This window comes from Dendrobates tinctorius, unplaced genomic scaffold (assembly GCF_039654945.1).
Source record: "Dendrobates tinctorius isolate UK_male_01 unplaced genomic scaffold, ASM3965494v1 ptg000065l, whole genome shotgun sequence".
NCBI classification, from domain to species: domain Eukaryota; kingdom Metazoa; phylum Chordata; class Amphibia; order Anura; family Dendrobatidae; genus Dendrobates; species Dendrobates tinctorius.
Window position 1 is genome coordinate 31109301 of NW_027361733.1, and position 288358 is coordinate 31397658.

The 288358-nt window shown below is 43.6% G+C and overlaps 2 protein-coding genes across 21 annotated transcripts; both read left to right on the forward strand.

Moving 5' to 3' along the window:
• The first annotated feature begins 9456 nt into the window (after window positions 1–9456).
• EEF1A2 (eukaryotic translation elongation factor 1 alpha 2) lies at window positions 9457–44654 on the forward strand. The gene is made up of 8 exons (XM_073580878.1): window positions 9457–9644; window positions 12445–12625; window positions 17357–17536; window positions 18731–19027; window positions 20805–20955; window positions 36192–36448; window positions 39684–39918; window positions 44301–44654. Exons 2-8 carry the CDS (start codon window positions 12482–12484, stop codon window positions 44426–44428), a joined length of 1392 nt encoding a protein of 463 aa, XP_073436979.1. The 5' UTR covers window positions 9457–9644; window positions 12445–12481; the 3' UTR covers window positions 44429–44654.
• Window positions 44655–80386: 35732 nt separating this feature from the next.
• Window positions 80387–204337, forward strand: KCNQ2 (potassium voltage-gated channel subfamily Q member 2). 20 transcript variants are annotated; one of them, XM_073580882.1, is made up of 18 exons: window positions 80387–80678; window positions 115798–115888; window positions 116159–116285; window positions 119529–119704; window positions 121418–121546; window positions 130883–130993; window positions 131321–131416; window positions 135150–135244; window positions 136029–136052; window positions 137868–137936; window positions 166393–166422; window positions 172102–172143; window positions 188519–188745; window positions 194540–194648; window positions 194733–194864; window positions 198188–198295; window positions 200460–200583; window positions 201031–204337. In XM_073580882.1, the coding sequence occupies exons 1-18, from the start codon at window positions 80395–80397 to the stop codon at window positions 201760–201762; spliced, it is 2706 nt and encodes a 901-aa protein (XP_073436983.1). In that variant the 5' UTR covers window positions 80387–80394; the 3' UTR covers window positions 201763–204337. The 20 variants fall into 20 exon arrangements, 17 of the variants coding, with proteins under 17 accessions (XP_073436983.1, XP_073436996.1, XP_073436995.1 ...); XM_073580879.1 differs by lacking the exon at window positions 80387–80678 and adding an exon at window positions 88267–88807; XM_073580881.1 differs by lacking the exon at window positions 80387–80678 and adding an exon at window positions 88267–88807 and having other exon boundaries at window positions 188522–188745.
• Window positions 204338–288358: the final 84021 nt, after the last annotated feature.

Consider the following 288358-nt stretch of genomic DNA (forward strand, 5'->3'; position numbering starts at 1 on the left):
GAGGCAAGTTGTAATAAATCATTAGTAGTTGAGAGCACAACAGCTCCTCATAGTCAGGAATATAACTACTATGATACTGCTCCCTATGTACAAGAATATAACTACTACAATTCTGCCCACTATTTACAAGAATATAACTACTATAATACTGCCCCTATGTGCAAGAATATAACTACTATAATAGTGCCCCTATGTACAAGAATATAACTACTATAATACTTCCCCCTATGTACAAGAATATAACTAGTATAATACTTCCCCCTATATATAAGAATATAACTACTATAAGGTGTGCACACATTGCGGATTCTGCTGCGGAATTTTCCGCGCGGATTTGTCTGAATCCGCAGGTAAATCCGCACGTCAAAAGACCTGCGGTTTATCTGCAGATTTCATGAGGATTAGCCTGCGGTTTGACACCTGTCATGGAGCAGGTGCCAAACCGCTGTGGAATCTGCACAAAGAAGTGACATGCTGCGGATTTGAAACCTCAGCAAATCCGTGCGGAAAATTCCGCACCATGGGCACTGCGGTTTTCATTTTACATAGATTAAATGGGTACTGTACAACGCAGCAGAAACTGCTGTGGATCCACAGGGCCAATCCGCTGCTAATCCGCAGTAGAATCCGCAACGTGTGCACACACCCTAATACTGCCCCTATGTACAAAAACATAACTGCCCCTGTTTGTTCAAGACTATAACTACTATAATAATGCCCCTATGTACAAAAGTATAACTACTATAATACTGCCCCTATATACAAGAATATGACTGCTATATTACTGGTCTCTATGTACAAGAGTATAACTATTATAATACTGCCCCTATGTATAAGAATATAACTACTATAATACTGCCCACTATATGCAAGAATATAACTACTATAATACTGCCCCTATATACAAGAATATGACTACTATATTACTGGTCTCTATGTACAAGAGTATAACTATTATAATACTGCCCCTATGTATAAGAATATAACTACTATAATACTGCCCACTATATGCAAGAATATAACTACTATAATACTGCCCCTATATACAAGAATTTGACTACTATAATACTGATCTCTATGCACAAGAGTATAAGGCCGGGGTCACACTGGCGAGGAATACGGACGAGTGAGAGGCGTTAAAAGCACGCATTACACATGGACAAATTATTCTCTATGGGTTTGCTCCCAACAGCCGTATTTTTCTTGGGCGTATTCTACGGTCCGTGCCAATCGCAGCATGCTGCGATTGTCAGCGTACTACGCCCGTAATGCGCCAATGCAAGTCTATGGGTGCGCAAAAAATACGCATTACACACGGACCACACGTGTGACTTGCGAGAAATACGCACCCGGTGTCTTTTACAAAAGCCGGCAATTCAGTGCGCTATACAGTAAACTCACACTGACAGGTTTAATAAAGAAAGAAAGAATAGATATATACACATAGAATACATATATGTATATATACATACATGTCATTGTGACAAACATATATATATATATTTATATTTCACAGAGTTCTTCATAGCAGAATAGCCGCTAATTTCGTCATAGCCCCCCGACGAAGCCTATGCGAAACGCGCGTAGGGGCTACACGTGTGGCGCACACGGCAACCATGGGTAAGATTATTTAATTATCATGACCTGTGTTGTGGTTGTTTTTTCTATACACATGTGTGCTACTAAGCTGGACAAGGCACTTTTCTCTATATGGCCACACACTAGGCGTTTTATTTATCTTGATCTAAATTGGAGCACTGTCACTTTACTGCATCCTTGCAGATTAATAAAAGTACTCTATTTTTACTATTGCTTCTGTGGATCCTTTTTACTCTATTTTTCTTTTGTGTATATGGTATTCTGAGAGTAATTCCATGGCTAGTGTATGCGAAGTTGTGGTCTTTTTAGGTCAGGGCCACTTTCTAATAATATGTATATTTCCGTACTTTTTTGTTTGCTAAAGCTCTCCACAGTGCAGCACCTCCCTACATCTCCTCCCTCATTTCTGTCTATCGGCCTAACCAACCGCTGCGCTCTGCAAACGACTTTCGACTAACCTCTGCACTAATCCGCACCTCCCACTTCTGACTCCAAGACTTCTCCCGCGCTGTGCCAATCCTCTGGAATGCTCTACCCCAAGAAATTAGGACTATCCACAATTTACATAGTTTCAGGCGCTCCCTCAAAACACATTTGTTCAGAGCGGCCTATCACGTTCACTAATCAAAGTCATTCTATGTGTAAGTGTGCATGTGTAGCCCGTCACTATACATGGGGTCATTATATAGAGGAGATCAGTATTCTGGAGATCAGTATACAGTGGGATCAGTATACAGGTGATCAGTATACAGGGGGATCAGTATACAGGGGATCAGTATACAGGGGGTCAGTACAGGGGATCAGTATACAGGAAATCAGTATACGGGGGATGAGTATACAGGGGTCACTATAAAGGGGGTCAGTATACAGGGGATCGGTATACAGAAGACCAATATATAGGAAATCAGTATACAGGGGGATCAGCATTCAGGAGATCGGTATACAGGGGGGTCAGCATACATGGGATCAGTATACAGGAGATTAGTATAGGAGAGATCAGTACACAGAGGTCAGTATACAGGAGATTAGTATAGGGGAGATCAGTATACGGGGGTCAGTATACAGGAGATCAGCATAGAGGGGGATGAGTATACAGGGGTCACTATACAGGGGGTCAGTATACAGGGGATGAGTATACAGGGGAATCAGTATACAGGGGGTCACTATACAGAGGATCAGTATACAAAAGATCAGTATACAGGGGGTCACTATACAGGGGATCGGTATACAGGAGACCAATATATAGGAAATCAGTATACAGGGGGATCAGTATAATAATAATAATAATAATCTTTATTCATATAGCGCCAACATATAAATATGTTGGTGCTATATAAAGATTATTATTATTATTATTATTATTATTACTATTATACTGATCCACCTGTATACTGATTTCCTATATATTGGTCTCCTGTATACCGATCCCCTGTATAGTGACCCCCTGTATACTGATCTTTTGTATACTGATCCCCTGTATAGTGACCCACCTGTATACTGATTCCCCTGTATACTCATACCCTGTATACTGATCCCCCTCTATGCTGATCTCCTGTATACTGATCGCCTGTACACTGACCCCCCTGTGTACTGATCTCTCCTATACTAATCTCCTGTATACTGATCCCATGTATGCTGATGTGGCGCCCCTGAGGCTCAGTCGCCACAGAGGTACTGCACCTCCTCCTGAGGTGCGGTGCCCCACCATCCAGGTAAGGTGGAGACTCCCAACCACACTCCAACACCTGCACCCCACACCACAAAGTAGTGTAGCAAAGCATCTACGGCGGCTCCCTGTTTGGAGTAAGTATAGCAAAGCACCCATTGGTGGCTCCCTGCTTGGAACAAGAAACGTGCTGGGAGGTGGGTGGAGTTAGTTTATTTTACAAAGAGCAGGAAGAGTTTAGGTGTCAGTCATTCAGTCATTCATTCAGGCATTCAGTCAGTCAGTCAGTCACTGAGAGTGAGTGAGGATGCAGAAGGACAGAGAGTCAGACAGAGAAGATCCCTGGAAGAGGAATGGATGAAGGAAGTGCTGCAGCAGGCCACAGTGACCTGGGTCTACTGGCACAAGAAAGGGACATAGAAAGGAAACCTGATTTTTCCATAGAAAGAAAGGATTAGTACGGAACGTGAGGAGTAAAAGAGAACAGAGGACGTGGGTTAGAGGAGAACCCTTCCTAGAAGCGCAAGGCCGGGGCCCGGTCCCCGAGGTTGTATGGATACTAATGATCCTGTAGCAGACACCGGAGGAGTAGAAGTTAACAATACTTTATTCCCACATCAGACTTGGAGGCACAACAGCATCAGAGAAGTGAGCCGGGAATAGGAAGCAAGGAGTCCCGAAGCAGGCTACAGCTGTCTGCCGTACAAGGAAAGTTCATAAGAACATTGGAAAGGAGAAACTCCAGTGTAACTCAGTACTAGGAGTACTTCATTTAAAGGCGCTATAAGAGGAGACGTTCAGAAAGGCACATGTTGGCGGAGTGTTGGAAGGAAGTATTCCATCTGGCCTGGAGGTTGACTGAGTCCTTGACCTGGAGGATACGGCACGGAGGCAGGCACCTGTTTGCACAACAGACTGTGAGTAAAGCTTTGGAACTACATGCTCTGGTGTCCTCCACTTATTCCTGCGCCAACACACCCAGCACTGCTACATCTTGGTGCCCGACATTGCCTCACCTACGCCTTCCCTTTGCCTCTACATCTACACTGCCCTGGGACTACAGCTTCACCTGTGGGAAGCTTTAACATCTTTGCTGCGCCATACCACCAGTCCCAGAAGATCTGCATGCAGCGTCGGCTTAACATCTCCCTTGCCGAACACCACAGGTGGCGTCACGTACTATTCATCTAATCACCTACATTCCACCATTCAATCTCCCTTTTACTTGGGCGCCCAGGGCCACGGACCGGGTCACCGCTGCTGTGACACCTTCCCCTCTGAGTGACCGGCCCGGTACCGAGTACCCCACAGCCCTGGGAGGGCGACCCACTGACCCCCCTGTATACCGATCTCCTGAATGCTGATCCCCCTGTATACTGATTTCCTATATATTGGTCTTCTGTATACCGATCCCCTGTATAGTGACCCCCTGTATACTGATCTTTTGTATACTGATCCCCTGAATAGTGACCCCCCTGTATACTCATCCCTGTATTCTGATCCCCCGTATACTGATTTCCTGTATACTGATCCCCTGTATACTGATCCCCCTGTATACTGACCACCTGCATACTGATCCTACTGTATACTGATGGCTCAGTATACGGTGGCTCAGTGGTTAGTGCTGCAGCCTTGCAGCGCTGGAGTCCTGGGTTTGAATCCCACCAAGGACAACATCTGCAAGGAGTTTGTATGTTCTCCCCGTGTCTGCATGGGTTTCCTCCGGGCACTCTGGTTTCCTCCCACACTCCAAAGACATACTGATAGGGAATTTAGATTGTGAGCCCCATTGGGGACAGTGATGATAATGTGTGCAAACTGTAAAGCGCTGCGGAATATGTTAGCGCTATATATAAAAAAAAAAATAAAGATTATTATTATTATCTCCAGTATAATGATCTCCTCTATATAGTGACCCTCCTGTATACTGATCTCCTCTATATAATGATCCCCTGTATAGTGACCCCCCTGTATACTGATTTCCTGTGTAGTGATCTCCTCTATATACTGATCATCTGTGTACTGATCCCCTGTATCTCCCAGATCCTGGAGCCATCCTCCTGACCTCAGTCCGCTCTTCGCCAGTCCTTACATTGGCTGTCAGCCTAACCGACCGCTGCGCTCTGCAAACGACTTTCGACTAACTTTTGTTGTGCCAATCCTCTGGAATGCTCTACCCCAAGAAATTAGGACTATCCACAATTTGCATAGTTTTGGGCGCTCCCTCAAAACACATTTCTTCAGAGCGGCCTATCACATTCACTAATCAAAGTCATTCTCTGTGTAAGTGTGCGTGCGTAACCCATTCACTATCTCCATCCATCCTTCACTCCCTCAAGATGGCTGGACCATCATTGTAAATACACCATTGTAAATACACACCTGTACTTTGTATCTCCCCCACCACATTGTAGATTGTAAGCTCTCACGACCAGGGTTGTCTAAAGGTACTGTCACACTTAGCGATGCACCAGCGATCCCGACCAGCGATATGACGCGGTCAGGATCGCTGGTGCATCGCTAAGTGGTCGCTAGTGAGCTGCCACTCAGGCAGATCTCACCAGCGACATCGCAGGGGTCGGGGGTCGCTACTTACCTGTCAGACGCGGCGATCCTGCGTCCTCCCGCCCGGCTCCACGCGTCGCTCGTCGGCACCACAGGAAGCCCAGCAGGAAGCGCCCGACGAGAAATGGTCCAGGACGTTCTCGCGCGATCAGCGATAACCAGCGGGGGAGCGGTCGGAGGCAAGTATCAGACATAGCGATATCGCTAGCAATATCACTATAACGTCACAAAAACCAGTGACGTTACAGCGATATTGCTAGCGACATCACTTAGTGTGACGGGGCCTTTATTTTGCTTTAATTACTGTATTGTTAACGTTATTACATATGAATTGTGTTTTGAAACTGTTAAACTGTAAAGCGTTGCGGAATATGTTGGCGCTATATAAATAAAGATTATTGTATAGTGACCCCCTGTATACTGATCCCCTGTAGCCCATTCACTATCTCCATCCATCCCTCACTCCCTCAAGATGGCTGGACCATCATTGTAAATACATCATTGTAAATACACACCTGTACATTGTATCTCCCCCACCTCATTGTAGATTGTACGCTCTCACGAGCAGGGTCGTCTTATTTTGCTTTAATTACTGTATTGCTAACATTATTACGTATGAATTGTGTTTTGAAACTGTTAAACTGAAAACATATATCCTGCTGGGGGAAGAAGAGAGAGCAGTGGAGATAGCGGCGCAATATGTGAGCGAATGTCATAGTCTGCGAGAAAGACAGCCATGATATGCCATGGACTTCTATGGCCCCCACCCTGGATCTGCCCCATCCCCCCATCCACCTTCCCTATGCCATGGACTTCTCTAGCCCCCATCCTGGATCGGCCCCCATCCCCCCATCCACCTTCCCTATGCCATGGACTTCTCTAGCCCCCATCCTGGATCTGCCCCCACCCACCTTTCCTACAGCCCCTTCCCAACATCCCTACAGTCCCTATCCCTATTCCCTTTTGTACACTTGCTTTGGCAAAACTAATGTGTATTTAGTCCTGCCAATAAAGCTTCTTTGAATCTTGAAAACTGTAAAGCGCTGAGGAATTAGTTGGCGCTATATAAATAAAGATTATTATTATACTGATCCCCCTGTATACTGATTTAAGGGCAGCACGGTGGCTCAGTGGTTCGAATCCCACCAAGGACAACATCTGCAAGGAGTTTGTATGTTCTCCCCGTGTTTGCGTGGGTTTCCTCCGAGTACTCCGGTTTCCTCCCACATTCCAAAGACATACTGATAGGGAATTTAGAATGTGAGCCCCATCGGGGACAGTGATGATAATGTGTGCAAACTGTAAAGCGCTGCGGAATATGTTAGCGCTATATAAAAATAAAGATTATTATTACTATAAGGCTATGTGCACACGTAGCGGAACTCTCGCGGAAATTACCGCAAGAATTCCAGATTTCATTCCGTGGGAAAAAATCGCATTTAAAATTCCCACGATTGTCCCGCGGAAAAACTAGCGTTTTTTCTATTGTAGAAGGAACAACTTTATTCTCATTTGCACAAGGAAAGACTAGAAGCAATGGGATGAAACTGAATGGGAGGAGACACAGATTAGATATTAGAAAAAACTTTTTGACAGTTAGAGTGATCAATGAGTGGAACAGGCTGCCACGAGAAGTGGTGAGTTCTCCTTCAATGGAAGTCTTCAAACAGAGGCTGGACAGGCATCTGACTGGGATGATTTAGCGAATCCTGCTTTGAGCAGGGGGTTGGACCAGATGGCCTAGGAGGTCCCTTCCAACTCTACGATTCTATGATTCCTATATATTGGTCTCCTGTATACCGATCCCCTGTATAGTGACCCCCTGTATACTGATCTTTTGTATACTGATCCCCTGTATCGTGACCCCCTGTATACTCATCCCCTGTATACTGACCCCCTGTATAGTGACCCTTGTATACTCATCCCCTGTATACTGATCCCTCTCTATGCTAATCTCCTGTATACTGATCTCCTGTATACTGACCACCCCGTATACTTATCTCCCCTATACTAATCTCCTGCATACTGATCACCTGTATACTGACCCCTGTGTACTGAACTCTCCTATACTAATCTCCTGTATACTGATCTCATGTATGCTGACCCCCCTGTATACCGATCTCCTGAATGCTGATCCCCCTGTATACTGATTTCCTATATATTGGTCTCCTGTATACCGATCCCCTGTATAGTGACATCCTGCATACTGATCTTTTGTATACTGATCCCACGTATAGTGACCCCCTGTATACTGATCCCCCTGTATACTCATCCCCTGTATACTGATCCCCCTCTATGCTGATCTCCTGTATACTGACCCCCTGTGTACTGATCTCCCCTATACTAATCTCCTGTATACTGACCCCTGTGTACTGATCTCTCCTATACTAATCTCCTGTATACTGATCCCCTGTATGCTGATCCCCCTGTATACTGATCACCTGTATACTGATCCCACTGTATACTGATCTCCAGTATACTGATCTCCTCTATATAATGACCCTCTGTATAGTGACCCCGTTTACTGATCCCCTGTATACTGATCCCCTGTATAGTGACCCCCTGTATACTCATCCCCTGTATAATGATCCCTTGTATAGAGACCCCCCCTGTAAAGTGACCCCTGTATACTGATCCCCTGTATAGTGACCCTCCTGTATACTTATCCCCTGTATACTGATCCCCTTGTATACTGATCTCCAGTATACTGATCTCCTCTATATAATGACCCCCTGTATAGTGACCCCCTGTTTACTGATCCCCTGTATACTGATCCCCTGTATACTGATCCCCTGTATAGTGACCCCCTGTATACTCATCCCCTGTATAATGATCCCTTGTATAGAGACCCCCCTGTAAAGTGACCCCTGTATACTGATCCCCTGTATAGTGACCCTCCTGTATACTTATCCCCTGTATACTGATCCCCTTGTATACTGATCTCCAGTATACTGATCTCCTCTATATAATGACCCCCTGTATAGTGACCCCCTGTTTACTGATCCCCTGTATACTGATCCCCTGTATACTGATCCCCTGTATAGTGACCCCCTGTATACTCATCCCCTGTATAATGATCCCTTGTATAGAGACCCCCCTGTAAAGTGACCCCTGTATACTGATCCCCTGTATAGTGACCCTCCTGTATACTTATCCCCTGTATACTGATCCCCTTGTATACTGATCTCCAGTATACTGATCTCCTCTATATAATGACCCCCTGTACACTGACCCCCTGTATACTGATCATCTGTATACTGATCCCCTGTATCTCCCAGATCCTGGTACCATCCACCCGACCTCAGTCTGTTCCCTGCCATCCCTCTTCACTATACATTATGTCTGCACCAGTGGGATGCCCCAGACAGGCAGCAGCTGGCATTGCAGCCAGTGTCAGGGCTGTTTATATCACAGAGGCAGCAATGTGATATGATTGTAGCTGCCCTAGAAACAGCAGAGCAGCCAACCAAGAGGCTGGTCAGTCACACTGGGCCCCCACAGCCTCACTCTGTCCCCTTCATTCACTAACATCATATTAAGGAGGACCCCCACCCACCCTGTGATGTCCCCCATTATGTCATCCTCCTCCCGCGCTCCCCTCCTCCCTCACTTGCTGTGCCCCCTCCTCTCCTGAGCTCTCCCCCTCCCTCTCCAAACTCTCACTCCTCCTCCCCATCATCCCCGGTACCGCATTGCTGTGGTGCAGGGGTAACTGCATTGCGCTGGGGCCGTCAATAGGTGGACCCCCTCCCGGAGAAATAAAACTGGCTGATCTGGAGCCGGCAGCCCCTGCTGTCTGAGAGCTCAGCCACAGGTAAGAGCTCCCCACCTACAGCCCCCCAATCACTCTCTCCTGTGTGCTGCCCCTTACCCTGTGCTTGTACCCCTCATTATCCGCCCCATATAAGTTGGGAGCCCCCTTTATCCCCTCTCATCTGGGAGCCCCCCATTCATTAAGGCTTCAATAAGTTTAAGTCTGCCCCCTGCAACACTTATCAGCCCCATCACAAGTTCCTGTAGCCCCCTTTTATTGCCCACCCCTTATCACATCTTCCCCTATTCTCAGTTCCACACCCACCTCCCCCTTTTAATTTTTTTTTTACTTTGGAGCCCCCCTTTAATTTGTGGGTGTATGGGAGTGATGGGGGAAGATTTCTATGGGGGCAGGAGATGTTTTGTACCTGGATGGAGGATCTAGGATTTTGGAGAAACGGGCATTTTATCTGTGGCGTAATGTAAAATCCATCAGAGGCTGGAAGAGAAGAGGGAGGGGGCGCCAGCGAATGCAGGGCACGGAGGGCTACAGCATCTGCACACACAGATGGAGCAGACCTGAGTGCCGCACAGAGATGCCCTATGCAAAACTGCATGGAGCATAACAGATAACAAACTCAGCTCCACTAGATCCATATTATTACATCTGTACAGCTGTGTCAGGTTAATGCACATCAGATGCAGCAGAGCTGAGCTTGTCGTGTAGCACAAACATGGTCTGATCGATATCTGTGGATTTACATAGGACTGCAGGCCATTCTACTGCATTGTCTCTTAGCCCAGGCAGATATTATAATGCAAAAAAAAAAATAGGAGCCAAATCTAGCTCTGCTACATTTGTGAAGCCAGCAAACAATGATTAAGGTCAGTGTTATTAAGTTGCTGAGTGGATGAGCGATAAATTGTATCCAAGCAGAAATGGCACATATACGTGTCGGCTCATTGCAAATTAGAAGGTGTAGTAGAGCTGAGTTTGTTATCAAAACTTCTAGAACTCTATTGTTCTTCATGACCAACCCGTCTCTGCTATGCCCAGGCGCAGGAGGGCAGGTTAATTACAGGTTCTGTCTCCCTTTGGATATAAAAGTCCTTCACTACCGTCCCCTGGTGAGCCTCTCTGATGTAACCTATACCCTCTCCTCCTCCGCCTCCTTCTACCTGGCACCCATCTGCTTTCAGGCTGTCCTTGGTATTGTGTTTCTGATCTGGGTGAGGGCACTGACAGTTATGGACTGAATGATCTAGAAGACAGGAATCAGTTGATGCCCCATTAGATGCCAGGGCACAGCGGAGAGGCAATGGCGAAATATCTAACCAGTTCCACTAAGGACAAAAACCCCCAATAATTCTCTGTTCTCCGTTTATCCACTTCTCTTACATTTTTTATTTAATTATTACTTATCTAAGTCTGGGAAAGCCGAGTGACGGGCACCAATTATGGAAACTGCTTATTGTCACCCAGCCTTCCCAGAAACATTCCCAGATAAATCAAAGAGAACCTGTCACCAGGCCAAAAGTGACGGGCAGTTCATAGTTTTATCATTTTTAAGGTTGAAGGTAGACTTAAAGGGGTATTAACATCTCCAAGATCCTACCCCAGTATGTAGTTAGTGTAATAATAATAAAATACCTCCAATTAGAAATGTAGCATAGTTCTTCTAATAAGCTATGTCACTTACACCATGTGCAGGGCATTGTAGTAGCTTAGGTATCCATTGTTATGACCACTAACAACTAACTGTCACTATAAGAGTGGCCACAACCATGGATATCTAAGCTGCTGCAGTGCACTGCACATGGGGTAAGCGACATAGCTTATCAGAAGAACTATACTACATATCTAATTTGAGGTATTGGCTAATATTATTATTAGTACACCTATTACATATTGGTATAGGATCTTGGAGATGGGAAAACCCCTTTAAGTCCATCGAGTTCAACCTCTAGCCTAACATGTTGATCCAGAGGAAGGCAAAAACCCCATGGACCAGATGCTAAAGCTCCTTATTAGGGGAAAATTCCTGCCTGACTCCACATACGGCAATCAGACTAGTTCCCTGAATCAACGCCCTATCACAGAATCTAGTGCTCATAACCTGTAATATTATATGTTTCAAAAAAGTCACACAGGCCCTCCACGAATTTTAGTTGTGAGTAGTGGCAAAGAGTTCCATAGTCTCACTGCTCTTACTGTAAAGAATCTGCATGTCTGATGATCATTAAACCTTCTTTCCTCCAGACGTAGAGGATGCCCCCTTGTCCCTGTCGCAGGGCTAGGTATAAAAAGACCCTTAGAAAGATCTCTGCACTGTCCCCTGATGTATTTATGCCTATGTTATTGTTCTTGTTTTATTCCTACCGCTCCTCTGAGTATTCAGTTTGTTTATTTTTTTTAATAAACCTGCCATACAAGTTCGAGAAATGAGGGCCATTTTCTTTACTGCTAAATATTATGGTCTCTTCCAAGGGGGCGTGGCTCACAGGATTCTCGGGGGCGTGTATTTAGGCTCTCATAATTAACCTGTGAGCCACGCCCCCTTCATAAAGACCCTAAAAATGAGTAGTAAGTAAAAGGTTCCATATCTCTGGAACCATATTGCAAATTTTAAAAATAATAATCAGAAGCAGCGGGAATAAAATAAGAGCAAATTCTGGCCATTTTTGACCTAGTGACAGGTCTTCAGGAAATATTTTTATTTTTAGGGCTGTGTAGATTTTTGATAGAGGGGGAATTCCAGGTACATGGCTCAGTTATGCGGCAAGTTGTGCCCCATGCCTCAGTCACTCCACAGCTAGTACGAATGGGAGGTTTGATAACATACCTTGTATGTTTCCTTCAGACACCCTCATCCGCTACAGAGCATAACCCCCAAGAGGATGGGGAAGGAGAAGACTCACATCAATATCGTTGTCATCGGCCATGTGGATTCCGGCAAATCCACCACCACTGGCCACCTGATTTATAAATGTGGCGGGATTGACAAGAGGACTATTGAGAAGTTCGAGAAGGAGGCAGCTGAGGTGAGTGAGAATGATAAACTGGGTTTAGAGATGGTCTTTGATTCTCTATGATGCTGGCCCTTGGCTACTTTGACATTGACCAGGGTCCCAAAAAGGGTTCTAAGAGCGAAGTAGGTGGAAGTCACTGGAGGATAGCGAGTATGTGTCCAGGTGTTCAATAGAGGATATTATGTTGTGTAGTTCACAGTGATGACATTATATCTGGACTGGGCCCTCATGGTGAAGAACCCAAATTATAGAAAACATGCCACCGTTGTCTCTGGTATCCTACACAAGACAGAATTCTCCCCATTTATGTGGCATCCCATTAAACTATTGAAAGGGTTATCAACTATAGGATAAATGTATCATCACTGGGGGTCTAACGAGAATGGGGGTCCCAAAGTGTCCTGTGTGAATAGAGCGGTAGTGAGTATGTGCGACCACTGCCCCCCGTTAACTGTAGCAGTCGCACATGCTCACTACCAGTCCATTCACAGACGGGACTTTGAGCCCTCAATTCACAAGATCTATGGGGGTGTTAACAGCCAAACCCTCAGTGATCAATCATATATCCAGGGGCGGACGAAGTCAGATGAGGGCTCCTACGCAAGAATAATATATGGACTCTTTGCAGTCCAATAGCTTATCATTAGGCACAATTCCACCTGATTTGGAGGTGATAGTGGGCCTCTTACATCTTGGGCTCTTGTTGCACCAATGAAATGTCTGAATTTATCATCCATGTTGTAGATAGGTGATAAATGTTGTTTATGAGAAAACTTCTTTAAGGGCAGATAATGATGAAGGATGTCATACAGTAATTGAATTATCTATGAAGGCCATCGGGTCCGTTAAGGCCATCAGGGAAAGGTTGGTGGGTATCTGGTAAGGGGCACTCAGCTGATACTGATACTAACATGAAATAGAGACATTTATCTAAAAGTCCCTTTAAGGGGACCATTCAAGATGTGCCTGGATAAGCATTGAAGAGACTGCCAAGCTCAGGGGTCAGATCCCACATCCATTTCACTGCACCATTAGATTAATTTGTGGATCAGGCATCAGCATCTAGTAGACAGAAGTAGCAGAAGAGGATGAGTCAGTGATTTCTATTCTCTCCCCATATCACTATGCCAGCAGAGAAAGATGCAAGATTGCAGTAGGGGGCATTATAATCTGACTCAGAGCCAACCAGAGGAGGCTAAATGTTCTCATTCTCCGTTTTGTATGGATCTAACTCAGCCATCGACCCTTCGGGAGTCTCCATTGACCCAGATGGTGACATCTCATTGGGAGCATTGTACGGTAGAGATGGAGCCCCAAGATGATGATCAGGAGCAGCTGAGGAGTGGAGGCCGCAGAGAACGCCACCTCTGCCAGAGTTTAATTATAGCTGATCTGAGCTGGCAGGCTCCATTTTCTGTGTTCATGCAGAGGGCATGCTGTCCTATCAGCAACACACAGCTGGGAAATGGAGACGTTCTATTAGAGCAAGCATGGGGCCACGGCTGACCTTAACTCGCTGCCACCCAAAGACAATGAACTAGAAAGAGTCTCATCAAATCCGGCGTCAGCTTAATTAAGCATCTTATTCCAGGACATTTTGCCAGAGAGTTTACAGGAAAACTAAACCTAATGCCACGGCCGTAATGCTCTCACTGTAACCATCATGCCCTCACTATAACGACCATCATTTTCAAGTTTATCATCTCCCCACTATCCATCATGTCCTCACTGTCCATCATGTCCTCACTATAACCCACATGTCCTCACTGTTCATCATGTCCTCACTGTCCATCATGATCTCACTGTCCATCATGTCCTCACTATAACCTCCATGTCCTCACTGTCGATCATGCCCTCACTATAATCTCCATGTCCTCATTATATCCTCCCTGTCCTCACTATAACCTCCATGTCCTCACTGTCCATCGTACCCTTAATATAACCTCCACGTCCTCGGTGTCCATCATGTCCTCACTGTCCATGATGCCCTCACTATAACCTCCACGTCCTGGTTGTCCATCATGTCCTCACTGTCCATCATGCCCTGATGGTGACATCATGGTCTGACTAACCAATAAAGCCCTACTGTATCTATCATGTCTTCAACTGGTCTCCACTGTGACTGTCACCATCATGTCCTTGCTGTAACCATTATACCCTAATTGTATCCAGCGAGGTCCAAACTGTAATACTCATACCATCACTGTTACCATCATGCTCTGATTGTCGCGATTGTACCCTGACTGTAATATCAGGCCTTGACTGTAGCCATCATCAGGCCCACACTGTAACTGTGATGCTCTGACTGTAACATTGTGTTGTGAATAATCTCACTATAACCATCATGCCCGGATTCTAACAATCATGACCTCAGCATCCGTCATACTATGATTGTAACATCTCTCCGCCATGTCTGACTGGAACTACCTTTCTTTCATAGTAACCATCATAACTCCACTGTGGCCATGATGCCCTCACTGTATCTATTATTCCCTGTCTGTAATCACCATGCCCTCTCTGTAACCATCATATCATCTCTGTAACCATAATGCCCCCGCAGTACATGATGCTCTAACTATAACCATCATACTTTCTATGCAATGTTATGTTTTCACTTTTACCATAATTCCCTCACTGTAGCCATCATACCCAGTGGTGTAACTTGAAGCTCATGGGCCTCCTGCAAAATCTTCAGCAGGGCCCTAACTATAAAGAGTCTGTAATAGTATTGTTCTTTTGGTATGAGCCAGAGGGACCATTTGGAGCCATGATGCCCTCACTATCTATTATACCCTGTCTTTACTCACTATGCCCTCATGTATTTATCATACCCTCACTGTAGCCATCATGCCCTCACTGTAGACATGATGCCCTCACTGAAGACATGATGCCCTCAATGTAGCCATGATGCCCTTGTAAGGCGGCCAGGGTGGTAGTTGTGGCAATAAGCTGTAGTGTTCCCACACCCTGGCGCCCCACAAAGGAAATATAATGTCCCTTCCGTTGTATGTGCAGCACACTCACATTTACTGTCAGAGTCCCCTCTTCAGCTCCATGGTCCTTACAGACGTCTCCAAAGACAGTGTCCATTCTTAACAGGTTAACTTTACTTAACAGTAGGGTTTTCATCACAAGTGTGGTAAAGTGTATACAAAGTGACATTTATTCAGTTTTCTCTGCCTTCCCAGCAATCTCTGTTCCTTCTGGCAATCCCTGCCTCACTTTCTGGTAATCCCTGCCTCGTTGGACAATCTCTGTCCTGTTTTAGCAATCTCTGCCCTTCCCGGATAATCTCTGTCCTTGCTCAGCAATCTTTGCTCTTAACGGACAATCCCTATTATATTCCAGCAATCACTGCTTGTTCCCGGACAATCCCTGTCCTATTTCAGCAATCACTGCTTGTTCCTGGACAATTCCTGTCCCATTCCTGCAATCACTGCTTCTTCCTGGTCAATCCCTGTCCCATCCGTGCTCATAGGCCCTCCAGCTTCCTACCATTCACCTGGTCTGGCTTCAAATTAAAGGGTAACAGGCTCGTCATCTCAGCTTCACCTAGTCCCTGCCGTAAGCTTTGGATCCTCCTCGGAACGGTCCTGTTTAAGCAGGTGAACGCCTGCATGACACTCAGCTTGGGGCCCCTTCTTGCCCAATCAACCTTATACCCATGGCTGTCAGACTGTCACCACAGACTGGGCAAGGCTGCCCGGGTTCTGCTCACTAACCAGGAAGTGTCTTCACTATATCCCCTGTAACTCTTCCCAGTCTGGAAAACCCCTATTCTAACTATATTATTCCCTACCTCTAATGTGCCCCATTATTCTTATCCCACTATTAACTTACCCTATCCCTAATCTTATAGACAGTACATATCAAGGACATACACAAAACAGCAACAGTACAGGAACACATTAACATTAGTAAACAACAAGATACTGCACGTAATTCCTGTGAACAGTGTCCAAAGAGGGGGAGGCATGTGACGGCCTTGGTCACCCCCTTACGCCCTCACTGTAGCCATGATAATTCTCTTACAGTAGCCATCACGCCCTCACTGTAGCCATGATGCCGTCACTGTAGCCACAGTGCTCTCGCTGTAGCCATGATGCCATTATTGTAGCTTTCATGCTCTTACTGTAGCCACAATGTCCTCATTGTATTTGTCAAGTCCTCACTGTAACCATCAAACCTGGATTTTATCCATCCTTCCATCTTTACAACCCTTTAGGGCTATATATAATGATAAATTCTATCATATCCCCATTTAATTTCAGTCTTTTGTTCTCTGTTAGCAGCCATTTAAGACAGAGCTGTCTGTAGTGTAGTCTAGTGGGATATCTGACAGCGACTCTCTACCACCTTGACTACTGTATGTCACCTATATCCAGTGCTGAGAGCCTTAACCTACTAGTAGGTGGCTCATGTTAGAAGCTTGTAGCTACTGCTTCTATATAATGTAAGACTGATTGTTGTTTCAAAAACTTGCCTAGATGTTTTCCTAATTCGCTTACTGAAAGCATTGTCAACTACCCCCCCCCCCCCAAAAAAAAAGGAAAAACATCAGTAGATGTTAGCCTTAGAGTCCTTTCTTCTGTAAAGTATTCTATTTAACAAAATGTAGAGTGACTGTCAGTGTGACCCCAGAACTTGTCTCACTGCATCACCACTTATGGATGTTCACAGCATCCCCGTATACAGCTCAATAATAATCACTGTAATGTGTCCTCACATCTTTGTTTTTCCTAGATGGGTAAAGGCTCCTTCAAGTACGCTTGGGTTCTAGACAAACTGAAAGCAGAAAGGGAGCGAGGTATCACCATTGACATCTCTTTGTGGAAGTTTGAGACCACCAAGTATTACATCACTATTATTGATGCCCCTGGACATCGCGACTTCATCAAGAATATGATCACTGGAACTTCTCAGGTGAGTAAAGTGGGCCGAAAAGTGGCAGATGCGGTTTAACAATGATAAATGTAAGGTTATACACATGGGAAGAAGGAATCAATATCACCATTACACACTGAACTGGAAACCACTGGGTAAATCTGACACGGAAAAGGACTTGGGGATCCTAGTTAATGATAAACTTACCTGGAGCAGCCAGTGCCAGACAGCGGCTGCCAAGGCAAACAGGATCATGGGGTGCATTAAAAGAGGTCTGGATACACATGATGAGAGCATTATACTGCCTCTGTACAAATCTCTGGTTAGACGGCACATGGAGTACTGTGTACAGTTTTGGGCATCGGTGCTCAGGAAGGATATAATGGAACTAGAGCGAGTACAAAAGGAGGGCAACAAAATTAATAAAGGGGATGGGAGAACTACAATGCCCAGAGAGATTAGCAAAATTAGGATTATTTAGTCGAGAAAAAAGATGACTGAGGGGCGATCTAATAACCATGTATAAGTATATAAGGGGACAATACAAATCTCTCTCCGAGGATCTGTTTATACCAAGGAAGGTGACGGTCACAATGGGGCATTCTCTGCGTCTGGAGGAGAGAAGGTTTTTTACACCAACATAGAAGAGGATTCTTTACTGTTAGAGCAGTGAGAATCTTGAATTCCTTGCCTGAAGAGGTGGTGATGGCGAACTCAGTCAAGGGGTTCAAGAGAGGCCTGGATGTCTTCCTGGAGCGTAACAATGTTGTATTTTACAGTTATTAGGTTCTTTAGAAGGATGTAGATCTGGGGAATTATACTGATGGAATATAGGCTGAACTGGATGGGCAAAATGTCTTTTTCCGACCTTACTATCCTTGTTACTATGTTTTTAGTAGAGACCTCGATTGTCCAAAATCAGGCTCAGACATAGACAACATAGGGCTTCCATTCAAGGACAATATAGAAGAGAGATTAGCAAAATTATGTTCTATGTTCTCTACTCTTGCAGCCTGTTTTCCCATAGCTTTGTGTTCATTAAAGAATATATCCCTCATGGTCTTCAGAAAGAAGTTAGTATATGCAAATTGAGACTATGTCTTCTTCTATGACCAGTGGGTCAGGCCTAGGGCTAGTTCGTTTCACTGGCCATCTGTAGAAAATCCACTTTACAATACTGTACACAATTGCCTTGTTCACCTTCAATAATGGCAGTAAATGTTCTTTTATCAGGCAGACTGTGCGGTCTTGATAGTGGCAGCCGGTGTTGGTGAATTTGAAGCTGGAATCTCAAAGAATGGCCAAACGAGAGAGCACGCTTTGCTAGCTTACACACTTGGAGTAAAACAACTCATCGTAGGCATCAACAAAATGGACTCCACTGAGCCGCAGTACAGTGAGAAACGTTACGATGAGATTGTAAAAGAGGTCAGCGCTTACATCAAGAAGATTGGGTACAATCCGGCCACTGTACCTTTCGTACCCATCTCCGGCTGGCATGGGGACAATATGCTGGAGCCATCTCCTAATGTAAGTGAGGAAATGTTATGTCCCTGGTCTATTTCTACTTTGGGCTAGTGCTTAAACCCGGAATATACAAAGCAGAATAAAATGGTTGAGTTACACCAAATATGACCAATGGACTAATCTGGTTGGAGGCATGTGGCAAAATGTTAACAGTTGATTCAACTACAATGTCATTATTTGTGGTCAGGTGATTATTTTAGCTACTTTGGGTTTCTAATAGAAGCCACATTGCTCCTCAATAGCTCCCATCCTCCATGGTTAGCTCCCTTTTCAAATATATTTCCTGACTCATCATCATGATGGATCTGGCAGGTCCAGAACATTCCCTCGGTCATCAGATCAGATAAACCCAGTTATAAAAAGACAGGGGCTTAGTGCCAGTAGAGATGACGCAGAACTTGTGTAACCTAAACAAGGTCTTCAGCTCAGACGCCAATGTGGAGGGCTTTAATATATTCTTAATATGTTACTAAAACTGGAAGCTTCTTGAGATGGATAACTGTCGGGTGGATGCAACTGAGATGTAAAGCAAGGGCAAATAGGAAACCCACGATATAAGTTAGGGTGACTTAAAATTTTAGCCCATGTGTTGGGCGGCACCACCATAACGTTGTGTGGCTGTAATTGCTTTAAGGACACCTGTCTTACTTCACCCCCATAACACCAATATGTCCAAAACAAATCAGAAGTCAGAAAATAATAATGTCATCTATAGGAACTAGACATATTGTTCTTGTGAGGTCAAAGTACTTTAGACAATAGTCCTTGCCAATCTTACCCAACACATTCAACTAAAAATCCATCCATAGCATTTTGTTTCCCATCTTATAGGAGATTTGGTTTCAAGTGTTTTTATTTTGAGGCAGAATTATTAAAGGAAAGGCTTAAAGGGGTGGACCAGCTGGAAACAAAAAGATATGAATCAAGAAAGTCGATTTAAAGGTATCGGTGCTGGTCCTCACAACTCCACTTCCGGTTTGGGTTAGATAAAGGAGAGTGTTTTCTGTGTTAGAAAGTAAGCTGTGCTGTGTGCGAAGTGGGCTGACAGACTGTATGTTCCTGCAAAAACTATCCTTTGTCAGACTCAAACAAGAAGTGGGGCTGCCAGAACCCAAGACCAGCATTGATCATGTTTAGATTGGAGAACCTTTCTGAACATAAATAATTAGTTTTTTTTATTGTAAAGACATCTAATTTATTTATTTTTTGCTGCAAAACCTCTTTAATCATACACTCCAGGCATAAGATCAGCCATTATACAGTTTTTACAAACAGTGGTCTGGGTTTTTTGGATATGCAAATTGTGCTCGGCATCCATCTGAAAAAGACCTTTAGATGCAATTATGAGTAAATCTGTGCACGTCAGAAGCTCTTAGCCAATAACCATTACTCAGAACATTCCCAAAATGTTGATTGGCTGAAAGCATGCAATTGATGGACAGCAGCTCATAATGCTCCTCTCAAAGGTTGCTTTCAGCTGGATGCCTGATAGCACCACTATGTTGGGTATTTAAAACCCTTGGAGGCAATATTCAAGTGAAGGAAGGAGGGTCAGGTGGTTGATCATATAGCATGGAGTGATAAAGCACTTGTAGCCGTGATCCCCTGGAAAGTCTTCGATCGTTGACATCACAGACTCCCAGTGAATACCTAAGCTCAATGAATGAATGCTCACTTTCACGGCTTAAAACAACCAAAACACTATGATCTCTATTTAATTCTTGTCCCCAACCTTCCCTGTTTTACCCTACCCTCTGATGTCTGGTCTTCTGTCCAATAGATGCCTTGGTTTAAGGGATGGAAGGTGGAGAGAAAAGAAGGAAATGCAAGTGGTGTTTCACTTCTTGAAGCTTTGGACACAATTCTTCCACCAACTCGTCCAACAGATAAACCTCTGCGCCTCCCACTTCAAGATGTGTATAAAATTGGAGGTAAGGTGTTCATATGATTGACACAGTAGACATAAAAAGTCTACATACCCCTTTTAAGATGCCAAGTTTTTCTCATGTAAGAAAATCCTATAAAGAAGGATCATTTCAGACTCTTTTCCTCCCTGGCAGGCATTTTAATGAGGGTGTCTAGACCTTTTGTATACACAGTGTGTATGCAAATATACAACTTATTTTTTGAATTATACGATGCAGTTTTTTTGGGGAAATTTTTTTGGGGGAAAATGGGGATGCATCTTATAATTCGAATATACCTTACCGACTGCAGTAGAGCGGGGTGCCAGGGTCGCTTCTGGCGGAGGCAAGAGTGGGGCGATGCTGTGGGTCTCAGGCTGGGAGGAGGTGGTGTTTGGAGAAGCGACGCTGCGGGTGTTCGGTGGTGTGGGGGCTCTGCCGACATTTTGTGAAAGCCCAGAGCCCCCACACTTCAATGGTTTCCGAGATTTCGGGAGACGAAATCTCAGCACCGAGATCTCCATCTGCGCATGCGCCTCCCCTGGCAGCAATTTTCCCGGAGTCCACTGCAATGTAAACCATGGAAGTACGAGACCTCAGGGTTTTCACAAAATGTTGGCAGAGTCCTCACACCACCGAACACCCACAGCATCGCACCGCTGAACACCCCTTCCTCCTAGGCTGGGGTTTGCAGCATCGCCCCACTTTTGCCTTCACCAGCAGCAGCCCTCGGACCTCACTTCACCATAGCCGCCACCCCCCGGTAAGCAATAAGATGCACGGATCATAAGAAGCACCACCATTTTATTAAATTTATTTATTTTTTCTCCCCCAAATTTGGGTTGTGTGTCTTATAATACGGTGCATCATATAATCTGCAAAATATGGTATATACTGTATATTGTTAAAATGCTGCCTTACTGAAAGCATGGCTACTAGGAGAAAATTAATGTCCTTGATGTAGCTGCTCACTTTCAGTCATAGGAGCGGTGCAGAGATCAGCTGTAGTCATCCCTCACTATACTGTGAGCTGCAGCTGTAGTCGCTCTTTGGCAGTTTAGTTGACAGCCGGGGGGTATATCTAAAGGGAAATAGCAGTTTGTAACATTATTATTTATTATTATAGCGCCATTTATTCCATGGCGCTTTACATGTGAGGAGTGGTATACATAATAAAATCAAGTACAGTAATCTTAAACAATACAAGTCACGACTGGTACAGGATGAGAGAGGACCCTGCCTGCGAGAGCTCACAATCTACAAGGGATGGGTGAGGATACAGTAGGCGAGGGTAGAGCTGGTCGTGCAGCAGTTTGGTCGATCGGTGGTTACTGCCGGTTGTAGGCTTGTCGGAAGAGGTAGGTCTTCAAGTTCCTTTTGAAGGTTTCCATGGTAGATGAGAGTCTGATATGTTGTGGTAGAGAGTTCCAGAGAAGGGGGAATACGTGGGAGAAATCTTGTATGCGATTGTGAGAAGAGGAGATAAGAGGGGAGTATAGAAGGAGATCTTGTGAGGATCGGAGGTTGCATGCAAGTAAGTACTGGGAGACAAGGTCACAGATGTATGGAGGAATAGTGGAGGGACAGGTGGATTAGTCGAGCAGCAGAGTTTAGAATAGATTGGAGGGGTGTGAGAGCGTTAGAGGGGAGGCCACAGAGCAGGAGGTTGCATTAGTCAAGACGGAAGATGAAGAGGGCATGGACTAGGGGTTTTGCAGATTCTTGGTTGAGGAACGTACGGATTTGGGAAATATTTTTGAGTTGAAGTCGGCAAGAAGTGAAAAGGGCTTGGATATGTGGTTTGAAGGAGAGATCAGTGACAATGATTACCCCAAGGCAGCGAGCTTGTGGAACTGGGGAGAGTTAGCAACCATTTACTTTAAAGGATAGGTCTGTTGGGGGAGTCGAATGAGATGGGGGAAAGATGATGAATTCTGTTTTGTCCATATTATGTTTTAGAAATCTAGAAGAAGGATGAAATAGCAGACAGATATTGTGGGATTCTGGTTAGTAGGGTGGTGATATCTGGTCCAGAGGTGTAGATCTGTGTGTCATCAGCATAGAGGTGATACTGAAAGCCGTGAGATTCTATGAGTTGTCCGAGGTGTAAATGGAGAAGAGTAGAGGCCCTAGGACTGAACCTTGCGGGACTGACAGATAAGGGGCGAGGTGAGGAGGTGGTGAGTGAGTGGGAGACGCTGAATGTCCGGTCTGTTAGGTATGACGAGATTCAAGATATGGGCAAGTCAGTGATGCCAAGAGATGAGAGGGTCTGTAATAACAGGGAATGGTCCACTGTGTCAAAGGCAGAGGACAGGTCTAGGAGGAGGAGGACAGAGTAGTGCCGCTTGGCTTTAGCAGTTAGTATGTCACTGGTGACCTAAGTTAGGGCAGATTCAGTGGAGTGATGCGGCTGGAAGCCAGATTGTTGTGTGGTTGAAGAGGAAGCAAGAAGAGAGGTGGGAGGACAGTTCAAGATGGACAAGTTGTTCCAGTAGTTTTGAGGCATAGGGGAGAAGTGATATGGGGCGATAGCTAGATACAGAGGTTGGGTCAAGAGAGGGTTTTTTGAGGATAGGTATGATTGAGGCATGGTTAAAGTTTGTGGGGAATACACCAGTTGTTAGTGAGAGGTTGAAAAGATGGGTTAGGATTAGGATGAAGACTGTGGTGAGGTTTGGGATGAAGTGGGATGGGATCGGGTCAAGTGCACAGGTGGTGAGATGTGATCTTGAGAGTAGAGTGGATCAGCTCAAAATTAAAAAAAAAGTGTTTAAACAAAAGAGACATAAATTAAAATTTCATGTATCGGCCCTTTTGCCTTCTAAACAGCATCAATTCTTCTAGGTACACTTACACATACTTTTTGAACTAACTCAGAAAAGTGACGAACTAACCACAGATCTTCTGTGGATGTCACTTGTACAAATCCTTCTGTCTCCTCATGTAATCCCAGACAGACTGTATGATAATGAGTTGAGGGCTCTGTGGGGCCGTATCATCACTTCCAGGACTGCTTGTTCTTCTTTACAATGAAGATAGTTCTTAATGACATTGACTGTATGTTGTCGGTCATTGTCCTTCTGTATAATAAATTAGGAGCCAATCAGACACCTCCCTGATGGTATTACATGATGAATAAGTATCTGCCTGTATTTCTCAGCATTGAGGACACCATTTCCTGAAGAGCAGCCCCAAACTTGCAAGGAGCCTCCTCCATGCTTCACTGTAGACATTCATTATTGTAAAGCTCTGCAGACCTTTAGCTAAAAAAAAGCTTTCTGTTTAAGCCAAATATTTCACATTTTGACTCATCAGTCCAGATCACCTGCTGCCATTTTTCTGCACCTCAGTTCCTATGTTTTTGCGTACTATTGACCTATTGTTTTGACTACAATTCTTCAATGAAGAAAACTTCTGGCTGGACTGCTCTGAACAGAAGAAATTTGTAGATGAGTCCAAGTTGTTGCTGCCAGTTCTGAGCTGATGGCACAGCTGGACATTTTCCAACTTAAAAGGCAAGTAAGCATGTTGTCTTTCATCTGCTGCACTAAGTTTTCTCATCCGACCACTGCGAATATGGTCCTCAATGTTGAACATTTTTTGGTACTTCTTCAAAAGCGCAAGAATGACACATCTTCAAATCCAAGTCAGCTACAAAATATTTTCTGGGCATAGACCTTGCTGATGCAGTATACCTTGTCTTGTTGTTGTGCACATTGTTGCCAGGGGATATAATATGTGACGTGAAACTGTCTTTCACAACATCACCTTTGTTTGTTATTCCTCAATTTTAAACCCCCTACACAGCTGTTTCTGTATCAGTTAATGACTGTGTTTCAACCTACATATGACGGTCATTATCACCTGTTCGGTGTCTCATACACCTGACTATAATCCTACAGAATCCCTGACTTTGTACAAGTGTACCTAGAGTAATTGATGCTGTTTTGAAGATAAAAAGCAGTCACCCCAAATATTGATGTGATTTACATTTCTCTTTTGTTCATTAACTTTTTGTCAAGTAATGTAAGCAAACTATTAACAATTCTATTTTTTAAGGTACCTTTACTTTGCAGCATTTTCTCATCACCTGCCTAAAACTTTTGCACAAAACTTTAGGTATTTATGCCCACATATGACTGATAATAATAATTTGAAACTTCAAGCGGTTTTCCCACGAACAATAGATCTTGGAATAATAATATGGTAATTTCCATAATTGGATGTGTTAAAAAATGTCCCTGTGCTGAGATAATCTTATAAATGTGCCCCTGCTGTGTACTGTGTAATGGCTGTCTTAGACACGGAATATGGTCTGATCATACCATAGCCCCTCGCCACTAAAAAAAGCATAAATTAACTGTGTATTATTACATTTTTGGGAAGTTGAGTTCAAATTCCCTAGCCACACCCAGGCCTTAAACAAGAAATCACTTAAATAGGACCTGTCTGAAAAAGTGAAGTAGACCAAAAGATTCTCAAAAGCTAGACATCATGCTGTGATACAAAGAAATTATGGAACAAATGAGAAACAAAGTAATTGAGATCTATCAGTCTGGAAAAGGTTATAAAGCTATTTCTAAAGCTTTGGGACTCCAGAGAACCACAGTGAGAGCAATTATCCACAAATTACGAAAACATGGAACAGTGGTGAATCTTTCCAGGAGTGGCCGGCTGACCAAAATTACCCCAAGAATGCAGCGACGACTCATCCAAGAGGTCACAAAACACCCCACAACAACATCCAAAGAACTGCAGGCCCCACGTGCCTCAGTTATGCTCGTCTCAGTTTTGCCAGAAAACATCTTGATGATCCCAAATACTTTTGAGAGAATACTGTGTGAATTGCTGAGACAAAAAAATACATCTGGCCAACTGTTTGTGACCTCAAACTGAAGCACACTTGGGTTATGCAGCAGGGCAATGTTTTGCAACACACCAACAAGTCCACCTCTGCATGGCTTAAGAAAAACAAAATTAAGATTTTGGAGTGGGCTAGTCAAAGTCCTGACCTTTATCCGATTGAGATGCTGTGGCATGTCCTTAAATGGTGGTTCATGAAACTCTCCAATGTGGCTGAATTTTACAACAATTCTGGAAAGATGAGTGGGCCAAAATTCCTCCAGAGCGTTGTAACAGACTCATTGCTAGCGATTGATTGCAGTTGCTGCTGCTAAGGGTGGCCCAACCTGTTATTAGGTTTAGGGGTTAATAAATTTTTGACACAGGGCCCTGTAGGTATGGATTTCTTTTTCCCTTAATAATAAAGGCCTTCATTTATAAACTGCATTTTGTGTTTACTTGTGTTATCTTTGTCTAATATTTAAGTGTGACAATCATGCAAAGGAATAGGAAATCAGGAAGAGCGCATATATATAAATGTCTTTCATTCTGGTATATATGTCCCTTTTCCTGGGCCCCATCCTCGTATATATTTCCCTTATCCTGGGCCCCATCCTCATGTATATAGCCCCCATCCTGGTATATGTCCCTTATCCTGGTCCCTATCTTGATATATATGCATCCCCCATCCTGGTATTTGTCCCTTATCCTGGGCCCCATGCTGATGTATATATCCCCCATCCCAGTGTATGTATCCCTTATCCTGGGCCCCATCCAGGTATATACAGTTAGGCCCATATATATTTGGACAGAGACAACATTTTTCTAATTTTTTGTTCTAGACATTACCACAATGAATTTTAAACAAAACAATTCAGATACAATTGAAGTTCAGACTTTCAGCTTTAATTTGAGGGTATCCACATTAAAATTGGATGAAGGGTTTAGGAGTTTCAGCTCCTTAACATGTGCCACCCTGTTTTTAAAGGGACCAAAAGAAATTGGACAATTAACTCCAAGGCTATTTCATGGACAGGTGTGGGCAATCCCTTCATTATGTCATTCTCAATTAAGCAGATAAAAGGCCTGGAGTTGATTTGAGGTGTAGTGCTTGCATTTGGAAGGTTTTGCTGTGAAGGAAACATGCGGTCAAAGGAGCTCTCCATGCAGGTGAAACAAGTCATCCTTAAGCTGCAAAAACAGAAAAAACCATCTGAGAAATTGCTACAACATTAGGAGTGGCAAAATCTACAGTTTGGTACATCCTGAGAAAGAAAGCAAGCACTGGTGAACTCATCAATGCAAAAAAAACCTGGGCGCCCAAGGAATACAACTGTGGTGGATGATCGCAGAATAGTCTCCATGGTGAAGAAAATCCCCTTCACAACAGCCAACCAAGTGAACAACACTCTCCAGGAGGTAGGCGTATCAATATCCAAATCTACCATAAAGAGAAGACTGCATGAAAGTAAATACAGAGCGTGTGCTCAGATCCAGCCAAATGCAGCCAAACTGATTGGTCGTCGTTTCATACTACAGATGGACAATGACCCAAAACATAAAGCCAAAGCAACCCAGGAGTTTATTAAAGGAAAGAAGGGGAATATTCATGAATGGCCAAGTCAGTCACCTGATCTCAACCCAATTGAGCATGCATTTCACTTGTTAAAGACTAAACTTCAGTCAGAAAGGTCCACAAACAAGCAGCAACTGAAAACCACCGCAGTGAAGGCCTGGCAGAGCATCAAAAAGGAGGAAACACAGCGTCTGGTGATGTCCATGAGTTCAAGACTTCAGGCAGTCATTGCCAACAAAGGGTTTTCCACCAAGTACTAGAAACAGTAGCGTAGCTACCGGGGGGCAGAGGGGGCGGTCGCCCCGGGCCCCGCACTCTGAGGGGGCCCACCCGGATTTACACTTAACTGTATCTGCGGCAGAGAGGGAGAATCAATCATCTCCCTGCTCTGCCCCTATATTTTCTTCCTTGCCACAGGACCTGTGATGAGGTCACAGGAGAAGAGGAGTCATGGTCACATGATCAGGGGCCTCACTGACTGTATGCACTATGCAGGACTCTGCTGTGCTGGTTGTCATGGCACGCTGGGGATTGGAGCAGTAGCGTAGCTCTAATCTCTTCTTGGTGCACAGGACCTGTGATGAGGTCACAGGAGGGGAGGAGTCGAGGTCACATGATCAGGGGCCTCTGTATGCAGGACTTTGCTGTGCTGGTTGTCATGGTGCTGGATGAAGGGAAGTTTCTGTGTGGGGTCAGAAGGGGTTTACAGGGTGCATGTAGCAGAGCTGTGTGTGTACGGAGCGGAGCTGCGTGTGTACGAGGTGTATGGAGTGGAGCCTTGTGTGTGTACGAGGTGTAGGGAGTGGAGCCATGTGTGTACGAGGTGTAGGGAGTGGAGCCATGTGTGTACGAGGTGTAGGGAGCGGAGCCGTGTGTGTACGAGGTGTACAGAGAGGAGCCATGTGTGTACGAGGTGTATGGAGCAGAGCCGCGTGTGTACAAGGTGTACGGAGAGGAGCCATGTGTGTTCGAGGTGTGCGGAGCCGCATGTGTACGAGGTGTAGGGAGCGGAGCCGTGTGTGTACGAGGTGTACGGAGCCGTGTGTGTACGAGATGTACGGAGCAGATCCGCGTGTGTACGAGGTGTATGGAGCAGAGCTGCCTGTGTACGAGGTGTACGGAGCGGAGCCGCATGTGTACGAGGTGTACTGAGCGGAGTCGTGTATGTACGAGGCATAGAAAGCGGAACTGTGTGTGTATGAGGTGTGCGGAGCTATGCGTGTACAAGGTGTATGGTGGGGAGCATTCATACCTCCCAACCGTCTCGATTTTGAGAGAAAGTCTGCCCCGTTCGGGAGCTTACTTTTCCCGCAGACACAGGAGTACACGGCAGAGCCCCGAGGAGCACTTTAAAATTTGCACGTGACATTCCACCGAAAGTGACGTGTTGGAAGCTGACCGGAAATGAGGTAATTTCGGGAGGAGATTGTGACGGAACCATGGAGGCATCTCAGGGAATGCTTCACATCCATCACGTCTCCGACAGCGCGGACAGCGGGATCGACTTGGACTCGGGGATGTCGGCCATGTGAGTGGATCATGATATGTCCTGCACTGGGAGGCTCAGGTGGGCACTACAATGGGAGCTGCTATAGTATCTTTATAGAATCTTTCTTTCTCTCTCTCTGTTTTTTCTTTCTCTCTCTGTTTCTTTCTCTCTGTTTCTTTCTCTCTCTGTTCTTTCTTTTCCCTCTTCCTTTCTTTCTCTCTGTTCTTTCTTTCGCTCTGTTCTTTCTTTCTCTCTAATCTTTCTTATTCTCTCTCTGTTCTTTCTTTCTCTCTCTGTTCTTTCTTTCTCTGTTCTTTTTTCCCCTCTTTCTCTCTAATCTTTCTTTCTCTCTAATCTTTCTTTCTCTCTCTATTCTTTCTTTCTCTCTCTAATCTTTCTTTCTCTCTCTGTTCTTTCTTTCTCTCTCTGTTCTTTCTTTCTCTCTTTCTTTCTGTTCTTTCTTTCTCTTTCTGTTCTCTTTCCTCTTTCTCTCTCTTTGTTCTTTCTCTCTCTGTTCTTTCTTTCTCTATAATGTAGCCCCCTTTATATGGTATAATACAGCCCCCCAAAAAATATAATGTAGCCCCTTCAGAATATAATGCAGCTCCTCTCATAGAATATCATGCTGCCCTCCCTTATATGGGGTATTATGCTTCCCCCTTATACGAGGTATCATGCTGCCCCCCTCATGCAGGGTATCATACTACCGCACTCATACGAGGTATCATGCTGCCCCCCATCATACGGGGTATCATGCTGCCCCCTCCTCATACGGGGTATATCATGCTGCCCCCTCATACGGGTATTATGCTGCCCCCCCATACAGGGTATCATAATCATGCAACCAGGACTCACTATATAAATTTAAAAAAAAAAACTATGCTCACCTCTCTTCCTCGCTTCCACGCTGATTTCGGCGGCGGCTCTGCTCTGATGTCAGAAGCTGCGCTGCAGTCAGACCGGCACACAGCGGGGACGCGATGAAGTGACGTCATGGCGCACCCGCTGTGCGTCAGAGGAAGAGAGTAATGATGGGAGAGGGAGCGTCATGTGACGCTCTCCCATTATTGCGACGTGCAGTGGGGGGCTGCGCTGATGCCGCAATAATGGAATATACACTCACTGGCCACTTTATTAGGTACACCATGCTAGTAAGGGGTTGGACCCCCTTTTGCCTTCAGAACTGCCTCAATTCTTCGTGGCAGAGATTCAACAAGGTGCTGGAAGCATTCCTCAGAGATTTTGGACCATATTGACATGATGGCATCACACAGTTGGCGCAGATTTGTCGGCTGCACATCCCTGATGCGAATCTCCCGTTCCACCACATCCCAAAGATGCTCTATTGGATTGAGATCTGGTGACTGAGGAGGCCATTTGAGTACAGTAAACTCATTGTCATGTTCAAGAAACCAATCTGAGATGATTCGAGCTTTATGACATGGCACATTATCCTGCTGAAAGTAGCCATCAGATGTTGGGTACATTGTGGTCATAAAGGGATGGACATGGTCAGCAACAATACTCAGGTAGGCTGTGGCGTTGCAACGATGCTCAATTGGTACCAAGGGGCCCAAAGAGTGCCCAGAAAAAATTCCCCACACCATGACACCACCACCACCAGCCTGAACCGTTGATACAAGGCAGGATGGATCCATGCTTTCATGTTGTTTACGCCAAATTCTGACCCTACCATCCGAATGTCGCAGCAGAAATCGAGACTCATCAGACCAGGCAACGTTTTTCCAATCTTCTACTGTCCAATTTCGATGAGCTTATGCAAATTGTAGCCTCAGTTTCCTGTTCTTAGCTGAGAGGAGTGGTACCCAGTGTGGTCTTCTGCTGCTGTAGCCCATCTGCCTCAAAGTTCGACGCACTGTGCGTTCAGAGATGCTCTTCTGCCTACCTTGGTTGTAACGGGTGGCAATTTGAGTCACTGTTGCCTTTCTATCAGCTCGAACCAGTCTGCCCATTCTCCTCTGACCTCTGGCATCAACATGGCATTTCCGGCCACAGAACTGCCGCTCACTGGATTTTTTTTCTTTTTCGGACCATTCTCTGTAAACCCTAGAGATGGTTGTGCTTGAAAATCCCAGTAGATCAGCAGTTTCTGAAATTCTCAGACCAGCCCTTCTGGCACCAACAATCATGCCACGTTCAAAGGCACTCAAATCACCTTTCTTCCCCATACTGATGCTCGGTTTGAACTGCAGGAGATTGTCTTGACCATGTCTACATGCCTAAATGCACTGAGTTGCCGCCATGTGATTGGCTGATTAGAAATTAAGTCTTAACACACAGTTGGACAGGTGTACCTAATAAAGTGGCTAGTGAGTGTATATACAGTACAGACCAAAAGTTTGGACACACCTCATTCAAAGAGTTTTCTTTATTTTCATGACTATGAAAATTGTAGATTCACTCTGAAGGCATCAAAACTATGAACTAACACATGTGGAATTATATAATATAATTAACAAAAAAAGTGTGAAACAACTGAAAATATGTCTTATATTCTAGGTTCTTCAAAGTAGCCACCTTTTGCTTTGATTACTGCTTTGCACACTCTTGGCATTCTCTTGATGAGCTTCAAGAGGTAGTCACCGGAAATGGTTTTCACTTCACAGTTGTGCCCTGTCAGGTTTAAAAAGTGGGATTTCTTGCCTTATAAATGGGGTTGGGACCATCAGTTGTGTTGTGCAGAAGTCTGGTGGATACACAGCTGATAGTCCTACTGAATAGACTGTTAGAATTTGTATTATGGCAAGAAAAAAGCAGCTAAGTAAAGAAAAGCGAGTGGCCATCATTACTTTAAGAAATTAAAATCAGTCAGTCCGAAAAATTGGGGAAACTTTGAAAGTGTCCCCAAGTGCAGTGGCAAAAACCATGAGGCGCTACAAAGAAACTGGCACACATGAGGAACGCACCAGGAAAGGAAGACCAAGAGTCACCTCTGCTGTGGAGGATAAGTTCATCCGAGTCACCAGCCTCAGAAATTGCAGGTTAACAGCAGCTCAGACTAGAGACCAGGTCAATGCCACACAGAGTTCTAGCAGCAGACACATCTCTACAACAACTGTTAAGGGGAGACTTTGTGCAGCAGGCCTTCATGGTAAAATGGCTGCTAGGAAACCACTGCTAAGGACAGGCAACAAGCAGAAAAGAACACAAGGAATGGACATTAGAGCAGTGGAAATCTGTGCTTTGGTCTGATGAGTCCAAATTTGAGATCTTTGGCTCCAACCACCGTGTCTTTGTGCAACACAGAAAAGGTGAACGGATGGACTCTACATGCCTTGTTCCCATTGTGAAGCATGGAGGAGGAGGTGTGATGGTGTGGGGGAGCTTTACTGGTGACACTGTTGGGGATTTATTCAAAATTGAAGGCATACTGAACCAGCATGGCTACCACAGCATTTTGCAGCGGCATGCTATTATATCCGGTTTGCGTTTAGTTGGACCATCATTTATTTTTCAACAGGACAACGACCCCAAACACACCTCCAGGCTGTGTAAGGGCTATTTGACCAAGAAGGAGAGTGATGGGGTGCAAAGCCAGATGACCTGGCCTCCACAGTCACCAGACCTGAACCCTATCGAGATGTTTTGGGGTGAGCTGGACCGCAGAGAGAAGGCAAAATGGACAACAAGTGCTAAGCATCTCTGGGAACTCCTTCAAGACTGTTGGAAGACCATTTCTGGTGACTACCTCTTGAAGCTCATCAAGAGAATGCCAAGAGTGTGCAGTGCAGTAATCAAAGCAAAAGGTGGCTGCTTTGAAGAATCTAGAATATAAGACATATTTTCAGTTGTTTCACACTTTTTTTGTTAATTATATAATTCCACATGTGTTTATTCATAGTTTTGATGCCTTCAGAGTGAATCTACAATTTTCATAGTCATGAAAATAAAGAAAACTCTTTGGATGAGAAGGTGTGTCCAAACTTTTGGTCTGTACTGTAGATATAGATATATATATATATTATTTTTGGCAACAGCGCGGTCATCTGCTGAGGTTCTCTGGTTAGGGGCCCACTCAGGAGTTTCACCCCCCCGAACCAAAACCCTAGCTACGCCTCTGACTAGAAATGAACATTTTATTTACAATTATTTCATCTGTCCAATTACTTTTGGTCCCTTTAAAAACAGGGTGGTACATGTTAAGGAGCTGAAACTCCTAAACCCTTCACCCAATTGTAATGTGGATACCCTCAAATGAAAGCTGAAAGTCTGAACTTCAACTGCATCTGAATTGTTTTGTTTAAAATTCATTGTGGTAATGTCTAGAACCAAAATTAGAAAAATGTCTCTGTCCAAACATATATGGACCTAACTGTATGTCCCTTATCCTGGTGTATGTATTCCCCACCCTGTTATATGTCCCTTATCCTGGGCCCCATGCAGATATATATATCCCCATCTTGATATATATATATCACCCATCCTGGTATATATGTCCCTTATCCTGTGCCCCATGCTGGTATATATGTCCCTTATCCTAGGCCCCATCCTGGTGTATATATCCCCCATCCTGGTATATGTCCCCTATCCTGGGCCCCATTTCTGATTTACATGTATCAATGTATATCCCCCATCGTGGTATTTATGTCTGTTATTCTGGGCCCCATCCTGACATATATATCACCCATCCTGATATATATGTCCCTTATCCTGGGCCCCATGCGGATATATATATCCCCATCTTGATATATATATATCACCCATCCTGGTATATATGTCCCTTATCCTGTGCCCCATGCTGGTATATATGTCCCTTATCCTAGGCCCCATCCTGGTTGATATATCCCCCATCCTGGTATATGTCCCCTATCCTGGGCCCCATTTCTGATTTACATGTATCAATGTATATCCCCCATCGTGGTATTTATGTCTGTTATTCTGAGCCCCATCCTGACATATATATCACCCATCCTGATATATATGTCCCTTATCCTGGGCCCCATCTTGATATACATGCTCCATCCTATGTCCCTTATTCTGGTATATGTCCCTTATACTTAGCCCCACCTTGGTAATAGGTCCTTTATCCTGGGCCACATGCTGGTATATGTCCCCTGTTCAGCCGCTGTTCCTTTATGCATAGAAAAAATAATAATTATACTTACCTTCCCTCCGCTCCCCCGCCGTGCGGCGTTCTCTTCTCTTCTGTAGCTGGCAGCTGACTTCAGCATGCAAGCGACTGTAGCTCATGACGTCACTGCCATGCGCTCCCAGTCACATGTATGCTGACGTCAGCTATTGCCTCTGATTGGCCGGCAGTGTGTATTGCAGCTAACGGACCTGACAGGTCTGTGTGCCGCAATACACTTCTACTGGATGTACAGCCGAGGACACACATCAAGTTGAAGTTTCTGCTGGTGTCGGCAGATCACTCAACCGCATGGGTCCCCACCCTCAACCCGCTTGGACCTCTGTGACCGCAGTCTTTGCGCCCCTGTCTTTAAGATATCCTCCAGTAGTATATATAGTGATGTGAAAAAGTGTTTGCCCCTTCCTGATTATTTCCTGTTCTTTTGCATGTTTGTCACACTTAAATGTTTCAGATCACTAAGCAAATTTAAATATTAGACAAAGATAACACAAGTAAACCCAAAATGCTGTTTTTAAATGAAGGTCTTTATTATTAAGAGAAAAAGAATTCCAAACCTACAGGGTCCTGTGGGAAAAATTGATTGCCCCTATACCTAATAGCTGGTTGCCCTACCCTTAGCAGCAACAACTGCAATCAAGTGTTTGCTATAACTGACAATGAGTCTTTTACAGCTCTCTAAAGGAATTTTGGACCACTCATCTTTGCAAAATTGTTGTAATTCAGCCACATTGGAGGCTATATGAGCATGAACCGCCTTTTAATGTCATGTAACAGCATCTCGATCGGATTAAGGTCAGAACTTTGACTAGGCCACTCCAAAGTCTGAATTTTGTTTTTCTTAAGCCATTCAGAGGTGGACTTGCTGGTGTGTTTGGATCATTGTCCTGCTGCATAAGCTAAGTACGCTTCAGCTTGATTTCACGAACAGATGGCCGGATATTCTCCTTCAGGATTTTTTGGTAGACACCAGAATTCATGGTTCTATTTACCACAGCAAGTCTTCCAGATCCTGAAGCAGCAAAACAGCCCCAAACCATCTCACTACCACCACCATATTTTACTGTTGGTATGATGTTCCTTTTCTGAAATGCTGTGTTACTTCTACGCCATATGTAATGGATCATTCATCTTCCAAAAAGTTCAACTTTTGTCCCATGAGTCCACAGAGTATTCTCCCAAAAGCCTTTGGGATCATCAAGATAAGATGTTTTCTAGCAAAACTGAGACAAGCCTTTATGTTATTATTGCTCAGCAGTGGTTTTTATCTTTGAACTCTGACATGCAGGCCATTTTTGCCCAGTCTCTTTTTTATGGTTGAGTCATAAACACTGAACCTTAACTGAGACAAGTTAGGCCTGCAGTTCTTTGGATGTTGTTGTGTGTTCTTTTGTGACCTCTTGAATGATTCTTTGCTGCGCTCTTGTGGTAATTTTGGTCGGCCGACCACTCCAGGGAAGGTTCACCACTTTTCCATGTTTTTACCATTAGTGGATGATGGCTCTCACTGTGAATTGCTGGAGTCCCAAAGCTTTAGAAATGGCCTTATAACCTTTTCCAGACTGATAGATCTCAGTTACTTTGTTTCTCATTTGCTCCAAAATTTCTTAGGACTACATCATGATGTCTAGCTTTTGAGTATCATTTGGTCTACTTCACTTTGTCAGGCAGGGCCTATTTAAGTGATTTCTTGATTGAGAACAGGTTTGGCAGTAATCAGGCCTTGCTTTGTGGCTAGGGATTTGGAACTCAGTTCCCAAAGATGTGATGAACCACAGATAATTTATGCTTTAGGGGCGTGGGGAGGGTATCATTTTTTCACACAGGGCCCTGTAGGTTTGTATTTATTTTTCACTTAATAATAAAGGCCTTCAATAATAAGCTGCATTTTGTGTTTGCTTGGTTTTCTTTGTCTAATATTTAAATTTGTTTGATGATCTGAAACATTTAAGTGTGACAAAGAATAGAAAATCAGGAAGAGGCAAACACTTTTTCACACAACTGTATATATTTGCTGTTATTTTTTTTTTACTGTCTGTTTCCTTAGAGAAACCATCAGCAAGTAGGCTAATTACTGCTGATGTTATTGTTAAATTTTTGTGTTTTTCTGTCAGAGAGCCGCCTTAGTCATTAGCTTGTGAACCTTTCAAGAATAATCTAATGTCAGTATGCAGTTTTAGGCTTCACTGTGCCTCCATTGTGACAGGTGAACTTTAAATCGTCCATTTCCTTATCGCCTGCAGGAATCGGCACAGTCCCAGTAGGCCGTGTAGAAACTGGGATCTTAAAACCCGGCATGGTAGTGACCTTTGCTCCTGTAAATATCACCACAGAGGTGAAGTCTGTGGAGATGCACCATGAAGCCCTGAGCGAGGCTCTTCCTGGAGATAATGTCGGCTTTAACGTCAAGAACGTGTCCGTCAAAGACATTCGCCGCGGGAATGTGTGTGGTGACAGCAAAGCGGACCCACCCCAGGAAGCTGCACAATTCACCTCTCAGGTCAGTGGGCACAACACGCAGTTATATTTGTCTGTGGGAAACTTGGGTCACATCCACAATGAGACCATTAGTGTCCACAGATGTATTTCCTTCGCTTTCCTGGACTTCAAAATGGGAATTTTAATGTATAATCATATCTAAAAAAATCTACGGTATATATTCAACAGTGCCACCCAATGGCCACCTTGGAATATTACAATTGTACAAAATTGTTAAAGATCCACTAAATACATTTCATATTTGGTAGATATGTTCAGTGTTGGACTGGATTGGTAAAGGCTCACCTGTAACGTTGATTCTTGGGGCCCACTGTACAGCTACATGCAAAAATAACCTGACCCTAGTAAACAAATTTACATTGGCTTTTACGTAATATTAATTTGGCTAGTTTGCTTAATAAATGATAAGATGGCACATTTTTTTCTGCACTACCCATCAACAGGCATTGTACTCTGTCATTGTAGCAGGCATCGCCCGATGGGACTTGTTGTCCCATCGGACGATGCCTGCACACACACACAGACCGCCGGCAGCCGGCACAGAACCCCTGGCAGCCGGCACAGAACCCCCGGCAGCCGGCACAGACCCCCCGGCAGCCGGCACAGACCCCCCGGCAGGCCTGTACAGACCCCCGGCAGCCGGCACAGACCGCCGGCAGCCGGCACAGACCCCCGTTAGGCCTGTACAGACCCCCGAGAAGCCCGCACAGAACCCGCCCACACACAGACACGCACAGTATCCGCCCATGCACCGCCCACACTCTTCCCCCCTTCCGAACTGGATATACAAGAAAAGAAAGTTTTTTTTTAAATCCGATATTTCTGTCCCATTGACTTGAATCGGACTTCCGGTATCGGAATCGGCGATACCCGATACTTTTTGTGTATCGGGCCGATCCAATCCGCTCCGATATTTCTGGATATCGGATGGTATCGCTCAACACTAAGGACGAGTTGTTCTTTTGAATGACAACATTCACTTCAGCATGTGATAGTATTCTCCAGGACAGTATGATTACGCAGCTACCAAACATGTATAGTTTTTTTTTATTTAAGTGGTGAAAAAAAAATCATACATTTTTAAAAAATAAAATAAAATTTTGCTTGTGTTGCCATTTTCCAAGAGACATAACGTTTTCAGTTTTCGGGATATGGAGCTGTATGAAGATTATGTTTCTGTTCCCTAAACGGCTGTTTTCATTGATATCACTTTGTAGTTGATACAATGTTTTGATCGCCTGTTTTACCATTTTTTTTTATTTTTATGGCGGCCGAAAAATTACAGTTTTGGCATTTTTATTGTTATTTCTCATAACGTCCTTTACCTGTTGGATTAATTTAATTTATTTTATATTTTCAAAGATGGGACTTTTATGAGCACAAGAATAACAAATATATGCATATTTTATTTTTTTAAGTTGCTTTATTTTTAATGGAGCAAAAGGGGGGCTATTTGAACTTTTATTTTTTTCTTATTTTTAAAAATTTGTTATATTTTTATTTTTTATTGTATTAATAGTCCTCTTAGGCCTCTTTCACACTTCCGTTTTTTACAATCAGTCACAATCCGCCAGGTTGTGAAAAAAAACGGATCCTCAAAATTTTTTTGAGGATCCGTTTTTTTCCCATTGACTTGCATTAATGGCGGATTGTGACGGATTGCTGTCCGTTGCATCCGTTTTTTGTGAGGATCCGCCAAAAGTTGCTGTCCGTCACCATCCTCAAAAATTTCAGAACGGAGCTTGTAACGTTTTTTTCTCTGGCGGATCCTGCAAACACTGATTTAACCCGAATTTCTTTCTGGGTGCCGGACAAAAAAAAATTCTCTCTCTCTCTCTCTCTCTCTCTCTCTCTCTCTCTCTCTCTCTCTCTCCCCCCCCCCCCCCTTCCCGGCCAGCGATTCCTTTCAATTTCTTCATTTTCAGGATCCGTCTGAAAACGGATCCTGTGCCATCCGTTCACATCAGTTGAGAACGGATCCGCTTGTCCGCCTTTTTGGCGGATTATAACTGATGCAAAAAACTGAAGTGTGAAAGAGGCCTAAGGGGACTTGAAGCTGCAATGGTCATATGGCTTGTGCTATATATAGCCGTGCTTAGCTAAAATCACTGTCTACTATGAGTGCCAGCTACAGGCTGGCTTTCACAGGACTACCGTTATGATATGCATAGGGGTCTTCAACGAACCTGAGGCTGTCAAGACAACCCATTGGCGCCCTGTGATCACGTCACGCCCTGCTGGCGCATGTTAAATGCCGATGTCAGAGATTTACAGCGGCATTTAACAGGTTAACGGCCAAGGGCGGAGCTCTGCTCCTCCCGCCCCCATTAGACACAGGTGATGGCTAAATAATTCAGCCATTATCTGCCGTGGCAGGCTTGGTGTCCAAGCCCACATCAAACATGACATATGACGTAAATATGTTGTGAAGGTATTAAGGTTGTGAAAAACTCTTTGTAATGGCATGACAACATTGCAGTATTTCGGACCTGAGCTTTTTTTTTGAGATGAGAAACTCCAAACTGGAATAAGGCAGTAAAAAAAATAATACATCCTTGGATTGCCGTAAAGCACCTGTTGCTACAGGGGACTTTCAGGATTAGCTGTCATGTGTATGAGGATTCACACCCGGTTGTTAGATGACTTTTATCCCGTATTTTCACAACTTTTCCCCTCTGCAGGCTCTAGCACTTAACTTTCAGTTGTCTCTGAGCTAGTGGATGGAGACTAGGTACTATGATGTATCCTGTTTACAGCACATACAGACATGAGAAATTCCTCTCCTGTCTCTATTTAGCATGTATTCAGGAGCAGCAGCAGCATGGAATATATGCAGCAGTATTGAGCAGTGTAGCCATGAATCCAGCATTGGGATAAGACAAATCACTTACTAGAAAACTGTTGCACTATTTGTCTCTGCATCTCTCTCACACTGCTCTCCTCCCTCAACTATTAATAGTCTTTAACAGACAGCTGAAATCTCAAACCTTGATGGCAATATTTCTTGCATTGCGCAGTATTGATTTTAGCAATTTTTCACAGTGAATGATGAGACAGGGAGTGGGAGGCAAGAAGTGACTCTTAAGCGGTGGAGCTTGTACTATTTATTCAAGCAATGATTGTTGAAATGACAGTGACCATTTAAAAAGGTCCCGTGTACATGGTAACATTTATGAAGATATCTTGATATTTTGTATCTTAGTAAATTTATGATTGTGGCTCTATTTACTTGGTAGGTGATCATACTAAACCATCCAGGTCAAATCAGTGCTGGCTACTCTCCAGTCATTGACTGTCACACTGCACATATTGCCTGCAAGTTTGCCGAGCTCAAAGAGAAGATTGATCGTCGCTCTGGCAAGAAACTTGAAGACAACCCCAAATCCCTGAAATCTGGAGATGCTGCCATTGTAGAGATGATTCCTGGAAAGCCCATGTGTGTTGAGAGCTTCTCCCAGTACCCACCTCTTGGTGAGAACATGATTTAATATGTGTTTTTTTCCATATACTTTCATTACAGAATTTAAAGACAAGAATGTAACTCATATAATACTTCCTCCTAAGGACTACTATAATAACGCAAAGTACAAGAATATAACTACTATAATACTGCTCTGTATGTACAAGAATATAACTACTATAATACTGCTCCTATGTACATGAATATAACTACTATAATACTGCCCCTATGTACAAGAATATAACTACTATAATACTGCCCCTATGTACAAGAATATAACTACTATAATATTGCCCCTATGTACAAGTATATACTATAATACTGTGCCTTATGATTAATATGTTTGATGTAATATTGACACCAATATACAATAATATGACTATTATAATACTGCTCATTTTGTACAAGAATATCCCTAATATAACACCACCCCTTATGTACAAAAATATAACTACAATAATTCTATAAACTGGTATATTACACCTACGTACAAAATATAATTACTATAATACTACCCCAGTGGTGCAAGAATTAAACGGCTATAATTCTGACCCTATGTATAAAAATATAACTCCTATAATACTGAATCCTGTGTGCAAGAATATAATTACTAAAATACTGCCCTCTACTGTATGTATAAGAATATATCTACTATAATTCTGCCCCTATATATAAAAATATAACTACTATAATAATTCCCCCTATGTATAAAAATATACGGTATCTACTGTAGTTCAGAAATATATCTATTATAATACCTTATGTACAAGAATGTAACTACAATACTGTCCCTATGTACAAGAATATAACTACTATAATACTGCCCCTATGTACAAGAATATAACTACTATAATACTGCCTCTATGTACAAGAATATAACTACTATAATACTGCCCCCTTTGTACATGAATATAACTACTATAATACTGCCCCCAATTACAAGAATATAACTACAATAATACTGCCCCCTATGTACAAGAATATAACTATTATAATACTGCCACCTATGTACTAGACTATATCTACTATAATACTGCCCCTTATGTACATGAATATAACTACTATAATACTGCCCCCAATTACAAGAATATAACTACAATAATACTGCCCCCTATGTACAAGAATATAACTATTATAATACTGCCACCTATTTACTAGACTATATATACTATAATACTGCCCCTTATGTACAAGAATATAACTACTATAATACTGCCCCTATGTGCAAGAATATAACTACTATAATACTGCCCCATGTACAAGAATATAACTACTATAATACTGCCCCTATGTACAAGAATATAACTAATATAATACTGCCACTATGTACAAGAATATAACTACTAAATTACTGCCCCCTATGTACAAGAATATAACTACTGTAATACTCCCCCAATGTACAAGAATATAACTACTATAATACTGCCCCCTATGTACAAGAATATAACTACTATAACACTGCCCCCTATGTACAAGAGCATAACTACTATAATACTGCCTCTATGTACAAGAATATAACTATTATAATACTGCCCCCTTTGTACAAGAATATAACTACTATAATACTGCCCCCAATTATAAGAATATACCTAATTGAATACTGTTCCCTATGTACAAGAATATAACTACTATAATACTGCTCCAATGTACAAAAATGTAACTACTATAATACTGCCCCTATGTACAAGAATATAGCTACTATATTACTGCCCCCTATGTACTAGAATATATCTACTATATTACTGCCCCCTATGTACAAGAATATAACTACTATAATACTGCCCCTATGTACTAGAATATATCTACTATAATACTGCCTACTATGTACAAGAATATAGCTATTATAAAACTGCCACCTATGTACAAGAATATAACTACTATAATACTGCCCCTATGTACAAGAATATAACTAATATAATACTGCCACTGTGTACAAGAATATAACTACTAAATTACTGCCCCCTATGTACAAGAATATAACTACTATAATACTGCCCCTATGTACAAGAATATAACTACTATGACACTGCCCCATATGTACAAGAATATAACTACTATAATACTGCTCCTACACTACTGTTCACCCAGACATTTTTGTGTTTTCCATGAAAACTCATATTTTTATTAATCAAATGAGTTGCCAAATGAATTTAAAATCTAGTCCAGACATTGACAAGGTTAGAAAAAAAGATTTTTATTTGAAATAATAATTTTCTCCTTCAAACTTTGCTTTTGTCAAAGAATGCTCCCTCTGCAGCAATTACAGCCTTGCAGACCTTTGACATTCTAGCAGTTAATTTGCTGAGGTAATCTGGAGAAATTTCACCCCATGCTTCCAGAAGCCCCTCCCACAAGTTTGTTTGGCTTGATGGGCACTTTTTGCGTACCATACGGTCAAGCTGCTCCCACAACAGCTCAATGGGGTTGAGATCTGGTGACTGCGCTGGCCACTCCATTACAGATAGAATACCAGCTGCCTGCTTCTTCCCTAAATAGTTCTTGTTTAATTTGGAGGTGTGCTTTGGGTCAAGTCCTGTAGTAGGATGAAATTGGCTCCAATCAAGCGCTGTCCACAGGGTATGGCATGGCGTTGCAAAATGGAGTGATAGCCTTCCTTATTCAAAATCCCTTTTACAAATCTCCCACTTTACCAGCACCAAAGCAACCCCAGACCATCACATTACCTCCACCATGCTTGACAGATGGCGTCAGGCTCTCTTCCAGCATCTTTTCAGTTGTTCTGCGTCTCACAAATGTTCTTCTGTGTGATCCAAACACCTCAAACTTGTATTCGTCTGTCCATAACACTTTTTTCCAATCTTACTCTGTCCAATGTCTGTTTTCTTGTGCCCATATTAATCTTTTCCTTTTATTTTTAATCTTTTCCTTTTATTAGAAAGGTCTCAGATATGGCTTTTTCTTTGCCACAATGCCCTGAAGGCCAGCATCCCGGAGTCGCCTCTTCACTGTAGACGTTGACACTGGCGTTTTGCGTGTACTATTTAATGAAGCTGCCAGTTGAGGACCTGTGAGGTGTTGATTTGTCAAACGACAGACTCTAATGTACTTGTCTTGTTGCTCAGTTGTGCAGTGGGGCCTCCCACTTCTCTTTCTACTCTGGTTAGAGCCTGTTTGTGCGCTCCTCTGAAGGGAGTAGTACACACCGTTGTAGGAAGTCTTCAGTTTCTTGGCAATTTCTCGCATGGAATAGCCTTCATTTCTAAGAACAAGAATAGACTGTCGAGTTTCACACGAAAGTTCTTTTTTTCTGGCCATTTTGAGAGTTTAATGGAACCAACAAATGCAATGCACCAGATTCTCAACTAGCTCAAAGGAAGGTCAGGTTTATAGTTTCTCTAATCAGCCAAACTGTTTTCAGCTGTGCGAACATACTTGCACAAGGGTTTCCAAGGGTATTCCAACCATCCGTTAGCCTTCTTACACAGTTAGCAAACACAAAGTACCATAAGAACACTGGAGTGATGGTTGTTGGAAATGGGCCTCTATACACCTATGAACATACTGCATGAAAAACCAGACGTTTGCAGCTAGAATAGTCATTTACCACATTAACAATGTATAGAGTATATTTCTGAATCATGTTAGCTTCATTGGAAAACACTGTGCTTTTTTTTCAAAAATAAGGAAATTTCTAAGTGACCCTAAACTTTTGAACGGTAGTATAACTACTATAATACTGCCCCTATGTACAAGAATATAACTACTATAATACTGCCCCCATGTACAAGAATATAACTACTATAATACTGCCCCTATGTACAAGAATATAACTACTATAATACTGCCCCCCATGTACAAGAATATAACTACTATAATACTGCCCCTATGTACAAGAATATAACTACTATAATACTGCCCCCCATGTACAAGAATATAACTACTATAATACTGCCCCTATGTACAAGAATATAACTACTATAATACTGTCCCCTGTGTTCAAGAATATAACTACTATAATACTGCCCCTATGTACAAGAATATAACTACTATAATACTGCCCCCATGTACAAGAATATAACTACTATAATACTGCCCCTATGTACAAGAATATAACTACTATAATACTGTCCCCTGTGTACAAGAATATAACTACCATAATACTGCCCCTATGTACAAGAATATAACTACTATAATACTGTCCCCTATGTACAAGAATATAACTACTATAATACTGTCCCCTATGTACAAGAATATAACTACTATAATACTGCCCCTATGTACAAGAATATAACTACTATAATACTGCCCCTATGTACAAGAACCTAATTACTATAATACTGCTTCCTTTGTGGTAAGAATATAACTACTATAATACTATCTCCTATGGAACCGTCCAGATGCTCATTTGTTCCTCCTTCATTTCTGATTTCAGGGCGTTTTGCTGTACGGGACATGAGGCAGACTGTGGCTGTGGGGGTAATTAAGAATGTGGAGAAGAAGAGCGGAGGTGCTGGTAAAGTAACCAAGTCTGCACAGAAAGCCCAGAAAGCTAACAAATGAATTGTAGGCTCCCCGCGCCCGGCGTACAAGCCCTGTTCCTCTGAGAGGCTCCACACCCTTCCCTCCGAGGTGCACGTCAGCCCTTCTGCTTGTAAAAGCCTACACGTTAACGACTGGATGCTCACCATTAAGGTCCAGTGGAAGTTCTTTAAGAGGAAAAGCATGCCCCCACCACTGTGACCCCTAGTGCTCATTTTACCAATTAAACCGGTTCAACATTATGAAATCTGTGTGGTCTTCATTACTCTATTAAATGAGGCAGGATCATTTATAATAAATATGTGACCCCCTGGATTGCTTTTAACCCCTTTCCTACATTAGACGTACTATTCCGTCCATGTGACCTGGGACCTAAGTCCCAAGGACGGATAGTACATCTAGCGCGATCAGTGGCGCTCACGGGGGGGAGCGCCGCTGATCGCGGCCGGGTGTCAGCTGATTATCACAGCTGATACCCTGCACTATGTGTCAGGGGCGGTCACGGACCGCCCCAGACACATTAACCCCCGACACACTGCAATCAAACATGATCGCAGTGTACCAGCGGCATAGGAGAGAAGCGCGATATGCTGCGCTGCTCTGGGGGGCCTCCTTCCCTGCAGGTCTCCGGATCCAATATGGCGGCGGGGACCTTCAGGGGCTCGCAGGGAGCCGGCTTCTTCACTGCCTGCAGAGCGCAGGCATGAGGAAGCCTGTGTAGCGCCTGTGTCAGATCGCTGATCTGTCACAGCGATCTGTGATGTGACTGGTCAGCGATCTGTCACATGACAGTGATGTCCCCCCTGGGACAATGTAATAAAGTTAAAAAAAAAAGTGTAAAAATAATTTATAAAAGATCGCTAAATAAATTAAAAAAAAAATATTCCCTAATAAATTCATTTTTTTGAAAATAAAAAAAAACAATAAAAGTACACATATTTGAAATTGCCGCATCCATAACGACCCGCCCTATAAAACTGTCTCACTAGTTAACCCCTTTATTGAACCCCTTAAACAATAAGAATAAAAAACGAAGCAAAAAATAATGCTTTATCATCATTCCGAAGGAAAAAGCAATTAGTTCCAGCTGCGTGTAAAAAATTTCTTCTTTATTTCAACATTAAAATTATGTCATCTTCATAGTAAATGCCATACACACGGACACGGCAACGCGTTTCGATCTGTAAGATCTTTGTCAGAGCTCTGACAAAGATCTTACAGATCGAAACGCGTTGCCGTGTCCGTGTGTATGGCATTTACTATGAAGATGACATAATTTTAATGTTGAAATAAAGAAGAAATTTTTTACACGCAGCTGGAACTAATTGCTTTTTCCTATTGATTACACGTCAGTCCAGACGGAGCTCCGAGGTCTGCGGTGAACACTTGGTGAGCTGGCTTTTGTTTGTTTTCATTTTATCATCATTCCGCCAAACAAAAAGTGCAATAACGCGCGATCAAAAAGACGGATATAAATAACCATGGTACCGCTGAAAACATCATCTTGTCCCGCAAAAAACGAGCCACCATACAGCGTCATCCGCAAAAAAATAAAAAAGTTAAAGCTCGCAGAATAAAGGGATGCAAAAATAATTACTTTTTATATAAAATTGTTTTCATTGCATAAAAGTGAAAAAACATAAAAAAAGACATAAATGAGGTATCGCTGTAACCGTACTGACCCCAAGAATAAATCCGCTTTATCAATTTTACCGCACGCGGAACAGTGTAAACGCACCCCCCAAAAGAAATTCATGAAACGCTGGTTTTTGTTCATTCTGCGTCCCAAAAATCAGAATAAAAAGCGATCAAAAAATTTCACATGCCCAAAAATGGTACCAATAAAAACGTCAACTCGTTCTGCAAAAATTAAGACCTCACATGACTCGGTGGGTCAAAATGTGGAAAAATTATAGCTCTCAAACTGTGGTGATGCAAAAACTATTTTTACAATAAAAAGCGTCTTTTAGCGTGTGACAGCTGCCAAACATAAAAACCCGCTATAAATAGTAAATCAAACCCCCCTTTATCACCCTCTTAGTTATGGAAAAATAATAAAATAAAAAAAATGTATTTATTTCCATTTTCCCATTAGGGTTAGGGGTGTTATGATGAGTCACCGAAGGAGGAAAAAACAAAATATCAGCTAAGTCCAGAAAAACCAGAGAGGTTGGCAGCTATCGGATTGCAGACCCCTGAACCTATCCACAACAACTAGCAGTAGCCATGGGTGGTTCCTACTGTGCCCTAGACCACTCGATCACAGCCGGAGAGCTACATAGCCTAAAGACAGAAAGGGGGAAAAACTAAACTGCCCCAGAGCAGACCCCAAAGCAATAGGCAGCCCCCAACATATAATGACGGTGAAGCAAGATGAAAACACTAACACAGATAGAAAGATAGGTTGAGCAAATGATGGAGCCCAAGCTAACTACATAGGACAGGATAGGAAAGCTGCTGTCTGCCATCCGCAAAAACCCTATCAAAATGAGCCAACCGACTGATAGGAAAAACAGGCCCTGAAGTCGCTAGGCTTCAAAAGACTATATCAGCACTCAGGTATATTCTGAAGACAGAGCAAAAGATCAACAGATCAGAGACAAAAATGGAATTCAGCTCACCCCCGGCCGGGGATGGCGGAACTCCCAAAAAACAAGGCAAAACAAAAACAAAACTGAAGAGTACAAAGCAGAGCAGAAAAACTTAGCTTTGAGACGCAGGAATCAGACTGGTCTCCAAGAATCCAGCAGGAAAATCACCAGCCAGGAAGAAGGACGTCGGCAGCCTTATATCCAGTCCTCAATTCCAGCCACCCAGTTATCATCTAGCTGCCCAGGTGTTTGGTAATCAGTCTCACTACCTTCCTTCACCAGAGGAGGGAGTTCATCAGACCTCAATGGTGAAGGGAAAAATGAACTCACAACATAGGGGTGTGTTGGGGTTAGGGTTGGAGTTAGAATTGGGGGGTTTCCACTGTTTTGGCACATCAGGGGCTTTCCAAACGCTACATGGCGTCCGATCTCTATTCCAGCCAAAAAAAGTCAAATGGCGCTGCTTCCATTCCAAGCTCTGCCATGCGCCCAAATAGTGGTTTACCCCCACATATGGGGTATCAGCGTACTCAGGACAAATTGCAGAATAACTTTTGGGGTCCTGTTACCCTTGGGAAAATAAAAATTGGGGGTGAAAAGATCATTTTTTTGGAAAAAATATGATTTTTTAATTGTACGGCTGAACGTTATAAACTTCTGTGAAGCCCTTGGGGGTTCAAAGTGCTCACCACATATCTACAGTAGATAAGTTCCTTGGGGGGTCTAGTTTCCAAAATGGGGGGTTTCCACTGTTTAGGCATATCAGGAGCTCTCCAAACTTGACATGGCATCAGATCTGAATTCCAGCCAATTTTGCAGTGAAAAAGTCAAACGACGCTCCTTCCCTTCCGAGCTCTGCCATGCGCTCAAACAGTGTTTTACCCCCACATATCAGGTATCGGCATACTCAGAACAAATTGCACAATAACTTTTCCAGTCCAATTTCTTCTGTTACCCTTGGTAAAATAAAAAAATTGAACCTGAAGTAATTTTTTTTGTGAAAAAAAAGTTAAATGTTCATTTTTTTTTTAAACATTCAAAAAAATTCCTGTGAAGCACCTGAAGGGTTAATAAACTTCTTGAATCTGGTTTTGAGCACCTTGAGGGGTGCAGTTTTTAGAATGGTGTCAGTTTTGGGTATTTTCTATCGTATAGACCCCTCAAAGTGACTTCAAATGTGATGTGGTCCCTAAAAATAAAATGGTGTTGTAAAAATGAGAAATCGCTGGTCAACTTTTAACCCTTATAACTTCCTAAAAAAATAAATTTTGGTTCCCAAATTGTGCTGATGTAAAGTAAACGTGGGAAATGTTACTTATTACGTTTTTTGTGTGCCATATCTCTGTGATTTAAGAGCATAAAAATTAAAAGTTGGAAAATTGCACAATTTTCAAAATTTTCGCCAAATTTCCATTTTTTTTCACAAATAAACTCAAGTTATATGAATGAAATTTTACCATTAACATGAAGTACAATATGTCACGAGAAAACAGTGTCATAATCACCGGGATCCATGTAAGCGTTTCAGAGTTATTACTTCATAAAGGGATAGTGGTCAGAATTGTAAAAATTGGCCCGGTCATGAACGTGCAAACCACCCTTGGGAGTAAAGGGGTTAATATGGCACTATTATGCGGTCACATTCAGACTGCGACGGTAGCAAAAGAAAGGGGTCACCCGACTAGCACCATCACTTAGTAGCTTTGAACTGAAATATTCATGTAGGGAAATTACTAGCAAATTGCTACTGATATCTAATGGTCTCCAATAAAATCCACAGACACTCACTATTTACAATAGACCCTATATAATGCTATGTAATGCGTCATCCACAGATTTTTAGAGGGTTTGAACAATCCTAAAATGGCAACATGGTGGCTCAGTGGTTAGTACTGCAACCTTGCAGTGCTAACCACTTGGGTTAAAATCCCTTCATGGACAACATCTGCAAGGAGTGTGTATATTCTCCTTGTGTTTGCGTGGGTTTCCGCCGGGGTCTCGGGTTTCCTTCAGGGACTCCCGTTTCCTCCCATACTGGAAAGACATACTGATAGGGGATGTAGATTATGAGCCCCAATGGGGACAGTGATGATGATTGTCTATAAAAAGCAATGTGGCATATGATGGTGCTATATAAATGAAATAAATAAAAACCCCTGTAGGGGATGCAACTGAAAATATGAGGAGCACATACACACCTTGGGGGGCCCATTCCACTCAGGTTTCAGTTCATGACTGTGCACATAAAGAGCGGACTCAGGAGCTGAGTCTGCTCCATCCAGCCCTGTTGTTGGCTGTGTTATACATGGTGTAACTGAAATAATCACATCAGTTTTACCTCTTAGATGCCACCGACAATTGTTACAGCAGCATTTAAAGAGAGTCCGTCAACAGAATTTTGCTACCAAGTCTAAGAGCAGCATAATGTAGGGGCAGAGTCCTCGATGTATCATTTACTGGGATGCTTTCTGTAGTTTTGATAAAATCACTATTTTTGTTAGCAGGAGTTGAACAGTAGAGGAATAGTAAACCAGCTGCCATGTAGTCTTCCATGATCATGAGCTCTGTGTAACCCCGCCCCCACCACTGATTGGCAGCTTTCTGCTTATGCACAGTGTACACAGAAAGTTACCAATCAGTGGTGTGGGCGGGGTTATACAGAGCTCAGCATTCTGAGAACTGCTAGTTCTGCAGCAGATAGAACAGTTTGATTAAAAATAAAAAATGTGAAAATAAAAAAGTCAAAAAAATATGTATAAGGTAACAAAATCTAGAAAGTAAAAAAAAAATATATATTTGGCATTACATATCAGAATTAGTGAAAGATCATAATATTCATCCCATACAGTAAATGCCAAAACAAAAACCAGTGAAGTTGCAGTTGGGTATAATGACACAGGACTATGGGATGGAGGATATGCATGATAGGTATATGGGCACGGGACTATGGCATGGCGGATATGTATGATGAGTCTATGGGCACGGGACTGTGGGATGGCGGATATGTATGGTGGGAATATGGGCACGGGACTATGGGATGGAGGATATGTATGATGGGTATATGGGCATGGGACTATGGGATGGAGGATATGTATGATGGGTATATGGGCACTGGATTATATGGAGGATATGTATGACGGGTATATGGGCACTGGACTATGGGATGGAGGATATGCATGATGGGTATATGGGCACAGGACTATGGGATGGCAGATATGTATGGTGGGAATATGGGCACAGGACTATGGGATGGAGGATATGTATGATGGGTATATGGGCACAGATTATGGGATGGAGGATATGTATGACGGGTATATGGGCACAGGACTATGGGATGGCAGATATGTATGGTGGGAATATGGGCACAGGACTATGGGATGGCAGATATGTATGGTGGGAATATGGGCACAGGACTATGGGATGGCAGATATGTATGGTGGGAATATGGGCACAGGACTATGGGATGGAGGATATGTATGATGGGTATATGGGCACAGGACTATGGGATGGAGGATATGTATGATGGGTATATGGGCACGGGACTATGGGATTGAAAATAATCATAATTTGTTATAACTAACCACAGTTAGTTATTATGCTCAGGCAACGCCGGGCTCTTCAGCTAGTGTTAAATCAAAGCAACTCATAGAACAAGTAATAAGCCCTCATACATCTCTATCTGTCCAAAAAAATCACAGCTCTTGGAAGGCAAGGAGGAAGAATTGAATATGAAGAGCGTCCCACTAGGCCTCTTTTGCATAAGAGCCCCCACATAAGCCTTGCAGTGGCCCTGACTTCGAACATACAGGACAAACATATGGAAAGAGAGTTCTTACAGAAATGTCACAGAAAACAGATTGCGCATTTTTACCCTGGCGTAACTTGATGGACATTTGTCTTTTCTGAATTGTACTAACTGTGAAACTATATGACTATGTGATAATTTCTCCAGGGCTCATTGATGCCCTATGTGGGATAATGTGAAAAAAACAAGAATGTAAAAGATATAGTGCACTCACAGATTGCCCAAATAAGCAAACCTAAATATCTTGATTATACCTGCAAGACTATAATACTGCCTTTAAATACAAGTTAAAACTGGTTTGAATCGCTGACTGGTAACCAACTTACGATTTTAATTAAATGCTTTGTCCCAATTAATTTGCACAGCACTGTAGAATACTGCCACTATGTACAAGAATATAACTACTATAATACTGCCACTATGTACAAGAATATAACTACTATAATACTGCCCCTATGTACAAGAATATAACTACTATAATACTGCTCCTATGTACAAGAATATAACTACTATAATACTGCTCCCTATGTACAAGAATATAACTACTATAATACCGCCCCTATGTACAAGAATATAACTAGTATAATACTGCCCCCTATGTACAAGAATATAACTACTATAATACTGCTCCCTATGTATAAGAATATAACTACTATAATACTGCCACTATGTACAAGAATATAACTACTATAATACTGCCCCCAATTACAAGAATATAACTGCTATAATACTGCTTCTATGTACAAGAATATAACTACTATAATACTGCCACTATGTACAAGAATATAACTACTATAATACTGCCCCTATGTACAAGAATATAACTACTATAATACTGCTCCTATGTACAAGAATATAACTACTATAATACTGCCCCCTATGTACAAGAATATAACTACTATAATACTGCCACTATGTACAAGAATATAACTAGTATAATACTGCCCCCTATGTACAAGAATATAACTACTATAATACTGCTCCCTATGTATAAGAATATAACTACTATAATACTGCCACTATGTACAAGAATATAACTACTATAATACTGCCCCCAATTACAAGAATATAACTGCTATAATACTGCTTCTATGTACAAGAATATAACTACTATAATACTGCCACTATGTACAAGAATATAACTACTATAATACTGCCCCCTATGTACAAGAATATAACTACTATAATACTGCTCCCTATGTATAAGAATATAACTACTATAATACTGCTCCTATGTACAAGAATATAACTACTATAATACTACTTCTATGTACAATAATATAACTACAATAATACTGTCCCCTATGTTCAAGAATATAACTACAATAATACTGTCCCCTATGTTCAAGAATATAAATACTATAATACTGCCCCATATACAAGAATATAACTACTATAATACTGCTCTTATGTAAAAGAATGTAACTACTGTAATACTCCCTGTGACCAAAAGTATAACTACTATACTACTGCTCCTATGTACAATAATATAACTACTACATTATAATACTCCCCCTGTGTACAAGAATATAACTACGTATAGGCCATGCAATGCTCCTCTGAGAAAATAAATATGCAAATTACCCCTTCATAGAGGAAGAAGACTAGAACTCTAGTGCCACCTATTGGAAGTAGCAATCCTAAAAGTCAATAGGAAAAATGAGCAAGAACATGAAAAGACTCACCGTGCCTTGTCTCTGTATCAGTAGTAAGTACCTATATCCATTCTGCCGAAAAGCAGATTCTTTGCAGTGCTGACTATGCACCAGCGACGCTTTACTTGGTAAGGTAAGTCTAGATTACCAAATCCCTCTGTCCCTTAGCTGTGATTAACAGATTTGAAGCAGCATGTCACTTGATGTTCTACTCCAAAGAGTAGCTGGGGGATTGTATTTAGCCCTCACAATCTCTAAACAAAGGTGACAGCCACCCTTATGGCAGCCAGCCGTACGGCAGGGATGTGTTATATGGGTGTACTGGTGTATGACATGTGAACATCGAGGATGGTCAATGAGAGGGTGTGCTCTGTGGCAATCTTCACCATTAGTCAGAGGTGTATCCAGGGGGGCAGCCGGGGCATGTGCCCCGGGCGCAGCCGACAGAGGGGCTCCATCAGGCCGCCTGATGCGGCGGTCCAAGGAGGAGGCTCCCTGTCGGCGGCATTTTGCCGACCCCACACTGGAATCCCCCCTTTCTCTGAGCCGGCTGTCAAACTGACAGCCAGCTCAGAGAAAGTGCTGCGCGTCAGCCGGTGACTTGGTGTACTAGCGTCTTCAGGTGTCAGACGCTAGTACACGTGACTCACTTGTTGATGTAAGCCCTGACCGCCGCCGGCACTTCCGCATCAGTGAAGCGCCAGCAGCGTGATCAGGTCACATGATCACGCTGCTGACGTCACATGTCGGCTCTTCAGAGGCAAAGACAGAGGCAGTGAGGCAGCATTGCGGTTGGTGGTAAGTCCTCCAGCTCCAGACGGGGTAATGGAGCTGAAGACACAGAAGATTAATTATGGAAATGTAAGGACATGCTTGGGGCTAGGAAGGGATGGTTGGGTTCGGGGACACTATATGGAGTAGTGACTCAGTGCAAGGGGATGTGTGAGATTGGGGGATGGCTGCAGACACATGAATAGGGAGGGAGCATGGGGAGTAAATTGAGGACAGTGTGTGAGGAGCAAGGCCAGGGGGCTGGATGGGTGCAGACAGATGCATGTGGTGGAGAAATATGAGGAACATATGGGGGGGGGCAGAAATCTGAGGACATTATAGGGGGGATTTGGAGTGGTGATAGGGGAACATAATATGTGGGGGGGATTTGGAGTGGGGATGGGGGTACTTAATGTGTGTGGGGGGATTTGGAGTGGGGATGGGGGTACTTAATGTGTGTGGGGCGGATTTGGAGTGGGGATGGGGGTACTTAATGTGTGTGGGGTGATTTGGAATGGGGATGGGGGTACTTAATGTGTGTGGGGAGATTTGGAGTGGGGATGGCGGCTACTTAATGTGTGTTGGTGGAATTGGAGTGGGGATGGGGGATTTAATGTGTGGGGAGATTTGAGGACACAATGAAGAGTATGTATGTTTGAGGGCATGTATGAGGAAACAGTATGGGAGATGGGTGCAGAAAGTATGGGGAGTGAACGGGTGTGGGGAGTGAACGGGTGAATGTATGTGGACACAGTATGAGTAGCGGTGGGAAAAATGTAAGTGGACGCAGTATGGGGAGTGAGGGTGATGGGATGTGTGCAGACACAGTATGGGGAGTCGGGGTTATGTGTGAGCAGACAGTATAGAGTGCGGGGGTAAATATATGAGGCGGCACGGTGGCTCAGTGGTTAGCGCTGCAGCCTTGCAGCGCTGAGGTCCTGGGTTCGAATGTTGCAGATGTTCCAAGGACAACATCTGCAAGGAGTTTGTATGTTCTCCCCGTGTTTGCGTGGGTTTCCTCCGGGTACTCCGGTTTCCTCCCACATTCTAAAGACATACTGATAGGGAATTTAGATTGTGAGCCCCATCGGGGACAGTGATGAAAATATGTGCAAACTGTAAAGCGCTGCGGAATATGTTAGCGCTATATAAAAATAAAGATTATTATAAAGATTATTATATGAGGAGACAGTATGGTGAACAGGTGGGATGTTAGAGGAGACAGTATGAGGAGGGAGGTGACAGTATATTGCAGATATTTTTATTCAGGAGCATTATAATGACATTTCTATCTTTAAGGGCATCATGTGGAGATTTGCTGCAGAAGACCGGAGAAGATGGAAGTCTGCAGAGACAAGATGTGGATGAGAAAACTCATCATGGCGTCTGGACAAGAAGAAGAAAAGAAGTAGAGACGACGTCATCTATAAGGTACCTGGATGTAAATATTTGTGATACTGACTTATTCTCATGTTTTTATTTGTTAGGAGCATTAAAGGGGTTGTCCAGGTTTGTGTTGAGTCTGCAGTCATTCTATGTGACTGCAGACTTCTGAATTCTCACAGTGCTCACTGAACGCTGTCAGGATTCGCTCGTTCCGGTAATTTACATACATGTGGTCACATGCTGACTAGACATGTGTGGCCTCACTCAATGAAAATGAACAGAGCGAGGCCAGGCATGTCTAGTCGGAATGTGGCCAGAAGTATATAAATCACATACTTGTGCTGATATATCACCGTGTACTCTTGCCATCGGTACATGAGAATCCCAAATGTGTGCAGTGCATTCGTTGTGAGAATTCAGAAGCTGCAATGTCAGGATTCAGCTCTGCAGGTTCCAGTAGTCATCACATGAACACTTCACTCATATGCGATTTTCATACTTATGGTCCTGTGACAACGAGCTTCTCTTCCTGCTTCTCTCAGTATTTCACTGAACATTGAGAGCATTAGGAAGAGCAGCTCGTTGGTACATGACTAAGTGTGCAAATCGCATGTGTGCGGGGAGGGGGGGGCGCCGAACCAAATTCTTGCCCCGGGTGCCAGAAAGCCTAGATATACTCTGCCATCAGTTGTCAATCTTCGCAAGGAGTTTCTTGGAAACTGGAGCACACACTGAGTAATATTCAAGACTAACATGAGTATAGTAAGTAATCCAGATCCACATTGTAGAACACTCCAGATAAAACAGTCAAACAAGCTAAACCTTGACTGAGTTGGTCATCTCAAGATATCATTAAATAGTATGGAAAGGTGTCACAACACAGGGGCCTAGCGATCATGGTAGCAAAGGGTGTAACACCCCTGCATCCAGCACTGCAGCCTTGGTTACTGCACAGGCTTCACACCAGTGGTGAGTGGCTGCCTTTTTACTTCGCCAAAAATGTAAGAAATCTAAAGACTTTTAAATGCAGGATCAGGAGTTGGGGGTGCCACAGAAAAACTAGCTGAGCTGCGGTGAGGGGAGGAGGTAGGGTGGTATACATTGAGTAAAGAGAGTGCTGTTGCGGTGGAATCAGGAGCTAGTATTTTAAGTAAGTGATGAGGCAGGAAAGAGTGGGAGGATCAAAGGTTACTTCACAACGAATATAAAAAAAAAATAGTTAATAGAAAAAATAGTAAAAAAATTTAGAACAGAGTATAACTACTATAATCCAGCCCCTACAGTGGGTACGGAAAATATTCAGTCCCTTTTAAATTTTTCACTCTTTGTTTCATTGCAGCCATTTGGTAAATTCAAAAAAGTTCATTTTTTTCTCATTAATATACACTCTGCACTCCATCTTGACTGAAAAAAACAAATGTAGACCCTTTGCTCAGTATTGAGTAGAAGCACTCTTTTGAGTAAGTATAGCCATGAGTCTTCTTGGGAATGATGCAACAAGTTTTTCACACCTGGATTTGGGGATCCTCTGCCATTCTTCTTTGCAGATGCTCTCCAGTTCCGTCAGGTTGGATGGTGAACGTTGGTGGACAGCCATTTTCAGGTCATCTCTCCAGAGATGCTCAATTGGGTTTAGCTCAAGGCTTTGGCTGTGCATGGCAAGAATGGTCACAGAGTTGTTCTGAAGCCACTTCTTTGTTATTTTAGCAGTGTGCTTAGGGTCATTGTCTTGTTGGAAGGTGAACCTTCGGCCAAGTCTGAGGTCCAGAGCACTCTGAAAGAGGTTTTCATCCAGGATATCTCTGTACTTGGTCGCATTGATGTTTCCTTCATTTGCCCTGCAGCTGAAAAACACCCCATAGCATGATGCTGCCACCACCATGTTTCACTTTTGGGATTGTATTGGACAGATGATGAGCACTGCCTGGTTTTCTCCACACATACTGCTTAGAATTATCACCAAAAAGTTCTATCTTCGTCTCCCCATGAATCCATTCTCCCCATGTAATGTCCCATCCTGCCCCATGTGATCTCCCCATCCTGTCCCATCTGTCCATCCTGCCCCATCTGTCACATGATTCTGCCCCATCTGTCCCATGATACTGCCCCATCTGTCCCAAGATCCTGCCCCATCTGTCTCCATCGTATTCATCCTGCCCCATGATCCTGTACCATGTGTGTCCATCCTGCCCCATGATCATGCGCCATCTGTCTCCATCCTGCCCCATGATCCTGTCCCATGTCTCCATCCTGCCCCATTATCACTCACCATCTGTCTCTATCCAGCCCCATAATCCTGTACTATCTGTCTCTATCATGCCCCATGATCCTGCACCATGTCTCCATCCTGCCCCATCTATCTCCATCCTGTCCCATCTGTCTCCATACCTCCCTATCTGTCTCCATCCTGCCCATGATCCTGCACCACGTGTCTGCATCCTGCACCATATCGCCATCCTGCCCCATGATACTGCATGTGTATGCATCCTGCCCCTTGTTCCTGTCCCATCTGTCTCCATACTTCCCTGTCTTCATCCTGCCTCATGATCCTGCACCATGTGTCTCCATCCTGCCCCATTATCCGATTCATGCACCATGTGTCTTCATCCTGACCCATCTGTCTCCATCCTGCCTCATGATTCTGCCCCATCTGTCTCCATCCTGCCCCATCTGTCTCCATCCTGTCCCATCTGTCTCCATCCTGTCCCATGTGTCTCCATCCTGCCCCATGTGTCTCCACCCTGCCCAACTGTCTCCACCATGCCCCATCTGTCTCCACCCTGTCCCATCTGTCTCCATCCTGCCCCATTGGTCTCCATCCTGTCAAGAATGGTCATAGAGTTGTGTCAAGAGTGGGAGAGAAGAGGGTTGCATTGACAATCCAACACAATGAGCAGCACTCATGAAAGAATAAATTTATGTTAAAACCAAGCACACCATTATTTTTCTTGTGAAATTCTCAAGTCACATGACCCTCTTCCCTTTGAAAAAAATAAAGTTGGATCCAAAATGGCCGACTTCAAAATGGCCACCGTGGTCACTACCCATCTTGAAAAGTTTTCTACCTCCCATATACTAATGTGCCACAAACAGGAAGTTGATATCACCAACCATTCCCATTTTAATTAGGTGTATCCATATAAATGGCCCTACCTGTACTATATTACTGCTCCTATGTACAAGAATATAACTACTACTAGCTGAAGAGCCCGGCGCTGTCCGGGCATAGTAACTAACTACGGTTAGTTATAACAAATTATAATGATTATATCTATATATATAAAAGCTGAGTGTATAGCCCCGCCCACTCCGCATAGCCACATTCACTATAATATCCCACATCATTCCGTCATCCAGAGCTACAGGACTACTATCCCTAATATCCCACATCATCCCGTCAGCCAGAGCCACCGGACTACTACCCCTAATATCCCACATCATCCCGTCAGCCTGGGGTCAGAACCAGAGAGCTGAGTGGAATTGCCCTAACTTCCATACCAATGATCCCTTTAATAGAAGCCTGGGGTGAGAATCAGCGCTGAGGGATTTACCCTAACTTCCATACCGGAGATCCCTTTAAGAGAGCCTGGGGTCAGTATCAGAGCATTTGAAGGCAATTGCCCTGACTTCCATACTGGAGATCCCTTTAAGAAAGCTTGGGGTCAGAACCAGAACGCTGAGTGAAATTGCCCTAACTTCCATACCGGAGATCCCTTTAAGAGGGGCCTGGGGTCAGAACCAGAGCACTGAGTGAATTTGCCCTGACTTCCATACCAATGATCACTTTAATAGAAGCCTGGGGTGAGAATCAGAGCGCTGAGGGATTTACCCTAACTTCCATACCGGAGATCCCTTTAAGAGGGGCCTGGGGTCAGAACCAGAGCACTGAGTGAATTTGCCCTGACTTCCATACCAATGATCACTTTAATAGAAGCCTGGGGTGAGAATCAGAGCGCTGAGGGATTTACCCTAACTTCCATACCGGAGATCCCTTTAAGAGAGGCCTGGGGTCAGTACAAAAGCGCAGAGTGGATTTGCCCTAACTTCCATACCGGGGATCCATTTAAGAGAGGCCTGGGATCAGAACCAGAGCGCTCAGTGGATTTGCCCTGTCCTGCATACCAATGATACCTTTAATAGAATCCTGGGGTCAGATTCAGAGCGCTGAGGGATTTGCCCTAACTTCCATACCGCAGATCCCTTTAAAAGAGCCTGGGGTCAGTATCAGAGCATTTGAAGGCAATTGCCCTGACTTCCATACTGGGGATCCCTTTAAGAGAGCCTGGGGTCAGAACCAGAACGCTGAGCGAAATTGCCCTAACTTCCATACCAATGATCCCTTTAATAGAAGCCTGGGGTCAGAATCAGAGCGATGAGGGATTTTCCCTAACTTCCATACCAAAGATCCCTTTAAGAGGGAAGATGTGCCTATAGGATGGAGGATGTGTGATGGGTATATGGGCACGGAAGGTGTGATTCATTTCTGTCATGTGCTCTCTGCTCCTTTTTGGGGGGGGCAGACAATGGCTGGGAGCTTATATTTCTGGGAATGCTAGATTTCTCCCACCATGTCAGTTTCTGCTGAGGTGTTTTCTGGAGAGGGAAAACTGTTGCTCATAGCAACCAATCACAGATCAGCTTCTTTTAACCAGCTCTGGTGAAATGAAAGATGCTTAGTGATTGGTTGCAAGGAAAACGATGGCGCCAAATAGTATATACCGTACAGTTGCTAAGGTGGGGCCCTGTCATGGGATACTCACCACACACGGGGATATGAACACACACACTAAATGCGCCACACACTACCACGTGCTTCAACACATATACCACCCTCAGCACACATTTCACCACACATACACTAACCTCGCCACATAAAAGTCGAAACACAAAAGTCGCCACTCAAAACTCGCCACGCTGTCCCAGAGCTGTTTATAAGATGAAAAATGAGCTGTGATTGGTTGCTATCAGCAACAGTTTTCTTTGTAGACAGTTGTGATAACTGAGGCCTATTATTCTTATCATTTCTATGGTGTTATCATCCTTCTGTAAAGCTGGAAATAACACAATTTTTTACCGTGCCAACACAGACCACCCTCTGACACAGACTGCAGGGGGAGCCCAGTATCACACAGGATAGGATTAGACACATGGCTCAGCAGTCAGTATCACACAGGATAGGATTAGACACATGGCTCAGCAGTCAGTATCACACAGGATGGGATTAGATACACAGCTCAGCAGTCAGTATCACACAGGAGAGGATTAGATACGCAGCTCAGCACATAGTATCACAGAATAGTATTAGATACGTGGCTCAGTAGACAGTATCGCACAGAATAGGATTAGATACACGACTCAGCAGTCAGTATCACACAGGATAGGATTGGATGCACGGTTTTTATGTGCAATATAATCATTATAATTTGTTATAACTAACAACAGTTGACTACTATGCCCAGGCAACGCCGGGCTCTTCAGCTAGTAATATAATGTAGTGTAACAAATATAACAAATAGATGATATCTCAGTTACCCTAGAGTGTTTTTTTGGGGGTGGATACATAGGGGACTATTCATCAAACAGTTTTTGCAAGAATTCGGGCAAAAAAAAAAAATTATTTAAAGTGCCACAAAATTTTGCGCAACTTACAGATGCATAAAAAATGTGCAACTTTTGGCGTTATTATGCCATTCCCAGCCAAATTTTGTACATATTCAATTTTTTATAGATAAATTCATCATTTTGTAAATTATGACAGGAATCTACAGGGGTGCGTATGTAAGAGGTACTGGAAGTGAGGTCGTTGGATGCAGTGAAGAGCAGGAGGCAGAGAAGGGGTTAACAGAGTTTACTTTAAACAGGGTATTGAGTGCAAGGGATACTCCGCACAGGGAGATGAAGTCAACAACGAAATGGCACAGGAACACTGAGCGCAACAACAGAATTTGCACAAAAACACAATATTTGGGGGAAGGGGTGTACGAAAAAGGTAACCTATCACTTGAAGTTCTTGTTGGGAAGAGGCTGGAATATCCAGGGCTGCCACTAGGAATTTCGGGGCCCCATACTGGTAAAATTTTCGGGGCCCCCTTAAGACTCCGCCCAGGCTCCACCCCTTAACTGTCCACAGCCCCACCGCTCTCTCTTGGAAAATCTCCACTTCTCACCAATCACACATTAACAGTTCCCATCTCCAGATCACACATATAGCTGGCAGCCTTCGTTTTGGCCAAAATATTTTTTAAGCCGCCACCATAACACGGTAGACTCTTTTGGCCGAGTTCTATTCTACTGTAACCTATTAAATATTTGTTAAAATATGTGATACAATTTAGGTATATTTTTATTTTTCAATTTTTAAAATGACCAATAATATCACATACAAGGAACAAATACCGCCACACCATGTCCAGACCACATATTACCACCACATAGTGACCTATAATACCACATACAAGGAACAAATACCGCCACACCATGACCAGACCACATATTACTACCATAGTGACCGAATATCACATACAAGGAACAAATACCGCCACACCATGTCCAGACCACATATTACCACCACATAGTGACCTGTAATACCACATACAAGGAACAAATACCGCCACACCATGACCAGACCACATATTACTACTATAGTGACCGAATAATATCACATACAAGGAACAAATACTGCAACACCATGTCCAGACCACATATTACCACCACATAGTGACCGAATACTACAATACTGATCAGTAATTAAAAAAAAACACATTACTATCACCATAAGTGCCGTTATACACAGGAGATCTGTGCTTAGTATGCAGTGTCTGTGTACAGGTAATACAGCGATCAAAGACATTATACACAAGGCCTCTATACAGTGTATAGTGTCAGTTTATAGGTAACACACTAACTCACCAGTGATGTCTCTAGGTGAAGTCCTTCATCTTTGCGTTTCATCTTTCATCCAGCACAGATCGCCATCACTTCTTCCAGCCAGGGCTCGTCTCTGCAGGAAATAACACAGTTATCTAGAGCTCTGCTTGCAGAACACATTACTTATTTTTGCCAACTTCTACATTACATCACATGAAGAAAAAAAGGCGACATAGTGTCGCTCTACACAGTAACAGGACCGCCCCCATTTAAAACAGTATACTCAAAAAATAAAATAAATGCATCACTGCAGTAATAATATCCCTTAATTAGACCCTGTGGTAATAATAGCCCCCATCCTGATCCCCGTGTGTCTCATTCCTGGCTTCAGCCATATGTTCTCCCATCCCACCCTCATGAGAATCCATTCTGCACCATATGATCTCCCCATCCTGCCCCATCTGTCTCCATCGTATCCATCCTGCCCGATCTGTCTCCAACCCTTCCCCATCTGTCTCTATTCCTGCCCCCAGTGTCTCCAGTCATGCCCCCAGTGTCTCCAGTCATGCCCCCATGTCTTTGATCATGCCCCGTGTCTCCAATCATGCCTCGTATCTCCATTCTGCCCCGTGTCTCCAATCATGCCCCGTATCTCATTCTGCCCCTTCCTGTGTCTCACTGTCACATTCTGCTCCCATGTCCATTCTGCCCACTCCTGTGTCACTGTCACATTCTGGCCCCACCGTGTCCAGCATTCTGCCCCCACAGTGTCCAGCATTCTGCCCCCACAGTGTCCAGCAGTCTTCCCCCACAGTGTCCAGCAGTCTGCCCCCACAATGTCCAGCATTCTGCCCCCACAGTATCCAGCATTCTGCCCCCACAGTATCCAGCATTCTGCCCCCACAGTGTCCAGCATTCTGCCCCCACAATGTCCAGCATTCTGCCCCCACAGTGTTCAGCATTCTGCCCCCACAGTATCCAGCATTCTGCCCCCACAGTGTCCAGCAATCTGCCCCCACAGTGTCCAGCATTCTGCCCCCTCAGTGTCCGGCATTCTGCCCCACCATGTCCAACATTCTGCCCCCACTATGTCCAGCATTCTGCCCCCACTATGTCCAGCATTCTGCCCCCACTATGTCCAGCATTCTGCCCCACTATGTCCAGCATTCTGCCCCACTGTGTCCAGCATTCTGCCCCACTATGTCCAGCAATCTGTCCCACAGTGTCCAGCATTCTGCCCCACTATGTCCAGCATTCTGCCCCACAGTGTCCAGCATTCTGCCCCAGTGTCCAGCATTCTGCCCCACAGTGTCCAGCAATCTGCCCCACAGTATCCAGCATTCTGCCCCACTATGTCCAGCATTCTGCCCCACTTTGTCCAGCATTCTGCCCCACTATGTCCAGCATTCTGCCCCATAGTGACAAGCATTCTGCCCCACAGTGTCCTGCAATCTGCCCCCACAGTGTTCAGCATTCTGCCCCCACAGTGTTCAGCATTCTGCCCCCATTGTGTCCAGCAGTCTGCCATCTGCTCCGGGCCCCCCGGATCGCTGCTCTCAATAAATAAAAAAAAAAAATAACACAAGCTCTTCTTACCTGGCCGCGGTGCAGCGGCATCCCTGACTCCCTCCATGCAGAAGCGCGCACTCGCCGGCAACTGACAATGACGTCAAATGCCAGCAAGGTGCGCGCTGTGGCGGATGTCAGCTGCCAGCCTCCGATTGGCTGGCGGCTGTTAATGTTGACATGGGGGAGCTGGCCCGCATGTCAATAGCGATCAACTGCCGCAGCGCCGAGGGCCCGGTTTAGTGCCGGTAGGGCCCGGTGAGCAGAGGAGACCGGTGCGGGCCCCCTCTGCCCACCGGGCCCCATACGCCAGTCAGGGCAGTAATGCCCTGATGGCGGCCCTGGGAATATCTACAGCTGGCGTCGTAGTCCATGGACAATGTCTCTGGCTCTGTTGCGGAGGAACGAAAGGCGCTCTCTTCCGATCATGCCAATGTATCTGGGCTTGCTTGGCTTGAGTACGTTGGTATATGGGAACATCCTCTGGGATGTCGCAGAACACGAACAGCATGTTGGTTCGCAGTCCACGGCAGCGCGCGACCCTCTAGCGGGTTAGCTATGACCAGAGCGAGTAAAAGTGTATTTCATGGCGAGTGACAAGCACTGGACTGGTACGGGAACATTTGAGGGCAGCTCGGCCAGGACACGCTCTGATGGTAAGTCAATCTGCAGGGATCTAGAGTATGCGGCGTTCGTAGTCAGAGCAGTGGGGAGGGAGTCAACCTTCACCCTGTTCTCGTGACGCCTTCCTGCCAAATCTCCCCTGTTCCCCCACACAGTTCCTTTTATCTCCCCCACACCCTCTACTGTCCAGTACAAAGGTCCTCTCCACTCGGATAAATCGTCCCCCGGCAACAGTGGTGACAGTCCCGATAGTTCCGGCCCTAAAGTGCATAGCGAACCGCTGACTCTGTTCTGGCTTATCTTCTTACACATATTTTGCAGTTGTGCACGGCAGATGAAAGATGCGACTCTTACTGAGTTTAGCTCATCTTCCTACCGTGCATTCATCATCAAAACTGGAGTACAAAACACCAGTCTTGGTGAATTGGGGACTGCGTCTACTTTTCAGAATATGCTTATGTCGATTTCAGATGAAGAAAATCAGATTGTTAGATGGGAATTCTTAGATATATGGGCCAAACACACATCCCCCAGCTTTATCTACATGAAGGCTCTGCGTATGGTAATGGACGCTCAGAACAGAGCCATTCATCCTCCTCTGTCGCATTGCTCATTAACAGAAGTAGATTTCTATCTAAGTGACAACACAATCCGATACTTGGAAGACGGCAGCCTGAGCCAAGTGCAGCGCCGGTCTCGCTGTGGGAGTGACGGTGCTGGGTTTTGATTACTGCAGTGACTGAGGAAATGTGATAGGTTTGTGTAAGAAAGTAGGACAGTGCATTAGGAGCAGGGAGCTGGGCGCTTTCTTGCAGGTAACATAAGTGGAGGAAATTCATTAATAATGCACCTACACACATCGGATGAACTCAACGAGCATAGGGAAAGGGCCGAAGCTATCACTGCACTCTGGAAATGGTGGAGACCATCAATGAAAATCGTCAGCATTCGGACTCTTCCACACGTCAGTTTTTGTTGTGTTTTGTCCGGTTTTTTTTTAAAAGGCCAAGTTTACACGTTCAGTATTTGGTCAGTATTTTACCTCAGTATTTGTAAGCCAAAACCAGGAGTGTAACAATCAGAGGAAAAGTATAATAGAAATACATCACCACTTCTGTATTTTTCACCCTCTCCTGGTTTTGGCTTGCATATACTGAGGTAAAATACTAACCAAATACTGACGCTGTGAATGCGGCCTAACAGACAAAACAGGTGTCATGGTTAGGACATGGTTAATGTCCTGTTCTCACAGGGTTAACTTTTGCCGGCCTCTCTTTGGATCTGGGAGGGGTATTTATACTCACTCCAAACTAGCATTCTCTGTCAGTTATACTGTTGTCCTGGTGTGTCTGACCCCTGGAGTGCATGTACTCTGCGTTGTTTGTTTGCTTCCCGTATATGACCCGACTTGTTCCTTCACTCTGTACTCCGTCTCTCGTTTTGGTACTATTGTCATTTCTGGTTCTGACCTCCTGGCTTGGCCATCATTACTCCGTTACCGTCTATTGCCCGTTCTGGTTTTCTGATCTATTGCTACGTCCTGACTATCCATTCTGTCTAACCCTTTGGTACTGTATTGCAATCTCGTGCTTTGACCTCGGCTTGATCTGGTTTATGTCTCTGTCTATGCCCCTTGGTAACATTGTCCTGTAGTTACCTTTCTAGGAGTTTCCCTGCAGCTCCTAGCTCTGAGGAGCTTAGGCCACGCCCCCAGCAGTCACGTGCTTCAGGTCCTGGAGCATGCATTGTCACCACTGCTGCCCACTCCGCAGGTATCTTTGTGTAGAGTCTTTGTACTCAGGACACGCGCACTGGCTCAGTGAGAAAGTGCAGTGCGGTGTTCCTGACAACAGGAACATGTTAATTTCAAGGCCACATTCACATGTTGAGCATTTGAGTTTTTTTACCTCAGCATTTGTAAGCCGAAACCAGGAGTGGGTGATAAATACAGAATTGGTGATGGGTTTCTATTATACTTTACCTCTGACTGTTCCACTCCTGGTTTTGACTGTGGCCTAATTGATACAGTTGTGGCCAAAAGTATTGACACCCCTGCAATTCTGTCAGATAATACTCAGTTTCTTCCTGAAAATGATTGCAGACACAAATTCTTTGGTATTATTATCTTCATTTAATTTGCCTTAAATGAAAAAACACAAAAAGAATTGTCCTAAAGCCAAATTGGATATAATTCCACACCAAACATAAAAAAAGAGGGTGGACAAAAGTATTGGCACTGTTCAAAAAATCATGTGATGCGTCTCTAATTTGTGTAATTAACAGTACCTGTAACTTACCTGTGGCACCTAACAGGTGTTGGCAATAACTAAATCACACTTGCAGCCAGATGACATGGATTAAAGTTGACTCAACCTCTGTCCTGTGTCCTTGTGTGTACCACATTGAGCATGGAGAAAAGAAAGAAGACCAAAGAACTGTCTGAGGACTTGAGAAACCAAATTGTGAGGAAGCATGAGCAATCTCAAGGCTACAAGTCCATCTCCAAAGACCTGAATGTTCCTGTGTCTACCGTGCGCAGTGTCATCAAGAAGTTTAAAGCCCATGGCACTGTGGCTAACCTCCCTAGATGTGGACGGAAAAGAAAAATTGACAAGAGATTTCAACGCAAGATTGTGCGGATGTTGGATAAAGAACCTCGACTAACATCCAAACAAGTTCAAGCTGCCCTGCAGTCCGAGGGTACAACATTGTCAACCCGTACTATCCGTCGGCGTCTGAATGAAAAGGGACTGTATGGTAGGAGACCCAGGAAGACCCCACTTCTTACCCCGAGACATAAAAAAGCCAGGCTGGAGTTTGCCAAAACTTACCTGAAAAAGCCTAAAACGTTTTGGAAGAATGTTCTCTGGTCAGATGAGACAAAAGTAGAGCTTTTTGGGCAAAGGCATCAACATAGAGTTTACAGGAGAAAAAAAGAGGCATTCAAAGGAAAAAACACGGTCCCTACAGTCAAACATGGCGGAGGTTCCCTGATGTTTTGGGGTTGCTTTGCTGCCTCTGGCACTGGACTGCTTGACCGTGTGCATGGCATTATGAAGTCTGAAGACTACCAACAAATTTTGCAGCATAATGTAGGGCCCAGTGTGAGAAAGCTGGGTCTGCCTCAGAGGTCATGGGTCTTCCAGCAGGACAATGACCCAAAACACACTTCAAAAAGCACTAGAAAATGGTTTGAGAGAAAGCACTGGAGACTTCTAAGGTGGCCAGCAATGAGTCCAGACCTGAATCCCATAGAACACCTGTGGAGAGATCTAAAAATGGCAGTTTGGAGAAAGCACCCTTCAAATATCAGGGACCTGGAGCAGTTTGCCAAAGAAGAATGGTCTAAAATTCCAGCAGAGCATTGTAAGAAACTCATTGATGGTTACCGGAAGTGGTTGGTCGCAGTTATTTTGGCTAAAGGTTGTGCAACCAAGTATTAGGCTGAGGGTGCCAATACTTTTGTCTGGCCCATTTTTGGAGTTTTGTGTGAAATGATCAATGTTTTGCTTTTTGCTTCATTCTCTTTTGTGTTTTTTCATTTAAGTCAAATTAAATGAAGATAATAATACCAAAGAATTTGTGTTTGCAATCATTTTCAGGAAGAAACTGAGTATTATCTGACAGAATTGCAGGGGTGTCAATACTTTTGGCCACAACTGTATATCCACATGCCCATTTTTGCAACTTTGATCCACAAATAGGACATGTCTCCAATTTTAGAAAATAATAGTTGGATCCGGTTTACAGATCAAAGTCACCCATTCAATTAAAAGGTTTCATCGATAAAATAACCCAAATACTGCTTGGATGCCTTCCATGTGTCATCTGAGTGCTGTCTGTTTTTCCCTAAGAAAAACGAATGGACCAAAAGTGTTTTCTCATGTAAGAGAAAACATTTCACATGTGAATAAGCCCTTGCGAAGGCAGAGGAAGTTAGTATTGTTTGCACCAAATGTGTAGTCACTTGTACTCATTTTTTTTCTGAGCGGGCATAATGGCCGGAAAGGTCAGGCGTGACATGGGCCGCACTAACTGAACCTATTCATTAGACTGACATCTTCTAGCAGAAGGTTGGATGGACTTCAAGAAATTGCACGACCGTAATATGTGGTGAATCCTTGTAAAGGCCATTTACGGGCAATTTCTAACATACTCAATGGGATCTTTTTGGATAAACTGGCATCTGGTTTGCCAATGCTGTCATTGTTTTATTATGAGAGGAAGCCATGCCAAAAAGGGTTCACGCAGATACCTGTGGATCTCGATCTGATCACAGACCACAATGCACGGACTAGTCGTGGGTCTCTTGACCTGAGCATGACAGCCTCATAGAAATATGCGAAGCTGCCACGCTCCTGTCGGTAGATCCGTGACCAATCTGTGTATTGTGGTACGTGATCACATCGAGATCCACGGACGTCTGATTCAGCCCTAATGTGAGCAGAGCTAAGGAAATCCTCAGGCGTGACAGGACATGACATTCAGGAGATCTACTCAGGTGTAAGCCTTTTCTGTCTAGAGTAGGATGGGATCTCCTCTTCTTTCTAACAAGATTATATCCTTAATTTGATCAACAAAGACTTGGATTTCTTGATCCAAAAATACAAGGAGGACATTCCAGGAGAATAATGTGATTATGAATGAGCGGACCCGTGGATGTTCGGGGTCAACCGAACTTTAGTCCATAGTTCTGTTTGGATATCAGAACGCTACCCGAACTTGAACCCAAACCTCGTAGAAGTCAATGGAGACCTGAGCTTTGGTGCTGTAAAAGGGCTATAAAATGGTCGTAGTAAGGGCTAAGGGGCTGTCTAGGCAACCACAGTACCTTCACAGAATATCCCTCTCTCTCCGCTACAAGGGACTTCTGGAAAAAGTCCGTGTTCAGAATTCGGCACCAAACACTAGGTGGTTGTGTCTAATATGGCAACTAGGTATTACACCAAGTTGTACTGAGCAGCAATAACAGGCACAACCATTACCAAATTTATGGTGCTGTTTAGCATAAGTGAGCAAAGGCCCACCATCCTCATCGCAGCCCTTACGGTTATCTAATTCACAGGGGTGCTCCTCGGATCCAATATTCATGGCTTATCCTATAGATAACTTTGGTGCATCTTATCCCAATGAATGCTGATAGATCCTGTTGACTTCTTTTGGATCAATTAGATTTTTGTTTACGAGATCTTTTTTTTTGCCCTTTTTTTAATTTTGGTATTTTTGCCAGTAGCCTCATTCTTTGAAAAAAAAAATGTACGGTAATAAAAAGAAAACAAAAACAAATACAATAGGTTATGCAAAGAGAAAAAAAAATAAAACATACTCAAAAGTAAAAAATAAATCCACTTAAAAAGAAATGAAAAATATTTTATTAGTGTGGACAGAAAAAAAATATTTCTGACCTGTTGTTACACACGCAGACATGAATTATGGTTCTTGAACAGAAAAGAAGTCATTCAGGTATGAACATGTTAAGAGCATAAGGCAAAGTATTTTCTTTATACCAGCTTGTTAAATGAAATCTCCAGGGAATGAAGACTAATGGGAGTATCTACCAGAATGAAGACCCAGATGTGTTGGGGAAAAAATACATAAATTAAAAAAACTAAAAAAAAAAAGAAATCTAATATATACAGTACAGACCAAAAGTTTGGACACACCTTCTCATTCAAAGAGTTTTCTTTATTTTCATGACTATGAAAATTGTAGATTCACTCTGAAGGCATCAAAACTATGAATTAACACATGTGGAATTATATAATTAACAAAAAAGTGTGAACCAACTGAAAATATGTCTTCTATTCTAGATTCTTCAAAGTAACCACCTTTTGCTTTGATTACTGCTTTGCACACTCTTGGCATTCTCTTGATGAGCTTCAAGAGGTTGTCACCGGAAATGGTTTTCACTTCACAGGTGTGCCCTATCAGGTTTAATAATTGGGATTTCTTACCTTATAAATGGGGTTGGAACCATCAGTTGTGTTGTGCAGAAGTCTGGTGGATACACAGCTGATAGTCCTACTGAATAGACTGTTAGCTGCTTTTTTCTTGCCATAATACAAATTCTAAGTGAAGAAAAACAAGTGGCCATCATTACTTTAAGAAATGAAAATCAGTCAGTCCAAAAAATTGGGGAAACTTTGAAAGTGTCCCCAAGTGCAGTGGCAAAAACCATGAGGCGCTACAAAGAAACTGGCTCACATGAGGACCGCCCCAGGAAAGGAAGACCAAGAGTCACCTCTGCTGCGGAGGATAAGTTCATCCGAGTCACCAGCCTCAGAAATTGCAGGTTAACAGCAGCTCAGATTAGAGACCAGGTCAATGCCACACAGTTCTAGCAGCAGACATCTCTACAACAACTGTTAAGAGGAGACTTTGTGCAGCAGGCCTTCATGGTAAAATAGCTGCTAGGAAACCACTGCTAAGGACAGGCAACAAGCAGAAGAGACTTGTTTGGGCTAAAGAACATAAGGAATGGACATTAGACCAGTGGAAATCTGTGCTTTGGTCTGATGAGTCCAAAAGTGTTAATTCATAGTTTTGATGCCTTCAAAGCGAATCTACAATTTTCATAGTCATGAAAATAAGGAAAACTCTTTGAATGAGAAGGTGTGTCCAAACTTTTGGTCTGTACTGTATATATATATTTTATGCAAATTACTTTAGTGAAATATTTACATATACAATGAAAAAGATGATTATGTTATACCACAGAAGTAAAAATAAAATGTTGGCAATGTTAGAACATGACCACTAGAGGCACTAGCTCCTGTGCAGTGTTTTGGAGATTTTATAAAAGATATATAAGGTATATAAAAACAATATAATAGTGATGCATTATGTTTAGAAATGTTAATAATCCTCAAAGAAAAAATATATATACATAAAATGTGTCTGAAAGCTATAAAAAAGTTTCATAATTATTTCTGTCTCTTACCCTGAAGGCATTGCACTACATAGGACTTAAATAGCCACGACGAGACTATAAATGGCAGAAGCGCCGAAAGCCTGTCCCGTCATATATACGATTACATGAGAAATGGCGTCAGTAGTTATTCCCAGTAGAGGGAACCCTGAAAATGAACTGTCAGAGTCAGAAATGATGGGGGTAGTTGCTTTCATGAGCATGAAAATACGTAATTGTTCTTTGCACAAGCAATCAGCCTGAGAAATGACTGTCATTGAGCAGGCGGTGATTATTGTAACCTGCCGCTGAATGGACAGTGACTGATATAGATTACTGGTTTTTGGCAGGTGGCTCCTGGAATGTAGGTTTCCTGTAATAATTCGATAAGTCGTCTCATACATTGTAACTGAAATTTAAAAAGTATCCCTTTATGAAAGCATATCTAGTCTTAGGGTACAGAACAATGGCAATGATACTTGGGGTACAAGACAGTGACAATGACACTTGGGCTACAGGACACTGACACTTGGGGTACAGGACAATGACGCAGCGACACTTGGGGTACCCGTCAAAGACGATTGGGCTACATGTCATTGACACTTGGGGCACAGGACAATAACATGCTGACATTTGGGGTACCAGACAATGACAATTGGGGTACAGGACAATGCCACAATGACACTTGGGGTACAGGACAAAGACACAATGACAATTGGGGTAGCAAACAATGACACTTGAGGTACAGGACAATGAAAATGTGACACTTGGGGTACCAGGCAATGACACAGTGACACTTGGAGTACAGGACAATGACACAGTGACAATTGGGGTACAGGACAATGACATGGTGACACTTGGGGTACTGGACAGTGACACTTGAGGTACTGGAGAATGACACTTGAGGTACAAGATAGTGACACTTGGGGTACCGAACAATGACACTTGGGGTCCAGGAGAATGACACAGTGACACATGGGGGACAGGATAATGACATAGTTACACTTTGGACACTTGGGGTAGTGGAGAATGACACTTGGGGTACTGGACAGTGACACTTGGGGTTCAGGACAATGACACAGTGACACTTGGGGTACATGAAAAATGACAAAGTGACACTTGGGGAACTGGACAGTGACAATTGGAGTACAGGACAATGACACAGTGACAATTGGGTACAGGACAATAACACAGTGACACTTGGGGTACCGAACAATGACACTTGGGGTCCAGGAGAATGACACAGTGACATATGGGCTACCGGGCAATGACATAGTGACACTTGGTGTATCGGGCAATGGCAATGACACTTGGAGTACAGGACAATGACACAGTGACACATGGGGCACCGGACAATGACACAGTGACACTTGGGGTATTGGACAGTGACACTTGGGGTACTGGAGAATGACACTTGGGGTACAAGACAATGACAAGGTTACTCTTGGGGTACTGGACAGTGACATTTGGGGTACAGGACAAGGACACAGTGACACTTGGATACAGGACAATGACACTTGGGGTCCAGGAGAATGACACAGTGTCATATGGGCTACGGGACAATGACACAGTGACACATGGGGTACCACACAATGATACGATGACACTTGGGGTACTGGACAGTGACACTTGGGGTGCTGGAGAATGACACTTGGGGTACAAGACAATGACAAGGTGACATTTGTCGTACTGGACAGTGACACTTGGGGTACAGGACAATGACACTGTGACACTTGGGGTACAGGACACTGAAAAGTTGACACCTGGGGTACCGAACAATGACACTTGGGGTCCAGGAGAATGACACAGTGATATATGGGCTACCGGACATTGACACAGTGACACTTGGGCTACCGGGCATTGGCAATGACACTTGGAGTACAGGACAAAGAAACAGTGACACATAGGGTACCGGACAATGACACAGTGACACTTAGGGTACTGGACAGTGATACTCAGGGTACTGAAGAATAACTCTTGGGGTACAAGACAATGACAAAGTGACACTTGGGGTACTGGACAGTGACACTTGGGGTACTAGAGAATGACACTTGGGGTACAAGACAATGACAAAGTGACACTTGGGGTACTGGACAGTGACACTAGGGGTACAGGACAATGACACACTGACGCTTGGGGTACTGGACAGTGACTCTTTGGGGTACCGGACAATGACACAGTGACACTTGGGGTACCGGACCATAAAACTTTGGGTCTAGGAGAATGAAACAGTGACACATGGGCTACCAGACAATGACACAGTGAAATTTAGGGTACCAGACAATAACACACTGATGCCTGGGGTACCGGACAATAAGGTGCTGATAATTGGGATACAGGACAATGACATGATGACACTTGAGGTACTGGACAGTGACACAGTGACAATTGGGGTACCGTACAATAACACAGTGAAACTTGGGGTACTGGACAATGACACACTGACGTTTGGGGTACCGGTCAATAACATGCTGACACTTGGGGTACAAGAAAATGACAAAGTGATACTTGGGGTACTGGACAGTGACACTTGGGGTACAGAACAATGACACATTGACGCTTGGGGTACTGGGCAGTGACACTTGGGGTACCGGACAATGACACAGTGACACTTGGGGTACCGGACAATGAAACTTGGGGTTCACGAGAATGACACAGTGACACATGGGCTACCAGACAATGACACAGTGAAAATTGTGGTACCGTACAATGACACAGTGATATTTAGGGTACCGGACAATGACACACTGACGCTGAGAGTACAGCACAATGACAAGGTGACACTTGGGGTACTGGACAGTGACACTTGGGGTATAGGACAATGACACAGTGACACTTGGGGCACTGGACAGTGACACTTGGGGTATAGGACAATTACACAGTGACACTTGGGGTACAGGACAATGACACAGTGACACTTGGGGTACCGAACAATGACACAGTGACACTTGGGGTACAGGAGAATGACACAGTGATATATGGGCTACAGGAGAATGACACAGTGACACAGGGGGTACCGGACAATGACATGGTGACACTTGGGGTAGTGGACAGTGACAAGGTGACACTTGGGGTACAGGACGTCATACTGACACTTGGAGTATAGGACAATGGCACAGTGACACTTGGGGTACAGGACAATGTCATACTGACACATACCTCCCCACATTTGAAGAAGAAAACCTTTAGCATCTGTAGTGCGTCGTGTCAAATTTTGGCCACGCCCCTGGCCATACTCCCCAGTCCACACCCATTTGCCTGTTCTTTCTCCCCTGGCAGGAGATGTCAGAGTGGCGCTGGTAGTGAGGTGGCGAAACTGCAGGGCATAAACCCAAATCCGGGACTCCGGTCCTGCATGTAGGTCAGAGCTACCTGTTGGCTGTACGGGAGGCCACAAATCTCTAACCTTCCGGGGTCCCCAGCGCGGCTTTTGAATATCCAGGACTGGAGCGATCTTATCTGTGCATCCTGCTCATCTCTAGTTGCAAACTGTGGATTTATCTTTTGTTCCCTCATTTGCAGCTGTAGCCGTCATCGTTCTCATGTTTATGTAGCTTCAATCACCATATGACATTAGGCTTTGATGTGTCTGTAAAGCCGTGTTCACACGTTGCAGAAACTCTGAGTTTTTTGTTTTCTGCAGGATATGCACCAAACTATTCAAAAACAATCTTTGGGGCAGATGTGAAGCCTGGTTTTTAATGTTTTGATTCTGCACTTAAAAAAGTAGCTGCAGTTTTTTACATGTGTTTTTGAGGCTTTTCATGCAAGAGTGAAAAAACAGCCCCAACACCGCATAGTTCAGTCGTATCTTTAGATGTACCGAGGGGACAGTTCTCATGAAATTACATCTACTTTGCTTGGACAGTTAAACAGCAGAATTTCGCTGCAAAAAAGCAGCAGAAAATATGCAACATTTACGCTACATGTGAACAAGGTCTAAATTGTTAAGTAAATGTGATTCCATTGAAATCTTTACCCTTCGTGTGTCTAAAGATGCTGCTGAACTCTGCAGTTTGGGTGCATTTTTTCTCTATAGGCATCTTCTGAAAAAAAAAAAAAAATGCCACTGCATTTTAATACGCAGAATCAAAGCTTTTAGCCATATGCACACATACAGTATTTTGTGAATTTTTTACCCCAGTATTTGCAAGCCAAAACCAGGAGTGGAGCTTTCAGAGGAAAAGCATAATAGAATCATTTGCACCACTTCTGCATTTTTCACCCACTCCTGGTGTTCTGCCTTCTTCCACATATGACGCTGTGTAGATTCCAGCATACGGCTTAGGCTATGTGCACACGGTGCGGATTCTGCTGCGGATCCGCAGCGTTTCTGCAGCTGCGGGTCTGCAGCAGATTTAGCTGCGTTGTACAGTACCATTGTTTTCAATGGTAAACTGGAGAACGCTGTGCACATGCTGCTGGTTTTTCTGCGCGGTTTTGCTGCGGTTTACAATCCGCAGCATGTCAATTCTTTAGTGCAGAAACGCTGCAGTTTCACACCTCATCCATTATGAGGTGTAAAACCGCAGGGTAAAAACGCAGATAAACCGCAGGACTAAGTCCTGCAGATTTATCTGCGGTTTTCACTACAAAATCCGCAGAGCCAAAAAACTCCGTGTGCACATAGCCTTAACCTTTCATCCACTCCCAGAAACAAGACTGTATGGGTGCTTAAGTCTATTATTTATTGGGATGATGTGGCCAACGATGGGAGATGATAACAGATGGATAATTCAGCAGATTGTTGTACAAAATGTGGATGATTCAGGTAAAAACTACAAAAGACAGACAATACAGCATGTCAGTACTTAGTATACAATACACCACTACTGGCGGGTATAGCAATGCAAGGTATTATCATAACGGTAGTAATGACACAGGATGCTGTCATCATGCATCACACAAGAGCTGAGCAATATAACATACACAGCAGCAAAGGAGAAATAAATATCTAACACAACTAGTGGCTTCCAGCTTTACACTCACTGAACAGAAGGTGCATGACTAGAGAATGCTTATAACAAACATGCAGTGAAATAACATCACAGGAGCTGAGCATGCATTGCAAACAACATAGGGGGCTGCATTATGGCTTCTAACACAGATGCATAACTCATAATTGCATTATCCTTACCGGAATCTGCTTGTTATAGCAATGGTTTTGCTCAGCTAAACACATGTGGGCTAGGCTACTCAGGAGATGTTACATGTTGTTGGCCATTGGCCAAGGCTAGAAGAAGGGGCGGTTCTGAACAATTAACCATTCGGGGAACAGAAAATTCCAAACACAGGAATAAAAGGAGAAGGGCAACTTATGACACCTACTGGCGATAGCTGGAACAGCACTTAAAAATATCTAGCTGCACAAAATGGGCAGAACACCTGGTTTTGGCTTACAAATACTGGGGTAATAAATTCACCAAATACTAAATGTTTGCATGTGGCCTTTCTGTACTATTAAAAAAAGCGTTAAAAACTCTGCTTCATATGTGCACCAAAATCGCATCAGATAAGCAGGAAAAAGCTTAAAAGAAGCACAGCAAACATGCAATAGTCAGAGAAGAAGATTGTTATTGCATTGTGTGATGCGGACAACTGCAGAAGAAAGCAGCAAAAAGAATGCAGCATTTGCGTTACATGTGAACACGGCCTCAGCATTACAGTTATATTACATTTTTGGGGTGTTTAAAAGAGAAATATCAATCACGCCATTTTTTTGTCATTTACCAATTTCCATAATCTTATCGCTGTGTTGTGTGAATCATTACGATTACATGGACACCAAATATGTCCATGCTATTTGCTGATTTGTGGTGTTTATTATTAAAAAAAAGTATTAAAATTATAATTTTTTTTCATTATCAAGGGTTTTTCATTATTATTTTTAGTCATTTTAGTGGATGAAAAGATCTCTTATTCTTCTGCTAGAATAAAAATACACTGCTCAAAAAAATAAAGGGAACACTTAAACAACAGAATATAACTCCAAGTAAATCAAACTGTCCACTTAGGAAGCAACGCTGACTGACAATCAATCTCACATGCTGTTGTGCAAATGGAATAGACAACAGATGGAAATTATTGGCAATTATCAAGGAACAGTCAATAAAGGAGTGGTTCTGCAGGTGGGGACCACAGACCACATCTCAGCACCAATGCTTTCTGGCTGATGTTTTGGTCACTTTTGAATGTTGGTTGTGCTTTCACACTCGTGGTAGCATGAGACGGACTCTACAACCCACACAAGTGGCTCAGGTAGTGCAGCTCATCCAGGATGGCACATCAATGCGAGCTGTGGCAAGAAGGTTTGCTGTGTATGTCAGAGTAGTGTCCAGAAGCTGGAGGCGCTACCAGGAGAAAGGCAAGTACACCAGGAGACGTGGAGGGGGCCGTAGGAGGGCAACAAACCAGCAGCAGGACCGCTACCTCTGCCTTTGTGCAAGGAGGAACAGGAGGAGCACTGCCAGAGCCCTGCAAAATGACCTCCAGCAGGCCACAAATGTGCATGTGTCTGCACAAATGGTTCGAAACCGACTCCATGGGGATGGTCTGAGGGCCCGACGTCCACACATGGGAGTTGTGCTCAAAGTCCAACACCGTGCAGGACGATTGTCATTTGCCACAGAACACCATGCTTGGCAAATTCGCCACTGGCGTCCTGTGCTCTTCACAGATGAAAGCAGGTTCACACTGAACACATGTGACAGACGGGACAGAGTCTGGAGACGCTGTGGAGAGCGATCTGCTGCCTGCAACATCCTTCAGCATGACCGTTTTTGCAGTGGGTCAGTAATGGTGTGGGGTGTCATTTCTTTGGAGTGCTGCACAGCCCTCCATGTGCTCGCCAGAGGTAGCCTGACTGCCACTAGGTACCGAGATGAGATCCTCAGACCCCTTGTGAGACCATATGCTGGTGCGGTTGGCCCTGGGTTCCTCCTTATGAAGGACAGTGCTGGCCAGACCTTATGTGGCTGGAGTGTGTCAGCAGTTCCTGCAAGATGAAGGCATTCAAGCTATGGACTTGCCCTCCTGTTCCCCAGACCTGAATCCGATTGAGCACATCTGGGACATCATGTCTCGCTCCATACACCAACGTCACATTGCACCACAGACTGTCCAGGAGTTGGCAGATGCTTTAGTCCAGGTCTGGGAGGAGATCCCTCAGGAGAACATCTGCCACCTCATCAGGAGCATGCCCAGGCATTGTACAGTAGGGAGGTCATACAGGCACGTGGAGGCCACACACAATACTGAGCCTCATTTTGACTTGTTTTAAGGACATTACATTTTACTTTAATTTTGTGTGGGACTCTAAATCCAGGCCTCCATTGGTTAATAAATGTGATTTCCATTGATGATTTTTGTGTGATTTTGTTGTCAGCATATTCAACTTTGTACAAAACAAAGTATTCAATGAGAATATTTCAGTCATTCAGTTCTAGGATGTGTTATTTGCGTGTTCCCTTTATTTTTTTGAGCAGTGTAGATACAGTGCCTTGCGAAAGTATTCGGCTCCCTGGAACTTTTCAACCTTTTCCCACATATCATGCTTCAAACATAAAGATACCAAATGTAAATTGTTGGTGAAGAATCAACATCAAGTGGGACACAATTGTGAAGTTGAATGAAATTTACTGGTTATTTTAAATTTTTGTGGAAATTCAAAAACTGAAAAGTGGGGCGTGCAATATGATTTGGCTCCTTTAACTTAATACTTTAACTCCAGGGAGATGAATACTTTCGAAAGGCACTGTGCACAATGTATATCTATGTCTCTGTATTATATGCCTATGGAGTCAGATCCTGCAATACAGATTAAGTACACAAAATTCTCTCAAACAAAGCTTGTGGTTCAGTAGTTTAGGCTTCTGCCTGTAAGGTTGAGTTTGCGTGTTCAAGATCTAGGTATTTGCTGCTTATTATTTTTCTACTTTTATAGGAACAAAAAAATCTTTTTACAACTCAGTATACTGGAACCATAGAAACACATTGTGTGTGTGTATATATATATATATATATATATATATATATATATATATATATATATATATATATTATATGTAATGTATCTCTAAGGACATGTATAATCTGCTTCTAGGTTCATTGTGTGCAATAGGGGTCAAGATTACCAAATTATTTTATCTACATAATTATAAGCTGTGGCTCATTTGTGGAGATGCAGCTTATGAACATGGAGCTGCAGGTTCGATTCCTATTAACATCTATTCACAGGAGAAAAAGTAGTGAACATATAATTTAAGCAGAGAGAAACAGCTTTGCCCCCTGAGGAGAAGCTAAACATGTCAGAGAGAGGTGAGTATCAGAAGCTGGATGCAGGACAGTCTCACTGAATTTGGGAATTTTGGGAGCTATGCTGACACTTGGACGATCACTGAGATTTGCAGTAGTAGAACCAACGCCTATTTTACACAAATTGTAGCTGTGTGTGCATTAATTAAAACTGGGAAGCCGAGCTCCGACCGCTGCTGTTATGCATTTAAAGAGGTTGTTGTACCAAGAATCAAGAATATTTGAATCAATAGATCTTGGAATAAAAATAAGCTCCACAATTGGATGTGTTAAAAAAATGTTCCTGTGCTGATATAATCTTATAAATGGTGCGGTTTTAGGTGCTTGCAAGCACTAGCTCCAAAAGGTGTCATTGCTGATATTGGGGCATGGGATACTATGGCAGGCACCCCTGAAGGCACCCTGAGGCTGTCATGTTGGTGCACAGGCTGGACCTGGACTTCACAGGAGGCTTTAATTTACACTATATATTGTAATAGTGTGGTATAGCATTATATAGTGTAAACGGCCACTATCAGAAGACAGAGCAGCACCACAATTGAGCAGTTCCGGTCAGCAGTCGCCAACACCTGAAGAATCAAGTTTCTAAGAAATTTTTTACCATACAATGAATACCATAAAAATAAAACCTCACTTTTAGTAGATTGTATAGTAAATCAAAACTATAAGTTATCCCACCAAAAAACAGTCTTCATATGGAAATGTAGACAAATAAAATAAAAATGTTTGACTTGGAAGAAAGGCAGGAAGAAATGCAAATATAAAAAAAACTGGCTGTGGAGGCAAGGGGTAACAAATCAGGAGCAAATGTTCCCCATATGCAAACTATATATTATTTCAATATATAGCACTATCACGTCCATACAGTTATTGAACAAAGCAAAGAATTGCTATTATAGAATTATTATGGCATTACAATATAGGATCCATAAAATCTACACAACATGACATCTACCATTACCTCTATCAAATTACCATATACTGTACATGTGGACAAAAGCCAGATTCTACACAGGCGTTCTGCAAGTCATGGAAGAATTTACAGGACTGCTAAATCCGATGATTTAAAGGTGACGTGATTCACTTTTTTCGTTTTTTTTTCCCTCTGGCCCAGATCTTTATGATGTCTTTTCCCAGTGACATCTTCTGTATGCAGATTTTTGGCTTCTCAGTTTTCCAGCATCCCTTCCACTTTTTCCCAACTTACACAAAATCCCCATCCTACTGCTACCCCCAGTTCTCTTTTGTTGCTACCAAATCTGAAACTGTTACTGTACCTGTTTTTTTTTTTGTCCAATTATGCGCAGGCATCCCTTTCTAGATGTCCTCACACTTCTTGTCACACTTGGGCATCAGCTTCCACACTTGGGAGTCTGAGTTCAAATTCCCTAGCAACATCCAGGCCTGATTACTGCCACACCTGTTCTCAATCAAGAAATCACTTAAATAGGACCTGCCTGACAAAGTGCAGTAGACTAAAACATCCTCAAAAGCTAGATATCATGTCGCCATCCAAAGAAATTCTGGAACAACTGAGAAACAAAGTAAATGAGATTTATCAGTCTGGAAAAGGTTATAAAGCCAATTCTGAACTTGGGACTTCAGCGAACGTCAGTGAGAGCCACTGTCCAAAAATAGCGAAAACATGGAACAGTGATGAACTTTCCCAGAAGAGGCAGGCCAACCAAAATTACCCCGAAAGCGCAGCGATGACTCATCTAAGAGGTCACAAAAGACCCCACAACCACATCCAAAGAACTGCAGACTTCACTTTGCCTCAGTTAAGGTCAGTGTTCATGACTCTACCATAAGAAAGAGACTGATCAAAAATGGCCTCCATGGCAAAGTTTCAAAACGAAAACCACTCACGGAGTATGCCTTCATATTTGTCATTGTTAACAAATGACCTATGGCATATGGAGGTTGGCACTAGAATTTGCCGCGTTGACATTTGTCAGATGATAGCCCTATTGTAGAGTTGGGGTGGGGTGCCTCTGCTCTTATATCCTTTTGTTACTGTGGCTAAGAAGTCTGATAAGCACAAGCCTGTGGAAGCCTCTATACCAAGATAATTCAGGAGGTCCTTATAGAATTTTTGGAAATGACGATGTAGCCTATATGACTCTGAGTACCATGCTGTATGCAAAAAGGGTCCATAGGATGCTACCACCTGGTGCTCAAAATCCTACCCACTGACTCTTGCCCTGTTCTGTGTTATTCAGGTAATCAGTTTTTACTAACCGCAGCCGAGCTAAGATACCCTACAAGAGAGGGTGTCTGGCAGTTTTTGGACAAACATCAATTTTTTCTGTGTCCTCTTTTAGTTTTATGAAGGTATAATAGTGTCATAGTGTTACCCAAAGCAATGCAGCTGTACAGTGCTGAAAAAAGCCGCAATTTACTGCTTACATAATGCTGCCATTCTATGCTCAGGTAGTACCATAGCTACAAGATTACTATTGCAGCTCCCTGATGCAACTTGATCACAGTGTGGTCCGAGTGTCATCTGTTTTTCTGGTATCTGGAGAAATTAAGAAACAAAATTCTCCACCTTCTCCATTCTGACAGTCCGTGAAAATCGGACCACACTCAGATGTCATCCGTGTGCGGTCTGATTTTTTTCACGGACCCATAGACTTGTAAAACGGACATGTGTCTGACATTTTCCGCAGACCACGCGGTCCGAGAATAAAAATGGACATATGAATGGCCACATAGACTATGAGGCTGAGTGCAGACGGAGTTTTGAGCCCTGCGGATTTTTCCGTGCAGAATGGAAGAAAACCGCAGGTCAAATGACCTGCATTTTTCCTGCGGATTTCTTCCATTTTTCACGCGGTTTTCATGCGGTTTTTGTGCGGTTTTCCATTGCGGTCTTCCCCCTGCGGATTTGGTAACAGGGGAGATAGAAAACTGCACAAAAGTAACATGCTGCGGATTTTGTACCGCAGGAAAACCGCGCGGAAAAATCCGCAGCGTCTGCACAGCGTTTTTTTTTTTTCATTCATTTTAAAGGTACTGTACATCACAATGCGGATATGCAACGTTTCTGCGCGGTAAAATCCGCTGCGGAAACGCTGCAAATCTGCATCGTGTGCACATGGCCTCACAGGTAGCACTCGTAAGTGAAAATCACACGTCAGAATGAGCCCTTACTCCCTTTAAAAGCAGAAGGGGGTCCTGTTGTTATTCAGCTGGAGAATCAAAGTCAGCAACACTGCCCTGCCGATACAGCAGAATATGTCACCCTGCAAATAATGTGGAGGAGTGTTACTATCACATGGACAAAACCATACGGATTCTCTGTATTAAAGGACTGTAAGCATGTAGGTGACAGAGATCACAGCCATGTAAGATGATGGTCAGCTAGCCACAATGGGGGGTGATGGACAGCTAGCAGTAATAGGGGGTGATGGACAGCTAGCCACAATGGGGGGTGATGGACAGCTAGCAGTAATGGGGGGTGATGGAGAGCTAGCAGCAATTGGGGGGTGATGGACAGCTAGCAGCAATGGGGGCTGATGGACAGCTAGCAGTAATGGGGGGTGATGGACAGCTAGCATCAATGGGGGTGATGGACAGCTAGCATCAATGGGGGGTGAGGGACAGCTAGCATCAATGGGGGGTGATGGACAGCTAGCATCAATGGGGGGTGATGGACAGCTAGCAGCAATGGGGGGTGATGGACAGCTAGCATCAATGGGGGGTGATGGACAGCTAGCATTAATGGGGGTGATGGACAGTTAGCAACAATGGGGGGTGATGGACAGCTAGCAGTAATGGGAGGTGATGGACAGCTAGCAGTAATGGGGGGTGATGGACAGCTAGCATTAATGGGAGGTGATGGACAGCTAGCAGTAATGGGGGGTGATGGACAGCTAGCAGGAATGGGGGGTGATGGACAGCTAGCAGGAATGGGGGGTGATGGACAGCTAGGATCAATAGGAGGTGATGGACAGCTAGCATCAATGGGGGGTGAGGGACAGCTAGCATCAATGGGGGTGATGGACAGCTAGCATCAATGGGGGGTGATGGACAGCTAGCAGCAATGGGGGGTGATGGACAGCTAGCAACAATGGGGGGTGATGGACAGCTAGCATCAATGGGGGGTGATGGACAGCTAGCAACAATGGGGGGTGATGGACAGCTAGCATTAATGGGGGTGATGGACAGTTAGCAACAATGGGGGGTGATGGACAGCTAGCAGTAATGGGAGGTGATGGACAGTTAGCAGTAATGGGGGGTGATGGACAGCTAGCATTAATGGGGGTGATGGACAGCTAGCAACAATGGGAGGTGATGGACAGCTAGCATTAATGGGGGGTGAGGGACAGCTAGCATCAATGGGGGGTGATGGACAGCTAGCATCAATGGGGGGTGAGGGACAGCTAGCATCAATGGGGGTGATGGACAGCTAGCATCAATGGGGGGTGATGGACAGCTAGCAGCAATGGGGGGTGATGGACAGCTAGCAACAATGGGGGGTGATGGACAGCTAGCATTAATGGGGGTGATGGACAGTTAGCAACAATGGGGGGTGATGGACAGCTAGCAGTAATGGGAGGTGATGGACAGCTAGCAGTAATGGGGGGTGATGGACAGCTAGCAGGAATGGGGGGTGATGGACAGCTAGGATCAATAGGAGGTGATGGACAGCTAGCATCAATGGGGGTGAGGGACAGCTAGCATCAATGGGGGGTGATGGACAGCTAGCATCAATGGGGGGTGATGGACAGCTAGCAGCAATGGGGGGTGATGGACAGCTAGCAACAATGGGGGGTGATGGACAGCTAGCATTAATGGGGGTGATGGACAGTTAGCAACAATGGGGGGTGATGGACAGCTAGCAGTAATGGGGGGTGATGGACAGCTAGCATTAATGGGAGGTGATGGACAGCTAGCAGGAATGGGGGGTGATGGACAGCTAGCAGGAATGGGGGGTGATGGACAGCTAGGATCAATAGGAGGTGATGGACAGCTAGCATCAATGGGGGGTGAGGGACAGCTAGCATCAATGGGGGGTGAGGGACAGCTAGCATCAATGGGGGGTGATGGACAGCTAGCATCAATGGGGGGTGATGGACAGCTAGCAGTAATGGGGGGTGATGGACAGCTAGCATTAATGGGAGGTGATGGACAGCTAGCAACAATGGGAGGTGATGGACAGCTAGCATTAATGGGGGGTGAGGGACAGCTAGCATCAATGGGGGGTGATGGACAGCTAGCATCAATGGGGGGTGAGGGACAGCTAGCATCAATGGGGGGTGATGGACAGCTAGCATCAATGGGGGGTGATGGACAGCTAGCAGCAATGGGGGGTGATGGACAGCTAGCAACAATGGGGGGTGATGGACAGCTAGCATTAATGGGGGTGATGGACAGTTAGCAACAATGGGGGGTGATGGACAGCTAGCAGTAATGGGAGGTGATGGACAGCTAGCAGTAATGGGGGGTGATGGACAGCTAGCAGGAATGGGGGGTGATGGACAGCTAGGATCAATAGGAGGTGATGGACAGCTAGCATCAATGGGGGGTGAGGGACAGCTAGCATCAATGGGGGGTGATGGACAGCTAGCATCAATGGGGGGTGATGGACAGCTAGCAGCAATGGGGGGTGATGGACAGCTAGCAACAATGGGGGGTGATGGACAGCTAGCATTAATGGGGGTGATGGACAGTTAGCAACAATGGGGGGTGATGGACAGCTAGCAGTAATGGGGGGTGATGGACAGCTAGCATTAATGGGAGGTGATGGACAGCTAGCAGTAATGGGGGGTGATGGACAGCTAGCAGGAATGGTGGGTGATGGACAGCTAGGATCAATAGGAGGTGATGGACAGCTAGCATCAATGGGGGGTGAGGGACAGCTAGCATCAATGGGGGGTGATGGACAGCTAGCATCAATGGGGGGTGATGGACAGCTAGCAGCAATGGGGGTTGATTGACAGCTAGCAACAATGGGGGGTGATGGACAGCTAGCATTAATGGGGGTGATGGACAGTTAGCAACAATGGGGGGTGATGGACAGCTAGCAGTAATGGGAGGTGATGGACAGCTAGCAGTAATGGGGGGTGATGGACAGCTAGCATTAATGGGGGGTGATGGACAGCTAGCAGTAATGGGGGGTGATGGACAGCTAGCAGGAATGGGGGGTGATGGACAGCTAGCAGGAATGGGGGGTGATGGACAGCTAGGATCAATAGGAGGTGATGGACAGCTAGCATCAATGGGGGGTGAGGGACAGCTAGCATCAATGGGGGGTGAGGGACAGCTAGCATCAATGGGGGGTGATGGACAGCTAGCATCAATGGGGGGTGATGGACAGCTAGCAGCAATGGGGGGTGATGGACAGCTAGCAACAATGGGGGGTGATGGACAGCTAGCATCAATGGGGGGTGATGGACAGCTAGCAACAATGGGGGGTGATGGACAGCTAGCATTAATGGGGGTGATGGACAGTTAGCAACAATGGGGGGTGATGGACAGCTAGCAGTAATGGGAGGTGATGGACAGCTAGCAGTAATGGGGGGTGATGGACAGCTAGCATTAATGGGGGTGATGGACAGCTAGCATTAATGGGAGGTGATGGACAGCTAGCAACAATGGGAGGTGATGGACAGCTAGCATTAATGGGGGGGTGAGGGACAGCTAGCATCAATGGGGGGTGATGGACAGCTAGCATCAATGGGGGGTGAGGGACAGCTAGCATCAATGGGGGGTGATGGACAGCTAGCAGCAATGGGGGGTGATGGACAGCTAGCAACAATGGGGGGTGATGGACAGCTAGCATTAATGGGGGTGATGGACAGTTAGCAACAATGGGGGGTGATGGACAGCTAGCAGTAATGGGAGGTGATGGACAGCTAGCAGTAATGGGGGGTGATGGACAGCTAGCAGGAATGGGGGGTGATGGACAGCTAGGATCAATAGGAGGTGATGGACAGCTAGCATCAATGGGGGGTGAGGGACAGCTAGCATCAATGGGGGGTGATGGACAGCTAGCATCAATGGGGGGTGATGGACAGCTAGCAGCAATGGGGGGTGATGGACAGCTAGCAACAATGGGGGGTGATGGACAGCTAGCATTAATGGGGGTGATGGACAGTTAGCAACAATGGGGGGTGTTGGACAGCTAGCAGTAATGGGGGGTGATGGACAGCTAGCATTAATGGGAGGTGATGGACAGCTAGCAGTAATGGGGGGTGATGGACAGCTAGCAGGAATGGTGGGTGATGGACAGCTAGGATCAATAGGAGGTGATGGACAGCTAGCATCAATGGGGGGTGAGGGACAGCTAGCATCAATGGGGGGTGATGGACAGCTAGCAGCAATGGTGGTTGATGGACAGCTAGCAACAATGGGGGGTGATGGACAGCTAGCATTAATGGGGGTGATGGACAGTTAGCAACAATGGGGGGTGATGGACAGCTAGCAGTAATGGGGGGTGATGGACAGCTAGCATTAATGGGAGGTGATGGACAGCTAGCAGTAATGGGGGGTGATGGACAGCTAGCAGGAATGGTGGGTGATGGACAGCTAGGATCAATAGGAGGTGATGGACAGCTAGCATCAATGGGGGGTGAGGGACAGCTAGCATCAATGGGGGGTGATGGACAGCTAGCATCAATGGGGGGTGATGGACAGCTAGCAGCAATGGGGGGTGAGGGACAGCTAGCAACAATGGGGGGTGATGGAGAGCTAGCATTAATGGGGGGTGATGGACAGCTAGCAGGAATGGTGGGTGATGGACAGCTAGGATCAATAGGAGGTGATGGACAGCTAGCAGCAATGGGGGGTGAGGGACAGCTAGCAGCAATGGGGGGTGAGGGACAGCTAGCAACAATGGGGGGTGATGGAGAGCTAGCAGTAATGGGAGGTGATGGACAGCTAGCAGTAATGGGGGGTGATGGACAGCTAGCAGGAATGGGGGGTGATGGACAGCTAGCAGGAATGGGGGGTGAGGGACAGCTAGCATCAATGGGGGGTGATGGACAGCTAGCATCAATGGGGGGTGATGGACAGCTAGCAGCAATGGGGGGTGATGGACAGCTAGCAACAATGGGGGGTGATGGACAGCTAGCATTAATGGGGGTGATGGACAGTTAGCAACAATGGGGGGTGATGGACAGCTAGCAGTAATGGGGGGTGATGGACAGCTAGCATTAATGGGAGGTGATGGACAGCTAGCAGTAATGGGGGGTGATGGACAGCTAGCAGGAATGGTGGGTGATGGACAGCTAGGATCAATAGGAGGTGATGGACAGCTAGCATCAATGGGGGGTGATGGACAGCTAGCATCAATGGGGGGTGATGGACAGCTAGCATCAATGGGGGGTGATGGACAGCTAGCAGCAATGGGGGTTGATGGACAGCTAGCAACAATGGGGGGTGATGGACAGCTAGCATTAATGGGGGTGATGGACAGTTAGCAACAATGGGGGGTGATGGACAGCTAGCAGTAATGGGGGGTGATGGACAGCTAGCATTAATGGGAGGTGATGGACAGCTAGCAGTAATGGGGGGTGATGGACAGCTAGCAGGAATGGTGGGTGATGGACAGCTAGGATCAATAGGTGATGGACAGCTAGCATCAATGGGGGGTGAGGGACAGCTAGCATCAATGGGGGGTGGTGGACAGCTAGCATCAATGGGGGGTGATGGACAGCTAGCAGCAATGGGGGGTGAGGGACAGCTAGCAACAATGGGGGGTGATGGAGAGCTAGCAGTAATGGGAGGTGATGGACAGCTAGCAGTAATGGGGGGTGATGGACAGCTAGCAGTAATGGGGGGTGATGCACCGCTAGAAGCAATGGGGGGTGATGGACAGCTAGCAGGAATGGGGGGTGATGGACAGCTAGCAGGAATGGGGGGTGATGGACAGCTAGGATCAATAGGAAGTGATGGACAGCTAGCATCAATGGTGGGTGATGGACAGCTAGCCGCAATGGGGGGTGACGGACAGCTTCCATCTACAGAACATGAATTATAGGGGGTGATTGACAGCTGGCAGTCCCAGGAGATGATTGACAGCCTGTAGATATAATTGACACTGCGGATGGCTGAGAGTTTCAGATGATTGACAGCTTGCCGGTATACTGGATGATTGACAGTTTGCTGACATGAGATGTTGGCCAGCTAGCAGATTTATGGGATGATTTGCAGCTTGCAGATATAGGATATGATTGACAGCTACAGGGGATGATTGATAGTATGCAGGTATAGGAGATGATTGGCAGCTTGCAGTTAGGGAGGTTCTGCAGCAGTTGCAGCTCTGGTTGTGACCCTAGCAGTGTGCTTCAGGCACTGGGTGGGGTTCCATGACTGAGAGGCTCCTCCCTGTAGTAATAAATAACGCAGCCCTGGCTGTGGTGTGCAGTCTGCACTGGAGCCGGCACAAGGGGTTAATCAGGGAGGTGAGGGGCCGCCCGTGTAGGAGGAGCCGGATTGCGGAGATTCCGTGTTCATCACTGAGCGATCGGCAGCTGCATAGATCCTAACCCCCATCTCCCCCATATACCAGGGATATGAGCCCCTCAACTGGAGAGACCCCCTCGGTCTGCCCCCCATTCAGCATGGAGCCCCGGTGAGACCCCCCAGGTCCTATTCATTGACCATGGTGCAGAAATCCCGCAATGGGGGGGTCTACCCCGGCCCTACCGGCGAGAAGAAGCTAAAGGTGGGCTTCGTGGGTCTGGACCCGGGGGCCCCGGAGAGCAGCAGGGACGGAGCTCTGCTGATAGATGGCTCCGACTACAACACGAAGAGGAGCAGCATCCTCAGCAGCAAGAGCCGCTCAGCAGTGCCCGGGACCGGGAAGCCCCCGAAACGCAACGCCTTCTACCGCAAGCTGCAGAATTTCCTGTACAATGTGCTGGAGAGACCCCGGGGCTGGACCTTCATATACCATGCCTATGTGTGAGTACCCATCCGGGGGCCACTACATTACTGGGGTACACACAGCCGGGAGGCCGGAGCCCAATACATTACTGGGGTACACATAGCCAGGGGCACGGGAGCCACTACATTACTGGGGTACACACAGCCAGGAGGCCGGAGCCCAATACATTACTGGGGTACACATAGCCAGGGGCACGGGGGCCACTACATTACTGGGGTACACATAGCCAGGGGCACGGGAGCCACTACATTACTGGGGTACACACAGCCGGGAGGCCGGAGCCCAATACATTACTGGGGTACACATAGCCAGGGGCACGGGGGCCACTACATTACTGGGGTACACATAGCCAGGGGCACGGGAGCCACTACATTACTGGGGTACACACAGCCGGGAGGCCGGAGCCCAATACATTACTGGGGTACACATAGCCAGGGGCACGGGAGCCACTACATTACTGGGGTACACACAGCCAGGAGGCCGGAGCCCAATACATTACTGGGGTACACATAGCCAGGGGCACGGGGGCCACTACATTACTGGGGTACACATGTCCAGGGGCACGGGAGCCACTACATTACTGGGGTACACACAGCCGGGAGGCCGGAGCCCAATACATTACTGGGGTACACATAGCCAGGGGCACGGGGGCCACTACATTACTGGGGTACACACAGCCGGGGGCACGGGGGCCACTACATTACTGGGGTACACACAGCCGGGAGGCCGGAGCCCAATACATTACTGGGGTACACACAGCCAGGGGCACGGGAGCCACTACATTACTGGGGTACACACAGCCGGGAGGCCGGAGCCCAATACATTACTGGGGTACACATAGCCAGGGGCACGGGAGCCACTACATTACTGGGGTACACACAGCCGGGAGGCCGGAGCCCAATACATTACTGGGGTACACATAGCCAGGGGCACGGGAGCCACTACATTACTGGGGTACACACAGCCGGGAGGCCGGAGCCCAATACATTACTGGGGTACACATAGCCAGGGGCACGGTGGCCACTACATTACTGGGGTACACACAGCCGGGAGGCCGGAGCCCAATACATTACTGGGGTACACATAGCCAGGGGCACGGGGGCCACTACATTACTGGGGTACACACAGCCGGGGGCACGGGGGCCACTACATTACTGGGGTACACACAGCCGGGAGGCCGGAGCCCAATACATTACTGGGGTACACACAGCCAGGGGCACGGGAGCCACTACATTACTGGGGTACACACAGCCGGGAGGCCGGAGCCCAATACATTACTGGGGTACACATAGCCAGGGGCACGGGAGCCACTACATTACTGGGGTACACACAGCCGGGAGGCCGGAGCCCAATACATTACTGGGGTACACATAGCCAGGGGCACGGGAGCCACTACATTACTGGGGTACACACAGCCGGGAGGCCGGAGCCCAATACATTACTGGGGTACACATAGCCAGGGGCACGGGGGCCACTACATTACTGGGGTACACACAGCCGGGAGGCCGGAGCCCAATACATTACTGGGGTACACATAGCCAGGGGCACGGGGGCCACTACATTACTGGGGTACACACAGCCGGGGGCACGGGGGCCACTACATTACTGGGGTACACACAGCCGGGGGCACGGGGGCCACTACATTACTGGGGTACACACAGCCAGGGGCACTGGGTCCACTACATTACTGGGGTACACACAGCCAGGGGCACGGGGTCCACTACATTACTGGGGTACACACAGCCGGGAGGCCGGAGCCCAATACATTACTGGGGTACACACAGCCAGGGGCACGGGGGCCACTACATTACTGGGGTACACACAGCTGGGGGCACTGGGTCCACTACATTACTGGGGTACACACAGCCAGGGGCACTGGGTCCACTACATTACTGGGGTACACACAGCCGGGGGCACTGGGCCCACTACATTACTGGGGTACACATAGCCAGGGGCACTGGGTCCACTACATTACTGGGGTACACACAGCCAGGGGCACTGGGCCCACTACATTACTGGGGTACACACAGCCAGGGGCACTGGGTCCACTACATTACTGGGGTACACACAGCCAGGGGCACTGGGTCCACTACATTACTGGGGTACACACAGCCAGGGGCACGGGGTCCACTATATTACTGGGGTACACACAACCGGGAGGCCGGAGCCCAATACATTACTGGGGTACACACAGCCGGGAGGCCGGAGCCCAATACATTACTGGGGTACACACAGCCGGGAGGCCGGTAGCCCAATACATTACTGGGGTACAGCCAGCCAGGGGCACTGGGTCCACTACATTACTGGGGTACACACAGCCAGGGGCACGGGGTCCACTATATTACTGGGGTACACACAGCCAGGGGCACGGGAGCCACTACATTACTGGGGTACACACAGCCGGGAGGCCGGAGCCCAATACATTACTGGGGTACACATAGCCAGGGGCACGGGGGCCACTACATTACTGGGGTACACACAGCCGGGAGGCCGGAGCCCAATACATTACTGGGGTACACATAGCCAGGGGCACGGGGGCCACTACATTACTGGGGTACACACAGCCGGGGGCACGGGGGCCACTACATTACTGGGGTACACACAGCCGGGAGGCCGGAGCCCAATACATTACTGGGGTACACACAACCGGGAGGCCGGAGCCCAATACATTACTGGGGTACACACAGCCGGGAGGCCGGAGCCCAATACATTACTGGGGTACACACAGCCGGGAGGCCGGTAGCCCAATACATTACTGGGGTACAGCCAGCCAGGGGCACTGGGTCCACTACATTACTGGGGTACACACAGCCAGGGGCACTGGGTCCACTATATTACTGGGGTACACACAGCCAGGAGGCCGGAGCCCAATACATTATCGGGGTACACACATCCAGAGGCACCGGGGCCACTACATTACTGGGGTACACACAGCCAGGAGGCCGGAGCCCAATACATTACTGGGGTACACACAGTCAGGGGCACGGGGTCCACTACATTACTGGGGTACACACAGCCAAGGGCACGGGGTCCACTACATTACTGGGGTACACACAGCCAGGGGCACGGGGTCCACTACATTACTGGGGTACACACAGCCAGGGGCACTGAGTCCACTACATTACTGGGCAACACACAGCCAGGGGCACTGGGTCCACTACATTACTGGGGTACACACAGCCAGGGGCACTGGGTCCACCACATTACTGGGGTACACACAGCCAGAGGCACTGGGTCCACTACATTACTGGGGTACACACAGCCGGGGACACTGAATCCACTACATATCATTACTGGGGTACACACAGCCAGGGGCACTGGGTCCACTACATTACTGGGGTACACACAGCCATAGGCACTGGGTCCACTACATTACTGGGGTACACACAGCTGGGGGCACTGGGTCCACTACATTACTGGAGTACACACAGCTGGGGGCACTGGGTCCACTACATTACTGGGGCACACACAGCCGGGGGCACTGGGTCCACTACGTTAATTGGGTACACAAAGCCAGGGGGCACTGGGTCCACTACATTACTGGGGTACACACAGCCAGGGGCACGGGGTCCACTACATTACTGGGGTACACACAGCCAGGGGTACGGGGTCCACTACATTACTGGGGTACACACAGCCAGGGGCACTGAGCCCACTACATTACTGGGGAACACACAGCCAGGGGCACTGGGTCCACTACATTACTGGGGTACACACAGCCAGGGGCACTGGGTCCACCACATTACTGGGGTACACACAGCCAGGGGCACTGGGTCCACTACATTACTGGGGTACACACAGCCGGGGACACTGAATCCACTACATATCATTACTGGGGTACACACAGCCAGGGGCACTGGGTCCACTACATTACTGGGGTACACACAGCCATAGGCACTGGGTCCACTACATTACTGGGGTACACACAGCTGGGGGCACTGGGTCCACTACATTACTGGGGTACACACAGCTGGGGGCACTGGGTCCACTACATTACTGGGGCACACACAGCCGGGGGCACTGGGTCCACTAATTAAAGGGGTACAGACAGCCGGGGGCACTGGGTCCACTACATTACTAGGGTACACACGGCCAGGGGCACTGGGTCCACTACATTACTGGGGTACACACGGCCAGGGGCACTGGGTCCAGTACATTACTGGGGTACACACAGCCGGGGGCACTGGGTCCAGTACATTACTGGGGTACACACAGCCAGGGGTGCAGGAGTCCAATACATTAATGAGGGACACACAGCCAGGGGGCAGGAGTCCAATACATTAATGGGGAACACACAGCCAAGGGTACAGGGGTCCTATGCATCATTGGGGTACACATAGCCAGGGGCACAACCTGAGGTCCAGTACATCAGCAGGGAAAGCACAGTAAGGGACACAGGGGTTCAGTACAAAAGTGGGTAACACACAGTAAGGGGCACAGGGGTCCAATACATCAGTGGGGTATACACAAGGGTCCAAAACATCAGTAATGTACACTGTAAAGGGCACAGGAGCTTGATACATCTTTGAAAAACACCCAGCCAGGGGCACAGGGGTCCAGTACATCATTGGAGAACAACAAGTAGGGGACACAGGGGTCCAGAACGTCAGTTGGGTGCACATAGCAAGTGGCACAGAGGACAATACATCAATGGGGAACACACACAGCAAGGGGCACAGAGGTCTAGTACATCTTTGTGGAACACACAGTAAGGGGTACAGGGGTCTATTACTTCAATGAGGTACACATAGGATGTGGCACAGGGGTCCAGTACATCATTGGGTAGCACACAGAAAAGATAACAGGAGTCCAGTACAACAGTGGGGAACGCACAGCAAGGGTATATTTAATGGAGATTAATTGGTGTAAACTTACTAATTCAGAGAGTATGTCAAATAGGAAAGCCAGTTCAATAGTGGGGTACAGTAACAATCACAGACCTATGTGACTTTGGCTTTAAAGTTGAAACCCTCAATTATAAGATGATTATGAAAGGGAAGAAAATATATGGCTAGCAAAATTGGGGTACAACTCTATTGGCACATAAGTGGTAGATGCAGCAGTGATCTAAGTCTGGATGCTAGATGTATGAGCGGTCTTCTAAGAGTGATGTCTGATTTTTAGAGTGTATTGGACCACAGGGCTTTTCACAATATCCTAGGAAATCTGGCTACCAAATTTTGGGGTCTGTATTGAAGTCATGGGGCCTGTCATGTTTCAAGAAAGTCTTGAGATATAGGGTGTCCTATTCTCTGGTATAAAAAACCTGTAGAAACATTTGGCACCAGATGTTCATACTTAACACCAGAACAGATCTAAACCTGTGGAAACTGGGGTTCAGTCCATGACAAGATCAGGTTGTGTGAGGTCCTGTAGATTCCTGCCCAGCCCATATCTCCATAAACCTTATAGTCTATAGTTATTGGAGCCTGTCCAGGTTCACAGGTTCTATAAAAGCCTAATGTACCAGGGAACAATGTTGGCTCATGGTGTCCTCCATGAAGCCTTTTATATTACTAGATACCAAATTGGGGTACTGAACTCATAACGTGTATAAAAAGGGGGGCATTATCTTCTATTTCCTTGCTACTTTATATTTCCAACCTAAACATACTCATATTCCCTTGTTTATTATGTATGTTGGAACCTTGAGGATCAGACCAGTGACCACTGATGGTCAGGTGTCCTCGTAGTAGAAGAAGTAGTACATGAATGTAACCTATAATGGGAGTTAATAACTGAAGGGAGGTTGGGATTCCTTTGCATTGTTCATAGCTTTGAACCTTAGGTGATCACTCAGATTTCGTATGTTGTCCTTGAGGTTCTCTGATCTTTGTCTTCCATTAGATATCTACCTCCGGATATGTGTCTGCCCATAAGTCTGTCTTAGCTAATGTTCAAGTCAGGTTTTTTTTATTGGCAGATTTAACCAACTCTGTGATGGTATGTAGGTTGCTCTTCTTCCGTTATTTAGTATTGAGCCCCCATTGAGTTTTTCCATTATCCTACATAGCTAGAAATATTAAGTTTCTGATTTTTGAGGTAAACTATAGATTTTTTTTTACCTTCCAATGTAAGTTTCATTCCTTATCTATCATCTATTTGCATCTTGGCTACCACACCCAACAATGTCTTCCTCAAGTTGGATAGCACAATGCTTTGTCCATTCTTACAGTCCGAAATCCTTGCCTGTTTTCTTCAGAAATCCTCTGCCTGCAACATCTTAAGACGTCCACTCCTCATGTAACGTTTCTTCTATCACAATGGACCATACAATAGTTGCTTCATGCTTTGACTTAATCCTAAGGTTTTCATTAGACTCCTGAGCAGTAGAGAGAGAGTAGGAGGCAATATCGTCTGTGAATTTGGTCCATCCCACAATTTGTAGACACAAAAGGGGGGAACGTTCCATTGAAAACATCCACAACGTCACAGCTGGATCTCATGTGTGTCGAGAAAGCTGAAGACATCTAGTGTAGAGAATACATTCAGCATCTGTCCTCCCAGGGAATCATGTGGAGCCTTAGCCGTCTCCCTGTCCATCAAACAGTACATGATGGAACATTCCTTGGCTTGGAATGACCACAACATTCATCTCCCTAGGGGATCTCTTTAGCTGAAGATCAGCTTTACCTGGTGGGGTTTTCATAGAACAGAACGCTACATTAGACCCTAATTCACAAGCACTAATCAATGGAGTTCATGGCAGAGCCTCAGGTGGTGTGAAACAGCTCAGGAAGGTGCGATTTCCTGCCTCTCTCCTAGACATAAGCTTGGAATTATTCAGTGAAGAACAAAGAGAACTGTTGACCTAGACATTATTTTTAATATTTCTTTTTACTTAATTCTGGTAAAATATTGTGAAAATGGAAAGTGTAGAATAAGGCAATTTAACAAAAAATCAGGAACCATGACGATTACCGTATCTATAGGTCCATAGTGGCGAAACATTTTTTGGCCCTTGGATAGACATGGGTATCTCCAGAGGCTTCAATCGGTAAAAGTTCCCATACACTAACCTATCGATATCTATCATTAGGTTCGGCGGACGGTATTATGTGTATGGTGGCTCCTGATAGATGATGGCAAGGGGAGATAAGGCTATGGCTTTGTCTAATTTCGGACTGAGGATCCTTTTGTCCTCCCTGATAAGTCACCAGCAGAGATGTCGTTCAGCGGCTCTCTCATAGCGAACACAGAAATGATGGGCCAAACCATTGTATGTTCAACGGCTATCTAGTATGAGGGGCTTAAGGTGGAAGATAGGACTGCCACTGATCACTAGATCAAATGGGTCCTAACTCTACCTTAAGAATCTTTAGATTGAGGATTTCCTCATCTCAAAGCTAATGTTGATGGGCTAGCGGTAGGGATATTGTAGCTAATGCTGACTTTCTCAATTTCAGTATGAACTTTCAGCCAAAAAGTCTTTAAATCCTCAAGCAAAAACATTGAAACAAAGGCCATGTATACCAAAGTAATAGCATCTGTGGATAACGGAGCTAGTGAAGTTGGGTGACTCAGCTTAGGTTGGACCCATGCCTCTTGTCTAGCATCTTAATTAAAAAAACGAAAATAAGCAATGAGGGTCACTCTGCAGCAAGGATTAAAAAGGAGTATAGCTAGAAGTGGTGCAGAGGTAGCAGTACCACCTAAAACCTTGTGCCTGAGGGGCTGCAAGGCTGTTCTGTTACTTAAGGACAAGCCCTTATTATAGATCTATGGTAGGTGGGGACACTGGAGCTTTTGCACTGAGTCTCAGGAGCTTCATGCTACATCTCTGAGGGCAAATATAGATAGGGACTTATGGTGGTGGAAACATATGGTGATGGAATCTATCTCAAAGAAAGTTCTACTTTTGATCTTTTTTCTCTGTAGCCTCTTCTTCTCTACAAAAGGCCAGAATGCCTACTTGATAAAGAGTGTCGCGGTTCATTGATGAAACAAATATTCATGTTTCTATTATGAAGTAAGGTACAAAGATTTTCTTTATTGTCTGTAGCAGCAGGATACTCAAGAAATGCCGAAATGTCATTGTAAATTGTCACCTACGTGCATAAGGTAACAAGCTTTAGCTGAAATTACGGTAATAAGTCCTGAGCTTTGTGCTCCATGATGTGGTCTCCATCTTCTGTTCTGGACCCTTCCCTTTTACATATTGAAGGGTACATTCCAATCATGAGGTGGGAGGTGGGGATCATTCCACTAAGAGCCCCCATCAGTTGCCACCAATGGGACAGTGAACCTTGTCGGGGTGCCCATTGTGTCCATTCTGTTCAGTGACCACATTTTGGTCCACCAGCAAATAAATATTGAGACATTAGTCATTTGGAAAAATAAGGCAGCTGTCATTCAATGGGTTCCTACAGGCAGCAGAAAATCTTACCAAAATGTCATATTCTGTGCTTGGAAGTCTGTGAGATAAATATCAGAAGTGGCGCTGCATGTTATGTTGGCGTCGACTATGATTCTAGAAGCAACTAATGGGTTCCTTATGATGTATCACGGCCGAATTAATAGAACGCAGTCTCTGTGTCATCTTTAGATCCAGGGATATTGTTCCTTTGTATTCGGGTACAGCCTGGAAAATGGCCGCGTTCCTTGTGTGTAAGTGATGGGTCTACTTTAATGCAACAAAAATGATTAATCTTCTTGAAGCTCCTTTAGACCATGGGGAGACCATGCTAGTGAGGTGCTAATGACAAAGATCATTAAGATATGATCATGGGATGCTTCTGAATACAAGTAGTGGCAGACATGTCTTTAGGAATGGCATACACCACACCTTCATACGTGATAGTGATATACTGTACATTAACTACTTATTTACTTCATTATGTCTTACTGCCTTTCCAGAAATCCCTGCTGGGTGCAAGCACGATCTCTGGGGCCATTACCTATGGGGAGAACAGATTTCCCATTAATTCTGTTTGTCAACTGATGACAGCTGCTGTCCCTATTAACGTCCATAGAGTTATATATGGAAGAGAGTGCGACTTACTTGGGTCTTCCCATACGTGCCACAGACAGACCACCATAGACCTCTATAGGGAAAGCTGCTCATGTGATATGGTAAATAGGAGCCGCAGGACCCCGGTTACTCTACAGTTTATAGGGCTTGGAGCTAATGTACAGGTGCTTCTCACTAAATTAGAATACCATCAGAAAGTTAATTTATTTCAGTTCTTCAATGCAAAAAGTGAAACTCATATATTATATAGAGTCATTACAGACAGAGTGATCTATTTCACGTATTTATTTCCGTTTACAACCTTTAAAGGGCCAGATGTAAAATATCACACAAATTCATTCCTCCATCTCCTTCTCTCGTTCCTGGCAAACATGGTGACGCATAATTTAATGGACCGGTTCCTCAGAGAATTGACTTTATTCATTGACACAGTAATAACAGGAATTATCCATATTACAGGCTCTTTAAACACAGCAAGATCCAGACATTCTTACATTAATAGGATATTAATGAGGCTTTGTAATATAATCTGCTCTAGAGCTGAGAACATTGGGTTGTCCCTACTGATTGCAGTGCAAACTAGTGGACATAAAGTGGGGAAAATAAGTATTTGACACACTACTGATTTTGCAAGTTTTCCCACCTACAAAGAATGGAGAGGTGTGTAATATTTATCGTAGGTAAACTGTGAGAAACAGAATCTAAAAAGAAAATCCAGAATCACATTATATGATTTTTACATCATTACGGTAAATTGTATTTTATTGTATGAAATAAGTATTTGATACAATAGGAAAACAGAACCAGGGATTTTGGCCCCCTCCTCCATACAGATCTTCTCCAGAGCTTTCAGGTTTCGGGGCTGTCACTGGGCAACATTGAGTTTCAGCTCCCTCAAACATTTTCTATTGGGTTCAGGTCTGGAGACTGGCTAGGCCACTCCAGGACCTTGCAATGCTTCTCGCGGAGCTACTCCTTAGCTGCCTTGGCTGTGTGTTTCGGGTCATTGACATGCTGGAAGACTCAGCCACAAAGTTGGTGAACTTCAAACGGGCATGTGCTCTCGTGAGCAGGGGGACCTTGCGTGCCCTGCAGGATTTTAATCCATAACGGCATAGTGTGTTACTAACTGAAATGTTTGAGACTGTGGTCCCAGCTCTCTTCAGGTTATTGATCAGGTTCTCCCCTGTAGCTCTCGGCTGATTCCTGACATTTCTCAGAATCATCCTTACCCCATGTGGAAGGATCTTGCATGGAGCCCCAGTTTCTTCTATTTTCTAATTATTGTGCCAACAGTTGTTGCCTTCTCACCAAACTTCTCGTCTATTGTCCTGTAGCTCATCCGAGGTCTACAATTTTGTCCATGGTGTCATTAGACAGATCTTTGGTTTTGACCATGGTGGAGAGGTTGCAATGTGATTGAGTGTGTGGCCAGATGTGTTTTATGCAGAGAACAAGTTCAAACAGATGCAATTAATACAGGTAATGAGTGCAGAGTAGGAGGGCTTCTTAAAGAAAAACTAACAGGTCTGTGAGAGCCAGGATTCCTGTTGGTTGGTAGGTGATCAAATACTTATTTCATGCAATAAAATGCAGTTTAATTATTGAAAAATGATACAATATGATTTTCTGGTTTTTATTGTCAGATTCTCACAGGTGAGGTGTATACGTGGGAAAACTTGTAAACTTGGCAGTGGATGAAATACGTATTTCCCCCACTGTATTTCTCCTATGCTGACCGATGTGTCTTCATAGGTGACAGATTACGAATTCTGAGTGGTCTGGTCCTGCGTTACTCCACTACAAGATACCAGAAGATGGTGGAGTGATTGGACTAACACGTGACTGCAGGACCAGACTACATGGTTTGTTTGTAGTCTGTCACCATGGAGACCCACAGAGGTCTGCACAAAGCCAGCCCGACATTACCAAGGTAGTCCGCTTTAAAACCCTAAAGGAAGCGTTGATGAAAGCGATCATTTCCAGAATCGCCATGATAATTGATCATTAAATGGATATGTGTAGATGAAGGCTGCATGGTGGTCAGGAGACTAGTCATCTGCTGGACATTAGTGAATCTTCATTAGGCCGCATCCTCCGGATGAAGCGCAGACCTTTTCTCTTTCCTTATCTTGAACCAAATATCAGTCATCAGGTTTTTCCATCCATAAATCATTCCTCCTGGCCGCGGAGGGGCCGGGGCTGACTGTGGTTCTTCGGGATTATTTTCCACCGTTTCATACCGACAGCCTGATGTAGATCATTGATTCCTCTCACCGCTTCCTGTGTTGGTGGGGCTGAGAGTCTGATTTCCCTATAGCAACGGTCACTATGCCTTCATTTCTTTACTGCTTGTATATTCTGTGTCTCCGGGGTTAATGAGTCCAAAATTTAAAGGGGCTGTCTACTTTTTCTCTTTTTAAAGACATCTTGTAGGATCTTTTTTGCAAAGCTTTTGTAAAGCTGGGCTTCCATACCAGATGTAACGCATGGACATGAATGACAGTCTTTGGAAGAGAGCAGCCATGTTTTTCGCTTCCAGGACAATCCCCTTCAAGGGAACCTTTCATATTGTACTTGCAGTCTGATCTGTGGACAGCACAGTATAGAGGAGAAGCTGAGCAGAATGATATAGATTTTTGTTGAAAAGATTCAGTATTACCTGTACTTTATTTATTGAAGTCCCTGGTATTTGTATCAGGAGTCCAGTGGGCGGTCCTAGTAGTGATTGACAGCTGTCTCCGTGCACAGTCATAGAGGGAGGATTGTCACAAAGTGGACTCATGTAATCAACACTACAGATGTCAGTGGATAAAACAGACATTTATGTGGGAAATTTTTCAGTAAAAACTGTGTTTTATCCATTGAAATCCCTGGTGTTTGTCTGTATAGGAGTCCAGTGGGCGGTCCTACTACTAGTGATTGACAGCTATCTCTGCATCCACAATCTTAGGCCGATTTCACACGCCCTGATATTTCCTGTACTGGAGATATCCGGGTCCAGGTGTCAATTTTTCAGATTCGTGTAGCATCTGTGTGCTATCCGTGTGTCCATGTGTACCATCCGTGTGCTGTCCGTACGCTGTCCGTGTCCGTGTATTGAAACAATTTGTTTCAATGTTAACCCTATGACTTTTAAAACACACATGGATGGCACACGGATGCCATCCGTGTGCTACAGTACGTATTTACACGGACCCATTGACTTGTATGGGTCCATGTGATCCGTGCTGTCGCTCAAAAACGGACATGTCAGCGTGTTTTGCCCACGGACACGATCCGTGAAAACACGCCAACATGTACATAGACCCATTCATTTGAATGGGTCTACATGTGTTAGTGTCTCCGGTACGTGAGAAAACTGTCACCACACTTACCGGAGACACTGACATGTGAAACAGGCCTTACAGGGAACGCTGTCAATCACTGATTAAGACCGCCCACTGGACTCATACTATGGATTTCAATGAATAAAAGTCGAAGATGGGGTCAGATCTATTGAGTCCTTTGGCCTGTAGACATAGACCGTGCCTCTCAGCTTCCCTATGAGACCAGATAGGGTCCAGAAGTTCCTCTGCCAAATATGGAGACCCCAAGATTATAAATGGCACATGGTAGGTAGCGGTCTGTCACAGATTTTGCATTGAGGCCCAGCAGCCTCAAATTGCACCAAAGCTGGACTTCCTTATTAAAGGGGTTAATCCCATCTTCGTAGATGGTTATTGTCAGATAGTGCTTGTAAATACAAGAAATTTTTAAATTTTATTGCATATTACATTTTGAGATTTTCACAGTTTTCTTTTGTTTACGTAACCGTTGTCTTGGAGACCGACCACTGCTGCTAGACAGCACAACATGTCCAGTGCTTACAAGCTCTTTTCTGTTGAGATTGTAAGCAGTGCTGGAGCTGGAGCGCGCTGTTCCATCCTAATCCCGGCCGCCCGCAGCACGGCATTTATAAGCCGGACGGCACCAGTGGTCAGTTTCCTAGGCAACCAGCTGTAAACAAAAGAAAAGAAAAAAGTTAATATCTCAAGAACAGCTCCAAATATTAATTAGCAGTAAACTGCAAAAGTGCTTGTTTTTACACGCACTATCCAAAAATATCTCTGTAGATGAGAATAAGCCTTTAAGGAGTGTTGGAATTGTTGATGGATCAGTGGTGGAATGCCATGACATTTGGCTGTTACCCAGCTATCCCAGATAGAAGCAAAGCTTTCACATGAGATATTTATCTGATGACAATCTGATGTCTGTTGTGGTCATACACATCAGAAAAAGGGGTTATTTATTTTACAGGATGTCTTGTAGATCTATGGGGTCTGACAACTTGGACTTCCACAATCCCAAGAAAGGGGTCTGTGAGGTGCCCTGGATCGGCCAATGATCTTCCAATACATTTCTCATGTCAATGAGATGTCCAGCATAAGATACTCATCTGCACCCTAAAAGGGATGGTCCTTAAGCAAATACATAAGAGACTTTTTTATTTTTTGGGGGGGGGGCAAATATTAGGGAATTCATGGGCTGAGAGGGGAACAGGACTTTCATCATAATTTTGCATTGAAGCATGAATGGTGTCGTTACGCCTTGCATTACTAGAATTTAGGGCGTTAGCGTCTGCTGTATTTGCAGCGCGTTAAATAGGACCCCCTGCCACCTCTGTGGCCCCCAATACACCTAGTTGGAGTTAAATACTGCACTAATTATAGAAAAACAGGCGCAGAACTCCCCCCGCAATCTGTCAGGATTAAACTCTGACGTCCCCCAATTTTCCGCTATTGATTTCTCATTTGCTATATAACCAGATTACAGCCAGCAGAGGCGGCTGCAAATGAACTCTGCTGCCCTAAAGAACACTGTGCCAGGTTCCTGCGCCATTCTTATTTAATAACCTCTGGCATAAAACCTGTGATATCATTTGTCATTATTTCCCGGCGAGGCGTAAATGTGACTGCAAATACGTCAGCAGCCTGAGAAATGGCGCCAAGGGGTCAGGAGTCGGGGGAGAGGCAGGGTTAGGGCAGCTTGTAAATTCCCGGATGTGGACAGTGGTGCATCGGTGAATGGGCTCAGAGGTTACTGGATTTCATGCTGAAAGCCGGGCACTTGCGTTCCAGGCCCTGTCTATGGATTTTCTGGTCCCAGTGGTGATGCATTAGGCTAGGAGATGTTCTGTGGCTTATTTCATTTGTTCAAGGCTCTACATACCTTATTTTGTGACATATTTTGTTATTTAGGACTCTCAATTATCTGATTCCGTGATTGATTTAATCAGTGCACTAGCATCTTCATCCTGTTCCATCCAGGTTTTCCTCAGTGCTCTAGGACCTTTATCTCTTTCCATTTATGGTTACATCAGTTCTCTATAATCTTCATCCTGTTCAATCCAGATCTTCTTCAATTCTCTAGGACCTTTATTTCTTTCCATGTATGGCTTCATCAGTTATCTATAACCTTCATCCTGTTCTATCCAGATCTTCGGTGCTTTGGGACCTTTATCTCTTTCCATGTATGGCTTCATCAGTTCTCTATAACCTTCATCCTGTTCTATCCAGATCTTCGGTGCTTTGGGACCTTTATCTCTTTCCATGTATGGCTTCATCAGTTCTCTATAACCTTCATCCTGTTCTATCTAGATCTTCGGTGCTTTGGGATCTTTATCTCTTTCCATGTATGGCTTCATCAGTTTTCTATAACCTTCATCCTGTTCTATCCAGATCTTCGGTGCTCTGGGACCTTTATCTCTTTCCATGTATGGCTTCATCACTGTTCTATAACCTTCATCCTGTTCTATCCAGATCTTCGGTGCTCTGGGATCTTTATCTCTTTCCATGTATGGCTTCATCAGTTCTGTATAACCTTCATCCTGTTCCATGCAGATCTTCGGTGCTCTGGGACCTTTATCTCTTTCCATGTATGGCTTCATCACTGTTCTATAACCTTCATCCTGTTCTATCCAGATCTTTGGTGCTCTGGGATCTTTAGCTCTTTCCATGTATGGCTTCATCAGTTCTCTATAACCTTCATCCTGTTCTATCCAGATCTTCGGTGCTCTGGGACCTTTATCTATTTCCATCTGTGGCTTCATCCATGTTCTATAACCTTCATCCTGTTCCATCCAGATCTTCTTCGGTGCTCTGGGACCTTTAGCTCTTTCCATGTATGGTTTCATGAGTGCGTTAGAATCTTCATCCTGTTCCATCCAGGTTTTCCTCATGGCTCTAGGACCTTTATCTCTTTCCATGTTTGGTTTCATCAGTGCTCTATAATCTTCATCCTGTTCTATCCAGGTCTTCCTTATTGCTCTAGGACCCGATTGGCAGATTTCTGTGTACACAGCATAGTCCGAAAGCGGCCAATCAGAGGTGTAGATGGATTTATACAACTCTAAGCATTCAGAAAACTAGTAGATCTACAGCAGATAAAACTGATTTTATCAAAACTACAGCAAGCAGCCCAGTAAGTGACTAGTTCTAGAGCGGATCCGACATGAGGTGAATGTGTTCACTAACTTACCAGTTATCTTAATCTATGGTGAGATTACCTGGGAATGTTTGGCTGTTTTTAGGCTGTACATAATAGCACCGGTCTTGTTCATGGCTTGTGCATATTATTGTGCTTCAATATCAGACTCAACATACTGCCGGATGGGGCTATTTCTATAGAAAAAAGAAAATCAGCTTTAGGTTACCTATAATACCCGTGGAGTATTGGCATATGCTATACCTTAAGTATGGTGCCGTTTTTAAGATCTCTGCTTGCTGTTAAAGTCTGAAAAGGTTCTGGAGAGGCTGGGAATTGAGTGTGATGCAATTGGGTTTGGATCTTTCCAGTAAATATTTGGCAGAGATTATCGAACTGGATTAGCATCTGCTCCGGCAACAAATAGGTTAACCCCCAGGCTTCATTCAGTCTGCCTGCCAAGGGAAAGTGCCGTGTCAGCAGAAATGGACCTGGATCCGGCTCTTCCCGACGCTGCCGGGTTCAGTTTCATCGGTTAAAAGCTTTACGTAAATGAAGAGAGATTTTATTGCTGCTGATTTGTGTTACCCGCTTGTTTCTCCTGCACAATTATGTGCAATCTCCCAATATAATTGCCCTTACAGTGCTCGCGTGCACAGTGCCAGCGACCCACCAGATCCCTATGGCCCTCAGTATCCGGGTCCTAGTGCCATCATGGAGGCGCGAGCTCTGTTGTGCCTCTCGTTTCACAAGCCCAAGATATTGGCCCAACCGTTCCCTACGTGCAGCCATCATGGCGATTGTGTAGGGCGTCTTCTGTGTACTCTGTGCCAAACGATCGGCCTGTGTGTAGCAGAGCCGAGCGTGTGTCCTACATGGCAGAGACAAGTTTGTTCTGGCTGCTGCACATTTCTATCAGTTTTAGCAGCGCTGAGGTTCTGCTGGGTACTGCAAAGGTGAATGCCATGCTGACGCAGCAGAGCTGAGTTGTTTTTTTTTTCAGATATAGCCGAGACATTTTCTTTTGGATGCAGCAGAGCCGAGTTTCTTTCAGATGCCTTAAAGTGTGTCTTTCACATGTAGCGGAGATGTGTTTCTTCCACATGCAGCAGAGCCGAGTTAATTGCTGATGTACAAGATCAGATGTAGCAGATCCGAGTTTGTTTCAGATGTAGCAGATCCGAGTTTGTTTCTGGTACAGCAGAGCCACGTTTCTTTCAGATGTAGTAGATCCCAGTTTGTTTTAGGCACAGCAGGGCCAAGTTTCCTTCAGATGTAGCAGATCCGAGTTTGTTTCAGGCACAGCAGGGCCAAGTTTCTTTCAGATGTAGCAGATCTGAATTTGTTTCAGGTACAGCAGAGACAAGTTTCTTTCAGATGTAGCAGATCTGAAAATGTTTCAGGTACAGCAGAGCCAAGTTTCAGATGTAGCAGATCCGAATTTGTTTCAGGTGCAGTAGAGCCAAGATTTTTTCAGATGTAGCAGATCCGAGTTTGTTTCAGGTGCAGCAGAGACAAGTTTCTTTCAGATGTAGCAGATCCGAGTTTGTTTCAGGTGCAGCAGAGACAAGTTTCTTTCAGATGTAGCAGATCCGAGTTTGTTTCAGGTGCAGCAGAGACAAGTTTCTTTCAGATGTAGCAGATCCGAGTTTGTTTCAGGTGCAGCAGAAACAAGTTTCATTCAGATCCCTTTGCATCCAGCAGAGATATGGGCTCTATTTCCATTTACAGCAGAAACCAGTCTCTTTTGGAGTAAGCAGAGATGAGTTCCTTGCTGATGCAGCAGAGCCGAGTTTCTTTCAGATGCAGCTGTGCAGAGTTTCAGATGTAGCAGAGATGAGTTCCTTGCTTATACAGCAAAGCCGAGTTTCTTTCAGAATGCTGACAGATGAGGTTTTGTTTTGGATCATGTAGCAGAGATGAGGTTTTTTTTTCAGTTGCGGCAGAGACCAGTTTCTTCTGGATGAAGCAGAGCCGAGTCTCTTTCGGATGCAGGAGAGACGTGTTTGAGTTATATCCAGGAGATGCTGACTTTCTTTCTCATTCAGTAGAGATACGTTTCCATTGCACCCAGTAAAGACATGGTTTCTGATGATGTAGCAGAGCTGAGTTTATACTCTTTATGTCAGACACAGAGAGCTGAGTTTGTCATTGTGTTCTCTTTGGATTTACATAGGACTGCAGATAAACTTCATGCATTACCTGAACGCTATATGTGAGTTGTTATACAATATTTAAGTTGAATGACAAATTTAGCTCTGCTATGCTACATTTGTGCGTAAACGCTGACACTCAGGAATAATGGCTAATGGTCTGGTGCTGGGATTGGCTTTCTGACCGCTGGTCACTTGGTATCTCCAGCCCTTTTAGTGATTCCTGGGGTTATGGCTGAAACCTGTCTCTGTAGAAGCAGAGGACATTACACTCCCAGATTCGATGTGGGCAGACACGCGCCCGTGGGCCGCAATGCTCAACATCTCTCCCAGAAATCCTGGTGTAGATGGAACGACGCCTGCAGACCCTCGGCTGTGACCGGTATCGCGTCCGTACTAGCCTTTATCCTCGGGATATCGGCAGGAATGCTCACACGGACTGACAGCAATGTGGATCGGAAAATCAGTTGTTAAATGCAACTGGAGGGGGTCCAGATTTTGAGGGGGGCAGACTTGTCCACGCACCTGCATGTGATGGACAGCGTGCCATGATGTGGGGCAGAAGTCAGGGTAAATGGGATAATGCAGAATGAGTGTTTGCTATTAGCAGCACAGAGTATTTCAGGAGAGTACTTGTGGCAAGAACCCCAGCAGCACAGAGTATTTCAGGAGAGTACTTGTGGCAAGAACCCCAGCAGCACAGAGTATGTCAGGGTTTGAGTATTCAGATCATGTGTAGGGGCTTGTCCTCACTAGTCTTGTGATGTTAGCGAGGACAAGAGGAACTGAGACAAGTGCTAAAGGGAATCTGTCACCAAGTTTTTGCTATCTCAGAGAGCAGCATGATGTAGGGGGTGAGACCCTGATTCCAGTGATGTGTCACTTACTGGGCTGCTTGTTGTAGTTTTGATAAAATCACTGTTTTATCTGCGGCAGGTCTAGCAGTGCTCTGAACGCTGAGCTCTGTATAACCCCGCCCACACCTGATTGGCTGCTTTCTGTGTACACTGTGCATAGGCAAAAAGATGCCAATCAGTGATGGGGAGGGGATTACACAGAGCTCCTGAATATCCTCTCACATTCCTCATGTAGAATTTAGATTGTGAGCCCCAATGGGGACAGTGATGATGATGATGTCTGTAAAGCGCTGCAGAATTAATGGCGCTATATAGCGAGTAAAATAAATGCATAAATATGGAGGACTACATGGCAGCAGATGTATTAGTCCTCTAGTAATAATGTGCTGATAAAACGGTGATTTTATCAAAGCTACAGGAAACAGCTCAGTAAGTGACACATCACTTGGTTCAGGGTCTCAGTCTCTACATGATGCTACTGTCAGATTAGGTGGCGAAATCTGGTGACAGATTTCCTTTAAGGTGTCTAGTAAGTGTTTGATTCTTGGTAGTGGTTGCATGATTGATAAGTGTGAGCTAATACCAGCAGTACAGAGTATTTCAGAGGAGCAGTGTGCTGCTGTTGTATGGAGCAGGGACCTAGCTACTCATGGGATTGCGTTGCTGAGGACAGAGATGTAAGTGAAAGGGCCAGTCCAGTGATGAACGTGTGAGGACACAGAGCAGCACAGAGTATTTCAGAAGGTCTGTGAGCTCAACAGTGGAGTGTTAGTGCAAGGTTATGATTGAGGCAAGTGGGAGGGTGAAAAAGTGAGAGTTAGCAGTGGAAAAAGTAGGCAGGCACAGCAGCAGCACAAGGTGTTTCAGGAGAAGAGTGCTCATCTTATTAGTCACAGACTGATGGTTACCTCACTGCAGCACAGAGTACTTCAGGAAAGGGATGTGCTGTCTTCATGGATGCAGTGAACACAGAGGGTCCGCAGTAGCACAGAGCTTGTCAGGAGAGGACCGATGATGATGATGAATGTGAGAGCAGGGATGCACATTTCCCACATGTGTCATCACGCGACCTTAGAGGGTCTTTCCCCCCAAATCTCCTCAGCCCCACTATAAATAATAGCTCCCCATGATAATAACGCTCACTGCTTTGAGGTCGACACATTTATAAAATGCATTTTCTTCTAAAACCGCAGATTAATTTACCATCTCGTTATCCAATTACACGAGCTCTGGATAATGAGACATTACTGCAGTCCCCTGGTATTACTGATGCTGCCATATAGCGGTCTGTAGACAGGCGGCACAATGGAGGTGCATTGCCCATGGGACCGGGGCTGGTGTATGAGGGCGAGGTGCTGACTGTGGTGGAACCACAAGGAAGTGCTGAACTCAACTTATTGACTGGATATTGCCGTCTTCACTACATTTGGATTGTAGAATGGGACCCCCTCCCCCATCAATCATTGTGGATTTGGTTTGCTGTACCGTGTACCTCTTTAGGGAGCTCATCCATCAGCCCCAGTTTCTCTGCAATTAACAGAGCCATGTAATTCCTGTAGGTGCTATATTCTCACATGTCATGTAGGAGGCAGGAGAACAGGAACATTATATATAAGGCTTTGTATCACTGCAGGCTGATGGGGGAGGGGAGGAGGGCAACTTCCTAAAAATGTCAACAGGGAAATATGAGATTTATGTAAGTAAGTGCATGCAAAAAGTCTTTTACCCCTGTAGATGCATTTTCTTATACATAAGCAGTATTATAGTAGTTATATTCTTGTACATAGGGGCAGTATTATAGTAGTTATATTCTTGTACATAGGGGAAGTATTATAGTAGTTATATTCTTGTACATAGGGAGCAGTATTATAGTAGTTATATTCTTGTACATAGGGGCAGTATTATAGTAGTTATATTCTTGTACATAGGGGAAGTATTATAGTAGTTATATTCTTGTACATAGGGAGCAGTATTATAGTAGTTATATTCTTGTACATAGGGGAAGTATTATAGTAGTTATATTCTTGTACATAGGGAGCAGTATTATAGTAGTTATATTCTTGTACATAGGGGCAGTATTATAGTAGTTATATTCTTGTACATAGGGGGCAGTATTATAGTAGTTATATTCTTGTACATAGGGGGCAGTATTATAGTAGTTATATTCTTGTACATAGGAGCAGTATTATAGTAGTTATATTCTTGTACATAGGGGCAGTATTATAGTAGTTATATTCTTGTACATAGGGGGCAGTATTATAGTAGTTATATTCTTGTACATAGGGGGCAGTATTATAGCAGTTATATTCTTGTACATAGGGGGCAGTATTATAGTAGTTATATTCTTGTAGATAGGGGGCAGTATTATAGTAGTTATATTCTTGTACATAGGGGGCAGTATTATAGTAGTTATATTCTTGTAGATCGGAGGCAGTATTATAGTAGTTATAGTCTTATGCGTAGGAGCAGTATTATAGTAGTTCGACTACCAATCAGCACCACGGGATTTCCGTGACAGACAGAATTAGACATTTATATAGTAGATACATAGGAGCACTATTATAGTAGTTATAGTCTTATACATACAGTAGAGGGCAGTATTATATTAGTTTTATTCTTGTACATAGAAGCAGTATTATAGTAGTTATATTCTTGGTCATAGGTCATAGTGGCAGTATCAAAGTAGTTATTTTCTTGTACATTGAAGCAGTATTATAGTAGTTATATTCTTGTACATAGGGGCAGTATTATAGTAGTTATATTCTTGTACATAGGGGGCAGTATTATAGTAGTTATATTCTTGTACATAGGGGCAGTATTATAGTAGTTATATTCTTGTACATAGAGGCAGTATTATAGTAGTTATATTCTTGTACATAGGAGCAGTATTATAGTATTGATATTCTTGTACATAGGGGGCAGTATTATAGTAGTTATTTTCTTGTACATAGGGGCAGTATTATCTATATATATAAAACTGAATGTATGTTTGTGCGTATCACCAACCAATCACGAAGCATCTTTCATTTCACCAGAGCTGTTCAAAAGAAGCTGAGCTGTGATTGGTTGCTATGAATAACAGTTTTCCTTGCAACCAATCACTAAGCATCTCTCATTTTACCAGAGCTGGGTAAAAGAAGCTGAGCTGTGATTGGTTGCTATGAGCAAGTTTCCCTACTTGACAACACCTCAGCAGACACTGACATGGTGGGAGAAATCTAGCATCCCCGGGAACATAAGCTCCCAGCCATTGTCTGCCCCCCAGAAAGGAGCAGAGAGCACATGACAGAAATGAATCCCCCCTCCCGTGGCCATATACACATCACACATCCTCCATACCAAACCGTCAAAGTGTGAGAAACGGATTCATTGCAGATTTGCAAAAAACTGATGCATCGATCCGGTTTTTGGATGGATCCGTCGCAGCAGCCAGTGTATGAAATTTAAAGGAACAGAACTCTGGAAAAGGGAGAGAGAGACCCCAGGGTCTCTTAAAGGGATCATTGGTATGGAAGTTAGGACAAATCTACAAATCTACACTGCGCTTTGGTACTGACCCCAGGCCTCTCTTAAAAGGGATCCCCGGTATGAAAGTCAGGGCAATTGCCTTCAAATGCTCTGGTACTGACCCCAGGCTCTCTTAAAGGAATCTCCTGTATGGAAGATAGGGCAAATCCCTCAGCGCTCTGATTCTGACCCCAGAGTTCTATTAAAAGGATCATTGGTATGCAAGTCAGGGCAAATCCACTCAGCGCTCTGGTTCTGGTCCCAGGCTCTCTTAAAGGGATCCGCGGTATGGAAGTTGGAGCAAATCCCTCAGCGCTCTGATTCTGACCCCAGAGTTCTATTAAAGGGATCATTGGTATGGAAGTGAGGGCAAATACACTCTGCGCTTTGGTACTGACCCCAGGCTTCTCTTAAAGGGATCCGCGGTATAGAAGTTAGGACCGTTCCACTCAGCGCTCTGGTTCTGACCCCAGACTGACGGGATGATGTGGGATATTAGGGGTAGTAGTCCGGTGGCTCTGGCTGATGGGATGATGTGGGGGAGTAGTCCGGTGGCTCTGACTGACGGGATGATGTGGGATATTAGGGGTAGTACAGTAGTCCGGTGGCTCTGGCTGATGGGATGATGTGGAATATTAGGGGTAGTACAGTAGTCCGGTGGCTCTGGCTGATGGGATGATGTGGAATATTAGGGGTAGTAGTCCGGTGGCTCTGGCTGACGGGATGATGTGGGATATTAGGGCAAGGACAAGGACAACATCTGCAAGGAGTTTGTATGTTCTCCCCGTGTTCGCGTGGGTTTCCTCCGGGTACTCCGGTTTCCTCCCACATTCCAAAGACATACTGATAGAGAATTTAGATTGTGAGCCGCATCGGGGACAGTGTTGATAATGTGTGCAAACTATAAAGCGCAGTGGAATATGTTAGCGCTATATAAAAATGACGGGGTGATGTGGGATATTAGTGGTAGTAGTCCGGTGGTTCTGGTGGACGGGATGATGTGGGATATTATGGCTAGTAGTCCGGCGGCTGCGACGGGATGATATGGGATATTGGTGGCAGTGGTCCGGTGGCTCAGGCTGACGGGATGATGCGGGATATTAGGGATAGCAGACCGGTGGCTTTGGCTGACGGGACGATGTGGGATATTAGGGGTAGTAGTCCGGTGGCTCTGGCTGATGAGATGATGTGGGATATTATAGTGAATGTGGCTATGTGGAGTGGGTGGGGCTCTACACTCAGCTATATATATATATATATATATATATATATAATCATTATAATTTGTTATAACTATATAACTAACCGTAGTTATTTACTATACCTGGGCAGCAGTAGTTATATTCTTGTACATAGGGGCAGTATTATAGTAGTTATACTACCGTTCAAAAGTTTAGGGTCACTTAGAAGTTTCCTTATTTTTGAAAGAAAAGCACAGTGTTTTCCATTGAAGCTAACATTGAATGATTCAGAAATGCACTCTATACATTGTTAATATGGTAAATGACTATTCTAGCTGCAAATGTCTAGTTTGTAATGCAATATCTTCATAGGTGTATAGAGGCCCATTTCCAACAACCATCACTGCAGTGTTCTTATTGTACTTTGTGTTTGCTAACTGTATAAGAATGCTAATGGATGGTTAGAATACTTGCACAAGGGTATGTTAGCACAGCTGAAAACAGTTTGGCTGATTAGAGAAGCTATAAACCTGACCTTCCTTTGAGCTAGTTGAGAATCTGGTGCATTGCATTTGTTGGTTCCATTAAACTCTCAAAATGGCCAGAAAAAAAGAACTTTCGTGTGAAACTCGATAGTCTATTCTTGTTCTTAGAAATGAAGGCTATTCCATGCGAGAAATTGCCAAGAAACGGTGTGTACTACTCCCTTCAGAGGAGAGCACAAACAGGCACTAACCAGAGTAGAAAGAGAAGTGGGAGACCCCGCTGCAGAACTGGGCAACAAGACAAGTACATTAAAGTCTGCAGTTTGAGAAATTGACATCTCACAGGTCCTCAACTGGCAGCTTCATTAAATAGTACACGCAAAACGCCAGTGTTAACGTCTACAGTGAAGAGGCGACTCCGGAATGCTGGCCTTCAGGGCAGAGTGGCAAAGAAAAAGCCATATCTGAGACTGGCTAATAAAAGGAAAAGATTAATATGGGCAAAAGAAGATTGGAAAAAAGTGTTATGGACAGACAAATCCAAGTTTGAGGTGTTTGTATCATACAGAAGAACATTTGTGAGACGCAGAACAACTGAAAAGATGCTGGAAGAGTGCCTGATGCCATCTGTTAAGCATGGTGGAGGTAATATGATGGTCTGGGGTTGCTTTGGTGCTGGTAAATTGGGAGATTTGTACAAGGTAAAAGGGATTTTGAATAAGGAAGGCTCTCACTCTATTTTGCAACGCCATGCCATACCCTGTGGACAGCGCTTGATTGGAGCCAATTTCATCCTACAACAGGACAATGTCCCAAAGCACACCTCCAAATTATGCAAGAACTATTTAGGGAAGAAGCAGGCAGCTGGTATTCTATCTGCAATGGAGTGGCCAGCACAGTGACCAGATCTCAACCCCAATGAGCTGTTGAGGGAGCAGCTTGACCGTATGGTTCGCAAAAAGTGCCCATCAAGCCAAACCAACTTGTGGGAGGGGCTTCTGGAAGCATGGGGTGAAATTTCTCCAGATTACCTCAGCAAATTAACTGCTAGAATGCCAAAGGTCTGCAATGCTGTAATTGCTGTAAAGGGAGCATTCCGTGACGAAAGCAAAGTTTGAAGGAGAAAATTATTTGAAAGAGAAATCTTTTTTTCTAATCTTGTCAATGTCTGGACTAGATTTTAAATTAATTTGGCAAGTCATTTGATTAATAAAAGTATGAGTTTTCATGGAAAACACAAAATTGTCTGGGTGACCCCAAATTTTTGAACGGGAGTGTATATTCTTGTAAATAGGTCAGTATTATAGTAGTTATATTCTTATATATAGGAGTGTGAGGCAGTGACCGGTGTCACAGGTAGGGGGTCACTGTTTGTTCTCCCCATGATGTGCACAGAGGCGTATTGAGGTCATGAGGGGGCATTGCAGTTGCAGGTCTAGCTGTGATTGCAATGGTGAAGCAGTGACCGATGTCACAGGGGTCACTGTGTGTTCTCCCCAGGCTGTGCACAGAGGCGTATGAAGGCCATATGATATGAGTGCATGGCAGTCACGAGAGTAGCAGTGATTGCAATGCAGACTAAAAATAATAAAAATAAGTGAAGTCTTGGACATGCTAGAGTCCAAGGCAGATGTAGGGAAAACCCGCTCTGGGATGTTGTGTGACACAGACTGCTGGATGGTAGTCATGCAGTTCATTTCATTCCAGGCCCGGGTTTTCCATGTTGCTGAAGGCTACAGGTTTCTTTGTTAAAAGCCCTGCAGTGAATCCCCCCACACTGAATAAATCCCCCCCCCACACACACACTGAATAAATCCCTGACCCTCACGATCACACACTGAATAAATACCCCCCCCACACTGAATAAATCCTCGACCCGTCCACACACGCCAAATAAATCCCACCTCCACACACACTGAATAAATCTCACCCCCCACACACTGAATAAATCCTCCCCCACACACACTGAATAAATCCCCCCCACACACACTGAGTACGGTAAATCCTCGACCCCCCCCCCCTCCCACGCACATGTGGCAGTTATATTCTTGAACATAGGAGGCAGTATTATAGCAGTTATATTATTGTACATAGGGGGCAGAATATTGGTAATGTTATTCTTGGACATAAGGGGCAGTATTATAGTAGTTATACCCTTGTATGTAGGGTGCAGTATTATAGTAGTTATATTCTTGTACATAGGAGCAGTATTATAGTAGTTATATTCTTGTATATAGGGGGCAGTATTATAGTAGTTATATTCTACACAGGGGGCAGTATTACAGAAGTTATATTCTTGCACTTAGGGGCAGTATTATATTAATTATATTCTTGTACATTGGGCAGTATTATAGTAGTTGTATTCTAGTAGTTATATTCTTGTACATAAGGAGGCAGTATTACACTATTTATATTCTTGTACATAGGAGCCAGTATTATAGTAGTTATATCATTTTATATGGGGGCAGTATCATAGAATTTATATAGGGAGCAGAATTATAGCAGGTATATTCTTGTACAAAAGGGGAAGTATTATAGTAGTTATACTCTTGTATGTAGGGTGCAGTAGTATGGCAGTTATATTTTTGTACATAGGAAGCAGTATTATAGTAGTTATTTTCTTGTACATAGGAGTCAGTATTATAGCAGTTATATTCTTGTACATAGGGACAGTATTATAGTAGTTATATTCTTGCACATAGGGGGCAGTATTACACTAGTTATATTTTTGTACATAGGAGCCAGTATTATAGTAGTTATATCATTGTATATGGGGGCAGTATCATAGAATTTATATAGGGAGCAGAATTATAGCAGGTATATTCTTGTACAAAAGGGGCAGTATTATAGTAGTTATACTCTTGTATGTAGGGTGCAGTAGTATGGCAGTTATATTTTTGTACATAGGAAGCAGTATTGTAGAAGTTTTTTTCTTGTACCTAGGGGCAGTATTATAGTAGTTATATTCTTGTACCTAGGCGCAGTATTATAGTAGTTATTTTCTTGTACATAGGAGTCAGTATTATAGTAGTTATATTCTTGTATATTTGGGACAGTATTATAGTACCGTAGTTATATTCTTGTTCATAGAGGGCAGTATTATAGTAGTTATATTCTTTTACATAGGAGCACTATTATAGTAGTTATATTCTTGTACATAGGAGGCAGTATTATAGTAGTTATATTCTTGTACATAGGAAGCGGTATTGTAGTAGTATTTTTTCTTGTACATAGGGTCAGTATTATAGTAGTTATATTCTTGTACATAGGGACAGTATTATAGTAGTTATATTTTTGTACATATGGGACAGTATTATAGTAGTTATAATATAGTGCATATGAGGTGGTATTACAGTAATTATAAGTCCTCCTTCTTTTCTATCCTCAGGTTCCTTCTTGTCTTTTCCTGCCTTGTTCTTTCTGTCTTTTCCACCATTAGGGAGTATGAGGAGAAGTCAGAGGGGGCCCTCTACATACTGGTATGTACTGGTATTGTCAACTCTTTGAAGCAAAAATGTGTGATAATGACTTCAGCAATGTGCTTTGTGCATTACATATAGTATAAATTAATACAAATTGATTAGATTTTAAAATGTTGTTAAACTGGGGTCCCGGATTTCTTGTATCAATGACTGATGTGATGAGCTCCATTTAATAGTCTCTGACTTTTTGAAGTCTAATATCCCTTTAAATTCTTTTTTCTATTGTCTTTTATAGCTGAAAAATCAGAGTTGTTTTCTTTCTTGCAGGAAATTGTCACCATTGTGGTCTTTGGAGTGGAGTATTTTGTTCGGATTTGGGCTGCCGGGTGCTGCTGCCGTTACAGAGGATGGAGAGGGCGGCTGAAATTTGCACGCAAGCCATTCTGTGTCATTGGTGAGGCCACTTCAGCAAAATTTGTATTTATTTTTTAAAAGAATAGTTAGTAAGTGACAGTAAAAGTCTCCTGCTCATTATCTATAATCAGCTGGTACCTTGTCACTAAAATGTACCCCCTTTTCGGATCTACATTACTTTCACTGTATTATCACCAAACTCCCATATATCCTAAAATGCCTCTGGGAATATGAAGAGATCCCAAATACAATGGTAATAAAAAATAACTTTTATTTAAAGATAATATAAAAACACTGGAAACCCAATGAAAAGCAAAATACTGTCAAGAGGACACCAAGTGGTAAAAAAAACACCAAAGACAATAATATATGTAAGGAATATCTCACTTAAACAATCGTGTCATGAGATTGTAAACATTATAATGCCCAATAGATATAATTTTTATGCCACTAAAAATATATGAATAATTATATGTAATAGTTTATGATAATACTTTCTGAATTACGTGGAATTCCCTACATATTTCAAAAAGACCCAGGACTGCAAAGATAAATGAATATGAAAACGCTAATGTGCCTTTAACATACCATTACGAAACAATCACTGACCTCAGGGAGACCAGTCAAAGAAAACACTGCGGCAGTGGGCAAAGGCGCTCAATCAGCGAAATCCTAGATGCATTGCTCCCTGGGAAATACAAATATGCAAATAAAGTCCGTGGAGCCTCATTTAAGAGTCTCAAACACGGGACTAGCCAGATCTTCCTCCAGGGAAGGACCCAGCCAAGGGGTGGCTCCTTTCGGAAACCACCATTACCACCATATTAAGTGGCCCTTTGAACAAATTATTAAACAACATGTATGTCAATACCTGGATAAGAATGAAGTGATTAAACAGAGTCAGCATGGGTTTGTAACTAATAAGTCATGTCAGACTAACTTAATTTCCTTCTATGACGGAATCACTGATTGGGTGGATCAAGGAAATGCTGTAGATATAGTATATCTTGACTTCAGCAAAGCATTTGACAAAGTCTCTCATACAATCCTTATTGAAAAATGATTAAGTATGGAATGGACAAGGCAACTGTTAGGTGGATTCATAACTGGCTTAGTGATCGGACCCAAAGAGTGGTCGTAAATGGCTGCACATCCAGTTGGAAGAATGTCTCAAGTGGGGTACCACAGGGCTCTGTCCTGGGCCCTGTATTGTTCAACATCTTTATCAACGATTTAGATGAAGGAATTGAGGGTAAACTGATTAAATTTGCTGATGACACAAAGCTAGGAGGGATAGCTAATACTAGAGAAGAGAGAGAGAGGATTCAAAAAGATTTAAATAAACTGGAGAAGTGGGTAGCAACTAACAGAATGGTTTTTAACAGGGAGAAATGCAAAGTACTACATCTGGGCAATAAAAATGGAAAAAGCATATATAGAATGGGAGGAATAGGGCTAAGTGACAGCACATGTGAAAAAGACTTGGGTATACTAATAGATCACAGACTGAATATGAGTCAACAGTGTGATGCAGCAGCAAAAAAGGCAAATGCAATTCTAGGATGTATTAACAGAAGCATACAGTCTAGATCACGTGAAGTCATTATTTCCCTCTACTCCTCTTTGGTCAGACCTCATCTGGAATATTGTGTCCAGTTTTGGGCACCACATTTTAAAAAAGACATCAACAAACTGGAGCAAGTTCAGAAAAGAGCGACCAGAATGGTGACCGGTCTGCAAACCCTGTCTTATGAGGAAAGGTTGCAGGATTTGGGAATGTTTAGTTTGCAAAAGAGAAGACTGAGAGGAGACTTAATAGCTGTCTACAAATATCTAAAGGGCTGTCACATTGTAGAAGGATCAACTTTATTCTCATTTGCACAAGGAAAGACTAGAAGCAATGGGATGAAACTGAATGGGAGGAGACACAGATTAGATATTAGAAAAAACTTTTTGACAGTTAGAGTGATCAATGAGTGGAACAGGCTGCCACGAGAAGTGGTGAGTTCTCCTTCAATGGAAGTCTTCAAACAGAGGCTGGACAGACATCTGACTGGGATGATTTAGCGAATCCTGCTTTGAGCAGGGGGTTGGACCAGATGGCCCAGGAGGTCCCTTCCAACTCTACGATTCTATGATTCTATGATTCTAAGTCAATATCCAGCTCTTTACGAGTTTACAGATATCACAAGGGAAATACCAAGGCCAGGTATCCATCCACAGACAGCTGTTTCGGGGTGTTGCCCCTCATCAGTGTGGAGTAGGATTCTGGCTAGGTGGGAGCAATGCCTAGTAGACCAACATCACAAAACAATCACTGACCTCAGGGAGACCAGTCAAAGAAAACACTGTGGCAGCCGGCAAAGGCGCTCAATCAGTGAAATCCTACTGTACCTGGCCTTGGTATTTCCCTTGTCAAATATCTGTAAACTCGTAAAGAGCTGGATATTGACTTAAAGGGCCACTTAATATGGTGGTAATGGTGGTTTCCGAAAGGAGCCACTCCTTGGCTGGGTCCTTCCCTGGAGGAAGATCTGGCTAGTCCCGTGTTTGAGACTCTTAAATGAGGCTCCACGGACTTTATTTGCATTTTAACATACCATTATGAGAGGCACCAGTCATAAAACAATTAACATGCAAAGTTGTGAATACAACTATATACTATTATCTAACACATGTGTGAAGTCCCTGCACACGTTAATGAGACCAAGGACTTATCAAGATCTCAATGCTAACGTTATCCAGAAATGGCATGATAGCCCCAAAAAATTAAGTCCCAAAATAATGGTTTACTGGTGAGGCTGGTGCTATGTGTCCACTCTGTGTCCCCTGACCCCAACGCGCGTTTTGTCACCAGCTATTTTTTATTATCATCGTATTCGGGATCTCTTCATATTCCCATAGGCATTTTAGGATATATGGGAGTTTGGTGATATTACTTGTAGAAGTGCCCTCTTAAACTCTTGATACAGGAAAGATGTATATTAAACTCTTGGACATATTGGTTGATATCACCTTCACTGTGTTTGCTTTTATAGCTTTGGGACCCCCTCAACCTGAAACTGGTGGTTCAGTTTAAGAAAACTTGGTATTTTATTCAACCTTTCATGTCCATTATTGTATCCGGAACTTCCTCTTAGCTCTTCAGTTGTTACAGAATTTTAATTAGCTACTTTGTAATATGGGTTTGAGTCACTTACCCTGCATAATTGTAATATTATTGGGGTTCAGTTTTTTTCACAGATATGAGAAGATGATCCCCTTTTCTTTCTTCTCTTTCCAGATATCCTCGTGTTAATAGCGTCCATAGCGGTCCTGTCTGCCGGATCGCAGGGGAATGTCTTTGCTACCTCCGCTCTCAGGAGCTTGAGATTTCTGCAGATTCTGCGTATGATCCGTATGGACCGGAGAGGAGGAACATGGAAACTACTGGGCTCTGTTGTGTACGCGCACAGCAAGGTATTATCCACTGTACATGGGCATTACCTTATTTCTATGGCTGTGTAGTACCAATTTATTGGACATATCCATGTATAGATGTGTATATATAGACACACTCTGATACGGATGCAAATATAAACACAGCTTTGCTATGTTCACATATAGACACACACAGCTCTTCTACATTCACACATAGACACACATAACTTTGCTACATGCACATATAGACACAGCTCTATTACATGCACACTACATACACATATAGGCACACACAGCCCTACTACATGCACATATAGACACACAAAGCTCTGCTAAATGCACATGTAGACACACAGCTCTGCTACATGCACATATAGACACACAAAGCTCTGCTAAATGCACATATAGACACACAGCTCTGCTACATGCACATATAGACTCACACAGCTCTGCTACATGCACATATAGACATACACAGATCTGCTACATGCACATATAGACACAGCTCTGCCTCATTCACATATAGACACACTGCTTTGCTACATACACATATAGACAAACACAGCTCTGCTACATGCACATATAGACAGGCTGATCTACATGCCAAAATAGATACATACCGCTCTGCTACATGAACACTACATGCACATAGAGACACAGACATCTCTTCTACATGCACACATAGACAGACAGCTCTGGTACATGCATATATAGTCTCACACAGCTCTGCTCCATGCACATATAGACTCACACAGCTCTGCTACATGCACATATAGACTCGCACAGCTTTTCTACATGCACATATAGGGTCGCACAGCTCTGCTTCTTGCACATATAGACACTCTGCTTTGCTACATGCACATATAGACACACACAGCTCTGCTACGTGCACATATATACACACAACTCTGCTACGTGCACATATATACACACAGCTCTGCTACGTGCACATATAGACAGACTGATCTGCTACATGCACACCACATGCTAAAATAGATACACACCTCTCTGCTACATGAACACTACATGCATAGAGACACAGACATCTCTTCTACATGCACACATAGACACACAGCTCTGGTACATGCACATATAAACACACAGAGCTCTGCTACATTCAGCTATATACACATACAGACCTGCTACATGCACACTACATGCAAATATAGACACACAGCTCTGCTACATGCACACAGCCCTGCTACATGCAAACTACATGCATATATTGTCACACACACTTTATACTTTACTACATCTTGCAGTTCCTGATCATCATTTGAACAGATCCTGAACGAGCTGAGCAGCTCAAGGACCTTCCGCCCGATTAAGTGTCATAAATATCCTATAACCCGTCCTACCTCATATTTACTAATTACCGTACCTTTGGGGACTGTACCTCCCCGCCCAGTGTATCTATAATGTCAAATATTGAAAATATGACTCCCTATAGAAGTGGTGTCACTTACAGTCTACAATCAAGTAGTGCATAATTGGATGAGAGAAATTTTTTTCCCCTTCAATTACGAAAAAAAAAAATCACAGAGTTTAGAGTTATCCTGCGTTCTATCCATTTCTGGGAAATCTGGGTGATAAGCAGTACCAGTACTGCACCATGTTGTAGCTGACACCAGAAATAACTGATAACAGTGAGTAATAGCTGCATTAGACTGTACAGGGAATGGGAACGGCATAGACTTTATTTGCAGGATCCCTTTAAGGAGAATATTTTTGACTAACTGATTTTACTTTTAGGAACTGATAACAGCCTGGTACATCGGCTTCCTGTGCCTCATCTTGGCATCGTTCCTGGTATATCTGGCAGAGAAAGAAGCGAACAGTGAAATGTTTGATACTTATGCCGACGCCTTGTGGTGGGGACTGGTGAGTGTCTGACTTCTGAAACTGGCACCATCTGCAGGGCAAATTAAAGAATCGTGGGAAACTTCTCGAAAATTCTCCTTTCTTTGTTATTCTTTACTAGATGGAGGCCCTATGCTATCGCTTCGGGAGGGCGGTAATGTCACGATGAGGGCAGGCTTTGCAGCGTTGAGAATCTCTCCCCCCCATGTGCTCACCCACCTATCCACTCTCTCTTTCCCCATGTGATGACTTCTCCCGTCTGTTCTCTCTTCTTTGACCTGTCTACCCCATGTGCTATCCCTCTTGTCTGCTGTCTCTCACCTTGCTGTGCTGTGTTCTCCCCTCATGTGCTGTCCCATTTGAGCTGTCTCCCCCCTGGGCTCTGTCTCTCTCACCCCTGTGTCTGACCGTGTACAGAACATACCACAGCTCCTGCAGGAGATCGCAGAGGATACATTTTGTGAGGTAAAATATTGTTTAAAAACAGTCAGTGAGATATTTTACCTCACAAAATGAATCCTCTATGATCTCCTGCTGTAATGTCAGTATTGTCTTTTGCTTCCTCCCCTGCCCAGGAGATGTGGTATGCTCCGTACCTGGTCAGACACAGACAACTTTTAAAATGAACTTTTGTTCGTGGGAAAACCCCTTTAATGTGACCGGCTTCCTCTGCATCTGCCGCCGGGATCAGCCGAATGATTCACTGTGCAGTGCGACGGTGTTCCGCTGGTGGTACCGCGCAAGAAGCTGCGTGAGTGTGAGTGTGTGTGTGGTGCGTACGGCGTATAGAGTGTGTGTGTGGTGCGACGGTGTTCCGCTGGTTGTACCGCACAATAGGTTGGTACCAGCAGCAGTTTCCTTCACTTGGGTGTCCCAATATGGCGGTCGGTGAACTTCCTCCCCTTGGAATTCTGGGATACGGTGACATTGGACAGAACAGGAAATGAAAACTTTTCAAGGCAATTATATAAATAGATGTGTAGTTAGATACAGTTCAGTATTTAGTGTTCACATTAACCAGCCATATTGAGAAGCCTGTCTCTTACTGCCATCTCATTGGAAACACTGATGGTCACCTTATCCAGCCTGGCTGCTAACAGGGAACAATTCTGATTAAGACTTGGACTTGTCACAAAGTCAAAAGTGGACAGTTTTTATTCCCCCACCTCCCCTGATTTTTTTTTTTAATGCCGCCATATGGTTCCAGAGACTTGGGCCTTTTTTATTTAGTGTTATTTCTATGGTCTTTACAAGGGGATATGAGGATCACAGGATTCTCTGCGGTGAGTCTTTAGGCTGCTGTGCATTGTTACCTTGGGAGCCAGACCCCCTGGTAAAAACCGTAACAATAGTATTAAAGAAAAAGGTCCAAATCCTCGTACTATATGGTGGATTTAACAAACAAACAAAACGAGAAAACAAACAAACAAAAATGCAATACTTAGGGAATCAAAATGAATAAAATAATAGCAAAAACTGGCCACTTTTGACAGGTTTTCTTTAAGTACAAAGACTCTGATCTCAGATATCTTACCTGTTAATTATGAAAAATCTATGTAATATACCAACAATATGAGGAGCAGCTTCACTGCTGTGAAGGAACATGCACTTCATTAATATTTGACGATGAAGTGAAATCACTCCTTCCAAGAATAATGGTGTAATAGGATGGAAAGAGATACTCAAGTCTGATCTGAAGATTCTCCAACCTGCTCACATCCTTATGTATTACAGTAGATATATTCTTGTACATAGGGCAGCATTATAGTAGTTATATTCTTGTATATAGGGGCAGTATTATAGTAGTTATATTCTTGTACATAGGGGGCACTATTATAGTAATATTCTTGTACATAGGGGGCAGTATTGTAGTAGTTATATTCTTGTACATACGGGGAACTATTATAGTAGTTATATTCTTGTACATAGGGGCAGTATTATAGTGGTTATATTCTTGTACATAGGAGCAGTATTATAGTAGTTATATCCTTGTCCATAGGAGTCAGTATTATAGTCAGTTATATTCTTGTAGATAAGGGTCAGTATTATATTAGTTATATTCTTGTACATGGGACTGTATTATAATAGTTGTATTCCTGTACATAGGGGCAGTATTATAGTAGTTATATTCTTGTATATAGGATCAGTATTATAGTAGTTATATTCTTGTACATAGGGACAGTATTATAGTAGTTATATTCTTGTACTTAGGGGCAGTATTATAGTAGTTATATTCTTGTACATAGGGGCAGTATTATAGTAGTTATATTATTGTACATAGGGGAAGTATTATAGTAGTTATATTATTGTACATAGGGGCAGTATTATAGTAGTTATATTATTGTACATAGGGGAAGTATTATAGTAGTTATATTATTGTACATACAGAAGGAGCAGCAGTATAGTAAAAACAATGTATATCGAGCAAAAGGATCCTTAAAAATTCAGCAGTTTATTGTAATAAGTTAATATTGTAACAGTTAATAATTTAAGAAAGAATAGAGGTACATAGAGATACATAAAGTGCATGTATACTAATGCCAGAAGCCTCGCCAACAAGATGGAGGAATTGGAGTTAATGTTGTTGGAGCATAATTATGACATGGTGGGGATATCTGAGACATGGCTGGACGAGAGCCATGACTGGGCTGTTAATGTACAGGGCTATAGTCTGTTCAGAAATGACCGTACTAATAAACAAGGGGGAGGCGTGTGTTTATATGTAAAATCATCCTTAAAACCCATCCTTCGTGATAATATATATGAATCTAATGAAAATGTAGAGTCCCTGTGGGTGGAGATAAGGGGAGGGGGAAAAATAATAAATTACTGATAGGGGTTTGTTATAAGTCTCCAAAAATAATGAAAGCAACAGAGAATATCCTCATAAAGCAAATAGATGAAGCAGCGACTCAAGGAGAAGTCATTATTATGGGGGACTTCAACTACCCTGAAATACATTGGGAAACCGAAACCTGCAGTTCCAGCAAAGGTAATAGGTTTCTGACAACGATGAGAGACAATTACCTTTCACAACTGGTTCAGGACCCAACAAGAGGGGGGCACTGCTAGACCTAATATTAACCAACAGGCCAGACCGCATATCAAATATAAGGGTTGGGGGTCACTTGGGTAATAGTGATCACATATTATTAAGTTGTCATGTATCCTTTAATAAGATGTGTAGTAGAGGGGTTACAAGGACACTAAACTTCAGGAAAGCAAATTTCCAACGGATGAGAGATGATCTTGGTGCAATTAACTGGGACGATATCCTGAGACATAAAAATACACAAAGAAAATGGGAGACGTTTATTAGCATCCTGAATAGGAGCTGTGCACAATATATACCGTATGGGAATAAACATGCTAGAAATAGGAGGAAACCACTATGGCTAAATAGAGCTGTAAGGAGTGCAATAAGAGATAAAAATAAAGCATTTAAAGAATTAAAGCAAGTAGGTAGTGATGAGGCATTAACTAAATACAGAAGATTAAATAAATTCTGTAAAAAGCAAATCAAAACAGCAAAGATTGAGACAGAGAGACTCATTGCCAGAGAAAGTAAAAATAATCCCAAAATATTCTTTAACTACATAAATAGTAAGAAGCTAAAAAATGATAATGTTGGCCCCCTTAAAAATAGTCTGGGTGAAATGGTGGAGGAGGATGAGGAAAAAGCCAATATACTAAATGACTTTTTTTCGACAGTGTTTACACAAGAAAATCCCATGACGGATAACATGATCAGGGATAAAAATTGTCCATTAAATGTCACCTGCTTAACCCAGCAGGAAGTACGGCGGCGTCTAACAATCACTAAAATTGACAAATCCCCGGGCCCGGATGGGATACACCCCCGAGTACTGCAGGAATTAAGCACAGTCATAGATAGACCATTATTTTTAATCTTTAAAGATTCCAAAATAACAGGGTCTGTACCACAGGACTGGCGTATAGCAAATGTGGTGCCAATATTCAAAAAGGGGACAAAAACTGAACTTGGAAATTATAGGCCAGTGAGTTTAACTTCAACTGTGGGTAAAATCCTGGAGGGTTTTCTAAGAGATACTATACTGGAGTATCTGGAGAAGAATAACCTTATGACCCAATATCAACATGGGTTTACAAGGGACCGTTCCTGTCAGACTAATCAGATAAGCTTTTATGAAGAGGTAAGTTCCGGACTGGACCAAGGGAATGCAGTGGACGTGGTGTACATGGACTTTTCAAAAGCTTTTGATACGGTGCCACACAAAAGGTTGATACATAAAATGAGAACAATGGGGATAGGGGAAAATATGTGTAGGTGGGTTAAGAGCTGGCTCAGGGATAGGAAACAAAGAGTGGTTATTAATGGAGCACACTCGGACTGGGTCACGGTTAACAGTGGGGTACCACAGGGGTCAGTTTTGGGCCCGCTTCTTTTTAACATATTTATTAATGACCTTGTAAGGGGCATAGAGAGTAGAATTTCAATATTTGCAGATGACACTAAACTCTGCAGGGTAATCAATACAAAGGAGGACAATTTTATATTACAGGAGGATTTATGTAAACTAGAAGCTTGGGCTGATAAATGGCAAATGAGCTTTAATGGGGATAAATGTAAGGTCATGCACTTGGGTAGAACGAACAAGATGTATAATTATGTGCTTAATTGTAAAACACTGGGCAAAACAGTCACTGAAAAAGACCTGGGTGTATGGGTGGACAACAAACTCACATTTAGTGGCCAGTGTCAGGCAGCTGCTGCAAAGGCAAATAAAATAATGGGATGCATTAAAAGAGGCATAGATGCTCAGGAGGAGAACATAATTTTACCTCTATATAAGTCACTAGTGCGACCACACTTAGAATACTGTGTACAGTTCTGGTCTCCGGTGTATAAGAAAGACACAGCTGAACTGGAGCGGGTGCAGAGAAGAGCGACCAAGGTTATTAGGGAACTAGGGGGTCTGCAATACCAAGACAGATTATTACACTTGGGGTTATTTAGTTTGGAGAATCGAAGGCTTAGGGGTGATCTTATTACAATGTATAAATATATGCGGGGACAATACCAAGACCTTTCTAATGATCTTTTTACTCTTAGACCTGTGACGGGGACAAGGGGGCATTCTCTACGTCTGGAGGAAAGAAGGTTTAAGCATACTCACTGACGGGGATTCTTTACTGTAAGAGCAGTGAGACTATGGAACTCTCTGCCATATGATGTTGTAATGAGTGATTCCCTACTAAAATTTAAGAGGGGACTGGATGCCTTTCTTGAAAAGTATAATATTACAGGGTATATACACTAGTTTCCTTAGTGTTGCGTTGATCCAGGGAGGTAGTCTGATTGCCGTATGTGGAGTCGGGAAGGAATTTTTTTCCCCAATGTGAAGCTTACTGTTTGCCACATGGGGCTTTTTGCCTTCCTCTGGATCAACATGTTAGGGCAAGTTAGGATAGGATATGGGTTGAACTAGATGGACTTAAAGTCTCCCTTCAACCTTAATTAATTACTATGTAAATCCAATAAAATCCAGCCATCGCCTAGAAACCGCAGATGCAAATCTGACCATGTCTTTGGCCATATTCTTGTATATATAAGACAGTATTATGGTAGTTAAATTAGGTCACTGACGAAATGATGAAATCTCACTATATTACAGCTCCATGGCTATATGAACATATTATTTCCAGCCACCTTTCCCCAGTGCTGATTTTGGTCTGTATCTCCTGTGTTCCACAGCAGTCTATGTTCGATGATGTTCCAATTTGATGGTCCAATTTACAGAACTGAAACGTCACTACGTGGTTTTAGCACCCCTCGTCAAAATTACTGTTATTGTGAACAGTTTAGCAAGTTGAAGATGAAATGATCTCTAAAAGGCTTAAAGTTAAAGATGACACATTTCCTTTGTTTTTTAGGAAAAAAAAATATATGTTTTCATGTTTTACATTTTAAAAGTTAAAAAAAGGAAAATGAGTCATATGAAAAGTTTGGGCACCTTTGGAGATTTGTATGCTCAGATAACTTTGACCAATGTTTAAGGCCTTAATTTGCCTGTTAGAGTTATGGTTTGTTCATCATCGTTAGGAATGGCCAGGTGATGAAAATGTCCCAGCTTTATAAAAACTCAGCTTCCTCTAACCTTGTGCCAAAAAACAGCAGCCATGGCAGCCATGGGTTCTTCTAAGCAGCTGCCTAGAACCCTGAAAATGAAAATGGTGGAGGCCCACAAACCAGGAGAAGGCTATAAGAATATAGCAAAGCGTTTTCAAGTTGCCCTTTCCTCCATTTGAAATGTAATTAATAAATAGCAGTTAACAGGAACAGTGGAGGTCAAGATAAGGTCTGGAAAACCAAGCAAAATTTCAGTGACAGCTGCTCATAGGATTGCTATAAAGGCAAATCAGAATCCCGCTTGACTGCAAAAGACCTTCAGAAAGATTTAGCAGACACTGGAGTTGTGGTACATTGTTCTACTGTTCAGAGACACCTGCACAAATATTGCCTTCAAGGAAGAGACTTCAGAATATAACCTCTCCCGCATCCTCACCATAAAAGTCAGCATCAGAAGTATGAAAAAGAACGTCAAAACAAGCCAGATGCATTTTGGAAAAAAGTCCTGTGGACTCATGAGGTTCAGATAGAACTCATTGACCACAATGATCAAAGGTATGTGGGAGAAAAAATGGCACAGAATTTCAGGAAAAGAACATCTCGCCAATCATTAAGCATGGCAGTGGATCAATCATGCTTTGGGGTTGTGTTGCAGCCAACAAATTCTTCATGCAAAACAACACCATCTGTAAAAATGCTGAAGATGAAAAGAGGATGGCTTCTGCAAATGGATAATGTCCCTAAACACACATCAAAATTCACAATAAACCTCAAAAGGTGCAGGCTGAATGTTTTACAATGGCCCTCACAGTGCTCTGATCTGAACATCATTGAAAATCTGTAGCTAGACCTCAAAATAGAAGTGCATGCAAGACGACCCAGGAATCTCACACAACTGGAAGGATTTTCCAAGGAAGAATGGATGAAAATCCATCTGACAAGAATTGAAAGACTCTTGGCTGGCTACAACCTGTGATACTTTCAAAAGGGGTGCTACTAGGTACTAACCATGCAGGATGCCCAAACTTTTGCATCTGCCTATTTTCCTTTTTATAATTTTTAAAATGAAAAAAATTACAATATATATGGTATATCTTTATGTCATATTTAACTTTATCCTGTTGAGAGATAATTTCATTTTCAACTGGCTTAACTGATGACAATAACAGTAATTTTGACCAGGGGCGCCCAAACTTTTACATGCCACTATATATTGTTTGAATTGCATTACAATAAATTGTGAACATTGTTTTCCTTCCTTTGAAATGCCAAGTGGCTTTTTTAATTTCACAGAATTTTTTGTGTCGTTCAAAAACCATGAGCTTTTGTAGTGGAAATGTTCCTTCTTTAGGGACATTTTGAAGGGGTTTTTCATTTCTTGGAGCGGTTTTGCAGAGTTTTTGAAACATTTTGGGAGAATTTTTTTCCTGTCTTTTTGCAGCCTTCTTATTGGTCAGTGCCTGTTTAATCTATATCTATAACCCCTCAAAGTTCCCATGTTTTTCAAAACACGAAAGTGGAAGAGAGATGCATAGGAGGAGTCCTACAAGCAATTTTTTATTTTTTTTTGTAGCCATTTTTTGGAGTGTACCCACTTGACAATATTCCGAGTCCACATACCCTAAGGTTCCGATTAATTAAGACTGGTGTTTCGTATGCCAGTGTTAATGAAGAGAGCGCTGGAGTAAGATGCGCCAATTTCATTAAAGGGAATCTGTCACCCCTTTTTTGAGATATCATATAATGATATCATTCAATTGTGTGTCACATAAGGATTCCCTTAGTACTTTTGCTTCCCCCTGACCCTGCACCTTTCATGCATAAATATCTTGTTTATATCGGTTCAGATGTATGTAAACTGCCGCTGTCAGGTCCGCTGGGCGGGGCTTATTCAACTGCTCCCCCCCTCCCTGTCTTGCTCTACGCATTTCTTCTTGTGTAAAGCAAGACAGCGAGGGGGGAGCAGGTGAATAAGCCCCGCCCATCGGACCGGACCGCGGCAGTTTACATACATCTGAACCGATATAAAAAAGGTATTTATGCATGAAAGGTGCGGGGTCAGGGGGAAGCAAAAGTACTAAGAGAATCCTTATGTGACACACAATTGAATGATATCATTATATGATATCTCAAAAAAGGGGTGACAGATTCCCTTTAACAGGTTTATGATACTTTAATGAATTTGGCGCATTTTTCACTTTTTGTGCGTCAACACCAAAACTGGTAAGCGCGGTGGTGCGTTTTTCATTTACTTTTTTGGCGTAAATTAATGATAAATTTGTTGGTCACGCTCAGCAATCCCCTTTCTCAGCCATGAAAGTTGGCCAGGACTTTTGAAAAATGGCAAAAGTTGCCTAATTTTTCTGCCAAGAGTGTCGCTAAAAATTTACTCCATTTAAAGCAGAAAAATGGTAAAAACTGTTTGATGAAGTAGTAAAGGACGACCTTTACTACTATTTAATGCGCTTGCTCTTTGGATAGAAGTGCTTGTGCGAGTCATGTTCTGCTTTGCTCCAGATTTACTTAGCACAGAATGACACAGATCCTGGTCATATTTCCTTTTCTTCATTAATCATCTAAAATCATTATTCTTAATATTGGGGAGATAATTGCTATAATTTATATATCAGAAAATGGCATGTATGGCAGTTCACTATCACAACAGATTTGTGGAAGCAATTGGCTCATAAGGTCCCTGTTTAGGACTGATGACATTTTATACCTGCTGATTAACTCACATGGTACTTAATGGTTTATTCCCATCTTCATAGATGGGTAGTGTTTGTAAAGACAAGCAATTTTACGATTTTCTGCTTACTAATCGTTGCATTCGTTCGTGAAATATTAACGCTTTTCATTTGTTTACTGCTCGTTGCCTAAGAGACCGACCACTGCTGCTGTCTAACTCGTAAGCTTGTGCTGTAGGGGACCTGGATTAGGCTGTAATATCGCACTCCAGAAATCCTGGGTAGCTTCAAATCAGTGTTTACAAGCTCTGTAGAAAAGAGCTTGTAAGCACTTTGCATGTTCTGCTGTCCAGCAGCAGTGGTCCGTCTCCAAGGCAACAAACTGTAAACAAAACAAAAAAGTTTACATTTCATGAACAGATTGAAATTTTAATGAGCAGTAAATTGCAAAAGTGTTTTTTTTTTTTACAATACCCATTTATGAAGATTGAAATAACCCTTTTAACTCCTTATCAAGAGGCAGTGATTTACCTGTAGATATTTTCTTGTCTCTTTCAGATTACTCTGACCACCATCGGTTATGGAGATAAGTATCCACAAACCTGGAACGGTCGTCTCCTCGCTGCCACCTTCACCCTTATTGGGGTCTCATTCTTTGCCCTTCCTGCTGTAAGTGCATGGATCTTAACGGTGTTGTCTAGTTAAGGAAGTTGAATTTCCAATACCCTATTGGAGGGTGGGATGTTGCCCATTTGGTGCAATAAGCACCTACAAGCACCCTCCTTTCTGTATGGATTCCCATGCATGACACATAGAAAAATGTATATATATGGGCGCCATGTAATACTTTATGTCCCCTGTGGGGGTGCTGCAGTAAAATCGCATACCTGATTCCAAGTTCTTCCATAGATCACAGCTGATCACATAGCAGGGGTTTCCACACTACAAAGGTATAAACTTGTTGTGTAGCACTGGCCTGTAATATCATCTTTTCAGGGGATCCTCGGATCTGGATTTGCCCTGAAAGTCCAAGAGCAGCACAGACAGAAGCACTTTGAAAAGCGTCGTAATCCTGCGGCCGGACTGATTCAGGTAACGGATGACTGTCCTCGGTTCCCCTGGTCTCAGCGCTGGGACCAGTTTTAGAGCGTGCGTGGGAGGTGTAATCTCTACATCATAAATCTGCCCATTGTTGTCAAAGCACAGACGTCATCCTGTGCGGCAGCCAGCTCCGGCGCGCGAACAGATGGCACCAAGGGAGTTTTTAGGGAAAGGTGAGGAATAACTAAATGCAGAAAACATCCACATGTAAATCTCTCCTGGGTGCGGTAAAGCTTAGAAACCAAGGCAGAGCGATAATTGGACAAGCTGTTTCTCTATAGCTATTCTGGAACCACAAATCCCAGCGAGTCGTGAGATGAAGAATTTGGTGCCAGGGAAGAAAAAAAAATCTGTTATGTTGGATCCGTGTGTTTTTGTAGATTTTCTGTGCACTAATGCATTATCGTTTCCGTCTATTAGCGGCAAGCAGAAGTGATGACCTATTTATGGGCTATCCCCGACGTCCCCTGTGTAAAGCTCATCAAAATCATCAGTCCCCTATTAAAATGAATGGTCGACCATAAGGAATCCAGTTCCTGAAAATGTATCCAACCTCCTTGTTTACTTTGCATTTCAGTTTGATTTGCCAGATTGGGAGCTGCTCCTGCTCTCTGTCCTGGCTTATACAGGGGTCTTTAGTAGGGAACACCCCCTTTATGACATCCAGTGACAATTTTGGTGCAAAACTGTATCTTACAGTAGTACTCAGCGCTTAGCGGTTATACACACTTGGTAGGAACTTGAACAGTACTTACAGGATTCTAATAAGATTCAGATCTGGGTGGTCTCTCTACTGGGGTCCACCCCATTAGTTGCCCAGGAGGTCATATTGTGGCCATGATGCTGAGGTGACTCCTCTGATCCAGCTATGGATCTCATGGACCCTACTTTATACCATTGCTTGCCCCTCATGGGCTTTGACTCTGCAGTTATTTGCAAGAGCCCTGATGCCTTCAGGGGTTTGCACGATGCTATCTTTCTTATGGAATGTCTCCTGACTTTATTGGGGACGTACAGACATAGAGACATGTTCACCACTAATTTTGGTGTTATCAAAATGACTGACTGATCACAATGTGGCCAACGCAGTCCAAGTCCAAAGTCTTTGTCAGTCTTTGCTGAAGCCCTACAGGATCTCGTACTTTTTAGTGATGTCTCTGAGAGTTCCATCACACTTAGGGAAGAGTCAGACGGCCATATTACTCGGATGAGAATCGCAACATGGTGCTTGGACTGGCCATCGTCTCTCCTGACAGGACTTTTGCATAGAAATACATGCTGTCCTGTCGGGAGAACATTGTGTTGTCTTATACAGCCATGTGACTTTTCCCTCACATACAGCTGCCCTACAAAATTCAGGACATTTAATCCCTGCCTGGGTTTGCCTGGCCAGATGCCCAGCACCGTGACCAGCAGCCATTTTAGATATGGTTTTACTAACCCCTTTCCTTTTCGTGAAATAGTTTGCAGGACGTTCCTGATCTTTAAATTGTTGGCAAGTATGAACCCATTTCCACCCATGATCCATCAGGTTCACGATACACCGTGTCCTACATCAGCCGCCTCTCTGGATCTTGACTTTTCTCCATCATGTTCAGGCACCATTTCTTATGGCTGTCTCGGTACCAGACCTTCTCTGTTTGACAGGTGCCTCAACGCGTCCATATTTGGCACCAACTTAAAAATGTACCTACTGTCTTCAGGGTTAGCACTACTTTGCTCACAGTCACGTCATCCGAAGGCTTACAGCACATCGCCCCCGCTGACTGACACTCCTCCTGCAACCTGGCATCCAGGAAAAACACTGGCAGGATCTGAAGGTGCTGCCACACATTCAAAAGCCCAGCATGCCTCATTATCTAATATATAAAGCTCAATGTGGGTGGGTATGTATGTATGTGTGGGATTGGCATCCGCACCGTCGCAGCTACAGCCACAAAATTTGACACAGTCACACGTCTGGACCCCGAGAGCATCATAGGCTATGTTGTGAAGCAAAATTTTAACCCCGTGCATTCCAATTCACCAAAGAATTTTGCCCCTATCTACATAATGGGGAAAAAGTGTATGAATGTATTGGCATCTGCACCGTCATAGCTACAGCCACAAAATTTTGCACAGTCACACGTCTGGACCCCGAGAGCGTCATAGGCTATGTTGTGAGGCGAAATTTTAACCCCTCGCGTTACAATTCACCAAACAATTTTGCCCCTATCTACATAATGGGGAAAAAGTGAAAGGAAAAGTGTTGGAGGCAAATTGACAGCTGCCAGATGTGAACAAGGGGGACTGAAAGAATGAGAATGATGGCGCCAAACAGTATATACCGTACAGTTGCTAAGGTGGGGCCCTGACATGGGATACTCACCACACACGTGGATATGAACACACACAAAATGCGCCACACACTACCACGTGCTTCAACACATATACCACCCTCAGCACACACTTTTCACCACACATACACCAACCTCGCCACATAAAAGTCGAAGCACAAAAGTCGCCACTCAAAACTCGCCACGCTGTCTCAGAGCTGTTTAAAAGATGAAAAATGAGCTGTGATTGGTTGCTGTCAGCAACAGTTTTCTTTGTAGACAGTTGTGGTAACTGAGGCCTATTATTCTTATCATTTCTATGGTGCTATCTTCCTTCTGTAAAGCTGGAAATAACACAATTTATTACCGTGCCGACACAGACCACCCTCTGACACAGACTGCAGGGGGAGCCCAGTATCACACAGGATAGGATTAGATACACAGCTCAGCAGTCAGTATCACACAGGAGAGGATTAGATACACAGCTCAGCAGTCAGTATCACACAGGAGAGGATTAGATACACAGCTCAGCAGTCAGTATCACACAGGAGAGGAATAGATACACAGCTCAGCAGTCAGTATCACACAGGATAGGATTAGATACAAAGCTCAGCAGTCAGTATCACCCAGGAGAGGATTAGATACACAGCTCAGCAGTCAGTATCACCCAGGAGAGGATTAGATACACAGCTCAGCAGTCAGTATCACACAGGAGAGGATTAGATACACAGCTCAGCAGACTGTATCACACAGGAGAGGATTAGATACGCAGCTCAGCACACAGTATCACACAGAATAGTATTAGATACATGGCTCAGCAGACAGTATCACACAGAATAGTATTAGATACATGGCTCAGCAGACAGTATCACACAGGATAGGATTAGATACACTGCTCAGCAGACAGTATCACACAGAATAGGATTAGATACACTGCTCAGCAGACAGTATCACACAGAATAGGATTAGATACACGGCTCAGCAGTCAGTATCACACAGAATAGGATTAGATACACAGCTCAGCAGGCAGTATCACACAGAATAGGATTAGATACACGGCTCAGCAGTCAGTATCACACAGGATAGGATTAGATGCACGGTTTTTATGTGCAATATAATCATTATAATTTTTATAACTAACCACAGTTGGTTACTCTGCCCAGGCAACGCCAGGCTCTTCAGCTAGTTACACATAAAATTGATTGTACGGGGGCAGGAAAGGTTACTTGTGGTCCTCCTCCCTTACAAATGGGACAATCACTTTAGTGGACCCCAGCAGTCACATCCCCCCCTTTAAATTATTAATGAGACTATTGATTCATTAACCCTAAGCTGGCTGTTTCAATGTCAAGTGTTTCCTTGCCCGAAATGACATGTCTGACACAAGTAACCCAACTTTCCTTTTTTAGGCATCTTGGAGATTTTACGCCACAAATTTGTCTCGCATGGACCTGCACTCCACATGGCATTACTATGAACGCACCGTTGCTGTGCCAATGTACAGGTAGAAGTTCTAGTAGTGTGTTGCCCCCTAAACAAGGCTCATTCCCCCCTACCACATGTTCCGAGTATCTTTGGGTTTGATTTTCATTTATATTTCACGTTTTTGTACCTTTATGATTTTGTTGAGATTATTAAATTTATTCTTCTCTTTGTTTTTGTTTTTTTGTGTGCAATTTTTTTAATTTAGTTTTTTTTTGTTTTCTCATTTGACCCCCTCACCCCCTCCATTATCAGTAGATTTTTGTTGTGTCATATGAACGTATGAAGACGGCTCATGCATCAGAAGATACTAGGTAACTCTTCATCGTGTTCTGGGGTACGGGTGTGGGTGAAATCTGAAATAGGATACAGACTCATCATGGTAGGAATTGAAAATTCAGGTGTCCAAAAATCTCCAGCATGGCCATAAATACTGCCCTTGAAAAAACGAATCTGCGAACTTTGGTCAAAAATAGAAGTAGCGCTGTCCAATTTTTGACAGATTGATCAGTTTTCTATAGGATAGAAATTAGCGGTACTTTACACAAGCGGGTTATTAATATGAAAACTTGATCCTATTGGTCAAGGTATTGGGGAGTCTCTAGTTGTTTTACAAAATTATGAAAGCCTTCAATATTCTCTTATATAGTATAGTTGCCGTCCATACAATGTGAATATAGCGCCACATACACGCTGGTAATCGCTGAAGTGTTTCGCCCTCATATGATCCCTCTTTGGTTCTAGCACACCTGCAAAATTCTTGATCTTTTTTGCTTTTCTTCCCTTCTTTGCTGTTCGACGAGCAGCTCTCAAACATACGGCGCATCCAGGTATGGCACAGATATATGTGGAGCGTCCTGTCTTCCACCCTTCCCCTGGCATTGTGCTGTTGGTTTGCTATTTTAGCTGTGGTTTGTGTGCCCCCCATTGACTGTGAAATCTGTGTGACCATTTTGTGGTGACCTGTGTGTGCTTTAAAAAAATTGTTTTTGGTGAATCTCAGGGATAAATTTATATAATGATTAAAATAGATTTTTTACCTACCATGAAGGTGCCAGGTTGTGCCATATGAGGGTACATCATAATGCCCCCTGAGTTATTAAGATGTGCTGGTTCAGGTGCCAGTATATCTGCATTAATGCCATTTTGTAGAATAAACCATTATTCACTTTCGCCGTACTATATGCCAATGGGGAAGAGTTCACCATTTTAGGCAGAACCTGGCATTCTTCTCTAGTTCAGTCAATTTTTGTTGTGTTTACATCAGTCTTGAGATATCTTGTGATTGTACAGTATTTTTGCCCATTTGTTACTTTGTGTTTGTGGCTTGCAGTTTGTCTTTCCATAATAAAGCCCCTTTAGGTTGCCAGAACTGTCACACCACTGTATTTCAGTTGACATTTTTGGGTGGGGAGAGTCAAGGAAGGAATAACTTAACATACTCAACATCCCAAGGTATGGCAATATGATGTATTGGTAGTAGTAGACCTGGATAAGTTGGTCAATGTGTCAGCCTAATCGTCGACATTGAGTTGAATTAATCTGAGATAGAACAACTGAACAAGCACATTTTTTTCGTCTTGTGTTATTGGACAATATCCTCAGCCCCAGTCAGATATCTTGAGTACTGACTGCGATACATGGGCTGGCAATGGGTGTCCTGACCCAAACTTGACAGCTAGTTCAGGTCAGCAGACCATTGGCCAGTCTGTGCATCACGGTCTATACATGGACTGTGTTTTGTGGATATCTGAATTTAGTCTAGCCCTAGGAGTCAACTGTGATAGACCTGGGATAACTGGCACATCCTCCATACTTTAAATTGAGGTTGGTGGATGTCAACACGTTTAGTATTCGACATGGAGCAGATGTCATGTATTCATGGACCAAATTTTGGAATATTCTTCTCTTATCCCATGACCTCTTATCTAGGCCTTTTCCAATTGGTGACCCATGCAGTTTAGTTCTTTTAGTCATTTTTTGATGTCTCGCCATCCCTATTGCCACTCACATTGTTACACATTGGAATAGAAGCCCTCAACTATTGGGGACTTGGATACCATGAGAGACGCTTCTACTTATAGTCATCGAACATTCTGGAATCCGATTGTGCTGTCTCTGCCCACACTATTAAAGTGTTATAGACATTAAAGATGAATCAGCGGGTTGTAGTAGCTAAAGGGCATAACTTAGAAGTCTTGTTCCCTAAACATAAGCAATGTTCTATGGGATATCCTAAATCATTCACTTTGACATGTTCAGAATTCATTACAGAGGAAGCATCCCGTTTTCATGATCATAATAAAGCAGATTTTATGATGTTCCCCATCTTCTGCATTCGGTGAATTATCACGTGGCTTCCCAGCTGGTGACCCATAGCCAGATTGCGGCTCTAGCCTTGTTCATTCCTACTGGCCTTCTTTTGGAATTTTCATAAACATTTTGAAAATCGTTCAATTAGATTTTATTGATAGTATTAATCAGTTGGATTAATGTGAGTCTTTGGAAACATCTCTGTTCGGGCAAGGTCAAAAGAAACTAAAAAAGAACAAAGCCAAAAATTGTTTAAATAAAATAACAGAGGGAATAAAACTTTTGGATTATAGTACACTACTGATATCCTATATTCTATATCACTTCTTTAGGCTGATCCCACCACTGAATCAACTGGACCTTCTAAGGAACTTGAAGAGCAAATCGGGACTTACATTCAGGTCAGATGTGCCAGGGGGAGTTTTTGTGGGGTTGGATAATGAACCTAATTATTATTTTTTACAATAGCTGATAATTTTATTGAGGGGTCTGAGCAATGCAGTACCTTTGTCACCCACAATCACAGTCATGTCTAACCAGTTGTGCCCACTCTCGGCTGCCTATCATGCAATGATTGTGTTTCTATATCAGGGTCATGTAATGCAGTAAAAAGGCGCCACATAGTGACATTACAAACTGCAGGTTGCCATCGTCTAGCATTGCATCGCGTCCGTCCACATGTGCCACATGATGCCAGAGTCAATCACTCAACCAAGTCAATGGATTTAGTGCCTGGCCATATGTTAAGCTGACCTAAGTAAAAGGAAATGTATCCTCAGAAAATTACCTGGTGTTTAAATCACGTTTTTACTTCTTACAGTATTTTTTTGTATTTTTTTTTATCATGATTTGTATTAAAAAAATATCAGATTTCACACTGGCTACTTTCTGCTGTTTCAGGATAGTCACATGTACATTAGCAGCAGTAGTAGATGCACTTTGACCCTATCTTTTATATTGGCGCATATAATGAGCGGGTGCAAAAGGTCTTTGTGAAAGGAGGGGGGGAGCAGGATCAACCATTGTGATCGGTAGATCCTTTATTTTTCTACCTGTACCTAGAGATGTAATTTATAATCCTGCCTCTGATAAGAGCCTGCTGAAAACTCTTTCTCAAAGGATAGAAAGTACGAGTCTAAAAAAGCTCCACTGACCAGCGTGAAAATTGCAACTTTACTAATTTTGTTTTACTACAGATCATGATATTTAAAAATAAATACTGTATATATTGCTAAATTAAAAAAAAAATCAATTTAATGCAAAAAATTTGATGTAAACGGTAGATCATTTTCTGATGACTTATTCACTTAAACATTGATTGGGTCATCCTTAAAAATTCTTGACGTGTAGCACCGATCTGGTCAGTTCTCATAGTTCTTGTGCCAAAATAAGATTTTTTTGGGGGGGCAAGAGGGGTCTCCGGACAGTTTTTGGTCGTTTTGGTTTATAGTTGATTTCAAACTCTTGCGTGACGCTAATAAAACACATATGGCCAGTGCGGGTGTATGGGGGGGATCACTTTTTAGTGCTGCCGCAGAAATGAATGGAGAAAACGGCGCATACGCGGCCACCTCCTTACTCCATGAGAATGCTCCAGGGTGCCGTTTTTGAGATGTATATAAATATATCTATTAAATGTCCCAGATGGGTCAGGGGTTCACATATTTATGCCTTTGTGCTAAGCAGTGTTTTGCATGCTGGTTTCACCATTTATTGCAAGGGGACATCTAATGACGGCAGGAATCACCTCAGATTTTCAGGCCAAGATGGAGACGTGCGTGGGACTCCATCGTAACCCATTAAGGGCCATGACGTGAATTACGATGTACCAACAAATACAATAATGAAGAAGATGCGGGGTATAAATATTAATTCATCCTGAAATATTCAGCGAGATCCTTCCCGGATTTGCTTTTGATGTTCTGCGTTCAGGCTCCATCAAACCGAGAATTTTTTTTTGGTGAATTATTTACTCGGTGACATGGGGTCAGTTTTAGCATTTTTTTTTTTTAGTAAGCACGTCCAAGTTTGTGTTCAGCTTCCGAGGCGATCAGTATGCGGTTTCCATGGCTACGGGCTGGTGCGGTTACCATGCCGACGTCTCCCTCTACTCCTGTGACTCATCGCATCCTCGCATTCCATGCATGCGAGGAGAATGGCTCCATGACTCCCTGATGACCGAAGAAAACGCAGTTATGGGGGCCGCTCTCACCCCACTCTATTGTGTCCATAGTTATCTTCTACCTTTTATGCCCCCCTCATTATCATATGTCTATAATAAGGCAAGGCTGTCGAAAATGTGGTCAACATTTAATAAAATAAACCTATACACACAATTTTTCCTTTTTAGCAACTTTTTAAAATTGTATTTATAATGCAGTACTGTGCAAAACTTTTAGGTAGGTGTGGTAAAAAAAATATGCAAAGTAAGAATGCTTTAAAAAATAGAAGGGTTAATAGTTTACTTTTAAGAATCAGAATGCAAATCAAATTAATATTTGGTGTGACCACCTTTTATCTTCAAACCAGTATTAAAGCACTACTTCTTCTAGGTACAGTTGCCACTTGCACACAGGTTTTGAAGGCGCGCAGCAGGAAGTTGTTCCAAATATCTTGGAGAACTAACCACAGATCTTCTGTGGATGTCGCTCGTGCAAATCCTTCTGTCTCCTCATGTAATCCCAGAGAGACTGGATGATGATGGGAGTCAAGAGCACCTGCTGCCATTTTTCAGCAAACCAGTTCTTTGATTCTTATTTAAAGTTGAGTCGCTTGGCCTTGTTTCCATGTGTAAAGTTTGGCTTTTCAGTTGCATTTCTTCAATGAAGACACCTTTTGGTCAAATTTCTCCAAACAGTGGATCGGTGTAACTGGGTCACACTGGCTGCTGCCGGTTCTGAGTTGATGGCACTGCTGGACATCTTCCAATTTAGAAGGAAAGTAAGCAGGTTGTGTCTTCCATCCGCTGTACTGTTTACTTGGTAAACCACTGGGTCTGTGGTTCTCAACATAGCTCATTTTTTGGTGCTTCTTCAAAATAGCTTGAACAGCAAATCTTGAGACACCAGTCTGCTTGGAAATCTTTCCCCGGGATAGACCTTGCTGATGCAGTATAACTACCTTGTGTCTTATTACTGTGCTCAGTTTTGCCATGGTGTATGACCCGTGACAAGAGAGAAAAGCAAAGGGTCCTGGAAAGGAATATATGGCATTACAGAGTCCTGTTGTCAAGGCTGCCTGGGTTTAAGAAAGCACTGTCAGTGAAAGGCTAAGAACTATTAAAAGGGCTATACTATTAACAATTCTATTTTTTAAAGCATTCTTAAATTCTAGCATTTTTCTCACACCTGCCTTAAACTTTTGCACAGTACTTTATGCACTGTGTGTATACCTATATGTTTTTTTTGGTTTATTTTTTTTTGTTTTTGCTGAACTAGCTCCAGCATGGCACCAAAGATGTATATAGTGATCTGCATACAGGGAAGCAAAGTATTTTTCTCCTGTATTTTATTGTATGGACTTGTCACTACGTATGTGCAGAGCAGGTAGCAAGATCTCCAAATCCGCCATGGAGGTATCAGGTGATGTCTAAGCTGCTCTATATTCAGATCGCTTACATGGGCATTAATGCATAGTTGTTTAGCATTTCATTGGACAGTGTCAAAAAAGGTAGAATTTATGAAAACATGCCCCAAAAAGAGTAAGTTGGCTATATTCTGGATAGACTGGGTATGGGTCTTAAAATGACTCCTATTTGGCAGATATTTTAAAACATAGATAAATAATTCTTAATTTATATTACTCACTTACAGGTGCTTCTCATAAAATTAGAATATCATCAAAAAGTTAATTTATTTCAGTTCTTCAATGTAAAAACTGAAACCCCTATATTATATAGAGTCATTACAAAGAAAGTGATCAATTTCAGGTGTTTATTTCTGTTACTGTTGATGATTATTGCATACAGCCAATGAAAACCCAGAAGTCATTATCTCAGTAAATTAGAATACTTTATAACACCAGCTTGAAAAATGATTTTAAAATCTGAAATGTTGGATTACTGAAATGTATGTTCAGTAAATGCACTCAGTACTTGGTCGGAGCTCCTTTTGCATCAGTTACTGCTTCTATGCGACGTGTCTTGGAGGCGATCAGCCTGTGGCATTGCTGGGGTGTTATGGAAGCCCAGGATGCTTTGATAGCAGCCTTCAGCTCATCTGCATTGTTGGGTCTGGTGTCTCATCTTCCTCTTGACAATACCCCATAGACTCTCTATGGGGTTAAGGTCAGGCGAGTTTGCTGGCCAATCAAGCACTGTGATATTGTTGTTTTTACACCAGATATTGGTACTTTTGGCAGTGTGGACAGGTGCCAGGTAGAGATGAGCGACTTTGCTTTTTTTAGGGTCGAGTGGGGTTTCTTGAAAACAGACTTTCTCAAGTGTTGAGTCGAACAAAATCGGCCGACTAAAGGGAAAAGTCGGAGGTCCGACTGAAGCACGAAACCCAATGCAAGTCAATGGGGATGCAAAGTCGGCAGGGAGTGGAGGACAGTAAACACACCTACAGTGCCCATTTCAATGCCAACAACATCAATTCTTATTACTTAAGCTTGTCAACCTTAATTTACTTTATAATAATCGTTACGCATTGAAAACTGGGGGTTATTTGGCTAAAGTTGTGGGGGGGGGGGGTAGGCCTGGCTCCATGTTTTCGTGTGCCCCGTGCCAAAGATTGTCAGTGTGCCCCTTTAACACATACCACAATTCATGAAATATAGGTATAGTACAATGAAAAATACTTCACTTCTTACATGACATGACTGATCTATTTTAAATTCTACAATAGCTCAAAAAACAGACAGTATATTACTCCATACAGAATTATGGCCACCACATGGTGCGCCATACAGAATACTGAGCCCCATATACTTCTCCATACAGAATAATTGGTCCCATATAATGTTACATACAGTATATGATGAGCTTCACATAATGCTACAGTATATTGGTCTCCATGGATGATGCTCCAGTGTGATATGGGCCCAAATAATAATCCATATATAATGGGCCCCATTTCTAATGCTCCAGTGTATAATGGGCCCCATAGATGCTGCTCCAGTGTCTGATCTACCCCATTTAGAATGCTCCAATATATGATGGGCCCCATAGATGCTGCTCCAGTGTCTGATCTGCCCCATTTAGAATGCTCCAATATATGATGGGCCCCATGGATGATGCTCCAGTGTCTTATGGGCCCAAATAATGCTCCATATATAATGAGCCCCATTTCTAATGCTCCAGTGTATAATGGGCCCCGTAAATGCTGCTCCAGTGTCTGATGTCCCCCATTTGGAATGCTCCAGTATATGATGGGCCTCATGGATGATGCTCCAGTGTCTTATGGGCCCAAATAATGCTCCATATATAATCTGTCCCATTTAGAATGCTCCAGTATATAATTGGCCTCATGGATGATGCTCCAGTGTCTTATGGGCCCAAATAATGCTCCATATATAATGGGCCCCATTTCTAATGCTCCAGTGTATAATGGACCCCATAGATGCTGTTCCAGTGTCTGATCTGCCCCATTTAGAATGCTCCAGTATATGATGGGCCCCATGGATGATGCTCCAGTGTCTTATGTGCCCAAATAATGCTCCATAATCCATATATAATCTGCCCCATATAGCATGCTCCAGTATATGATGGGCCCCATGGATGATGCTCCAGTGTCTTATGGGCCCAAATAATGCTTCATATATAATCTGCCCCATTTAGCCCAGGCTTCGTATGTGAAAAGAGCTCCATGGAGTAATCTGAAGTGTGGGCTGCTGCATCTTTAACTTTTGGCGTGGGTGAAGGACCCAAGGAAAGGGGGGTTGCTCCTGACCAGAAGCCTGCACTGACAACTCAGTGCTTGCATTTTTTGAAACTTCAGAAGAGGAGGCGATAGAGCTGGAGGCTGTTTCAGCAATGTAAGCCAAAATCAGTTACTGATGCTCAGGCTTTAAAAGCAGTTTACCTACTCCCAGAAAAGGGAGCCTTACAGGCCTTCCGGAGCCAGACCATGACGCAGGCTCAACACCTCCTGCCTTAGCTGCTATTGTGCTTTTGGCACTACCAGCAGATGCACCACCACCACCATCAGTACCAGCTGGCCCCCCACGCCAACATCCGCGGCCTCTTCCACCATACTTACTAATTTTTGTGAAAATGGACCCAAAATACCAGCAGATATATGTTATTGTATCAGAAGCGTACAGCTCTATACAGTCTAGGGATAATTGTAAATCTCCGTATATATTTCATGAGTCATACACAGACGCTCACAGGCTCAGTATGGATTACACAATAATATAAAAAGTTGAAAAAGGGTACAGTATCACCAAATATCAGGTATATATAGTATAGTTTAAACATTCTGAATCTCCGTATATATTTCAGGAGGCAGACCACAAACGCTCTCAGGCCCAGTATGGATTCGACAAGAATATCGAAATTTGAGAAAGGGTACAGTATCAGCAGATAATAGGTATATATATAAGAAAAGATTCCGGACTTACATAATAATATAGACCGAAAAAAATGAAGAGATCCAGAAAAATGTAATAAAATCACATATTTATTAATAACACTCAAATAAAAATAAAAAATAGATAATAAAGAAAGAAAATGCCAAGTAGGAGGCGCTCAAAACGCCCTAACTTGTATAGTAAATATAAAGCATATATAGGTAATAAAGTCAAATATGCAAAGCATATAAAGAATTATGATAAACTGCAAACATCCTCAAAGAGTAAGACCAATCTGTAAAGTAAAGAAATACAACCACAAAGTAACTAATGAGTGTAAATTCCCATATCAATAAAGGTGTATACAAAATAGATAAGGTACTGAGGAAAACATGACATCTAAGCCTAAGTCCTTATACCCCTGCAAATTATAACAAATAGCCCAGTGAACCAAATGAGGATGAAAGAGCCATAGAGTAATATTACCTAAATGCTGTGGATAAGGATAGCGGTGAGCGCAGCAGCCTCCTCCACCCCAACGCGCGTTTCGCAATAAGCTTCTTCCGGGGGCGTGTCCCAGTGACGGGCGGGCGGTGTTTAAATAGTACCATTATCCAATCACGGAACAGATTACATCAGGCGCTTAGTTCCATAATATCTCTTGCCTGATCAGAGCGGCGCATGCGCTGTCGGACCTCGCCGTATGAACGTCACTTCCGGTGACGCGCTCACTGAGACGTCAGGCAGAAAGCCCAAGGCACACAGTATAGAGCGCTCCCGGAAATGAACGGCTATGACAGAACTGCGCAAGCGTACGATCAGTGCAGAGATGATGACATAGTAAATAATATATAAGTGACAGTGAAAGTGTTCAATAATGATATATTAAATTAATATCGCCGTAATATAAAAGTGCATAAGTGACATATGTTGAATATATCCATAAATGAACAGCGATGACAGAACTGCGCAAGCGCATGGTCAGTGCAAAAATGATGACGCAGTAAATGATATATAAGTGATAGCGAGGGTATTAAATAATGATATATTAGATTAATATATCCACAATATAGAAAGTGAAGAAAGTGCATAAGTGACATATGTTAAATATATCCTTTATTAATTCTGAAATTTACAAAAGTGCATCACTATTGAAAAATATAAAAGAGCAAAGCAAATGCTCAAAGTACCATAAAGTGCTTAAGTGCTTGTGCAAAACTACTCATCAAGGAACAAGCTGAATATCCAAAAAGTGCTCATAAAGAGAAAGACGCAAGACCCATACTTCCTCCCAAAGGGGCATGCTAAATTTAGATCTACAATAATTCTATTCCAGATCTACAACTAGTGGAACAAGTGGTTAAATGACAACAAACCACCCAAGATAAAAACATGTTATAAGTGTGTTACCATTATATAGGCATGTATGAATCTTACATATCCCCAAATACCACAACTACTCCACTGTCATCTAAGCATGCTCAAATATATTAACAATGTAACAAATAGTTGTTCCAAAATGATGGCACAATTAGTATTTTACAAATAGTACATAAAAATACCAAAAATCTAAAACAAAGAATAATCTACATGCTCAAGTCCATATAGAAAAAAATTCTTGAAGATGTATCCGAAGGTTGTGTCACCACTAGTAGTAAAAAGGATCAAGGGACTCATCCATCGATCCCAGGGGTATAACTTGGTCAGAAAGGCACAAGACAGAAATTCCACATGGATATCCTGATGCAATCAATTCATGGAATACTATTTGAACAAGGACTCCAAATCCAACAATATCTAAATAAATAAAAAAACAATATATTAATAAAATGTAAAAACAACAAACCAACCCACCCATAAAAATGCCACTAAGGATAAATAAGTACCAAATCACGACAAAATTTATAGAAAGGATACAAATCCAAAGCTTTCGTTGAGACCAGAGGGACTCAAAGTGCCTAAACGGTAGATCCACTGGCTTTCTTTTTGGGCCAGGATTCTACCAAGGTCACCCCCTCTGATATCAAGGGAAACCAAATCAATCCCCTTAACAACCAATCCATTGGCTTTGCACTGATGATAACGTTTAAAATGCCTCGGTAAGGTCTTTAAACTAGAGTCATCCAATACGTATTTGGCCTTCTCTATGTCCCTCACGTGTTCGCGTACTCTAACTTTAAGCTCACGTGTGGTAAGACCAATATATACCTTACCACACGGACATTGGGCATAATAAATAACTCTATATGAGGAACAATTAATATGTTTCCTGATGTAAAAAGTCCTGGATCCATCTTGGCTAGAGAAGGAATGACTTTTAATCAAATTCAAACACCCCTTACACATACCACATGGAAAAAAGCCTGGTTTACCTGAGTTTTTAAAAGTTTTCTTCCTAGAGTCACTTGATGTATAGTGACTATGCACTAAAATATCCTTCAAGTTTTTAGACCTTTTTGCCACAAAAGTGGGAGCAGATGGAAGGAGCTGTTTCAGAATGGGATCAACAAGAAGCGTATGCCAGTGCTTTCGTACAATATCCGTCAAATTTTTCCATTGGTTGTTGAATGTAGAAATAAAACGTACAGTATTTGAATTTGAAAGTTCCTCCTGTTTGTTAGAAGATCCATACAATAATTGATCTCTATTAACCTTTGAAGCTCTAAGATATCCTCGTTTAATGGATTTTTTACTATATCCCCTCTCCATAAATCTCCTAGAGAGGTCCTTTGCTTGTCTTTCAAATGTATCAGTATCCGAGCATATTCTTTTAATATGAAGGAACTGACCGATAGGTATGCCTTTTATCATCGATCTTGGATGTGAAGATTGTGCCAGCAAAAATGAATTTGTTGCCGTTGATTTGCGGAATACATCCGTATACAAACGCCCATCTGGAGAGGCAGAAATGAGGATGTCTAAAAATTCCAAGGTTCTTCCATATTTAAAAGTAAGTTTCACGTTGATGTCATTATGGTTAAGCCTGTTAATAAGAGCACACAGATCATCATCGGAACCTTCCCATATGAATAGAATATCATCGATGTACTTCATCCAGTTATGGACATGGTCCATACCCTGGATGAGGTCATCTTGAAAAATACTCCGCTCCCATGCCCCCAGAAACAAATTAGCGTAAGCTGGGTCGCATGATGCCCCCATAGCTGTACCCTGTAGTTGTAAAAAAATTTCTCCATTAAATGTAAAGATGTTATGCCTAAGGAGAAATTCAAATAAAATAAGAATTAGGTCAGCAGTGGGGTGATCAATATTACTGGAGCTCAAAAAAAATTTGACAGCCGCTAATCCATCTTGATGCTTAATCGACGTATATAGGGACTCCACATCTGCTGTAACCAAAGTCATATTATTATCCAATTGAATCTGATCAATTCTTTGTAGCGCAGATGTGGTGTCCCTAACAAATGACAGCAATTCAGCAGCCAAAGGTTTCAGAAAAAAATCAACAATATCTGAGATTATTTCACACAGGCTGGAATTACCTGCCACAATGGGTCGTCCTGGTGGGTCCAATGTATCTTTGTGCAATTTAGGGATAAGATAAAAAGTGGCTAATCTGGGATGAAAATTTCGTATGTTATCCAATAACTTCTTAGAGATAATGCCCTGAGAAAAAGCATCCTCAAGGATGCTGACCAATTCGGCCTTAAATGAAGACATCGGATTGTACGTTAATTTACGATAACATCTAATATCATTAAGCAACCGATTAGCTTGTTTTTCATATAGATGGGTGGGCCAGATAACAAGATTGCCTCCTTTATCTGCCGCTTTAAAAACGACATCTTACCATGTTCTAAGCTCCTCTAGAGCTAATTTCTCTTTCCTAGTCAGATTAGATTTACCATACTTAGATTTGCACAGCACTTCAATATCATTAGTCACTAATTGTGTAAATATATCAATAGCTGGACAAATCCCCAAGGCCGGAAATTTTTTAGATTTGTCAAATAAATGGCTAGGTATCAAACTTACTTGTTTATTGGAATTTTCTTCTTCAAGGGATGTCAAGATATCCAAAGCTTCAATTTCCTCTTTGGTATTGAAAATATCATTGCCTGAATTTTTGAAATGTAATTTCTTCAATATCAGTTTTCTTGAAAATAAATGTGTATCCTTTACCGCTGTAAATGAATCAATATTTGTAGAGGGTGAGAACGTTAACCCCTTCTCTAATACATTCAATTGGATTGGAGATAAGACATGATGAGATAAATTAACTACCTTAAAATGATCTTTCCCTTTGCGTCCACGTTGAGGTTTATTAAACATATCTGGGAATTTCCTTTTCTGATTGGTACTTCTGAGTGAAAAATCTCTTCTGTATTCACCATCACTCTGTGAGACATTACTCTCAGAACCAGAAGCAGATGTCTCAGAAGGTTCTCGTGATCTATGTGCCTGGGGCATACGTTTTTTCTGTTGCCATTTAAAAATATTACCGGTTTCAAAATCACTAGAATCACGATGAAATTTCTTTAATTTATTGAGGCTCACCTCTTCATCCCATTTAGCAGAGTTTTCCTCAAGCTCCTTTAACCATTTATCAAAATTCTCCTTAGAGATATCTTTTAGCAAACTTTTTTGAATAGTTTCTAATTCTTCATCAATTTCCTGCAGGGAAACTGTATTTTTATCCAACAAAATTTGAATGAACTGCAGAGAACAAGTGGTAGCCGCTGTAATCCATCTTTTAATAAATTCATCACTTTCCAATTCATATATGGGGTTTAGATTAATTCTCAAACCTCTGGGAATTATTTTAGTAGTTAGATAATTCTCCAGTGAACTTCTATTCCACCATAATTTTGTTTTACGGTACAAAATTTTTCTATATCGGTACATTAATTTTTTATGGTCCATAGTGGCATCAGACGAAACACTCTGGGCATTCACTTTAAACATATTAGATGCTTTAGTACGCCAAAACGTTTCTTTGGCTTTTAAATCCATGGTAAACGGACTAATCTGTTATAAAACAGAAAACAAGATAATTACACTAGAGTAGTCCTATAAATGAGAATCTGGCACTTCCTGAAGACATGTATAAGAAAAGATTCCGGACTTACATAATAATATAGGCCGAAAAAAATGAAGAGATCCAGAAAAATGTAATGAAATCACATATTTATTAATAACACTCAAATAAAAATAAAAAATAGATAATAAAGAAAGAAAATTCCCAGTAGGAGGCGCTCAAGACGCCCTAACTTGTATAGTAAATATAAAGCATATATAGGTAATAAAGTCAAATATGCAAAGCATATAAAAAATTATGATAAACTACAAACATCCTCAAAGAGTAAGACCAATCTGTAAAGTAAATAAATACAACCACAAAGTAACTAATGAGTGTAAATTCCCATATCAATAAAGGTGTATACAAAATAGATAAGGTACCGAGGAAAACATGACATCTAAGCCTAAGTCCTTATACCCCTGCAAATTATAACAAATAGCCCAGTGAACCAAATGAGGATGAAAGAGCCTTATTTTATTGGAATTTCTCCTTAGGCATAACATCTTTACATTTAATGGAGAGATTTTTTTACAACTACAGGGTACAGCTATGGGGGCATCATGCGACCCAGCTTACGCTAATTTGTTTCTGGGGGCATGGGAGCGGAGTATTTTTCAAGATGACCTCATCCAGGGTATGGACCATGTCCATAACTGGATGAGGTACATCGATGATATTCTATTCATATGGGAAGGTTCCGATGATGATCTGTGTGCTCTTATTAACAGGCTTAACCATAATGACATCAACGTGAAACTTACTTTTAAATATGGAAGAACCTTGGAATTTTTAGACATCCTCATTTCTGCCTCTCCAGATGGGCGTTTGTATACGGATGTATTCCGCAAATCAACGGCAACAAATTCATTTTTGCTGGCACAATCTTCACATCCAAGATCGATGATAAAAGGCATACCTATCGGTCAGTTCCTTCGTATTAAAAGAATATGCTCGGATACTGATACATTTGAAAGACAAGCAGAGGACCTCTCTAGGAGATTTATGGAGAGGGGATATAGTAAAAAATCCTTAAACGAGGATATCTTAGAGCTTCAAAGGTTAATAGAGATCAATTATTGTATGGATCTTCTAACAAACAGGAGGAACTTTCAGATTCAAATACTGTACGTTTTATTTCTACATTCAACAACCAATGGAAAAATTTGACGGATATTGTACGAAAGCACTGGCATACGCTTCTTGTTGATCCCATTCTGAAACAGCTCCTTCCATCTGCTCCCACTTTTGTGGCAAAAAGGTCTAAAAACTTGAAGGATATTTTAGTGCATAGTCACTATACATCAAGTGACTCTAGGAAGAAAACTTTTAAAAACTCAGGTAAACCAGGCTTTTTTCCATGTGGTATGTGTAAGGGGTGTTTGAATTTGATTAAAAGTCATTCCTTCTCTAGCCAAGATGGATCCAGGACTTTTTACATCAGGAAACATATTAATTGTTCCTCATATAGAGTTATTTATTATGCCCAATGTCCGTGTGGTAAGGTATATATTGGTCTTACCACACGTGAGCTTAAAGTTAGAGTACGCGAACACATGAGGGACATAGAGAAGGCCAAATATGTATTGGATGACTCTAGTTTAAAGACCTTACCGAGGCATTTTAAACGTTATCATCAGTGCAGAGCCAATGGATTGGTTGTTAAGGGGATTGATTTGGTTTCCCTTGATATCAGAGGGGGTGACCTTGGTAGAATCCTGGCCCAAAAAGAAAGCCAGTGGATCTACCGTTTAGGCACTTTGAGTCCCTCTGGTCTCAACGAAAGCTTTGGATTTGTATCCTTTCTATAAATTTTGTCGTGATTTGGTACTTATTTATCCTTAGTGGCATTTTTATGGGTGGGTTGGTTTGTTGTTTTTACATTTTATTAATATATTGTTTTTTTATTTATTTAGATATTGTTGGTTTTGGAGTCCTTGTTCAAATAGTTTTCCATGAATTGATTGCATCAGGATATCCATGTGGAATTTCTGTCTTGTGCCTTTCTGACCAAGTTATACCCCTGGGATCGATGGATGAGTCCCTTGATCCTTTTTACTACTAGTGGTGACACAACCTTCGGATACATCTTCAAGAATTTTTTTCTATATGGACTTGAGCATGTAGATTATTCTTTGTTTTAGATTTTTGGTATTTTTATGTACTATTTGTAAAATACTAATTGTGCCATCATTTTGGAACAACTATTTGTTACATTGTTAATATATTTGAGCATGCTTAGATGACAGTGGAGTAGTTGTGGTATTTGGGGATATGTAAGATTCATACATGCCTATATAATGGTAACACACTTATAACATGTTTTTATCTTGGGTGGTTTGTTGTCATTTAACCACTTGTTCCATTAGTTGTAGATCTGGAATAGAATTATTGTAGATCTAAATTTAGCATGCCCCTTTGGGAGGAAGTATGGGTCTTGCGTCTTTCTCTTTATGAGCACTTTTTGGATATTCAGCTTGTTCCTTGATGAGTAGTTTTGCACAAGCACTTAAGCACTTTATGGTACTTTGAGCATTTGCTTTGCTCTTTTATATTTTTCAATAGTGATGCACTTTTGTAAATTTCATAATTAATAAAGGATATATTTAACATATGTCACTTATGCACTTTCTTCACTTTCTATATTGTGGATATATTAATCTAATATATCATTATTTAATACCCTCACTATCACTTATATATCATTTACTGCATCATCATTTTTGCACTGACCATGCGCTTGCGCAGTTCTGTCATCGCTGTTCATTTATGGATATATTCAACATATGTCACTTATGCACTTTTATATTACGGCGATATTAATTTAATATATCATTATTGAACACTTTCACTGTCACTTATATATTATTTACTATGTCATCATCTCTGCACTGATCGTGCGCTTGCGCAGTTCTGTCATAGCCGTTCATTTCCGGGAGCGCTCTATACTGTGTGCCTTGGGCTTTCTGCCTGAGGTCTCAGTGAGCGCGTCACCGGAAGTGACGTTCATACGGCGAGGTCCGACAGCGCATGCGCCGCTCTGATCAGGCAAGAGATATTATGGAACTAAGCGCCTGATGTAATCTGTTCCGTGATTGGATAATGGTACTATTTAAACACCGCCCGCCCGTCACTGGGACACGCCCCCGGAAGAAGCTTATTGCGAAACGCGCGTTGGGGTGGAGGAGGCTGCTGCGCTCACCGCTATCCTTATCCACAGCATTTAGGTAATATTACTCTATGGCTCTTTCATCCTCATTTGGTTCACTGGGCTATTTGTTATAATTTGCAGGGGTATAAGGACTTAGGCTTAGATGTCATGTTTTCCTCGGTACCTTATCTATTTTGTATACACCTTTATTGATATGGGAATTTACACTCATTAGTTACTTTGTGGTTGTATTTATTTACTTTACAGATTGGTCTTACTCTTTGAGGATGTTTGTAGTTTATCATAATTCTTTATATGCTTTGCATATTTGACTTTATTACCTATATATGCTTTATATTTACTATACAAGTTAGGGCGTTTTGAGCGCCTCCTACTGGGCATTTTCTTTATTATCTATTTTTTATTTTTATTTGAGTGTTATTAATAAATATGTGATTTTATTACATTTTTCTGGATCTCTTCATTTTTTTCGGCCTATATTATTATGTAAGTCCGGAATCTTTTCTTATACATGTCTTCAGGAAGTGCCAGATTCTCATTTATAGGACTACTCTAGTGTAATTAATAGGTATATATAGTATAGTTTAAACATTCTAAATCTCAGTATATATTTGAGGAGGCAGACACAGATGCTCTCTGGCCCAGTATGGATTACACCACAATATAAAAAGCAGTAAAAGGGTAATGGATCAGAAGCGTACAGCTGTATACAGTATAGGGGGCATTGTACATCTCTGTATATATTTCCATAGTCAGAAACAGACTCTCACTGGCTCAGTATGGATTATACCAGAATATAAAAAGCAGTAAATGGGTAATGTATCACAAGCGTACAGCTGTATACAGTGTTGGTGTAATCTTAAATCTCCAAATATATTTCCGGAGTAACAGACAGACGTTCACAGGCTCATTATGGATTACACCATAGTCTAAATAGCAAAAAAGGGTACTGTATCAGAAGTGTACAGCTGTATACAGTGTTGGACAAATTTTAAATCTCTGTATATATTTCCGGAGTCACCCTCAGACGCTCACTCAGTCTGGATTTGACAATAATACAAAATGTTGAAAAAAAGGTACTGGATAACAAGATAGTAAGTATATAGATTAAGTATATATATATATATTATAGGGTACAATTTAAATCTTCGTATAGATATTCCCGTATTCACCCTCAGACGCTCACTCAGTATGGATTTGACCGTAATACTAAATGTCAAACATAGGTACTGTATAACAAGATAGAAGCTGTATATTCTATAGGGTAAAATTTTCATCTCCGTATATATAGAAGGAGTAAACCACACACGCTCACTCAGTATGGATTATACCGTAATACCGTCTTTCCCCGAATATAAGACACCCCCGAATGTAAGACGTACTAGGGGAATAATGGGGGATGCCTAATGTAAGACATCCCCCGTTTATAAGACATAGCGGATCAGCGGTGCCCCGAAAGTAAGACGTTGTGCGGTACCGGTATAATGCATTAGGTTTAACATACCGGTACCGGTGCCTGTGTCCCCCTGTGTCCCCCGGGCAGAAGTCAGGGCCTCTCTGATTGGCCCAGCGGCTTCTGTGAGCCTGCCCGCCGGCCGCCCTGACGTCACCGCTCATTAGGTAGGCAGTGTCCCCCTGTGTCTCCCCGCCCGGCCAGAAGTCGGCCTCGCTGATTGGCCCAGCGGCTTCTGTGAGCCCGCCCGCCGGCCGCCGCCCTGACGTCACCGCTCATTGGCCAGTGTCCCCCTGCACGAGGAAGAAGAAGCCTGCCCTGCCCTGTCCCGCACCGCAGAGGAATCGCCATCCGGTAAGCAATGGCTGTGGGATACTGTACCATACCGTAATGGCAGGCTGTGGGATACTGTACAATGGCAGGCTGTGGGATACTGAACACCACACTGTTCAGCTTGTTAATAAATGTTATTTTTTGGTTAAAACAAAAATCGTCTTTTTTTTTTCTAATATAAGACATACCCCGAAAGTAAGACATAGTGGGACTTTTGGGGGTCAAAAGAATGTAAGACACTGTCGTATATTCGGGGAAACACGGTAAAAAATTTAGAACAAAGGTACTGTATCAGCAGATACCAGGTGTATCCAGTCTAGGGGTAATTGTAAATTTCCGTCTATATTTCCGGAGTCAGGCACAGACACTCACAGGCTCAGTATGGATTACACCAGAATATAAAAAGTAGAAAAAGGGAAATGTATTCGAAGCGTACACCAGTATACAGTGTTGGGGTACTTTTAAATCTTCGTATATATTTCAGTCTCAGTAAGCCAGTCCAGTCTCTCTGCTACTGGAAGCTAGATGGATACAAGTACAGACGGAAAGTCGAGTGTTTGCATAAATTTGGGAATTACTAATCACGGGAAAACCTCCCAGTAGATTTCGCAGAGGCGATGCTGACCCTCAATTACTTTGTCTGTGGAGACAGCGAAACTGGTTATTTGTAGCGTGGATCCCATCACCGTTACTCGTCTCCATCAAATTGTGATCACAGGGAGAGATGTAGACATGGTCCTCACTGCCTATCATGATGTGTCTGGTCACTTTGGAGTGCAAAAGACAGAAGCCACAGGCCGTAGGCGATTCTATTGGATTGGCATGAGAGGAGACATTGAAAAATGGTGGCAGGAATGTCACACGTCTGTGACTAGGAAAACTGTGAAAGATGATCATAAAGCACCACTGCATCCGATTGTGAGTTGACGTCCATTACAAATGGTAGCCATTGATGATCTGAAGGTAGAGGCCAGCAGGACAGACCATTGCTACATCTTAACCATCATCGATCAGTTCACCAAATTTGTAGTGGCCGTCCCTGTGAAGGATTTAACTGCCCAGACTACACAGCGGTGGAGCAGGGAGAGGTAAGTATTGCAACTTGCAAGTGCTGTGGCCATGAGCAAGCTGGGGGGGCACACTCATAGGCGACGGTACTGGCACAGGGCCCCTCATAGTACGCCGGTGTGTCTGACGGCGAGTGGGCCCCCCCACCGTCAGAGACACTGTATTGTACTTTGAGGGGCCCTGTGCCAGTGCCGTCGGCCAAGAGTGGGCCCACCCACCTGTTCAGAGCAACGGCACTTGCCCGGGTGCGCCAGGTGGTGACCCCAGCCCTTGGGGGGGGGGCAACCCGGTTAGGGAGGTTTAAAAAATGGCATATGTTGATGTGTAGGCTGTACATTCAGCAGCTGCAAATGGAGGAATTGGACAAGTCAGAGGAAGAGGAAGACAAAAGCGAGCCAATTTTCTGGCAACCTATGTGTCATCAGGGGAAGGTGGGACAAAATCCTTTGAAACCAATGCATGGTTCACTTTAATGAAGGTTAGATCATCAACATTTTGGGTTGACAGACGGGTCTTTTTTTCTGTCAGGATTGATCCAGCAGCACTGAAGACTCTTTCAGATAGCACACTAGCAGCAGAGCAAGCGAGCTCCTGTAAGGCATATTGTGCCAATTCAGGCCAGGTGTCCAGTTTACAGGCCCAATAGTCAAAGGGGAATGACCTGTGAGGGAGAACATCAATATGGGAGGAGAAGTAGTTTGTAACCATAGTTGACAACTTCTGTCTCCTGTCACTTGCAATCGATGCAGTATTACCAGTCATGTGAGCGGTACTTGAGAAATCAGTCCACAACATGGTCATGAAACCCCTGTCTCCAACGCCACTTCGGCTGTATGCACCACAAACACCTCTTCCATTTTGCCCACTATGGCTCGTGGGAGAACCAGCACCGCTGCTGTGTGCTGGGAATGCCTCAAACAAATGGTTTACCAGAGTTGCTTGTGTGTTAGCCAATATTATCTCTAGATTCTCCTGTGGCATGATGTTGTGTAGTTTGCCTTTATAGCGTGGATCGAGGATGCTGGCCAACCAGTAGTCGTCATCCTTCATCATCTTGGCAATGCAGGGGTCCCTTTTTAGGATCCGCAAGGCATAATCACACATGTGGGCCAATGTTCCAGGTGTCAATGATGCACTGGCAGTGGTGGGTGGAGGAGCACTTTGTGGCAAATCCACATCCCTCCTGTCACGCACAAACCCTGTACCTGACCTTGCCACGCCAACATTTTCTCTTGTCCCCTGGAAGTATTCTCCTCCCCAAAATAATCATCCCCCTCATCCTCCTCCTCTTCCTCTTCTTCCTCCACCTCGTCCAGGACAGTTCCCTGACCAGACAATGGCTGTGTGTCATCAAGGCTTCCCACCTACTCCTCCTGTTCCTCCTCCGCTGCAGACACCTGATCCTTAATGTGCGTCAAACTTTGCATGAGCAGACGCATAAGTGGGATGCTCATGCTTATGATGGCGTCGTCTGCGCTTACCAGCTGTGTGCATTCCTCAAAACACTGAAGGACTTCACAGAGGTCTTTCAGCTTTGACCACTGCATACCCGACAACTCCATGTCTTCCCTCAAACTGCCTGCCCGTGTATCCTCCCACAACTGAATTACAGCCTGCCTCTGTTCGCACAGCCTCTCAATCATGTGCATGGTGGAGTTCCACCTTGTTGCAACATCTATGATTAGGCGGTGCTTGGGGACGTGGAGCAATCGCTGCAGCTTCTGCATACGACTGGAGTGTACGGGAGTGCGACGGATGTGCGAGCACGGTCTTCGCACCTTATGGAGCAGGGCTGTTAACTCCAGATAATTATTTAGGAAGCACTGCACCACCAGGTTCAAAGTGTGAGCCAGGCAAGGTATGTGTGTGAGTTTTGCAAGGGCTATGGCTGCCACAAAATTCCGGCCGTTATCACTGACTACCTTGTCTGGATCAAGATGTAGACTGCTCAGCCATGACTCAGTTTGTTGCTGCAAGTAGTCGGCCAGTACCTCCGCGGCGTGTTTGTTGTCGCCCAATGACATCATCTTTAAAACAGCCTGCTGCCGCTTACCACTAGCTGTTCGATAGTGGAAGTGCATTGAGCAGCAGGGTGGTGTGGTGGTAAAAGGGAAAAAAAAATCTTTTAAATCTTCTGCCTGAGCGAGTGTGAGCGAGCTGAGTGTGACCTGAGCATAAGTGCGAACTGTGGTAAGTGTGTGACTTGTGATTCAGTGACTTTGGATTCACAGAGTTTCCAAGGGAGGTATTACTGAATTGCTGTTATATTTTATTAATACTTTTTATTTATTTTTGCTTATCTTTTTGTCTGGTGCAATCCCCATTACGATGTGCTCCACTATTGCCAATGCCATCCAGTGCACGTCTTGCCGCATGTATGAAATCCTTGAACAGCCGGTCGAGGGTGCATACTGCTGTGCGAGATGTGAGCACGTTGTGCATTTGGAAGCCCAGATACTGGATCTAAATGTGCAGCTGGCAACACTGAGATCCATAGACAATATGGAAAGGAGTCTTCTGCTCACTGAGCAGACGCTCAATCGGATAGATGAGGGGGGGATGCTAGGCTGGAGCTGCAGGACAATGAAGCAGCTAGCTGGGTGACAGTTAGAAGGCGGGGTAGAGGGAAGAGCACCAGGGAGGCTAGTACTGATCTGGCACACCCCAATAAGTTTGCTAAGTTGGCAGATGAGAGGAGTGTTAGTGCAGGAGTAGCACTGCTGCAGCAAGGCATGTCCTCTGAAAGCCGGAGGAGTGTCTGCTCCAGTAAGGGGGAAATAGGAGAGCAGGGCAGGCCAGACAGGTTCTGGTAGTGGGAGACTCAATTATTAGGGGAACAGATAGGGCAATCTGTCACAAAGACAGGGATCGTCGAACGGTGTGCTGCCTACCTGGCGCTCGAGTCCGACACATCGGACTGATCGGGTTGACAGATTACTGGGAGGGGCTGGTGAGGATCCAGCGGTCATGGTGCACATTGGCACAAATGACAAAGTTAGAGGTAGGTGGAAGGTCCTTAAAGATGATTTCAGGGAATTAGGCTGTAAGCTTAAAGCAAGGACCTCCAAGGTGGTGTTTTCGGAAATACTTCCTGTACCACGTGCCACGCTAGAGAGGCAACGGGAGATTAGGGAGGTTAATAAGCGGCTCAGGAATTGGTGTAGGAAGGAGGGGTTTGGGTTCCTGCAGAACTGGGCCGACTTCTCAGTTGGCTACAGGTTCTACGCTAGGGACGGGCTGCACCTCAATGGGGAGGGTGCAACTGTGCTGGGGGAGAAAATGGCTAGAAGGTTGGAGGACTGTTTAAACTAGGGATGGGGGGAGGGTATTCCTTTTATAGGAGGGGAAGACAGTGCAGATAGAGACCTGGGCACAAATAATGAAATTGTGGGTGGGGGTGGCATGGGGGGTGGGGTTAGAACAGTTACTAATTTAAGAAAGAATAGAGGTACAGAGAGATACATAAAGTGCATGTATACTAATGCCAGAAGCCTCGCCAACAAAATGGAGGAATTGGAGTTAATGTGTTGGAACATAATTATGACATGGTGGGCATATCTGAGACATGGCTGGACGAGAGCCATGACTGGGAGGTTAATTTACAGGGCTATAGTCTGTTCAGAAATGACCGTACAAATAAGCGAGGGGGAGGCGTGTGTTTGTATGTAAAATCATTCTTAAAACCCATATATGAATCTAATGAAAATGTAGAGTCCCTGTGGGTAGAGATAAGGGGAGGGGGGAAAAATAATAAATTACTGATAGGGGTTTGTTATAAGTCTCCAAAAATAATGGAACCAACAGAGAATATCCTCATAAAGCAAATAGATGAAGCTGCGGCTCAAGGAGAAGTCATTATTATGGGGGACTTTAACTACCCTGAAATACATTGGGGAACCGAAACCTGCAGTTCCAGCAAAGGTAATAGGTTTTTGACAACTATGAGAGACAATTACCTTTCACAACTGGTTCAGGACCCAACAAGAGGGAGGCACTGCTAGACCTAATATTAAGCAACAGGCCAGACCGCATATCAAATGTAAGGGTTGGGGGTCACTTGGGTAATAGTGATCACAAATTAATAAGTTTTCATGTATCCTTTAATAAGATGTGTAGTAGAGGGGTTACAAGGACATTAAACTTCAGGAAAGCAAATTTCCAATGGATGAGAGATGATCTTGGTGCAATTAACTGGGACGACATCATGAGACATAAAAATACACAAAGAAAATGGGAGACGTTTATTAGCATCCTGAATAGGACCTGTGCACAATATATACCATATGGGAATAAACATGCGAGAAAATAGGAGGAAATAGAGCTGTAAGGGGTTCAATAAGAGATAAAAATAAAGCATTTAGAGAATTAAAGCAAGTAGGTAGTGATGAGGCATTAAATAAATACAGAAGATTAAATAAATTCTGTAAAAAGCAAATCAAGACAGCAAAGATTGAGACAGAGAGACTCATTGCCAGAGAAAGTAAAAATAATCCCAAAATATTCTTTAACTAAATAAATAGTAAGAAGCTAAAAAATGATAGTGTTGGTCCCCTTAAAAATAGTCTGGGCGAAATGGTGGATGAGGATGAGGAAAAAGCCAATATGCTAAATGACTTTTTTTCAACAGTATTTACACAAGAAAATCCCATGACGGATAACATGATCAGGGATAAATATTCTCCATTAAATGTCACCTGCTTAACCCAGCAGGAAGTACGGCGGCGTCTAAAAATCACTAAAATTGACAAATCCCCGGGCCCGGATGGGATACACCCCCAAGTACTGCAGGAATTAAGCACAGTCATAGATAGACCATTGTTTTTAATCTTTAACGATTCCTTAATAACAGGCTCTGTACCACAGGACTGGCGTATAGCAAATATGGTGCCAATATTCAAAAAGGGGACAAAAATTGAACTTGGAAATTATAGGCCAGTAAGTTTAACCTCAACTGTGGGTAAAATCATGGAGTGTTTTCTAAGAGATACTATACTGAAGTATCTGGAGAAGAATAACCTCATGACCCAATATCAACATGGGATTACAAGGGACCGTTCCTGTCAGACTAATCTGATAAGCTTTTATGAAGAGGTAAGTTCAGAACTGGACCAAGGGAATGCAGTGGACGTGGTGTACATGGACTTTTCAAAAGCTTTTGATACGGTGCCACACAAAAGGTTGATACATAAAATGAGAACAATGGGGATAGGGGAAAATATGTGTAGGTGGGTTAAGAGCTGGCTCAGGGATAGGAAACAAAGGGTGGTTATTAATGGAGCACACTGGGTCACGGTTAGCAGTGGGGTACCACAGGGGTCAGTTTTGGGCCCGCTTCTTTTTAACATATTTATTAATGACCTTGTAGGGGGCATAGAGAGTAGAATTTCAATATTTGCAGATGACACTAAACTCTGCAGGGTAATCAATACAGAGGAGGACAATTTTATTTTACAGGAGGATTTATGTAAACTAGAAGCTTGGACTGATAAATGGCAAATGAACTTTAATGAGGATAAATGTAAGGTCATGCACTTGGGTAGAACGAATAAGATGTATAATTATGTGCTTAATTGTAAAACACTGGGCAAAACTGTCACTGAAAAAGACCTGGGTGTATGGGTGGACGACAAACTCACATTTAGTGGCTAGTGTCAAGCAGCTGCTGCAAAGGCAAATAAAATAATGGGATGCATTAAAAGAGGCATAGATGCTCATGAGGAGAACATAAGTTTACCTCTATATAAGTCACTAGTGCGACCACACTTAGAATACTCTGTACAGTTCTGGTCTCCGGTGTCTAAGAAAGACATAGCTGAACTGGAGCGGGTGCAGAGAAGAGCGACCAAGGTTATTAGGGAACTAGGGGGTCTACAATACCAAGACAGGTTATTACACTTGGGGTTATTTAGTTTGGAAAATCGAAGGCTTAGGGATGATCTTATTACAATGTATAAATATGCGGGGACAATACAAAGACCTTTCTAATGAACTTTTTACTCTTAGACCTGTGACGGGGACAAGGGGGCATCCACTACGTCTGGAGGAAAGAAGGTTTAAGCATACTCACAGACGCGGATTCTTTACTATAAGAGCAGTGAGACTATGGAACTCTCTGCCATATGATGTTGTAATGAGTGATTCCCTAATAAAATTTAAGAAGGGACTGGATGCCTTTCTCGAAAAGTATAATATTATAGGGTATATACTCTAGTTTCCTTAATATTGCGTTGATCCAGGGAGCTAGTCTGATTGCCGTATGTGGAGTCGGGAAGGATTTTTTTTGCCCAATGTGAAGCTTACTGTTTGCCACATTGTTTTTTTTTTGCCTTCCTCTGGATCAACATGTTAGGGCAAGTTAGTATAGGATATGGGTTGAACTAGACTTAAAGTCTTCCTTCAACCTTAATAACTATGTTACTATGTTACCTCGTGTGCAACACTGGCAGCTGCGGATTGAGTGCTCGTGCGACTGCGCTCTGTCGTCGAGCTTTCGCTTCTGGAGGAGGAGGAGGGTCGAAAGCCTACAGCCAACTGTTTCCTATACCGTGGGTTAGGCAGCACTGTTCCACCGCCGCTGTCCCCTGTGGAGCCTGCATCCACTACATTAACCCAGTGCGCAGTGATGGACACGTAACGGCCCTGGCCATGCCTACTGGACCATGCATCTGTTGTGAGGTGAACCTTTCCACTCACTGATTGTTTGAGTGCATGAACAATGCGGTCTTTCACATGCAGGTGGAGGGCAGGGATGGCTTTTTGAGAAAAGAAGTGCCGACTGGGTAGGTCATAGCGTGGGACAGCGTAGGCCATGACCTCTCGGAAAGCTTCGCTTTCAACCAAACGGAAGGGCATCATCTCTAATGAGATCAGTTTGGCAATGTAGGCATTCAAAGCCAGTGTACGTGGATGAGAGGATGAGTACTCTCTTGTCCTACTCAGAGTGTCTGCTAGGGTGAGCTGGACTTGAGAGCTGCATATGGGGGAACTAGCGGTGGACTGGACGGACTGAGAGGGGGTTGGTGATGGTGTTGGTGGTGATGGCCTAGATTCAGTGTTTCGTTGCAAAACCATTGTGATTCCCTGACTGCTTTGGCCTTGTGACGACACCTCAACATTTATTGCTGGTGGTGTGCTTACCGGTGGCGGTGTTCTTACAGTGGGGGAAGCGATGGAGCGTTGCTGGCTACCTTCAGTCGGAGCAGGTGCACATGTGGTACCTGAGGTTTTGTAGTTTGTCCACGCTTGCAAGTGCATGGTGGTTAAATGTCTAAGCATGCAACTGGTATTCAAATTTCTGAGATTTTTCCTTCCGCACTTCTTACAGATAACGTTTGCCTCATCAGTAGGATTTTGGACAAAAAAGTGCCACACTGCACTCTTCCTACTATGGTATAAATTTTCAGGACTTGCACGCTGTGCTAATTTGATCGTGTGACCAAGCTGTCCTGCAACTCTTTTGGTTTTTGTTCCACGTTTTTTGACAGCTACGGGCCTGCCAGATAACCGATGCTGCGATGTCGATACCTGCTGCGGATCCTTCTCCTTATCTGAGCTATTGCCAGCGGCACCCTCTTCCCCCAATGGATGCCAATCCGGGTCAACAACTGGGTCATCCGTCACCTTTTCTTCAATTTCATCTGCACCTTCCTCTTTGTCACCATGTAAGGTGGTATAGTATGCGGGAAGGGGGACCTGAGTTTCATCAGGGTCAGATTCTGGCTCAGTAGACTGTGAGGGCAATGTAGTGCTGTGGGTCAGTGTACCAGCAGAATCATCTAGCAGTGTCTGTGCATCAGTGCACTCCATGTCAGATTCGTCTTGGACTGGGGAATTTAGGATTTGACTGGATAACCCAGGCATGGTATGAGAAAAGACTCCATGGAGTAATCTGAAGTGTGGGCTGCCACATCCTTCACTTTTGGTGGGGGTGAAGGACACAAGGAAAGGTGTTTTTCCTGACCAGAACCCTGCACTGATGACTCAGTGCTTGCAGGTTTTGAAAGTTCAGAAGAGGAGGCAATAGAGCTGGTGGCTGTTTCGGCAATGTAAGCCAAAACCTGTTCCTGATGCTCCGGCTTTAAAAGCGGTTTTCCGACTCCCAGAAAGGGGAACCTTACAGGCCTTTCTGTGCCAGATGATGACGCAGGCTCAACACCTCCTGCCTTAGCTGCTATTGTGCTTTTGGCATAACCAGCAGATGCACCACCACCATCAGTACCACCTGCGCCCCCCCTGCCCACGTACATGGTCTCTTCCACTATACTTCCTCATGTATGTGAAAATGTAATAAAAATACCAGCATATATATGGTACTGTATGAGGAGCGTACAGCGGTATAAGGTGTAGGTAAAAATTTAAATCTCCGTATATATTTCCTTAGTCACAGACGCTCTCCCAGTATGTATTTGACCGTAATCCAACTAGCAGATATACGGTACTGTACCAGAAGCGGACAACTTTATATGGTGTACAGTATGTATGGAAAAATGAAAATCTCTGTCTATTTTTTTACGGAGTCACACCCAGATAGCATGTATTTGTCCGTGATACCAGCCGGTACACGGTAGTGAGTGAGGAGCGTACAGCTCTATACGGTGTATGTATGGAAAATTTTAAATCTCCGTCACACACACACACACGCTGTCTCTGTATAGATTTGACCGTAAGACAAACGGCAGATATACGATACTGTTTGAGAAGCGGACAGCTCTATACGATGTATGTATGGAAAATTTTAAATCTCCGTCTATTTTTTGACGGAGTCAACAGCAGATATACGATACTGTTAGAGAAGCGGACAGCTCTATACGGTGTATGGAAAAATGGAATTGTCCGTATATGTATTTATGGACTCACGCGCTGTCTCTGTAAATATTGGGCCGTAATCCAAACAGCAGATATATACGATACTGTTTGAGAAGCGGACAGCTGTATATAGTGTATGTATGGAATATTTTAAATCTCCGTCTATTTTTTTACGGAGTCACACACAGATAGCATGTATGTGTCCGTGATACCAGCCGGTACACGGTAGTGTGTGAGGAGTGTACTCCTCTATACGGTGTGTGAAAAAATGAACGCTTGTAACCGTGTAGAAAATCAGAATAAAAGTTTTTTTACATTGAAAAAAGCAGTCTACACAGCAGTGTGCACACAGCAATGCAGCTATCAGGTAGCCTTATAAGGCAGCCTAATAACCACCAGCGCTGCTAAACTCACAAAAATCCTCCCCTGTCACTGCACACTTACTGTACAGTTGAAATCGCTATCAGAAGAAGCACAGATTTTTTTTTCTTTGTTGCATAACGCTCTCCCTATTGAGAATCAGCGGCAGCAACCTCTCCCTATGCTAAGATCGGCAGAAGTAAAATGGCGGTCGGCGGTCAGGGCTTTTATAGTCACTGTGACGCCACACAAAGCAAGCCAATCACACGAATGCCCTTCTCTAAGATGGTGGTGGCCGCTGCCCATGTCATCGCGTTGCCCACAGTGTGCGTCCTTGATGATTGGCTGAGAAAAGGCGCTGGAAGCATTATGGGAAACGCGTCTTTGGCTCGTGGGTCGGCGACCTCATGGCCGACCTCACGCTATGGTCGGGTTTCGATCGGCGAAACCCGACTTTAGCGAAAGTCGGCGACTTATGAATTTTACCGACCCGTTTCGCTCAACTCTAGTGCCAAGTCCTGCTAGGGAATGAAATTTCCATCTCCAAAAAACTTGTTAGCAGAGGGAAGCATGAAGCGCTCTAAAATTTCCTGGTACACGACTGCGCTGACTTTGGTCTTGATGAAACACAGTGGACCTACACCAACAGATGACATGGCTCCCTAAACCATCACTGATTGTGGAAACTTCACACTAGACCTCCAGCAGCTTGGATTGTGGCCTCTCCACTCTTCCTCCAGACTCTGGGACCTTGATTTCCAAATGAAATGCAAAATTTACTTTCATCTGAAAACAACACCTTGGACCACTGAGCAACAGTCCAGTTCTTTTTCTCCTTGGCCCAGGTAAGATGCTTCTGGCATTGTCTATTGGTCATGAGTGGCTTGATACAAGAAATATGACACTTGTAGCCCGTGTACTGGATACATCTGTGTGTGTTGGTGGCTCTTGAAGCAATGACTCCTGCAGCAGTCCACTCCTTGTGAATCTCCCCCAAATATTTGAATGGCCTTTTCTCAACAATCCTTTCAAGGCTGCGGTTATCCCGGTTTCTTGTGCACCTTTTTCTACCACACTTTTTCCTTCCACTCAACTTTCCATTAATATGCTTGGATACAGCACTCTGTGAACAGCCAGTTTCTTTAGCAATAACCTTTTGTGTCTTACCCTCCTTGTGGAGTGTGTCAATGACTGCCTTCTGGACATCTGTCAAGTGAGCAGTCTTCCCCATGATTGTGGAGCCTACTGAAACAGACTAAGGGACCTTTTTAAACGGAAGCCTTTGCAGGTGTTTTTTTTAATTCTTCTGATTTACTGAGATAATGACTTTTGGGTTTTCATTGGCTGTAAGCTATGATCATTAACATTAACAGAAACACTTGAAATAGATCACTCTGTTTGTAATAACTCTATATAATTTATGAGTTTCACTTCTTGTATTGAAGAACTGAAATAAATTAACTCTTTGATGATATTCTAAATTTGTGAGAAGCACCTGTATGTATGTATGTATATATATATATATATATATATATACTGTATGTATATATATATATATATATATATATATATATATACAAACGGTATATAAATATATATATATTATATACAATATACATACATGCATACATTCACATATTTCAAAAAGAGATGAAGCAATCACCATTGCAGCCATTTTTACATTTTCTAAAAAGTGGCTCCAAACATCCATCTGAATTATACTGACCTTTTTTTTTTTTTTTTCAACATTTTTGTGGAAATGGCACAGCGCCCCCTACTGACACAGTCAACACTACAGAATATTACAGTGATCAATAACATAAAGAAAACAATTTTAAAAAATCTAGTTCTGTTTTGTTTTTTATGAAATGGCAAAAGTTTTGCACTTTCTGCATATCGGTTTCATCGTCATTATTTTTATTAAAAAGTTACAGTTATTTCCGTTAGATTAGACATTTTTTTACTTTCTCCTCATTCCTTTCCCCTCCTCCTGCTGCCACATCCCTCGCATGCTTTCTTGCTTGTGTCCCAGGCAGATAATAGCTGAGAATTAACAGAGAATGCGCCATTTTATCATTGCATTACGGCTAACATAATATTGCTTCTTGTTTTAAGGAAAGAGCAGCAGGCTGAGCCGCCACCCAGGTTGGTACCCAGACGTGTCATGTTGCCATACTGTGTTCCCCCTCATTCATGGTAACCCTTACTGATGCCCATCCATCCACTTCTGTGGCTACACCACCTCCCTCATGGCTTCTTTGGTCCCATCCCACCATACGTGGCCTCACTGCCCCCGTGAGCACCTCGCTGAGAACCGTTGAAAGAATGGCGATATTCGGAGTGAGTGTTGCCTACGGTGTACACTTACTACTTCTGCTCCCACACTCTAGAACTATAGCAGGCCTCCTTGGTTTATAGATATCTCACCTCATGCTTTGGGGCTTATGTCTATAGATTTAGTGAAAGCTTTATCCCCCACTGCTTTTGAGATTGTCCTGATGCCCGGGAGTCATTTTGTATTCCTAACTAGTTGACAGAGTGCCGATGATATCACAAGATGGATTGCTGATGCCACCACTTCTTGACTTAGTGAGTAGACCTCTACTATTCAAAAAGACCCTGTATACGTCCTAAAGTAATATATTATTGCAAAGAATGGCGGCCACTCTAGCAACCTTGTTTAGTAGGGAATTAATAGGTGACATCTGCTTTTATTCTGCCTGCTCTGTAAGTGTGAGGTGCAGAGGTAACGCTTCCCGTGATCACTCCATACTGAAGATTTATCACTCTAAAGTTATATCTATACTAACACCGGCTGGTCACCCTGCATGGACACCACGGTCCTTACATGCTACACATGCAGTTAGTTGGCAGCAGAAATGTTTCAGGTAGAACACTTTAATTTGTGGTGTGTAATACTTTGCTCAGCCTCTGGGTGGCTCCATGAGTCAGAGAAGAGGCTTTGATGTCTTTCTGTAGTTGGTGTCTTCCATGGTGAAGCAGCAAAAACACAGTGTAACCGGCCGTGCCTCCTCTTTCTCTCACCTCTCTTCTCCTGACTTTTCGGTCCCTATTTACTTTTTTCCAACTATTCCTCTACAGTCTCTTTCTTTCTCCTCCCTCCTTATTTTCTCTCATTTTATTCTATCTTTTGTCTCACTCTATTTTCTCTTTTTTTATATATTTTTTTCCTTCCTTCCTTTCTTCTTCTTCTCCACTCTCTTTATCCATCTCCCACCTCCTTTTCTGCTCCTTTTCATTTATGTCTCCTCTTTCTTTTCCCTTTTTTTTTTACTTTTGGTCTTATTTTTCTCCCTTCTCTCCTCTTTTTTTCTTCCATTATCTGTTATGATCTTCCTACCTCTAATACCCCTATTCCCGCCTTCCTTCCTTCCTTCCTCCATCCTTCCATGCTTCCTTCCTCCCTTACTTCATCCTTTTTTTTTTCATACTTCCTTCCTTTTTTCACCCTTCCATCCTTCATGCTTACTTCCATCCTTCATTCTACCTTCCTTCATTCTTCCATCCTTCATCCTTCCTCTATTCTTCCTTACTTCCTTTATCCTTCCTTGGTCAACCAATCCTTCATCTTTCTTTCCTACATTTTTCCATCCGTCATCTTTCCTTCATCCTTCCTTCATCTTTCCATCCTTCTTCCTTCCTTTTGTCATTCTTTCTTTGTTCTTCCTTCCTTCATCCTTCCTTCATCTTTCCATCCTTCTTCCTTCCTTTCATCATTCTTTATTCGTTCTTCCTTCCTTCATCCTTCCTTTTTTCATCTTTCCTTCATCCTTCCTTCATCTTTCCATCCTTCTTCCTTCCTTTCATCATTCTTTATTCGTTCTTCCTTCCTTCATCCTTCCTTTTTTCATCCTTCCTTCATTCTTCCTTCCGTCATCTTTCCTTCATCCTTCCTTCATCTTTCCATCCTTCTTCCTTTCTTTTCGTCATTCTTTCTTTGTTCTTCCTTCCTTCATCCTTCCTTTCTTCCTTCCTTTTTTCATCCTTCCTTCATTCTTCCTTCCGTCATCTTTCCTTCATCCTTCCTTCATCTTTCCATCCTTCTTCCTTTCTTTTCGTCATTCTTTCTTTGTTCTTCCTTCCTTCATCCTTCCTTTCTTCTTCCTTCCTTTTTTCATCCTTCCTTCATTCTTCCTTCCGTCATCTTTCCTTCATCCTTCCTTCATCTTTCCATCCTTCTTCCTTCCTTTTTTCATCCTTCCTTCCTTCTTCCTTCCATCATCTTTCCTTCATCCTTCTTATCTTCATCCTTCATTCTTTGTTCCGTCATCTTTCCTTCATCCTTCCTTTCTTCATCCTTCCTTTCTTCATCCTTCCTTCATTCTTCCTTCCTTCCTTCATCCATCCTTCCTTTCTCCCCTTTTTCCTTTATGCTCAATTCTCTTCCTTTCCTTTTTTCATCATGTCTCTTCCTTTCCTCTGTCCCCACTTAGCATTTAACTTGGCTATAAAGAGGTGTTATTTGGCTCTGTGTAGTCGAGACTGGCCGACATCCCTGGTGTATGCTTCTGTCGCTCTATACTGTCGCTTCCACTTGTGGTTATATTGCAGAAGGACGTTTTGAATTTTATGTTATAGCAAAACCTTATACCTGTGGGTGCACAGGTATCCCAAAACTTGATTTGTGTGTTATATTATGTTTATGTAGTTCACCAGACTGGCCACATGATGGCAGTACTGCCCATGTTTATATTTCCTAGGTCTCTTTGGGGCTGAGGTTTTATTTTTCAGGTCATGGAATTTATTTTAATTTTTTTTTTTATTTCTAATCTTTTACTGTTGCTGGATATTTGTCACAGGGGTCCTTCAATGTAATACTGCGTTGCTACTCCAGTAACCTGTGGTGGTGCCAGCCTCGCACGCTAAAGCTCTATTGCTTGCCTTCTTCTACTCTCTCTACTAGCTCAGTTAGATTTCAGCTATAATTAACTGTATTATCTGAGTCTGAGGTTGCCCAAAACCTACCTGCTGCTCTGTCAAACCCCCCCCCCCATGCTTTACACTGCAGCTGTGTTGTATACCCATTTAATCAAGTCATCGTGCGGCTAGTCCTTACATATACCCCAAGACGGGATCACAACACTTTTACAGACATCCTAGAAGTTATGTATTTTTTGTTTTTTCTTGTACGGCCATATAATAATCATATTTTGGATGTGGCCATACCGTATCACTTTGTGATGCTGCCACCTGCTGGCCATAATTATTATGTCTCCTGAAGCTGGGAGACATAGGTATTGAAGTTTCCAGACATGGAGCCAGCCTTCCATCAGGCGGTATGTCCGCCCCCATAATACCGAAATATCCTGATAATTTTATTGGAGAATGATGGCTGTGAGCATTTGTAAAGCATCTAATTATGGCCGAATGCCACGGTCCAGTGAGGTGTTCAACCAAAGCTTAGGAATTTTCTGCCAGGAAAGTGATATTAGGTGACCATTTTATGGCTGAGATGTTCACATTGCAGTCTTCACGGCCTGAGATGAATATTGACCCAGTCTGCAGGATAAATGTAGCGGAAGGGAAAGAGTTTGCTGATCATGTGGGGGCACTGTCCACTCAGGTGATGATGACCGTGGGTAAAGGGCTACATTTCATAGGGGTAGTGCCAGTTTGTTCCATAGGCACTAACATAAGGCACTAATGTGATTATATCTGCCAGGACAGTGCTAAACGTGATGGAGCATTGCCATGATCAGGATACAGTGTTTCCAGTATTTTAGGAGAGGCTTGTGCCAACCTTATAGAGGCATTAACCCGTATTCTTCCCCTGCTACTAAGAACTTAGCTGTATGTAGCATGGATAGTGTTATACAGTTGGCAAGAGCAGAACTCTTGGTAGTTAATCTGAATACAGCAGCGAAGATGAGTGTGTTGTTCTTGCAGGAGAAAGTGACCTGTCTACCCCTTATGCTAATAAGAACATAGCTGTATATAACAGGGGCAGTGTTATACGGTTGGCAGGAGCAGAATTCTCAGTAGTTAATCAGAATACAGCAGGTAAAGATGAGCATGTTGATCTTTAAGGAGAAAGTGAAGTGGCCACTACTTATGCTAGAAGGAATATAGCTGTATTTGGCGGGGGACAGTGTTTGATAATTGTTACAAGAAGAACTCTCAGCATTAAATCTGAATACAGAAGTCGAAAACTAATGTGTTGATCTTGCAGGAGAAAGTGACCTATCATTATGCCAGAAGGAATATAGCTGTATTTGGCGGGGACAGTGTTAGACTATTTGCATAAAAAGAGCTCTCAGTAGTTAATTTAAATACTGAAACAGAATATGAATGTGTTGATCTTAGGGGAGAAAGTGACCTGCCTACTCCTTATGCTAAAACAAATATTACTGTGCAAGGACAGTGTCAGACATTAGGCAGGAGCTGAATGCTCAGTAATCTGAATACTGCAGAAGAAGATGGAAGATACTGACCTGACTACTTTTAAGTTACTTTCCTGTTATAAATTATAATGTTTGACTTGTTACTCCTTTACAATATCTTCTAGTCCAATACTCCCTTCATAGTCATCGCCATGTACACATGGTTCCGAGTGATGGCTATGTAGGGAGGAAGTGGGGAGAGCACCTTATCGGAACGCACGCTGGAGGTCACAGTAACCCACCTGCACAGAAGATCCCTGATTGCAGTGCCCACAGAAGGGAAGAAGAGAGATGTTTTTTTGAGGGAGTGTGGGGCGCAGGCGCGGGATTCCGGCACCGCAACTGACATGCATGGGAGGGGGGTAGTATTATAATGGCACTGCATGCACCGGAGGCTGGAAGAAATCAATAGCATACAGAAAGAATATAACATTTCTCCACAACAAGACCATTCATATGAGGCATACAGGTAGGACTAGTGTAACATTTCTATCAACTGTATGCCCATATTATTATTATTATTATATACGTCTCGGGGGAGACAGAGTCTCTTTAATGTGAGGAATCGCCGGACACCAAAGCTTTGCCATAGGGAACTGAAATTGTATATACTGCATGAGTATACCCTGACCAGTAGGGGGCGCCGCTCTTGATATTTCAGATTAGATTTCCAATTGTATATGAATTGAAGTTCAGTCTCTGTTGAATCTCTTTGTCCCCCACTTTTTTGCCCCTGTATGTGTATGTTTGAAGTAACTTTCTATTTTAAACAACATTTCACAGGTAGATCTCTATTTGACAGCAAACACATTGTGCTTCACTCCTACTGATCCTGGTAGTGTCTTATCCTATAACGCTACATTCAGAATTCTGCTCCACTGCTGGTTCAGCATCTGCACAGGTTCTGGTGCATTGTACTGTCAAGTATACATTGCTATGCACAATGGTTTTCAGAACCCCCCACCTCATCTCTAAGATCATATCAAACCTGTACACTACTTCAATGGCAAACCCATGGAGCAAACTTCTTCCCCTGCTTCCTCAGGAGGATACGGGTTGTACGCATACCAGTTTACAGGTTTGGGTTAGGTTATCGCCTTCTTGATTGTCCTCCTGAATATGTATGTGTCCTACAGATTCCAAGTGGCAGTCAGCAGAATTTTGAATGCAGATCTGGATGTAACTAGAGTATAAGACATAATTAAACCCTAGATTATTACATGATGTTTTAAATTATTAATGCAACATTGTGTAAAAGTGGAACTTCCTTTATGGATGAGTGAATTTTACCCATTATTCGTGCCTAACGCACTATTTTTCATGGTCCCAGAGATGTCTTTGAGAATTCTCCAGACTCTTGTCTTTGTTCCATAGCTTTGCATGTAAAGGAGACTAATTTTTTTTACTTTCCCCTGATTTTCAGTAAAGGCAAAACTCTCTGCAGCTGCTGCGCGGGGGACAATAGGTACCGTGAGAGACCACCACTCGGACCCTTCCAAACTGCACGTCCTGCCCCGATATCGGTTTTCTAACCCTTTACTGTCTCAGTAGAGTTTCCACAAGTCCTGGTTCTCCTGATCATTTCTGTTCAAACACATTTATAGTCTACTCATCCCAGTAGCCAAAAATGTTCATCTTGTCCACAGGTGACTCTGTGACTTTTGGCAACTCTGCTCGGCTTTAAACTAACATGTTAACCTTCTAACCTTGACGTGTCCACCACCCTGGTTACTGCAGTCTAGGCTTACGTTAACATCACTAAAACAATGACATTTATCCATCTAATTATTCCACATTTGCTCTAAAATTTTTCCTAAGTCTTTTCTTTCAATATTGTAAAAAGAAAACAAATGTGGATTAGTTATTTGAAGGTTTTTTTTTTCTGGGATTCTGATATTGGAGGAGTAGACTAAGACTAAGGCCGGGGTCACACTTACTGTATGAAAAATCGGTCTGAGAGTCGCAAGAGTGTAATACATCCGAATGCAGTGCAATTACTATCTGACTGCAGTGTGATTTTAACATGAGCTTTTACATACAGCAATTCTCTGTGTCAGAAAATATTCAGACCACTTTAAATTTTTCACTCTTTGTTTCATTGCAGCCATTTGGTAAATTCAAAAAAGTTCATTTTTTCTCATTAATGTACACTCTGCACCGCATCTGACTGAAAAAAAACAGAAATGTAGAAATTTTTGCGAATTTATTAAAAAAGAAAAAACAAAATATCACATGGTCATAAGTAGTGTTGAGCGATACCACCCGATACTGAAAAATATCATATCGGAATGGATCGGCCGATCTAAAAAAAGTATCGGGTATCGACGATTCCGATCCCGGAAGTCCCATTCAAGTCAATGGAACAGAAATATCGGAATTAAAAAAAAACCTTTCTTTCCCTGTCGGTTAATTCTACATGGAGAAAAACAACTAATAATAATGTAGAATGTATTGTGGGAGGTGTAGGAGACATTAAAGCCATAGAGCTTTAGCCCAATCAAATGGAATAGCAGGATTTTTTTTTTTTAAAGACGTTCGTAGTTACAAAGATATTGACTATGTTAAAGTCTTTAATTTTTTGTCAGGTATGTATGTTTCACTACTTCCATGCTGTTCACCTTCTTTTTTAGGCTAGTTTCACACTAGCGTTTATGAGCGCAGCGACGGCCTGCGCACGGCTGCCGCTAAGCCCCGCCCCTGCCGCGCCTCCGCCAGTAGCTCCGCCCACCGGCGCATGACGCTGCATGCGCCCTGCGTCCCCTATCTTTATCACTGGGGGCGCAGGCCGTGCGCAGTATGCGTTTGACGGTGCGCCGACCTGCTGCAGTTTGGTTGCACAACTATTAATGGGAATGGGGACAGAGCAGGAGACATTGCCGGACACACATCAGGGGATCAACAGACGTGACTGAGCCCCAGTAACACAGAAACAAGTGTGGATTGTGCAGACGGCACATCAGAGCAGCGACTGGCGGGGTTGGAGGCCAGGGGAAATACTAGAGACAGTACAGCCAGAGGCCTAACTGGACCACAGTTAAAAGTCAGTAGTAGTGTGATGTTGGAGGCAGCTGTAGACTTTGCCATCCGCACAGCAGGGGAACAGCTGGCGTTACTGAACCCCACTAGCACAGGAGCGAGTGATTCTATTTGTGCGGATGGCACTTCCAAGCAACAACTGGCTGTGTTGAAGCCCAGGATCAATGCTCCGAGCACGCTGAGGCCTACTTGGAGCAAGTGGAAAATAACATGTAGTGTGATGTTGGAGGCAGCAGGAGATTTTGCCATCCGCACAGCAGGGGAACAGCTGGCATTACTGAACCCCACTAACAAAGGAGCTAGTGTGTGTTTCTCTGTGAAGACGGCACTTCTGAACACCAACTGGCGTTGTTGGAGCCCAGGATGAGGCATGGAGCATGCTGAGGCCTGACAGGGTTGGCATGTGGAGGCAGCAGGAGACTTTGCCATCTACACAGTAGGGGAACAGCTGGCATTACTGAACCCCACTGACACAGGAGCTAGTGTGTGTTTCTCTGCGAAGACGGCACTTCTGAACACCAACTGACGTTGTTGGAGCCCAGGATGAGGCATGGAGCTGGCTGAGGCCAACTTGCAGCACGTTTTATAGAGGTAGTAGACTACAACTGATTGTAACCGTGCTCCACTATGGCCTCCGGCTCCACTGTCTCTAGTATTTCCCCTGGCCTCCAACCCCGCCAGTGACAGCTCTGAAGTGGCGTCAGCACAATCCACACTTGTTCTTGTGTTACTTGGGCTCAGTCCCGTAAGTTGATCCCCTGATGTGTGTCCGGCAAGGTCTCCTGCTCTGTCCTCATTCACACTACTAGTAATGGGAATGTGGACAGAGCAGGAGACCTTGCCGGACACACATCAGGGGTTCAACTGACGTGACTGAGGCCAAGTAACACTGGATCAAGTGTGGATTATGCAGACGCCACTTAAGAGCTGTCACTGGCGGGGTTGGAGGCCAGGGGAAATACTAGAGACAGTGGAGCCAGAGGCCTAAGTGGAGCAGGGTTAAAAATCAGTAGTAGTTTGAATGTGGATGGAGCAGGAGACTTTGCCGTCCACACAGCAGGGGAGCAGCTGGCGTTACTGAACCCCACTAACACAGGAGCTAGTGTTTTTCTCTGTGCAGACGACACATCTGAGCGACAACTGGCTGTGTTGAAGCCCAGGGATTATCGTTCAGGTGGTAGAAACATGAACACAACAGGAGACCTGGATATAGTTGCCAACCAATTATTTAGTCGGGAAGAGGACTGGCAAATTCTGGGGAGATCCAGGCCTTGTTCATTTTCAGAAAAGTAAGCCGGTCGACGTTATCGGAAGAAAGTCACGTGCGACGGTCTGTTAGTACACCACCTGCGGCACTAAAGACGCGTTCCGATAACACACTGGCAGCAGGGCAAGCCAGCACCTCCAATGCATACTGGCTAAGCTCTGGCCATGTATCCAGCTTAGAGACCCAAAACTTGAAGGGGGAAGAGCCATCTGGGAGTACACTCACAGGGCAAGACATGTAGTGTGTCACCATCTGACGGAAACGTTGCCTCCTGCTGACTGGAGCCATCAGTGATGGTGTAGACAATTGTGGCGGACACACAAAACTTTGCCACATTTGGGCCATAGTGGTCTTGCATTGTGCTGAGGCGCTGCCTCTGCTCCCTCTTTGTGCCGAGTTTCCTCCACTGGGTCGACGCACAGAGGTGCTTTGTAAAGTACTAGCACCACTGCTGTCGGGTGGACTGGAAAACATGATGGACTGCACCAGTGTGTCTTGGTACTCCCGCAGTTTACGCTCCCGGTTCAATGTTGGTATGAGGGATTGCAAGTTGTCCCGGTAGCGAGGATCTAGGAGGGTGTACACCCAATAATCAGCCGTGTAGAGAATGTGGGCGATGCGGCGGTCGTTTCTCAGGCACTGCAGCATGAAGTCAACCATGTGCTGCAGACTCCCAACTGCCAAAGAACCGCTGTCCCCTGCTTGAGGCGTGATCTCTGCCTGCTCTGCATCACCCCACCCTTGCTGTACATACTGACTACAGCTTTGTGTACCTCCCTCCAGTGGAGAGATGTCTTCCTCCTCCATCAACGACTCCTCATCCTCCTCACAAAGTGTCCCCTGCCTAGGCCTTTGTGAGGAAGCATGTAGCGCAGACTGTCCAGAAGCAGATGGCATTTGGGACTCCTCATCCTCCACCTCTTCCAAAACCTCATCCCTTAGTGCTTGCAGTGTTTTTTGAAGCATGCAGATAAGGGGGACAGTCATGCTGACTAGTGCATCATCTGCACTCGCCATCCGCGTGGAATCATCGAAGGCACGCAAAACGAAGCAGATGTCCTTCATAGAGGCCCACACAGTGGTGCTGAAGTGTGACCGGCGCACATTGCGACTTGTTTGCGCCTGATGCAGCTGGTACTCCATGACTACTGCCTGCTGCTCACACAACCGCTCCAACATATGTAACGTTGAATTTCACCTGGTGGGTAGGTCACATATGATGCGATGTTCCGGAAGGCGTAATCGGCGCTGCAGAGCAGCAAGGCACGATCTTGCCGTGCTGGAACGACGCAAGTGAGCGCACTCTATGCGGACCTTGTGCAGCAGTGCATCAAGATCCGGATAGTCCCTCAGAATGCTCTGCATGACCAAGTTGAGCACATGTGCCAGACATGGGATGTGAGTGAGGTTGCCTAGGCCAAGAGCTGCCACCAGATTTCGGCCATTGTCACACACTACCAAGCCCGGCTGGAGATTCGCTGGCACAAACCACACGTCGCTCTCCTGCTTGATGGCATTCCAGAGTTCCTGCGCTGTGTGGCTTCGATTCCCCAATGAAATTAATTTCAGTACGGCCTGTTGACGTTTGGCCACGGCTGTGCTCATATCGGTCGTAACAGGCTCCTGCTGCGCTGTTTCAGAGGAACTTGAGTAGGAGGAGGAGTCAATATGTACAGACTGGATTCCTGCAATCTGTGGAGTTGGCAGAACACGTAGAGCGCACTCTCCCGATCTGTACCCGGCTCCACAACATTGACCCAATGGGCAGTGAGGGAAAGGTTTCGTCCCTGTCCATGGTTACTGGTCCATGCATCAGTGGTCAGGTGGACCTTGCTACTGACGGCGTTTAGTAGCGCATGTTTTATGTTTGCCTCCACATGTTTCTGCAGGGACGGCTCGCCTGCTGAAATAAAAGCGGCTGGGCACGGTGTATTGTGGGACTGCCAATGCCATGAAGTCCCGCAAGGTGTCAGTCTCCACCAGCCTGAATGACAGCATTTCAAGGGACAGTAGTTTGGCAATGCCAGCATTCAGAGCCTGTGCTCGGGGATGGTTTGCCGAGTATGGCCGCCTTTTCTCCCATGCCTGTGCTACCGATGGCTGCCGAGTGGCCTGGGAGTGTGAGGATGACTTGGAACGTGGTGCTGTGGGTGGAATGTCACAGGGTCTCCGGACAACAGTCCCAGAGGTTCTTCCTTGGCGTTCCTGTGAGGAAGCCGAACCAGCTGTGTGTGAGCTGGAGGAAGAGGCCCCAACACGAGCTAAAGAGGTGGTAGGTGGTGCTGTACGTTGGCCTACGTCTTCAGTGTGTCTGTGTAACTCCAGCTCGTGCTTGGTCCGCACATGTTTCCACATATTAGTGGTATTGAGGTTGCTGACATTTTTCCCTCTTTTGACTCTCTGATGACACAGCTTGCATTTGACAAAGCAAATGTCATCTGCAACTGTGTCAAAAAAGGACCACGCACTGCAAGTCTTGGGAGTGCCCTTTTTGCCTTTTGAAAGTGGAATGCTCCAAACGGGTGCCGAAGTGGAGGCTACAGGCAACCAAGTCTGCCCCCTCCCTCTCCCTCCGGTTTTGGCCATTCGGGGAATCTCTTCCTCAGAGCTGCTCCCACCACCTTCCTGTTCCTCACGCCATGATGGGTCAAGGACCTCATCATCTACACTCCCCTCTTCAAACACCTGCTTCTCCTGGGTTGTCTTGCCAGCACCGTACGCACCAGAAAGTGGTAACTGAGTCTCGTCATCATCTGATGCGTACTGAGGTGTGCTGACCATAGGCACTGGCCCACCCGCCTCTTCAGATTCAGAGGGACAAAGAAGTTGCGCATCACTGCATACCCCCTCTTTTTCACATTCTGGAATGCTGCTTGGCTGGCCCCCTCTTTCCAAACCAACAGATTCCGAGAACAGAAGTAGAGACTGTGATGGCTCCTGTCCAGGGCTCTCTGACTGCCTGGGCACTTTGGCAGGTGGTGAAGAGACAGATGGTTGCTCTTCGGTGCTCTGGCCCTGAGAGGATGTGGAAGTAATTGAAGTCGATGCGTTAGCTGCCATCCATCCGACAACGGCTTCAATTTGTTCCTCCCGCAGCAGTGGGGTACAGTGAAGTCCTACAAGGCTGCGCATAAAGGACTGTTGCCTGCTAAAACTGGGGGATGCTGACTCACTGGTGCCAACAGCAGGCACAGAATCCCCACGTCCTCTCCCTGCAGAATACCCACGTCCTCTCCCTGCAGAATCCCCACGTCCTCTCCCTGCTGAAACTTCACGGCCACGTGCCTTACTCCCTGCCTTCTTCATCTTGCTAGACTGAGAAAGATAGGCAGAAAAGTACAAAGGGGGACCTTAGTGTGCTTATTCCTGAACAGCTGGTTACAGGTATAAGAAACACTAATTTTATGGAGTGTGTGTGTCGACTACACTTTAATGGGAGCTAATGTGGCCTACACAACTTTCAAATGTAGTGTTTGGTGAACTTTGTTGTTTTTTTTTGGGGAAGAAAAACTAAAAGGATGTGACCAAAGATTTGAAAGTCAGAGTATCACCAACTTTCTGGAGCTATTACAATGCAGGCAGGTAACCTACAATGCAAAAGATGAGGCTCCAAAAAAATTGGGTAATACTAATCTGGCTGCAGCTGAAGGGCACAAGCCAGAAAAAAGGCTCCTCTATCTACTCCTATATAGTGTTTGCAACCAACCAATGTAGATGGATAGGGATGGATGCACACTAATAGGAGAAGAAAAATGAGCTGCAATTAAAGAAAAATGTGTGAGGCAGTGACGCACGCTGAGCGGCCTACAACCAGATGTAGCTGCAGGACACACTACTCAGCGTGAGCTGCATTCACACACAGTCAGAGACCTCTCAGACAGCCGTGAACAGTGCAGCTAAGTGGGCACTAGCACTGAAAGGCTGGAGAAAGGCTCCGCTGTGTACTCCTTTATGTTTGCAACCACCGTATATGGATACGGATGGATGCACACTAATAGGAGAAAAAATGAGCTGCAATAAAAGAAAAATGTGTGAGGCAGTGACACGCTGAGCGGCCTACAACCAGACGTAGCTGCAGGACACACTACTCAGCGTGAGCTGCACTCACACAGTCAGAGACCTCTCAGACAGCCGTGAACAGTGCAGCTAAGTGGGCACTAGCACTGAAAGGCTGCAGAAAGGCTCCGCTGTCTACTACTAGTGTTTGCAACCAACGTATATGGATACGGATGGAAGCACACTAGATATAATTTTTGAAAAATAAGCAGCTCAAAAAGAAAAATATGTATGAGGCAGCACTGAGGCACGCTGGGCGGCCTACAACCAGACGTGGCTGCAGGACCCACTCCACAGCGTGAGCTGCACTCACACAGCCCTTGCAGACAGCTGTGAACACTGCTGCTAGGCAAAAGAAAGCTATAGTGGTTTATGTAGCCTGGGTAAAGCACAATATTGTTTTTAGAATCGCTATTTCTAACTGTCCCTCACAGTCTTCAACAGCAGCCTGTCCCTAACTGAATTCACAGCAGAGTGACCAGAAATGGCGGCGGCAGTGGCTTTTATAGTGCATCATGACATCATTTCAGCAGCCATTCACAGCCATGCCAATAGTTAACATGCCTACATGCCTAACAGGATGTGCCCACACTTCTGAGGATTCCCATTGGCTGAATCAAAGCGAGCGGGCTGATAGCATTATGGAACTTCCGATTCCGGTATCCGATATGAAAAAAGTATCGGAAGTCAGTATCGGAATTCCGATACAGCTAATATCGGCCGATACCCGATACTTGCGGTATCGGAAAGCTCAACACTAGTCATAAGTATTCAGACTGTTTGCTCAGTATTGAGTAGAAGCACCCTTTTGAGCTAGTACAGCTATGAGTCTTCTTGGGAATGATGCAACAAGTTTTTCACACCTGGATTTGGGGATCCGCTGCCATTCTTCCTTGCAGATCCTCTCCAGTTCCGTCAGGTTGGATGGTGAACGATGGTGGACAGCCATTTTCAGGTCTCTCCAGAGATGCGCAATTGGGCTTAGGTCAGGGCTCTGGCTGGGCCAGTCAACAATGGTCACAGAGTTGTTCTGAAGCCACTCCTTTGTTATTTTAGCTGTGTGCTTAGGGTCATTGTCTTGTTGGAAGGTGAACCTTCGGTCAAGTCTGAGGTCCAGAGCACTCTGGAAGTGGTTTTCATCCAGGATATCTCTGTACTTGGCTGCATTCATGTTTCCTTCAATTGCAACCAGTTGTCCTGTATATACAGTAGATGTCAGTGACAAATGGAATTAGTACAGTAGGTGTGCAAATTACTGTACATGTATTAATAAAAGATTATTTTTTGGAAAAAAATGACGTAGGCTCCCACGCAATTTTCGTAACCAGCAGAGGGAAAGCCGACGACTGGGGGCAGATGTTTATAGCCTGGGAAGGGGGTATTACCCATGGAGCGTTCCAGGCTATTAATATCAGCTCACAGCTGTATACTTAGCCTTTTCTGGCTATCAAAATAGGGGTCCCTCCTATAAATAATAACCAGCAAAGGCTATGCAGACAGCTGTGGGCTGAAATTAATAGCCTAGGAATGGGCCATGGATACTGCCCTCCCGGTTAAAAACTTGAGCTCTCAGCTGCCCCAGAAAAGGCGTATCTCTAAGATGCGCCAATTCCTGCACTTATCCTTGCTCTTCCCACTCGCCCTGTAGTGGGGGCAAGTGGGGTAATAATTGGGGGGGTTGATGTCACCTTTGTCTGGTGACATCAAGCCCTGAGGTTAGTAATGGAGAGAGGTCATTAAGACACCCCCATTACTATCCCTATAGTCACATTGTAAGAAAACACAGACACACAGAAAAAAGTCCTTTAATTCAAAGAAGGACACAGACTCCGTTAATAATCTACTTACGACCTTGCCTAATTCCACCAAAGACCTCGATCTCCTGTAATAAAAGTAATATAAAAAAACAACAACATACCATACCTGTCCCACGCCGTAATCCATGTCAGGGGGATGAACAGTTTTCAACCTGGACGGTGCCAAGATCCGAGCGTCCCGGTTGAAAACCACTGGTGAATGAGCTGCTGGGAGCGCAGCTTAAGTTACTAGTGGTGACGTCACTGAGGCTGCTCTCCCAGCCGGCCTGAACTGCGGTGACCTCTGGACCGTGGGAAAATGCCAGTGATGAGGTCACCGCAGTTCAAGCTCAGTGTCTACACAGCAGATCACCGTGAGACGTACCATGGCATCACACCTTTGCCGCGTCCCCGTGAGGTTCCAACTCTGCCCATTTTGGTGTAGCTGTGTGAAACTGGCATGAAAACACCAACAATTCCCAAATTTTTGTGCAAATTTTTCAACTTTTCAAAGCAATTAACACCAGAATTCTGGCGAAATTAGATGCTGGGCAGGTTCCTTTAAGATCAGCAAATTCGGGCAGTTTTAATCTAATATATATTGGGGTCTTAAAAAGATTGTCCGGATATATTTTTATTTAGATACATTTAAACAATAAATAATGAGAAAAATTTTAGATACCCATCAGTATTAGGATGTGTGCACACTCTGCGGATTCTGCTGCGGATTGATCCGCGCGGATTTTGCAAAATCCGCAGGTAAATCCGCAGGTCAAAAGACCTGCGGTTTATCTGCGGATTAGCCTGCGGTTTTGCCCTGCGGTTTATCACCTCTACAATGGAGGAGATGGTAAACCGCAGCGGAATCCGCAGAAAGAATTGACATGTCAATACTTTCTGCGGATTAGAAACCGCAGCAAATCCGCACGGAAAAATCTGCACCGTCTGCACTGCGGTTTCCATTTCCCATATGGTTTTATGGTACTGTACACAGCAGCAGAAACTGCTGCAGATCCGCAGGGCCAAAACCTCTGTGGATCCGCAGCAGAATCCGCAGCGTGTGCACACACTCTTAGGAACCTGCATTCCCCCATAATTATATAAAACATAGAAAATAGAAACGTTTGAGGATCCTTTATCTGATGCACTTTTCTGTTTTGTCTTCAATATTTCAAACTTAAAGAGGTTGTACCACAAACAAAGTGTATTTTAGTCAATAGATTTTGGAATAATAACTACGACAATTTTATGTGTTAAAAAAATGAGATAATCTTATAAATGTGCCCCTGCTGTGTTCTATATAATGGCTGTGTCCATCCTTGCAGAGCTGCTCCAGTTCATTGTCCACACATGTCTCAGCTCCTTATTGGGGGAGGTGGCTTAAATCACTTATGATAAGTGAGTATATAGACGAAACACCAGCCAACAGTAGAGCATCCTGAGGCCACTCATGTGTGGCGGCTTCTCATCCATGGAGGGGGCTCACTCACACTTTATCCCAAGAACAAAGTCATGAATGAAGAATGAGATCTAACATCCTCCAACAGCAACTTCTTCCAATGATCCAGGAGCAATTTGGGGATGACCAATGCTTTTGGCAGCAGGATGGAGACCATGTCACAAGGCAAAAGTCATTAACTAAGTGGCTCAGTGAACCAAACATTGGCATTTTGGTTCCATAGTCAGGAAACTCCCCAGATATCAATTCCACTGAGAACCTTTGATCAATTTTCAAAAAAGTGAGAGCACAAACAAAACCAAGAAATTGTGATTTTTTAAACTCCAAGCACTGAATAGAGAAGAATGGGCGGTCATCAGTCAGGATCTGGCTCCGAAGCCGATATCCAGCTGCCAAGGTGAAGGGCAGAAGTTTAAAAAAATGAGGGACAACACTGTAAATATTGAGTGTTTCCATAAATGTCATGTATTTGTCAATAAAAGTTTAATATGACTAAAAAATCTAAAAACACTGAAGCGGCAAACTGAGAACAAAAATGTGTCTCAAAACTTTTGGCTACGACTGTATAGTTTTCAGCATGGGGTAATATAGTATTTTATTCATTCTTTTACGTAGAGACTGTATTAGGCCGGGATCACACATGCGAGAAACATGGCCGAATCTCGCATGTTAATACCCAGCACTGCGGCTCCATGTATTACTATTCGGCTTCACGCTCCGATCCGATTTCCGGCGGCAGTGCCGGTATTAACATGCGAGACTCGGCCATGTTTCTCGCATGTGTGATCCCGGCCTTATAGTGGTTATTATTTATTTTTAAAGCACCATTGGTTCCATGGTACTGTACATGAGAAGAGGGTTTACATGTATAGGGTAAGTTCACACTGGGCATTTTTGCTGCTTTTTTTTCTACAGCAAAACCTGATTTCTTGGCAGGAAAGAAGCTGCGGCAAAAACCCAGGTTTAGGTGCATTTTGGGTGTGGATTTGGTGCGGTTTTGGTGTCTCTTTGTCCATGCTAATGTCCATGACTTTTCTGCAGAAAAACGCTGAAAATAATGATACCTGCATTTTTGCTGTGTTTTTGCAGCGTTTTTTTCAACACCCATTCAAGCCAATGGGTGAAAAATGCACTATGTCTAAAAAAAACAGCAAAGCACAAAATCCTGATGACATAAAAATCCAATGTGTGTACATGAGATTTCTGAAATCTCATAGGCTTTGCTGGTACTGTAAAAAGCAGCTGAATATTAGCATAACAAAACACAGAAAAAAACGCCCACTGTGAACATACCCATAAATTACAATGATCAAACAGTGGCAGACTGGTACAGAGGGGGAGAGGACCCTTCTCACTTGGATGTCTTACATATTCTTGTACATAGGGGGCAGTATTATAATAGTTATAATCTTGTACATAGGGACAGTATTATAGTAGTTATATTCTTGTACATAGGATCAGCATTATAGTAGTTATATTCTTGTACATAGAAGGCAGTATTATAGCAGTTATATTCTTGTACATAGAGGCAGTATTATAGTAGTTACATTCTTGTACATAGAGGCAGTATTATAGTAGTTACATTCTTGTACATAGGGGCACTATTATAGTAGTTATATTGCACATAGAGGCAGTGTTATAGTAGTTATATTCTTGTACATAGGGGCAGTATTATAGTAGTTATATTCTTGTACATAGAAGGCAGTATTATAGCAGTTATATTGTACATAGAGGCAGTATTTATAGTAGTTACATTCTTGTACATAGGGGGCAGTATTATAGTAGTTATAGTCTTGTACATAGGGGGCAGTATTACAGTGGTTATATTCTTGTACGTAGGGGGCAGTATTATAGTAGTTATATTCTTGTATATAGGGACAGTATTATAGTAGTTATATTCTTGTACATATGGGCAGTATTATATTAGTTATATTCTTGTACATAGAGGCAGTATTATGGTAGTTATATTCTTGCACATAGGGCAGTATTATAGTAGTTATATTCTTGTATATAGGGGCAGTATTATAGTAGTTATATTCTTGTACATAGGGGCAGTATTATAGTAGCTATATTCTTGTACATAGGGGGTAGTGTTATAGTAGTGATATTCTTGTACATAGAGGCAGTATTATAGTAGTTATATTCTTGTACATGGGGACAGTATTATAGTAGTTATATTCTTGTACATAGGGGCAGTATTATAGTAGTTATATTCTTGTACATAGGGGCAGTATTATAGTAGTTATATTCTTGTACATAGGGGCAGTATTATAGTAGTTATATTTTTGTACATAGGGGCAGTATTATAGTAGTTATATTGTTGTACATAGGGGGCAGTATTATAGTAGTTATATTTTTGTACATAGGGGCAGGATTATAGTAGTTGTATTCTTGTACATAGGGCAGTATTATAGTAGTTATATTCTTGAACATAGGGCAGTATTATAGTAGATATATTCTTGTACATAGGGGCACTATTATAGTAGTTATATTCTTGTACATAGGGGCAGTATTATAATAATTATATTCTTGTATATAGAGGGCAGTATTATAGTAGTTATATTCTTGTACATGGGGACAGTATTATAGTAGTTATATTCTTGTACATAGGGGCAGTATTTTAGTAGTTATATTCTTGTACATAGGGGGCAGTATTATAGTAGTTATATTCTTGTACATAGGGGCAGGATTATAGTAGTTATATTTTTGTACATAGGAGCAGGATTATAGTAGTTGTATTCTTGTACATAGGGAAGTATTATAGTAGATATATTCTTGTACATAGGGGCACTATTATAGTAGTTATATTCTTGTACATAGGGGCAGTATTATAATAATTATATTCTTGTATATAGAGGGCAGTATTATAGTAGTTATATTCTTGTACATGGGGACAGTATTATAGTAGTTATATTCTTGTACATAGGGGCAGTATTTTAGTAGTTATATTCTTGTACATAGGGGCAGTATTATAGTAGTTATATTCTTGTACATAGGGGCAGTATTATAGTAGTTATATTCTTGTACATAGGGGGCAGTATTATAGTAGTTATATTTTTGTACATAGGGGCAGGATTATAGTAGTTGTATTCTTGTACATAGGGCAGTATTATAGTAGTTATATTCTTTTACATAGGGCAGTATTATAGTAGATATATTCTTGTACATAGGGGTACTATTATAGTAGTTATATTCTTGTACATAGGGGCAGTATTATAATAATATTCTTGTATATAGAGGGCAGTATTATAGTAGTTATATTCTTGTATATAGGGGCAGTATTATAGTAGTTATATTCTTGTACATAGGGGGCAGTATTGTTGTTGTTATATTCTTGTACATAGGGGCAGTATTATAATAATTATATTCTTGTATATAGAGGGCAGTATTATAGTAATTAGTATTATACATAGGGGGCAGTTATATACAGAGAGCTTCAATTATAGTAGTTATGTTTTTAACTATAAGGAAGAGTGTTATATTCTTTTGTGTCGATGTAATTGGGAATTTTCCAGTATTCATTATTAGTGGAGAATACACTGATTTAGACTGATCACCTGCAGGCTAATTCAGACACATTGCCTGTTATTTAGGCTTGTTTCACACATCCGTTTTTTAGCTCAGTCGAAATCCGCCAAAATGGCGGAAAACGGATCCGTTGGCGGATTGAAACAAACGGGTGAGAGAGAAGAATTTTTTTCAGCCGCCAGAACCGAGTTTAGGGTTAATTTTCCGGCTGAGTCAATTCCTCCGGGCATGCGCACTGTAAAATGCGTATCCGGCCGGCCAAAAAAAACGTTTCACTGTCCATCCGGGCAAGTCGGCGGACGCCAAAGTTTTGGCGGATCCGTATAAAAACGGATGACCATCCGTCAAGATCCGCCGGTAATGCAACTCAATGGGAAAAAACGGATCCGCCAAGAAAAATGGCTGATCCGTTTTTTTTTAGCAAAATGGCAGATTTTGACTGATGGTGACAGACGGATATGTGAAAGAGGCCTTACCTTCATGCATCAGCTAATTATTTAATCCCTCCTACACAATCCTTCACTCCCGCCCTCCTCATCCCACCATTGTGTCTTGTATTCCATGTGTCTTGCGTTGTCTGCTTACAGCACCTTCCTGTCTCCATTACGCTTTGCCTATATCAGACACTTACCGTATTTGCTATCTGCATGAAAATACAATCTTAGGCTACTTTCACACTTGCTTTGTTTTGCAGCACATTTTTCCCGCAAAAAAACGCATGGAAAAAACGCATACAAACGCATACAAATGCTGCGTTTTTTTCAAGCATTTTTATGAGCATGCATGAAAAAACCGCAGCGTTTTTATGCGTTTTTAGTGCGTTTTTCCCGCGTTTGCGTTTTTTTCCACAATTAGTTGGCCCCTCACACTAACCCAAACCATGACTTTACTAACCCTAACCCTTAACCAAACCATACCCTAACCCTGACCCTAACCCTGACCCTAACCCTTAACCAAACCATACTAACCCTAACCCTTAACCAAACCCTACTAACCCTAACCCTAAACCCTAACTAACCCTAAACCCTAACCCTTAATCAAACCATACTAACCCTAACCCTGACCCTAACCCTAAACCCCCTTAACTAACCCTAACTCTAACCCAAACCCCTAATTTCCATTGTCTAACCAATGGTCAACAAAAAAACGCATGCGTAAAAAAACGCATACATGAGCATGCCAATGCGCACATATGCGCACCCATAGACTTATAATGGGTGTCTTGCTGTAAAAAAACGTTTTTTGAGGCAAGTCGGACGCCCAAAAAATGCAACAGGATGCATTTTGTGTGCCCGAGCGCACACCACAAAAACCGCATGCGCGTAAAAACGCATACAAACGCATGTGTATGCGCACATAAGCGCATCCCATGCAAAATATAGGGGGGAAAAGCGCATGGGTTTTTTAGCGCTAAAATACAGCGCAAAAAAACGCAAGTGTGAAACCAGCCTTATATGTGATTTTTCCATGATACATTGTTTCAGTCATCAAAACAATGAATGCATAAATATTGGATGTTCTAATACTCCACAAGTATTGGAACGCTCCTTGTATAGGCTTGAAGGCCAGCCTTGCACTTTAAATGTACCCCATTTTAGCCTTTACTTTTAAAGGGAATTTGACCACTTTACATTTGTTAACGATCAGTTGACTTTAGAACATCGGTCTACAACCCAAAATGCAATCATCCTGCATATCCTGAAAGACGGATACTGGATAGACACAGTTTGAAGTCAACAACTTTGATAATTCGTATGTTATCAGTCTAAAAGGGCAGATGTCTGTCCTTTTCAAGTGCCAATATAACAAGTCATTCACCTTCATAATCAGTCACCTGTAATACTTCTAGCAGATGTAGTCATTTATAGTGAATCTGTCAGCAGGTTTGTACTATGTAATCTGACAGCATTATGATGTAGGGGCAGAGACCCTGATTCCAGTGATGTAACACTTAGGTTATTGGGTGCAGCAGTTGATAGAATCAGTTTTCTCTGCTGTAGATCTAGCAGAGCTCGGAATGTTGAGCCCTATAGAACCCCGCCCACACCACTAATTGGCAGCTTTTTGTGTACACTGTGCATAGGCAGCAAGGTGCTAATCCGTGCTGGGGGCAGGGTTGTACTAAGAGGAACCATACAGCTTTTCATGGAGTGATAATCTCTTGCTGATAAAACACTGATTGTATTGAAGCAGTAAAACACATTCCAGTAAGTGAGACATCGCTGGAATCAGGGTCTTTGTCCCTACACCATGCTGCGCTCAGATTAAGCCTGATGACAGATTCTCTACCCTATATAAGGATAATGCGGTCACATAAAACTGATGTAGAGTTCTCCTTATATGACATACCTTTGGATGTCCATATCACTGCCTAAGTCACTGCTTGGCCCAACATGGTGGCTTCTACAATAAACAGAGGATCATCTGGATGTATTCCTATTGGTATAAGAAGATTTACTTTTTAGTGATGGAGCCATTTACAAGCTGAGATTAAAAAAACGTTACGGATGTATTCTCAGTTGGCGTTGGTCAAAGAAGTTCTGCTGGGCTTTGTAGTGCCAAATGTTTCATTTCACTGGTCTAGGAGGTTTAAAGAAGGTCTTACATTGCTCATCCATATATTTCTTTTGCGTCCTACTAATGTTTCTGTACAAGATATTTTCTGGATTCTTGGTCAGCGTCTTTATTTTGTGTCCAGCAGCCAGAAAGTGAGCTTGAAGGAGAGGGTATTTTCTAGCCCCAGAAATGTTGCTGCAAAAGGAAAAGGTTCCCCTCAATCTCAAGGGGTGCGTCGTTCCCCCAGTGCTGACCAAAGCATGGAGGAGAGTCCAAGCAAGGTGCCCAAGAGCTGGAGCTTTGGAGATCGAGGACGGACTAGACAGGCGTTCCGCATCAAGGGATCAGCATCACGGCAGAACTCTGAAGGTGGGGTTACTTATGGACCTGATGTTATCCAGAACCATGGGGCTAATAAAAATACTTCCAGCTTCTCAATGGTCTAGGGTAGTAAAGAGTGCAATGCCATTTTAACTAGTGGCCTGTAGCCCTGGTCGTTTGTGTAAAGAGTAAAATAAAAATAAAAAATATTAATTTTTCATATCAAAATCTGTATAAAAAATTGAAATCTTACAATTTTCACACTGGCCACTGGGGCTATTTTAGACATTTTTCAGGAGTCTCATTATCATCACTGGCAGGATTGTAATGAAAGGTAACCTCTCTATTCATTGCAATAGGTGATGTCACAGTTGCCCCTGCTCCCACTCCTTTCCAAATAACCTTTGCACATGCTCATTAGATGCTTCAAAACAAAGGATAGAGTCTAGGTGAGAGTATTGCTGATGGTTGTTAGAGACTAGAATAACCCCAGTTTCAAAAATGGGAAGATTTCTAATCCTTTTTTTTTAATATGCTTGATTATATTATGAAAAGTAAAAGAATAAAATACCCACATTTTTTAAAACATTCATGCATTATAAAAACGGATTTAAACATCAAATCATTGCTGATGACCCATTCCCTTTAAGGCTTGAGGTTGACTTTGTGGATAATGTAAAAATTAATACTGATACGGTATCTCTGGTAGTCTAGAGCAGAGAAAGATTTAATACACACTTTCCTGGTAGTTAGTGATAGTGAAGGGATAAATCTATGTTTCTCCTGAGGTATAGGATAATGTAGGACTTAAAGGGGTTGCCCACTTCTCGGACAACTCTTTCTGAATCCCTATGTTTCCCCCCTGAGTAAAATAATGACACCTATACTCACTTCCGGAGCCGGTGTTGATAGGCATTGGCTCACCCGGTTCTTGCGTGCCATTATATCACGTGATCCCTGTGGCCAATCAGTGCTGGCTTCACTCTCCTCTCCTATAGACGTAATTCACAACTGGGAGAAAGGACAGACAGCTTTAGTGTTGTTCGGCATTGGCTCTCCCGGTGCTTGCGTGACATTATGTCACGTAATCCCTGTGGCCAGTCAGCGCTGGCTTCACTCTCCTCTCCTATAAACGTAATTGACATCTCGGGGAAGGGACTGGGCAGCTTCAGCTATCACTTCCTCTGGCTGTCAATCATTTGATTTGCCTGATTGCGTGGAGAGTGAATCCAGCACTGATTGGCCACAAGAATCGCATGACACAACAATGTCACCCTGTGAATACTAGTGTCGGCATCAGAGGTGAGTATAGGTGTTATTATTTTACTGGGTGGAAACCTAGTGATTCAGAAGGGGTTGTCTAATCAGTGCACAAACCCTTCCAAAGAGGTTGTCTGGTCACACATATTAATGACCCATCCATAGCAGATCAGTTTGGATCTGACACCCGACACCGATCAACTGTTATGATCTGCGGCCGCTACTGGATGTGAACAATTTGAACTGAGCTGATATAGGAGCTCTTCTGCAGCACCCGGCAGTAGCCCCTACACGTTGAATGGAGATGAAAGTCTTTACATCCAGCATCTGCAAAGAGCAAATACCAGCTGATTGGTGTCAGACCCCCACCGATCTCATATTGACGACCTCTCCTATGTTGCCTAGAATAGTACAGTTACTGATCCTTGAGTCTCTGATGGTCCTCTAGGGTAAAACAGGGGTTAATGTCTGCCTCCATGTTGACTCTGAATATTTGTTTCTAAGGTTAATTTTTTTTTTATGATATAATTTATAAAAAAAAAATAAATAAATGACATACGGTAACTAATATAAATGGCCATGCACTGTAATTTGGCAACTGTAGATGTAGGCAATTTAGCCCACTGATGTTTTATAGTATAATTATTATAATTATTATAGTCAGGAAAATAAGTGTTTGATACACTGCTGATTTTGCAAGTTTTCCCACCTACAAAGAATGGAGAGGACTGTAATTTTTATGGTAGGTACACTTCAACTGTGAGAGACAGAATCTAAAAATAAAAAAAAAACAGAAAATCACATTGTATGATTTTTACATAATTAATTTGCATTTTATTGCATGAAATAAGTACTTGATACAATAGAAAAACAGAAACCTTAGTTTGCAATTACAGAGGTCAGACGTTTCCTGTAATTTTTGACCAAGTTTGCACGCACTGCAGCAGGGATTTTGGCCCCCTCCTCCATACAGATCTTCTCCAGATCTTTCAGGTTTCGGGCTGTCGCTGGGCAACATTGAGTTTCAGCTCCCTCCAAAGATTTTCTATTGGTTCTATTGGGTTCAGGTCTGGAGACTGGCTAGGCCACTCCAGGACCTTGAATATAAAGAGTACCAGCACCAAATCAAAACACAATTCACGTATATAAATTCAAAAGTACATAGCAAAGGAACGGAGAAAAACGAGTTTACCATATACCATGAAAAGTACGTATTTATTAGTCCAAAAAATTCCTCAATTACATAAATACTAAAATGTACAACATATTAATTCATTTTAATATTTATGTAATTGAGGAATTTTTTTGGACTAATAAATACGTACTTTTCATGGTATATGCTAAACTCGTTTTTCTCCGTTCCTTTGCAGGACCTTGCAATGCTTCTTATGGAGCCACTTCTTAGTTGCCCACATGGGCGTACCCAGGATCAAAACTTGGGGGTTAGGGAGCAAGCCATGGTCGTGCAGGTTGTAAAATTTTAGAAAGAAAAAGGTGAATGAAACTGCTCCATACAGTATAATGAGCCGCATGCCTGTATATATATCATCACCAGCGCACTAAGCCCAGCACCTGTATATACATCATCACCAACCCCAGCCCACTAAGCCCAGCACCTGTATATACATCATCACCCACCCCAGCCCCAGCCCACTGAGCCCAGCACCACCTGTATATATATCACCAGGTCCAGCCCACTGAGCCCAGCACCACCTGTATATATATCACCAGGTCCAGCCCACTGAGCCCAGCACCACCTGTATATACATCATCACCAACCCCAGCCCACTAAGCCCAGCACCTGTATATACATCATCACCCACCCCAGCCCCAGCCCACTGAGCCCAGCACCACCTGTATATATATCACCAGCCCCAGCCCACTGAGCCCAGCACCACCTGTATATACATCATCACCAGATTCAACCCCAGCCCAATGAGCCCAGCACCACCTGTATATACATCATCACCAGCCCCAGCCCACTAAGCCCAGCACCTGTATATACATCATCACCAACCCCAGCCCACTGAGCCCAGCACCACCTGTATATATCATCACCAGCCGCAGCCCAATGAGACCAGCACCACTTGTATATTTATCATCACCAGGTCCAGCCCCAGCCCACTGAGCCCAGCACCACCTGTATATACATCATCACCAGATCCAACCCCAGCCCACTGAGACTGGCCTACCGCCTCAACACATTAACCTAACTATTCCTGTGTTCCCACATGCTTTATGCATCTATTAGCCCTCTGTGTCTGTACTGTTACACACTTAACATTATGGCTGGTCCGAACAATGAAGGCAACTGTTACCACCACCTTTCGTGTCTCCCCTTTTTCCTCATAGATTGTAAGCTTGCGAGCAGGGCCCTCATTCCTCTTGGTATCTGTTATGATCTATGTGATTATTGTTATGCTGTAATGTCTATCATCTGTACAAGTCCCATCTGAAATGTAAAGTGCTGCGGAATATGTCGGCGCTATAGAAATAAAATTATTATTAATATTATTATCAGCAGGTCCAGCCCCAGTCCACTGAGCACAGCACCACGTGTATATATATCATCACCAGGTCAAGTCCGCTGAGCCGAGCACCACCTGTATATACATCAGCGCAGCCACAGCCAGCCCCTGTATATACATCAGCCCAGCCACAGCCAGCCCTAAGCCCCTGTATATAAATCAGCCACAGCCAGCCCCTGTATATACATCAGCTCAGCCACAGCCAGCCTCTGTATATACATCAGCTCAGCCACAGCCAGCCTCTGTATATACATCAGCATAGCCACAGCCAGCCCCTGTATATAAATCAGCCCAGTCACAGCCGGTCCCTGTATATACATCAGCCCAGCAACAGCCAGCCCCTGTATAAACATCAGCCCAGCCAGCCCCTGTGTAAACATCAGTACAGCCAGCCCCTGTATACACATCAGTCCTTCCAGCACTAACTCACCCAGACCCGGCGTGACATCACTGACAGAATAGAATAACAGCGATTGCCTCAGGAGTGCGGGTATTAGGAGCTCCTCCGGATGCCTGACCTGATACTTTCAGCGGCCGCTGCAGCCAGGGGCGGGAGACAGGGAGAGCAGAGCGTTCTCCGCCCACAATGAACGCCCAGTCGTTCAACGTCAGGCGCTCCTATCTCCTATGTGCAGGGCACCCGGCCACTGACACACTGATGCTTGCGCGAGATTGAGCACCTGTAAAGCTGCCATGCCCGAAGATTTAAAGGGCCAGCGGCAGGAAAAACAGGTGGCCTCATCATGATAGTTGTGCGCCCCTGCTTCTGGGGGGGGAGCTGCCCTCCTGCCCCTTGGTGGGTACACCCATGGTTGCCATGGCTGTGTGTTTCAGGTAATTGTCATGCTGGAAGACCTAGCCACGACCCATCTTCAATGCTCTACTGAGAGAAGGAGATTGTAAGCCAAAATCTCACGATACATGACTCCATCCATCCTCAATACAGTGCAGTCATCGTGTCACTTTTGCAGAAAAGCACCACCAAAATATGATGTTTCCTTAACCATTCTTCATGGTTGTGAAGGTTTTTTTGGAGTTGTACTCATCATTCTTCTTGCAAACATGGCGAATGGAGTTGATACCAAAAAGTTCTATTTTCGTCTCATCTGACCACATGACCTTCTCCCATGCCACCTCCTGATCATCTAGATGGTCATTGGCGAACTTCAAATGGACCTGGACATGTGCTGGCGTGAGCTGGCGGACCTTGCGTGCCCTGCAGGATTTCAAGCCATGACGCTATAGTGTGTTACTAACAGTTGTTTGTGATTCCAGCTCTCTTCAGGTCATTGATCAGGTCCTCCCATGTAGTTCTGGGCTGATTCCTGACCTTTCTCAGAATCATCCTTACCCCATAAGGCGAGATCTTTCATGGAGACCCAGACCAAGGTAGATTGACAGTCATCTTGTGTTTCTTCCCATTTTCTAATAATTGTGCCAACAGTTGTTGCCTTCTCACCAAGCTGCTTGCCTATTGTCCTGAAGCCCATCCCAGCCTTGTGGAGGTATACAATTTTGACCCTGGTGTCCTTGGACAGCTGTTTGGTCTTGGCCATGATGGAGAGGATGGCGTGTGATTGATTATGTGGACAGGTGTCTTTTATACAGGTATCAAGTTCAAACAGGTGCAATTAATACAGATAATGAATGCAGAGTAGGAGGGCTTCTTAAAGACTAACTAACAGGCCTGTGAGAGCGAGAATTATTGCTGGTTGGTAAGTTATCAAATACTTATACTTATTTCATGCAATAAAATTCAATTTAGTTATTTAAAAATCATAAAATGTGATTTTCAGGTTTTTATTTTTAGATTCTGTCTCACAGTACCTACGATAAAAATTACATACCTCTCCATTCTTTGTAAGTGGGAAAACTTTCAAAATCTGCATTGTATCAAATACTAATTTTCCCCACTGTTTTTCCTCCCATCTCTCTTCTTCCTTTGTTCTTGGTTATGTGACCTACTCTTATATTTGTAGTAATCTTTAAAAACAAAAAAAAGATCTCCTTCACTTTGCTTAAATAATGTGATTCATGGAGGGTTCTCCACCCAGCAGCCAGCCTCCCTGGTGAGGAGATTCCTGAGGACAACCGAAGCTGCAACTGTGAGTTTCTCGCTGAAGACCTTACTCCTGGTCTCAAGGCTTCAATTCGAGCTGTGTGGTAAGTCTTCCAAATTTCACCGATTCATCCACAACGAGGAACTAGATTGTTCAATGACTGACCTATTTACTGTTATTTCTTTAGCGTAATGAAATTTATGGTATCAAAGCGGAAATTCAAGGAAAGTCTCCGACCCTATGACGTGATGGATGTGATAGAACAGTACTCAGCTGGACATCTCGACATGCTTGCACGTATCAAAAATCTGCAATCCAGGCAAGGAATCTTCTCAACTTCTCTTCCTGCCATATACACACAATAATATACACATTTATGAGCAGATCCTTCAACTACTACAGAATCTGAACTCAATAATATGTAAAATGTGGGTAGCCATGTAGAGAATACGGACTACACCACTATATTAATCCCTCAGTTATAGGATTTATATATATTACATTAAATGACCCAAAAGATTGTAGAACTTGTATGTAGAAATGTTAATATCATTGTCGGATTACGGTTCACATTGTCTGATGTGTATCCATGCAACCCAGAGTGTACTCGAGTGGTGAAATATGGCTGGCGCATAGCTGCTTCACGCTCCTTATTGGTTTAGTTGACCACAGATGTGATCACCTCTGATAAAAGCGCTGAGTATCAGTAGCTTGCTGAACTTAAATAGCTATATGAATCATAAGGAGGAAAATTGGACACGTTAGGCTGAGATCATGAAGGTGGCTTCAAGGAAAACAGGATCATGAAGAATTAATCAGGGCTAAGTCCCATGATATAGGGAGGACATATTGTAAAATTAGCCCGTCTAAACCCATGTATTGATATAGGGGTCTTGGCTCCTTTAAATATCACGCTAGCACACTGTACCTTTTACTGCAACAGTGCCTGAGAAAATAACTTTTAGTGCATTTGCAAGTGAGGGAGCCTCGGTGTTAGGAGTCAGATTTCTGCGTTTACTCATCAGGGATCCAGATCCTCACATTCTGCACTCTCCTCCTATTTTTCCACTGCAGAGGAGATTGCAGAGGAGATTGCCTTGCAGCACATCTCTCCTGAGGCTAAGTCCTTCTGTCCTCTTACTGGGCATGCTCATGGGACGATCTCCCATTGGAGATCGGGAGTCATGTGCTCAGGTCCCGCTCCAGTTCTCATTGGTCCATCTCAGAGATTTGGAAGCGTGCAGAAGGTCCCGGCTGCTATAAAAGGCGTGCATGGCTGTTCTGCCATGCGCTAGTATAGACTTACTTGCTACTGTGTGTATGAGGACGGATGTATGATTCTGGTGACTGACTCATTTGAAACCCCTTCCCTTTGATATTACGCAAGTGGTTAGGGACTGAGTTAGAATCAGCGCCAGCGCTCCTTTGCTGCAACATCCACAGCTGCTAGCGTCCGACATTGCGCTTGCGCCTTGCCTTTGTCGTTTAGCAGCAGTGTCCACACCGCGCTGCAGTAGCAGCCTCCTTTGCGTTCGCAGTTGCAACGCCGCGGACACGGTAGGTCTAGACGGATATAGTGCCGCCGTCTTGGGCTACTTCTGTGACCGTATACCGTGTGTGCGTTTTTTACTGAGTACTGTGACTACAACAGGCTCAGTCATTTGTGTTTGTACTTTTTGGCATCTCTGTGAGTTAACTGAGATTGCTCTGCGCACCTGGGTGAAGATTAACCCTGTGTGCATTTTCACCATATTGCTCCTGCCACCACTTACCAGCGGTTATTTCACCTACTGCAAGGTGGACCCCGAGCGGCGAACGCACTTTATTATTTTTATTTAGTGCGTTCCGCCGTTCCTAACACTCGGTGCACCTTCATAATTTTGCATGTTGAGTGCTTTCCCCACTCCTTATAATTAGCGCTCACATCCCCGAGTGTGCTCTGCCTAAAGTCAACCGGCATGTGTGCGCACTGGCACTGCCTGAGCCTTACCTCACAGATACTGTCGCCATGTACATAGTGTGATTGGACCTGTTCTCCGTCCTGGTTCTTCTCCGCTGACAGTTCCGGTTGTGTCAATGTAGCAAGCAGAGAGGAGCCAAGGAGGAGGACTTGCTCGGCCACTGTATGCGCTTGTGACCGGGCACAGGCATTGTCTGTGCACACGCACAACGTCGCTCTGGGAAGCGAACGCTATCAATCAGAGGCAGATGAAGCCCCCAAAATGAAAAATGAGGGGGCGTAATGGTAAAGTTCTTGGCTTTACCAAGGTTACCCTCTCATTTTCATGCAAATTATGTTATTTTCTCAGTCACTGTACCAGTAACAGCTACAGTGCTAGTATGGTTTCTATGGTGGTCAAGCCCTCTATATTATTATCTAGATCAGGGTTCCCCAACTCCAGTCCTCAAGGCCCACCAACAGGTCATGTTTTCAGGATTTCCTTTGTATTGCACAGGTGAAGCAATTATCACCTGAGCAGTACAAAGGAAATCCTGAAAACATGATCTGTTGGTGGGCCTTGAGGACTAGAGTTGGGGAACCCTGATCTAGATGGTCTAAAATCCATTTAGAGTGACATACTCACCGTAGAACACAGTTGTTGCTTAGGTTGACACTTGAGAGTAAAAATAGGTGGATTTCATCCATAGGTGCTTGTGACCATGGAGGTGCCTACCATATTAGTACCTTCAGTCTTGAGATTTAATTGTGTTTTCTGATCAAGAATGAAACTTATTTTTATAAACATTTGACCTTCCAAATGGGTTGCACTTGTGAAAATGTAAAATCCATTAAAAGTAACATGTAAAACGTTTAGTCTAGCTGACAACTTTTTGACTGTCACCAGGAGTGCAAGGTTTTCAACCAATGTGAAGCAGATAGTAGGTAGAGAACTTAGTATATTTCCATGTTGGACAACCAAACTGTTCATATCATTGTTTAGAGTGTGCCCAGTTATTAATATTATTTGGACAGCTTTCTCTTAGCCTAAAGTCTCCATCCATGATTCCTCAGTTTGCCACCTAATGCGAGATCCACAAAAAGTAGATAAAATATATTCCTTGTTTTTGACAATCAGAAGAAAAGTTGACTTGACTTTTGTCTCAGGGTATTTAATTTATCTTCTATTTTAGCCAAGTTTGAGATTATGTTATGGAAGGTCATTAACAATACTTCTAGAAGATAACGTCACCTCCTGCTTAGTTTGGTCACGATTGGCAGTAGCCTTTGATAAATTCCAGTTTCACCACCAATTACACTCTGACCTGCATACGTATGATGACTACTCCCGTGACCAGTTGTATGTCTTGTCATATTTTGTATTTTTTTTCACTCCTCCATCATGACGCACAAACCCTCTCTATACTTTCACACTGTGTCTGTCACCTTGAACCATAGGAATATATGTTGATCTATATCCAGTATTCCAACCAGGATATTGCTACATATATACATGCAAATATATTCCAGCCATCCTAGACTTTGACTGGTGGTTTTGCAGCAACCTACACATTGACATAGCTGAATTCAGCCCAGTGGAATATATTTCCAATTTATTGAAAAATTTTCCCTTTTGAATTTTTCCCAACGTTGCTTCATTATGCATTTTTGCTGGTGTTTTGTTTTTCTATTTACTTTGCCAGGATAGATATGATTGTGGGTCCCCCACCCCCTTCAACACCCCGGCATAAGAAGTACCCTACCAAAGGATCAGTGCATTCTACCAAAGAATCTCCCTTGTACTCTCCTAGGTTAGGATTCACCAAAATGCCTCTTTGTATGGACTGCTTTCATTTTTTATTTCCTTTCTTGAAGGCGAACCTCTTCCAGTCCATGGTTTGTGATGGCATGTAGATGCTGGGAAAACCTAGGGGAATTAGACAAGAAATTTCATGTAGGATTTAAGGAACCACCTCCATCTTTCTTATGAGGTCATTAGCTTTTATGGACACACATAAGTTCAAAACTGCCCAAATCCACAATAATATAAGACCTTAATATAAGTTTGTGTATTTTAGTGATGACCTGATAAGTACCGTATTTCTAGAGAATAATAATCAGGAAGCTCCAGAATTGTCAGTGACCTTGAAAACTTGGTGTATGGTCAATGGCGTGATTCCTTTTAAAGGAACACTAAACCTAACTTCTATCTACCCTACTAAATGGTATCAAATGAGGTCTACTTTGGGTTTAATGCTCCCGAGATATAGGTTTTATAGCTTGAACACCATTTGAAATAGAGGATTTTGTAGGATGAGATCTAGGTTAGCATAGTGCTCAATGGCTAGGGAGAACCAAAGTTGTCAAGGTAACCCATGCAGAAGGTAAGTGTCCATCACATAAATGGGTGAAAGGGGTTTGCTGGTATCATTTATTCTTTTTTTTGAGCTGCAACGAGGTTGAGAAGACAAACATCCTCCTTTGTTTTATCTGTTGCTAGTCTTTCTTTTCTGCTCTGGGTTCTACCTTGTTATTTGCATGCACGCATGTGTTCTAATGGAGCATGACAAAGATGGCATCGTGGCTGAAAATGAGCAGCATTTTTATGTTTCTATTAATGTATTTTTTTTCTAAATAAATTATCTTGAGATCCCACCAAAGATTAGGTTTTTAGAAGGGAGGAGTAGATGTTGAGGGTGTGTAATCATAGGCATCTTCTCTGGTTATGATAACCCCTTTCTATACGCTGTTATTTATTAGAGGGGGTCTCCCTGCTCAGGATATCATCTTTTAAGCCACAGATGAGAGCCATGTCCACAAAAGCTCTCAAAAATTGTAGGTTTCTTATGGATAACATGGATTTTCAATTATTACATTGGCCATCTTCTGAGCAACTCTTCAAAGTAGAGCGCAATAACTTGGCACTAGGTGAGAACTTAAGAGCCAACCTGACCACTGATAAGACTGTCAATGGTGGCACAATTAAAGTAGAGAGCAGCAAGATCTTTCCAACCAAATAATTGGGGTTTATAAAAGTTCTCAGCTCATGCAAGACTGATCTCAAGTACTGACAGCTTACTCTCTGTACATTTAGGACAACCCCACTGTTGTAAACTGGCAATTCAAGCTGTTGGTGAAAATTTCCAGCAGTCTTCATTTGGATGACATACTTTGTGAGCCAAAGTCATGTATAATTTAGCATATCCAAAGCATTACCTAGATGTATTCTATCCAAAATCATGGGACCCAGTTGTTAAAGAAAAAATAAAATGTGCCTGGATCCCTGGCAGTTGTTGTAGGCTGTCGCTTTCTGCCTTGCAGTATCCTGGCCTCTTCATCTTCTCTGCTGTTACTGTGTTTGTCTGTGTCCTCTCCATCCTTGCCCCTGCCACCCTCATTTAATGCACGTGTCCCCATCACATATCATGGCGGCTGGTGGGAGCCACTCAGCATTCAAGTGTGATATAGGCATAATGATCAGTACAAAGAGAATGGGTGGGAGGATATCGGTAGATGTTGCACCCCAGATCAGCTTTTGGAAGGGTTATACAAGAGCGGATGTTCACTCATTTCACTGACATTTCCACCTCATTGCCCCTAAAATTTCCAAGATGGACATATAGGGGCTCAAAAAAATACAATATAATTGTTGGAAGAGCGCAAAATTAATCTTCTACCATAAAAAGGCCAAAGTAATGAATTAACTCTACTGGAAATGTGAATATTGCACTCTTGTAGGACTTTTCACTTGTGCCTGGGACTTATTTTTGGTTTTCTTAGGTTAATGGCTTCCATTCGGTACTAAAAAAAAAAAATGACACCATTAGATGCTAAAATTGCTTCTAATGTAGACTGTGCAATGGTTCTAGAACTAGTTTGATTCTAAATTGCTTAGTGGAATAGTAAGAAATGAATTCTGCGGTGACATTTGACTAACCTTTGGGCCTTCTTGGGTATATTTTGTGTTTCTGGTAGAGTGGACCAGATTGTCGGAAGAGGAGGTTCCATTAATGAGAAGGATAGGACTAAGGGAGCAACCGAACCTGAGATTCCTGAAGACCCAAGTATGATGGGTCGTTTAGGCAAAGTGGAAAAACAGGTAAGTAAATTGACAACAGGTATGTGAGAAATTTTACAATGTTATATTTAGCTTTTGTTTATTTAGGTTTCATATCGAACCTTAAAACATCAGACTGAACCTTAGGCTGTGTGCACACGCTGCGGATTAGGTGCGGATTCATCCGCGCGGATTTTGTAAAATCCGCAGGTGAAACCACAGGTCAAAATACCTGCGGTTTTACCTGCGGATTGCTCTGCGGTTTTGCCCTGCGGTTTTTCATCTCCTCAATGGAGGAGATGGTAAACCGCAGCAGAATCCGCAGAAAGAATTGGCATGTCAATTCTTTCTGCGGATTGAAAACCGCAGATAATCCGCGCGGAAAATTCCGCACCGTCTGCATTGCGGTTTTTGATTCCCATAGGGAATCATGGTACTGTACACCGCAGCAAAAACTGATGATTGTGGTAACCATTATGGTCTTTTTAGGTGCTGTCAATGGAGAAGAAACTTGACTTTTTGGTCAACATCTACATGCAAAGAATGGGCATCCCACCATCTGAAACAGAGGCTTACTTCGGTACCAAAGACCGTGAGCCTGCTCCTCCATATCACAGTCCAGAGGATAGTCGGGATCCTGTAGAAAGAAACACCTGCATCACTAAAATTATTCGATCCACAAGCTCTATGGGTCAAAAAAACTATTGTGCTCCTCCTACACAGGGTACAACTACAACTTATTGCCCTCCATCTACATCATGGCAACAGCAGCAACAGCCGCCAAGCCACCGCCATAGCCATGGTTCTTCGCCAGTTGGTGATCCTAATTCCATGGTAAGGATTCCTCCTCCCCCATCACATGAGCGCTCACTTTCTGCATTTGGAGGAAGCAGGATGGGGACAGGCGAAGAGGGATCTGCCAAACAACGAGACACAGCAGCCTTGAGAGATAGTGACACCTCCATATCAATACCTTCAGTGGATCATGAAGAGTTAGAGCGTTCCTTCAGTGGCTTTAGCATTTCTCAGTCCAAGGAGAACCTAGATGTTTTGAACAATGGGGCAGTGGCGGGTCCTGGTCCCAGCAACAAAGTTCGTCCTTACATTGCAGAAGGAGAGTCAGACACAGACTCAGATCTCTGCACACCCTGTGGACCACCCCCCAGGTCAGCCACCGGTGAAGGACCATATGGTGATATGGGATGGCCCACTAGCAAATAAACGGTTGCCTAGGAATCTTTTGGTCTTGTATAGATATTGGCAACCAGCAATTCATGTAATGCGCCCAGAATAAAGGACCTCCACATCTATATCTTCCTCCGAAGGTGCAACCACATCAATGAATTTAGTAGCAAATTTGGGAAAGAAATTTTTGATGACAACAACTTCTGTTAGGCTTCCTCTAACTGCAGATTAGACTTGGTTGAACAGCCCAGTACTCTGGGGCAGGCACCCTGTTACCTTATGTGTCTGTTTGACATAGTTGAATGTTAGATTCATTGGCCATTTGCCACTAGCTGTTGGGTTTGCAGATCAGTTAGCACTGGTTGTTCTGACGAGGTTCATCATCTCTTCACAAATGTTGGACGTTGGGACATCTTTGTAAGCCCCCTGGGTTACTTATAGACGTTTTTTTTACTCATGCATCTTCTTCACTGTGCAGTGTTTTTATAGAACATTACAAATCTAGTCCATCTATTTTCACAGTCTGCCATTACAAGTGTCTCCTTCACTTGGAGAGTTTTATAGACCTCATGTTTTCAACACCAGTGTATATAGCTGTACATGATATTTAAGACACCCCTCCAGACTTTTCTTCAGATGTACAGTAATGGAACAATGATCAATTAATAGATCTTTGTTTACCATGTATAGGTTAACGTAATTATGGATAGAGACCTATAATCTTCATTGGTCTCTCATGCACGTTGCAATGAAAAGTCTACATCATAGACCCCTCTGACATCTTATTTATCCCCAGATTTCTTAATTTATCTTTCTGCATGTACCAAAAAGTGTGTCCCTTTTCTTATCTCCGTAATCAAACTGTTTGACAATAAAGCTGCCAACCAACAGGTCAGACAACAGAACTTTCTAATGAGTTCCATCCAGTTTACAGACATTGATGTCTCATCTGGTGCTGTTGATAGTTATATTAGGTCGGATATTGAAATTTCCACCACCTCCTGCATGAAAAGGGCTATATTTAACCAGTACAGCCCCCAATGACCCTAACTAATGTAAATATATGTACAATTGCGATGCCTTACACTTTTCTGTGGTCTAGAGGGCGCTAGTGAGTTTATACTTTTGAAATTCTGATATTATAATCTCTTAACCCACCCAACCACAGTATCTCAAATGCAAACCTGTTTTTTCCTAACGAGGGCTCATTATAGAGATATGCAAGCAATCTGTGTATGTTTTGGTTTTAGCAACTCATGGTGAGCCACAATCTGGTAATGATGACCTGAAATCATGGTGTGCCATCCTATCTATGTACTGATATTGAGGTGACAACCAACCGTAAATTGGTTCATGCCGCTCTTAGGTGAATTTAGCGTCAGTGGCGTTCCGTCCAGGCAACATATAGTATACAAAGAATAGGCTAATTTAAAGGGAATTTCCATCTTCAGCATTTGTTCATTTCTTGTGCGGTTTCCCAAGGCTTCTACATAGCGCCTATCAAGACATAGCAATTGGTTAAAATTTGGAAGGCCATGGATAGAAGAAAGTTAGAGCCGTGTCTAAACTGGAGATTCCTTGTAGGTAGAAGTCTTCTTAAAAGACTATTTAATCTTGCGAATGTTCAGGTCTGACCTAAACAAAAGAAGTTCTTCCTAAATGCTATTGTTGAGTTGATGAAGAAGTTAAAGATTTCTCGTAAGGGGGCCAAAAGTGTGATGTTTTTTGTAAATATGACTGTTTTCTAGAGATAATTGAATCCACTTTCTTTCCACACTTGTTGCTGTGGTCCTAACCATACATAAAGAACATTGTAGAATGGTTCTGTAATGTGGTTGCACCTTTCAAGGTCGTTCGGGAGGAAGAACTTTTTATGACTCTTAAGGAGCCTTCCACTTTTTAAGCTCAGGAAGGGTTTTGTTGGGTAAGAGAACGCATTTTATGCTCTTGTTTCTCTGGAATTTGGACTGTCGGGGGCAGCTGGGAGAAAAATTATTGTTCTTTTTATATCGGGACTCCCAGGCTCCTTTCACCAGCCACCACTGATGCGGCTGTCCGGACCAACTACTGGCATGTAGGCTTGACCTGGATTGATTTGCATTTCTGCCTTGGCTTTTTGTTGCACTTGTTTTCTTCCAAAGAAACTTTTTACATATTTGCCTTTTTTTTCTTCCTTAATCTCAGTTCTGTACTGGGCCAGTCGCTAGACCTGTGTATATGGTCCACTCTGGGTTTAGTAAGGGCAGGGAGCCGCATTAGCTTCACCACACTGCCTGCATCTTGGGTTTTCTGCATCTTGTGCATGGCTGTATTTTTGCGATTTTCTGCAGTCTGCAAGAGATGGCTCAGTGCTGCGCTCCCCTTTATGTTATGCATTGTGAGTAATCGGCCTTAACCCTACAACTGCCAGAAATGCATGCAACATCTACACAGCTCCTTGCAAGCTACAATGGCAGGGAAGTGGGTTAAAGGCAGGAGAAAATCATTAAGTAAAAGACCCCTTTTGCAGACAGAGTGCAGCTGCTCATTGCTGTGCAATTTGCTGCAAGGTTCCTTTTGTGCAAAAGGATTGTATCCTCTTAACGAATAAATTGAATTCCTTACTTATGAATTTCCATGGCTGACTCTGGTTGAATCATGTGATCTCATCATTCACTCTAAAATCGCCAGCTCACTGAGATGTCAGATTACAGCTGCCTATAAAGGAGGAGGTGGGTTGAGCAGAGTGAAAGAGTTGCAGCTTCTAGTGTTTTAGCTCATCTCCATGCTGGAGTCACAGCTATACTGCTTAGTGTAAAAATCACTCATGTCTGTATGTACTGTGTATGGGAGATATCATAGGAGCTAGTCTCTTCTCACTAGCTCAATGAAAACTGAAAACTAGATATGGAGCCTGTAAAGGTAAAACTGATATGTTCAGGACACGTGTTTTTATTGGCCAGAAATGGTGTTATTCCTTGTGTACACACATATGACAGTTTATTAAAGAGTCAGTAATATCGCATATTTTATCCTCTATAAGATTTTGATAGAATGAATATCCTAATCGAAACTACAGTTACATTTTGATAACTTATAGATGTCTCACCATTGGGTCCAGCATCGATCAACAGAACAAGGCACTTTGATTGCTGTTAGAATGGAGCAGCATTGAGCATGTCCATCCGCCCTTTCATTTATTCACTATGGGGCTGCTGGAAAGCTCAGCACTCTGCAGTTCCATAGGGAATGAACGGAGTGGTGGTTGAGCTTGCACACTTCTGACCATTCTAACAGGGTTAGAACTGCCCCTTTCTGCCAATTGGTGAAGGTCCCAGTGATGGAACCCCCACTGATCTATAAATTTTCACATATCCCCAGATAACTTATCTTCACTGGACAACCCCTTTAAGTTAGATTGCACACTATAGTGATAATGTGTCGGTAGATTATTCATTATAGTAGAACCGATTAAGTCCCACCAATGTTATAATATCAGCACAATGCTGTGAAAGGGTAGGTATATGCCCAAGGGACCAGACCAATACTGTTGGCCCCTGACTTCCCATCAGTGCCAGGAGGATCTTCATTTTTGGGTTTCCTCAAAACAGTCTTTTTGAGCACCTTTACTTAAAGAGAGAGGCTGCTATGGCGATATATTATCAGGAACTCCTGATTAAGAAAAATCCTTTTAGAAGTGTGTTTTGCCTTTATTCACTACAACATCAACAACTTATTGGAAAAACTAAACTGATGTTCTTCAAGATGTTGCTCATCATCCCTGACCATAAAATATCTTCTCAACCTACCTAATGATAGTGATAATGACTACAGGTTGGGGGCTCCTTATCTCATATATTTCTTCTATGAATAGTTTCTTCAGTCATATTGACATCAAACACAAGAACCTTGTTAGCCATTTCCAGAACAGGAGCCCTAATTATTAATTCAGTATTTTATCTCAAAAATTCTCAGTCTTTTGTCCAGCTGTGGTTAGTGAGTCCAAGTGATCCCAGAAGGACATGAGGTGGAAATCAAGCTTCCAGTGTCGATAGAATCAAGCTCAATGTTCCAGACTTCTGATGAAATTTGAGCCAAAAAATGTTTTTCATGACTTGCACTGCAGTTATTATGTATTTTAGACACTTTTTGTGTCCTGTCCAACAAGGAGAAGCGGCTTTGCCAAAAGAGGTGAGTATTTTATTATGATTAGCTGAAGAACCCGGCGTTGCCCAGGCATAGTAACTAACTGTCAACCTAAAACAATTCCGTGGCCATACGGATATACCTCTCGGGCCTCAAACTACAACCGAAACAGAAAAAAACCCAATCTCAAGCCTAAAAAATCATGAGGCTATTGATGACATGAATAAATATAAAATAGCTAATGGGTGGGAAGAATCACCACAAACTAGAGAGGATTTATAGGCCCCAATTTTGGTACCTTGAGCATGCTTAGATAATACTGTTCACTAAAATGAACTGTCTATATATTGCTGGGTTCTGGTATTTTGTCTGACTGTTTGGATTTATGTTTTGCTTACTTTATGTAGGCCTAGAGCGGCTGCTAACATTGTACCTAGAATTTGAACTGCTGCTACCAGCAACTTGATCTCGTGTAGATTTTAGCCCTGATATGTTTTTTCTGTCTGGCACTATACTTGTCATCTATCTATTATGCCATTATTTTTTAGTTGCTATATTTCATCTACCTCATCATAAGCACTTTGTATGTCTTTATAGTATATGTGCAATAAAAATTTAATATTATTGAATTAAATCCTCTCTAGTTTGTGGTGATTCTTCCCACCCATTAGCTATTTTATATTTATTCATGTCATCAATTGTCTCATGATCTTTTAGGCTTGAGATTGGGGTTTTTTCTGGTTATAGTAACTAACTGTGGTTAGTTATAACAAATTATAATGATTATATTGGACATAAAAACATTTCACTTCGTATATTCAACACTACAGATTTGCAACACAACTTAACGATTACCCAAGTATTGATGGTATTTTATTTTCAACTCATTCAAGAGTCTTTTGATAAACAACATTTTTGTTTTTTCCTTTCGGTGCAAAGATGAACAGATTTTTGGCAGTTCCAACTGTTGAACAGGCCATATAAAGTTGACCATGAGAAAAGCATGGTGATTGCAAATCGATCGCTACTACTTTCAAGGACTGTCCCTGAGCCTTGTTAATGGACATTGCAAATACCAGTCGAAGTGAAAACTGGAGGCTTTTAAAATCAAAAGGCAAATCAGATGGAATGAGTGGTATTCTTGGAATGAAAATTTCCTCTCATTTGGAACATCCTGTTGCTGAGCTATATATCTAATCCTATCCTGTGTGATACCATCTACTGAGCTGTGTATCTAATCCTATCCTGTGTGATACTGTCTGCTGAGCCGTCTATCTAATCCTATCCTGTGTGATACAGTCTGCTGAGCCATATATCTAATCCTATCCTGTGTGATACAGTATGCTGAGCCGTGTATCTAATCCTATCCTGTGTGATACTGTCTACTGAGCCGTGTATCTAATCCTATCCTGTGTGATACTGTCTGCTGAGCCGTGTATCTAATCCTATCCTGTGTGATACAGTCTGCTGAGCCGTATATCTAATCCTATCCTGCGTGATACAGTATGCTGAGCCGTGTCTGGGTATCTAATCCTATCCTGTATGATACAGTCTGCTGAGCTTTGTATCTAATCCTATCCTGTGTGATACTGTCTGCTGAGTTGTGTGTCTAATCCTATCCTGTGTGATACTGGGCTGTGTATCTAATCCTATCCTGTGTGATACTGGGCTGTGTATCTAATCCTATCCTGTGTGATACTGGGCACCCCCTACAGTCTGTGTCAGAGGTTGGTCTGTGTCGGCACGGTAATAAATTGTGTTATTTCCAGCTTTACAGAAGGACGATAACACCATAGAAATGATAAGAATAGTAGGCTTCGGTTACCACAACTGTCTACAAGGAAAACTGTTGCTCATAGCAACCAATCACAGCTCAGCTTCTTTTAAACAGCTCTGGTGAAATGAAAGATGCTTAGTGATTGGTTGCTATGTGGAGTGGGCGTGGCTGATACACCCACACACCTACAAACACTCATTTTTATAGAGAGAGAGAGATTCCAAGATTCAATGGAATGGATTCACACACACACAGTGACTAAATGAAATAATAGCTTAACCCCTTTACTACATTGGACGTAATATTCCATCCATGTGACCTGGGACCTAAGTCCCAAGGGCGGAATATTACGTCACACGCGATCAGCGGCGCTCATGGGGGGGGAGCGCCGCTAATCGCGGCCGGGTGTCAGCTGATTTTCACAGCTGACACCCGGCACTATGTGTTAGCCCCTGGCACACTGCGATCAAACATGATCGCAGTGTACCGGGGGCATAGGAGAGAAGCACGCAGGGAGGGGGCTCCCTCCGTGCTTCCCTGCGTCCCCCGGAGCGACGCGATGTGCTGCATCGCTCTGAGAGTCCTCCCTGCAGGCCCCCGGATCCAATATGGCCACGGGGGCCTTTGGGTCCTGCAGGGAGGCGGCTTCCTCACTGCCTGCTGAAAGCAGGCATGAGGAAGCCTGCAGCAGCGCCTGTCAGAACAGCGCTGTGTCAGATCAGCGATCTAAGTGTCAGATCAGCGATCTGACACAAGACAGTGATGTCCCCCCCTGGGACAATATAATAAAGTTAAAAAAAAATGCTTGTAAAAATAATTTTAAAAAATCCCTAAATAAAAAAAAAAATATTCCCTAATAAATTATTTTTTTATAAATAAAAAAAAAATAAAAGTACACATATTTAGTATCGCCGCGTCCGTAACGATCCGCCCTATAAAACTGTCCCACTAGTTAACCCCTTTAGTGAACCCCTTCAAAAAAAATTGTACGGCTGTACATTATAAACTTCTTTGAAGCCTTAGGGGGTTCAAAGTTCTCACCACAGATCTAGATAAATTCCTTCGGGGGTCTAGTTTCCAAAATGGGGTCATTTGTGGGGAGTTTCCACTGTTTAGGCACATCAGGGGCTCTCCAAACGTGACATGGCGCCCGATCTCAATTCCTTCCAATTTTGCGTTGAAAAAGTCAAACGGCGCTCGTTCCCTTCCGAGCTCTGCCATGCGCCGAAACAGTGGTCCCCCCCCCACATATCAGGTATCAGCGTACTCAAGACAAATTGCACAATAACTTTTGCAGTCCAATTTCTCCTGTTACCCTTTGTAAAATAAAAAAAATTGGACCTAAAGTAATTTTTTTTGTGAAAAAAAGTTAAATGTTCATTTTTTCTAAACATTCAAAAAATTCCTTTGAAGCACCTGAAGGGTTAATACACTTCTTGAATGTGGTTTTGAGCACCTTAAGGGGTGCAGTTTGTAGAATGATGTCACGTTTGGATATTTTCTATCATATAGACCCCTCAAAGTGACTTCAAATGTGATGTGGTTCCTAAAAATAAAATGGTGTTGCAAAAATGAGAAATCGCTGATACTTTTAACCCTTATAACTTCCTAACAAAAAAAAATTTTGGTTCCAAAATTGTGCTGATGTAAAGTAAACATGTGGATAATGTTACTTGTTAAGTTTTTTGTGTGCTGTATCTCTGTGATTTAAGGGCATAAAAATTCAAATTTGGAAAATAGCAAAATTTTCAAAATTTTCGCCAAATTTCCGTTTTTTTCACAAATAAATGCAAGTTATGTGAATGAAATTTTACCACTAACATGAAGTACAATATGTCACGAATCACCGGGATCCATGAAAGCGTTCCAGAGTTATTACCTCATAAAGGGACAGTGGTCAGAATTGTAAAAATTGGCCCGGGCATTAACATGCAAACCACCCATGGGAGTAAAGGGGTTAAAGAACAATAAACTTGTATTATGCTCCGAATCACACATCTGCGGGAGCCTCCTCCTGCCCAGACCCACATGGACACAATAGTAGACTTTCCATCTTGCAGTTTTATTTGAACTCCACTCTTCCTTTGTCTAACACAAATGTCTGGGCAGAAAGCAAAGAGAAGAGAGATCTTTCTAAATCATAAGCTAGTGTCTGCTTAGTGCAAGGTAACTACTCTGGAGCCTGGCACTGCCTGTTATCTACCTTCTCAGGAACTAAGCTGAAACAAGAATAAATCTCTGCATCAAAGACAACTAATAGGTGGTGAAAAATTATACAAGACTGTCTAAAGATGTGTCAACAGCTTCCAGGGGTCAGCCGGGATAAAGAGGAAGTTACTGACCCCTGCACCTGAATTTAGCCCATGTAGGTGTGACCGGACGCCCCTTCCCATTTAAACCCATTGGTCATTTGGGCGTCCCAATTAGTGCATCACCTGGGGAATGGTGGAAGGGGGGGAAATGGCACTGACCAGAATTTTCTTCTAACATCCCTATGGGGCTCTGCAGTCAGAGGCACATTCCTTAATTAGTACCGTGCCATTCCATTCAGCTGTTGTTTGCTGTGGTCATTGTGGGTGTGTTCGCTGCTGATCCTGCTGTGAGCTCCTGAGAAACACCATCTCCACCCGGGGACCTGATCTCTCTTACCCAGGGAGGGTGTGGGTTTCCTGGGATGAGCAATAGAGCCAAGTCCCAGGCTTCTGTTTCCCGGACCATGCCGACGGGGAGCAGGAAAAACCAGCAACCGGCCTGCACATCAGAATACTTGGGGGTGAAATGCTCCACCAGGAGTCGCAGCAATGTGGCTCCTCCCCACGGGTCTACAGAGACCCAGAGAAGCCGTAAGGCTTCCAATATGGAGAAGCCTGCAAGTGTGCATGATGGTCCTTCCGGAGGAAAGCTGAGTTGTCACGGAGGTGAGGCCGACCTCACTGAGGAAGTTTGGGGGCTGCAGAGACCCCAGGAGTCTGTCCACCTATGCCTCCCTGGTCATGAGCCACCTCCGTGAGTATGAAGAAGCGAGTAAGACCCTGAGGAGGCTCCGGGAAGAGCTGCGCTGCACAAGCACCAAAGCTGCAGGGGCCTCCAAACCAAGGAAGAATCAGCTCCAGGTGGAGGTAAAGAGGCTTAAGCTTGAAATTAATGAGCTGGAGGGGAGGAAAGCATTCTTTACAGAAAAAAGTGGAACATTTAAAGAAAAACTACTAAATGTGGACAGATTCAGAGAAATAGCTGATATCAGAGAGCAAAGGCAGATGGGGCTGCAGCCTGAGAGCCAGGTGGATGATGAGGATGACCAGCAGAAAGCCCCACCTGGCAGCCTGCAAAGTCACCCACAGGCCACGTGCAGCGAGCTCCCTGCAGGACAGGCGACATTGACACCTGGTCGCAGTTCTGCTGTCTCTGGGGAGGACAGTCATAACAGTGGCCAGGGAGGGGCGCTAATGGCGGAGATCAAGCTCCTGTCACCAGTGAGCCTTCAGAATTTCTATCTTGGTGACAATTTACCAGAGGAGGCATCTGGGGGCCAGAAGAAAAACACAAAGAAGAACAAGCCAAAGCTGCAGGCAGCAGTAAGCTATGTATATGCCCCCCTCCCTATACCCGCTGAGTTGGCTGCAGGGTCAGCTCGCTGTATAAGCCCTGTTGCCCAGCCCGAGTTCTGCTGTGTATCTGGTGCAAAGGCGCAGGGAGAGCATGGTAGTGAGGCACAGAGCTCTGTCTCTGTAGTAGTAGGGACGTAGCAGGAGGTGCATCAGCCGAGAGGCTGGACAATGAGGGTGACCCGGCGGTGGGCGAACGGTCAGTCAACGATACTGTGGTGGGCTCCTCAGTGTAAGGAGTGAGTGGCCTGTTGTCAGGGCCCTGAATGTTGTTGCTGCTGATCATTTAGTTGAGAAGTGGCGGCAAAGTGAAGGGGTTGCCGGCGCTGGGAGTTCTGGTCCTCCCAAAGTCCTATTCTGTGTTGGCGTTGTTGGTCAGCAAGATCCTGATATAAAGGCTCAGCAGTGCCTCACAGCGGCGAAAGATCTGCAGCGCCTGGTATCAACAGTGACGCAACAAAAAATATCAACTGATAATGCAGAGGGCACACGTAAGTCCAGGGATGTGGTCACCTCCAGCTCTGTGGAGGAGACTGAGCCCCTTGTGCCTGATGATTCGGTGGTCAAAATTTCATCCCCTGTTGTCACTGGTCCAGAAGGAGTGAATGTGGTGTAAGGTATGCATAAGGAAAATTCTTTGTCTAGTGATTTGGTTGCTGGTTTGGTGGAGGATGAGGGGGTTATGGAGGTGGGTAATAGTGATACTGTTGGTGTTGATGTGGTCACTGGTCCTGTTGCCCCCCCGATGGTGGCAGAACCCATCAGGAGTTATGCCACTGTCAAATCTGGGGGAAGTAGGGCGTCCTCCTTGTCTCTGGGCTCTGGGGACAGCATGTTGCAGTGGCGTCTCCTGGAAGCTCTAAAGAAGAAGGAGAGATCACTAATGGTAGAGGGTCGAGAGGTTGATCTATCCTTCTGGATAGAGAGGCATGGCCTCGTGGCATTCTGAGAGCAAAAAAGGGGGGGATGCAGTGTTGTCCCTCCCAACATCCGGGCCTGGTAGTGTGCGTAGGAATGTGGTCCGCCTTCGGTGGAGGGGCAGTGATGCATGTCCTCCAAGGTCTAAGGTTGTGGAGCTCCTGCTGAGGATGGGCTTCAAGGCAATTGACATCTATGCCTTGATACATCCCTATTCGACACCTGGGTTTGATGTCAGCTTTGTTTGTCCAGAGTGGCTTGAGCTCTTCTGGTCGAATTATGAGTTGGAAAAAAATGAGCCCGGCTGGCGAGACTTTGCCATTCAGGCAGTGTCTCGCCAAAACCAAGTCAAGAGAGTGACCATGATGACTTGTAATGAGTCACTTTCCTGTTATGACATCATGACGTGGCTTGGCTGATATGGAGAGGTGGTGGAGATGCCAAAGAAAAACCGTGATGAGTTTGGTATCTGGTCAGGGGCCTGGACATTTATGGTAAAACTTGGTAAAACTTGGTAAAACAGTTGCCCACATTCCATCATCTGCCTTCCTTGGTAGGGATCGTATTCAGATTTATCAGGGGCAACCGAAGCTCTGTCACCCCCACACACTTCAGTGCAAACTGCACTGTGCAGAAATGTGCATTTTGTGGGGACATCGACCATCTTGCTGCATCTTATGTGGAAATTAGGTGCCACATGTGTGGTGACGTAGGTCACTCATTCAACCGTTGTCCTCGCTCCTTCGCTAATGCAGTCGTGACCCCGGTGTGAGAAAGCTGTGAGTCTGATTCTGCTGGGGAAGGGGCTAACAGGGGTGAGGGAGCCAAGGGAGAAAAGCAATAAAAAGACGCCTGCCCAGCTGAGGTGTCTAGACAAGCGCAGACAGGAGAGGGAGCTGGGCAAGCCCCGGGCTACTGTGGTGGCCCCTGTCCTGGACGCCAGTCTTGCTGCTGAGGCCCCGAGGGATGATGAGTTGGATGAGGTCAGGAGGATCCACAGGGAGGAAAGCACCACTGCCTCCAAATCCTCTCATGAAAGTATGGATGAGGATAATAGGCAATGGCTAGAGAACAAGCGTAAGCTCGGCACCAAAAAGAAGAGAGAGAAGGGAGATAAAACATCTTCTCCTGCTCTAACCAAGCACCTAAGGAAGGAAAAACTGACTACCCGCTGGTTGGTCCTTCTAACCGGTTGCAAGCCCTTGAGAACATCTCTTCCTCTGAGGAGGAAGTTGAGGGTGAGGTTCTGGCTTCGGCAAGGCTTACAGGGGGTGCCAAGTCTCCTTCTGGGAATGTAAGGTCCTTGGAGGGAGGGACTGGCCCAGAGTCTGGAGACGAGGACGATAAAAAAAAACGTGGGAATGGACACCCCTGTATCATTAAAGAGGGGGAAGGATTCCTCCTCTGAGGCAGAGGATAAGGGGAGTGGGAAGAAAACCATCTAACTCAATCACCAGTGATGGCGGTACCCACTCCGTTGACGCTGGCATCCAAGTATTGTCACCAGCATAAAGTCAAATACAGCTAGATTTGCAGCCTTTGATTTTCTCAGCCGGGTTGAAGCTGACATTTTTTATTTTTGCAAGAGACCAGGCTGCCAAACATGGCAGACTTGTCTAAAGCTAAGAGGGAGTGGAGACTCGGGCCCTCCTATTGGTCTCTTGCGGCCGAGCAATATAGCGGAGTGGTAGTGGAATGCCGTCAGGTTATTGAGTTAGAAATGAGGGGATGCCTGATCTTAGATGTCCTTATGAAGGGACAAGAGCTCCAGCTCACTAACATCTATGGTCCCCAATCTACAGTAAGTGGGACCGGAAGTGCCTCTTTATGAGGATCAAGCACTACCTTTTTACAAGTCGGCAGGTTGTCTTTGGAGGGGACTTCAATACTGTCACTAGGCCCCGAGATAGAGGAGGTTCCAGAGACAAGCTGACTTATGATAGCGTCGCCCTTAATAGTATAGCTAGTGAGGCTCACCTGGAGGATGTCCACATTCGGCACACTCCAGGCCACGAGAGGTTCACCTATCATAGAGGTAACTGTAGGTCCAGAATAGATAGGTTTTATTTAAAGGAGGAAGCTGTTTCTTCAGCAGTGTCTGTTGTTGTGGTGGAGTTCTCCGACCACTGTCTAGTTTTGTTTTCTCTGAATGTTACAGGGACCCCCCGGATGGGAAGAGGCTTTTGGAGGCTCAATTTGTCTCTCTTGGAAGAAGCGGCTATAAGACAGTCCTTTGAGGATTTTCTTCTGAACCAGGTACCCTTACTGGATCTTTGTAGTAGTAAGTCAGAGTGGTGGGAGATGTTCAAGAAAAGGGTGGCAAGATTCTTCCACCAGCTCTCGATCCTCAGAAGTCTGAGCAGGTAACTCCTGTATAAGGGTCTGAGGAGGAAACTCAAACATCTTGTCTCAACTGGTGGTAGCCACGAGGAGATCTCCAGAGTGAAATCTTTGCTTATCAGATGTTAGTACGACAGACACACATCTTTGGTTTTTGAGAGGGATTACAGGAAGTACTGCTCGCCCGACCCTTACAGAAACTGCAAGATGTTAGTGAATAGTAAAGTTACAGGACTGGTCGACACTACGGGGTCCCTGAGGCGATCCATGTCAGGGATTCCGGAGATTGTCAGATTCTTCTACTCACACCTCTTGGGGAAGAGGGATCTTGATTGGGATGAGATGTCAGCTTTCCTGGCTGAAGCCATCCCCGAACTAGGGGTAGACTCCTCTCGACATTTTGATACAGATGATCAGGGAAGAGGAAGTTAGTTGGCAACTGAAAGGCTTGCCCAAAAAAAATTGCTCGCTCCAGATGGTTTAACATCTGAGTTCTATAAGACCTTTAAGGATGCTTTGGTTCCCCTCTTGACTGAGGTATTTAATGAGTGTCCTTCCTCAGGCACTCTGCCAAAGTCAATGAGGAGGTCTGCCCTGATCATCTTGTCAAAGGGTAAGGACCCATCTTGCATTGAGAATTGGCATCCTATAGTGCTCCTCAATGCAAACAGAAAGATTCTGAAAAAAGTGCTGTTTAATCGGCTGGTGAAATTTGCACCCCAACTCCTTTTGGAGGCCCAGCATTACTCTGTTCCAGGCTGCAGCACATTTAGTGCTGTGCTCTGTGTCTGAGAGACAGTGGAGCAGGGCATGACTGGTCACTGAAAGGGGTACATGCTGCAACCTGGACCAGGCAAAAGCGTTTGATTCGGGTTAATTACAAATACCTCTGGTTTGTCCTTCTGAGATATGGCCTGCGGTGGGGGGGGGGGGTTGTTGATTGACTTAAGACCTTGTACGGTGGGGCAGAGATTATCCCGCCTGTGATCGGTGGGATTGGCAGCTCTTTTGAAGTTGGATCTAGTGTTCGCCAGGGTTCTCCCTTGAGCCCGCTGCTGTATATGTTTGCAATTGACCCACTTCTTAGGAGGGTGCACCGTTGGCCAGGATCGGGATGGACCGGGCAGCACTGGAAGCCACGCTGAGGGTGGTGGCATATGCCGATGATGTTTCCTCTCACGAGGAGGCATGGTGGCTGATGTCAGAGGTAGATCGCTACTCAGAGGCATCTGGGTCAAAGATCAACCAGGACACCCTTCCAAGACCCAAAGTCTCTGCAACAGTCCTTGGCATGGAATTTGGCCATTGGGATTATCCCAAACAAAATTGGGACAGCAGGCTAGAGATCTCCACTCAGAAGGTGAACCAATGGAAGCGTTGGTCTTTGACCCTAAGGGAAAGGGTAAACCTGATCAAAACTTACCTGCTCCCTTTTACTGATTTTTCTGTTCAGTGTGTGCATCTTGCTGGAGTCTCTCTGGACTTGGGTCTACAGTTTGTTCTTCCAACTGTTATGGGGGAATAGACTGTATAAGGAGACTAGGAGGGTTGGGTATGGTCAACAGTAGTATTCCTTGTGGATACCTTCATTAAGATCAATATTGCAAACCTGGAAAGAGAGGGCTCCTCTGTGGGTATTCTCCTGTAGGGGATGATTTCAGCCTTTCTTCCAGGAATGGAAGACAGAAGGGCAAGTGAAGGATCTTTGCGCACCGCATGGACATCTTCCGGCTTAAGCTACCTTGGTTCTGAAGGTAATTCACTGGTGGGGTCTGGGAATGTGGAAGATCAGGACTCTCCCAAGGAAACTCCTTGACAATAGGGTTCTGTTGACCCATTTCCAGAGGCCTCTGATTCTCAGGGATTGCCCAAGTCGGGATCTTGGAGTGGGTTTGCATCTTCTGAATTCTTTCAGGATCCCCTCAAAGTTTTGGGACTTGACTTGGCGTTACGCAGCGTTTTTGGCTCTGCGGAACTGCAGCAGATTTAGCTGCGTTGTACAGTACCATTGTTTTCAATGGTAAAATGAAAAACGCTGTGCACATGCTGCGGATTTCCCCGCAGGTTCAAATCCGCAGCATGTCAATTCTTTGTGCGGAATCCACAGCGGTTTCACACCTCCATTGTAGAGGTGTGAAACCGCAGGCTAATCCGCAGGTAAAACGCAGGTCGGATTTACCTGCGGATTTGGAAAAATCCGCAGGGAAAAATCCGCAGCACCTTTCACTACGTGTGCACATAGCCTAAGGCAGGAAAATATTGACTGTAATTCTCCTTTTCTTCATTAGGGGGCAAAAGAGATTAGTCTTTTTACGAATGTAAGACCTTCGAAACCGAAAAGTAGCATAATTGTACTTTGTTTATCTTTGTAATTTTCATAAATTTTTGCTTTAATTATGAGATGAATGTTATGAAACCATTAAATGTCTTGACTAGAACTAAAGCAGTGTAATGGGGTTAGAAAATGAAAACCCAAACAGGACTGGAGGAAGGTTAGTTAAGTGGTTTGTAAACTTATGAAACTTGATTTATTGCTTCTTAAAAAACTTAATGCAATTTAACAAATAATCAGAATCAAATAGTTTCTAGTATATTAAACTCAAATTCCAAAATAAGTGGATTAGAAATAATATGTTTACCTTCTAAGAATTTAAAGCAGGGCAAGGGTCTTATATATTGGGGTCCAGAGCCATGGTGCCTGAGGGGTCCAATAAATAAGTTACATTTTCAGTATGCTTTGAATCCTTGCTACGGCTTCCAATTTGAGAATAGTGCAGTGATAAAACAGACCAGTTGGGTTGACTAGAATAACTTAGGTTGAGGAAGGTAGAAATAATGATTCTAGTCTCTGTTTGAGGGCACAAGCTTGCTGGTTACATGACATTTCGCAGGTATACATCTTGCTGGTTACGTTACAATTGAGGCACTGAGCTTGGAGGTTATGACACAACAATAAGTCTACAGACTTGGTGGTTACAATTCAGTAAAAAGGCACAGCGCTTTGTAGTTGCAGAGTAATAGTCTTTTTTGTAATAACAGGTGAAAGTACTTTCCATCAAAAGTCATGGAAATCTCACAATTTGGACCACCACTCATTCCCTGTAAAAGGCCATGGAAAAGTTCATCACCTTCAGCCATAGCTCCCAGAAAAAGCTGCCACTCAGGAAATTCAGATCACAACAGGGCATATAAATACAGGGTCTATTATTAGGTCCGGGCATTCCTTCACCGGTTGAGGTGTCTACAAGTAAGAATCTGAGATCCAACGACTCCCTCAAAAGCTAACAGACTCCATGTTGTAGCAGAAACATAAAAAAGAACAAAAAAGAAGCTTTGTCTAAAATTATTTAAATTTTATTTGAATTCAATTAAAAAAATCCATTGTTTAAAAAGCAATGATTCAAGTTAAAATGATGGGGACACAATGTACAAATAAGGAGCCGCACCAGGAGGGTAAAGTGCCAAAAAAAGTTTACAAAATTGCGCCAGAAAAAATGCAAGGTTTACAAATAAATATCATGTAAAATATATAAATAGGTAAAGGGCATAAAGGTATATCGGGGGTTAAAAAAACCTATCAAAGAATTATAACAGCCCAACAATTAGTGAGTAAAAGGAATCCAAGAGCACAGAGGTATCAACCCTTAGTGTGCATTGATTGAATCAGTATATGTGCAAATCGCGCAAAACAGTACACATTGGATGCTTGCATTCTGCAATAGGATAAGAAGTGAAAAGTGAAAGTAATTGTCATGTCGGACGCTGTTCACACCACAGCGTCCGGCAGGCAGAGGTAGTTCCACCTCCAGCCACTATAGCCTCAGTGGCGCCGGCCTGATCTTCAGGCTCTCGGGGGTTAATCCTGCTGGAGACCAGGTTGGATGGTTAGTCACGCCCACGGTCTTTAAATAGTCATGCTGGCCTATGGGCGTCGCCGATTATAGCTTGTGTTTCATACCAAGTGGTTCCGGTCTGGAGTGGAGGTGTTCAAGAGAGAGAGATTCATATCTGGTGTCGTATGATCCGTCGTTATCCTTTCTCCTTCCCATATTTGTGTTTAGTTGTGCCCTGTTCACATTACTGTTTATTCCTGTGTGTGTGCGGCGCAGTGCAGTTTAAGTTCTCCCTGTCTGTCTTTATTTGTGTGGGGGCTTTGGTGGTGTGTCTCCTCACTGGGTGGAGGGTGGAGGGTTAAGTGCAGGGCTGAGCAGGAGATAAGGAAAGGGTGGAGGCTCAGGCATTTGCACCTTCAGCAAAAACCCTGGGTTGAGGGTCAGACAGGGTTTCCCCTAGTGAAAGGGACACCACAGGGGCCCCGGGTATTTCTGCCTTAGTTGTCCTAAGCCCCGCGTGACAGTAATAGCCTAAAGTAAACATAGTAACGAAAGACACAGGCACATTACCTATAAGAACATCAAAACCCAAATGCATAATGAAAGAACTCGAATGTGACATGCAATCATGTCACTGCATCCAGACTAATTGCACCAGCTCCAAAAGCCTGAAAAATATAGGAGAAAAACGGAGCCAAATAATGTCTTCAAGATAATAAAAGAGTATAAATTTTATTAATAATTATTAGAAAAACACATAACACACAGTCAATACCAGTGATAATTGCAAAAACAACCACCCCCAACCACTCCAATCCCTCACAAATTAACCCATATAGGAATGGAAAAAAAGGTGTTAATATGGTAGCCTAAAAGTTAATATGCCTATCACAAGATCAAGTATAAGAAGTCTTACATCTCTGGACTCCCCTCTCCATAACCTCCCTTGGTAAGCTTATATGCTTTATTTACTTATGCCTGCACTTTATTATGTCTAGAGCTATGGGACAATGTGCAATAAGAATCCCCACTGGGGAACCCATAAACTTCGGCCATTGACTTCTTGTGATAGGCATATTAACTTTTGGGCTACCATATTAACCCCCTTTTTTCCATTCTTATATGGGTTAATTTGTGAGGGATTGGAGTAGTTGGGGGTGGTTGTTTTTGCAATTATCACTGGTATTGACTGTGTGTTATGTGTTTTCTAATAATTATTAATATAATTTATACTCTTATTATCTTGAAGACATTATTTGGCTCTGTTCTCCTATATTTTATAGCGCCCCCATATGCTAACTGTTATATGGCCGACTTCGAGGAAACCATCATCTACAGGAGCCAGCCGTTTTTGGAGAACGTTCTCCTCTGGAGATGCTATATAGATGATATTTTTTGCATATGGGGTGGCTTGTTGGAGTCTCTACTTGATTTCTTTTCTCTACTCAATGCAACATGGCTCGGTATCAAGTTTACTATGTCTCACGATCCACATAGAATTAATTTTCTTGACACTATGATCATCAAGGGCATGAAGGGCTCTCTATCCACGGACTTGTACATAAAAACCACTGATCGGAACAGCCTCTTGCATTATCAGAGTCTTCACCCCCCTCTATTAAATGTTCCATCCCAAAATCACAGTTCCAAAGGGTGACGCGTATTGTCACAGACAATGACCTACGCATGCAATTGCTTGACGAAATGGCATCCAAGTTCACTGAGAGGTTATCCCAATTCCATACTTAATGAATCAAGAGGATCACCAGTATCTATCCTTAAAAAAACCATCCAACCGTATTCCCTTTGTCTAGTCTTTCCACCCCTTCTATGTCCTTCATAAATCTATCCGCAAACTTTGGCCTCTTATATCCACTGCTCATCCTGATATCCCAGAGTTCCATGAACCCCATGTTTCAAAAGAGCACCCAATCTGAGGGACTGTCTAGTGAGAGCGTACATAGGGGCAGGCACAACGATACCACGGCAAAGGTTCTTACAGAACCCTTGAACTGGCACCTTTCCCTGCCTACATTGCACACAATGCAGCAATGTGCTTAAGGGCAATAAGTTTTACCATCCACACTCAGGCAAGGGCTTCAAAATTAATGACTACTACACATGTGATACCTCTTTTGTAGTGTATCTCATTAAATGCCTGTGTGGCCTCTTATATATAGGTAAGACAACCCAACCCATCCGGGATAGGATTTCAAAGCATAAATCCACAATCCAATGCAAGAACCTTCTTTTACCTATCCCCAACCATTTCCACACACAAGGACACAGGGTCTCACAACTTAAATTCTAAGTCTTGGAACACATTTCACTACCAAGACGGGGTGGAGACAGAGTCTCCTTTTAAAAAAAAACCGAGAGGCCTATTGGATACACACCTTGGAGACCCTTGCTCTAAGGGGACTGAATAGAGATTATGACTTGTTATCTTTTATATGATAATGTACTCCTCATTGGTCATAATTCTTTTATGCTTGCTATATTGGTGTGATCTTTCAAAGCCAATCGCTGCCCAAGGATTATCTAGTTGACTCTAGCATCCATGCTGGTCATCCAGTGTTTATTACTAATTATTTTTTATTTTGTTTATTTTTATCTTTATCTCTAGATATGAGAAAATTTCTATATACCTCTGTATGTATACCTATACATGCATTGATTATAACTATGACTGAAGCATTCTATTATGATGGTTTTATTTGGTGACTACTATATCTTTTTTCTCCTCCTAGAGCCACTTACATTGATTACTGCTGAATTTGTGACACCCACTGTGGATTCTTATAGTCACAGGCGCATTATGGCTCTTTAAAGTCCTCTGTAACCTAGCACACTGAATTTCTCTTGAATGGAATCTGGACTCTCTGGATGAACCATCGGACACCTCTGCTATAATCTCTATCTAATTTCATAGGCTCACATATGCTTCTATACTGGTGTCACTCTGCTTGACGCTTCCTGAAATACTCCACAATCTCTGCCGGAAACTTTCTGGTTATGGGCCCGTTCCCCCACCTCTTCATTTTACGTTACACACGCCATAATACATGGTGGAACGCATACATCGCGTCAGCTGGAATGCACAGCCATCTTAGCTCCACCCGCGTCACTTCCGGTTTCCATATTTGGAAGCCTATAGGCTGTACAGGGAAGCCTGTTTCCCACCCCCTGTCTACATATACGGCCACATCATTTATACACATTAGACAAGCGGTGGACACCTCGTCATTGAGTACCCACCGCATCACGCAAGGTAAATATTATCCAGCCTCTTACTGACATTTACTGGCGTCATCTATATACCGTAGCTATCCTAAAACGTTCCACCTCTCCCTACAGGTTATCTGGATTAATCCTCAGACTGCTCAATACACACAGTACTGCTGACGGGTACATTTTCCTTCCCCCTATAAGTACTGGTTTGTTCATCACTATGAATATAAATATACTGTATGTTTACCATAATTCAGATGCTGAGACTCTCATGCGAATATATTCTGACATCTACAGTCATATGTAAAAGTTTGGGCACCCCTATTAATGTTAACCTTTTTTCTTTATAACAATTTTGGTTTTTGCAACAGGTATTTCAGTTTCATATATCTAATAACTGATGGACTCAGTTATATATCTGGATTCAAATGAGGTTTATTGTACTAACAGAAAATGTGCAATCTGCATTTAAACAAAATTTGACCGGTGCAAAAGTATGGGCACCCTTATCATTTTCTTGATTTGAACACTCCTAACTACTTTTTACTGACTTCCTGAAGCACTAAATTGGTTTTGTAACCTAATTGAGCTTTGAACTTCATAGCCAGGTGTATCAAATCATGAGAAAAGGTATTTAAGGTGGCCACTTGCAAGTAGTTCTCCTATTTGATTCTCCTATGAAGAGTGGCATCATGGGCTCCTCAAAACAACTCTCAAATGATCTGAAAACAAAGATTATTCAACATAGCTTTTCAGGGGAAGGATACAAAAAGTTGTCTCAGAGATTTAACCTGTCAGTTTCCACTGTGAGGAACATAGTAAGGAAATGGAAGAACACAGGTACAGTTCTTGTTAAGCCCAGAAGTGGCAGGCCAAGAAAAATATCAGAAAGGCAGAGAAGAAGAATGGTGAGAACAGTCAAGGACAATCCACAGACCACCTCCAAAGACCTGCAGCATCATCTTGCTGCAGATGGTGTCACTGTGCATCAGTCAACAATACAGCGCACTTTGCACAAGGAGAAGCTATATGGGAGAGTGATGCGAAAGAAGCCGTTTCTGCAAGCACGCCACAAACAGAGTCGCCTGAGGTATGCAAAAGCACACTTGGAAAAGCCAGTTACATTTTGGAAGAAGGTCCTGTGAACTGATGAAACAAAGATTGAGTTGTTTGGTCATACAAAAAGGCGTTATGCATGCGCTGTATTGTTGACCGATGCACAGTGACACCATCTGCAGCAAGATGATGCTGCAGGTCTTTGGAGGTGGTCTGTGGATTGTCCTTGACTGTTCTCACCATTCTTCTTCTCTGCCTTTCTGATATTTTTCTTGGCCTGCCACTTCTGGGCTTAACAAGAACTGTACCTGTGTTCTTCCATTTCCTTACTATGTTCCTCACAGTGGAAACTGACAGGTTAAATCACTGAGACAACTTTTTGTATCCTTCCCCTGAAAAGCTATGTTGAATAATCTTTGTTTTCAGATCATTTGAGAGTTGTTTTGAGGAGCCCATGATGACACTCTTCATAGGAGAATCAAATAGGAGAACTACTTGCAAGTGGCCACCTTAAATACCTTTTCTCATGATTTGATACACCTGGCTATGAAGTTCAAAGCTCAATGAGGTTACAAAACCAATTTAGTGCTTCGGGAAGTCAGTAAAAAGTAGTTAGGAGTGTTCAAATCAAGAAAATGATAAGGGTGCCCATACTTTTGCACCGGTCAAATTTTGTTTAAATGCAGATTGCACATTTTCTGTTAGTACAATAAACCTCATTTGAATCCAGAAATATAACTGAGTCCATCAGTTATTAGATATATGAAACTGAAATACCTGTTGCAAAAACCAAAATTGTTATAAAGAAAAAAGGTTAACATTAATAGGGGTGCCCAAACTTTTACATATGACTGTACCTTAATCCTCTTATCTCTCTAGTACGGTATGTGACTTCATATTCCTTATTACACCATTATTTTGGTTCCTCTACTTTGCACTTGTTTTATATACTCTGTACATAACCTTAGATTATCCATTTTCTTGAGTTTCACGCTCACATTAGACAAACCATGACCAGCTGCTTTAGTTCTTTCTGCATGCATTTTCATCTTATTTCTTTTTTAGTCCCTTTTTTACAACTTGTTTCATTGTTTTCATTTGTTTGTTTTTTTGTCATATTTATTTTGTAAGGATCTTTATTTTGTTTTATTTATTTATTTTGTTGTATTTATTCTCTGTAGTAAATGATGAAGGTCAGATTTGACCGAAACGTTTTGCTATACTACCCTCTACGGACGGGATAAAGTTCTCCACTTATTTGCATTGAAGTTGAGTGCCAGGTTTTTTACTATTCATTTCGGAAAACAGATCTCCAACCCCATATATAGATATATTAAGAAATTAATTAGAGCAGAATTACAGACCCAGTTGACATTTATTAGACGGCTCAGCGGAGCCCATAATATCCCTAATATGCAGATTTTATGCATCAAAGCCCAAGTTTCTTGATATCCAAAGTTGCTGTCTGAGAACAAAGCAAATAAAAAGTCGATCATTTATTGCTATGGTCAGCAAAACCTAGGCGTTTATCTAAAAATGGCAACCAGATTCCACATGGAAATTCTCCTTTGGTCAGCTGAACTACAGTGTATTCCAATATGACTTATTTCCAGCTGAAAGCTTTAGTTCGGGAATATGGCGCTGCGTTACAAGTTCTAATAGTGGATACGGAAATGATTTCTCACAATATAGGACAATAAAAAGGAACAATCCTTAGCAGATAAACATATAGCAGAACTGAGACAGCGTCCCATCCATCACTGTCACAGGATCTAATCAATGAAGGCTGTATAGTCCCAGGCGGCTCTGGAGTGTAACTCCTAGCTGGCTACTCGGGCTGTGGAAGCCAATGGCTCAAATGCCCAAAGAGTGGATAGAGTAGAACCCCCCCCCCCCGACGCATGCCGGCTCCTACATATTTAAAGATCTCTTCAAGAACATCTGCATTAAGAACACAGAGCTCATGTGGAGACTGAGCAGAACAAACAGCAGCCTCTACCTCCCCAGAGAAAGCGGAAACCAGGCAAGGGGCCAAAATGTGTCCCCATGAAGGGCAATGAGGGGTGGGGAGAGGGATGGAGTCTCCATACAGCCCATTCATAATGATAATTCCACAGTCGCCTGAGAAGAACATAGCAATAATTGTACTGAGAGATAGAAATACAAGGAAAATGCCATCATGAATTATAGGGATCACTGTATACGGATAAATTTTCCCCAGAGAAAGAAACCCATATATTTTAAAACATAGCTGTTAATACCAGTATATTCTTGTACATTGGAAGCAGTGTAATTGTAGCTTTATTCATATACATAAGGAGCAGTATTATAGTAGTTATATTCTTGTACATAGGGGCAGTATTATAGTAGTTATATTCTTGTACATAGGGGCAGTATTAAAGTAGTTATATTCTTGTACATAGGGGCAGTATTATAGTAGTTATATTCTTGTACATAGGGGCAGTATTATAGTAGTTATATTCTTGTACATAGGGGCAGTATTATAGTAGTTATATTCTTGTACATAGGAGCAGTATTATAGTAGTTATATTCTTGTACATAGGGGCAGTATTATAGTAGTTATATTCTTGTACATAGGGACAGTATTATAGTAGTTATATTCTTGTACACAGGGACGGTATTATAGTAGTTATATTCTTGGACATAGGAGCAGTATTATAGTAGTTATATTCTTGTACATAGGGACAGTATTATAGTAGTTATATTCTTGTACATAGGGGCAGTGTTATAGTAGTTATATTCTTGTACATAGGGACAGTATTATAGTAGTTATATTCTTGTACACAGGGACGGTATTATAGTAGTTATATTCTTGTACATAGGGGCAGTATTATAGTAGTTATATTCTTGTACATAGGGGCAGTATTAAAGTAGTTATATTCTTGTACATAGGGGCAGTATTATAGTAGTAATATTCTTGTACATACCGGGAGCCTTTAATTGACATCATAGGTAGACCACAATTATGAGAGTCAAAATGAGAAAACAAATCCAGAAAATCACCTTGTCTGATTTGGCAAGATTTATTTTACTAATTATGCTGGAAATAAGTATTTGTTCATTAACAAAACTGCATCTCAATATTTTGTTATATATCCTTTATTGGCAATGACAGAGGTCAAATGTTTTCTGTAAGTCTTCACAAGGTTGGCACACACTGTTAGTGGTATGTTGGCCCATTCCTCCATGCAGATCTCCTCTAGAGCAGTGATGTTTTGGGCCTGTCGCTGGGCAAAACGGACTTTCAAATCCCTCCAAAGGTTTTCTAAGGTGTTTTGATCTGGAGACTGGCTAGGCCACTCCAGGACCTTTCATAGGCTTCTTACGAAGCCACTCCTTCATTGCCCTGGCGGTGTGCTTGGGATCATTATCAGGCTGAAAGACCCATCCACGTTTCATCTTCAATGCCCTTGCTGATGGAAGGAGGATTGCACTCAGAATCTCACGATACATGGCCTCATTCATTCTTTTATGTACACAGATAAGTCGTCCTGGTCTCTTTGCAGAGAAACAGCCCCAAAGCATGATGTTGCCAGCCCCATGCGTCACAGTAGGTATGGTGTTCTTTGGATGCAACTCAGCATTCTGTCTCCTCCAAACATGACAAGTTTTGTTTCTACCAAAAAGTTCTACTTTGGTTTCATCAAACCATATGACATTCTCCCAATACTCTTCTGGATAATCCAAATGCTCTCTAGCAAACTTCAGACGGGCCCGGACATGTACTGGCTTAAGCAGGGGGACACGTCTGCCACTGCAACATTTGAGTCCCTGGTGGCATAGTGTGTTACTGATGGTAGCCTTTGTTACGGTGGTCCCAGCTCTATACAGGCCATTCTTTAGGTCCCGCCGTGTGGTTCTGGGATTTTTTTTCACCGTTCTTGTGATCATTTTGACCCCATGGGGTGAGATCTTGCATGGAGCCCCAGATCGAGGGAGATTGTCAGGGGTCTTGTATGTCTTTCATTTTCTTATTATTGCTCCCACAGTTGATTTCATCACAACAGGCTGCTTGCCTATTGCAGATTCAGTCTTCCCAGCCTGGTGCAGGGCTACAATTTTGTTTCTGGTGTCCTTCCTTTGATCTTCACCATAGTGCAGTTTGGAGTGTGACTGTTTGAGGTTGTGGACAGGTGTCTTTTATACTGATAACAAGTTCAAACAGGTGCCATTACTACATGTAATGAGTGGAGGACGGAGGAGCCAGAAATCTTGCATGTTTTTAGGTGACCAAATACTTATTTTACACCATAATTTGCAAAATGAATCTTGCCAAATCAGACAAATGATTTTCTGGATTTGTTTTCTCATTTTCACTCTCATAATTGTGGTCTACCTATGATGTCAATTACAGGCCTCTCTCATCTTTTTAAGTGGGAGAACTTGAACAATTGGTGGCTGACTAAATACTTTTTTCCACACTGTATGTGGTTGAGTCAAGAAAATGTGTGTGAAACTTTGAGAAGTTGAGACGGAGCTTGATGGTTGGGTGTAACCTGATGAAGTTGTGGAAGGTAAGCAGATCTACACGTTACCTAAAATACATAAAGAAAACAATCCAAGGAGACAAATCTTCACTGGTATTGGAACAGCAACTGAGAATATCTTAGGCTGAGTGGAGAACATTACAAATACCTTGGTGAAGAACACACAAAATTATATAAAAGACTCCATGGTCATTATCTGTAATCTCTCAGCCCTGAACCACTTCCAGAGGACACAATATCAGTCACCACGGATGTAGAGTCTCTTTACCCCAAGGTTCCTCATGAGAATGGGATTGCTGCATGCAAATATTTCCTTTAAAAAAAACAATTTGGTCACAAAACCAGCTCTGCAATTTATCAATTTATGCTCTATCACAATTATTTTTCATTTAGTAATGATTTATACCTGCAACGTATGGGCAGCTCGATGGGAAGCAATATGTCAACACAATATGCCAACTTGTTTATGGCTAAACAGACGTTGGTTTTGGGGTCGGGGTTGGTCTCTTCTTGCCAGGTTCTCTCCAACCAATCTCACATCTGGAGTGCTGCCATTTTTTGCAATATTGACGTTTTCACAGAAATAAAACTTACAGAAATACTTCACACTGAATTAGTCCCATCAGTACTAATTTACTAATAAGTGGGAATATGTTATGTTACCCTGTTTCTTACAATGCTATAGTGAATCTGTCCCATGACTGATATCAGTGACACACGCCGGACCTCACTTGGCAGATTTCACCAAAGTACATGCCACATTCTGTTTTGATGTCTTCCCCAGACAGCTTCTTCCGCCCTGCTCCAGCTGCTGGACTGGTCTCTACCACGTGTGGATGGATCGCTCTCCCAGGGCTGGTGGGGTATTCGGAGCCGGGCCCGTTGGTTTCAGTGGCAGTTGTCACAGTGGCAGTGACCCGGTCCATGGCCCTGGGTGTCCATTGTAAAAAGGGATTGTTGAGCTTGTAGATGATTAAAGTTTGTGAATAAATGAGTCGTGACGCACAAAGATGTAGCAGTGCTGAGTGTGTTGGCACAGGAATAAGCGGAGGACACCAGGGCATGTAGTTCCAAAGCTTTATTCACAGTCTTTTGTGCGTACAGGTGCCCGCATTCATGCTGCGTCCTCCGGTCAGGAGCTCAGCCAACTTCCAGGAAAGATGAAGTCCTCCTTTCCAACACTCCGCCAACATGTGCCTTTTCTGAACGTCTCCCTTCTTGCGCCTATAGTGAAGTACTCACAGTACTGAGTTCCACTGGAGTTCCTCCTGTCAGATGTTCCTATGAACTCTACTTGTACGGCAGACAGCTGTAGCCTGCTTCCGGGACTCCTTACTACCTAGTCCCGGCTCACTCACATTGCTGTTGTGCCCCCAAGTCTTGTGTGGGAATAAAGTGGTGACAACTTCTATTCCTCCGGTGTCTGCTGCAGGACCATTAGTATCCATACAACCTCGGGGACCGGACCCCGGCCTTGCGCTGTGAACTTGGGAAGGGTTCTGCTCTAACCCAAATCCTTAGTCCTCCTCTCCTTACGTTCCGTACTAATCCTTTCTTATCATCCCACTCAGGGGATCTGCTCTCTTCCTCTGACTCTGTCAGATTGACTAAATCCTAAACTCTTCCCGCTCTTTTGGTGATAACTAATCTCGACCCGCCTCCCAGCACGCTTCGTGTTCCAAGCAGGGAGCCACCAAAGGGTGCTTTGCTACACTAATGTGTTGTGTGGGATGCAGGTGTTGGAGTGTGGTCAGGTGTCTCCACCTTACCTGGATGGTGGGGCCCCACACCGCAGGAGGAGGTGCAGTACCTCTGTGGTGACTGAACCCTCAGGGGCACCACAAGGACATAAGGAGTGATGCAGAAATGCACTAAAAACACATAGCAATTATCGGTCTGTCAGTTTTTGGCTCATAGTAAAAAAAAATAATAATAATGTAGTCCTAGATAACTCGTTTACATTTACCATTGTCGTGCTGTACAAAATGCTGTGACGTGGCCGATATATTTTGTGTAGTAACATGAACAATATCTGTCATGTTTGCTAATGCATTGACTCAAGAGATATAACCGTGCAGCCTGCATATAGAAACCACCGAAGCAATAGGCATAGGAGGGCATGACTTTGAGATGGACGGATCTTTAACTCCTGCACTTTTGTGTGTATAATGGTGTACATTTTAAGCAATAGTAATGTTGCTTTAAGACTGTAGGATATGTTTGTGCCATCGGTACAAAAACCTGATACATCCTTGAGGTAAATGATCCTATTTATACAAGGTATTACTTTGGTGAGCAGATCCATTTCTGTTTTCTGTGCCTGTTTTACAGTTGAAACCCTATTTTGCACTTGTTTAGGGTGGTTTCACATTAGCGTTTTTGTGTGCAACATTTGCGGCGCATCCATGCGCATGCGTCATGCGCCCCTATCTTTAACATGGGGGACGCATGGTCTTGCGTTTGCACACGTCCGTATGCGTTGTTGTGCGCATGCATTTTTTAGTCGTGTGGGCCTTTGCACTCCAGACGCAACATGTTGCATTCTTGGGTGCACCGAAATTTGTCAAAAAATGCATGCACACGCTTGTGCACGGAATGCGACAAAAAAAACGCATTACAGTCTATGGGAACAGTCATGGTGCTTCCTGTCAGAGATCCTGTCATCTTACTATTGTGTGTGTATAAACATATACACTACATAAATAAATAAATATTGTGTACAGTTGTGGCCAAAAGTATTGACACCCCTGCAATTCTGTCAGATAATACTCAGTTTCTTCCTGAAAATGATTGCAAACACAAATTCTTTGGTATTATTATCTTCATTTAATTTGCCTTAAATGAAAAAACACAAAAGAGAATGAAGCAAAAAGCAAAACATTGATCATTTCACACAAAACTCAAAAATGGGCCAGACAAAAGGATTGGCACCCTCAGCCTAATACTTGGTTGCACAACCTTTAGCCAAAATAACTGCGACCAACCGCTTCCGGTAACCATCAATGAGTTTCTTACAATGTTCTGCTGGAATTTTAGACCATTCTTCTTTGGCAAACTGCTCCAGGTCCCTGATGTTTGAAGGGTGCCTTCTCCAAACTGCCATTTTTAGATCTCTCCACAGGTGTTCTATGGGATTCAGGTCTGGACTCATTGCTGGCCACCTTAGAAGTCTCCAGTGCTTTCTCTCAAACCATTTTCTAGTGCTTTTTGAAGTGTGTTTTGGGTCATTGTCCTGCTGGAAGACCCATGACCTCTGAGGGAGACCCAGCATTCTCACACTGGGCCCTACATTATGCTGCAAAATTTGTTGGTAGTCTTCAGACTTCATAATGCCATGCACACAGTCAAGCAGTCCAGTGCCAGAGGCAGCAAAGCAACCCCAAAACATCAGGGAACCTCCGCCATGTTTGACTGTAGGGACCGTGTTCTTTTCTTTGAATGCCTCTTTTTTTCTCCTGCAAACTCTATGTTGATGCCTTTGCCCAAAAAGCTCTACTTTTGTCTCATCTGACCAGAGAACATTCTTCCAAAATGTTTTAGGCTTTTTTAGGTAAGTTTTGGAAAACTCCAGCCTGGCTTTTTTATGTCTCGGGGTAAGCAGTGGGGTCTTCCTGGGTCTCCTACCATACAGTCCCTTTTCATTCAGACGCCGACGGATAGTATGGGTTGACACTGTTGTACCCTCGGACTGCAGGGCAGCATGAACTTGTTTGGATGTTAGTCGAGGTTCTTCATCAAACATCCACACAATCTTGCGTTGAAATCTCTTGTCAATTTTTCTTTTCCATCCACATCTAGGGAGGTTAGCCACAGTGCCATGGGCTTTAAACTTCTTGATGACACTGCGCACGGTAGACACAGGAACATTCAGGTCTTTGGAGATGGACTTGTAGCCTTGAGATTGCTCATGCTTCCTCACAATTTGGTTTCTCAAGTCCTCAGACAGTTCTTTGGTCTTCTTTCTTTTCTCCATGCTCAATGTGGTACACACAAGGACACAGGACAGAGGTTGAGTCAACTTTAATCCATGTCAACTGGCTGCAAGTGTGATTTAGTTATTGCCAACACCTGTTAGGTGCCACAGGTAAGTTACAGGTGCTGTTAATTACACAAATTAGAGAAGCATCACATGATTTTTCGAACAGTGCCAATACTTTTGTCCACCCTCTTTTTTATGTTTGGTGTGGAACTATATCCAATTTGGCTTTAGGACAATTCTTTTTGTGTTTTTTCATTTAAGACAAATTAAATGAAAATAATAATACCAAAGAATTTGTGTTTGCAATCATTTTCAGGAAGAAACTGAGTATTATCTGACAGAATTGCAGGGGTGTCAAAACTTTTGGCCACAACTGTACATCCGCAGCGTCCAACCCGCAGCGGCCAGATGTTACAGCATAGTGGATGGGATTTGAAGAAATCCCATGTCCACTATGCGTTCAGAGATGCCTCCGGTTTACCTGTATAGACGGTTTTCCAGACAGCAGCATGTTTATGCTGAGCATCTCTGCAGCATAAATTACCCATAGACTATCATTAGACCTGGTAAAACCGTGCGGGAACGCAGCTTACTACTAATGTGAACTAATTTAAATAATGTCGTACCTTGTTTCTGATGGGAAGTTCAGCTACATTGCAGTTCTCGCAATGAGCTGAGCTGACCGCGAGAACTGCTGTGCACGTGTCCGGGGATGGGGTTATCTCCGGTCACTAGGCATGTTCTCACAGTCAACTGACTACGAGAACTGCCATGCACATGACCGCTGGGGACCACGTTATCTCTGGTCATGAGCGGTCCTCATCTTCAAGCTCCACTGTATCTGGATGTCAGGCTGAGTGGTGGCTTAATGCTACCGTTCAGCATGACATCCAGATTTAGCAGAGCTGGACTCATCGTGGGACATTATGGATTATCTTCTTGGTGGACAGATATGGTATATTGTTGCTTTTTTACTTTATTTCTCTTACAGGAGATGAAAGGCATTGGTGGAATTAGGCGAGGTTGTATGTATGGTTTAATTGAGAATATTAAATGAGTCTGTGTCATTATTTCAAATAAAGGACTTTATTCTGGCTGTGTCCTTATTTACCATGTAACTATAGGATTAGTAATCGATAGGTGTCTTATAGATGCTTCTCCATTAGTAAGCCATGGGCTTGATGTCATCGGACAATACAAAGGTGACATCAACCCCACAAATATGAACCCCACTTGCCACCGCTACAGGGCAAGTGGGAGGATCTGGGTAAAGTGCCACAATTGGCACATCTTTGGGGTGGCTGAGGGCTGCTATTTTTAGGCTGATGAGGGCTAAAATCCATGGCCTCTTACCAGTCTGAAGAATACCAGGTCACAACTGTATGCTTTTTCCTAGGCTGGTTAACAAATATAGGTGGACCCCTCGTAATTTTTTTTTGGCGGGGATCCCACTATTTTTGCTAACCATCCAAGGTAAGCAGACTGGTATTATCAGGCTGGTAAGGTTCATGGATATTGGATCCTTACCAGCCTGAAATACCAGTCCCAGTAGTCTGCTTTACTCTGGCTGGTTAACAAATAAGGGGGACCCCACGCCATTGTTTTTTTTTTTAAATTATTATTTATTTATTAAAGAGGGGGGGCATCTGTGTTTTCCTTCTCTGTGCTTTCCTCCACTTCCTGTGTCATGTACTTCCGGCTGTGTCACAAGATTCACCATTATTTAAATTAGCACACATGCATAGAAAGCTGTGTTCCCACACTCAACCGTATGTGCACACATTGCGGATTCCAATGTGGATTTTTCCACGTCGATTCTGCAGAATCCGCAGGTAAAATGACCTGCGTTTTATCTGCGGATTCCCTGCGAGTTTTCTGCGGATTTTGTGCAGATTTTGTGCGGATTTTGCCTGCTTTTTTACACCTGCAGATTCCACTAATGGAATAGGTGTAAAAACGCTGCGGATTCCGCACAAAGAATTGACATGCTGCGGAAAATAATGTTTTCCATAGGTTTACATGGTACTATACACTGCATGGTAAACTGCTGCAGATCCGCAGGGCCAAATCCGCTGTGGATCCACAGCCAAATCCGCAACGTGTGCACATACCCTAATACGCATTTGACTAGGAAGATAATGCGGTTTTACCTCATCTAATGATAGTGTATGGGTAATTTACACAGCGGATACTGAGTGTCTCCACTTCATAAATTGACATGCTGCGTTATGGAAAGACGCACCGCATGTCTGTCTCTGCGGGTGAGCCGCGGGCATCGGTGAAAGCATAGTGGAGATGGGATTTCTTGAAATCCCATCCACTATGCTGTAACAGCTGGACGCTGCAGGTTGGACTCTGCAGATGTATGAATCATCCAAACCGCAGTGTTTACAGTAGTGACCGGGAGAACATATCCCAATATATCTACAAACAGGAAATCACTTTTTGTTATAGTCCCAGAAGCCAACTTTCAATAAGCTTTATTTCAATGCATCAAAAACGCATTTAAAAAATGCATAAAAAATGCAGGTGACCTGCCAGTGACCTCAGATACAGATATGGTGCAGATTTCACCTGCGTCAAATCCGGAGCCATTCCTGATCGTGGGAATATGCCTTAATAGTAAAAAAATTACCATCACCCCATGCCCCAAGATGTTAAAAAAAGTAGACCATTGAAAGGGTTGTCCCAATTCAAAAAATACCATATAGGCTCGGGGGTCTAAAAAAAACAACAAAAAAACTTCAAAACTGACATGTTAGGCTATGTGCACACGGTACGGATTCTGCGGATCCGCAGCAGATTTGGCCCTGCGGATTCGCAGCAGAACTGCATGTGATGTACAGTAGCATTATAGGCTATGTAAAACAAAATCCGCAGTGCACATGCTGCGTTTTTTTCCGCGCAGATTTGGTGCGGAATGAAAAATGCAGCATGTCACTTCTTTTGTGCAGTTTTGGTGCAGTTTTCCACCTGCTCCATTCTAGAAATCCGCAGGTGGAAAACCGCACAAAACATGCAGTAAAACCGCACAAAAAATGCACTAAATCTGCAGGAAAAATGCAGGTCATTTGACCTGCGGATTTAGTGAAATTTGCGCGGATAAATCCAAAGCAGAATACGCAACATGTGCGCATAGCCTTAGGCTGGTTTCACATCAGCGTTTGTGTGTTACACTTTTTATCTTTGTTGATTGGCTTCAGCTGTGAAGTTGTGTCTGCAGAACTGTAGTCAATCTCTGAACTCAACGTATGATGTAGACGTAACAAGTCACTGAGCTCGGTGATAGATTACAGCAGTGTAATCAACAAAGGTGAGTACAGCAGCAAGAGGTATTGTTGGAGCCCGATAGTAAGGTCATGTGCACAGACTGTCCTTTTACATGGGCATATTTATCCAGCGGACTTATCCTATGAAGGATAAATCTCGTGGAGATATGCTTGTTTGAAAACTACCAAAGATCAAGGGGATCACAAATTCATTTGCTGATCCCTTGGGGTGTGTGCATGTAGGTAACAGCAGGTTCGCAGGATGCTATAGCTAGGGCTATACTAAGCAACCAAAAAGGGTAACAACAGTTGTCCTCGCAGGGACTCAGTACAATCAAACACTATTTGAAAAGAACACGACTAACCCGGCCGAGACCGGTTACTATGGGGCCACGGTATGGCCGTCTACGGGTCCTTATACTCTATAATGTCACTTATCCGTCCTGACGTCCCTCGGCGTCTCTGTGGAAGCTGCGTTGCTGGTGAAGCTGCTTTGACGTCTTTGAGGAGGCTGCTGTGGCGTCTTTGATGAGGCTGCTGTGGCGTCTTTAATAAGGCTGCTGTGGCGTCTTTAATAAGGCTGCCTTGGCGTCGCAGCCGCTGGGCCCAGCTGCTGAAGATTTGGAGTAGTTTTCGGGCGTTCCAGCGCCCAGGAGGAGTTGGGGCACAACAGGCCCTGATGGAGCCCTGAGATGAAGTAACCCCCTGTTGTAACAGCGGGGTTGCGCTTGTTAGCGAGTTCAATGGGACTCCTGTCCCCAAGCAGGGTTGTGTCGCAATGCTCAAGAGTGGCGGTTTATTGTGCAGAGTGTCTCTGTTGATGAGGAACAGGCCCAACTGCCGACTGCAGCAGGGTGAAGGCGGCTGTGAGCGGTGATAGACTGGCCGCAACCACAGGTTGAAGTGAAACGGCAGCGTCCGTGGGTGGCAGCGGGCAGGCCACAACCGCGGGGTGAAGGGGGATGGCAGCAGCTGGGAGACGGAGCAGACAGGCCGCGGAGGGCTCGAGCTCAGCGGTAACGGCCGAGGATGACCGGGGGCAGATCGTAACCCGGGATTGGGGTGAAGAGGCAGTCCCCTGTCGGTAAGCTCGGCGCCTCCTTCCTGAGGGCCACTGCGTATCTACCCTCTGCTGCTGGTCTCTTCTCTGAACCAGCAGTTCTCTCACGCCCCCTCCGTCTCCTGCTCCGTGTCTGACGTTTCACCAACTGACTCCTCTGTGCGCTCCCTGTCCCTTTTATACTCGCCCCTCCCCTTGCTGTCCTGTCACTCTCAACAGTCCACTCTCCTCCTCTGTTCCCCAGGTCTACTGTTTACATAGGAACTCAGATGGCGGTCCCCTTGGTTCCAGCCCGGACACTCTGTGGGTCCTCCTCCCTACATGCACACGCTGCGGATTCTACTGCGGATTGATCCGCGCAGATTTTGCAAAATCCGCAGGTCAAAAGACCTGCGGTTTATCTGCGGATTAGCCTGTGGTTTTGCCCTGCGGTTTATCACCTCTACAGTGGAGGAGATGGTAAACTGCAGCGGAATCCGCAGAAAGAATTGACATGTCAATTCTTTCTGTGGATTAGAAACCGCAGCAAATCCGCACCGTCTAGGCTGCTGTTTCCATTTCCCATAGGATATTGTGGTACTGTATCTGCAGGGCCAAAACCGCTGCGGATCCACCAGAATCCGCAGCGTGTGCACACACCCTAAGGCTACTTTCACACTAGCGTCGTGCGACGCACGTCGCAATGCATCGTTTTGGCAAAGTTGCCCGCAGGATGCGTTTTTTCTCCATTGACTTACATTAGCGATGCATTGCGATGCATTGCCACACATCGCATCCGTTGTGTTTTGGCGGCCGCGACGCACACAAAAATGTTACATGTAACATTTTTTGGTGCGTCATGTACGCCATTTTCGACCACGCATGCACGGCCGAAACTCCGCCCCCTCCTCCCCGGACATTACAATGGGGCAGCGGATGCTTTGAAAAACTGCATTCGCTGCCCCCATTGGGCAAAACTTTCACAACATGCGACGCTACGTCGCCCCGACGCAGGGCGACGTGTGTCGCACGACGCTAGTGTGAAAGTAGCCTTAATCTTTGCAAGTTGAAAAATGTATCTGCCACCGGATAAACCTTCGCCATGTAAACAGTGATCTTTCATCCGGCGGCGGATAAAGGCAGGGTGTGGAATCCAGCGGAGAGCTGTGAACATCCGTCAGAGTGGCGTGGAATCCGGATGCTGAAGCCAGGTAAGAGACGGCGGAGGTGCGTGGAATCCTTCACAACAGTGAGGATCTCTAGCTATCCCCCTACGAAGGTGTGGCGCCCCTGAGGGTTCAGTCACCACAGAGGTACTGCACCTCATCCTGAGGTATAGTATCCCACTCTCCAGGTAAGATGGAATACCTGACTAGCCTCCAACACCTGCATCCCACACAACATAGTAGTGTAGGAAAGCACCTTTGGTGGCTCCCTGCTTGGAACATGAAGCGTGCTGGGAGGTGGGTGGAGCTTAGACTGCACAAGAGAGCAGAGGATATTAGGAAAAGGTCAGTCTGTGAGAGAGAAGCTCCCCTGAGAGGGATGGAGTGAAGGAGGTGCTGCAGCAGACTTCAGTGACCTGAAGCTGCTGGCATGGGAAAAAGCCATAGAAAGCCTGATTCTCCAGAAGGAAGAAAGATTAGTGCGGAACGTAAGGAGAAGAAGAGAACTAAGGACTAGGGTCAGAGGAGAGCACTTCCTCAAGTTCTAAGCGCATGGCCGGTGTCCAGTCCTCGAGGTTGTATGGATACTGATGGTTCTGCAGCAGACACCGGAGGAATAGAAGTTGTCACCACTTTATTCCCACCTAAGACTTGGGGGCACAACAGCAAGGAGAGTGAGCCAGGACTTGATAGCAAGGAGTCCCCGAAGCAGGCTACAGCTGTCTGCCGTACAAGTAGAGTTCTAAGTAACATCAAGAAGGAGGAACTTGGGTTTAACACACAACTACAAGTACTTCAGTACAAGCGCTAGTGTGGAGACGTTCAGAACAGGCACACGAAAGGGAGAGCTGGAGAGGTTAATCCCTTCTGCCTGGGAGTTGGCTGAGCCCCTGATCTGGAGACCAAAGCATTGTAGCGGGCACCTGTCTGTGCCAAAAACGTGAGTAAAAGAACTGGAACTGCACTCAGCTATCTCATTGCCTTTTTCCTGCACCAACCCACTCAGCACTGCTACATCTCTGTGCCTAACACTGCACCATCTGCTTCTCCTCACTATCTCCTCATTTGCCAACCTCATCTACTCTGCCCTGGGACTACAGCCCTACCTGTGGAAGGCTACAACATCATTGCTGCACCACACCATCTGTCCCAGAGAAGCAACTCTGCAGCGCTGGTCAAACTGACCAGAAACCACAGGTGGCGTCACAAATCATCTCAACAACTTTATCCCCATCACACTACCCCTTTCACATGGACGCCCAGCGCCACGGACCGGGTCACCGCTACTGTGACACTTCCCTCTGAGATACCGGCCCGGTACCGAGTACCCCACGGCCCTGGCGGGCGACCCAAAGGATTCCACACTCCTATCAAAGATTTATCCAGCTGATAAATCTATTGCTCAGAGGCAGGTAATGGTAAGGGCAGTACGGGCAGATGTATCCACTGATTTGATTCAGTGGCTAAATCTGCCCATTTAAAAGGACTTTTACCCTTTAAAAAAGGCAGACACTTTATTTTACTGAGTGTCAATGGATCCTTATAACACAAGTATGGATTGTCTAAAATGGGGAGGCTCTTTAAGAGTGGATGTTAGAGTCTCTAAGACTTGGGATGATGTACAGTCTACACTTATAATATGCGCAGCACTGGTTTTTATTGGTGTATTCATTTGTGTCTTTGTATAGTTTTTCTATTGTCCAAGACCTTGAAGTTCTACCTGGCAAGAGGGTTTGTTGAACTCTTTTCATTTTTAAGGCCCAGCTGTTGATTACTGAAACTGAACCATACAGTGAGTAGTATTCTTAAAATCCCTTATTTTCTTCTATTTATACAGAACTTTAACAAGTGTAAAGATTGATGTTTCAAATATATTCCTATTTAAAAGTTTGTGTGGTGCCCCTGAGGATTCAGTCGCCACAGAGTTACTGCACCTCACCCAGAGGTGTGGTATCCCACGACCAGGTAAGATGGAGACACCTGACCACATTCCACACCCACATCCCACACACACGTAGAATAGAAGAGCACCCTTTATGGCCCCTGCTTGGTACACGAAGGGTGTTGGGAGGTGGGCAGAGCTTAGGTGGAGAGAGGGAGAATTGTAGGATGTGAAGAGAGGGAAGGAAGTGGCAAGACATGTCTGGAGAAGCTCTTGGCAGTAGGAGTTGCTGGATGGATTGGTTTTAACAAGAAGGCTCCCTGGAAAGGAAAGGGGTTCTTCCAGAGGCACGGGTGAAGCATGCTCCCCGTGGGTCTCATTCCACGCTGATGGATGTCAGCTGGAGGAAGAATCCTGGTTGCAAAAGGGTCTCAGCCCCTAGCCTAGTGGAGTGTACATTAAACTCATCTAGCAAGCTGACAGTTGTGGTCACTTTATGGGCCACAGTAATTTTCCACAGTTAGGCTCACCAGAAAGGCAGCTATATAGGATCAAAGAAACGGATTATACACGTCTAACAGGATTCGCAGCTGCTGGCCTGGGACAACCCAGCACTGCTACATCCTTTACTCCACACTACATCACCATCTCTAAATTCCTCTCAACTGCCCTGGGACTACAGCTCTGCCTGTGGAGAGCTATTACACCTCAGCTGCCTCATACCATCTGTCCCAGAGGATCTGCAGTGCAGCGCTGGTCACCTCTGACCAGATACCACAGGTGGCGTCACAAACTTATTCACACAAACTTTATTCTTATTCAGTCCACCTATTTTACATGAACGCTTGGGGCCATGTTCTGGGTCACAGCCACAGCGACACTTCCCCTTTAAGACACCGGCCCGGTACTGAGTAACCCATGGCCCCTGTATTTTACATGTGCGTCAGGTTAGGCTAGTAAAGAGTAAACCAGATTTCTTTGTACTGATTTTACTACCTTTGCCGTTTTGCAAATAAAATAGACAACACATTATTTTGGTGTCAAAAAGGCCACAGTTTTTATTTAAGATCACATGAGTATAGCAAGAGTCAGATAAAATGCTAGTCAAGTATACTCTGAGATTCATGGATAACGTGAGATTCCCAAGCTGCCTGCCAAACAGCAATCGACAGGCAGCAATCCAGGGTCAGCACGCTCTTACTTGCCACAGTAGCAAAGCCAGTCCACTTCAAGGGCTCCAAGGACCCTACCGAAGATCCTCATTCCTATTCTTAATAGCTAAGCCATCCCTGGATGATGTTACCATTTTCATATTTTTCAGGTTGGCCACCAAAGCTTAGTCTATTCGCCACTAGAGATGACTGAGCGACATTACTCGTTACTCGCTTGAGCATCAGTGTGCTCATTACTCGGCAAGTCTTTTTTAAATGTTCGAGTGGGAGCTTGAGTTCCCGCCCCACATGTTTGTCGCTTTTTAGACAGCCAATGAACATGTGGGGATTGCCTGCCACTCACTGTAATGCCGTAGCCATCTTGTTTGTAGCATTACTGTGATTGGATGGCTGCATAGCAGCATCAGGTCTATAAATGACCCGTGACGCTATGCTCGTCACACTGTCATCTATGTGTCATCAGTGTGCACAATGGTTTGCAGCCTGTGCTGCTGTTAAAAAAATGGACATGTCAGTGCGTATTGCCCATGGACACACGGTCCATGGAAACACAATGACATGTGCAAGTATCTTCCATAAGTGTAAAAACTGTCACCACACGTACCAGAAATAGTGACATCTGAAAGAGGCCTAACAAAGGTTTAGTGATAGAAAGCAGCAGCCACTTTCTGCATTTATTTTAATTAATACATTTAGTTTTTGATTATCGCTTTTCATAATATAAAACATTACACTCAGCTCTGTTTTGATAGAATTCAAATTTTCCTGAATATGCACAAGTCTCAGTCAGTGACAGAGCACAGCCGACATAATCATCAGAATCTACATCACAAAAGTGGCAACAACTACACCAGAAATATTCTCCAGTGACCCCGGATATCTGTAATAATTTTAAATCACTTCCGTGTTATAAATTATGATGGGTGTCAGTTGCGCTCTTTTATGATGACTGTCAGTTGCGCTCTTTTATGATGACTGTCGGTTGCGCTCTTTTATGATGACTGTTGATTGCGCTCTTTTATGATGACTGATGGTTGAGCTCTTTTACTGGTCTCCCCACGAAGCTCCGCCCACTCCCCACAATGTCACTGCTATGGACAGGACTGGTGACAGACGGGAAAAGTCACATTCTGGTGAAACTGAACAATCAGCACTGAGCATTATTATTTATATTACAAAAAGCAATAATAAAAACGCAAGTTTTATAAATCAGGAAAAAAAATATTTTTTTACACTGTTATATTTTATGTATGTCGGCAAAATTTATGTCTGACTTGTGATGTTTGCTCCATTAAAACCTTCAGCAATTCCATAAAAAAGCATTAAAAAGCCAGAAGAGACGACCATGGGTGGGCTGGGCCGGGTGGCAGGAATGCATATGCCCCCCCTGGCCGGGGCCGGCGTTGGGGGCAGGCAACCCAAGCAGCCCACATCATGCCGCCGCTATGGGGGCCCTGTGAGGCAGGGGGGCCCGCCTGCCCCCAGCGCTGACTCCCTCCGCCGCCGCATTGAACTATACCGGCATCAAAGCAATAATGGAGGAGAGAGCGTTAGCTGACGCTCCCTCTCAGGGAAGCCTCTAGGTTCTGTTCCTGCAGCCACTTCTTGGAGGAGGAATATGATAGCTCCATTCCTCAGCGGCTCAAGCTGCTGGATGCCTTCTGCTGTAAATTCTGCTGCCTGGGGCCATGGAGTTCCTGCACTGCTTGCGGGTGGGCACCTTCCCATGATTCATGTCCTTCCTGTCTGCTTCACCTCCTGCGTGGGCTTCTTCATCCTGGGTTTTAAGAGGGTGTATTATGCCAGATTGCCAGCTATCATAGACATTAGTGCAGATCTCCCCTTTACAGCTGCAGTAATGCTGTCACTCAGGCTGTAGGGAAAGCTTCCTCACACCTGTAGTCCTCAATATTCCACTTGGGCCGGAGGTTTGTGCATAGTGAGGAGAAGTCTGGATTCTGTCTTGTGGCTGCGGTTGATTTATTTCAGCTGCTTAAACTTTCTCTGAGACCCCCGATCTGTGAGATTTCAAACAGCTGCCATAAATCTCATCATACCACAGACAGAGCGACCCACTGACCTGCAGAGCAGAATCCTGCACTGGACTGAGACCTGTGTGATATGCTATATGGATATCATTTTGTGTAGACAGGACTTTGGAGAGAAAGAAGAATATATGGAACATGTTATCACTGTCAGCTGGATTTTGGACTCTCATCTCCCTGGACATGTTATACTGTTACTGAACTGCATTCAGATTCTGGACTATCTTATCCATTGTGTGGTGGACTGAATATGGACCTTTTCGTATTTTTGCCTGAATAAAGGTCTTGGAATTGTTCACTCTTCGCTTGCTCTGTTGATTGTGTGATACCAGAGAAGGACCCCGTGAAAACTGGTTGGCAGCAGTGGGATCAACAGATCATAACCCAATGGAGGACCACCCACAGAGTGAGTACAGAAATTGGACTGTATCAAGTTTACAGGAGAGAGCCAGAGACCTGGGCCTGAACTACCAGGGACTGACTAAAGAGGTCTTAATTGACCTACTGGTAGGTCCTAGTCAGACCACCTACTCCCATATGTCTGAAGGACGAGCACTGGAGACAGGGATCCCCACCCCCAAAAGCCAGTGGGTGGTGTGGTACGAAGAAGAGATGGCGGTTCTGGGCCCCAGAGTCTCTCAGGAGTACAAGGAGGAGGCTGCCCGCCGGGCACAGCGGAGACAAGAAGCAATGGAGCTTGAAAGAGGGAGTAATGCAATGTGGAGTGTAACCCCAACAATCCGGGAGCCTGTACGGATCACCCGGACAGAGTTTAAGCCATTTGATGAGGCTTCCGGAGATGTGGAGGGGTTTTTCAAGGACTTTGAGCAGCAGTGTGCTGTGATGGAGGTGCCCCACTCTAGCTGGATGCATTTGTTAGTGGGGCTCCTGAACGGAAGAATGGCGGAGGCTTACCGAACCATTGACGCACAGCGGAATTGGGATTATAACATTGTAAAGCAGACTATCCTGGATTACCATGCTATCACCCCAGACTCATATAGGGCCAAGTTCCGAGACCTCCCATGCACCACAGGGGGATCGTTTAAGATGTATGCACATAAGATGTCCCAGGCATGTCGGAGATGGCTGGAAGCAGAAAACGCCTTTACTGTGGAAGATGTTATACAGGCGTTCCTTATAGAACAATTTCTTGCCAAGTGCCCCGCAGAGGTACGGGAATGGGTCCGGAAGCGTACGCCGTGTACCGTGGATAAAGCTGCAGTCCTGGCCGATGAAGCCCTTACTATCAGACCGCAATGGAGGAGGCTTCTGGACAATGAACCACGGCCTGCTTCCGCGCCCCGTCCCCGTCAGATTATATCTGCCCTTCCACCTAGTCGCAAGCCGCTGACTATCACGCCTCCCAATCCTGGGCCCCAACAGTTCCGACCACGACCTGGGGGTATCACAGAGAGGAGATGTTATGTGTGTGGGCAACCTGGACATTTGCAGTTTGGATGTCCCTCAAGGATTTGGAGGGAGCCCCACGCAGCCCCTCCTCATCCAGTGCATCTGGTGCACTCCATCCCGCCTGAGGAAGAGCTACCACCATCCCCACCAGAGTGGACCACCGACCACGGCACCATAGATACTCCTCCTGGAGTGTACGGACTTCAGCCTCTGTCCTTTGGCTACCCAGAGCAACGGCAACGCCACCTGCAGGATGTCTTAATTGATGGATACAAAGTGTCAGGATTTAGAGACACAGGGGCATTTCTGACTATCGCTGACACCCGTGTGGTTCGACCCGAGGCAATTCACCAGGGTGCCGGAATTCCCATTGTCTTGGCGGGGGTGTCCGCAAATATATACAGCGAACTTTGGTGCGTTTGGATTATGGTTTTGGAGAAAAACTGTGCTGGATTGGAGTTATGGGAGGACTTCCTGCAGATATCCTCCTTGGGAACGACATTGGGGAGTTACAGTGTCATTTTGTGGGAGCAGTCACCCGACTACAGGCCCTTCAAGCACCACAACATCCGGACCCCACTGAGGAGCAATCTGTTTGGCCAGAAGGTCCGTGGGCCTCTCACTCTTCTGAAAGAACAATTGGAGGGAGATATCGCAGACATTGGAATGCCCATCATTCTCTACGTTCTAGAGTTTAGAGTTCAGAGATCGTCTGGCCCAGCTAGTGGCTAATGATCAACAGCAAATGGCCCAGTCCAGTCAAGAAACCTGGTATGACTGTAACGCCAGGACCCGGGAATTTATGGAAGGACATCATGTGCTTATAATTATTGCAACCCCTGCCACTGTACAAGGAACTATAAACAATTGAGCAATGTGGACTATAGTGAGCAGGCCAGAGGTCTGTGTAGACCTCATAGCATGCTCACTTATTATGAGGGGGGAGAGGTTGTGATGGTGTGATATGCTATATGGATATCATTTTGTGTATGTTGCTATTTCACTGATTTGCATAGAGTTAATCTTGATGCCTTGTATGTCTGCAGCCTGACTTTTATCTATGACTCTTGATGACCCCCTGTAGTGTCATAATCCCCCAGGCACCTTTTGTCAAGTCTGGGAGGCCTGAAAACCGCCAAACCGGTTTGACTCTCCCTGGACATAATGAGGGGGCTGGTGAGGACAGGGGCTGGGCAAGTCAGTTGCTGTGTGCAGAGCATGGTGTGAAGACAGGACTTCGGAGAGAAAGAAGAATATATGGAACATGTTATCACTGTCAGCTGGATTTTGGACTCTCATCTCCCTGGACATGTTATACTGTTACTGAACTGCATTCAGATTCTGGACTGTTGTGAGTTCATTTTCCCTTTCGTCACTGATGTCTGGTGAACTCCCTATTCTGGTAAAGGAAGGTAATGAGCCTGATTATCAGGCACCTGAGCCTAATGAGTATGACTGGCTGAGTGGAGTCACGGACTGGATATAAGGCTGCCGACGCCCTTCTGCCCTGCGGGTGATTTCTCTGTGGACTTCTAGGACACCAGTCTGATTCCTGCTCCTCTAAAGCTAAGTTTTCTGCTTTGCCTGTTAGCATTTGTGTTTTGTTTTTGTTTTCCTTGCTTTTCTGGATTCTGCCATTCCCTGCTGGGGTGAGCTGAATCTCCTTTTGCCAGTTGCTCTGTCTTCAGAATATTCCTGAGTACTGACATAGCTTTTTTGAAGCCTAGCGTCTTCAGGGCTTTTTTCACTGTCAGTCTGTTGGCTCTTATTTTCATAGGGTTTTTCACGGATTGCAGACAGCAGCCTTCCTGTCCTTTCCTATCTAGTTAGCTTGGGCCCCGTCTTTGCTCAGTCTATCTTTCTGTCTGTGTTAGTGTTTTCATCTTGCTTCACCGTCATTATATGTTGGGGGCTGCCTTTTGCTTTGGGGTCTGCTCTGGGGCAGTTTAGATTTCCCCTTTCCTTCTTTAGGCCTATTTAATTCTCCGGCTGTGATCGAGGGGTCTAGGGCATCGTAGGAACCCCCCACGGCTACTGTTAGTTGTTGTGGATAGGATCAGGGGTCTGCAATCCGATAGCTGCCAACCTCTCTGGTTTTCTGGACTTAGCTAGCATTTCTGTTTTTGCCTCCTACGGTGACTCAATCATAACAGAATCACCCGCCATACCGCAGATCCTAGGGTACTCAATAGCAGGAAAGAATTGTGTTTAAAAAAAAAAAAAAAAGTAAAAAAAAAAAAGTGTGTGTATATTCTTTCCTCTATATCTCTGAGGCCGTAGGGGGAATTTTTTTTTCTCTCAATGGAGATAAAGCAATTGTCTGATCGTGTGGAGCAGCTCGCTGCGGAAGTGCAGGGAATTTCCGCCTACCTTGCTTGTTCGCATGCTGTTGAACCAAAGATCCCTACACCTGATGTATTTTTTGGGGATCGATCTAAATTTTTGAGTTTCAAAAATAATTGTAAATTATTTTTTGCCTTGAAGCCTAACTCGTCAGGGAGCTCCGCGCAGCAGGTTAAAATTGTCATCTCTTTGCTGCGTGGCGATCCCCAGGATTGGGCGTTTTCTTTGAAACCAGATGATCCTATTCTGACTAATGTGAACGCATTCTTTCAAGCTTTGGGGTTGTTGTATGACGAACCTAATGCTATTGATCAGGCTGAAAAGACCCTGTTGGCATTGAACCAGGGTCGAGATTCTGCAGAGTTGTACTGTCAAAAGTTCCGAAAGTGGGCGGTCCTTACTACCTGGAATGATAATGCCTTGGCTGCTCTCTTTCAGAAGGGTTTGTCAGAAGCCGTAAAAGATACTATGGTGGGATTTCCTGTTCCCTCTGGTCTGGACGATTCTATGTCATTAGCCATTCAGGTTGATCGGCGTTTACGTGAACGCAGGATTGCACGAGAGGTGTTGCCACCGGTTGAACAGACGTCTGAACCTATGCAATGTGATAGAGTTTTGTCTAAGGTGCAACGTCAGGAGTTCAGAAGGCGTAATAAGCTGTGTTTTTTCTGTGGAGATGCCTCGCATATTATTTCTGTTTGTCCTAAATGAGAGAAACGCTTTGCACACACGTTTTCTGTTGGTGGTGTTCAACATAAGTTTCTTCTGGCAATTACTCTGATTTGCTCCCTGTCCACATTTTCCGCCAAGGCTTTTGTGGATTCGGGAGCAGCGCTAAACCTAATGGACTTGGATTTTGCTAAACGTTGTGGATTTCTGATGACACCTCTGCAGATGCCTATCCCTTTGAGGGGGATTGATGCTACTCCTTTGGCTAAAAATAAACCTCAGTTTTGGACCCAGGTGGTCATGCGGGTCGCCACAGACCATCAAGAAAATTGCAGATTGAAGTTTTTGGGTTTTGCTAATTTTTATTGGAAATTTATAGCAAAATTTTCTAGTATTGCCAAGCCATTGACTGATCTGACTAAGAAGGGTGCTGATGTGTTGAATTGGTCTCCGGAGGCTGTTGCTTCCTTTCAAGAGCTGAAGCGAAGATTTACCTCCGCCCCGGTTTTGCGGCAACCTGATGTCTCACTCCCGTTCCAGGTAGAGGTGGATGCTTCTGAGATTGGTGCAGGAGCTGTTTTGTCCCAAAAGGATCCTGTAACATCTAAAATGAATCCCTGTGCTTTCTTTTCCTGAAAGTTCTCTCCATCTGAACGTAACTATGATGTGGGGAATCGGGAACTGTTAGCCATGAAATGGGCATTTGAGGAGTGGAGACATTGGTTGGAGGGAGCTAAACATCAAGTTGTGGTCCTCACTTACCACAAGAATTTGATTTACCTAGAGTCGGCTAAACGCTTGAACCCTAGACAGGCTAGGTGGGCCTTATTTTTTTACACTTTTTGATTTTGTGGTCTCTTTTCTTCCTGGAACTAAGAATGTCAAGGCAGACGCCCTCTCTAGGAGTTTCTTTGCTGATTCTCCTGTGGTGACCAAGCCTGCTACCATCTTAGGCGAAGGGGTAGTTCTTTCTGCCATCTCGCCCGATTTGAGACTTGCTCTGCAAGAGTTCCAGAGGACAAACCTGAGCGTTGTCCCAGTGGAAAGTTGTATGTTCCTGACCAGTGGAAGAAGAGAGTGATGTCTGAAGTTCATTGCTCTGCATTGGCTGGTCATCCAGGTATTTTTGGTGCACACGGCGCACCTTCAAAAGTGTGCAGCGCACGCTAAAATCCTACTAGCGCACAGCCAGCGCACGGTCTGCGCACCCTATGCTAAAGATAGGGTGCGCAGATCGCATGCAGCCGTGTGCGATAGTAGGCGGCGATGACCGCATGGGGCGGGCAGGGAGCCGGCAGGGGGCGGGGCTTAGCAGCACCAAGCGCTGCTTGGAAAATACGCTAGTGTGAAACTAGCCTAACACTGCTGGAAAAGCTGGGTGCCGTTGCAGAAAAGCTGGGTGCTCTTCTACATGAACAGACTACAGACCGAATTTGACAAAAAAAAAGAAGAAAAAAGAAAAGAAGAAAAAGGAGGAATCCTGAAAGAGACTTTGAGCACCACCAGAGATGGTGACTGTTGGGAAGGAGGAAGATGGCGCTAAATTGGACTACCAGGGGCAGCTAAGCCGAGCCCGCTCCTGGGGGGAGCGGTGCACATCGAGTGACAATCGCCCCATTGGGAAAGCTGGGTGCCGCCGCAGGAAAGCTGGGCACCATCCCACGTTAAAGGACTGCAGCGGGAGCTGGGAGCCGTTACAAAAGCAGCAAGCTCTCACCCGTCCTGAAGACCTGCCGCAGATGGAATCCTCGACATCTGAGCCTGCAGCCTTGGAGCTGGATCACCTAGCGGAGGTGCGCCCTCACTCTCCAACGTTCACGCCGGAGTTGGAGACAGCGCAGGAGGTGGGACCCGCTCTTCAGCCTTTGGAGCAGTCATCACTGACGTGTCCTGCGGAACCATCTGGTCTGGAAGCTGGTCCTGCCGAACGGCGCGATGAAGATTAGCAGCAGACACCAGGTGACGGGACCGGAAGCAACAGAGGACCGGTGGGACCCTTCATGCGGGTGACGGCTGATGACATCAAGCCTGTCCAGCAGAAGGAGGCCGCGGCACCAGGGAAGGTGACCGCCTCCCCACCCGGGCCGGCGGCATCGCCGGCAGCACCCGCTTCCTTGCCTTGTCTGGACGCTAGGCCCAAAATCCTCGTTAGTGATTTCTAGCCTCCACGCCGGGCCTTTCGTATGCAGCATCACCGGCAGAAGCTGAGGGCCGGACGGAGCGGAGCCACGACATCAGAGGGGGTGAGTGCATCCTTGACCCGGCTGGCAGTGGGCCGCGTGGCCTCGGCGCTGTCGCACTGCAGGGACATGAGGCCAAGGGTCCGCGTCACCAGGCCCACGCTCGGCATCCCCTAGAACCACCATGCCCTCCGGAGAAGATATCGGTCCCCATGCAGAGGCAGCTGAGGACACCTCTTCCCCTGTTTCTTCCCCTTGGTTTGGGGGCCCTGCGGTTGCAGAGTCCTCTGCGGCCCGAGCCAGGGCCCGGGTCCCCTGCAGTGATGTGGCCCGTGACGAACATACAACAAATACTAGACCCCACACATAAAATGTCTATAGGAACCCACACATGCCAATTCTTCTGGAACCCACACATACCAATTCTTCAGGAACCCACACATACAACATCTTCTGGAACCCACACATACAATGTCTTCTGGAACCCACACATACAACTAATACTAGACCCCACACATAAAACGCCTTCTGGAACCCACACATACCAATTCTTCTGGAACACATACATACCAATTCTTCTGGAACCCACCCATACAATGTCTTCTGGAACCCACACATACTAATTCTTCTGGAACCCACACATACAACGTCTTCTGAAACACACACATACAACATCTCCTAGAACCCACACATGCCAATTCTAATGGAACCCACCCATACAACGTCTTCTGGAACCCACATATACAAATCCTTCTAGAACCCACACATACCAATTCTTCCGGAACGCACACATACAACGTCTTGTGGAACCCACATATACAACGCCTTTAGAAACCCACACATACAAATTCTTCTGGAACCCTCCCACACAAATCTTCTGGAACCGACACATAACAATTCATCTGGAACACACATATACAATGTCTTCTGGAACCCACACATACAACGACTTTTGGAACCCACACATTCAAATCATCTGGAACCAACATATACCAATTCTTATGGAACCCACACATACAGCGTGTTCTGGAACCCACACATACAACATCTTCTGGAAACCACACATACAACGTCTTCTGGAACCCACACATACCAATTCTTCTGGAACTCACACATATGTCTTCTGGAACCCACACATACAACGTCTTCTGGAGCACATACATAAAAAGTCTTCTGGAACACACATACAACGTCTTCTGGAACCCACACATACAAATCTTCTGGAAATGACACACACCAATTCTTATGGAAACCACACATACAATGTCTTCTGCAACCCACACATACAACATCTTCTGAAACACACATACAACGTCTTCTGGAACCCACACATGCCAATTCTAATGGAACCCACCCATACGATGTCTTTTCGAACCCACACATACCAATTCTTCTGGAACTCACACATACCAATTCTTCCGGAACGCACACATACAATGTCTTCTGGAACCCGCACATACAACGTCTTCTGGAACCCACACATAACAATTCTAATGGAACCCACACAAAAAACATCTTCTGGAACCCACACATACCAATTCTTCTGGAACCCACACATACCAATTCTTCTGGAACCCACACATGCAACGTCTTGTGTAACCCACGAATACAACGCCTTTCGGAACCCACACATACAAATTCTTCTGGAACCCACACACAGAAATCTTCTGGAACCGACACATAGCAATTAATCTGGAACCCACACATACAATGTCTTCTGGAACCCACACATACAAAGTCTTCTGGAATCCAAACATACAAAGTCTTCTGAAACCCACACATACAAATCTATTGGAACCAACACATACCAACTCTAATGGCATCAACACATACAACGTCTTCTGGAACCCGCACATACCAATTCTTCTGGAACCCACACATATCAATTCTTCTGGAAAATACACACACAACGTCTTCTGAAACACACACATCTTCTGGAACCGACACATGCAATATTTACTGGAACCCACACATACCAATTCTTCTGGAACCCATACATACGACATCTTTTGGAACCCACACATACAACATCTTCTGGAACCCACACATACAACGTCTTCTGAAACACACACACATACAACGTCTTCTGGAACCCACACATACAAAGTCTTCTGGAACCCAAACATACAAAGTCTTCTGAAATCCACACATACAAATCTATTGGAAACAACACATACCAACTCTTATGGCACCCACACATACAACGTCTTCAGGAAACCACACATACAACATCTTCTGGAACCCACACATACAATGTCTTCTGGAACCCACACACACAACGTCTTCTGAAACACACACAACATCTTCTGGAACCGACACATGCAATATTTACTGGAACCCACACATACCAATTCTTCTGGAACCCATACATATGACATCTTTTGGAACCACACATACAACATCTTCTGGAACCCACACATACAACGTCTTCTGAAACACACACATACAACGTCTTCTGGAGCCCACACATACAACATCTTCTGGGACACATACATACAACGTCTTCTGAAACACACACATACAACGTCTTCTGGAACCCACACATACAACGTCGTCTGGAACCCACAACATAGAACGTCTTCTGGAACACACACATATTAATTCTTCTGGAACCCACACATACCAAATCTTCAGGAACCCTCACATACCAATTCTTCAGGAAACCACACATACATCTTCTGGAACCCACACATACAACTTTTTCTGGAACCCACACATACAACATCTTCTGGAACCAACACATAGCAATTCTTCTGGAACCCACACATACCAATTCTTCTGGAACCTCCACATACAATATTTTCTGAAACCCACAAATATCAATTCTCATGGAACCCACACATAGAATGTCTTCTGGAACCCAAACATAGAGCAAATACTAGACCCCACACATAAAATGTCTATTGTAACCCATACATACCAATTCTTCTGGAACCCACACATACCAATTCTTTTGGAAACCACACATACAACATCTTCTGGAACACACACATACAATGTCTTCTGGAACCCACACATACCAATTCTTCTGGAACCCAAACATACCAAATCTTCCAGAATGCACACATACAAGTTCTTGTGGAACCCACACATACAATGCCTTTTGTAACCCACACATACCAATTCTTCTGGAACCCACACATACCAATTCTTTTGGAACCCACACATATAACATCTTCTGGAACCCACACATACAATGTCTTCTGGAACCCACACATACCAATTCTTCTGGAACCCAAACATACCAAATCTTCCGGAACGCACACATACAAGTTCTTGTGGAACCCACACATACAAAGCCTTTTGTAACCCACACATACCAATTCTTCTGGAACCCACGCATACCAATTCTTTTGTAACCCACACATACCAATTCTTCCAGAATGCACACATACAAGGTCTTGTGGAACCCACAAATACAATGCCTTTTGTAACCCACACATACCAATTCTTTTGGAACCCACACATCCATCATCTTCTGGAACCCACACATACACAGTCTTCTGGAACCCACACATACGTCTTCTAAATCCCTCACATACCAATTCTTCTGGAACCCACACATACCAATTCTTCCAGAATGCACACATACAAGGTCTTGTGGAACCCACACATACAATGCCTTTTGGAACCCACACGAATCATTTCTCCTGGAACCCACACATACAACGTCTTCTGGCACCCATATATACGACATCTTTTGGAACCCACACATACAACATCTTCTGGAACCCACACATACAACGTCTTCTGAAACACACACATACAGCGTCTTCTGGAACCCACACATACAAATTCTTCTGTAACTCACACTTATGTCTTCTGGAGCCCACACATACAACGTCTTCTGGGACACATACATACAAAGTCTTCTGGAACACACATACCACGTCTTCTGGAACCCACACATACAACGTCGTCTGGAACCCACAACATACAATGTCTTCTGGAACACACACACCAATTCTTCTGGAACCCACACATACCAAATCTTCAGGAACCCTCACATACCAATTCTTCGGGATCCCACACATACAACATCTTCTGGAACGCACACATGCAATGTCTTCTGGAACCCACACATACAATGCCTTTTGTAACCCACACATACCAATTCTTCTGGAACTCACACATATGTCTTCTGGAACCCACACATATAACGTCTTCTGGAACAACTACATACAAAGTCTTATGGAACACACACATGTCTTCTGGAACCCACACATACAACGTCTTCTGGAACCAACACATACAACATCTTCAGGAACCCACACATAGCAAATCTACTGGAAACCACACATACCAATTCTTCTGAAACCTACACATACAATATTTTCTCAAACCCACAAATATCAATTCTCATGGAACCCACACATAGAATGTCTTCTGGAACCCAAACATACAACAAATACTAGACCCCACACATAAAATGTCTATTGTAACCCATACATACCAATTCTTCTGGAACCCACACATACCAATTCTTTTGGAACCCACACATACAACATCTTCTGGAGCCCACACATACAATGCCTTTTGTAACCGACACATATCAATTCTTCTGGAACCCACACATACCAATTTTTTTGGAACCCTTACATCCATCATCTTCTGGAACCCACACATACACAGTCTTCTGGAACCCACACTTACCAATTCTTCCAGAATGCACACATACAAGGTCTTGTGGAACCCACACATACAATGCCTTTTGGAACCCACACGTACCATTTCTACTGGAACCCACACATACAAAGTCTTCTGGAACCCACACATACAACATCTTCTGGAACCCACACATACCAATTCTTCCAGAATGCACACATACAAGGTCTTGTGGAACCCACACATACCATTTCTCCACGAACGCACACATACAACGTCTTCTGGAACCCACACATACAACATATTCTGGAACCCACACATACCAATTCTTCTGGAGCTCACTCATACAAAGTCTTCTGAAACACAAAAATACAATGTCTTATGGAACTGACACAACATCTTCTGGAACCCACACATACAACTCATACTAGACCCCACACATAAAATATCTTCTGGAACCCACACATACCAATTCTTCTGGAACCCACACATGACAATTCTTCTGGAATACACACATACAACATCTTCTGGAATCCACACACAATGTCTTCTGGAAACCACACATGCAACGTCTTCTGAAACACACACATACAATGTCTTCAGGAAACCACACATGCCAATTCTTCTGGAACCCACCCATACAACATATTCTGGAACACATACATACAAAGACTTCTGGAACACACATGTCTTCTGGAGCCCACACATACAACGTCTTCTGGAGCCCACACATACAACGTCTTCTGGAACCCACACATAGCAATTCTTCTGGAACACACACATACAACAACCTCTGAAACACACACATAAAATGTCTACTGGAACCCACACATACAATATTTTCTGAAACCTACACATACCAATTCTCATGGAGCCCACACATACAACGTCTTCTGGAACCCACACATACAACTATTACTAGACTCCACATATAAAACGTCTTCTGGAACCAAAACATACCAATTCTTCTGGAACCAACACATATACAACTTCTTCTGGAACCCACACATACAATGTCTTCTGGAACCCACACATACAATGTCTTCTGAAGCACACACATATAACGTGTTCTGGAACCCACACATACACTGTTTTCTGGAACCCACACATACCAATTCTCATGGAACCCACACATACAATGTCTTCTGGAACCTACACATACAACTATTACTAGACTCCACATATAAAACGTCTTCTGGAACCCACACATACAACATCTTCTGGAACCCACACATAGCAATTCTTCTGGAACACACACATACAACAACCTCTGAAAGACACACATAAAATGTCTACTGGAACCCACACATACAATATTTTCTGGAACCCACACATACCAATTCTCATGGAGCCCACACATACAACGTCTTCTGGAAACCACACATACAACTATTACTAGACTCCACATATAAAACGTCTTCTGGAACCCACACATAACAATTCTTCTGGAACCCACACATACAACATCTTCTGGAACCCACACATACAATGTCTTCTGGAACCCACACATACAATGTCTTCTGAAGCACACACATATAACGTGTTCTGGAACCCACACATACAATGTTTTCTGGAACCCACACATACCAATTCTCATGGAACCCACACATACAATTTCTTCTGGAACCTACACATACAACTAATACTAGACTCCACATATAAAACGTCTTCTGGAACCCACACATACCAATTCTTCTGGAACCCACACATACAACATCTTCTGGAACCCACACATACAACGTCTTCTGGAACCCACACATACCAATTCTTCTGAAACGCACCCGTACCAATTCTTTTGGAACCCACACATACAACACCTTCTGGAACCCACGCATACAATATCTTCTCTAACCCACACATACCAATTCTCATGGAACTGACACATAACATCTTCTGGAACCCAAACATACAACTAATACTAGACCCCACACATAAAATGTCTTTTGGAAGCCACACATACCAATTCTTCTGGAACCCACACATAACAATTCTTCTGGAACCCACACATATAACATCTTCTGGAACCCAGACATACAACGTCTTCTGAAACAAACACATGCAACGCCTTCTTGAACCTACACATAACAATTATTGTGGAACCCACACATACAGCGTATTCTGGAAACGACACATACAAATCTTCTGGAAACGACACATATCAATTCTCATGGAACCCACACATACAACGTCTTCTGGAACCCACACATACCAATTCATCTGGAACCCACACATACAACATCTTCTGGAACCTACACATACAATGTCTCCAGGATCCAACATATACAATGTATTCTGAAACACACACATACGTCTTCTGGAACCCACACATGCCAATTCTTCTGGAACCCACACATACAATGCCTTCTGGAACCCACACATACCAATTCTTCAGGAACCCACATATACAACATCTTCTCGAACCCACACATACAACATCTTCTGGAACCCACACATACAATGTCTTCTGGAACCCACACATGCAACGTCTTCTGGAACCCACACATTCCAATTCTTCTGGAACCCACACATACCAATTCTTCTGGAACCCACACATGCAACGTCTTGTGGAACCCACACATACAACGCCTTTCGGAACCCACACATACAAATTCTTCTGAAACCCACACATACAAATCTATTGGAACCAACACATACCAACTTTTATGGAACCCACACTTACAACGTCATCTGTAACCCACACATACCATGTCTTCTGGAACCCACACATACAACGTCTTCTGGAACCCACACATACCAATTCTTCTGGAACCCACACATACAACATCTTCTGGAACACAGACATACAATGTCTTCTGGAACCCACACATACAACGTCTTCTGAAACAAACACATACAATGCCTTCTTGAACCTACACATACCAATTATTCTGGAACCCACACATACAAAGTCTTCTGGAACCCACACATACAAAGTATTCTGGAACACACACATACAATGTCTTCTGGAACCCACACATACAACGTCTTCTGGAACCCACACATACAACATCTTCTGGAACCCACCCATACCAATTCTTCTGGAACCCACACATACCATTTCTTCTGGAACCCACACATACAACAGCTTCTGAAACACACACATACAATGTCTACTGGAACCCACACATACAATATTTTCTGGAACCCACACAAACCAATTTTCGTGGAACTCACACATACAACATCTTCTGGAACCCACACATACAATTAATACTAGACCTCAAACATAAAACGTCTTCTGGAACCCACACTTACCAATTCTTCTGGAACCCACACATACAACAGCTTCTGGAACCCACACATACAATGTCTTCTGGAACCCACACAAACAACGTCTTTTGAAACACACACATACAACTTCTTCTGGAACCCACACATACCAATTCTTCTGGAACCCACACATACCAATTCTTCCAGAACACACACATATATCTTGTGGAACCCACACATACAATGCCTTTTGGAACCTACACATACAAATTCTTCTGGAACCCACACACACAAATCTTATGTAACCCACACATACAACGTCTTCGGGAATCCACACATACAACGTCTTCTGGAACCCACACAGACATCTTCTGGAACCCACACATACAACGTCTTCTGGAACGCACACAAAACATACCAATTCTTCTGGAACTCACAAATACATCTTCTGGAACACACACATACAGCGTCTTCTGGAACCCAAACCTACAATGTCTTCAGAAACCCACACATACAACGTCTTCTGGAACCCACACATATAATGCCTTCTGGAATCCACACATACAAATTCTTCAGGAACCCACACATACAATATTTTCTGGAAACCACACATTAAAAGTCTTCTGGAACCCACACATACCAATTCTGAAACCCACCCATACCAATTCTTCTGGAACCCACACATAAAGTCTTCTGGAACCACACATACAACGTCTCCTGGAACCCACACATACCAATTCTTCTGGAACCCACACATACCAATTCTTCCAGAACACACACATATATCTTGTGGAACCCACACATACAACGCCTTTTGGAACCCACACATACAAATTCTTCAGGAACCTACACACACATATTTTATGGAACCCACACGTACAATGTCTTCTGGAACACACACATAGAGCGTCTTCTGAACCACACACATACAATGTCTTCTGGAACCCACACATACAATATTTTCTGGAACTCACACATAGCAATTCTCATGCAACCCACACATGCAATGTCTTCTGGAACCCACACATACAACTAATACTAGACCCCACACATGAAACATTCTGGAACCCACACATACCAATTCTTCAGGAACCCACACATACAAATTCTTCTGTGACCCACACACACAACATCTCGTGGAACCCACACATACAATGTTTTCTGGAAGTCACACGTACAACGTCATCTGAAACACACACATTCAACTTCTTCTGGAACCCACACATGCCAATTCTTCTGGAACCTACCCGCACAACGTCTTCTGGAACCCACACATACCAATTCTTCTTGAACCCACACATACCAATTCTTCCAGAACGTAGACACACATCTTGTGGAACCCACACATACAACACCTATTGGAATCCACACATACAAATTATTCTGGAATCCACACACACAAATCTTCTGGAACCCACACATACAACGTCTTCTGGAACACACATAAAGCATCTGGAACCCACGCATATAAATTCTTCTGAAACCCACGCATACCAATTCTTTTGGAATCCACACATACAACGTCTTCTGGAACCCACACAGACATCTTCTGGAACCCACACATACAACGTCTTCTGGAACCCACACATACCAATTCTTCTGGAACTCACAAATACATCTTCTGGAACACACATACAAATTCTTCAGGGAGACACACATAAAATATTTTCTCGAAACCACACATAAAAAGTCTTCTGGAATCCACGCATACCAATTCTTCTGAAACCCACACATACAAATTCTTCAGAATCCCACACATACAACGTCTTCTGGAACCCACACATACAATGTCTTCTGGAACCCACACATACAAATTCTTTAGGAACCCACACCTACAATATTTTCTGGAAACCACACATAAAAAGTCTTCTGGAACCCACGCATACCAATTCTTCTGAAACGCACCCATACCAATTCTTTTGGAACCCACACATAAAGTCTTCGGAAACCCACACATACAACGTCTTCTGGAACCCACACATACAAAGTCTTCTGGAACTGACACATACAACTGATACTAGACCCCACACATACAACTTTTTCTGGAAAGCACACATACCAATTCTCATGGAACCCACACATACGTCTTCTGTAACCCACATATACAATGTTTTCTGGAACCCACACATGCAACATATTCTGAAACACACACATACTAGGTATTCTGGAACCCACACATACCAATTTTCATGCAACCCACACATACAACGTCTTCTGGAACCAACACATACAACTAATACTAGACCTCATACATAAAACCTCTTTTTGAATCCACACATACCAATTCTTCTCAAACTCACACATACCAATTCTTCTGGAACCCATACATGCAACGTCTCCTGGAACCCACAAATAAAATGTCTTCTGGAACCCACACAAACAACTAATAGTAGACCCCACAGATAAAACGTCTTTTGGAACCCACACATACAACACCTACTGGAACCCACGCATACAATATCTTCTCTAACCCACACATACCAATTCTCGTGGAAATGACACAACATCTTCTGGAACCCAAACATACAACTAATACTAGACCCCACACATAAAATGTCTTTTGGAAGCCACACATACCAATTCTTCTGGAACCCACACATACCAATTCTTCTGGAACCCACACATACAACATCTTCTGGAACCCAGACATACAATGTCTTCTAGAAACCACACATACAACATAGAATCATAGAATCATAGAATCGTAGAGTTGGAAGGGACCTCCTGGGCCATCTGGTCCAACTCCCTGCTCAAAGCAGGATTCGCTAAATCATCCCAGTCAGATGTCTGTCCAGCCTCTGTTTGAAGACTTCCATTGAAGGAGAACTCACCACTTCTCGTGGCAGCCTGTTCCACTCATTGATCACTCTAACTGTCAAAAAGTTTTTTCTAATATCTAATCTGTGTCTCCTCCCATTCAGTTTCATCCCATTGCTTCTAGTCTTTCCTTGTGCAAATGAGAATAAAGTTGATCCTTCTACAATGTGACAGCCCTTTAGATATTTGTAGACAGCTATTAAGTCTCCTCTCAGTCTTCTCTTTTGCAAACTAAACATTCCCAAATCCTGCAACCTTTCCTCATAAGACAGGGTTTGCAGACCGGTCACCATTCTGGTCGCTCTTTTCTGAACTTGCTCCAGGTGGTCTTCTCTTCCATCCTCCCAGTGGATGGCCATGGAACAAGGAGGTGGAATAAGATTCTGCAGGTGAACAACTGGCTACGTCGATGGTGCCGTCAGCAAGGATTTGGATTTCTGGATCACGGAGTGAACTACTTATACGATGGACTACTTGCTAGAGATGGGGTGCACCTTACGAAGACTGGAAAGCATGTATTTGGAAGTCACCTTGCTACACTTGTAAGGAGAGCTTTAAACTAGAACAACATGGGAAGGGAAGCAAAAGACCAGAAAAAGCCATACACCTGACAAATGCTATTGAGAACTCTGCTATTAGAAGTGGAAAGGAAGAACAAAGACGAAAGAATCTAATTAATAAAAATATTGGAGAAAGAGAAACCAATCACAAACTAAAATGTTTCTATACTAATGCACAAAGCATGGGCAACAAACAAGGAGAATTGGAACTACTAACACAGGAACAGAAATATGATGTAATTGGAATCACTGAAACTTGGTGGGACAATACACATGATTGGAATACAAGACTAGAAGGATACAACTTATTTGCAAGAAACAGACTTGATAAACGAGGAGGGGGTGTCGCATTGTATGTTCGAAATGCGTATATCTGCACAGAGATTGAAGCTTCAGAGACTGGGAGTTCTGTGGAAACTGTTTGGGTAAGAATACAAGGACAGAACAATGGAAAGGACACCATTGTAGGCATTTACTACAGGCCGCCTGTGCAAGCCGAATATATAGATGAACTCTTTATGCATCAGATGGCCAAGTTCTCCAAAAAATATGACATAGTTGTCATGGGAGATTTCAACTATCCAGACATTTGTTGGGAATCTCTCTCAGGCAAAACTAACAGGTCAAGGAAATTCTTATCCTCTCTTGCTGACAACTTTATCTTCCAAAAGGTAAAGGAGAAAACAAGGGGAACTGCTACCTTGGATCTAATCCTTATAAACAGGGAGGAAATGGTTGAGGAGGTAAAAGTGGCTGGGACCCTAGGAGGTAGCGACCATGCTATTTTAGAATTTTGGATTACTAGAGGTGGAAGACCTGTGAAGACTCAGACGTCAAGGTTAGATTTCAGAAAGGCAGATTTTAAGGGATTCAGAAAGAGAATTGGAGGGATCCAATGGCTGGATATCCTTAAAGACAAAAATGTCCAGGAAGGATGGGAAATCTTGAAAAATGAAATTCTCAAAGCACAGTTGTTAACAATTCCGAAAAGAGGGAAGAATAGGAAGCATTTAAGGAAACCAGGATGGATGAACACAGAACTTAAGCACATGCTAAAAAGGAAGAAAAAAATGTTTATAAAATGGAAAGAGGGAGGCATATCTAAAGAAGAATATAATGCTGTCTGCAGAACCTGCAGGGCACAAATCAGATTAGCTAAAGCTGAAAATGAACTGAGGCTTGCAAGAGATGTCAAAAGCAATAATAAAGGATTTTGGGGATATGTCAAAAGTAAAAGAAAAGTCAAAGATGCTATAGGATTTTTACAGGATGAAAATGATGAAATGGTAAGACAGGATGTTGAGAAGGCTGAACTTTTAAATTCCTATTTTGCATCTGTTTTCTCTCAGAAAGGAAATGCAACATCAACTGTTATTCACTGTCCTATTAAGGGAATAGAAGAATCCAGGATATCTATAAACAGAAAGATAGTGAGGAAACACTTAGCTAACCTAAATGAATTCAAGTCTCCAGGTCCAGATGAATTACACCCCAGAGTACTGAAGGAGATAGCAGAAGAAATTTTTGAACCCCTCTCCATAATCTTTGAAAATTCTTGGAGAACAGGAGAAGTGCCAGAAGACTGGAGAAGAGCAAATGTTGTTCCTATCTTCAAAAAGGGGAAGAAGGTGGACCCAGGCAACTATAGGCCGGTGAGTCTGACTTCTATACCAGGAAAGATCTTTGAACAAATTATTAAACAACATGTATGTCAATACCTGGATAAGAATGAAGTGATTAAACAGAGTCAGCATGGGTTTCTAACTAATAAGTCATGTCAGACTAACTTAATTTCCTTCTATGATGGTATCACTGATTGGGTGGATCAAGGAAATGCTGTAGATATAGTATATCTTGACTTCAGCAAAGCATTTGACAAAGTCTCTCATACAATCCTTATTGAAAAAATGACTAAGTATGGAATGGACAAGGCAACTGTTAGGTGGATTCATAACTGGCTTAGTGATCGGACCCAAAGAGTGGTCGTAAATGGCTGTACATCCAGTTGGAAGAATGTCTCAAGTGGGGTACCACAGGGCTCTGTCCTGGGCCCTGTATTGTTCAACATCTTTATCAACGATTTAGATGAAGGAATTGAGGGTAAACTGATTAAATTTGCTGATGACACAAAGCTAGGAGGGATAGCTAATACTAGAGAAGAGAGAGAGAGGATTCAAAAAGATTTAAATAAACTGGAGAAGTGGGCAGCAACTAACAGAATGGTTTTTAACAGGGAGAAATGCAAAGTACTACATCTGGGCAATAAAAATGAAAAAAGCATATATAGAATGGGAGGAATAGGGCTAAGTGACAGCACATGTGAAAAAGACTTGGGTATACTAATAGATCACAGACTGAATATGAGTCAACAGTGTGATGCAGCAGCAAAAAAGGCAAATGCAATTCTAGGATGTATTAACAGAAGCATACAGTCTAGATCACGTGAAGTCATTATTTCCCTCTACTCCTCTTTGGTCAGACCTCATCTGGAATATTGTGTCCAGTTTTGGGCACCACATTTTAAAAAAGACATCAACAAACTGGAGCAAGTTCAGAAAAGAGCGACCAGAATGGTGACCGGTCTGCAAACCCTGTCTTATGAGGAAAGGTTGCAGGATTTGGGAATGTTTAGTTTGCAAAAGAGAAGACTGAGAGGAGACTTAATAGCTGTCTACAAATATCTAAAGGGCTGTCACATTGTAGAAGGATCAACTTTATTCTCATTTGCACAAGGAAAGACTAGAAGCAATGGGATGAAACTGAATGGGAAGAGACACAGATTAGATATTAGAAAAAACTTTTTGACAGTTAGAGTGATCAATGAGTGGAACAGGCTGCCACGAGAAGTGGTGAGTTCTCCTTCAATGGAAGTCTTCAAACAGAGGCTGGACAGACATCTGACTGGGATGATTTAGCGAATCCTGCTTTGAGCAGGGGGTTGGACCAGATGGCCCAGGAGGTCCCTTCCAACTCTACGATTCTATGATTCTATGATTCAGTTTGTTGATGTCTTTTTTAAAATGTGGTGCCCAAAACTGGACACAATATTCCAGATGAGGTCTGACCAAAGAGGAGTAGAGGGAAATAATGACTTCACGTGATCTAGACTGTATGCTTCTGTTAATACATCCTAGAATTGCATTTGCCTTTTTTGCTGCTGCATCACACTGTTGACTCATATTCAGTCTGTGATCTATTAGTATACCCAAGTCTTTTTCACATGTGCTGTCACTTAGCCCTATTCCTCCCATTCTATATATGTTTTTTCCATTTTTATTGCCCAGATGTAGTACTTTGCATTTCTCCCTGTTAAAAACCATTCTGTTAGTTGCTGCCCACTTCTCCAGTTTATTTAAATCTTTTTGAATCCTCTCTCTCTCTTCTCTAGTATTAGCTATCCCTCCTAGCTTTGTGTCATCAGCAAATTTAATCAGTTTACCCTCAATTCCTTCATCTAAATCGTTGATAAAGATGTTGAACAATACAGGGCCCAGGACAGAGCCCTGTGGTACCCCACTTGAGACATTCTTCCAACTGGATGTGCAGCCATTTACGACCACATCTTCTGAAACAAACACATACAACGCCTTCTTGAACCTACACATAACAATTATTCTGGAACCCACACATACAGCGTATTCTGGAACCCACACATACCAATTCTTGTGAAACACACATACCAATTCTTCTGGAACCCACAAATACCAATTCTTCAGGAACCCACACTTACAACAACTTCTGGATCCCACACATACAATGTCTTCTGGAACCCACACATACAACGTCTTCTGAAGCACACACATACAACGTGTTCTGGAACCCACACATACAATATTTTCTGGAACCCACACATACAATGTCTTCTGGAACCAACACATACAACTAATACTAGACTCCACATATAAAACATCTTCTGGAACCCACACATACAAATTCTCATGGAAGCCACACATACACCGTCTTCTGGAACACACACATACAATGTCTTCTGGAACCAACACATACAACTAATACTAGACTCCACATATAAAACGTCTTCTGGAACCCACACATACCAATTCTTCTGGAACCCACACATACAACATCTTCATATCTTCTGGAACCCACACATACAATGTCTTCTGGAACCAAAAGATACAATGTATTCTGAAACACACAACTACAACGTCTTCTGGAACCCACACATGCCAATTATTTTTTTTTATATAGCGCTAACATATTCCGCAGCGCTTTACAGTTTGCACACATTTTCATCACTGTCCCGGGTGGGGCTCACAATCTATATTCCCTATCAGTATGTCTTTGGAGTGTGGGAGGAAACCGGAGTGCCCGGAGGAAACCCACGCAAACACGGGGAGAACATACAAACTCCTTGCAGATGTTGTCCTTGGTGGGATTCGAACCCAGTGGCTAACCACTGAGCCACCGTGCTGCCCAATTCTTCTGGAACCCACACACACACAATGTCTTCTGGAACCCACACATACCAATTCTTCAGGAACCCACACATACAACATCTTCTGGAACCCACACATACAATGTCTTCTGGAACCCACACATACAACGTCTTCTGGAACGTACACACACATATTTTATGGAACCCACACGTACAATGTCTTCTGGAACACACACATAGAGCGTCTTCTGAACCACACACATACAATGTCTTCTGGAACCCACACATACAATATTTTCTGGAACTCACACAGAGCAATTCTCATGCAACCCACACATACAATGTCTTCTGGAACCCACACATACAACTAATACTAGACCCCACACATGAAACATTCTGGAACCCACACATACCAATTCTTCAGGAACCCACACATACAAATTCTTCTGGAACCCACACACACAACATCTCGTGGAACCCACACATACAATGTTTTCTGGAAGTCACACGTACAATGTCATCTGAAACACACACATTCAACTTCTTCTGGAACCCACACATGCCAATTCTTCTGGAACCTACCCGCACAACGTCTTCTGGAACCCACACATACCAATTCTTCTTGAACCCACACATACCAATTCTTCCAGAACGTAGACACACATCTTGTGGAACCCACACATACAACACCTATTGGAATCCACACATACAAATTATTCTGGAATCCACACACACAAATCTTCTGGAACCCACACATACAACGTCTTCTGGAACACACATAAAGCATCTGGAACCCACGCATATAAATTCTTCTGAAACCCACGCATACCAATTCTTTTGGAATCCACACATAAAACGTCTTCTGGAACCCACACAGACATCTTCTGGAACCCACACATACAACGTCTTCTGGAACCCACACATACCAATTCTTCTGGAACCCACACATACCAATTCTTCTGGAACCCACATATGCAACATCTTGTGGAACCCTCACATACAACGCCTTTCGGAACCCACACATACAAATTCTTCTGAAAACCACACATACAAATCTTTTGGAACCAACACATACCAGATCTTATGGAACCCACACATACAACGTCATCTGGTACCCTCACATACCATGTCTTCTGGAACCCACACATACAATGTCATCTGGAACCCACACATACAATGTCTTCTGGAACCCACACATACAACGTCTTCTGGAACCCACACATACCAATTCTTCTGGAACCCACACATACCAATTCTTCTGGAACCCAGACATACAATGTCTTCTGGAACCCACACATACAACGTCTTCTGAAACAAACACATACAATGCCTTCTTGAACCTACACATACCAATTATTCTGGAACCCACACATACAACATCTTCTGGAACCCACACATACAATGTCTTCTGGAACCCACACATACCAATTCTTCTGGAACCCAAACATACCAAATCTTCCGGAACGCACACATACAAGTTCTTGTGGAACCCACACATACAATACCTTTTGTAACCCACACATATCAATTCTTCTGGAACCCACACATACCAATTCTTTTGGAACCCACACATCCATCATCTTCTGGAACCCACACATACACAATCTTCTGGAACCCACACATACCAATTCTTCCAGAATGCACACATACAAGGTCTTGTGGAACCCACACATACAATGCCTTTTGGAACCCACACGTACCATTTCTCCTGGAACCCACACATACAACGTCTTCTGGAACCCACACATACAACATCTTCTGGAACCCACACATACCAATTCTTCCAGAATGCACACATACAAGGTCTTGTGGAACCCACACATACAATGCCTTTTGGAACCCACACATACCATTTCTCCTAGAACCCACACATACAAAGTCTTCTGGAACCCACACATACAACATATTCTGGAACCCACACATACAACGTATTCTGGAACCCACACATACCAATTCTTCTGGAACTCACTCATACAAAGTCTTCTGAAACACAAACATACAATGTCTTATGGAACTGACACAACATCTTCTGGAACCCACACATACAACTCATACTAGACCCCACACATAAAACATCTTCTGGAACCCACACATACCAATTCTTCTGGAATCCACACACAATGTCTTCTGGAACCCACACATGCAACGTTTTCTGAAACACACACATACAATGTCTTCAGGAAACCACACGTGCCAATTCTTCTGGAACCCACCCATACAACATATTCTGGAACACATACATATAAAGTCTTCGGGAACACACATGTCTTCTGGAACCCACACATACAACGTCTTCTGGAACCCACACATACAACATCTTCTGGAACCCACACATAGCAATTCTTCTGGAACCCACACATACCAATTCTTCTGGAACCCACACATACAACAGCTTCTGAAACACACACATACCATGTCTACTGGAACCCACACATACAATATTTTCTGGAACCCACACAAACCAATTTTCGTGGAACCCACACATACAACATCTTCTGGAACCCACACATACAATTAATACTAGACCCCAAACATAAAACGTCTTCTGGAACCCACACTTACCAATTCTTCTGGAACCCACACATACAACAGCTTCTGGAACCCACACATACAATGTCTTCTGGAACCCACACAAACAACGTCTTTTGAAACACACACATACAACTTCTTCTTTAACCCACACATGCCTATTCTTCTGGAACCCACTCATACAAAGTCTCCTGGAACCCACACATACCAATTCTTCTGGAACCCACACATACCAATTCTTCCAGAACACACACACATATATCTTGTGGAACCCACACATACAATGCCTTTTGGAACCCACACATACAAATTCTTCTGGAACCCACACACACAAATCTTATGGAACCCACACATACAACATCTTCGGGAATCCACACATACAACGTCTTCTGGAACCCACACAGATATCTTCTGGAACCCACACATACAACGTCTTCTGGAACACACACAAAACATACCAATTCTTCTGGAACTCACAAGTACATCTTCTGGAACACACACATACAGCGTCTTCTGGAACCCAAACCTACAATGTCTTCAGCAACCCACACATACAACGTCTTCTGGAACCCACACATATAATGTCTTCTGGAATCCACACATACAAATTCTTCAGGAACCCACACATACAATATTTTCGGGAAACCACACATTAAAAAGTCTTCTGGAACCCACGCATACCAATTCTGAAACCCACCCATACCAATTCTTCTGGAACACATAAAGTCTTCGGGAACCACACATACAACGTCTTCTGGAACCCACACATACAATGCCTCCTGGAACCCACACATACCAATTCTTCTGGAACCCACACATACCAATTCTTCCAGAACACACACATATATCTTGTGGAACCCACACATACAACGCCTTTTGGAACCCACACATACAAATTCTTCAGGAACCCGCACACACATATTTTATGGAACCCACATGTACAATGTCTTCTGGAACACACACATAGAGCGTCTTCTGAACCACACACATACAATGTCTTCTGGAACCCACACATACAATATTTTCTGGAACCCACACATACTAATTCTCATGCAACCCACACATACAATGTCTTCTGCAACCCACACATACAACTAATACTAGACCCCACACATAAAACATATTCTGGAACCCACACATACCAATTCTTCAGGAATCCACACATACCAATTCTTCTGGAACCAACACACACACAGCATCTCGTGGAACCCACACATGCAATGTTTTCTGGAAGTCACACATACAACGTCATCTGAAACACACATTCAGCGTCTTCTGGAACCCACACATACCAATTCTTCTTGAACCCACACATACCAATTCTTCCAGAACGTAGACACACATCTTGTGGAACCCACACATACAACACCTTTTGGAATCCACACATACAAATTATTCTGGAATACACACACACAAATCTTCTGGAACCCACACAGACAACGTCTTCTGGAACACACACATAAAGCATCTGGAACCCACGCATATCAATTCTTCTGAAACCCACGCATACCAATTCTTTTGGAACCCACACATACAACATCTTCGGGAATCCACACATACAACGTCTTCTGGAACCCACACACACACCAATTCTTCTGGAACTCACAAATACATCTTCTGGAACACACACATACAAATTCTTCAGGGAGACACACATAAAATATTTTCTCGAAACCACACATAAAAAGTCTTCTGGAACCCACGCATACCAATTTTTCTGAAACCCACACATACAAATTCTTCAGAAACCCACACATACAACGTCTTCTGGAACACACACATACAATGTCTTCTGGAACCCACACATACAAATTCTTCAGGAACCCACACCTACAATATTTTCTGGAAACCACACATAAAAAGTCTTCTGGAACCCACGCATACCAATTCTTCTGAAACGCACCCATACCAATTCTTTTGGAACCCACACATAAAGTCTTCGGAAACCCACACATACAACGTCTTCTGGAACCCACACATACAAAGTCTTCTGGAACTGACACATATAACTGATACTAGACCCCACACATACATTTTTTCTGGAACCCACACATACCAATTCTCATGGAACCCACACAAACGTCTTCTGGAACACACATATACAATGTTTTCTGGAACCCACACATGCAACATATTCTGAAACACACACATACAACGTCTTCTGGAAACCACACATTCCAATTCTTTTGGAACCCACAAATAGAACGTCTTCTGGAACCCACACATGCATCTTCTGGAACCCACACATACAACGTCTCCTGGAACCCACACATAAAATCTTCTGGAACCCACACATACAACGTCTTCTGGAACCCACACATACAAAGTCTTCTGGAACTGACACATACAACTGATACTAGACCCCACACATACAACTTTTTCTGGAACCCACACATACCAATTCTCATGGAACCCACACATACGTCTTCTGGAACCCACATATACTATGTTTTCTGGAACCCACACATGCAACATATTCTGAAACACACACATACTACGTATTCTGGAACCCACACATACCAATATTCATGCAACCCACACATATAACGTCTTCTGGAACCAACACATACAACTAATACTAGACCTCATACATAAAACCTCTTTTTGAATCCACACATACCAATTCTTCTCGAACTCACACATACCAATTCTTCTGGAACCCATACAAACAATGTCTCTTGGAACCCACAAATAAAATGTCTTCTGGAACCCACACAAACAACTAATAGTAGACCCCACAGATAAAACGTCTTTTGGAACACACACATACAAAATCTTCTGGAACCCACGCATACAATATCTTCTCTAACCCACACATACCAATTCTCATGGAACTGACACAACATCTTCTGTAACCCAAACATACAACTAATACTAGACCCCACACATAAAATGTCTTTTGGAAGCCACACATACCAATTCTTCTGGAACCCACACATACCAATTCTTCTGGAACCCACACATACAACATCTTCTGGAACCCAGACATACAATGTCTTCTAGAAACCACACATACAACGTCTTCTGAAACAAACACATACAACGCCTTCTTGAACCTACACATAACAATTATTCTGGAACCCACACATACAGCGTATTCTGGAACCCACACATGCAAATCTTCTGGAAACGACATATATCAATTCTTATGGAAACCACACATACAACGTCTTCTGGAACCCACACATACAACGTCTTATGGAACCCACACATACCAATTCTTGTGGAACACACATACCAATTCTTCTGGAACCCACAAATACCAATTCTTCAGGAACCCACACTTACAACATCTTCTGGAACCCACACATACAATGTCTTCTGGAACCCACACATACAACGTCTTCTGAAGCACACACATACAACGTGTTCTGGATCCCACACATACAACTAATACTAGACTCCACATATAAAACGTCTTCTGGAACCCACACATACCAATTCTTCTGGAACCCACACATACAACATCTTCTGGAACCCACACATACAATGTCTTCTGGAACCAACACATACAACTAATACTAGACTCCACATATAAAACGTCTTCTGGAACCCACACATACCAATTCTTCTGGAACCCACACATACAACATCTTCATATCTTCTGGAACCCACACATACAACGTCTTCTGGAACCCACACATGCCAATTCTTCTGGAACCCACACATACCAATTCTTCTGGAACCCACACATGCAACATCTTGTGGAACCCTCACATACAACGCCTTTCGGAACCCACACATACAAATTCTTCTGAAACCCACACATACAAATCTATTGGAACCAACACATACCAACTCTTATGGAACCCACACATACAACGTCATCTGGTACCCTCACATACCATGTCTTCTGGAACCCACACATACAACGTCATCTGGAACCCAAACATACCATGTCTTCTGGAACCCACACATACAACGTCTTCTGGAACCCACACATAACAATTCTTCTGGAACCCACACATACCAATTCTTCTGGAACCCAGACATACAATGTATTCTGGAACCCACACATACAACGTCTTCTGAAACAAACACATACAACGCCTTCTTGAACCTACACATAGCAATTATTCTGGAACCCACAAATACAACGTCTTCTGGAACCCACACATACAAAGTCTTCTGGATCCCATACATACAAATCTTCTGGAAACGACACATAACAATTCTTATGGAAAACATACATACAACGTCTTCTGGAACCCACACATACAACATCTTCTGGAAACCACACATACCAATTCTTCAGGGAGCCACAAATACAATATTTTCTCGAAACCACACATAAAAAGTCTTCTGTAACCCACGCATACCAATTCTTCTGAAACCCACACATACAAATTCTTCAGGAACCCACACCTACAATTTTTTCTGGAAACCACACATAAAACGTCTTCTGGAACGCACACATACCAATTCTTTTGGATCCCACACATACAACACCTTCTGGATCCCATGCATACAATATCTTCTCTAACCCACACGTACCAAGTCTCATGGAACTGACACATAACATCTTCTGGAACCCAAACATACAACTAATACTAGACCCCACACATAAAATGTCTTTTGGAACCCACACATAAAATGTCTTTTGGAACCCACACATACCAATTCTTCTGGAACCCACACATAACAATTGTTCTGGAACCCACACATACAACATCTTCTGGAACCCAGACATACAATGTCTTCTGGAACCCACACTTACAACGTCTTCTGAAACAAACACATACAACGCCTTCTTGAACCTACACATACCAATTATTGTGGAACCCACACATACAGCGCAATCTCGAACCGACACATACAAATCTTCTGGAAACACACATATCAATTCTTATGGAAACCACAATACGTCTTCTGGAAGCCACACATACAACGTCTTCTGGAACCCACACATACCAATCCTTGTGGAACACACATATACCAATTCTTCTGGAACCCACAAATACCAATTCTTCAGGAACCCACACATACAACATCTTCTGGAACCCACACATACAATGTCTTCTGGAACCCACACATACAACGTCTTGTGAAGCACACACATACAATGTGTTCTGGAACCCGCACATACAATATTTTCTGGAACCCACATATACCAATTCTCATGGAACCCACACATACAACGTCTTCAATAACCCACACATACAACTAATACTAGACTCCACATATAAAACGTGTTCTGGAACCCACACATACCAATTCTTCTGGAACCCACACATACTACATCTTCTGGAACCCACACATACAATGTCTTCTGGAACCAACATGTACAAAGTATTCTGAAACACACACATACAACGTCTTCTGGAACCCACACATACAATGTCTTCTGGAACCAACATATACAATGTATTCTGAAACACACACATACAACGTCTTCTGGAACCCACACATACAATGCCTTCTGGAACCCACACATACCAATTCTTCAGGAACTCACACACATACAACATCTTCTGGAACCCACACATACAACGTCTTCTGGAACCCACACATGCCAATTCTTCTGGAACCCACACATACCAATTCTTCTGGAACCCACACATGCAACGTCTTGTGGAACCCACACATACAACACCTTTCGGAACCCACACATACAAATTCTTCTGAAACCCACACATACAAATCTATTGGAACCAACACATACCAAATCTTATGGAATCCACACATACAACGTCATCTGGAACCCACACATACCATGTCTTCTGGAACCCACACATACAACGTCTTCTGGAACCCACACATACCAATTCTTCTGGAACCCACACATACCAATGCTTCTGGAACCCACACATACAACATCTTCTGCAACACAGACATACAATGTCTTCTGAAACCCACACATACAACATCTTCTGAAACAAACACATACAACGCCTTCTTGAACCTACACATACCAATTATTCTGGAACCCACACATACAACGTCTACTGGAACCCACACATACAAATCTTCTGGAAATGACACATAACAATTTGTATGGAAACCACACATACAACGTCTTCTGGAACCCACACATACAACGTCTTCTGGAACCCGCACATACCATTTCTAATGGAACACACACATGCCAATTCTTCAGGAACCCACACATACAACATCTTCTGGAACCCACACATACAATGTCTTCTGGTACCCACACATACAACGTCTTCTGGAACCCACACAAACCCATTCTTCTGGAACCCACACATACCAATTCTTCTGGAACCCACACATACAACATCTTCTGCAACACAGACATACAATGTCTTCTGAAACCCACACATACAACGTCTTCTGAAACAAACACATACAACTCCTTCTTGAACCTACACATACCAATTATTCTGGAACCCACACATACAACGTCTTCTGGAACCCACACATACAAAGTCTTCTGGAACCATACATACAAAGTCTTCTGGAATCCACACATAACAGATATTCTGGAACTCACATATACAGCGTTTTCTGGAGCCCACACAGTCAGCATCTTTTGGAACCCACACATACCAATTCTCACGGAACCCACACATGCCAATTCTCATGGAACCCACGCATACAATGTCTTCTGGAACCCACACATACAATGTTTTCTGGAACCCACACATACAATGTATTCTGAAACACACGCATACAATATCTTCTGGAAACCACATATATCAATTCTTCTGGAACACACACATATAAAGTCTTCTGGAAACCACACATACAACATCTTCTGGAACCCACACATACAATGTTTGCTGGAACCCGCAAACAAAATGTATTCTGGAACCCACACATACCACGTCTTCTGGAAACCACACATACCACTTCTTCTGTAACCCTCACATACAATGTCTTCTGGAACCCACACATACTATGTTTTCTGGAATCCACACATACCAATTCTCATGGAACCCTCACATAGAATATCTTCTGGAACCCACACATACAACGTCTTCTGGAACCCACACGTACCAATTCTTCTGCAACCCACCCATAGCAATTCATCTGGAACCCACACTTACCAATTCTTCTGGAACCCACACATACAATGTCTTCTGGAACCCACACATACAACATCTTCTGGAACCCACACATACAATGTCTTCTGGAACCCACACATACAATGTCTTCTGGAACACGCACATAAAACATCTGAAACCCACGCATACCAATTCTTTTGGAACCCACACATACGTCCCCCGAAACCCACACATACAACATTTTCTGGAACCCACACATACCAATTCTTCTGGAACTCACAATTACATCTTCTGGAACCCACACATACAGGGTCTTCTGGAACATACACATACAATGTCTTCAGGAACCCACACATACAATGTCTTCTGGAACCCACACATACAAATTCTTCAGGAACCCACACATACAACATTTTCTTGGAAACCACACATAAAAAGTCTTCTGGAACCCATGCATACCAATTCTTCTGAAACCCATGCATACCAATTCTTTTGGAACCCACACAAACAACATCTTCTGGAACCCACACATACAACGTCTTCTGGAACCAGCACATACGTCTACTGGAACCCACATATATCAATTCTCATGGAACCCACAAATACAATGTCTTCTGGAGCTCACACATACAATGCCTTTTGGAACCCACACATACCAATTCTTCTGGAACTCACACATACTGTATGTCTTCTGGAACCTACACATACAATGTCATCTGGAACCCATACATACAAAGTCTTCTGGAACCCACACATACAACGTCTTGTGGAATCCACACATACAATGTCTTCTGGATCCCACACATACAAAGTCTTCTGAAGCACACACATACAACGTCTTCTGGAACCCACACATACAATATTTTCTGGAACCCACACATACCAATTCTAAGGCTACTTTCACACATCAGTTTTTTGCCGTCAGGCAGGATCTGGCTATTTTTAGAAAAAACGGATCCATCTAGCAGGTTATATCTGTTTCCTGGGGGCTGGCCAATTGGATCTGAGCATGAGCAGACTTAAAAAAAACGGATCCGGTGGCTGGATCCGTTTTTTCTGGATCCGGCGCATTCCGGCGCCCATAGACTTTCATTGTAGCAAAAAGCCAGAAGCGTCGGATCCGGCGCTTCCGGCTTTTTCGCCGGAGACAAAAAACGTTACAGCAGCCGTTTTTTCCAGACGCCGGAATGAGACAAGTAGCCGGATCCAGCAAAAAACGGATGAAACGTAATGCCATCCGGCACGATCCGGCGCTAATGCAAGTCAATGGGGAAAAACTGGATCCGGCATTGCATTTCGCCGGATCCGGTTTTACAAAAAAAGGCCGGATCGCGCCTGACGGTGAAAAACTGATGTGTGAAAGAGGCCTAATGGAAACCACACAAACAACGTCTTCTGGTACCCACACATACAACTAATACTAGTACCCACACATAAAACGTCTTCTGGAACCCACACATACCAATTCTTCTGGTACGCACACATACCATTTCTTCCTGAACACACACATATATCTTGTGGAACCCACACATACAACGACTTTTGGAACCCACACATACAAATTCTTCTGGAACCCACACACACATATCTTATGGAACCCACACATACAACGTCTTCTGGAACACACACATAGAGCGTCTCTGAACCACACACATACAATGTCTTCTGGAACCCACACAAACAATATTTTCTAGAACCCACACATACCAATTCTCGTGTAACCAACACATACAACGTCTTCTGGAACCCACACATACAACTAATATTAGACCCCAAACATAAAACGTCTTCTGGAACCCACACATACCAATTCTTCTGGAACCCACACATACAACAGCTTCTGGAACCCACACATACAATGTCTTCTGGAACCCACACATACAACGTATTTTGAAACACACATACAACTTCTTCTGGAACCCACACATGCCAATTCTTCTGGAACCCACTCATACAACGTCTCCTGGAACCCACACATACCAATTGTTCTGGAACCCACACATACCAATTCTTCCAGAACACACACATATATCTTGTGGAACCCACACATACAAATTCTTCTGGAACCTACACATACAAATTCTTCTGGAACCCACACACACATATCTTATGGAACCCACATGTACAATGTCTTCTGGAAGCCACACATACAACTAATACTAGACCCAACACATAAAAGGTCTTCTGGAACCCAAACATGCCAATTCTTCTGGAACCCAAACATACCAATTCTTCTGGAACCCACACATACAACATCTTCTGGAACCCACACATACAATGTTTTCTGGAACCCACACATACGTCTTCTGAAACACACACATTCATCGTCTTCTGGAACCCACACATGCCAATTCTTCTGGAACCCACCCGCACAACGTCTTCTGGAACCCACACATACCAATTCTTCTGGAACCCACACATACCAATACTTCCAGAACGTAGACATACATCTTGTGGAATCCACACATACAAATTATTCTGGAATCCACACACACAAATCTTCTGGAACCCACACATACAACGTCTACTGGAACACACACATAAAACATCTGGAACCCACGCATATCAATTCTTCTGAAATCCACGCATACCAATTCTTTTGGAACCCACACATACAACGTCTTCGGGAATCCACACATACAACGTCTTCTGGAACCCACACGTACCAATTCTTCTGGAACTCACAAATACATCTTGTGCAACTCACACATACAGCATCTTCTGGAACCCACACATACAATGTCTTCAGAAACCCACACATACAGTGTCTTCTGGAACCCACACATACAGTGTCTTCTGGAACCCACACATACAAATTCTTCAGGAACCCACACATACAATATTTTCTGGAAACCATACATAAAAAGTCTTCTGGAACCCACGCATACCAATTCTTCTGAAATCTACCCATACAAATTCTTCTGGAACCCACACATAAAGTCTTCGGGAACCCACACATACAACATCTTCTGGAACCCACACAAACAATGTCTTCTGGAACCCGCACATACAACGTCTTCTGGAACTCACACATAACAATTCTAATGGAACCCACAAATAAAAAGTCTCTGGAACTCACACATACATCTGATACTAGACCCCACACATACACATTTTTCTGGAACCCACACATACCAATTTGCATGGAACCCACACACACGTCTTCTGGAACCAACATATACAATGTTTTCTGGAACCCACACATGCAACGCATTCTGAAACACACACACATATAATGTCTTCTGGAAACCACACATACCAATTCTTTGGAACCCACACATACAACATCTTCAGGAACCCACACATACAACATCTTCTGGAACCCACACATACAACGTCTCCTGGAACCCACAAATAAAATGTCTTCTGGAACCCACACATACCAATTCTCATGGAACCCACACATACAACGTCTTCTGGAACCAACACATACAACTAATACTAGACCCCACACATAAAACCTCTTTTGGAATCTACACATACCAATTCTTCTCGAAGTCACGCATACCAATTCTTCTGGAACCCATACATGCAACGTCTCCTGGAAACCACAAATAAAATGTCTTCTGGAACCCACACATACCAATTCTCATGGAACCCACACATACAACGTATTCTGGAACCCACACATACAACTAATACTAGACCCCACAGATAAAATGTCTTTTGGAACCCACACATACAACATCTTCTGGAACCCACACATTCCAATTCTCATGGAACCGACACATACAACATCTTCTGGAACCCAAACATGCAACTAATACTAGACCCCACACATAAACCGTCTTTTGGAACCCACACATACCAATTCTTCTGGAACCCACACATACCAATTCTTCTGGAAACCACACATACCAATTCTTCAGGAAACCACACATGCAACATCTGTTACCTACTCATACAATGTCTTCTGGAACCCACACATACAATTGATACTAGAACCCACACATACAATGTTTTCTGGAACTCACACATGCCAATTCTCATGGAACCCACGCATACAATGTCTTCTGGAACCCACACATACAAAGTTTTCTGTAACCCACACAAACAACGTATTCTGAAACAAACGCATACAATATCTTCTATAAACCACATATATCAATTCTTCTGGAACACACACATATAAAGTCTTCTGGAAACCACACATACAAAATCTTCTGGAACCCACACATACAATGTTTGCTGGAACCCGCAAACAAAATGTATTCTGGAACCCATACGTACCACGTCTTCTGGAAACCACACATACCACTTCTTCTGTAACCCTCACATACAATGTCTTCTGGAACCCACACATACTACGTTTTCTGGAATCCACACATACCAATTCTCATGGAACTCTAACATAGAATATCTTCTGGAACCCACACATACAACGTCTTCTGGAACCCACACGTACCAATTCTTCTGCAACCCACCCATAGCAATTCTTCTGGAACCCACATTTACCAATTCTTCTGGAACCCACACATACAATGTCTTCTGGAACCCACACATACAACATCTTCTGGAACCCACACATACAGGGTCTTCTGGAACATACACATACAATGTCTTCAGGAACCCACACATACAATGTCTTCTGGAACCCACACATACAAATTCTTCAGGAACCCACACATACAACATTTTCTTGGAAACCACACATAAAAAGTCTTCTGGAACCCACGCATACCAATTCTTCTGAAACCCATGCATACCAATTCTTTTGGAACCCACACAAACAACATCTTCTAGAACCCACACATACAACGTCTTCTGGAACCGGCACATACGTCTACTGGAACCCACATATATCAATTCTCATGGAACCCACAAATACAATGTCTTCTGGAACTCACACATACAATGCCTTTTGGAACCCACACATACCAATTCTTCTGGAACTCACACATTTGTCTTCTGGAACCCACACATACAATGTCGTCTGGAACCCATACATACAAAGTCTTCTCGAACCCATACATACAAAGTCTTCTGGAACCCACACATACAACGTCTTGTGGAATCCAAATATACAATGTCTTCTGGATCCCACACATACAAAGTCTTCGGAAGCACACACATACAACGTCTTCTGGAACCCACACATACAATATTTTCTGGAACCCACACATACCAATTCTCATGGAACCCACACAAACAATGTCTTCTGGAACCCACACATACACATAATACTAGTACCCACACATAAAACGTCTTCTGGAACCCACACATACCAATTCTTCTGGTACGCACACATACCATTTCTTTCTGAACACACACATATATCTTGTGGAACGCACACATACAACGACTTTTGGAACCCACACATACAAATTCTTCTGGAACCCACACACACATATCTTATGGAACCCACACATACAACATCTTCTGGAACACACACATAGAGCATCTCTGAACCACACACATACAATGTCTTCTGGAACCCACACAAACAATATTTTCTGGAACCCACACATACCAATTCTCGTGGAACCCACACATACAACGTCTTCTGGAACCCACACATACAACTAATACTAGACCCCAAACATAAAACGTCTTCTGGAACCCACACATACCAATTCTTCTGGAACCCACACATACAACAGCTTCTGGAACCCACACATACAATGTCTTCTGGAACCCACACATACAACGTATTTTGAAACATACACATACAACTTCTTCTGGAACCCACACATGCCAATTCTTCTGGAACCCACTCATACAACGTCTCCTGGAACCCACACATACCAATTCTTCTGGAACCCACACATTCCAATTCTTCCAGAACACACACATATATCTTGTGGAACCCACACATACAAATTCTTCTGGAACCCACACATACAAATTCTTCTGGAACCCACACATACAAATTCTTCTGGAACCCACACACACATATCTTATGGAACCCACACGTACAATGTCTTCTGGAACCCACACATACAACTAATACTAGACCCAACACATAAAAGGTCTTCTGGAACCCAAACATACCAATTTTTCTGGAACCCACACATACAAATTCTTCTGGAACCCACACATACAACATATTCTAGAACCCACACATTCTATGTTTTCTGGAACACACATGTCTTCTGAAACACACACATTCATCGTCTTCTGGAGCCCACACATGCCAATTCTTCTGAAACCCCCCGCACAACATCTTCTGGAATCCACACATAGCAATTCTTCTGGAACCCACACATACCAATACTTCCAGAATGTAGACATACATCTTGTGGAATCCACACATACAAATTATTCTGGAATCCACACACACAAATCTTCTGGAAACCACACATACAACGTCTTCTGGAACACACACATAAAACATCTGGAACCCACGCATATCAATTCTTCTGAAATCCACGCATACCAATTCTTTTGGAACCCACACATACAGCGTCTTTGGGAATCCACAGATACAACGTCTTCTAGAACCCACACAGACATCTTCTGGAACCCACACATACAACGTCTTCTGGAACCCACACGTACCAATTCTTCTGGAACTCACAAATACATCTTGTGCAACTCACACATACAGCATCTTCTGGAACCCACACATACAATGTCTTCAGAAACCCACACATACAGTGTCTTCTGGAACCCACACATACCAGTGTCTTCTGGAACCCACACATACAAATTCTTCAGGAACCCACACATACAATATTTTCTGGAAACCACACATAAAAAGTCTTCTGGAACCCACGCATACCAATTCTTCTGAAACCTACCCATACAAATTCTTCTGGAACCCACACATAAAGTCTTCGGGAACCCACACATACAACGTCTTCTGGAACCCACACAAACAATGTCTTCTGGAACCCGCACATACAACGTCTTCTGGAACCCACACATAACAATTCTAATGGAACCCACAAATAAAACGTCTCTGGAACTAACACATACATCTGATACTAGTCCCCACACATACACATTTTTCCGGAACCCACACATACCAATTTGCATGGAACCCACACACACGTCTTCTGGAACCAACATATACAATGTTTTCTGGAACACACACATGCAACGCATTATGAAACACACACATACAACGTCTTCTGGAAACCACACATACCAATTCTTTGGAACCCACACATACAACATCTTCTGGAACCCACACATACAACGTCTCCTGGAACCCACAAATAAAATGTCTTCTGGAACCCACACATACCAATTCTCATGGAACCCACACATACAACATTTTCTGGAACCAACACATACAACTAATACTAGACCCCACACATAAAACCTCTTTTGGAATCCACACATACCAATTCTTCTCGAAGTCACGCATACCAATTCTTCTGGAACCCACACATACCAATTGTCATGGAACCGACACCTACAACATCTTCTGGAACCGAAAAATACAACTAATACTAGACCCCTCACATAAAACGTCTTCTGGAACCCACACATACCAATTCTTCTGGAACCCACACATACAACATCTACTGGAACCCAGACATACAATGTCTTCTGGAACCCACACATACAATGTCTTCTGAAACAAACATATACAACGTCTTCTTGAACCTACACATACCAATTATTCTGGAACCCACACATACAACGTCTTCTGGAACCCACACATACAACGTATTTTGAAACATACACATACTACTTCTTCTGGAACCCACGCATGCCAATTCTTCTGGAACCCACTCATACAACGTCTCCTGGAACCCACACATACCAATTCTTCTGGAACCCACACATTCCAATTCTTCCAGAACACACACATATATCTTGTGGAACCCACACATACAAATTCTTCTGGAACCCACACATACAAATTCTTCTGGAACCCACACACACATATCTTATGGAAACCACACGTACAATGTCTTCTGGAACCCACACATACAGCTAATACTGGACCCAACACATAAAAGGTCTTCTGGAACCCAAACATACCAATTCTTCTGGAACCCACACATACAAATTCTTCTGGAACCCACACATACAACATATTCTGGAACCCACACATACTATGTTTTCTGGAACACACACATGTCTTCTGAAACACACACACATTCATCGTCTTCTGGAGCCCACACATGCCAATTCTTCTGAAACCCACCCGCACAACATCTTCTGGAATCCACCATAGCAATTCTTCTGGAACCCACACATACCAATACTTCCAGAATGTAGACATACATCTTGTGGAATCCACACATACAAATTATTCTGGAATCCACACACACAAATCTTCTGGAAACCACACATACAACGTCTTCTGGAACACACACATAAAACATCTGGAACCCACGCATATCAATTCTTCTGAAATCCACGCATACCAATTCTTTTGGAACCCACACATACAGCGTCTTTGGGAATCCACAGATACAACGTCTTCTGGAACCCACACAGACATCTTCTGGAACCCACACATACAACGTCTTCTGGAACCCACACGTACCAATTCTTCTGGAACTCACAAATACATCTTGTGCAACTCACACATACAGCATCTTCTGGAACCCACACATACAATGTCTTCAGAAACCCACACATAGTGTCTTCTGGAACCCACACATACAGTGTCTTCTGGAACCCACACATACAAATTCTTCAGGAACCCACATATACAATATTTTCTGGAAACCACACATAAAAAGTCTTCTGGAACCCACGCATACCAATTCTTCTGAAACCTACCCATACAAATTCTTCTGGAACCCACACATAAAGTCTTCGGGAACCCACACATACAACGTCTTCTGGAACCCACACAAACAATGTCTTCTGGAACCCGCACATACAACGTCTTTTGGAACCCACACATAATTCTAATGGAACCCACAAATAAAACGTCTCTGGAACTAACACATACATCTGATACTAGTCCCCACACATACACATTTTTCCGGAACCCACACATACCAATTTGCATGGAACCCACACATACGTCTTCTGGAACCAACATATACAATGTTTTCTGGAACCCACACATGCAACGCATTATGAAACACACACATACAACGTCTTCTGGAAACCACACATACCAATTCTTTGGAACCCACACATACAACGTCTTCACGAACCCACACATACAACATCTTCTGGAACCCACACATACAAAGTCTCCTGGAACCCACAAATAAAATGTCTTCTGGAACCCACACATACCAATTCTCATGGAACCCACACATACAACATTTTCTGGAACCAACACATACAACTAATACTAGACCCCACACATAAAACCTCTTTTGGAATCCACACATACCAATTCTTCTCGAAGTCACGCATACCAATTCTTCTGGAACCCACACATACCAATTGTCATGGAACCGACACCTACAACATCTTCTGGAACCGAAAAATACAACTAATACTAGACCCCTCACATAAAACGTCTTCTGGAACCCACACATACAACTTCTACTGGAACCCAGACATACAATGTCTTCTGGAACCCACACATTCAATGTCTTCTGAAACAAACATATACAACGTCTTCTTGAACCTACACATACCAATTATTCTGGAACCCACACATACAATGTCTTCTGGAACCCACACATAGAAATCTTCTGGAAATGACACATACCATTTATTATGGAAACCACACATACAGCGTCTTCTGGAACCCACACATACCAATTCTTGTGGAACACACACATACCAATTCTTCTGGAACCCACAAATACCATTTCTTCAGGAACCCACACATGCAACATCTTCTGTAACCCACACATACAACTAATACTAGTGCCCACACATAAAACGTCTTCTGGAACCCACACATACCAATTCTTCTGGATCCCACACATACCAATTCTTCCTGGACACACACATATATCTTGTGGAACTCACACATACAACGCCTTTTGGAACCCACACATACATATCTTATGGAACCCACACATACAACGTCTTCTGGAACACACACATAGAGCGTCTCTGAACCACACACATACAATGTCTTCTGGAACCCACACATACAATATTTTCTGGAACCCACACATACCAATTCTCGTGGAACCCACATATACAACATCTTCTGGAACCCACACATACAACTAATACTAGACCCCAAACATAAAACGTCTTCTGGAAACCACACATACCAATTCTTCTGGAATCCTCACATACAACAGCTTTTGGAACCCACACATACAATGTCTTCTGGAACCTACACATACAACGTCTTTTGAAACACACACATACAACTTCTTCTGGAACCCACACATGCCTATTCTTCTGGAACCCACTCATACCAAGTCTCCTGGAACCCACAAATACCATTTCTTCTGGAACCCACACATTCCAATTCTTCCAGAACACACACATATATCTTGTGGAACCCACACGTGCAACGTCATTAGGAACCCACACATACAAATTCTTCTGGAACCCACACACACATATCTTATGGAAACCACATGCACAAGGTCTTCTGGAACACACACATAGAGCGTCTTCTGAACCACACACATACAATGTCTTCTGGAACCCACACAGACAATATTTTCTGGAACCCACACATACCAATTCTCATACAACCCACACATGCAACGTATTCTGGAGCCCACACATACAACAAATAGTAGACACCACACATAAAACGTCTTCTGGAACCCACACATACCAATTCTTCTGGAACCCACACATAAAAATTACTCTGGAACCCACACATACATCTTATGGAATCCACACATACAATGTTTTCTGGAACTCACACATACAATGTCTTCTGAAACACACACATTCAACTTCTTCTTGAACCAACACATGCCAATACTTCTGGAACCCACCCGCACAACGTCTTCTGAAACCCACACATAACAATTCTTCTGGAACCCACACATAACAATTCTTCTGGAACCCACACATAAAAATCCTCTGGAACCCACGCATACATCTTCTGGAACCCACACATAAAATGTTTTCTGGAACTCACACATACAACATCTTCTGAAACACACACATTCAACGTCTTCTTGAACCAACACATGCCAAAACTTCTGGAACCCACCCGCACAACGTCTTCTGGAACCCACACATAACAATTCTTCTGGAACCCACACATACCAATTCTTCCAGAACGTAGACATACATCTTGTGGAACCTACACATACAACACCTTTTGAAATCCACACATACAAATAATTCTGGAATCCACACACACAAATCTTCTGGAACAAACACATACAACGTCTTCTGGAACACACACGTGAATCATCTGGAACCCACGCATATCAATTCTTCTGAAACCCACGCATACAAATTTTTTGGGAACCCACACATACAATATTTTCTGGAACCCACACATACCAATTCTCATGGAACCCACACATACAACATCTTCTGGAACCCACACATACAACTACTAGACCCCAAACATAAAACGTCTTCTGGAACCCACACATACCAATTCTTCTGGAGCTCACACATACAACAGCTTCTGGAACCCACACATACAATGTCTTCTGGAACCCACACATGCAACGTCTGTTGAAACACACAGATACAACTTCTTCTGAAACCCACACATGCCTTTTCTTCTGGAACCCACTCATACAAAGTCTCCTGGAACCCACACATATCAATTCTTCTGGAACCCACACATACCAATTCTTCCAGAACACACACATATATCTTGTGGAACCCACACATACAGTGCCTTTTGGAACCCACACATACAAATTCTACTGGAACTCACACACACATATCTTATGGAACCCACACGTACAATGTCTTCTGGAACTCACACATAGAGCATCTTCTGAACCACACACATACAATGTCTTCTGGAACACACACATAATATATTTTCTGGAACCCCCACATACCAATTCTCATGCAACCCACACATACAACGTCTTCTGGAACCCACACATACAACTAATACTAGACCCCACACATAAAATGTCTTCTGGAACCCACACATACAAATTCCTCTGGAACCCACACAAACAACATCTTCTGGAACCCACACATACAATGTTTTCTGGAACTCACACATACAAAGTCTTCTGAAACACACAAATTCAACGTCTTCTGGAACCCACACATGCCAATACTTCTGGAACCCACCCGCACAATGTCTTCTGGAAGCCACACATACCAATTCTTCTGGAACCCACACATACCAATTCTTCCAGAACGTAGACATACATCTTGTGGAACCCACACATACAACACCTTTTTTGAATCCACACATACAAATTATTCTGGAATCCACACACACAAATATTCTGGAACCCACACATGCAACATCTTCTGGAACATACACATAAAACATCTGGAATCAACTCATATCAATTCTTCTGAAACCCACGCATACCAATTCTTTTGGAACCCACACATACAACGTCTTCGGGAATCCACACATACAACGTCTTCTGGAACCCACACAGACATCTTCTGGAAACGACACATACAAAGTCTTATGGAAATCACACATACCAATTCTTCTGGAACTCACAACTACATCTTCTGGAACACACACATACAGCGTCTTCTGGAACCTACACATACAATGTCTTCAGAAACCCACACATACAACGTCTTCTGGAACCCACAAATTCAATATCTTCTGGAACCCACACATACAAATTCTTCAGAAACCCACACATACAACGTCTTCTGGAAACAACACATACAATGTCTTCTGAAACACACACACACACAACGTCTTCTGGAACCCACACATGCCAATTCTTCTGGAACCCACCCATACAATGTCTTCTGGAACCCACACATACCAATTCTTCTGGAACGCACACATACAGCATCTTGTGGAACCCACACATACAACGCCTTTCGGAACCCAAACGTACAAAGTCTTCTGCAACCAACACATATAAATCTATTGGAACCAACACATACCAACTCTTATGGAACCCACACATACAACATCATCTGGATCCCACACATGCCATGTCTTCTGGAACCCACACATACAACGTCTTCTGGAACCCACACATACCAATTCTTCTGAAACCCACACATACTAATTCTTCTGGAATCCAGACATACCAATTCTTCAGGAAGATACACATACGTCTTCAGGAACACACACATACAATGTCTTCTGGAACCCACACACACAATGTCTTCTGTAAAACACACAGCATCTTCTGGAACTGACACATGCAATATTTTCTGGAACCCACACATACCAATTCTCATGGAACCCACACATACTATTAATACTGTACCCCACACATACCAATTCTTCTGGAACCCACACATACGACATCTTCTGGAACCCACACATACAACGTCTTCTGGAACCCACACATACAACGCCTTCTGAAACACACACATACAACGTGTTCTGGAACCCACACATACAAATTCTTCTGGTACTCAAACATACAACGTCTTCTGAAACACACACATACAACGTCTTCTTTCGTCCCACACATACAATGTCTCCTGGGACACATGCATACAAAGTCTTCTGGAACACACATACCATGTCTTCTGGAACCCAGACATACAACGTCTTCTGGAACCCACACATACAACATCTTTTGGAACCCACACATGTAATATTTTCTCGAAACCACACATACCAATTCTCATGGAACCCACACATACGTCTTCTGGAACCCACACATACAACATCTTCTGGAAACCACACATACCAATTCTTTTGTAACTCACACATACAACGTCTTCTGGAACACATACATACAACGTAGTCTGGAACCCACAACATACAACGTCTTCTGGAACCCACGCATACCAATTATTCTGGAACCCACACATACCAATTCTTCTGGAACCCACATATACCAATTCTTCAGGAAACCACACATACAAAATCTTCTGGAACCTACACATAAAATGACTTCTGGAACCCACACATACAACGTCTTCTGAAACACACACACATACGTCTTCTGGAACCAACACATGCAATATTTTCTGGAACCCACAAATACCAATTCTCATTGAACCCACACATACAACGTCTTCTGGAACTCACACATGCAACTAATACTAGACCCCACACATAAAACATCTTTTGGAACCCACACATACCAATTCTTCTGGAACCCACACATACAGCATCTTCTGGTATCCACACATACAATGTCTTCTGGAACCCACACATACAACATCTTCTGAAACACACACATACAACATCTTCTCGAACCCACACATGCCAATTCTAATGGAACCCATCCATACAACGTCTTCTCGAATCCACACATACCAATTCTTTTGGAACCCACACATACCAATTCTTCCGGAACGCACACATACAACTTCTTGTGGAACCCACATACACAACGCCTTTTGAAACCCACACATACAAATTCTTCTGGAACCCCCACACACAAATCTTCAGGAACCGACACATAACAATTTATCTGGAACCCACATATAGAATGTCTTCTGGAACCCACACATACAACGACTTTTGGAACCCACACATTCAAATAATCTGGAACCAACATATACCAATTGTTATGGAACCCACACATACAACTTCTTCTGGAACACACACATACCAATTCCTCTGGAACTCACACATATGTCTTCTGGAGCCCACACATACAATGATTTCTGGAACACATGCATACAAAGTCTTCTGGAACACAAACACAACATCTTCTGGAACCCACACATACAACGTCTTCTGGAAATCACACATACAACGTCTTCTGCAACCCACACATAGCAATTCTTCTGGAAGCCACACATAACAATTCTTCTGGAACCCACACATACCAATTCTTCTGGAACCCACACATACTATATTTTCTGGAACCCACACATACCAATTCTCATGCAACCCACACATACAACGTCTTCTGGAACCCACACATTCCAATTATTCTGGAACCCACACATACAAATTCCCCTGGAACCCACACATACAACATCTTCTGGAACCCACACATACAAAGTCTTCTTCAACACACAAATTCAACGTCTTCTGGAACCCACACATGCCAATACTTCTGGAACCCACCCGCACAACGTCTTCAGGAACACACACATACC

Excerpts from the sequence above, each read along its gene's own strand:
- EEF1A2 (XM_073580878.1), top strand. The coding sequence starts at position 12,482 with ATGGGGAAGGAGAAGACTCACATCAATATCGTTGTCATCGGCCATGTG. Across the intron at positions 12,626-17,356 it reads TCGAGAAGGAGGCAGCTGAG|ATGGGTAAAGGCTCCTTCAA; the intron begins GTGAGTGAGAAT and ends TGTTTTTCCTAG. Across the intron at positions 17,537-18,730 it reads TGATCACTGGAACTTCTCAG|GCAGACTGTGCGGTCTTGAT; the intron begins GTGAGTAAAGTG and ends TTCTTTTATCAG.
- KCNQ2 (XM_073580879.1), top strand. The coding sequence starts at position 88,506 with ATGGTGCAGAAATCCCGCAATGGGGGGGTCTACCCCGGCCCTACCGGC. Across the intron at positions 130,994-131,320 it reads CATTCTTTGCCCTTCCTGCT|GGGATCCTCGGATCTGGATT; the intron begins GTAAGTGCATGG and ends TCATCTTTTCAG. Across the intron at positions 136,053-137,867 it reads CAAACATACGGCGCATCCAG|GCTGATCCCACCACTGAATC; the intron begins GTATGGCACAGA and ends TCACTTCTTTAG.